Below are 285,351 nucleotides of genomic sequence, written 5' to 3'. Positions count from 1 at the left end.
AAGAGTAAACAGAGGGTGGGGGAGGGAGGAAAGAGAGTCAGGAGGGATACAGCTCCGAGAATGTTCTACCCTGAGTTCGGCCTCTTCTTGGCAGGAGCCAAGAAGGGGGTTATGTGCTGACTCAACCCCGGGGAAGGAGAGAAACTTAACTCAAGTCTGGTGAACAAGCAGTGTGTCCTGCCATGTCAGTGGGGATTCACAGCTCAGCTAATCATTCATGAGGCAAAGTTTGGGAATTTGGAGCATCAACATCTGGCTTTTTTTGGGGGGAAACCAGCAGAACATCTGTGTGTTGTAAGTCAGATGGGTAAGGTTGGTTCTCTGCACTGATCCATTTCAGGAAAGCAAAGTCGATGGAAGAATTTCTTTAACTATTCACATTTTCCAGGATAACAGGAATTGGGTAAAGTTCAACATTGTCCACCTGCCAGAGAATTGCATCTACTGAAATACACTTTGATCTCAGCCTTTTGGCCTGCTCTGAGAATTAGCTCTACAAGTCTCCCTGCTCTACTGATTTAAGGGTATCGTTGAGGATTTTAACTGCTATGCAATGATTCTGGACATGGCTGCAGGAGAGGATGTTCTGGAGGAGTGTTGGAGAGAAGGTGGAGCACATGGAAGACTCCTCCACCGCCATAAACTAGTGCGGCCACTTGGGGAAAACACTTGGGCAGTTTCTCATGAAGTTCAACATATGCTTACATGTGACCTCACAAATGCACTTCAGCGCATTTACACAAGAGGGATAAAAGCCTATGATGAAATATTTTACGTGAATATCCACTGCAGCTTCAGTTATAATCAGTAAATACTAGAAACAACCCAAATGTATTTCTACAGGTGACTAGGTAAACAAACTCTGGTGGATCCCTGCAATGAAATACTATTCAACAATAAAAAGAAATAAACTGTTGATATATGTGACAATTTAAACTGGTGTCAAAGACATTTTGCTAACAAAAGAACTAAAGTCTCAAAAAAGATTCATAGTAAATAATTCCTTTTCTTTGACATTCTGTAAAGGAAATTAAATTAATGATTGTTGGGAGCTGGGAGCAAAGGAAATGTGAATTGCAAGGGACATAAGTAAACTTTGGGGGATATTCAAATTTACTATATTATTATTATGCTGTTACACAAATATATATATTTTTCAAGACTCATCAAGTGTCCACTTAAGTTGGTAAATTTTATTGGATATAAATTATATTTCAATTAAGATGAGCAGCAAAAATAAAAATAGTCTGCAGAACATTTTAAAAATATATAATTATAGACCTCATATTCCCTTAATAGCTTCTAAGTAACAAATACCAGGAGCAAGATTAAATAATTTAAATTTTTTTTTCACATGGCTCTAACATATAGTCAAGTTTGAAAAATGTTTTACTACATCATTTATCTATTATAAAAGGGATATTTTATTTTTTAGCTCTAGAAACAAGAAAAGATACGCTTTATTTAAGTTAAAGTGATAGCAACAATAAAAATGACTGACAGTAACTGAGTACTACTGCATGTCAGGCACCTTGTAAAGATTTAAAATTAATTGTCTCCTTTACCATGTGCCAGATTAAATGCGTTCTCTCTCATTTAATGCTCACCACAAATTCTTGTGCCGAAGAAGGGTCACTGAATGGACTTTATGGATGGCAGTGTGGTTAACTGTTGCTTCTACTAATGATAATAATAAAAAGGCTAATAATGATTATAATCACTAATTGAGTACTTACGATATCCGAGAACTGTTCTAAGAGCCTTACATGCATTGATTTATATAATTGCTCAACTACTCTAGGGCTCATTCTCCTTTACGGATGAGAAAACCAAGGCACAGAGGAGTTCAGCATAAGCGTAAGCAAAGGACCCGATTCCGCAAATCAGGCCTCACTCGTATCTTTCCTACCACTTGCTCTCACTGCAGCTACTTGAGCCTGGGACGGGAAGGAGAAGCTGTCGTCTACACCATCTGCCTCTCCTTCCAGTGTCCGGCCTGTTGGTTCCGCACACACTGCAGAGCAATGGCAGGGCCTGCGGGGGCAGAGAGCAGCCTGGCTTTTGTGCGTGGGGGAGCTCAGATGGCACAGCCAGCCTCTGAACCTTACAGAGCCAGTTCCTTCACCGTGAACCCAGGGAGGAAGGGCAGGATTTCATAAGAGCTGACACCAGACGTTTTTGCTTTGGCAAAGGTCACCTTGCAAGCCTCAGCTCAGCAGTGTCTGGAGGAGACACACTGCCACGCTCTCTGTGAGATCCTGCTGAACTGCCTGCATTAAACGGCAATTGCAGCACCCAGGAGTCTGCCCTTCTCACTTGCTCCTGGGGACACCTGCGAGATCGGTGTGGAGGCGGCTTCCCAGGTAAGGACTCATGCTCCTCTCCTCCCCCAGGAAGATAACCGTTGCTTTGTGACATCCTCTGCGCTTCAGTGACACACACCTAAACACTCCTAGTGTGTTATGGTCAGTACCCCCAGATCCCTAAGGAGAAGGAATGACTGAACTTCAGAAGCACACCCCTGGCACCTCCTCTGTGAGGGCAACTCGTTCGGCACTGTGGAGACCCTGCGGGCTCCCGGTGTGAACCGATAGATGCATGAGGAGAGCTTCGGGCACTTTCTGGAAGCAGGTGGTGAATGCAGCACTTAATGTGGGGGACACTGCTACATGGCCATACTTCATCGTCTTGGTTGTATTATAAGCTTTTTGTTTAAAACTTTAAAGGTGAAAAAAGTGGTGGCACAATCAAGTGGCAGAAGTCAGTCCTGGAACATGGGACTCTTGGGGGAGGCCCTCCACCTTCCACTCTGCTGCTGGAAGATTCCACAGCGTGCTGCTCGGGTTCTATCAGGAACTTCATTCACCAGTGGGGGGAGTAAACAACTCCAAATAAACTCTTGCAGGTCCTATTTCACCTTCTGGAATAATCTGCGGCTTCTGGTCTCTCCCTGAGGATCTCTGCAGAGACTGACAGAGAACAGCTTGCAGGTGAGGAGGAGGAGAGCCCGCGCTCTGGGCCCCTCAGCCCCTCTGCCTCCCCGCGGGGCACAGGATTCAGATGCTACTGCTGCGTGGACGGCACCTCCCGGCCCGTTAGGAATGAGAGTCTTGCTGGGGAAAGGAAGCGCTTCCACTGGAGGAATTTGCAACAGGAGCCTGCAGGGTACAGGGCAGCTCCCTAGTGTGGGAGAAATTCCCGACGGGCTAAAGTGAGGCTCCGGCTGAAATGGTAGACAAATGTGAAGTGCATTGGGAGCTGGCCGTTGGTGGACAGGTAACAGAAATGGGACAGCCCTGGGAAGGAACATGCTGCTTCAGGGGACATTCATGTGGCGCAGTTGGTAGACATATTATGCAGAGGTTCTGGTTTAATCCCTGGTGCCATTCTAAGGCAGTCAGGCACTTGCCCCTTGGATAAACACTGTCTAGGAACGCTACGTTCCCTGCTTAGGGCCTCAGAAGGACAATGCAGCATCTAGTGCCAGGACTACAGCACAGGTGAGATGAACTGTTCACTTGAAGCCACAGAAAGGAAACGTAATTTTAGTCCTCTCAGCTGCACTATCATTTATGTGCCTTTTACATTTTCACTCTAAGGCTCTCCCATAGGGCAGCATATATGTCATCACTTTCATGTGAATGGGTCTTAGAGTAGTAAAATAATGACAGGTCATTCCTTACTTAGCAGGTGCCAATTTCCGTGGCTTCTCCCCCATTTAATGCTCACCACAAATTCTTGTGCCGAAGAAGAGTCACAGAATGGCAGTGTGGTTAACTGTTGCTTCTACTAATGATAATAATAAAAAGGCTAACAATGATTAGAATCACTAATTGAGATCTCGCTGTGTCCCAAACACTGTCCTAAGGACCTTGCACGCCTTGGTTTATGTCCTTGCTCAGCTGCTCTGTGGCACAGGTGCTCCAGTCATTGTCCTTCACGGGTGAGAAAACCAAGGCACAGAGGCGTTCAGCAACTTGCCCAGTGTCATATAGCTTCTGATTGGCAAAGTCAGGCTTGTCCTGAATTAAAGTAAACCTCAAAGCACGCTCGTTCATGCTTAGAGAATATATTGGTTAATCTCTGTGAATCCTTAATTATTGGAATTCTAGGCGATGTAAACATCAAAACGAAAATTGAGAAATATTTTTTAAAGTTTAACAAATACCAAAAATAATTTCAGAAAGAGGCACCCAGGCTTTCTGCCAGACTTATCCCTCCTTGGAGTTAGTGAGGAGTCTCGTGAATGGGGCACCAGTGAAACGGCGGGGGTAAGGCCAGGCCAGTAGCTAGAGCTGCCTACTGTGTCTGTTTTGTGTCTTTGTATGTCTTCCAGCACTTCTCACTCCTTCGTGTTTCTTGATCCCCTCTTTAGGCTCAGGTACCTGCCAAGATGTTCCAATTACAAGGCCCACAAATGCAGCAGATGCTAGAGAAAGCCTTGAGGAAGTTCCTCCCTGAGTCCTTAAAGGTGAGAGTGGAACCTTCTAGGGGAGAAAGGACGATGACTGCCTATGACAAAGCTGGGAAGAGAATTAGCTGTCACTGAGCACTGCTCTCTGCCAGGCACTCGCTCCTCTCACGTGTCAGTGTCCATGATCTTGCCGCAGGGCAGGTCTATGACCCACGTAACCAAAGAGCAACTGGAGGCTCAGTTACATGACTTGAGCAAGATCACACCAGCAGGGAGTGGCAATGCTGGGATTGGAAGGCACTCTGACCTTTGCTGTGTGATGACCCAACACCATTCCCTTGTGCTCTTCTAAGAAATATGTCAGATATCAAGGGAAGTGTTTCCAGAATTGCAAAGTTGACCGAAACTAACACACTAATGCTTAAATGATTGTTTCTGACCAATGAAGTGAGTGGTGAAAGGCTAACTATTATGCTTCTACTTGAAAGTTCATAACAGGTCGTTTTTATTTTGTCAAACACAAATGGATTCTGTTTAATTTGGGGTGAGGCAGAAATTTCATTTTAGAAGTAGATCAATGATGTTGTACCATAGAGACTTTTTCTTTCTCTTGTTGTGTATGTGTGTTTCATTTTTTATTTTTATTTTTGCACTAATATATGTTGCAAAGGGACTAGAATATTACCAGGGATAAAAGGTGCCATTGCATTCTGATCAAGGTATCAATTCACTAAAAATACAAACAAATGCTAAACTGTCTACTCCTAACAGCAGAGGCTCCAAGTACCTAAAGTAAAAACTGATGAAACTGAAAGAAGAAATAGGTAAACCCACGGATATAATTAAAGACTTCCACACTCCTCTCTCAATAATTTATACAATACAGATGAAACCTGTAAGGATATAGAAGACCTGAACAATACTCTGAGCCAACTTGGACTAATTGACATTTATATAGTACTTCCCTCAATGACAGCAGAATACATATTACTTTTCAATGCACATTGAACATTAACCTAGATAGATCATATTTTAAAATTTTTTTAAAAACTGAAATCATGTCAAGCATGTCGTTGAACAATATGGAATTAAACTTAAAATTTTTAAAAAATCTGAGAAGTTATTCAAAAATACCGATTTATTTAGAAATTATAAAAACATTTCTAAATAAATGATGCTTTACTGCCTGGCTGGGGGAGGCTCAGTGGTTGGGCATTGACCTAGGATCTAGAAGATCACAGTTCGATTCCTGGTCAGGGCACATGGCCGGGTCATGGGCTTGATCCCCAGTCGGGGACGTTCAGGAGGCCACCAATCAATGAGGACTGTCTCATCACTGGTGTTTCTATCTCTCTCTCTCTCCTTCTCTCTACCTCTCAGTGAAAACAATAAAGACACATTAAAAATGAATAAATAAATAAATAAATCATGCTTTAATGTCACACCAAAATTAGAAAGTACTTTAGTTGAATAGAAATGGAAGTACACCATGTTAAGAGTCTTGGGATGCAACCAAAGCAGTGGTAAGCGGGAGCCTTGTAGCTTTAAGTGCTTATATTGTAAAAGAATAATGGTCTCAAATCCATGCTTTATGTTTTCACCTTAAAAACTAGCAAAAGAAGAGTAAATTATCCCCAAAGCAAATAGAACTAAGGAAATTAGAAACGATAAGAGCTGAAACCAATGAATGTGAGGAGAGAAAAGCAAGTAAGAAAATCAATGAGCCCAAAGTCTGGTTCTTTGAAAAGATTAATTAGCCACACTGATCTAGAAAAAAAGAAAAAAGACACAAATTACCCACACTAAGAATGAACTAGGAGACATTACTACAAACCCAACAGACATTATAAGGATAAATAAGGCCATACTGTTACCAAAACTAGGCCCATAATTTTCACAACTTATGACCTGTGGAAAGCACAAAGGACTTATGGTCAGTCATTTTTCCTGGTGCTCTGACACCTTATGTGGGGATATCTGGAGACTAAGCCTCAGGCATTTAGTATAAACCCAAATCACTGATCCTTCTTACTGAAATAGGGTAGGGCAACCATGGAGAAGGCAGGGTCTAGAATCAGACTGTTTTGATTCCACAGTTCACTCTTCTCTGGGAAACAATGAGAGAGTTAAACATCTATGAGGCTCAGTGTTGTTGCATGTAAACTGAATAAAGCCAGAAAGTCAATACATTTTGGCAGATGTTTCTCAACCTTTGCGAGGGTTGCCAAATAAAATAATATAATAAAATTAATACCCAGCATCTCTTGAACACTTACCAATTATCAGGAATTACATCAAGTACTTTGCACAAACCCCAAGGTCTTACTTGGGTCATACAAACAGAGCAACACTGCCTCCCAACTCATTCCCAGACTTGAGCCAGGTGACAGACCTAAGACCCTTTGATTGAAGGAAAGGATGGGTACCCTTGAAGAAAAATTATTACACTGTCAAAAATATGAGCACTGTGCCTTCGCTGGGTGGCTCAGTTGGCTGGAGCATTGTCTCTCATGCACCAAAAGGTTATGAGTTTGATTTCCCATCAGGGTACATACCCAAGTTTTGATCCCCATTCAGGGTGAGTACAGGAGGCAACTGATTGATGTCTCTCTCTCACATTGATGTTTCTCTCTCTTCCTCTCTCTTTCCCTGCCTCTCTCTATAAAGTCAATTACAGTATGTCCTCGGGTGAGGATTTAAAAAAAGAAAAGATGACCATTGCATAGTGTGTTTATGTTTGTATGTGTGTGTGAAGGGGGATAGATGTTAAACAAGGATATATTAAGTAATTTCCTTATTTAAAAACTGGGTGTGACTATGTAAATAAGTGGAAAATGGAAAGATATGTCACTAAATTCTACAATGTGATAGTGAATGATTTTTAATTTGTTTTACGTATCTGCATATTTGACTATATTTATATAATATTCTCATGGTTCCACCCCAAAATCTATTTCTAGTGGAGTAATAAAATAGGACCTGAAGACTGTTTGAAGTAGGTGCCCTACCAGTTACTTACCCTGGTTTCATAGAGACAATCCTTACCCAGCTGGAACTGGGCACTTGGCCATCCCTTCCTAATAAGCTGACTCTCACTTTCTCATGATGCTGCAGGTGTATGGGACCGTTTTCCACATGAACCAAGGAAACCCGTTCAAGCTAAAGGCCCTGGTGGACAAGTGGCCTGATTTTAACACAGTGGTTGTCCGCCCTCAGGAGCAGGTAAGGCGCCCGATGTGGAATGCATACACTTCTATTTGCTCCATGTGCCTACCATTGTCTGCGCCTGGCAGTGTAGACCCAGGGGACCGAGAAATGAATGACAATGATGGTGAACAAGTCCTTGTCCTCAAGGAGCTCACAGCCTGGAGGAAAAAGTACATAAGCAAATAAATTACAATTCGATGAAAAGTGTCTAAGAACAGAAGACGCACAACATAGAGAAAGAGCAGATACAGAAGCTGATTAAACTGGGGGGGGGGGGAGTTGAAGATGGAGGTCTCAGAAAAAAGCCAGAGGCACATCTTAGTGGAAGTTTCACCTGAACTACATTTTGTAGATAATTATATTTTTGTTAGTCTGACAAGGAAAAGAGGGCACAGCGAGGGCAGAGACAGGAAGGTACAAAACAGGACAGCGAGTGGAGGTGATTCTAAAAAGGAAATTCGTAACACAAGGACTTCCATATATATTTTGGGGAACATTTAAAAATTAGTGCAACTCAATTTGAAAAACAAAAATTCTAAGCTCACTTTAAACCAGCCAGTGAAATTATAAATTTATAAAAATACAAGTAGTATACTTTTCATACAAATGAAAATTAAATAAGTAAAATAATTATATGTTTTATCTTAAATGTGTTAGTAGTATCATTGCTAACTTCTGAGTGTATTTTGTAGAGCATTTTCTAACTATTTAAAAAAAGGCTTCCTAATTCTGCACTAGTCATGGTAATATTCTCCTGTGCCATTTTCCTCCTAATAATCTCATCTGTTATTTAATAATTTAAGGGGATCTTTCTAAATAAGTGGTTTCTTTGTTCTTCTGGAACTACAATGGGTTTAAATATAGTATTATTTTATGAAAGCACTTCTGAGCAGTTTTCAGGCTCTTTGGCTTCATTAACTATGGATGGAGATTTTAATTCAGAGTTATCTGTAACCAGATTTGATATTGTCATGTTCATAGTTTTTGTGTTTGATAACTACTTGAACTGTATTAAAATTTATTCTTGCAACAGAAGCTTTTCCTTGTCTACTGCCTCTCCCTCGTTCCTGTGGAGGAGGATGGCAATACAGAAGAATGCTTTCTAAATAGTTGTGCCTGTGTTTGATTTGAAATTTTTATGCAACATATGGGTAGAAGATAGTCTTGTTCTGCAATTTTACATCATACATAAAAAACTTGAGTCTCTCATCTTGATCTCATGATTTAAATGATTCAGAAAATAATTGTAATGCACCAATAAAAATACCAGTATTTTCGTACTTAAACATATTACAGCATAATGGGATTTAGAATAAAAGTATTGCAATCATGAACTGCATGGAATGTGCTTTATTTCCCTTTCTCCAAAAATAGGTGATGGTTGATGACTGCGATCACTACACCAATACTTACCAAATCTACTCCAAGGATCCCAAGAACTGTCAGGAATTGCTTAGCTCACTAGAAGTCATTGACTGGAAACAGCATTTGCAGATCCAGAGTAAGTAAGAAGAATGGGAATGTGTTGACTCACTTCTCTGTCCTGACAATTACCTCTACAACTAGTATCTTTCTCCATACTTCAAACCCTCAGCCTGCTGACTCATCTGTGAATATACCTGTAAAGGGGGAAAAACACCCTCAAAGCTTGCAAAATATGGGCTTCATGTAGAGAAACATAACATAACTCCTTGATAGCCAAGAATTTATGGCATATTTTGCAGACATATCCAGAATCCCTAAGGTTGATTGGGTGCCAGAGGAGAGCTTCCCCTAGGGCCTTCCATGCCTGGAATAAGAATGACAACTCGTTACATAAAGCACTGCTCAGGTCATGAAGGACACTGTCATGGGTACAAGCATGCCCTCCAGAATCGGACTTGCTGGGACAGCATTTGTCTGTTACTTGCTATGTGATCCTAGACACATGAATTGTCCTCACTGAGATCATATATAAAAATGAGGATAATGGTACCTAAAACACAGGGATGTTGAACAGATTAGATAAAATGCTGAATAGGAATTGCGTAGCACAAAACCCGGATGTGTCAGTTAGGTTTGCATAGCAAACCTCATAATTCTGTGAATCAACATTTGGGCTGGGCTTTGCAAGGCCATTCTTCTGGTTCCATCTGGGTACTCATGCAGCTGGGTACTAATGGATGGACTATGGGCTGGTTGCTTTAGCATGGCCTCAATCACATGTCTAAATGAAGGTTCTGGCTGTCAGCGCTGGCAACCACAGTGCCACATGATAGGAGCACAAGTCCTCAGCAGGCTACTCTAATACCATTCACATGGTGTTGGTCTCAAGGAAATCAGGAGCACAAAGAAAGGGCCAGAACCAATGTGCAAGAACTCTTAAGCCTCTCCCTGCAACAAATGTACTCTTTGCCAATGGTAAAAGCAATCATATGGCAAATGATGCAGTGCAGGAGGGCACTATTCCAGAGAATGGATACAAAGAGAGGTGGCCAAATTGTGGGCCATTCCTGCAACAATCCACCACACTGGGAACACAGGAATTGCATAAGAGATGTTGGCTACTATTGTTTTTATAACTCATCTCATGGGATTATCAAAACAGCATGATCATGTAGCCCAGAAAATTTAGCTCCAGTCCAGTCTTGGTATTTCCACAAATGGTATCACCATGGCTGAATGAATCGCTGAGCACATTCGTTGCACAAATCCTGACTATGTGACCTCCTGTCACATGGTGACAGAACCAAGCCATAACCAAGGGTTTTAGACTGTAAATGTAGACACTTCTTACTCCACTGGACAGCTTCTCCACAAAATGCACTGAAATCATTACATCTCTCCTTAAAATCCCATCTAGGTTCCCAGCCCAGCCTAAATGAGGTGATACAAAATCTTGCAGCCGTGCAATCCTTCCAAGTGAAACACACACAGCGTTTTCTCTACATGGCGCTAGACACCATAAAGAAACTGATTCCTTCCCTGTTGGATGGAAAGAAATTACCACCAGGTGATGGTAAACCCAAGGCCATGTAAGTTTGACAAAAGTCACTTCACTACTCACACCTCCCATTCCTGAAGTAGCCTTCCACCTTCCCTTCCTGCTTTCACTCCTGTCAGCTTATGGTCAATATTCTTCAAAGCAGCCCAAATCATGGTTTTCAGAAATGTAAGTTAGGCAATAGGGACAAGAACAAATATAATAAATACTCATGAACTTGGTTTTTCTCTTGGAACTTCCATAGCAATCAAGAAATGTTTAGACTCTCATCGCTGGATGTTACCCACGCGGCCCTGGTGAATAAATTCTGGCATTTTGGTGGCAATGAGAGGAGCCAGAGATTCATTGAGCGGTGTATCCAGACCTTCCCCACCTTCTGTCTGCTGGGGCCTGAAGGGACACCTGTGTGCTGGGACCTGATGGACCAGACAGGAGAGCTGCGGATGGCAGCCACCGTGCCTGAGTACCGGAACCAGGGCCTCATCTCCTATGTTATCTATATCCACTCCCAGGCTCTGAACAAACTCGGCTTCCCGGTGTATTCTCACGTAGACAAGGAAAACAAAATCATGCAGAAAATGAGTTACAATCTGCATCATATCTGCATGCCCTGTACCTGGAACCAGTGGCACTGTGTGCCTCTGTGAATCCGTCCTACACAAGCATCAGATGGGCCCTGGCATGTGCCTAGAGCAGTGATGGGTGGGCAGAGAGAGAGAATAAATTGTACATAATTGTCATTATCGGTAAAGAAGTGGGCTCTGGGGGAGCAGTGCGAATGCTCAATATCATGGTCCCTGCACTCAGGTCACTGCTGGGCTTCCCATAGATGTCTCAATGTGACACAGTCCCAGGCACTCCACATGGTTGAGATCCCCACACTTCCAGGGATCTATGGACACTCTTTTCATGAGCTTTATGCTGCCTTGAATGGCTTCTGGAACTCCTAGTGTGTGGATCTGTAGAGCCTTGCTAAATTTTCCAGGGCTGGGTAGTATTTTCTGGTCATTATGACTCATTACTCAACCTTTCTATGGCCTTTCTCTTAACAATAGGCAAGTGGGCTCTGCTCAGGTCTGTAGAGATTATACTCTTCTCAGGTTGCTGCTTTATCAGTACATTAAATAATTATACACAGTACATTAAACACAGTGCATTAAATAATCATACAAATATATATGAAATATTTAGTTAAACATGATATAGCAGGGAGAGTTACTAAGAAAAAGACTAATTTATATAAGCCTCTCCTCTCCTCACTCCCACACCAGGGAAATTGATTCAATGTTGTTTCTAAAAGAAGAGCTTCCTAAATCTACCCAAACTCACAAGCAATAAAGAGATTCTGCGTTTGATTGTACAAGTTGAAGTGAAGTGGTTCATGATGGGAAGAGCCTGAACTGGGTTTATGGAGAGTGGGAAGACCCAGACCCAGGGAGGTGGGCCATGGCTGAGACGGGATGGTGTCAAGTGATGGATTGCTTCTGTGCTTCAGATGCAGATGGTTTTGTTTACAAATCATTTTAAAGTCTTCGATTTTTAAAACAATTCTCTTTAAAGACCTCTTAAATAGCATTTACTTTGGTTTAGATGATAAACCAAATTAATTAAGCACTTTAAGCTAGATCTATAAATTTAACTTCTCTTTTAAGGATGTATATTTTGGGCAACAAACAAACTATTCTTAAATACTAAGTAATTCTTGTAACCTCACAAAATGACCTTTTGAAACTTACACATACAGTACATCTAAACTTTTATTGGCTCTTCTAATTGAAGCACAACGTTAAGAAGCTTTCAACTGTAAAATTTCATAAATCTAAATCAATTACCCTAATTATGCCTTTTATATTGAGTTTAAAGGTTATTACTCTAACAGGCAATTACATATATACACACACACACATATACACACAAACGTATATATAAAATAAGTATGTGAATACTAAATAGTCATTATTTCCACTTAATAATGGAAATAATTAATTCAAAAATATTTGTACCATGAGTTTGACTCCCTTAAAACAATAGTCCTCAGCCAGGGGGAATTTTATTCTCGAAAGGGAATTTGAAATGGCCTGGAGACCTTTTGGTTGTCACAGCTTGGGGAGGTGATGTGCCTGGTATCTAGTGGGTAAAAGGATGGTGCTAAACCCTACAATGCCCAGAGCAGCCCCTCATAAAGAATTATCTGGCCCCAAATATCCATAGTGGCAAGGTTGAGAAACCCTGCTCTAAACATTTGTATGTTCGATGGTAACTCATACCCACTCAAATAAGGTGTGTACCATCCTAAGTTCTTGAAGCTATTTCCTACCAGAAAAATAGTTAGGATGCCTAGTTTCTTTTATTTTTTAAAACTTATTTTTAACTTTTTATTGGACTTATTGGGGTGACATAGGTTAATAAAATTATACAGGTTTCAGGTGTACAATTCTATAATCCATCATCTGTATATTGTATTGTGTGTTCACCAACCCAAGGGGAACTGATAGAATGTGTTCAACAATATGTTTAATGCTATATCAATAATTCTTTTTTTTTTTAAATATATCTTTATTGATTTCAGAGAGAGGAAAGGAGAGGGAGAGAGAGAGATAGAAACATCAATGATGAGAGAGTCACTGATCAAGCCCACAACCGGGGCATGTGCCCTGACTGGGAATCGAACCCCGATCGCCTGGATCCTAGGTTGATGCTCAACCGCTGAGCCACGTCCAGCCGGGCTATATCAATAATTCTATAACTTCAAGGGTGGAGGAACAGTTTAACCCACTTCCTTGAATTAGAGTTATATTCATGTCTTCATTTTTTAAATTTACTCATACAAGTCTATAGCTTCATCCTGATTGATCAACTAATTGGGTATTAGGGTTTTAAGATGCAAAACTATAGATCCAGATACCTTTGGATATGAGGGGATGCTAAGATTTTGGTAACTGAGAGATACTTCTATTCTTCTGTATCGTTAGAACATTACAACTCTTAAGGATATCTTAAATGATATCCCATTGAAATTTGCAGATTTCACATGACTTTAGAGTTTTCATATACAACCTATGAGTTTTTAAAAAAATGCCTCCTAATGAGCTCAGGTGATCAAAATTAATACCACCAATAATGTGTGTCTGGATGTGATTCACTAAAGAAGAAACAACCTCATTAATATAATACTTTTACCCAAAATGCATAACCTGAATCTAGTCATAAGGAAAAAATTACACAAACACTTCAGAAAAAAGTAAAACAAACCAAAATTGAGAGTTATTGTACAATACAACTGGCATGTACATGTAAAAATTCTAAAGATCATGAAAGAAAAAGAAAGGTTGAAGAATTTTTCCAGAAAAAGTGAACCTAAAAAGTTTGACAGCTAAAAACAATTTGAGATTCTGGATTAGATGCTGGGTCAAAAAGTAAACTTCTATGGAGGATATTGTTGCTATAATTGGCAGTTTTTATATGATCTGTGTATTAGTTACCAGAAGTAGAGAAATGTTAAATTTGTATTGTGGTTAAGAAAGTGAATGTCCCTGTACTTCCATGATACATGATTAAATATTTGGGACAAATGATCATAATAGAAGCAACCTACAAAAGGATTTCAATGCATGTATAAACAAATGTGGCAAATAAAGTCAATGAACATAGGTAAAGACTGCATATGTATTTAGAGTTTAATATGTCATTGTTGCAATTTTTAGGGTTTGTAATTTTACAAAATAAAGGCCAAGTAAAAGAATGCCTTCTATTGTACATAGCATTAATTAATTTTTACAGTTGTCAATGAACCTGTGATTTTAATAATACCATATTATCTGTGTGTCATCGTGGACTCATAATGCCTCATAAAGTCCATGTATTTTTTAAAAAATATGTCTTTATTGATTTCAGAGAGCGGAAGGGAGAGGGAGAGAGAGAGATAGAAACATCAATAACGAGAGAGTCATTGATCGGCTGCCTTCTGCATGCCCTGGCTAGGGATTGAGCCCGCAACCCGGGCATGTGCCCTGACTGGGAATCGAACCTCGATCTCCTGGATGCTAGGTTGATGCTCAACCACTGAGCCACGCCCAGCCAGGCAGAGTCCATATATTTTAACTACAGTCATAACTCTCTATTACTGCAACTTTCACCAAGAGAACCTACTATTCTGCTGATCCTTAAAATCTTTGGACGTGGCCTCACTAATGTTTGAATGCTTTCTTACTTTCTGACACATAAAATGGTTCAAGTTTACTTTATATCTCTCTGCAGGAAACCAGAATCAATGATTTCTTCAAGAAGTCTTAGTCACTTTTACTGAAAAAAAAAAAAAAAATAGTATTAGAGATCATGATGTCTGTATCTTAAGATTTTCATATGTAAAATGAGAATAGCACTATTTGCTGACACTGACTAGTTAAAAAACTTAAACAAGATAATTCACATAAAATACAGTGCCCGGTGCCCGGCGGTGTGGCTGGCTCAATACCCCTAGTTCAGGAGGCAGCCAATTGATGTTTCTATCCCTCTCTCCCTCTCCTGGAAATAAACTGGGCAAATAATACAGTAGCCAGCATCGGGTCCACATAAATGTTCAACAAATGTTACCTGTTTTTATTATTATTACTGAAGTGGGAAAAAATATGAAACAGATTCTTCCATTATTCCAATTCTTCTTCCAGAATTGGCAAAGAATTCTTTGATCTATGGTTAATTTAGTTGCTTTAGAAAAGGCTCAGACCATTCACCTAAGACATTCATTTTTATTTCCCTCCCAACTCCTCTCACATCTTTAATATTTCTTAGTTTTCCTTGAGCTGGAGCTCCCATCCAAGTTGTTCTTTTTACAGAGCTCATGGATGCTAAAGATGCTAGGGAGTTCTTTAAAGGAGCAATCCAGTGCTCTTGAAGATGAAGATAAGATATTTTATGGGAAACAAGATGACTTTTCAGCCTTTGATGAGTTTCTTTGGGCATCTTTTCAGCATGCTGGCTGCCTTATTGTTTGATGTAGGTGGTAGAGAAATATCCAGGATATCCCAAGATTTACACTTATGTCCATCTAAAGACTTAAAATCCCTAGGCCCCGAGTCTACCTAACATAGCTCAATTGTCTCTGATAAATTTATTGTTTGTTTTAATAGCCAAAATTTCCAGCCTGGGGTAAATAATAGCGCTCTATCAAGAGTATTTGTGAGGAAAGGAGAACACAGTGCGTGTGAAAATGACTTATGACTGCTACATGTTGTGTAACTACAAACTATTGCTTTAATATACATAAATCTAGTGCCCTGGGTAATGTGGTTACCACACAGGACTAGAGGTCAGGAGTGTGTCTGAATTTCAGGTGTGGTTCAGCCACTCAGTGGATGATCCTGGGCAAATCATATTAGCATGATATGTTTTGTTTTCCCATTTTAAAAATGCAGATAAAACACACGCCCTTGTAAAAATAGATATAAAAAGGATTTCATAAGCACATGTCAGAGAATTGGCCCAAGACGGCAGATGGATCTAGTTGTCTTATCATTTGTCTAAGCCTCATTAAATGACTAAAATTAACATCAATAAGAGGCAGGGAAGAGAAGAATTCATTAATGCTTCAGATGTGTTGGGGAATTCCTAGAAGCTGCAAGAAACTGCAAGAAACCACCACCTATAATACCTCTGAAACGTCTGTTAGAAAAGCACAGTGGGGAGGATTAGCCCAGAGTCAACAGACACACTACTTGGAGGAAACCCAACTCAGGGCTATTATTGATCAGAGCTAGGTTACCCAAAGCTTGGGCCGTTGACCCTTGACTCCATCCTGATTTTTGCTAAGCATTTTGCTAGTGTGAGGCCATGAGGAGGAACACTGGGGTTGGGAGGCAGCAGAGAGCTTCTGAGCCTTGGAAGAGAATAGGGTCTCACACAAAGATGGCAAACTATTGTCACATCTTGCAATGTGTCCCATCCCATCGTCCCAAAATACCATGCACATGCAACAGTCATTTTCTTAAGTGTGGAGAAGAACTCTCAAAGTCAAAGATAAAAGGAAAACCAAGAATGACTAAAGAATTGACAAGGGAAAGAGAGGCATCAGACTCAACCTGCGGATGAATTCACACCTGCTGAGGAGAAATAGGACAAGAGAAAACTTTAGGTAAGTATAATTGTGATATTTTCTGCTACATTCATATGAAAGAATCACCTGGAGATTTTGGAAATTAAATATTGGAACTAAAGTAAAAAAATCTCAGTAGATGGAGTGAGTAGCAAAGTAGATACATTCGACGCATAATTAGAAAGCTGGACGATCTAGGAGACCATAACACAAAATGAAGGCGGGATGGGAAATATGAAAGAAAAAAAAGAGAACTGAACAACACTGAGAAGCTTGAACACCCATCTAAATGGCATTCCAAAAACTGAGAACAGAGCAATTGCAGTGATAAAAACAATTTAAAAGTAGGAAAAGGAAAGAAGAGGCAGGAGAAGCAGAACATTTTCCAAAGTGAAGAATGTCTTAAGATCGAAAGAAGTCACTTCAGGCTGAGTATGCAAAGAACTCATTAGCCATATTACTGGGCAACTTCAGAGCACCAAAGATCAAGAGAAGATCCTACAAAGTTCCAGAGAGAGGAACAGACTGGCTGTGTTCAGAAGGCCAGGAATCACCCTGACTTCAGACTTCTCAGGAGCAGCCTCAGGTACTTAGTAAAGAGAGAAGTGATATTATAGCTCTCAGGTCTGAGGCCTACAATCGTAAAGGTAGGCAAAACACGGGAGTCAAGTACAGCATAGGGCATGTAGTCAGTAATGTTGTATGATGTCAGATGGGTACTAGATGGATGCCAGTGATCACTTTGTAAATTGCATAAATGTCTAACCACTATGTTGTCAACCTGAAACTAATATAATATTGCACATCAAATGCAATTGAAATATTAATAATAAAGAAAAATACCAATAACATTTAAAAATATGAAAGACACTTAAAAAGATAGGCAAAAGAACATTTAATTAGAAGGGAAATTTTTTTAAAAATATGGACATACAATAACTCAGGAAGTTTAATCCTCTCTCTCTCTCTCTTTCAAAGGGAGTATAATCTACAGGCACATAGATTTTAAGTCACAGTTCTGTAGGCACTTCACAGATGTTAGCTCATTTAACTTACAAAGAAACCACACCCAGAAAGCAGAAATAGCCAGTAGTATTATTCACTCAACCTGCAGGTGAGAAAACTGAAGCACAAAGACTAGATAACTGGACAAAGACACACAACTAGAAAATAGATCCAACCCTGAGACACAACCAGCCTCCCAGGCTTGAAGAACCAGCTTTCCAAAGGTTCCCACCCAGAGGGAGGAACTGAATGCCTCTGGATCCCACACCAGCTAACGGAAGCTCCCCACCCCCCACCCCTCACCCCCACACCCCAGCATTTAAAAGGCCAAGGTCCGAATTAAGAGCGTCAGCTTAATGATTTCTGTAGAAAATTTACCAAGACACACATGGCAGGTCTGAGCCGTGCATGCCTGGATAAAAGGGATTTTCTCTTCTGGAAAAGCCTGCTGCTTCGCGTTTGTTCCTGAGGACCGGTCTGTGCGGAGCTCCCCACCCAGGTGAGAACTCATCTCCCTGGAGAGAACCGGTGCTTTGCAGCCGCCGGCTCCCTTCTCTCCTGCAGCAAATGACCTTGGTGGGGAAAATCAATGACCTTGCCGGCTTTAGCTAGGAAGTGCTTGAGCTTATTTGGTGATATTTGGAAAAGGGGGTCTATCCCAACTGAGAGACAGCCTTTCTGCACGCACTGTGTACACAGCAGAGGCACTGTGGAGAAATCCCTGGGAGGGATGAGTCAGTTCTTCGTTCTGAACAAATAAATTGATCTGAAGGGATGTGGGACGCTGGTGGGCGAAGGAAGAGGTGATGACATGGGCAGGAAAGGGTGCTTGACCCGAGTGAGGCTTGTTTAGCACCTCAGCCAGGAGGGTGACGCGCTGTTAAAACCCGAGGGGAAATGTGCAGAACGGCACGGGCCAGAGGGCAGGCCAGGTTTACTGTCCATTTAAGTCATGTGAAAAAGAAACTTAATTGGAAGGTTTTTATAGATAATGCCATAGCCATAAAATAGTTTTTTAACTTTTAAAATTTTGTTTAACATATTTGAATATTTTTTAAACTTTAAAAATGGGCATTTCTTTCGATCTAGCAATTCCACTTGTAAAAACTTTATCTTAAGAAAATAAACTTGGATATATATTAACAGAATATGTTTCCACCGAATATTATTAACAATAGAGAAAAACAGTAAACAACCCTGATGCCCAACAATAGGAAACTGGTTAAAAATATGTGTGGTACATGTGTGCAACGGAATAATAAAATATACTATATATTATATGTAATAATGAAATATAAATCTGTTATATGTACATGCTTATTAACATGCATGTTCTAAAAATATTTGATGACAAGAATTATGCCATTTTAAATTTAAAAACAAGTTACAAAATTCTTTATATATGACACGCCCCTATTTTGTAAAAAATGAAATAATGTATTAAAACAAATGGATATATATTCTCAAGTTAATAGTAGTTATTGCCTGGCCGGGCGTGGCTCAGCGGTTGAGCGTCCACCTAGGACCCAGGCGATCGGGGTTCGATTCCCGGTCAGGGCACATGCCCGGGTTGTGGGCTCGATCAATGACTCTCTCACATTGATGTTTCTATCTCTCTCTCCCCCTCTCCTTTCCTCTCTCTGAAATCAATAAAGATATTTAAAAAAAAAATAGTAGTTACTTCTGAATAGTGGAATTTTTCCTTTTTAAAAAAATAGTTTTTAGTATTTTGTTTTCCCTTCTAAATTTATCTTTCTATATTCTTAAAATGCTTGTGTATATGTTGCCCGTTTAATACGTGTAAGCACAGATTTACATATTAAAGTCGAGGGCTGTACTGTTTCATGCTCTACAGTTTCTCCTTTTACTTTAACACTGTCCCCTGTGTGTGTCCTAGTTCTTATGCTAATGGCCCTTGCAGGTGCAATACACCAACAGGCCGTCATCTATGTACCCTTCTCCCAGTGACAGGGACTGTGCCTTATTGCCCCCTATTTGCTGACGTGGCTTTATAAACCACTCTTGCGACCCAGTCTCTTTGTTTGAACTGCCCTTTGAAAGCATGTCGTCAGGGGCTGAGTGGGCCTGAAGCGCCCTGTGGCCTTTGGCCCTGTGACGCCCAAAGCTCACCCGCAGGGTTAGAGCCGCTTCGAGGCCCAGAGGCGCCAGGATGAAGGAAATGTTCTCTCTCTTAAGTATGACGATGGTTTGTTTCATGGGCTTACACGTGTGTCAGGTCTGTGGGCTTGTACACGCCGCATGCTTTTAATTACGCCCATTTAGATTACTCGGCATTAAAGCTGTTTTTAAAAGTCACAACAAAAACCATAATGATGCCAGCAGAGACTCTCCTCTCCCCAAACTAAGGAGTAGCCTTAGGGGGGATAAGGTGGCTGTTATTTTCCCCCAAAGGACTGACAAGCAACTGGGGACATAGGCACACGCAAGAGCCAAGAGTGTTCACTTGTGCAAAGCCCCGCAAACCTGCTCAAACAGCGGGTGCTGAAAAGTAAACGAGCTCTTTGGAACCAGAGACGTTTTCCCACTGAACACAAACATCACGGGTCCCATCTCTACAAGTCTCTGTGGCTGATCATTTCCAAAGAACATGTGTTTCTCAAACAAAAAAACGAGAGAGAGGGAGGGGGGGGGGAAGAGAAGGGGAGGGGAGGGGAGGGGAGGGGAGGGGAGGGGAGGGGAGGGGAGGGGAGGGGAGGGGAGGGGAGGGGAGGGGAGGAAGCCAGAGGTCTGGGAAGCCAGGGAGCCTCAGCACTAACCAGCGAAGTACATCAAACAGTCTTTTCTCTGCTTCCTTTAGGAAATGCTGATAATCATGACACACAAATACTGTCCTGTGCCGGGCACTCAGAGTTTTCTATGGGCTTTTTTAGTCACGTGATGCCAGTGAGTGGATCAGCTCATTTAACCTCACAAACAAACTCTGATGTAAATATTGGTATTATTCTCAGGGCACTCTTCACACTGAAAGCATTCACATTGTCACCTAGATTCAAGTTACACCCCATTTCTTCAAAATAAAAGGACAACCGAATGGGCTGGGTTGAATGACTATGTGGTTAGCTGCCACTAATAATATTAACAATAACAATAGTAAAAATAACATTCTTGAATTATTCTATGCAAGAAGCTCTTATATGCATTTAATACGTATTAACTCGTTTAACCCACACAATGACTGTTTTAAACAGATAAAGTGTCCAATTAGGTTTTTTGCACCCCCCGTTTGTGAGGTCAAGCCCGCTGGTGAGAGCAAACAGAGCAGAGGCAGCCCTGGGCTGAGGGGCCGCTTTGGCCTTTAGCAGCTGCTGCTCCTTGAAGCGAGCAGCGGCCTGATGTTCGGGGTTGTCACACCACTGGTGTCAGTCTTGGTGGAGGTGGCCATGACGAATTTCTGGCGTGTTCTGCACAGAGGAACTGAATTAAGGGACAGAGGTCCAGTCGCAGGCAGCAGGCCGCGGCTCAGCTGCTTCAGGAAAACCGCCCTCTTGCCTCTGGGGCGCCCTGTGAGGACAATCAGAAGGGCCCCGGGAGCCACTCTGGTCCCCAGCTTCCTCACATGCCCACTGAAGGCCTTCTTGCTGTGGCGCAGCAGCTTTCAAGGCACATCTTCAGGTGGAGAGTATCTAGGCATTTTTCAAAGTGTGACAACTTTGGTACCACTATTCTTGTTGCCACCAACTGGTTTTGTGACAGTTGCAAGAACTTCTCCGTTTTAAACTTTTCGATCCTGGATTTAGCCGCTGATTACTTCCTCTTGTGACAAATATAGGTCAGTGCCTCCGACCAGGACAGGGTTTGGTCGCAGTGGGGCTTCCTCTTCTTTCACGCCCTGGCCTTGGGGTGACTCTTCTTAGGCTTGCCACCAGCATCAGCCTTCTTGGCTTCAGGCTTCTTCTCCTTAGTATCCGGTTTCTCAGCTTCTTTACCTGCCATCTTGCAAGATAGGAAAGAGACAATAATTTTCTAGGTAGAGCCTGTTTTTATTAAGATTAATGAGCAACCATGATACCAAGAGGGTTACTTTCTGAAGCTTACAGAGCTTGTTGGTGGTGGCTAATCATTGACAGTAACCTAATCCCAAAAGATGCACTAGAGTACTGAAGAACATGTTTGTTAAAACAAATGTGTCTTTAATAGAAATTCTGGGTAGTGTAAGAAACTGAAGTGCAATTTTTCAGAAAAAGAACCATGTGCTTCTGCCAGTCTCCTCGTTTGGCCTTAGTGAGGACTTCAGGGAGGTTGACACCAATAAAGGACACTGAAGAGAGTGGTGGTCATTAGCACAGAACCTGCTACTCTTGTGTCTTGGTGGTGGTCCCCTCAGAACTTCTGGGGTGCCCTTATTTCATGGTAAGACTAGAAATCCAGAGTGACCCTACTTTCAATCCCTCTCCCAAGGCAGTTACTTTAGAAGCGGGCAGGCTTATCCTACCTGTTACCGTCTAAGGTTCAGGTAAAGGTGTGGATCTAGTTCCTGTGCCTTCAGCATCTTCTCATTCCTGGCTGTCTGTTGATCCTTCCTCTAGCCTGAAAGAGCTGCCACGATGCTCCACTTGCAGGGCCCACAGATGCTGCAGATGCTACAAACATCCTTGAGGAAGAGCCTCCCTGAGTCCTTAAAGGTGAGAGGGCGACAGGCTCAGGGAAACAAAGGGCCGCGTCTTCCTGTGATGGAAGCGGGAAGGAGAAGGAGCTTTTAAGAGCATCTGTTTTGTGGCGGGAATTCACTCAGGCTACGTCTCATTCGGTTCACATCACCTCTTTGCAAGGGAGGTGTGTTTGGGACCTCTTTGTAGGATCTTTGCTATTTCGTGTGAACAAATTAAAAATGAAGGTTGGTCCATCCATATCACAGAATGCTCTACAGTCATTAAAATTATTTGTTTATTGAAAAAGAAATATGATTAGACTATATTTATTTAATGGATAAAAACATTTCAAAATTACATGTTCCTAAAATGTTCCATTTTGTGGGATTTGTGGTGGGTGTACATGAATAGAAGGAAATCTATTAAAAGATTTTTTTTGCCTTTTTGTGAATCGAGGTATAATTGACATCTATTACATTAAGTGTGTATTAAATTCTATAATGGGAGAGTTCATGATCTTTATTCATAAATTTAATTGGCCTGAATGTTTTATAGTGTGAATATATTTTTAAAAGAATCACTTATTAGGGCTAAAAACTCGAACTTAAAATTGGTTTGTAGAAATGGTCATTAGAGTCCTTGCAATTATAATATTCCATAATTTCATAGAAGTAACCCTGGGGGAAACTGGGTTTTCTGTTGTGAGTACATGGAACAGAGTTAATGAGGCTGTTGTAAGGATCCTCGCCTGCGTGTCTTTACCACGCCGACACCTGGAAACCCGCTTTCGCAGCCCCTGGGTGCTGACCCTCCCATTTTCTTGGAATGCTGCAGGTGTATGGGACCGTTTTCCACATGAACCAGGGAAACCCGTTCAAGCTAAAGGCCCTGGTGGACAGGTGGCCCGATTTCAACACGGTGGTTGTCCGCCCTCAGGAGCAGGTAGGCGCCCGGCGTGGAATGAACGCGCGTCTGTGTTTGTATTTGCTAAGTGCTTGTCAGGCACCTGGCGATGAACTGCAGACATGGGGACAGTCCCCGCCCTCAAGAAGCCCACAGCCTGCAGGAGAACACAGGTAAGCCCACAGATAAGTGACAGTCTGGTGTCAAATGTGCAGCAACAGGAGAATGCGTGAGATGATGATTGCCCGGCCACTGTGCCGTCACCTCAATCTATCCAAAATAATATTGAATGACAACTGTCATTGAAAAATGAAAGTCAAAAAAAAGTAACACAGGAGGAGCTGATTAAAACTATATATGGTACATTTTCATGCTCATTCACTGCTTTAGTTTGTTTTCAAGACAGGACCCCAAACAGCATCCTGGTCATGCTGAGGACCAAACACCCTTAGTTATTTCTTGCCTCTGGTTTGTGGGAAGGGAGGCACCCAAGGGAAGGCTGTGCTGATTTAAGGTTATGTTGATGGCACGGACAAGAGGCTGATCTTTTGTTAAAGATATTAGAGGAACGTTTCCCGGACTAGACATCTGTATTGTAATGGATCAAACCCTAACTCCATTTTTACCTCTTCTACCTTTTATAAACACCGAGCCTGGAACCACACCAACTCACCGTGCTAACTGCCAACCTCCCGTTGTGATCCTGCCTTCCACTGAGAGGCTGCAGGGTATCGGAACCAACCATCATCAGAAAAGTCAATAAAACTGCGCATGTTTTAACGAACTATAGAAATGATCCCTGAAAGTATAGTCTTAAAACAGGGCATTTAAAAAAAAATCCCATATGTAGTAGAGGTTGCAGGGAAAGGGTCAGAGATGCTTCCTCGTGGAAAGTTTACCAAAACTGCATGTGAAAGATAAATAAGACTTTTTTATAGAGGATCAGGGCCAGACTTCATCCAAAGCAGACAAAATAACAATTGCGAGGCATAGGGTCTAAAACAACACAGTGAATTAGGGAAATTGAAGAGCAAAATGACATGGCTGGAGTTGCTGGTTACGTATTGTGATAACGTTTAACAGTTAATGAAATGAAATAGCTAAAATATCTCAAAACCAAAAATGTATACTTACATTTTAATAAATCAACTAAATATCTAAAGTTGTTAATATTAAAATATTAAAAATATTATTACTTGTTATAACTTGTATAGCAGTGAAATTGATAAAAAAAATCACCAAATTAAATAATTTGAAAATAAAGACTGAATTATTGATAGAAACCTGAATGAGAAATGTTATTTGAGCTACTTTCAAAACTACAATTTTAAAAATAAGGTTTTCCAGCTTATGAGAGATAATTCCCATATAAGACTGAGTGAGTTGAAGATGTAGAATGTGTAGATTGGATACACATATACTGCAAAATGATCACCGCCATAGTTGGAGCTGACACCTCCACCCTGTCACACAGTTCCCATTTCTTTTTTGTGGTGAAAATATTTCAGATTTTCTCTCTTAGCAGCTTCCAAGCCTACAGAATACAATATTACTCACTACAGTCACCATGCTGTACAGTAGATCCTCAGAACTTCTTCATCTGATAACTTTTCTCTGGTTTCATCTGGTGCGTATTCTAAGTCTGTTACCTCTGTCAATGCTGATAAAGACATGTTCACAGCCCACATGTTCTACAAAGTCTTTGGACTAGAGCAAGATCTATTCTTTTGGCCAAAGATTTTGCTTGTCAGTTTACTTTCTACTTGGGTTTTATAAAGGTTAAAACAATAACTTTTTTTAAAATGTTGCATCTTTATTTAGAAAATCACTAGTGATGTTTAGAAAGATCTGACCATTGCATTTGCCTGTTCCTAAGAATTTGCAGAGCATGGTAGATTGTGAACACTTGCCTATTCTGATTTGTTTTAAAAATTGTAAGAAGGGAACACAACGTATCTTCGGGAGTTTTTGTTGTTGTTGTCACTGGTTTGTTTTTGTGATTTTTTTTTTTTTTTTTTTTTTTTACTGCAGTCATTGGAGCTAACACTTTTACTACCAGAGAATGAACCTGTACAAAAGATATTTTACCAAAAGTCTGAATGTCTGTCCTGTGCTTTTTGAAAGAAATGTTAAATTCCAAACGAGTCATTTTTCTTTCAAATTTTAAAGCAATAGCTGAGCTAAGAATAGTTTTGTTCAGGACATTTTTTACTATTAGTTGAATAAGGAAGCCCTTGACCTCCTAATATAAATAATTCCTCAATAAAGGCAATACACCACCAACAAAAACTCACATTTTAGTATTTAAAAAGATCATAGTATATAACGGAACACTGAAAAAGGAATGGCCATCATGAAACACAAATATCGATTCTACTTTTCCCAACCCAAACAGGAGATGGCGGATGACTGCGATCACTACACCAACACCTACCAAATCTACTCCAGGGACCCCAAGAACTGTCAGGAATTCCTTAGCTCACCAGAAGTCATCGACTGGAAGCAACATTTGCAGATCCAGAGTAAGGGGACTGGGATGCGTGCCGGTTGCTGGGATCTCCCATGCCTGCACCCGGAGGGTCGCTTTCCATTTTCAGTAACACCCCTACACCTCGTATCTCTCCACTTCAAGCCCCAGGCACTCGGCCCGCTCTCCATTCTCTCTCTCAGCTGCCACCACCTTCACAGTGAACTAGAACCTGAAAATTGCAATGCATGGCATTTGCAAAGGAAATCACGAGTAATGTAATTTCTTACTAGCTAAGGGCTCAGATTTATCTTCCAGGGTCTGTTCGGGCTCGTGAGGATGGGAGCAGAGCTTCCCCTCTGCCTCACCTGCTTTATCCTTCTGTCATATTTACAAAGGAGAAATCCAGTGGTTGAAAATATGCTCTCTGGAGTCAAACGACCCAAGTTTGTGACCTTGTTGGGCCTATAATTAGTTATGTGATCTAGGGCAAGTAACACCCTCTCTGTGGGTCAGTTTCCTTATGGATAAAAATGAAGATTATAATAGTATTCATTGAATGATTAATTGGGACCTTGACTGGGAAATGCTTAGCACCCATCATGTCTGGTTTTATCCGTTGGTTTCCAAACCATCCCAAAACAATAACTTAAAACAACCATGATTTATTAGCTCACAATTTTGTGGGACAGCACGTTAGACAGTACTCAGCTGGGTGGCTCTTCAGCTCGTCTCTCCTAGACTCACCCATGTGCCTGCGGTCCGCTGGGTTTGTCTACGAGCTGGTGGGACTAGGCCACCGCCTCGGGCCTGGGTGTTGTTAGCTTTGCTTGTGCTGGCTGTCGACTGAGCTGGTGGAAGTGGATTGGGCAACGTATAAAAGCCACAGGGTTTTCCAAAGCAGAAAGAGAGGCAAGAAAAGTAAAATAAAAAAATAAAAAGGAAGAGAGGGCAAGACTCAGTGCACCATCCCTCTTCAAGCTTCTCACTGAATTACCTTTACTATTGGCCCGCTGGCTAAGGCGAGTTTCATGGTCAAGCCCAGAATCATATCGGAGGGAAAGTCAGGACAGTGAGGGAAGAGCTCGCCTCTCGAGCTCTGTAACCACCGCCCGCTGCCGGGAGGGCGCTGACTTGCTCAGTACATGTTGGTCACCACATCTACACCTCATCTCCTCTGACAGTCAGACCGTACTGGGATGTGCTCAAGAATCACAGTGTTGTCCCAGTTTTAAATTTAAAAAAATGTGGGAGTGATTTAGCCATGATCCGACAGAAGCCATGTCATGACTGACCACAGGTTTTGAGGCTCCCCAGCTCCTGTCTTCGAAAGGGAACAGTGCCGTCTCACTCATTCCTTGTTTTCTCCACCTAGGCTCACAGTCCAACCTGCACGAGGTCATAGAAAATCTCGTAGCTGTTAAGCTGGGCCAGGTCAAGCGAACGCAATGCAACCTCTATATGATGTCTCAGACAGCAAAGAAACTGGTCCCTTCCCTGCTGGATGCACAGAAGTCCCCGCCCGGCGGTGGCCCGGGCCGTTCCATGTAAGTGCGGCCACAGCAGCCGGCTGCGCCACTCGGGCCTCTCACTGCCGCGGGAGCCCGGGCGCTAGTTTTCGGGCTGCTGTGAAAAATCACCTCCAACGGGCGGCTTAAGACCACAGACCTTTATCTCTGAAGTCAAGGTGTCGGCAAGCCAGCCTTCCCTTCCAAGCCTCTAGGAGAGAATCCTTCCCTGTCTCTTCCAGCTTCTGGGGCTCTGAGCATTCCTTGGCTTGTGGCTTCATCACTCAAGTCTCTGATTTTGTGCTCGTATGGCCTTCTCCGTGCGTGGCTGCCCTTCTGTCCATTATAAGGATTATCGTTGCATTTAAGGTTCAGGATGGTTTCACGTTGATCTCCTTAATTTATTTACATCTGCAAAGGCCCTTTTGGAAATAAGGTCACCTTTTTGGGTTCCAGATGAGAATATCTTTTGAGGGCACACACCATTCAGCACACTCTAACTCCCAACTTCTCCAATTTTTTGTGTGGGCTCCTAATGACCCATTTTCTGCAGAGCAGCCAGAGTAATCTTATTTTTAGGACATGTCCCTCTCCTCTTAAAAGACTCTAGTGCTTCTTGCCTCACCTTGGAAGAATTCTGAACTCCCCCACGGCCCTACAAGAGCCAGCATCCACCTACCTTTCAGACCGCATCTCTCTTGCTTGCTCCCCAACACCGCTGGTTTTCTTCCCACTGCTGATCATCCCAAGCTCAGGTCCTTTGGATCAGCTCTTCCCTCTGCCTAAAATGTCTCCCCCCACCCCCCACCCCCCATTCCTTACTCACATGACTTCTTTTGTTACTCAGGACTTTTCAAATGACACCTCACCACAGGGTCCCGGCTGCCCCACCCACCTGAAGTCGCTTCCCTGTTATTTTCCACACATGACCCAGTTCTGGGTTCTTTATAGCACGTACGATTGTCTGGAGTTAGCCAACTTAGTTCACTCACAGACTCATTTGATGTTTGAATTCCCCCAACAGTATCGCAGCCCCTTCCCCCGCAGAGCAGCCGCTTTCTCTGCTTGTTGAACGATAGAGCCTCGCAGGGCCTGGTATACAGCAGGTGCTGCAGAAAGATGTGTTGAGTGAATTTGCTTCGCAGAACAAAAGATTTCCAATAAAGAGAATTTCAACGCATTGCATATTTTCTCCCATTGATGCCTAGTCGAATACAGAACAGAATTAAAGACTGATGGCAGAGATTTGGCCTGAGGATGCCCAGTCCCATGGCCCTCTGTGTGTTAAGATTCATGGAAAAGCTTTAGTCAGATTTCATCACACGTTACACCTAAAACATACACCTCTAATTCCATAATCCCATTGGATTTTCTTGTCCATCCCATGAGATAGACAAAGGAGAAGATATTATCCCCCCTTTCCTGCCAGAAAACAGGCTCAGATGAAGAAATGGCTGGTTCAGGTCGGGCGGAAGCTCAAGGCATAACTGGGGCTTGAGTGTCCACCTTCTAGGTCTCCACTGTGGGCTCTCCCAGGACCCCTCGGAGGCCCCTGACCCCACAGCAGAAGCCTTCAGACTCCAGTGTTCTGTGCTGGGGGCCGCCTGCACTCCACACCACGGCCCCCTCTGCACTTGAGCTTTCCCACAGCGGCCAAGGGCCCTCTGCTACCCGCATTTCACGTACAGCCTGTTAGCCTGTGCCTGGGGCACTTGTTTATTTTCTGTGTCTCTGTTTTTCTTATCTGTAAGTTCCCTCATCTTAAGTGGAAAGTCAGAGCAATGTCCAGAAGAACAATACTTAATTTTTATGTAATTCTTATCGTTTGTGTGGCACAACTCCTATACTTAAACAGTAGCTCACACAATATTTATATTCTGCCTTTTGATGAGGACGCTCTTAATCTCCCTATTTTATGAAGAAAGAAAAAAAAAGAAGGCAGAGAGACATTTAGACATTTCCTTGCCTGCTCAGATGATGCATCCAGGCATGCTGGCTGTAGCTGCATTGTCTCAACACAGTTTGGGCGGGGAATAGAATCCTATCCAGTGTGTGATATTATGGCTGTTCTCTTTTTCCTAACAGTAATGAAGAGCTCTTTAAACTTTCTTCCCTCGATGTTACTCATGCTTCCCTGGTGAACAAATTCTGGCATTTTGGTGGCAATGAGAGGAGCCAGAGATTCATAGAGCGCTGTATCCAGACTTTTCCCACCTGCTGTCTGCTGGGGCCTGAGGGGACCCCTGTGTCCTGGAACCTGATGGAGTACACAGGAGAGATGCGGATGGGGGCCACCCTGCCTGAGTACCGGGGCCAGGGCCTCTCATCCCATGCATTGTTTGTCAGTACCCAGGCTCTGGAGAAACTCGGTTTTCCCTTATATAACCATACGGACAAAGCCAACCTTTCCGTACAGAAAATCAGTCACAATCTGCACCATGTCCGCTTGCCCTGTGATTGGAACCAGTGGCAATGTGTGCCTCTGTGAAGCGGCCCTGAACCCAAGACGGTGCGGGTGGGTGGTCGTGTAGCAGGAGGAACATACGGTGGATGGAGAGAAAAAGGAATGATGCTCAGCAGTGGAAATTCATGCTAGTGGAGCTCTGGGGAAGCAGTGTGAGTGGCCCACAGGACCAACAGGGTCCCTGCCGACTGGGCCCCGCTGCCGCAATGTGCTCCTGGGCTCCTATCTCCCATGTGGGTAGAGCGCCAATGGCAAATTTGCCAGTTTTGCCAACAAGTGGTATTATGAGTAGTATGATTTCTCGCCTCTCGTTTCATTACCTGTCCTTTTAGTCACCCCAGTTTTACTGAGGTATAACTGACAAAGTTGTAATATATTTAAAGTATGCAGTGTGATAATTTGATATGTATGAGCTCATTGTGAAAGAATTCCCACAATCAAGTTAATTAACGCATCCATCACCTAACAGGCTGACCTATATTTTTTGTTAAGAATGCTTATGTCCAACTGTCTTAGCAAATTTCAGTGATACAATAGAGTCTTATCAACTATGGTCACCACGATCCACAGTAGATCCTCAGAACGTATCCATCTTATAACTGAAAGTTTGTACCCGTTCCCCAAACCTCTCTCTCTTCCCTCCACTTCCCCGCCCTGGCAACCAGCATTCTACTCTTGTTTCCAAGAGTTTGAGGGTTTTTTAGTTTCCACATATAAGTGATCCCATGTTGCACTTGAGTTTGTCTGTGTGGCTTATTTCACTGGTTTACCAATATCTTTTACTGCATAGGGTTAGTAAGGGAAATATTCGTCATCAATAAAGAATCCCTGCAACCCTCTAGTCTAGTAACGCCATTTATCTTTCTTTCTAGCTGCATCTTTCTCCTTATTTAGACTGTGTCCACAAAATACAGAGCAAAAGAATTTAAGTATCTTGTCATATTACAATAGCAAGAAAATTTAACATCTTGATACCAGGAAAAATACACATGCAAAAAATCGTAAAGCAGTTCTTCGTCCATAAAGCAAAAGGGTTTAAATTGAAGGTAAATCAGGGCAAATATATAAAATTGCATATAATTTGTAAAATGTTATTATGCATAACACCTTATTGTGTAAAATAGACTAAAATTATAAATATTGAATCTAACCTTTTTCTAAATGGACAGGAGAAAAGAAAATTTGACATGTTATCGACTTGTTTCAAGTTGTAGTATGAGCACAAATTAGACAAGACTACTCTGGGTAGAGAGAACTTTTTCCAATGTAATTTTCTATTGTGTGTGAGGAGGATTTTATTGTTAATAGCAGATATTATTCTTATACCCAAATGTAGGGCATTTTATACAATTTAAGGATATACTATGTTGAAAATAATCCTCCCGCTAACACTGTATGGTATGCACTAATGTCTTCTGCAGTTCCAGAGAATTACAGCTTCAAAAATGGTCTCGACGATGACTTTGCATCCAATTTTCTCCTGTAATACAGGCCACCACTCTAAAGTTTCAGAAAGGGGGAACAAATGATTTTGCATTGCAATGAAATATATACTTAAGGTAATGAACTTCATGTCTTCCTCTTAAAGGAATTTGAGCATAGAATAGTGCATTAATTTATTAACACATCAATAAAGCTAAACAGCAAAACAATGTTCACGTCATAAATGTGTGGGTGTGACACGGTATGAGTATCAGAGAAGACAGACACTGGGGATGTGCCAATGGTAGGGAAAGCGGAGAATTCTCCAAGCCGGAGCCTCATGGAAAAGGCCGGATGACCTCAGAGTGCGCTGTCTAAGCGCTTTCCTGTGATAGCTGTTAGCTGTGAGCCTCATTGCAAAACTGGAACCTTCTGAGTACTGAAAACAAGAAACGGCACCGCTTCTAGTGATAAATCATATTAGTGGTTTCTCTTTATCTGAAAAGGGCTTCCTTTGACCTAAACTTTTGAAGAATATGTTCACTTGATACAGAATTATATGAATGTTTTCCCCAGAAGCACGTTTTACGGTGTTCCAATGCATCCTAACTTGCAGTCATGACAGGTCAACCATAATTCTTATCATTGGTCCTTATAAGAAATGTGTTTTGTTCTCTGACTGATTTGTAATATCTATCTATCTATCTATCTATCTATCTATCTATCTATCTATCTATCTATCTATCATCTATCTATCTACTTACTTCCTTAACTGTAGTTTAAAAAATAATATGAGATCTTGAAAGGAACAGAACAGAGAGCAAAAAAATAGAAAGAGGCCTTATGGTAAATTAATATTTGAGAAAGGAGACAAGAACATACAATGGGGTAAAGATAGAAAACATAGTAATATCTCAGACATTTCACATAGCAATACATTTTCTGATATATCTCCTCGGGCAAGGGAAACAAAAGAAAAAATAAACAAATGGGACTACATCAAACTTAAAAGTTTTGCACAGCAAAGAAAACCATCAACAAAATGAAAAGACAACCCACTGAATGGGAGAACATATTCGCCAATACATCTGATAAGAGGTTATATCCAAAATTGATGAAGAACTTAGAACACTCAACACCAAAAATCAAACAATCCAATTCAAAATGGGCAAAGGATCTGAATAGACACTGCTCCAAAGAGCACAGACAGATGGCCAATAGACATATGAAAAGATGCTCAACGTCCCTAATCATCAGAGAAATGCAAAGTAAAACCACAAGGAGATGTCACCTCACACCTGTCAGAATGGCTATCACCAATAAATCAACAAACAACAAATTTTGATGAAGATGTGGAGTAAGGGAGCCCTTGTGCACTGTTGGTGGAATCCAGATAATTGCAGTCACTGGGAAAACCAGTATGGAGTTCGCTAAAAAAATTAAAAATGAAACTGCCCTCTGACCCAAGATTCCACTCCTGTTTATTTATCTGAAAAGACCCAAAACACTAATTTGAAAGAATATATGCACCCCTCTGTTTGTTGCAACATTATTTATAATAGCCAAGATCTGGACGCAGCCCAAGTGCCTATCAGTAAATGAGTTGATAAAAAAAATGTGGTACATTTACACGGTGGGATACTACTCAGCCATAAAAAAGAAGGAAATGTTACCTTTTGCAACAGCATGGATGGAACTGGAGAATATTATTCTAAGTGAAACAAGTCAATCAGAGAAAAACAAATACCATGAGATTTCACTTACATGTGGAATCTAAAGAACAAAATAAACTAACAAAATAGGAACAAACTCATAGCTGTCAGAGGAGAGGGGTAGGGAGGCTGGGTGAAAAAGGCAAAGGGATTAAACAAACAAAAACAAACCCTCCTAGACAACAGAATGGTCCTCAGGAGAAGGAAATGGGGGTAGGAGGAGGCGAAGGAAGGTAAAGGGGGGAAAAGGGTGATGGAAAGAGACAGAGATGTGACTTGGGATGGTGAACACACAATACAATATGCAGATGATGTATTTTAAACTTATATAATTTTATCAACCAATGTAATCCCAATAAATTCAACTAAATTAAATTAAATTAAAAAAAATAATAATGATATGAGATCTTAACAAATATGTCAGTGCTTAGCACAGCACGGCTATCGACAAGCACAGTGTCGTACAAGCACCCAGAACTCATCCATCTGGCGTAACAGACGCTGTTTGCTCTGTGAGCAGCAGCCCCTTCCTTACCTTTCCCACACGCGGCCGTGGTAAGCACCACTCCACCCTCTGCTTCTCTAAGGGCCACTGCTTTAGAGGCCTCCTATAAGTGGAATCATGCATCCTTTGTCCTGTGACTGGCTTGCTTCACTTAGCATGTCCTCAGGTTTCATCCATGTTGTCACATATTGCAGGATTTTCCTCGATTTGAAAGGCTGAGTAATATTCCGTGGTACTTACAGGCCACATTTTCTTGATCAGTTCATCTGTCGAGAGACACTCACGTTGCTTCCACAACTTGGCTATTGTGAAGGAGACTGCAGTGAGCATGGGAGCGCAGAAAGCAATTCGAGATCCTGATACCAGTTCCTGTGGCTATCTTCCCAGAAGGGGGACTGCTGTGTAAGAAGGGCAGTGTAGTGTGTGTGTGTGTGTGTGTGTGTGTAAGTCTCATCCTGATTGTGACAGGGGCCACACAATCCTACATTCCTATCACCGGTGCACAAAAGTCCCCATTTCCCCACATTCTTGCCAACACTTGTTCCCCCAAAACTGAGCACAGGCAGAAAGAACTCAGAACCCTACCGTGTGAGTGCTATCACTCACTGCTCCTTTAGATACAGAAACAGGCGTGAAAGATGCAGTAGCCTGCCAAGGCCGCACTGTGGGTAAGTGTGAAGTGAGGTCCTCAAGCCTGCTAGTTTGGGCCCATCGTCCTCCCTCCGAGCCACCAGGAGAGGCTGCGTCTATCGCCATTGCCAGCGCCTCAATCCATCACTCAGGGAAAAACACGGAGAGGAAGCCGACACCAGGACTCCTGGACCTGTTTCCTTGTACCTGACCTCAAAGTGTGTGTGAAAATGTACATCCATTATCTCATGTGACACAGAAAAGAAAATAAGCTCAGGGTCAAGGAAGAGCAGAAAAATGCTGGGTTAGCCGGCACCAGAGCACTCTCGACAACAACCCGGAGAAGCAGGTTAAGAAACTACTATAAGATACAAGGGATGGGCACAGAGGCCCTGGGCTCTTCTGAGGGACTGAGGGAGGAGCAGACACGGGACGAGGGGTCTGATTGGGGTACTGGGCACAGAAGGGTCCCAATCAACTCTTGTGACATATGGAGCCTACTGGGGCCAAGGGGTCCCCTCTGTTGACAGTAACAGAATGGTTTCTTTGGCTATTGGCCTTGGAGAGAGAGTAATGAATGGTGGTAATGAGTCTAACCCCAGGAGATAAGATGGAGAATTCATATGTAGGAGGGACGAGACTTCTAGAAAGGGCGGAAAATACATATATGTGCAAAGCTGTGCTGTGCTGTGCTGGCCCGGCACTGAGGGAGCGCAGCAGCTCTTCCTTTATCTCTGGGCACCAGCCACCCGCCCCTCCTCTGTTTAGAGCAGCTCTCCCTCCCTCCGAGAGTCTCCCCCGGGGTTTGGGGCTCGGAGGGCGAGGGCGAGGACAAGCCCCAGAGAGTGTCGGCGCCCCCCTTGGCTGTTTCCCGCAGTGCCGACGGCATTCAAATGCTCACTTCCACGCAGCCACCTTTCTTTGCTGAGGCTGCGTAGAGCAAGTGGTAATGTGGGGCCGGGAGCACGTTGGAGTGAAGAGACTCTGGGCTTAAATTGTAACTCAGCCTCACGGAGCCTCAGTTTCCTTCTCTAGAAATGTGAGACTGAGAAGTGTCCACATTGAGTCATTTGGGGGATGCTTGGCTGCCGCCCCAAAATGGGCAGCAGGAAGGGCACAGCCTGTGTTTCTAAAGGAGGGTGCTGACGGCCTCACTCACGCTGTACAAGTGATATTCTCTTCAGCATAAGCGTAAGCAAAGGGCCCGATTCCGCAAATCAGGCCTCACTCGTATCTTTCCTACCACTTGCTCTCACTGCAGCTACTTGAGCCTGGGACGGGAAGGAGAAGCTGTCGTCTACACCATCTGCCTCTCCTTCCAGTGTCCGGCCTGTTGGTTCCGCACACACTGCAGAGCAATGGCAGGGCCTGCGGGGGCAGAGAGCAGCCTGGCTTTTGTGCGTGGGGGAGCTCAGATGGCACAGCCAGCCTCTGAACCTTGCAGAGCCAGTTCCTTCACCGTGAACCCAGGGAGGAAGGGCAGGATTTCATAAGAGCTGACACCAGACGTTTTTGCTTTGGCAAAGGTCACCTTGCAAGCCTCAGCTCAGCAGTGTCTGGAGGAGACACACTGCCACGCTCTCTGTGAGATCCTGCTGAACTGCCTGCATTAAACGGCAATTGCAGCACCCAGGAGTCTGCCCTTCTCACTTGCTCCTGGGGACACCTGCGAGATCGGTGTGGAGGCGGCTTCCCAGGTAAGGACTCATGCTCCTCTCCTCCCCCAGGAAGATAACCATTGCTTTGTGACATCCTCTGCGCTTCAGTGACACACACCTAAACACTCCTAGTGTGTTATGGTCAGTACCCCCAGATCCCTAAGGAGAAGGAATGACTGAACTTCAGAAGCACACCCCTGGCACCTCCTCTGTGAGGGCAACTCGTTCGGCACTGTGGAGACCCTGCGGGCTCCCGGTGTGAACCGATAGATGCATGAGGAGAGCTTCGGGCACTTTCTGGAAGCAGGTGGTGAATGCAGCACTTAATGTGGGGGACACTGCTACATGGCCATATTTCATCTTCCTAGTTTATTATAAAGTTATATTTTTGTTTGTTTGTTTTTCAATGGGTATTAGTTACAGCATAAATTAATCATAAAGAAAAATGTACAGATTGACATTTTATTTTCTTTTTTCCATCACCATTCATCCCCTCAATGCCCCCTTCCACCTCAACACACCCCCTTCCTCCCTCCAAATCACCATACTGTTGACCACGTCCATGAACTTTCTCTCTCTCTTTTCTTTTTGCTCAATCCTTGCACCCCCCAATACCCTCCCCCACCAGAGCTGTCTGCCTTGTCTCTATGTATGAGAAAGCCTCCTTGGCATTCCTGTCTCCTCTTGATGAATTCAACCTACTTGTGCACAAGATATGTTGAAGAGAAAACAGGAAAGTTCATGGAAGTTTAACAGTCAATAAAGTGGTGACACAACCTGGTCACAGAGCCACGTCCTTGAACATGGGACTCTTGGGGGAGGCCCTCCACCTTCCACTCTGCTGCTGGAAGATTCCACAGCGTGCTGCTCGGGTTCTATCAGGAACTTCATTCACCAGTGGGGGGAGTAAACAACTCCAAATAAACTCTTGCAGGTCCTCTTTCACCTTCTGGAATAATCTGCGGCTTCTGGCCTCTCCCTGAGGATCTGTGCAGAGACTGACAGAGAAGAGCTTGCAGGTGAGAAGGAGGAGAGCCCGCGCTCTGGGCCCCTCAGCCCCTCTGCCTCCCCGGGGGCACAGGATTCAGATGCTACTGCTGCGTGGACGGCACCTCCCGGCCCGTTAGGAATGAGAGTCTTGCTGGGGAAAGGAAGCGCTTCCACTGGAGGAATTTGCAACAGGAGCCTGCAGGGTACAGGGCAGCTCCCTAGTGTGGGAGAAATTCCCGACGGGCTAAAGTGAGGCTCCGGCTGAAATGGTAGACAAATGTGAAGTGCATTGGGAGCTGGCCGTTGGTGGACAGGTAACAGAAATGGGACAGCCCTGGGAAGGAACATGCTGCTTCAGGGGACATTCATGTGGCGCAGTTGGTAGACATATTATGCAGAGGTTCTGGTTTAATCCCTGGTGCCATTCTAAGGCAGTCAGGCACTTGCCCCTTGGATAAACACTGTCTAGGAACGCTACGTTCCCTGCTTAGGGCCTCAGAAGGACAATGCAGCATCTAGTGCCAGGACTACAGCACAGGTGAGATGAACTGTTCACTTGAAGCCACAGAAAGGAAACGTAATTTTAGTCCTCTCAGCTGCACTATCATTTATGTGCCTTTTACATTTTCACTCTAAGGCTCTCCCATAGGGCAGCATATATGTCATCACTTTCATGTGAATGGGTCTTAGAGTAGTACAATAATGACAGGTCATTCCTTACTTAGCAGGTGCCAATTTCCGTGGCTTCTCCCCCATTTAATGCTCACCACAAATTCTTGTGCCGAAGAAGAGTCACAGAATGGCAGTGTGGTTAACTGTTGCTTCTACTAATGATAATAATAAAAAGGCTAACAATGATTAGAATCACTGATTGAGAACTCGCTGTGTCCCAAACACTGTCCTAAGGACCTTGCACGCCTTGGTTTATGTCCTTGCTCAGCTGCTCTGTGGCACAGGTGCTCCAGTCATTCTCCTTCACGGGTGAAAAAACCAAGGCACAGAGGCGTTCAGCAACTTGCCCAGTGTCATATAGCTTCTGATTGGCAAAGTCAGGCTTGTCCTGAATTAAAGTAAACCTCAAAGCACGCTCGTTCATGCTTAGAGAATATATTGGTTAATCTCTGTGAATCCTTAATTATTGGAATTCTAGGCGATGTAAACATCAAAATGAAAATTGAGAAATATTTTTTAAAGTTTAACAAATACCAAAAATAATTTCAGAAAGAGGCACCCAGGCTTTCTGCCAGACTTATCCCTCCTTGGAGTTAGTGAGGAGTCTCGTGAATGGGGCACCAGTGAAACGGCGGGGGTAAGGCCAGGCCAGTAGCTAGAGCTGCCTACTGTGTCTGTTTTGTGTCTTTGTATGACTTCCAGCACTTCTCACTCCTTCGTGTTTCTTGATCCCCTCTTTAGGCTCAGGTACCTGCCAAGATGTTCCAATTACAAGGCCCACAAATGCAGCAGATGCTAGAGAAAGCCTTGAGGAAGTTCCTCCCTGAGTCCTTAAAGGTGAGAGTGGAACCTTCTAGGGGAGAAAGGACGATGACTGCCTATGACAAAGCTGGGAAGAGAATTAGTTGTCACTGAGCACTGCTCTCTGCCAGGCACTCGCTCCTCTCACGTGTCAGTGCCCATGATCTTGCCGCAGGGCAGGTCTATGACCCACGTAACCAAAGAGCAACTGGAGGCTCAGTTACATGACTTGAGCAAGATCACACCAGCAGGGAGTGGCAATGCTGGGATTGGAAGGCACTCTGACCTTTGCTGTGTGATGACCCAACACCATTCCCTTGTGCTCTTCTAAGAAATATGTCAGATATCAAGGGAAGTGTTTCCAGAATTGCAAAGTTGACCGAAACTAACACACTAATGCTTAATTGATTGTTTCTGACCAATCAAGTGAGTGGTGAAAGGCTAACTATTATGCTTCTACTTGAAAGTTCATAACAGGTCGTTTTTATTTTGTCAAACACAAATGGATTCTGTTTAATTTGGGGTGAGGCAGAAATTTCGTTTTAGAAGTAGATCAATGATCTTGTACCATAGAGACTTTTTCTTTCTCTTGTTGTGTATGTGTGTTTCATTTTTTATTTTTATTTTTGCACTAATATATGTTGCAAAGGGACTAGAATGTTACCAGGGATAAAAGGTGCCATTGCATTCTGATCAAGGTATCAATTCACTAAAAATACAAACAAATGCTAAACTGTCTACTCCTAACAGCAGAGGCTCCAAGTACCTAAAGTAAAAACTGATGAAACTGAAAGAAGAAATAGGTAAACCCACGGATATAATTAAAGACTTCCACACTCCTCTCTCAATAATTTATACAATACAGATGAAACCTGTAAGGATATAGAAGACCTGAACAATACTCTGAGCCAACTTGGACTAATTGACATTTATATAGTACTTCCCTCAATGACAGCAGAATACATATTACTTTTCAATGCACATTGAACATTAACCTAGATAGATCATATTTTAAAATTTTTTTAAAAATTGAAATCATGTCAAGCATGTCGTTGAACAATATGGAATTAAACTTAAAATTTTTAAAAAATCTGAGAAGTTATTCAAAAATACCCATGTATTTAGAAATTATAAAAACATTTCTAAATAAATGATGCTTTACTGCCTGGCTGGGGGAGGCTCAGCGGTTGGGCATTGACCTAGGATCTAGGAGATCGCAGTTCGATTCCTGGTCAGGGCACATGGCCGGGTCATGGGCTTGATCCCCAGTCGGGGACGTTCAGGAGGCCACCAATCAATAAGGACTGTCTCATCACTGGTGTTTCTATCTCTCTCTCTCTCCTTCTCTCTACGTCTCACTGAAAGCAATAAAGACACATTAAAAATGAATAAATAAATAAATCATGCTTTAATGTCACACCAAAATTAGAAAGTACTTTAGTTGAATAGAAATGGAAGTACACCATGTTAAGAGTCTTGGGATACAACCAAAGCAGTGGTAAGCGGGAGCCTTGTAGCTTTAAGTGCTTATACTGTAAAAGAATAATGGTCTCAAATCCATGCTTTATGTTTTCACCTTAAAAACTAGCAAAAGAAGAGTAAATTATCCCCAAAGCAAATAGAACTAAGGAAATTAGAAAAGATAAGAGCTGAAACCAATGAATGTGAGGAGAGAAAAGCAAGTAGGAAAATCAATGAGCCCAAAGTCTGGTTCTTTGAAAAGATTAATAGCCACATTGACCTAGGAAAAAAGAAAAAAGACACAAATTGCCCACACTAAGAATGAACTAGGGGACATTACTACAAACCCAACAGACATTGTAAGGATAAATAAGGCCATACTGTTACCAACACTAGGCCCATAATTTTCACAACTTATGACCTGTGGAAAGCACAAAGGACTTATGGTCACTGGCTTTTCCTGGTGCTCTGACACCTTATGTGGGGATATCTGGAGACTAAGCCTCAGGCATTTAGTATAAACCCAAATCACTGATCCTTCTTACTGAAATAGTGTAGGGCAACCATGGAGAAGGCAGGGTCTAGAATCAGACTGTTTTGATTCCACAGTTCACTCTGCTCTGGGAAACAATGCGAGAGTTAAACATCTATGAGGCTCAGTGTTGTTGCACGTAAACTGAATAAAGCCAGAAGGTCAATACATTTTGGCAGATGTTTCTCAACCTTTGCGAGGGTTGCCAAATAAAATAATATAATAAAATTAATATCCAGCATCTCTTGAACACTTATCAATTATCAGGAATTACATCAAGTACTTTGCACAAACTCCAAGGTCTTACTTGGGTCATACAAACAGAGCAACACTGCCTCCCAACTCATTCCCAGACTTGAGCCAGGTGACAGACCTAAGACCCTTTGATTGAAGGAAAGGATGGGTACCCTTGAAGAAAAATTATTACACTGTCAAAAATATGAGCACTGCGCCTTCGCTGGGTGGCTCAGTTGGCTGGAGCATTGTCTCTCATGCACCAAAAGGTTATGAGTTTGATTTCCCATCAGGGTACATACCCAAGTTTTGATCCCCATTCAGGGTGAGTACAGGAGGCAACTGATTGATGTCTCTCTCTCACATTGATGTTTCTCTCTCTTCCTCTCTCTTTCCCTGCCTCTCTCTATAAAGTCAATTACAGTATGTCCTCGGGTGAGGATTTAAAAAAAGAAAAGATGACCATTGCATAGTGTGTTTATGTTTGTATGTGTGTGTGAAGGGGGATAGATGTTAAACAAGGATATATTAAGTAATTTCCTTATTTAAAAACTGGGTGTGACTATGTAAATAAGTGGAAAATGGAAAGATATGTCACTAAATTCTACAATGTGATAGTGAATGATTTTTAATTTGTTTTACGTATCTGCATATTTGACTATATTTATATAATATTCTCATGGTTCCACCCCAAAATCTATTTCTAGTGGAGTAATAAAATAGGACCTGAAGACTGTTTGAAGTAGGTGCCCTACCAGTTACTTACCCTGGTTTCATAGAGACAATCCTTACCCAGCTGGAACTGGGCACTTGGCCATCCCTTCCTAATAAGCTGACTCTCACTTTCTCATGATGCTGCAGGTGTATGGGACCGTTTTCCACATGAACCAAGGAAACCCGTTCAAGCTAAAGGCCCTGGTGGACAAGTGGCCTGATTTTAACACAGTGGTTGTCCGCCCTCAGGAGCAGGTAAGGCGCCCGATGTGGAATGCATACACTTCTATTTGCTCCATGTGCCTACCATTGTCTGCGCCTGGCAGTGTAGACCCAGGGGACCGAGAAATGAATGACAATGATGGTGAACAAGTCCTTGTCCTCAAGGAGCTCACAGCCTGGAGGAAAAAGTACATAAGCAAATAAATTACAATTCGATGAAAAGTGTCTAAGAACAGAAGACGCACAACATAGAGAAAGAGCAGATACAGAAGCTGATTAAACTGGGGGGGGGGGGAGTTGAAGATGGAGGTCTCAGAAAAAAGCCAGAGGCACATCTTAGTGGAAGTTTCACCTGAACTACATTTTGTAGATAATTATATTTTTGTTAGTCTGACAAGGAAAAGAGGGCACAGCGAGGGCAGAGACAGGAAGGTACAAAGCAGGACAGCGAGTGGAGGTGATTCTAAAAAGGAAATTCGTAACACAAGGACTTCCATATATATTTTGGGGAACATTTAAAAATTAGTGCAACTCAATTTGAAAAACAAAAATTCTAAGCTCACTTTAAACCAGCCAGTGAAATTATAAATTTATAAAAATACAAGTAGTATACTTTTCATACAAATGAAAATTAAATAAGTAAAATAATTATATGTTTTATCTTAAATGTGTTAGTAGTATCATTGCTAACTTCTGAGTGTATTTTGTAGAGCATTTTCTAACTATTTAAAAAAAGGCTTCCTAATTCTGCACTAGTCATGGTAATATTCTCCTGTGCCATTTTCCTCCTAATAATCTCATCTGTTATTTAATAATTTAAGGGGATCTTTCTAAATAAGTGGTTTCTTTGTTCTTCTGGAACTACAATGGGTTTAAATATAGTATTATTTTATGAAAGCACTTCTGAGCAGTTTTCAGGCTCTTTGGCTTCATTAACTATGGATGGAGATTTTAATTCAGAGTTATCTGTAACCAGATTTGATATTGTCATGTTCATAGTTTTTGTGTTTGATAACTACTTGAACTGTATTAAAATTTATTCTTGCAACAGAAGCTTTTCCTTGTCTACTGCCTCTCCCTCGTTCCTGTGGAGGAGGATGGCAATACAGAAGAATGCTTTCTAAATAGTTGTGCCTGTGTTTGATTTGAAATTTTTATGCAACATATGGGTAGAAGATAGTCTTGTTCTGCAATTTTACATCATACATAAAAAACTTGAGTCTCTCATCTTGATCTCATGATTTAAATGATTCAGAAAATAATTGTAATGCACCAATAAAAATACCAGTATTTTCGTACTTAAACATATTACAGCATAATGGGATTTAGAATAAAAGTATTGCAATCATGAACTGCATGGAATGTGCTTTATTTCCCTTTCTCCAAAAATAGGTGATGGTTGATGACTGCGATCACTACACCAATACTTACCAAATCTACTCCAAGGATCCCAAGAACTGTCAGGAATTGCTTAGCTCACTAGAAGTCATTGACTGGAAACAGCATTTGCAGATCCAGAGTAAGTAAGAAGAATGGGAATGTGTTGACTCACTTCTCTGTCCTGACAATTACCTCTACAACTAGTATCTTTCTCCATACTTCAAACCCTCAGCCTGCTGACTCATCTGTGAATATACCTGTAAAGGGGGAAAAACACCCTCAAAGCTTGCAAAATATGGGCTTCATGTAGAGAAACATAACATAACTCCTTGATAGCCAAGAATTTATGGCATATTTTGCAGACATATCCAGAATCCCTAAGGTTGATTGGGTGCCAGAGGAGAGCTTCCCCTAGGGCCTTCCATGCCTGGAATAAGAATGACAACTCGTTACATAAAGCACTGCTCAGGTCATGAAGGACACTGTCATGGGTACAAGCATGCCCTCCAGAATCGGACTTGCTGGGACAGCATTTGTCTGTTACTTGCTATGTGATCCTAGACACATGAATTGTCCTCACTGAGATCATATATAAAAATGAGGATAATGGTACCTAAAACACAGGGATGTTGAACAGATTAGATAAAATGCTGAATAGGAATTGCGTAGCACAAAACCCGGATGTGTCAGTTAGGTTTGCATAGCAAACCTCATAATTCTGTGAATCAACATTTGGGCTGGGCTTTGCAAGGCCATTCTTCTGGTTCCATCTGGGTACTCATGCAGCTGGGTACTAATGGATGGACTATGGGCTGGTTGCTTTAGCATGGCCTCAATCACATGTCTAAATGAAGGTTCTGGCTGTCAGCGCTGGCAACCACAGTGCCACATGATAGGAGCACAAGTCCTCAGCAGGCTACTCTAATACCATTCACATGGTGTTGGTCTCAAGGAAATCAGGAGCACAAAGAAAGGGCCAGAACCAATGTGCAAGAACTCTTAAGCCTCTCCCTGCAACAAATGTACTCTTTGCCAATGGTAAAAGCAATCATATGGCAAATGATGCAGTGCAGGAGGGCACTATTCCAGAGAATGGATACAAAGAGAGGTGGCCAAATTGTGGGCCATTCCTGCAACAATCCACCACACTGGGAACACAGGAATTGCATAAGAGATGTTGGCTACTATTGTTTTTATAACTCATCTCATGGGATTATCAAAACAGCATGATCATGTAGCCCAGAAAATTTAGCTCCAGTCCAGTCTTGGTATTTCCACAAATGGTATCACCATGGCTGAATGAATCGCTGAGCACATTCGTTGCACAAATCCTGACTATGTGACCTCCTGTCACATGGTGACAGAACCAAGCCATAACCAAGGGTTTTAGACTGTAAATGTAGACACTTCTTACTCCACTGGACAGCTTCTCCACAAAATGCACTGAAATCATTACATCTCTCCTTAAAATCCCATCTAGGTTCCCAGCCCAGCCTAAATGAGGTGATACAAAATCTTGCAGCCGTGCAATCCTTCCAAGTGAAACACACACAGCGTTTTCTCTACATGGCGCTAGACACCGTAAAGAAACTGATTCCTTCCCTGTTGGATGGAAAGAAATTACCACCAGGTGATGGTAAACCCAAGGCCATGTAAGTTTGACAAAAGTCACTTCACTACTCACACCTCCCATTCCTGAAGTAGCCTTCCACCTTCCCTTCCTGCTTTCACTCCTGTCAGCTTATGGTCAATATTCTTCAAAGCAGCCCAAATCATGGTTTTCAGAAATGTAAGTTAGGCAATAGGGACAAGAACAAATATAATAAATACTCATGAACTTGGTTTTTCTCTTGGAACTTCCATAGCAATCAAGAAATGTTTAGACTCTCATCGCTGGATGTTACCCACGCGGCCCTGGTGAATAAATTCTGGCATTTTGGTGGCAATGAGAGGAGCCAGAGATTCATTGAGCGGTGTATCCAGAACTTCCCCACCTTCTGTCTGCTGGGGCCTGAAGGGACACCTGTGTGCTGGGACCTGATGGACCAGACAGGAGAGATACGGATGGGGGCCACCGTGCCTGAGTACCGGAACCAGGGCCTCATCTCCTATGTTATGTATATCCACACCCAGGCTCTGAAGAAACTCGGCTTCCCGGTGTATTCTCACACAGAAGAGGAAAACAAAATTATACAGAAAATGGGTTACAATCTGCATCATATCTGCATGCCCTGTACCTGGAACCAGTGGCACTGTGTGCCTCTGTGAATCCGTCCTACACAAGCATCAGATGGGCCCTGGCATGTGCCTAGAGCAGTGATGGGTGGGCAGAGAGAGAGAATAAATTGTACATAATTGTCATTATCGGTAAAGAAGTGGGCTCTGGGGGAGCAGTGCGAATGCTCAATATCATGGTCCCTGCACTCAGGTCACTGCTGGGCTTCCCATAGATGTCTCAATGTGACACAGTCCCAGGCACTCCACATGGTTGAGATCCCCACACTTCCAGGGATCTATGGACACTCTTTTCATGAGCTTTATGCTGCCTTGAATGGCTTCTGGAACTCCTAGTGTGTGGATCTGTAGAGCCTTGCTAAATTTTCCAGGGCTGGGTAGTATTTTCTGGTCATTATGACTCATTACTCAACCTTTCTATGGCCTTTCTCTTAACAATAGGCAAGTGGGCTCTGCTCAGGTCTGTAGAGATTATACTCTTCTCAGGTTGCTGCTTTATCAGTACATTAAATAATTATACACAGTACATTAAACACAGTGCATTAAATAATCATACAAATATATATGAAATATTTAGTTAAACATGATATAGCAGGGAGAGTTACTAAGAAAAAGACTAATTTATATAAGCCTCTCCTCTCCTCACTCCCACACCAGGGAAATTGATTCAATGTTGTTTCTAAAAGAAGAGCTTCCTAAATCTACCCAAACTCACAAGCAATAAAGAGATTCTGCGTTTGATTGTACAAGTTGAAGTGAAGTGGTTCATGATGGGAAGAGCCTGAACTGGGTTTATGGAGAGTGGGAAGACCCAGACCCAGGGAGGTGGGCCATGGCTGAGACGGGATGGTGTCAAGTGATGGATTGCTTCTGTGCTTCAGATGCAGATGGTTTTGTTTACAAATCATTTTAAAGTCTTCGATTTTTAAAACAATTCTCTTTAAAGACCTCTTAAATAGCATTTACTTTGGTTTAGATGATATACCAAATTAATTAAGCACTTTAAGCTATATCTATAAATTTAACTTCTCTTTTAAGGATGTATATTTTGGGCAACAAACAAACTATTCTTAAATACTAAGTAATTCTTGTAACCTCACAAAATGACCTTTTGAAACTTACACATACAGTACATCTAAACTTTTATTGGCTCTTCTAATTGAAGCACAACGTTAAGAAGCTTTCAACTGTAAAATTTCATAAATCTAAATCAATTACCCTAATTATGCCTTTTATATTGAGTTTAAAGGTTATTACTCTAACAGGCAATTACATATATACACACACACACATATACACACAAACGTATATATAAAATAAGTATGTGAATACTAAATAGTCATTATTTCCACTTAATAATGGAAATAATTAATTCAAAAATATTTGTACCATGAGTTTGACTCCCTTAAAACAATAGTCCTCAGCCAGGGGGAATTTTATTCTCGAAAGGGAATTTGAAATGGCCTGGAGACCTTTTGGTTGTCACAGCTTGGGGAGGTGATGTGCCTGGTATCTAGTGGGTAAAAGGATGGTGCTAAACCCTACAATGCCCAGAGCAGCCCCTCATAAAGAATTATCTGGCCCCAAATATCCATAGTGGCAAGGTTGAGAAACCCTGCTCTAAACATTTGTATGTTCGATGGTAACTCATACCCACTCAAATAAGGTGTGTACCATCCTAAGTTCTTGAAGCTATTTCCTACCAGAAAAATAGTTAGGATGCCTAGTTTCTTTTATCTTTTAAAACTTATTTTTAACTTTTTATTGGACTTATTGGGGTGACATAGGTTAATAAAATTATACAGGTTTCAGGTGTACAATTCTATAATCCATCATCTGTATATTGTATTGTGTGTTCACCAACCCAAGGGGAACTGATAGAATGTGTTCAACAATATGTTTAATGCTATATCAATAATTCTTTTTTTTTTTTAAATATATCTTTATTGATTTCAGAGAGAGGAAAGGAGAGGGAGAGAGAGAGATAGAAACATCAATGATGAGAGAGTCACTGATCAAGCCCACAACCGGGGCATGTGCCCTGACTGGGAATCGAACCCCGATCGCCTGGATCCTAGGTTGATGCTCAACCGCTGAGCCACGTCCAGCCGGGCTATATCAATAATTCTATAACTTCAAGGGTGGAGGAACAGTTTAACCCACTTCCTTGAATTAGAGTTATATTCATGTCTTCATTTTTTAAATTTACTCATACAAGTCTATAGCTTCATCCTGATTGATCAACTAATTGGGTATTAGGGTTTTAAGATGCAAAACTATAGATCCAGATACCTTTGGATATGAGGGGATGCTAAGATTTTGGTAACTGAGAGATACTTCTATTCTTCTGTATCGTTAGAACATTACAACTCTTAAGGATATCTTAAATGATATCCCATTGAAATTTGCAGATTTCACATGACTTTAGAGTTTTCATATACAACCTATGAGTTTTTTAAAAAATGCCTCCTAATGAGCTCAGGTGATCAAAATTAATACCACCAATAATGTGTGTCTGGATGTGATTCACTAAAGAAGAAACAACCTCATTAATATAATATTTTTACCCAAAATGCATAACCTGAATCTAGTCATAAGGAAAAAATTACACAAACACTTCAGAAAAAAGTAAAACAAACCAAAATTGAGAGTTATTGTACAATACAACTGGCATGTACATGTAAAAATTCTAAAGATCATGAAAGAAAAAGAAAGGTTGAAGAATTTTTCCAGAAAAAGTGAACCTAAAAAGTTTGACAGCTAAAAACAATTTGAGATTCTGGATTAGATGCTGGGTCAAAAAGTAAACTTCTATGGAGGATATTGTTGCTATAATTGGCAGTTTTTATATGATCTGTGTATTAGTTACCAGAAGTAGAGAAATGTTAAATTTGTATTGTGGTTAAGAAAGTGAATGTCCCTGTACTTCCATGATACATGATTAAATATTTGGGACAAATGATCATAATAGAAGCAACCTACAAAAGGATTTCAATGCATGTATAAACAAATGTGGCAAATAAAGTCAATGAACATAGGTAAAGACTGCATATGTATTTAGAGTTTAATATGTCATTGTTGCAATTTTTAGGGTTTGTAATTTTACAAAATAAAGGCCAAGTAAAAGAATGCCTTCTATTGTACATAGCATTAATTAATTTTTACAGTTGTCAATGAACCTGTGAGTTAATAATACCATATTATCTGTGTGTCATCGTGGACTCATAATGCCTCATAAAGTCCACGTATTTTTTAAAAAATATGTCTTTATTGATTTCAGAGAGCGGAAGGGAGAGGGAGAGAGAGAGATAGAAACATCAATAACGAGAGAGTCATTGATCGGCTGCCTTCTGCATGCCCTGGCTAGGGATTGAGCCCGCAACCCGGGCATGTGCCCTGACTGGGAATCGAACCTCGATCTCCTGGATGCTAGGTTGATGCTCAACCACTGAGCCACGCCCAGCCAGGCAGAGTCCATATATTTTAACTACAGTCATAACTCTCTATTACTGCAACTTTCACCAAGAGAACCTACTATTCTGCTGATCCTTAAAATCTTTGGACGTGGCCTCACTAATGTTTGAATGCTTTCTTACTTTCTGACACATAAAATGGTTCAAGTTTACTTTATATCTCTCTGCAGGAAACCAGAATCAATGATTTCTTCAAGAAGTCTTAGTCACTTTTACTGGAAAAAAAAAAAAAATAGTATTAGAGATCATGATGTCTGTATCTTAAGATTTTCATATGTAAAATGAGAATAGCACTATTTGCTGACACTGACTAGTTAAAAAACTTAAACAAGATAATTCACATAAAATACAGTGCCTGGTGCCCGGCGGTGTGGCTGGCTCAATACCCCTAGTTCAGGAGGCAGCCAATTGATGTTTCTATCCCTCTCTCCCTCTCCTGGAAATAAACTGGGCAAATAATACAGTAGCCAGCATCGGGTCCACATAAATGTTCAACAAATGTTACCTGTTTTTATTATTATTACTAAAATGGGAAAAAATATGGAACAGATTCTTCCATTATTCCAATTCTTCTTCCAGAATTGGCAAAGAATTCTTTGATCTATGGTTAATTTAGTTGCTTTAGAAAAGGCTCAGACCATTCACCTAAGACATTCATTTTTATTTCCCTCCCAACTCCTCTCACATCTTTAATATTTCTTAGTTTTCCTTGAGCTGGAGCTCCCATCCAAGTTGTTCTTTTTACAGAGCTCATGGATGCTAAAGATGCTAGGGAGTTCTTTAAAGGAGCAATCCAGTGCTCTTGAAGATGAAGATAAGATATTTTATGGGAAACAAGATGACTTTTCAGCCTTTGATGAGTTTCTTTGGGCATCTTTTCAGCATGCTGGCTGCCTTATTGTTTGATGTAGGTGGTAGAGAAATATCCAGGATATCCCAAGATTTACACTTATGTCCATCTAAAGACTTAAAATCCCTAGGCCCCGAGTCTACCTAACATAGCTCAATTGTCTCTGATAAATTTATTGTTTGTTTTAATAGCCAAAATTTCCAGCCTGGGGTAAATAATAGCGCTCTATCAAGAGTATTTGTGAGGAAAGGAGAACACAGTGCGTGTGAAAATGACTTATGACTGCTACATGTTGTGTAACTACAAACTATTGCTTTAATATACATAAATCTAGTGCCCTGGGTAATGTGGTTACCACACAGGACTAGAGGTCAGGAGTGTGTCTGAATTTCAGGTGTGGTTCAGCCACTCAGTGGATGATCCTGGGCAAATCATATTAGCATGATATGTTTTGTTTTCCCATTTTAAAAATGCAGATAAAACACACGCCCTTGTAAAAATAGATATAAAAAGGATTTCATAAGCACATGTCAGAGAATTGGCCCAAGACGGCAGATGGATCTAGTTGTCTTATCATTTGTCTAAGCCTCATTAAATGACTAAAATTAACATCAATAAGAGGCAGGGAAGAGAAGAATTCATTAATGCTTCAGATGTGTTGGGGAATTCCTAGAAGCTGCAAGAAACTGCAAGAAACCACCACCTATAATACCTCTGAAACGTCTGTTAGAAAAGCACAGTGGGGAGGATTAGCCCAGAGTCAACAGACACACTACTTGGAGGAAACCCAACTCAGGGCTATTATTGATCAGAGCTAGGTTACCCAAAGCTTGGGCCGTTGACCCTTGACTCCATCCTGATTTTTGCTAAGCATTTTGCTAGTGTGAGGCCATGAGGAGGAACACTGGGGTTGGGAGGCAGCAGAGAGCTTCTGAGCCTTGGAAGAGAATAGGGTCTCACACAAAGATGGCAAACTATTGTCACATCTTGCAATGTGTCCCATCCCATCGTCCCAAAATACCATGCACATGCAACAGTCATTTTCTTAAGTGTGGAGAAGAACTCTCAAAGTCAAAGATAAAAGGAAAACCAAGAATGACTAAAGAATTGACAAGGGAAAGAGAGGCATCAGACTCAACCTGCGGATGAATTCACACCTGCTGAGGAGAAATAGGACAAGAGAAAACTTTAGGTAAGTATAATTGTGATATTTTCTGCTACATTCATATGAAAGAATCACCTGGAGATTTTGGAAATTAAATATTGGAACTAAAGTAAAAAAATCTCAGTAGATGGAGTGAGTAGCAAAGTAGATACATTCGACGCATAATTAGAAAGCTGGACGATCTAGGAGACCATAACACAAAATGAAGGCGGGATGGGAAATATGAAAGAAAAAAAAGAGAACTGAACAACACTGAGAAGCTTGAACACCCATCTAAATGGCATTCCAAAAACTGAGAACAGAGCAATTGCAGTGATAAAAACAATTTAAAAGTAGGAAAAGGAAAGAAGAGGCAGGAGAAGCAGAACATTTTCCAAAGTGAAGAATGTCTTAAGATCGAAAGAAGTCACTTCAGGCTGAGTATGCAAAGAACTCATTAGCCATATTACTGGGCAACTTCAGAGCACCAAAGATCAAGAGAAGATCCTACAAAGTTCCAGAGAGAGGAACAGACTGGCTGTGTTCAGAAGGCCAGGAATCACCCTGACTTCAGACTTCTCAGGAGCAGCCTCAGGTACTTAGTAAAGAGAGAAGTGATATTATAGCTCTCAGGTCTGAGGCCTACAATCGTAAAGGTAGGCAAAACACGGGAGTCAAGTACAGCATAGGGCATGTAGTCAGTAATGTTGTATGATGTCAGATGGGTACTAGATGGATGCCAGTGATCACTTTGTAAATTGCATAAATGTCTAACCACTATGTTGTCAACCTGAAACTAATATAATATTGCACATCAAATGCAATTGAAATATTAATAATAAAGAAAAATACTAATAACATTTAAAAATATGAAAGACACTTAAAAAGATAGGCAAAAGAACATTTAATTAGAAGGGAAATTTTTTTAAAAATATGGACATACAATAACTCAGGAAGTTTAATCCTCTCTCTCTCTCTCTTTCAAAGGGAGTATAATCTACAGGCACATAGATTTTAAGTCACAGTTCTGTAGGCACTTCACAGATGTTAGCTCATTTAACTTACAAAGAAACCACACCCAGAAAGCAGAAATAGCCAGTAGTATTATTCACTCAACCTGCAGGTGAGAAAACTGAAGCACAAAGACTAGATAACTGGACAAAGACACACAACTAGAAAATAGATCCAACCCTGAGACACAACCAGCCTCCCAGGCTTGAAGAACCAGCTTTCCAAAGGTTCCCACCCAGAGGGAGGAACTGAATGCCTCTGGATCCCACACCAGCTAACGGAAGCTCCCCACCCCCCACCCCTCACCCCCACACCCCAGCATTTAAAAGGCCAAGGTCCGAATTAAGAGCGTCAGCTTAATGATTTCTGTAGAAAATTTACCAAGACACACATGGCAGGTCTGAGCCGTGCATGCCTGGATAAAAGGGATTTTCTCTTCTGGAAAAGCCTGCTGCTTCGCGTTTGTTCCTGAGGACCGGTCTGTGCGGAGCTCCCCACCCAGGTGAGAACTCATCTCCCTGGAGAGAACCGGTGCTTTGCAGCCGCCGGCTCCCTTCTCTCCTGCAGCAAATGACCTTGGTGGGGAAAATCAATGACCTTGCCGGCTTTAGCTAGGAAGTGCTTGAGCTTATTTGGTGATATTTGGAAAAGGGGGTCTATCCCAACTGAGAGACAGCCTTTCTGCACGCACTGTGTACACAGCAGAGGCACTGTGGAGAAATCCCTGGGAGGGATGAGTCAGTTCTTCGTTCTGAACAAATAAATTGATCTGAAGGGATGTGGGACGCTGGTGGGCGAAGGAAGAGGTGATGACATGGGCAGGAAAGGGTGCTTGACCCGAGTGAGGCTTGTTTAGCACCTCAGCCAGGAGGGTGACGCGCTGTTAAAACCCGAGGGGAAATGTGCAGAACGGCACGGGCCAGAGGGCAGGCCAGGTTTACTGTCCATTTAAGTCATGTGAAAAAGAAACTTAATTGGAAGGTTTTTATAGATAATGCCATAGCCATAAAATAGTTTTTTAACTTTTAAAATTTTGTTTAACATATTTGAATATTTTTTAAACTTTAAAAATGGGCATTTCTTTCGATCTAGCAATTCCACTTGTAAAAACTTTATCTTAAGAAAATAAACTTGGGTATATATTAACAGAATATGTTTCCACCGAATATTATTAACAATAGAGAAAAACAGTAAACAACCCTGATGCCCAACAATAGGAAACTGGTTAAAAATATGTGTGGTACATGTGTGCAACGGAATAATAAAATATACTATATATTATATGTAATAATGAAATATAAATCTGTTATATGTACATGCTTATTAACATGCATGTTCTAAAAATATTTGATGACAAGAATTATGCCATTTTAAATTTAAAAACAAGCTACAAAATTCTTTATATATGACACGCCCCTATTTTGTAAAAAATGAAATAATGTATTAAAACAAATGGATATATATTCTCAAGTTAATAGTAGTTATTGCCTGGCCGGGCGTGGCTCAGCGGTTGAGCGTCCACCTAGGACCCAGGCGATCGGGGTTCGATTCCCGGTCAGGGCACATGCCCGGGTTGTGGGCTCGATCAATGACTCTCTCACATTGATGTTTCTATCTCTCTCTCCCCCTCTCCTTTCCTCTCTCTGAAATCAATAAAGATATTTAAAAAAAAAATAGTAGTTACTTCTGAATAGTGGGATTTTTCCTTTTTAAAAAAATAGTTTTTAGTATTTTGTTTTCCCTTCTAAATTTATCTTTCTATATTCTTAAAATGCTTGTGTATATGTTGCCCGTTTAATACGTGTAAGCACAGATTTACATATTAAAGTCGAGGGCTGTACTGTTTCATGCTCTACAGTTTCTCCTTTTACTTTAACACTGTCCCCTGTGTGTGTCCTAGTTCTTATGCTAATGGCCCTTGCAGGTGCAATACACCAACAGGCCGTCATCTATGTACCCTTCTCCCAGTGACAGGGACTGTGCCTTATTGCCCCCTATTTGCTGACGTGGCTTTATAAACCACTCTTGCGACCCAGTCTCTTTGTTTGAACTGCCCTTTGAAAGCATGTCGTCAGGGGCTGAGTGGGCCTGAAGCGCCCTGTGGCCTTTGGCCCTGTGACGCCCAAAGCTCACCCGCAGGGTTAGAGCCGCTTCGAGGCCCAGAGGCGCCAGGATGAAGGAAATGTTCTCTCTCTTAAGTATGACGATGGTTTGTTTCATGGGCTTACACGTGTGTCAGGTCTGTGGGCTTGTACACGCCGCATGCTTTTAATTACGCCCATTTAGATTACTCGGCATTAAAGCTGTTTTTAAAAGTCACAACAAAAACCATAATGATGCCAGCAGAGACTCTCCTCTCCCCAAACTAAGGAGTAGCCTTAGGGGGGATAAGGTGGCTGTTATTTTCCCCCAAAGGACTGACAAGCAACTGGGGACATAGGCACACGCAAGAGCCAAGAGTGTTCACTTGTGCAAAGCCCCGCAAACCTGCTCAAACAGCGGGTGCTGAAAAGTAAACGAGCTCTTTGGAACCAGAGACGTTTTCCCACTGAACACAAACATCACGGGTCCCATCTCTACAAGTCTCTGTGGCTGATCATTTCCAAAGAACATGTGTTTCTCAAACAAAAAAACGAGAGAGAGGGAGGGGGGGGGGAAGAGAAGGGGAGGGGAGGGGAGGGGAGGGGAGGGGAGGGGAGGGGAGGGGAGGGGAGGGGAGGGGAGGGGAGGGGAGGGGAGGGGAGGGGAGGGGAGGAAGCCAGAGGTCTGGGAAGCCAGGGAGCCTCAGCACTAACCAGCGAAGTACATCAGTCTTTTCTCTGCTTCCTTTAGGAAATGCTGATAATCATGACACACAAATACTGTCCTGTGCCGGGCACTCAGAGTTTTCTATGGGCTTTTTTAGTCACGTGATGCCAGTGAGTGGATCAGCTCATTTAACCTCACAAACAAACTCTGATGTAAATATTGGTATTATTCTCAGGGCACTCTTCACACTGAAAGCATTCACATTGTCACCTAGATTCAAGTTACACCCCATTTCTTCAAAATAAAAGGACAACCGAATGGGCTGGGTTGAATGACTATGTGGTTAGCTGCCACTAATAATATTAACAATAACAATAGTAAAAATAACATTCTTGAATTATTCTATGCAAGAAGCTCTTATATGCATTTAATACGTATTAACTCGTTTAACCCACACAATGACTGTTTTAAACAGATAAAGTGTCCAATTAGGTTTTTTGCACCCCCCGTTTGTGAGGTCAAGCCCGCTGGTGAGAGCAAACAGAGCAGAGGCAGCCCTGGGCTGAGGGGCCGCTTTGGCCTTTAGCAGCTGCTGCTCCTTGAAGCGAGCAGCAGCCTGATGTTCGGGGTTGTCACACCACTGGTGTCAGTCTTGGTGGAGGTGGCCATGACGAATTTCTGGCGTGTTCTGCACAGAGGAACTGAATTAAGGGACAGAGGTCCAGTCGCAGGCAGCAGGCCGCGGCTCAGCTGCTTCAGGAAAACCGCCCTCTTGCCTCTGGGGCGCCCTGTGAGGACAATCAGAAGGGCCCCGGGAGCCACTCTGGTCCCCAGCTTCCTCACATGCCCACTGAAGGCCTTCTTGCTGTGGCGCAGCAGCTTTCAAGGCACATCTTCAGGTGGAGAGTATCTAGGCATTTTTCAAAGTGTGACAACTTTGGTACCACTATTCTTGTTGCCACCAACTGGTTTTGTGACAGTTGCAAGAACTTCTCCGTTTTAAACTTTTCGATCCTGGATTTAGCCGCTGATTACTTCCTCTTGTGACAAATATAGGTCAGTGCCTCCGACCAGGACAGGGTTTGGTCGCAGTGGGGCTTCCTCTTCTTTCACGCCCTGGCCTTGGGGTGACTCTTCTTAGGCTTGCCACCAGCATCAGCCTTCTTGGCTTCAGGCTTCTTCTCCTTACTATCCGGTTTCTCAGCTTCTTTACCTGCCATCTTGCAAGATAGGAAAGAGACAATAATTTTCTAGGTAGAGCCTGTTTTTATTAAGATTAATGAGCAACCATGATACCAAGAGGGTTACTTTCTGAAGCTTACAGAGCTTGTTGGTGGTGGCTAATCATTGACAGTAACCTAATCCCAAAAGATGCACTAGAGTACTGAAGAACATGTTTGTTAAAACAAATGTGTCTTTAATAGAAATTCTGGGTAGTGTAAGAAACTGAAGTGCAATTTTTCAGAAAAAGAACCATGTGCTTCTGCCAGTCTCCTCGTTTGGCCTTAGTGAGGACTTCAGGGAGGTTGACACCAATAAAGGACACTGAAGAGAGTGGTGGTCATTAGCACAGAACCTGCTACTCTTGTGTCTTGGTGGTGGTCCCCTCAGAACTTCTGGGGTGCCCTTATTTCATGGTAAGACTAGAAATCCAGAGTGACCCTACTTTCAATCCCTCTCCCAAGGCAGTTACTTTAGAAGCGGGCAGGCTTATCCTACCTGTTACCGTCTAAGGTTCAGGTAAAGGTGTGGATCTAGTTCCTGTGCCTTCAGCATCTTCTCATTCCTGGCTGTCTGTTGATCCTTCCTCTAGCCTGAAAGAGCTGCCACGATGCTCCACTTGCAGGGCCCACAGATGCTGCAGATGCTACAAACATCCTTGAGGAAGAGCCTCCCTGAGTCCTTAAAGGTGAGAGGGCGACAGGCTCAGGGAAACAAAGGGCCGCGTCTTCCTGTGATGGAAGCGGGAAGGAGAAGGAGCTTTTAAGAGCATCTGTTTTGTGGCGGGAATTCACTCAGGCTACGTCTCATTCGGTTCACATCACCTCTTTGCAAGGGAGGTGTGTTTGGGACCTCTTTGTAGGATCTTTGCTATTTCGTGTGAACAAATTAAAAATGAAGGTTGGTCCATCCATATCACAGAATGCTCTACAGTCATTAAAATTATTTGTTTATTGAAAAAGAAATATGATTAGACTATATTTATTTAATGGATAAAAACATTTCAAAATTACATGTTCCTAAAATGTTCCATTTTGTGGGATTTGTGGTGGGTGTACATGAATAGAAGGAAATCTATTAAAAGATTTTTTTTGCCTTTTTGTGAATCGAGGTATAATTGACATCTATTACATTAAGTGTGTATTAAATTCTATAATGGGAGAGTTCATGATCTTTATTCATAAATTTAATTGGCCTGAATGTTTTATAGTGTGAATATATTTTTAAAAGAATCACTTATTAGGGCTAAAAACTCGAACTTAAAATTGGTTTGTAGAAATGGTCATTAGAGTCCTTGCAATTATAATATTCCATAATTTCATAGAAGTAACCCTGGGGGAAACTGGGTTTTCTGTTGTGAGTACATGGAACAGAGTTAATGAGGCTGTTGTAAGGATCCTCGCCTGCGTGTCTTTACCACGCCGACACCTGGAAACCCGCTTTCGCAGCCCCTGGGTGCTGACCCTCCCATTTTCTTGGAATGCTGCAGGTGTATGGGACCGTTTTCCACATGAACCAGGGAAACCCGTTCAAGCTAAAGGCCCTGGTGGACAGGTGGCCCGATTTCAACACGGTGGTTGTCCGCCCTCAGGAGCAGGTAGGCGCCCGGCGTGGAATGAACGCGCGTCTGTGTTTGTATTTGCTAAGTGCTTGTCAGGCACCTGGCGATGAACTGCAGACATGGGGACAGTCCCCGCCCTCAAGAAGCCCACAGCCTGCAGGAGAACACAGGTAAGCCCACAGATAAGTGACAGTCTGGTGTCAAATGTGCAGCAACAGGAGAATGCGTGAGATGATGATTGCCCGGCCACTGTGCCGTCACCTCAATCTATCCAAAATAATATTGAATGACAACTGTCATTGAAAAATGAAAGTCAAAAAAAAGTAACACAGGAGGAGCTGATTAAAACTATATATGGTACATTTTCATGCTCATTCACTGCTTTAGTTTGTTTTCAAGACAGGACCCCAAACAGCATCCTGGTCATGCTGAGGACCAAACACCCTTAGTTATTTCTTGCCTCTGGTTTGTGGGAAGGGAGGCACCCAAGGGAAGGCTGTGCTGATTTAAGGTTATGTTGATGGCACGGACAAGAGGCTGATCTTTTGTTAAAGATATTAGAGGAACGTTTCCCGGACTAGACATCTGTATTGTAATGGATCAAACCCTAACTCCATTTTTACCTCTTCTACCTTTTATAAACACCGAGCCTGGAACCACACCAACTCACCGTGCTAACTGCCAACCTCCCGTTGTGATCCTGCCTTCCACTGAGAGGCTGCAGGGTATCGGAACCAACCATCATCAGAAAAGTCAATAAAACTGCGCATGTTTTAACGAACTATAGAAATGATCCCTGAAAGTATAGTCTTAAAACAGGGCATTTAAAAAAAAATCCCATATGTAGTAGAGGTTGCAGGGAAAGGGTCAGAGATGCTTCCTCGTGGAAAGTTTACCAAAACTGCATGTGAAAGATAAATAAGACTTTTTTATAGAGGATCAGGGCCAGACTTCATCCAAAGCAGACAAAATAACAATTGCGAGGCATAGGGTCTAAAACAACACAGTGAATTAGGGAAATTGAAGAGCAAAATGACATGGCTGGAGTTGCTGGTTACGTATTGTGATAACGTTTAACAGTTAATGAAATGAAATAGCTAAAATATCTCAAAACCAAAAATGTATACTTACATTTTAATAAATCAACTAAATATCTAAAGTTGTTAATATTAAAATATTAAAAATATTATTACTTGTTATAACTTGTATAGCAGTGAAATTGATAAAAAAAATCACCAAATTAAATAATTTGAAAATAAAGACTGAATTATTGATAGAAACCTGAATGAGAAATGTTATTTGAGCTACTTTCAAAACTACAATTTTAAAAATAAGGTTTTCCAGCTTATGAGAGATAATTCCCATATAAGACTGAGTGAGTTGAAGATGTAGAATGTGTAGATTGGATACACATATACTGCAAAATGATCACCGCCATAGTTGGAGCTGACACCTCCACCCTGTCACACAGTTCCCATTTCTTTTTTGTGGTGAAAATATTTCATATTTTCTCTCTTAGCAGCTTCCAAGCCTACAGAATACAATATTACTCACTACAGTCACCATGCTGTACAGTAGATCCTCAGAACTTCTTCATCTGATAACTTTTCTCTGGTTTCATCTGGTGCGTATTCTAAGTCTGTTACCTCTGTCAATGCTGATAAAGACATGTTCACAGCCCACATGTTCTACAAAGTCTTTGGACTAGAGCAAGATCTATTCTTTTGGCCAAAGATTTTGCTTGTCAGTTTATTTTCTACTTGGGTTTTATAAAGGTTAAAACAATAACTTTTTTTAAAATGTTGCATCTTTATTTAGAAAATCACTAGTGATGTTTAGAAAGATCTGACCATTGCATTTGCCTGTTCCTAAGAATTTGCAGAGCATGGTAGATTGTGAACACTTGCCTATTCTGATTTGTTTTAAAAATTGTAAGAAGGGAACACAACGTATCTTCGGGAGTTTTTGTTGTTGTTGTCACTGGTTTGTTTTTGTGATTTTTTTTTTTTTTTTTTTTACTGCAGTCATTGGAGCTAACACTTTTACTACCAGAGAATGAACCTGTACAAAAGATATTTTACCAAAAGTCTGAATGTCTGTCCTGTGCTTTTTGAAAGAAATGTTAAATTCCAAACGAGTCATTTTTCTTTCAAATTTTAAAGCAATAGCTGAGCTAAGAATAGTTTTGTTCAGGACATTTTTTACTATTAGTTGAATAAGGAAGCCCTTGACCTCCTAATATAAATAATTCCTCAATAAAGGCAATACACCACCAACAAAAACTCACATTTTAGTATTTAAAAAGATCATAGTATATAACGGAACACTGAAAAAGGAATGGCCATCATGAAACACAAATATCGATTCTACTTTTCCCAACCCAAACAGGAGATGGCGGATGACTGCGATCACTACACCAACACCTACCAAATCTACTCCAGGGACCCCAAGAACTGTCAGGAATTCCTTAGCTCACCAGAAGTCATCGACTGGAAGCAACATTTGCAGATCCAGAGTAAGGGGACTGGGATGCGTGCCGGTTGCTGGGATCTCCCATGCCTGCACCCGGAGGGTCGCTTTCCATTTTCAGTAACACCCCTACACCTCGTATCTCTCCACTTCAAGCCCCAGGCACTCGGCCCGCTCTCCATTCTCTCTCTCAGCTGCCACCACCTTCACAGTGAACTAGAACCTGAAAATTGCAATGCATGGCATTTGCAAAGGAAATCACGAGTAATGTAATTTCTTACTAGCTAAGGGCTCAGATTTATCTTCCAGGGTCTGTTCGGGCTCGTGAGGATGGGAGCAGAGCTTCCCCTCTGCCTCACCTGCTTTATCCTTCTGTCATATTTACAAAGGAGAAATCCAGTGGTTGAAAATATGCTCTCTGGAGTCAAACGACCCAAGTTTGTGACCTTGTTGGGCCTATAATTAGTTATGTGATCTAGGGCAAGTAACACCCTCTCTGTGGGTCAGTTTCCTTATGGATAAAAATGAAGATTATAATAGTATTCATTGAATGATTAATTGGGACCTTGACTGGGAAATGCTTAGCACCCATCATGTCTGGTTTTATCCGTTGGTTTCCAAACCATCCCAAAACAATAACTTAAAACAACCATGATTTATTAGCTCACAATTTTGTGGGACAGCACGTTAGACAGTACTCAGCTGGGTGGCTCTTCAGCTCGTCTCTCCTAGACTCACCCATGTGCCTGCGGTCCGCTGGGTTTGTCTACGAGCTGGTGGGACTAGGCCACCGCCTCGGGCCTGGGTGTTGTTAGCTTTGCTTGTGCTGGCTGTCGACTGAGCTGGTGGAAGTGGATTGGGCAACGTATAAAAGCCACAGGGTTTTCCAAAGCAGAAAGAGAGGCAAGAAAAGTAAAATAAAAAAATAAAAAGGAAGAGAGGGCAAGACTCAGTGCACCATCCCTCTTCAAGCTTCTCACTGAATTACCTTTACTATTGGCCCGCTGGCTAAGGCGAGTTTCATGGTCAAGCCCAGAATCATATCGGAGGGAAAGTCAGGACAGTGAGGGAAGAGCTCGCCTCTCGAGCTCTGTAACCACCGCCCGCTGCCGGGAGGGCGCTGACTTGCTCAGTACATGTTGGTCACCACATCTACACCTCATCTCCTCTGACAGTCAGACCGTACTGGGATGTGCTCAAGAATCACAGTGTTGTCCCAGTTTTAAATTTAAAAAAATGTGGGAGTGATTTAGCCATGATCCGACAGAAGCCATGTCATGACTGACCACAGGTTTTGAGGCCCCCCAGCTCCTGTCTTCGAAAGGGAACAGTGCCGTCTCACTCATTCCTTGTTTTCTCCACCTAGGCTCACAGTCCAACCTGCACGAGGTCATAGAAAATCTCGTAGCTGTTAAGCTGGGCCAGGTCAAGCGAACGCAATGCAACCTCTATATGATGTCTCAGACAGCAAAGAAACTGGTCCCTTCCCTGCTGGATGCACAGAAGTCCCCGCCCGGCGGTGGCCCGGGCCGTTCCATGTAAGTGCGGCCACAGCAGCCGGCTGCGCCACTCGGGCCTCTCACTGCCGCGGGAGCCCGGGCGCTAGTTTTCGGGCTGCTGTGAAAAATCACCTCCAACGGGCGGCTTAAGACCACAGACCTTTATCTCTGAAGTCAAGGTGTCGGCAAGCCAGCCTTCCCTTCCAAGCCTCTAGGAGAGAATCCTTCCCTGTCTCTTCCAGCTTCTGGGGCTCTGAGCATTCCTTGGCTTGTGGCTTCATCACTCAAGTCTCTGATTTTGTGCTCGTATGGCCTTCTCCGTGCGTGGCTGCCCTTCTGTCCATTATAAGGATTATCGTTGCATTTAAGGTTCAGGATGGTTTCACGTTGATCTCCTTAATTTATTTACATCTGCAAAGGCCCTTTTGGAAATAAGGTCACCTTTTTGGGTTCCAGATGAGAATATCTTTTGAGGGCACACACCATTCAGCACACTCTAACTCCCAACTTCTCCAATTTTTTGTGTGGGCTCCTAATGACCCATTTTCTGCAGAGCAGCCAGAGTAATCTTATTTTTAGGACATGTCCCTCTCCTCTTAAAAGACTCTAGTGCTTCTTGCCTCACCTTGGAAGAATTCTGAACTCCCCCACGGCCCTACAAGAGCCAGCATCCACCTACCTTTCAGACAGCATCTCTCTTGCTTGCTCCCCAACACCGCTGGTTTTCTTCCCACTGCTGATCATCCCAAGCTCAGGTCCTTTGGATCAGCTCTTCCCTCTGCCTAAAATGTCTCCCCCCACCCCCCACCCCCCATTCCTTACTCACATGACTTCTTTTGTTACTCAGGACTTTTCAAATGACACCTCACCACAGGGTCCCGGCTGCCCCACCCACCTGAAGTCTCTTCCCTGTTATTTTCCACACATGACCCAGTTCTGGGTTCTTTATAGCACGTACGATTGTCTGGAGTTAGCCAACTTAGTTCACTCACAGACTCATTTGATGTTTGAATTCCCCCAACAGTATCGCAGCCCCTTCCCCCGCAGAGCAGCCGCTTTCTCTGCTTGTTGAACGATAGAGCCTCGCAGGGCCTGGTATACAGCAGGTGCTGCAGAAAGATGTGTTGAGTGAATTTGCTTCGCAGAACAAAAGATTTCCAATAAAGAGAATTTCAACGCATTGCATATTTTCTCCCATTGATGCCTAGTCGAATACAGAACAGAATTAAAGACTGATGGCAGAGATTTGGCCTGAGGATGCCCAGTCCCATGGCCCTCTGTGTGTTAAGATTCATGGAAAAGCTTTAGTCAGATTTCATCACACGTTACACCTAAAACATACACCTCTAATTCCATAATCCCATTGGATTTTCTTGTCCATCCCATGAGATAGACAAAGGAGAAGATATTATCCCCCCTTTCCTGCCAGAAAACAGGCTCAGATGAAGAAATGGCTGGTTCAGGTCGGGCGGAAGCTCAAGGCATAACTGGGGCTTGAGTGTCCACCTTCTAGGTCTCCACTGTGGGCTCTCCCAGGACCCCTCGGAGGCCCCTGACCCCACAGCAGAAGCCTTCAGACTCCAGTGTTCTGTGCTGGGGGCCGCCTGCACTCCACACCACGGCCCCCTCTGCACTTGAGCTTTCCCACAGCGGCCAAGGGCCCTCTGCTACCCGCATTTCACGTACAGCCTGATAGCCTGTGCCTGGGGCACTTGTTTATTTTCTGTGTCTCTGTTTTTCTTATCTGTAAGTTCCCTCATCTTAAGTGGAAAGTCAGAGCAATGTCCAGAAGAACAATACTTAATTTTTATGTAATTCTTATCGTTTGTGTGGCACAACTCCTATACTTAAACAGTAGCTCACACAATATTTATATTCTGCCTTTTGATGAGGACGCTCTTAATCTCCCTATTTTATGAAGAAAGAAAAAAAAAGAAGGCAGAGAGACATTTAGACATTTCCTTGCCTGCTCAGATGATGCATCCAGGCATGCTGGCTGTAGCTGCATTGTCTCAACACAGTTTGGGCGGGGAATAGAATCCTATCCAGTGTGTGATATTATGGCTGTTCTCTTTTTCCTAACAGTAATGAAGAGCTCTTTAAACTTTCTTCCCTCGATGTTACTCATGCTTCCCTGGTGAACAAATTCTGGCATTTTGGTGGCAATGAGAGGAGCCAGAGATTCATAGAGCGCTGTATCCAGACTTTTCCCACCTGCTGTCTGCTGGGGCCTGAGGGGACCCCTGTGTCCTGGAACCTGATGGAGTACACAGGAGAGATGCGGATGGGGGCCACCCTGCCTGAGTACCGGGGCCAGGGCCTCTCATCCCATGCATTGTTTGTCAGTACCCAGGCTCTGGAGAAACTCGGTTTTCCCTTATATAACCATACGGACAAAGCCAACCTTTCCGTACAGAAAATCAGTCACAATCTGCACCATGTCCGCTTGCCCTGTGATTGGAACCAGTGGCAATGTGTGCCTCTGTGAAGCGGCCCTGAACCCAAGACGGTGCGGGTGGGTGGTCGTGTAGCAGGAGGAACATACGGTGGATGGAGAGAAAAAGGAATGATGCTCAGCAGTGGAAATTCATGCTAGTGGAGCTCTGGGGAAGCAGTGTGAGTGGCCCACAGGACCAACAGGGTCCCTGCCGACTGGGCCCCGCTGCCGCAATGTGCTCCTGGGCTCCTATCTCCCATGTGGGTAGAGCGCCAATGGCAAATTTGCCAGTTTTGCCAACAAGTGGTATTATGAGTAGTATGATTTCTCGCCTCTCGTTTCATTACCTGTCCTTTTAGTCACCCCAGTTTTACTGAGGTATAACTGACAAAGTTGTAATATATTTAAAGTATGCAGTGTGATAATTTGATATGTATGAGCTCATTGTGAAAGAATTCCCACAATCAAGTTAATTAACGCATCCATCACCTAACAGGCTGACCTATATTTTTTGTTAAGAATGCTTATGTCCAACTGTCTTAGCAAATTTCAGTGATACAATAGAGTCTTATCAACTATGGTCACCACGATCCACAGTAGATCCTCAGAACGTATCCATCTTATAACTGAAAGTTTGTACCCGTTCCCCAAACCTCTCTCTCTTCCCTCCACTTCCCCGCCCTGGCAACCAGCATTCTACTCTTGTTTCCAAGAGTTTGAGGGTTTTTTAGTTTCCACATATAAGTGATCCCATGTTGCACTTGAGTTTGTCTGTGTGGCTTATTTCACTGGTTTACCAATATCTTTTACTGCATAGGGTTAGTAAGGGAAATATTCGTCATCAATAAAGAATCCCTGCAACCCTCTAGTCTAGTAACGCCATTTATCTTTCTTTCTAGCTGCATCTTTCTCCTTATTTAGACTGTGTCCACAAAATACAGAGCAAAAGAATTTAAGTATCTTGTCATATTACAATAGCAAGAAAATTTAACATCTTGATACCAGGAAAAATACACATGCAAAAAATCGTAAAGCAGTTCTTCGTCCATAAAGCAAAAGGGTTTAAATTGAAGGTAAATCAGGGCAAATATATAAAATTGCATATAATTTGTAAAATGTTATTATGCATAACACCTTATTGTGTAAAATAGACTAAAATTATAAATATTGAATCTAACCTTTTTCTAAATGGACAGGAGAAAAGAAAATTTGACATGTTATCGACTTGTTTCAAGTTGTAGTATGAGCACAAATTAGACAAGACTACTCTGGGTAGAGAGAACTTTTTCCAATGTAATTTTCTATTGTGTGTGAGGAGGATTTTATTGTTAATAGCAGATATTATTCTTATACCCAAATGTAGGGCATTTTATACAATTTAAGGATATACTATGTTGAAAATAATCCTCCCGCTAACACTGTATGGTATGCACTAATGTCTTCTGCAGTTCCAGAGAATTACAGCTTCAAAAATGGTCTCGACGATGACTTTGCATCCAATTTTCTCCTGTAATACAGGCCACCACTCTAAAGTTTCAGAAAGGGGGAACAAATGATTTTGCATTGCAATGAAATATATACTTAAGGTAATGAACTTCATGTCTTCCTCTTAAAGGAATTTGAGCATAGAATAGTGCATTAATTTATTAACACATCAATAAAGCTAAACAGCAAAACAATGTTCACGTCATAAATGTGTGGGTGTGACACGGTATGAGTATCAGAGAAGACAGACACTGGGGATGTGCCAATGGTAGGGAAAGCGGAGAATTCTCCAAGCCGGAGCCTCATGGAAAAGGCCGGATGACCTCAGAGTGCGCTGTCTAAGCGCTTTCCTGTGATAGCTGTTAGCTGTGAGCCTCATTGCAAAACTGGAACCTTCTGAGTACTGAAAACAAGAAACGGCACCGCCTCTAGTGATAAATCATATTAGTGGTTTCTCTTTATCTGAAAAGGGCTTCCTTTGACCTAAACTTTTGAAGAATATGTTCACTTGATACAGAATTATATGAATGTTTTCCCCAGAAGCACGTTTTACGGTGTTCCAATGCATCCTAATTTGCAGTCATGACAGGTCAACCATAATTCTTATCATTGGTCCTTATAAGAAATGTGTTTTGGTCTCTGACTGATTTGTAATATCTATCTATCTATCTATCTATCTATCTATCTATCTATCTATCTATCTATCTATCTATCTATCTATGTATCTATTTATCTATCTATCTATCGTCTATCTATCATCTATCTATCTATATCTATCTATCATCATCTATCTATATCTATCTATCATCTATCTATAGCTATCTATCTATCTATCATCTATCTATCTATCTATCTATCTATCTATCTATCTATCTATCTATCATCTATCTATCTATCTATATCTATCATCATCTATCTATATCTATCTATCATCTATCTATTTCTATCTATCTATCTATCTATCTATCTATCTATCTATCTATCTATCTATCTATCTATCATCATCTATCTATCATCTATCTATCTACTTACTTCCTTAACTGTAGTTTAAAAAATAATATGAGATCTAGAAAGGAATAGAACAGAGAGCAAAAAAATAGAAAGAAGCCTATGGTAAATTAATATTTGAGAAAGGAGGCAAGAACATACAATGGGGTAAAGATAGAAAACATAGTAATATCTCAGACATTTCACATAGCAATACATTTTCTGATATATCTCCTCGGGCAAGGGAAACAAAAGAAAAAATAAACAAATGGGACTACATCAAACTTAAAAGTTTTGCACAGCAAAGAAAACCATCAACAAAATGAAAAGACAACCCACTGAATGGGAGAACATATTCGCCAATACATCTGATAAGAGGTTATATCCAAAATTGATGAAGAACTTAGAACACTCAACACCAAAAATCAAACAATCCAATTAAAAATGGGCAAAGGACCTGAATAGACACTGCTCCAAAGAGCACAGACAGATGGCCAATAGACATATGAAAAGATGCTCAACGTCCCTAATCATCAGAGAAATGCAAAGTAAAACCACAAGGAGATGTCACCTCACACCTGTCAGAATGGCTATCACCAATAAATCAACAAACAACAAATTTTGATGAAGATGTGGAGTAAGGGAGCCCTTGTGCACTGTTGGTGGAATCCAGATAATTGCAGTCACTGGGAAAACCAGTATGGAGTTCGCTAAAAAAATTAAAAATGAAACTGCCCTCTGACCCAAGATTCCACTCCTGTTTATTTATCTGAAAAGACCCAAAACACTAATTTGAAAGAATATATGCACCCCTCTGTTTGTTGCAACATTATTTATAATAGCCAAGATCTGGACGCAGCCCAAGTGCCTATCAGTAAATGAGTTGATAAAAAAAATGTGGTACATTTACACGGTGGGATACTACTCAGCCATAAAAAAGAAGGAAATGTTACCTTTTGCAACAGCATGGATGGAACTGGAGAATATTATTCTAAGTGAAACAAGTCAATCAGAGAAAAACAAATACCATGAGATTTCACTTACATGTGGAATCTAAAGAACAAAATAAACTAACAAAATAGGAACAAACTCATAGCTGTCAGAGGAGAGGGGTAGGGAGGCTGGGTGAAAAAGGCAAAGGGATTAAACAAACAAAAACAAACCCTCCTAGACAACAGAATGGTCCTCAGGAGAAGGAAATGGGGGTAGGAGGAGGCGAAGGAAGGTAAAGGGGGGAAAAGGGTGATGGAAAGAGACAGAGATGTGACTTGGGATGGTGAACACACAATACAATATGCAGATGATGTATTTTAAACTTATATAATTTTATCAACCAATGTAATCCCAATAAATTCAACTAAATTAAATTAAATTAAAAAAAATAATAATGATATGAGATCTTAACAAATATGTCAGTGCTTAGCACAGCACGGCTATCGACAAGCACAGTGTCGTACAAGCACCCAGAACTCATCCATCTGGCGTAACAGACGCTGTTTGCTCTGTGAGCAGCAGCCCCTTCCTTACCTTTCCCACACGCGGCCGTGGTAAGCACCACTCCACCCTCTGCTTCTCTAAGGGCCACTGCTTTAGAGGCCTCCTATAAGTGGAATCATGCATCCTTTGTCCTGTGACTGGCTTGCTTCACTTAGCATGTCCTCAGGTTTCATCCATGTTGTCACATATTGCAGGATTTTCCTCGATTTGAAAGGCTGAGTAATATTCCGTGGTACTTACAGGCCACATTTTCTTGATCAGTTCATCTGTCGAGAGACACTCACGTTGCTTCCACAACTTGGCTATTGTGAAGGAGACTGCAGTGAGCATGGGAGCGCAGAAAGCAATTCGAGATCCTGATACCAGTTCCTGTGGCTATCTTCCCAGAAGGGGGACTGCTGTGTAAGAAGGGCAGTGTAGTGTGTGTGTGTGTGTGTGTGTGTGTGTAAGTCTCATCCTGATTGTGACAGGGGCCACACAATCCTACATTCCTATCACCGGTGCACAAAAGTCCCCATTTCCCCACATTCTTGCCAACACTTGTTCCCCCAAAACTGAGCACAGGCAGAAAGAACTCAGAACCCTACCGTGTGAGTGCTATCACTCACTGCTCCTTTAGATACAGAAACAGGCGTGAAAGATGCAGTAGCCTGCCAAGGCCGCACTGTGGGTAAGTGTGAAGTGAGGTCCTCAAGCCTGCTAGTTTGGGCCCATCGTCCTCCCTCCGAGCCACCAGGAGAGGCTGCGTCTATCGCCATTGCCAGCGCCTCAATCCATCACTCAGGGAAAAACACGGAGAGGAAGCCGACACCAGGACTCCTGGACCTGTTTCCTTGTACCTGACCTCAAAGTGTGTGTGAAAATGTACATCCATTATCTCATGTGACACAGAAAAGAAAATAAGCTCAGGGTCAAGGAAGAGCAGAAAAATGCTGGGTTAGCCGGCACCAGAGCACTCTCGACAACAACCCGGAGAAGCAGGTTAAGAAACTACTATAAGATACAAGGGATGGGCACAGAGGCCCTGGGCTCTTCTGAGGGACTGAGGGAGGAGCAGACACGGGACGAGGGGTCTGATTGGGGTACTGGGCACAGAAGGGTCCCAATCAACTCTTGTGACATATGGAGCCTACTGGGGCCAAGGGGTCCCCTCTGTTGACAGTAACAGAATGGTTTCTTTGGCTATTGGCCTTGGAGAGAGAGTAATGAATGGTGGTAATGAGTCTAACCCCAGGAGATAAGATGGAGAATTCATATGTAGGAGGGACGAGACTTCTAGAAAGGGCGGAAAATACATATATGTGCAAAGCTGTGCTGTGCTGTGCTGGCCCGGCACTGAGGGAGCGCAGCAGCTCTTCCTTTATCTCTGGGCACCAGCCACCCGCCCCTCCTCTGTTTAGAGCAGCTCTCCCTCCCTCCGAGAGTCTCCCCCGGGGTTTGGGGCTCGGAGGGCGAGGGCGAGGACAAGCCCCAGAGAGTGTCGGCGCCCCCCTTGGCTGTTTCCCGCAGTGCCGACGGCATTCAAATGCTCACTTCCACGCAGCCACCTTTCTTTGCTGAGGCTGCGTAGAGCAAGTGGTAATGTGGGGCCGGGAGCACGTTGGAGTGAAGAGACTCTGGGCTTAAATTGTAACTCAGCCTCACGGAGCCTCAGTTTCCTTCTCTAGAAATGTGAGACTGAGAAGTGTCCACATTGAGTCATTTGGGGGATGCTTGGCTGCCGCCCCAAAATGGGCAGCAGGAAGGGCACAGCCTGTGTTTCTAAAGGAGGGTGCTGACGGCCTCACTCACGCTGTACAAGTGATATTCTCTTCAGCATAAGCGTAAGCAAAGGGCCCGATTCCGCAAATCAGGCCTCACTCGTATCTTTCCTACCACTTGCTCTCACTGCAGCTACTTGAGCCTGGGACGGGAAGGAGAAGCTGTCGTCTACACCATCTGCCTCTCCTTCCAGTGTCCGGCCTGTTGGTTCCGCACACACTGCAGAGCAATGGCAGGGCCTGCGGGGGCAGAGAGCAGCCTGGCTTTTGTGCGTAGGGGAGCTCAGATGGCACAGCCAGCCTCTGAACCTTGCAGAGCCAGTTCCTTCACCGTGAACCCAGGGAGGAAGGGCAGGATTTCATAAGAGCTGACACCAGACGTTTTTGCTTTGGCAAAGGTCACCTTGCAAGCCTCAGCTCAGCAGTGTCGGGAGGAGACACACTGCCACGCTCTCTGTGAGATCCTGCTGAACTGCCTGCATTAAACGGCAATTGCAGCACCCAGGAGTCTGCCCTTCTCACTTGCTCCTGGGGACACCTGCGAGATCGGTGTGGAGGCGGCTTCCCAGGTAAGGACTCATGCTCCTCTCCTCCCCCAGGAAGATAACCGTTGCTTTGTGACATCCTCTGCGCTTCAGTGACACACACCTAAACACTCCTAGTGTGTTATGGTCAGTACCCCCAGATCCCTAAGGAGAAGGAATGACTGAACTTCAGAAGCACACCCCTGGCACCTCCTCTGTGAGGGCAACTCGTTCGGCACTGTGGAGACCCTGCGGGCTCCCGGTGTGAACCGATAGATGCATGAGGAGAGCTTCGGGCACTTTCTGGAAGCAGGTGGTGAATGCAGCACTTAATGTGGGGGACACTGCTACATGGCCATATTTCATCTTCCTAGTTTATTATAAAGTTATATTTTTGTTTGTTTGTTTTTCAATGGGTATTAGTTACAGCATAAATTAATCATAAAGAAAAATGTACAGATTGACATTTTATTTTCTTTTTTCCATCACCATTCATCCCCTCAATGCCCCCTTCCACCTCAACACACCCCCTTCCTCCCTCCAAATCACCATACTGTTGACCACGTCCATGAACTTTCTCTCTCTCTTTTCTTTTTGCTCAATCCTTGCACCCCCCAATACCCTCCCCCACCAGAGCTGTCTGCCTTGTCTCTATGTATGAGAAAGCCTCCTTGGCATTCCTGTCTCCTCTTGATGAATTCAACCTACTTGTGCACAAGATATGTTGAAGAGAAAACAGGAAAGTTCATGGAAGTTTAACAGTCAATAAAGTGGTGACACAACCTGGTCACAGAGCCACGTCCTTGAACATGGGACTCTTGGGGGAGGCCCTCCACCTTCCACTCTGCTGCTGGAAGATTCCACAGCGTGCTGCTCGGGTTCTATCAGGAACTTCATTCACCAGTGGGGGGAGTAAACAACTCCAAATAAACTCTTGCAGGTCCTCTTTCACCTTCTGGAATAATCTGCGGCTTCTGGCCTCTCCCTGAGGATCTGTGCAGAGACTGACAGAGAACAGCTTGCAGGTGAGAAGGAGGAGAGCCCGCGCTCTGGGCCCCTCAGCCCCTCTGCCTCCCCGGGGGCACAGGATTCAGATGCTACTGCTGCGTGGACGGCACCTCCCGGCCCGTTAGGAATGAGAGTCTTGCTGGGGAAAGGAAGCGCTTCCACTGGAGGAATTTGCAACAGGAGCCTGCAGGGTACAGGGCAGCTCCCTAGTGTGGGAGAAATTCCCGACGGGCTAAAGTGAGGCTCCGGCTGAAATGGTAGACAAATGTGAAGTGCATTGGGAGCTGGCCGTTGGTGGACAGGTAACAGAAATGGGACAGCCCTGGGAAGGAACATGCTGCTTCAGGGGACATTCATGTGGCGCAGTTGGTAGACATATTATGCAGAGGTTCTGGTTTAATCCCTGGTGCCATTCTAAGGCAGTCAGGCACTTGCCCCTTGGATAAACACTGTCTAGGAACGCTACGTTCCCTGCTTAGGGCCTCAGAAGGACAATGCAGCATCTAGTGCCAGGACTACAGCACAGGTGAGATGAACTGTTCACTTGAAGCCACAGAAAGGAAACGTAATTTTAGTCCTCTCAGCTGCACTATCATTTATGTGCCTTTTACATTTTCACTCTAAGGCTCTCCCATAGGGCAGCATATATGTCATCACTTTCATGTGAATGGGTCTTAGAGTAGTACAATAATGACAGGTCATTCCTTACTTAGCAGGTGCCAATTTCCGTGGCTTCTCCCCCATTTAATGCTCACCACAAATTCTTGTGCCGAAGAAGAGTCACAGAATGGCAGTGTGGTTAACTGTTGCTTCTACTAATGATAATAATAAAAAGGCTAACAATGATTAGAATCACTAATTGAGAACTCGCTATGTCCCAAGCACTGTCCTAAGGACCGTGCACGCCTTGGTTTATGTCCTTGCTCAGCTGCTCTGTGGCACAGGTGCTCCAGTCATTGTCCTTCACGGGTGAGAAAACCAAGGCACAGAGGCGTTCAGCAACTTGCCCAGTGTCATATAGCTTCTGATTGGCAAAGTCAGGCTTGTCCTGAATTAAAGTAAACCTCAAAGCACGCTCGTTCATGCTTAGAGAATATATTGGTTAATCTCTGTGAATCCTTAATTATTGGAATTCTAGGCGATGTAAACATCAAAATGAAAATTGAGAAATATTTTTTAAAGTTTAACAAATACCAAAAATAATTTCAGAAAGAGGCACCCAGGCTTTCTGCCAGACTTATCCCTCCTTGGAGTTAGTGAGGAGTCTCGTGAATGGGGCACCAGTGAAACGGCGGGGGTAAGGCCAGGCCAGTAGCTAGAGCTGCCTACTGTGTCTGTTTTGTGTCTTTGTATGTCTTCCAGCACTTCTCACTCCTTCGTGTTTCTTGATCCCCTCTTTAGGCTCAGGTACCTGCCAAGATGTTCCAATTACAAGGCCCACAAATGCAGCAGATGCTAGAGAAAGCCTTGAGGAAGTTCCTCCCTGAGTCCTTAAAGGTGAGAGTGGAACCTTCTAGGGGAGAAAGGACGATGACTGCCTATGACAAAGCTGGGAAGAGAATTAGCTGTCACTGAGCACTGCTCTCTGCCAGGCACTCGCTCCTCTCACGTGTCAGTGCCCATGATCTTGCCGCAGGGCAGGTCTATGACCCACGTAACCAAAGAGCAACTGGAGGCTCAGTTACATGACTTGAGCAAGATCACACCAGCAGGGAGTGGCAATGCTGGGATTGGAAGGCACTCTGACCTTTGCTGTGTGATGACCCAACACCATTCCCTTGTGCTCTTCTAAGAAATATGTCAGATATCAAGGGAAGTGTTTCCAGAATTGCAAAGTTGACCGAAACTAACACACTAATGCTTAATTGATTGTTTCTGACCAATCAAGTGAGTGGTGAAAGGCTAACTATTATGCTTCTACTTGAAAGTTCATAACAGGTCGTTTTTATTTTGTCAAACACAAATGGATTCTGTTTAATTTGGGGTGAGGCAGAAATTTCGTTTTAGAAGTAGATCAATGATCTTGTACCATAGAGACTTTTTCTTTCTCTTGTTGTGTATGTGTGTTTCATTTTTTATTTTTATTTTTGCACTAATATATGTTGCAAAGGGACTAGAATGTTACCAGGGATAAAAGGTGCCATTGCATTCTGATCAAGGTATCAATTCACTAAAAATACAAACAAATGCTAAACTGTCTACTCCTAACAGCAGAGGCTCCAAGTACCTAAAGTAAAAACTGATGAAACTGAAAGAAGAAATAGGTAAACCCACGGATATAATTAAAGACTTCCACACTCCTCTCTCAATAATTTATACAATACAGATGAAACCTGTAAGGATATAGAAGACCTGAACAATACTCTGAGCCAACTTGGACTAATTGACATTTATATAGTACTTCCCTCAATGACAGCAGAATACATATTACTTTTCAATGCACATTGAACATTAACCTAGATAGATCATATTTTAAAATTTTTTTAAAAATTGAAATCATGTCAAGCATGTCGTTGAACAATATGGAATTAAACTTAAAATTTTTAAAAAATCTGAGAAGTTATTCAAAAATACCCATGTATTTAGAAATTATAAAAACATTTCTAAATAAATGATGCTTTACTGCCTGGCTGGGGGAGGCTCAGCGGTTGGGCATTGACCTAGGATCTAGGAGATCGCAGTTCGATTCCTGGTCAGGGCACATGGCCGGGTCATGGGCTTGATCCCCAGTCGGGGACGTTCAGGAGGCCACCAATCAATAAGGACTGTCTCATCACTGGTGTTTCTATCTCTCTCTCTCTCCTTCTCTCTACGTCTCACTGAAAGCAATAAAGACACATTAAAAATGAATAAATAAATAAATCATGCTTTAATGTCACACCAAAATTAGAAAGTACTTTAGTTGAATAGAAATGGAAGTACACCATGTTAAGAGTCTTGGGATACAACCAAAGCAGTGGTAAGCGGGAGCCTTGTAGCTTTAAGTGCTTATACTGTAAAAGAATAATGGTCTCAAATCCATGCTTTATGTTTTCACCTTAAAAACTAGCAAAAGAAGAGTAAATTATCCCCAAAGCAAATAGAACTAAGGAAATTAGAAAAGATAAGAGCTGAAACCAATGAATGTGAGGAGAGAAAAGCAAGTAGGAAAATCAATGAGCCCAAAGTCTGGTTCTTTGAAAAGATTAATAGCCACATTGACCTAGGAAAAAAGAAAAAAGACACAAATTGCCCACACTAAGAATGAACTAGGGGACATTACTACAAACCCAACAGACATTGTAAGGATAAATAAGGCCATACTGTTACCAACACTAGGCCCATAATTTTCACAACTTATGGCCTGTGGAAAGCACAAAGGACTTATGGTCACTGGCTTTTCCTGGTGCTCTGACACCTTATGTGGGGATATCTGGAGACTAAGCCTCAGGCATTTAGTATAAACCCAAATCACTGATCCTTCTTACTGAAATAGTGTAGGGCAACCATGGAGAAGGCAGGGTCTAGAATCAGACTGTTTTGATTCCACAGTTCACTCTGCTCTGGGAAACAATGCGAGAGTTAAACATCTATGAGGCTCAGTGTTGTTGCACGTAAACTGAATAAAGCCAGAAGGTCAATACATTTTGGCAGATGTTTCTCAACCTTTGCGAGGGTTGCCAAATAAAATAATATAATAAAATTAATATCCAGCATCTCTTGAACACTTACCAATTATCAGGAATTACATCAAGTACTTTGCACAAACTCCAAGGTCTTACTTGGGTCATACAAACAGAGCAACACTGCCTCCCAACTCATTCCCAGACTTGAGCCAGGTGACAGACCTAAGACCCTTTGATTGAAGGAAAGGATGGGTACCCTTGAAGAAAAATTATTACACTGTCAAAAATATGAGCACTGCGCCTTCGCTGGGTGGCTCAGTTGGCTGGAGCATTGTCTCTCATGCACCAAAAGGTTATGAGTTTGATTTCCCATCAGGGTACATACCCAAGTTTTGATCCCCATTCAGGGTGAGTACAGGAGGCAACTGATTGATGTCTCTCTCTCACATTGATGTTTCTCTCTCTTCCTCTCTCTTTCCCTGCCTCTCTCTATAAAGTCAATTACAGTATGTCCTCGGGTGAGGATTTAAAAAAAGAAAAGATGACCATTGCATAGTGTGTTTATGTTTGTATGTGTGTGTGAAGGGGGATAGATGTTAAACAAGGATATATTAAGTAATTTCCTTATTTAAAAACTGGGTGTGACTATGTAAATAAGTGGAAAATGGAAAGATATGTCACTAAATTCTACAATGTGATAGTGAATGATTTTTAATTTGTTTTACGTATCTGCATATTTGACTATATTTATATAATATTCTCATGGTTCCACCCCAAAATCTATTTCTAGTGGAGTAATAAAATAGGACCTGAAGACTGTTTGAAGTAGGTGCCCTACCAGTTACTTACCCTGGTTTCATAGAGACAATCCTTACCCAGCTGGAACTGGGCACTTGGCCATCCCTTCCTAATAAGCTGACTCTCACTTTCTCATGATGCTGCAGGTGTATGGGACCGTTTTCCACATGAACCAAGGAAACCCGTTCAAGCTAAAGGCCCTGGTGGACAAGTGGCCTGATTTTAACACAGTGGTTGTCCGCCCTCAGGAGCAGGTAAGGCGCCCGATGTGGAATGCATACACTTCTATTTGCTCCATGTGCCTACCATTGTCTGCGCCTGGCAGTGTAGACCCAGGGGACCGAGAAATGAATGACAATGATGGTGAACAAGTCCTTGTCCTCAAGGAGCTCACAGCCTGGAGGAAAAAGTACATAAGCAAATAAATTACAATTCGATGAAAAGTGTCTAAGAACAGAAGACGCACAACATAGAGAAAGAGCAGATACAGAAGCTGATTAAACTGGGGGGGGGGGGGAGTTGAAGATGGAGGTCTCAGAAAAAAGCCAGAGGCACATCTTAGTGGAAGTTTCACCTGAACTACATTTTGTAGATAATTATATTTTTGTTAGTCTGACAAGGAAAAGAGGGCACAGCGAGGGCAGAGACAGGAAGGTACAAAACAGGACAGCGAGTGGAGGTGATTCTAAAAAGGAAATTCGTAACACAAGGACTTCCATATATATTTTGGGGAACATTTAAAAATTAGTGCAACTCAATTTGAAAAACAAAAATTCTAAGCTCACTTTAAACCAGCCAGTGAAATTATAAATTTATAAAAATACAAGTAGTATACTTTTCATACAAATGAAAATTAAATAAGTAAAATAATTATATGTTTTATCTTAAATGTGTTAGTAGTATCATTGCTAACTTCTGAGTGTATTTTGTAGAGCATTTTCTAACTATTTAAAAAAAGGCTTCCTAATTCTGCACTAGTCATGGTAATATTCTCCTGTGCCATTTTCCTCCTAATAATCTCATCTGTTATTTAATAATTTAAGGGGATCTTTCTAAATAAGTGGTTTCTTTGTTCTTCTGGAACTACAATGGGTTTAAATATAGTATTATTTTATGAAAGCACTTCTGAGCAGTTTTCAGGCTCTTTGGCTTCATTAACTATGGATGGAGATTTTAATTCAGAGTTATCTGTAACCAGATTTGATATTGTCATGTTCATAGTTTTTGTGTTTGATAACTACTTGAACTGTATTAAAATTTATTCTTGCAACAGAAGCTTTTCCTTGTCTACTGCCTCTCCCTCGTTCCTGTGGAGGAGGATGGCAATACAGAAGAATGCTTTCTAAATAGTTGTGCCTGTGTTTGATTTGAAATTTTTATGCAACATATGGGTAGAAGATAGTCTTGTTCTGCAATTTTACATCATACATAAAAAACTTGAGTCTCTCATCTTGATCTCATGATTTAAATGATTCAGAAAATAATTGTAATGCACCAATAAAAATACCAGTATTTTCGTACTTAAACATATTACAGCATAATGGGATTTAGAATAAAAGTATTGCAATCATGAACTGCATGGAATGTGCTTTATTTCCCTTTCTCCAAAAATAGGTGATGGTTGATGACTGCGATCACTACACCAATACTTACCAAATCTACTCCAAGGATCCCAAGAACTGTCAGGAATTGCTTAGCTCACTAGAAGTCATTGACTGGAAACAGCATTTGCAGATCCAGAGTAAGTAAGAAGAATGGGAATGTGTTGACTCACTTCTCTGTCCTGACAATTACCTCTACAACTAGTATCTTTCTCCATACTTCAAACCCTCAGCCTGCTGACTCATCTGTGAATATACCTGTAAAGGGGGAAAAACACCCTCAAAGCTTGCAAAGTATGGGCTTCATGTAGAGAAACATAACATAACTCCTTGATAGCCAAGAATTTATGGCATATTTTGCAGACATATCCAGAATCCCTAAGGTTGATTGGGTGCCAGAGGAGAGCTTCCCCTAGGGCCTTCCATGCCTGGAATAAGAATGACAACTCGTTACATAAAGCACTGCTCAGGTCATGAAGGACACTGTCATGGGTACAAGCATGCCCTCCAGAATCGGACTTGCTGGGACAGCATTTGTCTGTTACTTGCTATGTGATCCTAGACACATGAATTGTCCTCACTGAGATCATATATAAAAATGAGGATAATGGTACCTAAAACACAGGGATGTTGAACAGATTAGATAAAATGCTGAATAGGAATTGCGTAGCACAAAACCCGGATGTGTCAGTTAGGTTTGCATAGCAAACCTCATAATTCTGTGAATCAACATTTGGGCTGGGCTTTGCAAGGCCATTCTTCTGGTTCCATCTGGGTACTCATGCAGCTGGGTACTAATGGATGGACTATGGGCTGGTTGCTTTAGCATGGCCTCAATCACATGTCTAAATGAAGGTTCTGGCTGTCAGCGCTGGCAACCACAGTGCCACATGATAGGAGCACAAGTCCTCAGCAGGCTACTCTAATACCATTCACATGGTGTTGGTCTCAAGGAAATCAGGAGCACAAAGAAAGGGCCAGAACCAATGTGCAAGAACTCTTAAGCCTCTCCCTGCAACAAATGTACTCTTTGCCAATGGTAAAAGCAATCATATGGCAAATGATGCAGTGCAGGAGGGCACTATTCCAGAGAATGGATACAAAGAGAGGTGGCCAAATTGTGGGCCATTCCTGCAACAATCCACCACACTGGGAACACAGGAATTGCATAAGAGATGTTGGCTACTATTGTTTTTATAACTCATCTCATGGGATTATCAAAACAGCATGATCATGTAGCCCAGAAAATTTAGCTCCAGTCCAGTCTTGGTATTTCCACAAATGGTATCACCATGGCTGAATGAATCGCTGAGCACATTCGTTGCACAAATCCTGACTATGTGACCTCCTGTCACATGGTGACAGAACCAAGCCATAACCAAGGGTTTTAGACTGTAAATGTAGACACTTCTTACTCCACTGGACAGCTTCTCCACAAAATGCACTGAAATCATTACATCTCTCCTTAAAATCCCATCTAGGTTCCCAGCCCAGCCTAAATGAGGTGATACAAAATCTTGCAGCCGTGCAATCCTTCCAAGTGAAACACACACAGCGTTTTCTCTACATGGCGCTAGACACCGTAAAGAAACTGATTCCTTCCCTGTTGGATGGAAAGAAATTACCACCAGGTGATGGTAAACCCAAGGCCATGTAAGTTTGACAAAAGTCACTTCACTACTCACACCTCCCATTCCTGAAGTAGCCTTCCACCTTCCCTTCCTGCTTTCACTCCTGTCAGCTTATGGTCAATATTCTTCAAAGCAGCCCAAATCATGGTTTTCAGAAATGTAAGTTAGGCAATAGGGACAAGAACAAATATAATAAATACTCATGAACTTGGTTTTTCTCTTGGAACTTCCATAGCAATCAAGAAATGTTTAGACTCTCATCGCTGGATGTTACCCACGCGGCCCTGGTGAATAAATTCTGGCATTTTGGTGGCAATGAGAGGAGCCAGAGATTCATTGAGCGGTGTATCCAGAACTTCCCCACCTTCTGTCTGCTGGGGCCTGAAGGGACACCTGTGTGCTGGGACCTGATGGACCAGACAGGAGAGATACGGATGGGGGCCACCGTGCCTGAGTACCGGAACCAGGGCCTCATCTCCTATGTTATGTATATCCACACCCAGGCTCTGAAGAAACTCGGCTTCCCGGTGTATTCTCACACAGAAGAGGAAAACAAAATTATACAGAAAATGGGTTACAATCTGCATCATATCTGCATGCCCTGTACCTGGAACCAGTGGCACTGTGTGCCTCTGTGAATCCGTCCTACACAAGCATCAGATGGGCCCTGGCATGTGCCTAGAGCAGTGATGGGTGGGCAGAGAGAGAGAATAAATTGTACATAATTGTCATTATCGGTAAAGAAGTGGGCTCTGGGGGAGCAGTGCGAATGCTCAATATCATGGTCCCTGCACTCAGGTCACTGCTGGGCTTCCCATAGATGTCTCAATGTGACACAGTCCCAGGCACTCCACATGGTTGAGATCCCCACACTTCCAGGGATCTATGGACACTCTTTTCATGAGCTTTATGCTGCCTTGAATGGCTTCTGGAACTCCTAGTGTGTGGATCTGTAGAGCCTTGCTAAATTTTCCAGGGCTGGGTAGTATTTTCTGGTCATTATGACTCATTACTCAACCTTTCTATGGCCTTTCTCTTAACAATAGGCAAGTGGGCTCTGCTCAGGTCTGTAGAGATTATACTCTTCTCAGGTTGCTGCTTTATCAGTACATTAAATAATTATACACAGTACATTAAACACAGTGCATTAAATAATCATACAAATATATATGAAATATTTAGTTAAACATGATATAGCAGGGAGAGTTACTAAGAAAAAGACTAATTTATATAAGCCTCTCCTCTCCTCACTCCCACACCAGGGAAATTGATTCAATGTTGTTTCTAAAAGAAGAGCTTCCTAAATCTACCCAAACTCACAAGCAATAAAGAGATTCTGCGTTTGATTGTACAAGTTGAAGTGAAGTGGTTCATGATGGGAAGAGCCTGAACTGGGTTTATGGAGAGTGGGAAGACCCAGACCCAGGGAGGTGGGCCATGGCTGAGACGGGATGGTGTCAAGTGATGGATTGCTTCTGTGCTTCAGATGCAGATGGTTTTGTTTACAAATCATTTTAAAGTCTTCGATTTTTAAAACAATTCTCTTTAAAGACCTCTTAAATAGCATTTACTTTGGTTTAGATGATATACCAAATTAATTAAGCACTTTAAGCTAGATCTATAAATTTAACTTCTCTTTTAAGGATGTATATTTTGGGCAACAAACAAACTATTCTTAAATACTAAGTAATTCTTGTAACCTCACAAAATGACCTTTTGAAACTTACACATACAGTACATCTAAACTTTTATTGGCTCTTCTAATTGAAGCACAACGTTAAGAAGCTTTCAACTGTAAAATTTCATAAATCTAAATCAATTACCCTAATTATGCCTTTTATATTGAGTTTAAAGGTTATTACTCTAACAGGCAATTACATATATACACACACACACATATACACACAAACGTATATATAAAATAAGTATGTGAATACTAAATAGTCATTATTTCCACTTAATAATGGAAATAATTAATTTAAAAATATTTGTACCATGAGTTTGACTCCCTTAAAACAATAGTCCTCAGCCAGGGGGAATTTTATTCTCGAAAGGGAATTTGAAATGGCCTGGAGACCTTTTGGTTGTCACAGCTTGGGGAGGTGATGTGCCTGGTATCTAGTGGGTAAAAGGATGGTGCTAAACCCTACAATGCCCAGAGCAGCCCCTCATAAAGAATTATCTGGCCCCAAATATCCATAGTGGCAAGGTTGAGAAACCCTGCTCTAAACATTTGTATGTTCGATGGTAACTCATACCCACTCAAATAAGGTGTGTACCATCCTAAGTTCTTGAAGCTATTTCCTACCAGAAAAATAGTTAGGATGCCTAGTTTCTTTTATCTTTTAAAACTTATTTTTAACTTTTTATTGGACTTATTGGGGTGACATAGGTTAATAAAATTATACAGGTTTCAGGTGTACAATTCTATAATCCATCATCTGTATATTGTATTGTGTGTTCACCAACCCAAGGGGAACTGATAGAATGTGTTCAACAATATGTTTAATGCTATATCAATAATTCTTTTTTTTTTTTTAAATATATCTTTATTGATTTCAGAGAGAGGAAAGGAGAGGGAGAGAGAGAGATAGAAACATCAATGATGAGAGAGTCACTGATCAAGCCCACAACCGGGGCATGTGCCCTGACTGGGAATCGAACCCCGATCGCCTGGATCCTAGGTTGATGCTCAACCGCTGAGCCACGTCCAGCCGGGCTATATCAATAATTCTATAACTTCAAGGGTGGAGGAACAGTTTAACCCACTTCCTTGAATTAGAGTTATATTCATGTCTTCATTTTTTAAATTTACTCATACAAGTCTATAGCTTCATCCTGATTGATCAACTAATTGGGTATTAGGGTTTTAAGATGCAAAACTATAGATCCAGATACCTTTGGATATGAGGGGATGCTAAGATTTTGGTAACTGAGAGATACTTCTATTCTTCTGTATCGTTAGAACATTACAACTCTTAAGGATATCTTAAATGATATCCCATTGAAATTTGCAGATTTCACATGACTTTAGAGTTTTCATATACAACCTATGAGTTTTTTAAAAAATGCCTCCTAATGAGCTCAGGTGATCAAAATTAATACCACCAATAATGTGTGTCTGGATGTGATTCACTAAAGAAGAAACAACCTCATTAATATAATATTTTTACCCAAAATGCATAACCTGAATCTAGTCATAAGGAAAAAATTACACAAACACTTCAGAAAAAAGTAAAACAAACCAAAATTGAGAGTTATTGTACAATACAACTGGCATGTACATGTAAAAATTCTAAAGATCATGAAAGAAAAAGAAAGGTTGAAGAATTTTTCCAGAAAAAGTGAACCTAAAAAGTTTGACAGCTAAAAACAATTTGAGATTCTGGATTAGATGCTGGGTCAAAAAGTAAACTTCTATGGAGGATATTGTTGCTATAATTGGCAGTTTTTATATGATCTGTGTATTAGTTACCAGAAGTAGAGAAATGTTAAATTTGTATTGTGGTTAAGAAAGTGAATGTCCCTGTACTTCCATGATACATGATTAAATATTTGGGACAAATGATCATAATAGAAGCAACCTACAAAAGGATTTCAATGCATGTATAAACAAATGTGGCAAATAAAGTCAATGAACATAGGTAAAGACTGCATATGTATTTAGAGTTTAATATGTCATTGTTGCAATTTTTAGGGTTTGTAATTTTACAAAATAAAGGCCAAGTAAAAGAATGCCTTCTATTGTACATAGCATTAATTAATTTTTACAGTTGTCAATGAACCTGTGAGTTAATAATACCATATTATCTGTGTGTCATCGTGGACTCATAATGCCTCATAAAGTCCACGTATTTTTTAAAAAATATGTCTTTATTGATTTCAGAGAGCGGAAGGGAGAGGGAGAGAGAGAGATAGAAACATCAATAATGAGAGAGTCATTGATCGGCTGCCTTCTGCATGCCCTGGCTAGGGATTGAGCCCGCAACCCGGGCATGTGCCCTGACTGGGAATCGAACCTCGATCTCCTGGATGCTAGGTTGATGCTCAACCACTGAGCCACGCCCAGCCAGGCAGAGTCCATATATTTTAACTACAGTCATAACTCTCTATTACTGCAACTTTCACCAAGAGAACCTACTATTCTGCTGATCCTTAAAATCTTTGGACGTGGCCTCACTAATGTTTGAATGCTTTCTTACTTTCTGACACATAAAATGGTTCAAGTTTACTTTATATCTCTCTGCAGGAAACCAGAATCAATGATTTCTTCAAGAAGTCTTAGTCACTTTTACTGGAAAAAAAAAAAAATAGTATTAGAGATCATGATGTCTGTATCTTAAGATTTTCATATGTAAAATGAGAATAGCACTATTTGCTGACACTGACTAGTTAAAAAACTTAAACAAGATAATTCACATAAAATACAGTGCCTGGTGCCCGGCGGTGTGGCTGGCTCAATACCCCTAGTTCAGGAGGCAGCCAATTGATGTTTCTATCCCTCTCTCCCTCTCCTGGAAATAAACTGGGCAAATAATACAGTAGCCAGCATCGGGTCCACATAAATGTTCAACAAATGTTACCTGTTTTTATTATTATTACTAAAATGGGAAAAAATATGGAACAGATTCTTCCATTATTCCAATTCTTCTTCCAGAATTGGCAAAGAATTCTTTGATCTATGGTTAATTTAGTTGCTTTAGAAAAGGCTCAGACCATTCACCTAAGACATTCATTTTTATTTCCCTCCCAACTCCTCTCACATCTTTAATATTTCTTAGTTTTCCTTGAGCTGGAGCTCCCATCCAAGTTGTTCTTTTTACAGAGCTCATGGATGCTAAAGATGCTAGGGAGTTCTTTAAAGGAGCAATCCAGTGCTCTTGAAGATGAAGATAAGATATTTTATGGGAAACAAGATGACTTTTCAGCCTTTGATGAGTTTCTTTGGGCATCTTTTCAGCATGCTGGCTGCCTTATTGTTTGATGTAGGTGGTAGAGAAATATCCAGGATATCCCAAGATTTACACTTATGTCCATCTAAAGACTTAAAATCCCTAGGCCCCGAGTCTACCTAACATAGCTCAATTGTCTCTGATAAATTTATTGTTTGTTTTAATAGCCAAAATTTCCAGCCTGGGGTAAATAATAGCGCTCTATCAAGAGTATTTGTGAGGAAAGGAGAACACAGTGCGTGTGAAAATGACTTATGACTGCTACATGTTGTGTAACTACAAACTATTGCTTTAATATACATAAATCTAGTGCCCTGGGTAATGTGGTTACCACACAGGACTAGAGGTCAGGAGTGTGTCTGAATTTCAGGTGTGGTTCAGCCACTCAGTGGATGATCCTGGGCAAATCATATTAGCATGATATGTTTTGTTTTCCCATTTTAAAAATGCAGATAAAACACACGCCCTTGTAAAAATAGATATAAAAAGGATTTCATAAGCACATGTCAGAGAATTGGCCCAAGACGGCAGATGGATCTAGTTGTCTTATCATTTGTCTAAGCCTCATTAAATGACTAAAATTAACATCAATAAGAGGCAGGGAAGAGAAGAATTCATTAATGCTTCAGATGTGTTGGGGAATTCCTAGAAGCTGCAAGAAACTGCAAGAAACCACCACCTATAATACCTCTGAAACGTCTGTTAGAAAAGCACAGTGGGGAGGATTAGCCCAGAGTCAACAGACACACTACTTGGAGGAAACCCAACTCAGGGCTATTATTGATCAGAGCTAGGTTACCCAAAGCTTGGGCCGTTGACCCTTGACTCCATCCTGATTTTTGCTAAGCATTTTGCTAGTGTGAGGCCATGAGGAGGAACACTGGGGTTGGGAGGCAGCAGAGAGCTTCTGAGCCTTGGAAGAGAATAGGGTCTCACACAAAGATGGCAAACTATTGTCACATCTTGCAATGTGTCCCATCCCATCGTCCCAAAATACCATGCACATGCAACAGTCATTTTCTTAAGTGTGGAGAAGAACTCTCAAAGTCAAAGATAAAAGGAAAACCAAGAATGACTAAAGAATTGACAAGGGAAAGAGAGGCATCAGACTCAACCTGCGGATGAATTCACACCTGCTGAGGAGAAATAGGACAAGAGAAAACTTTAGGTAAGTATAATTGTGATATTTTCTGCTACATTCATATGAAAGAATCACCTGGAGATTTTGGAAATTAAATATTGGAACTAAAGTAAAAAAATCTCAGTAGATGGAGTGAGTAGCAAAGTGGATACATTCGACGCATAATTAGAAAGCTGGACGATCTAGGAGACCATAACACAAAATGAAGGCGGGATGGGAAATATGAAAGAAAAAAAAGAGAACTGAACAACACTGAGAAGCTTGAACACCCATCTAAATGGCATTCCAAAAACTGAGAACAGAGCAATTGCAGTGATAAAAACAATTTAAAAGTAGGAAAAGGAAAGAAGAGGCAGGAGAAGCAGAACATTTTCCAAAGTGAAGAATGTCTTAAGATCGAAAGAAGTCACTTCAGGCTGAGTATGCAAAGAACTCATTAGCCATATTACTGGGCAACTTCAGAGCACCAAAGATCAAGAGAAGATCCTACAAAGTTCCAGAGAGAGGAACAGACTGGCTGTGTTCAGAAGGCCAGGAATCACCCTGACTTCAGACTTCTCAGGAGCAGCCTCAGGTACTTAGTAAAGAGAGAAGTGATATTATAGCTCTCAGGTCTGAGGCCTACAATCGTAAAGGTAGGCAAAACACGGGAGTCAAGTACAGCATAGGGCATGTAGTCAGTAATGTTGTATGATGTCAGATGGGTACTAGATGGATGCCAGTGATCACTTTGTAAATTGCATAAATGTCTAACCACTATGTTGTCAACCTGAAACTAATATAATATTGCACATCAAATGCAATTGAAATATTAATAATAAAGAAAAATACTAATAACATTTAAAAATATGAAAGACACTTAAAAAGATAGGCAAAAGAACATTTAATTAGAAGGGAAATTTTTTTAAAAATATGGACATACAATAACTCAGGAAGTTTAATCCTCTCTCTCTCTTTCAAAGGGAGTATAATCTACAGGCACATAGATTTTAAGTCACAGTTCTGTAGGCACTTCACAGATGTTAGCTCATTTAACTTACAAAGAAACCACACCCAGAAAGCAGAAATAGCCAGTAGTATTATTCACTCAACCTGCAGGTGAGAAAACTGAAGCACAAAGACTAGATAACTGGACAAAGACACACAACTAGAAAATAGATCCAACCCTGAGACACAACCAGCCTCCCAGGCTTGAAGAACCAGCTTTCCAAAGGTTCCCACCCAGAGGGAGGAACTGAATGCCTCTGGATCCCACACCAGCTAACGGAAGCTCCCCACCCCCCACCCCTCACCCCCACACCCCAGCATTTAAAAGGCCAAGGTCCGAATTAAGAGCGTCAGCTTAATGATTTCTGTAGAAAATTTACCAAGACACACATGGCAGGTCTGAGCCGTGCATGCCTGGATAAAAGGGATTTTCTCTTCTGGAAAAGCCTGCTGCTTCGCGTTTGTTCCTGAGGACCGGTCTGTGCGGAGCTCCCCACCCAGGTGAGAACTCATCTCCCTGGAGAGAACCGGTGCTTTGCAGCCGCCGGCTCCCTTCTCTCCTGCAGCAAATGACCTTGGTGGGGAAAATCAATGACCTTGCCGGCTTTAGCTAGGAAGTGCTTGAGCTTATTTGGTGATATTTGGAAAAGGGGGTCTATCCCAACTGAGAGACAGCCTTTCTGCACGCACTGTGTACACAGCAGAGGCACTGTGGAGAAATCCCTGGGAGGGATGAGTCAGTTCTTCGTTCTGAACAAATAAATTGATCTGAAGGGATGTGGGACGCTGGTGGGCGAAGGAAGAGGTGATGACATGGGCAGGAAAGGGTGCTTGACCCGAGTGAGGCTTGTTTAGCACCTGAAGGAGGCAGCTCGCTCTTCGCATAAACCTCAGCCAGGAGGGTGACGCGCTGTTAAAACCCGAGGGGAAATGTGCAGAACGGCACGGGCCAGAGGGCAGGCCAGGTTTACTGTCCATTTAAGTCATGTGAAAAAGAAACTTAATTGGAAGGTTTTTATAGATAATGCCATAGCCATAAAATAGTTTTTTAACTTTTAAAATTTTGTTTAACATATTTGAATATTTTTTAAACTTTAAAAATGGGCATTTCTTTCGATCTAGCAATTCCACTTGTAAAAACTTTATCTTAAGAAAATAAACTTGGATATATATTAACAGAATATGTTTCCACCGAATATTATTAACAATAGAGAAAAACAGTAAACAACCCTGATGCCCAACAATAGGAAACTGGTTAAAAATATGTGTGGTACATGTGTGCAACGGAATAATAAAATATACTATATATTATATGTAATAATGAAATATAAATCTGTTATATGTACATGCTTATTAACATGCATGTTCTAAAAATATTTGATGACAAGAATTATGCCATTTTAAATTTAAAAACAAGTTACAAAATTCTTTATATATGACACGCCCCTATTTTGTAAAAAATGAAATAATGTATTAAAACAAATGGATATATATTCTCAAGTTAATAGTAGTTATTGCCTGGCCGGGCGTGGCTCAGCGGTTGAGCGTCCACCTAGGACCCAGGCGATCGGGGTTCGATTCCCGGTCAGGGCACATGCCCGGGTTGTGGGCTCGATCAATGACTCTCTCACATTGATGTTTCTATCTCTCTCTCCCCCTCTCCTTTCCTCTCTCTGAAATCAATAAAGATATTTAAAAAAAAAATAGTAGTTACTTCTGAATAGTGGGATTTTTCCTTTTTAAAAAAATAGTTTTTAGTATTTTGTTTTCCCTTCTAAATTTATCTTTCTATATTCTTAAAATGCTTGTGTATATGTTGCCCGTTTAATACGTGTAAGCACAGATTTACATATTAAAGTCGAGGGCTGTACTGTTTCATGCTCTACAGTTTCTCCTTTTACTTTAACACTGTCCCCTGTGTGTGTCCTAGTTCTTATGCTAATGGCCCTTGCAGGTGCAATACACCAACAGGCCGTCATCTATGTACCCTTCTCCCAGTGACAGGGACTGTGCCTTATTGCCCCCTATTTGCTGACGTGGCTTTATAAACCACTCTTGCGACCCAGTCTCTTTGTTTGAACTGCCCTTTGAAAGCATGTCGTCAGGGGCTGAGTGGGCCTGAAGCGCCCTGTGGCCTTTGGCCCTGTGACGCCCAAAGCTCACCCGCAGGGTTAGAGCCGCTTCGAGGCCCAGAGGCGCCAGGATGAAGGAAATGTTCTCTCTCTTAAGTATGACGATGGTTTGTTTCATGGGCTTACACGTGTGTCAGGTCTGTGGGCTTGTACACGCCGCATGCTTTTAATTACGCCCATTTAGATTACTCGGCATTAAAGCTGTTTTTAAAAGTCACAACAAAAACCATAATGATGCCAGCAGAGACTCTCCTCTCCCCAAACTAAGGAGTAGCCTTAGGGGGGATAAGGTGGCTGTTATTTTCCCCCAAAGGACTGACAAGCAACTGGGGACATAGGCACACGCAAGAGCCAAGAGTGTTCACTTGTGCAAAGCCCCGCAAACCTGCTCAAACAGCGGGTGCTGAAAAGTAAACGAGCTCTTTGGAACCAGAGACGTTTTCCCACTGAACACAAACATCACGGGTCCCATCTCTACAAGTCTCTGTGGCTGATCATTTCCAAAGAACATGTGTTTCTCAAACAAAAAAACGAGAGAGAGGGAGGGGGGGGGGAAGAGAAGGGGAGGGGAGGGGAGGGGAGGGGAGGGGAGGGGAGGGGAGGGGAGGGGAGGGGAGGGGAGGGGAGGGGAGGGGAGGAAGCCAGAGGTCTGGGAAGCCAGGGAGCCTCAGCACTAACCAGCGAAGTACATCAGTCTTTTCTCTGCTTCCTTTAGGAAATGCTGATAATCATGACACACAAATACTGTCCTGTGCCGGGCACTCAGAGTTTTCTATGGGCTTTTTTAGTCACGTGATGCCAGTGAGTGGATCAGCTCATTTAACCTCACAAACAAACTCTGATGTAAATATTGGTATTATTCTCAGGGCACTCTTCACACTGAAAGCATTCACATTGTCACCTAGATTCAAGTTACACCCCATTTCTTCAAAATAAAAGGACAACCGAATGGGCTGGGTTGAATGACTATGTGGTTAGCTGCCACTAATAATATTAACAATAACAATAGTAAAAATAACATTCTTGAATTATTCTATGCAAGAAGCTCTTATATGCATTTAATACGTATTAACTCGTTTAACCCACACAATGACTGTTTTAAACAGATAAAGTGTCCAATTAGGTTTTTTGCACCCCCCGTTTGTGAGGTCAAGCCCGCTGGTGAGAGCAAACAGAGCAGAGGCAGCCCTGGGCTGAGGGGCCGCTTTGGCCTTTAGCAGCTGCTGCTCCTTGAAGCGAGCAGCGGCCTGATGTTCGGGGTTGTCACACCACTGGTGTCAGTCTTGGTGGAGGTGGCCATGACGAATTTCTGGCGTGTTCTGCACAGAGGAACTGAATTAAGGGACAGAGGTCCAGTCGCAGGCAGCAGGCCGCGGCTCAGCTGCTTCAGGAAAACCGCCCTCTTGCCTCTGGGGCGCCCTGTGAGGACAATCAGAAGGGCCCCGGGAGCCACTCTGGTCCCCAGCTTCCTCACATGCCCACTGAAGGCCTTCTTGCTGTGGCGCAGCAGCTTTCAAGGCACATCTTCAGGTGGAGAGTATCTAGGCATTTTTCAAAGTGTGACAACTTTGGTACCACTATTCTTGTTGCCACCAACTGGTTTTGTGACAGTTGCAAGAACTTCTCCGTTTTAAACTTTTCGATCCTGGATTTAGCCGCTGATTACTTCCTCTTGTGACAAATATAGGTCAGTGCCTCCGACCAGGACAGGGTTTGGTCGCAGTGGGGCTTCCTCTTCTTTCACGCCCTGGCCTTGGGGTGACTCTTCTTAGGCTTGCCACCAGCATCAGCCTTCTTGGCTTCAGGCTTCTTCTCCTTACTATCCGGTTTCTCAGCTTCTTTACCTGCCATCTTGCAAGATAGGAAAGAGACAATAATTTTCTAGGTAGAGCCTGTTTTTATTAAGATTAATGAGCAACCATGATACCAAGAGGGTTACTTTCTGAAGCTTACAGAGCTTGTTGGTGGTGGCTAATCATTGACAGTAACCTAATCCCAAAAGATGCACTAGAGTACTGAAGAACATGTTTGTTAAAACAAATGTGTCTTTAATAGAAATTCTGGGTAGTGTAAGAAACTGAAGTGCAATTTTTCAGAAAAAGAACCATGTGCTTCTGCCAGTCTCCTCGTTTGGCCTTAGTGAGGACTTCAGGGAGGTTGACACCAATAAAGGACACTGAAGAGAGTGGTGGTCATTAGCACAGAACCTGCTACTCTTGTGTCTTGGTGGTGGTCCCCTCAGAACTTCTGGGGTGCCCTTATTTCATGGTAAGACTGGAAATCCAGAGTGACCCTACTTTCAATCCCTCTCCCAAGGCAGTTACTTTAGAAGCGGGCAGGCTTATCCTACCTGTTACCGTCTAAGGTTCAGGTAAAGGTGTGGATCTAGTTCCTGTGCCTTCAGCATCTTCTCATTCCTGGCTGTCTGTTGATCCTTCCTCTAGCCTGAAAGAGCTGCCACGATGCTCCACTTGCAGGGCCCACAGATGCTGCAGATGCTACAAACATCCTTGAGGAAGAGCCTCCCTGAGTCCTTAAAGGTGAGAGGGCGACAGGCTCAGGGAAACAAAGGGCCGCGTCTTCCTGTGATGGAAGCGGGAAGGAGAAGGAGCTTTTAAGAGCATCTGTTTTGTGGCGGGAATTCACTCAGGCTACGTCTCATTCGGTTCACATCACCTCTTTGCAAGGGAGGTGTGTTTGGGACCTCTTTGTAGGATCTTTGCTATTTCGTGTGAACAAATTAAAAATGAAGGTTGGTCCATCCATATCACAGAATGCTCTACAGTCATTAAAATTATTTGTTTATTGAAAAAGAAATATGATTAGACTATATTTATTTAATGGATAAAAACATTTCAAAATTACATGTTCCTAAAATGTTCCATTTTGTGGGATTTGTGGTGGGTGTACATGAATAGAAGGAAATCTATTAAAAGATTTTTTTTGCCTTTTTGTGAATCGAGGTATAATTGACATCTATTACATTAAGTGTGTATTAAATTCTATAATGGGAGAGTTCATGATCTTTATTCATAAATTTAATTGGCCTGAATGTTTTATAGTGTGAATATATTTTTAAAAGAATCACTTATTAGGGCTAAAAACTCGAACTTAAAATTGGTTTGTAGAAATGGTCATTAGAGTCCTTGCAATTATAATATTCCATAATTTCATAGAAGTAACCCTGGGGGAAACTGGGTTTTCTGTTGTGAGTACATGGAACAGAGTTAATGAGGCTGTTGTAAGGATCCTCGCCTGCGTGTCTTTACCACGCCGACACCTGGAAACCCGCTTTCGCAGCCCCTGGGTGCTGACCCTCCCATTTTCTTGGAATGCTGCAGGTGTATGGGACCGTTTTCCACATGAACCAGGGAAACCCGTTCAAGCTAAAGGCCCTGGTGGACAGGTGGCCCGATTTCAACACGGTGGTTGTCCGCCCTCAGGAGCAGGTAGGCGCCCGGCGTGGAATGAACGCGCGTCTGTGTTTGTATTTGCTAAGTGCTTGTCAGGCACCTGGCGATGAACTGCAGACATGGGGACAGTCCCCGCCCTCAAGAAGCCCACAGCCTGCAGGAGAACACAGGTAAGCCCACAGATAAGTGACAGTCTGGTGTCAAATGTGCAGCAACAGGAGAATGCGTGAGATGATGATTGCCCGGCCACTGTGCCGTCACCTCAATCTATCCAAAATAATATTGAATGACAACTGTCATTGAAAAATGAAAGTCAAAAAAAAGTAACACAGGAGGAGCTGATTAAAACTATATATGGTACATTTTCATGCTCATTCACTGCTTTAGTTTGTTTTCAAGACAGGACCCCAAACAGCATCCTGGTCATGCTGAGGACCAAACACCCTTAGTTATTTCTTGCCTCTGGTTTGTGGGAAGGGAGGCACCCAAGGGAAGGCTGTGCTGATTTAAGGTTATGTTGATGGCACGGACAAGAGGCTGATCTTTTGTTAAAGATATTAGAGGAACGTTTCCCGGACTAGACATCTGTATTGTAATGGATCAAACCCTAACTCCATTTTTACCTCTTCTACCTTTTATAAACACCGAGCCTGGAACCACACCAACTCACCGTGCTAACTGCCAACCTCCCGTTGTGATCCTGCCTTCCACTGAGAGGCTGCAGGGTATCGGAACCAACCATCATCAGAAAAGTCAATAAAACTGCGCATGTTTTAACGAACTATAGAAATGATCCCTGAAAGTATAGTCTTAAAACAGGGCATTTAAAAAAAAATCCCATATGTAGTAGAGGTTGCAGGGAAAGGGTCAGAGATGCTTCCTCGTGGAAAGTTTACCAAAACTGCATGTGAAAGATAAATAAGACTTTTTTATAGAGGATCAGGGCCAGACTTCATCCAAAGCAGACAAAATAACAATTGCGAGGCATAGGGTCTAAAACAACACAGTGAATTAGGGAAATTGAAGAGCAAAATGACATGGCTGGAGTTGCTGGTTACGTATTGTGATAACGTTTAACAGTTAATGAAACGAAATAGCTAAAATATCTCAAAACCAAAAATGTATACTTACATTTTAATAAATCAACTAAATATCTAAAGTTGTTAATATTAAAATATTAAAAATATTATTACTTGTTATAACTTGTATAGCAGTGAAATTGATAAAAAAAATCACCAAATTAAATAATTTGAAAATAAAGACTGAATTATTGATAGAAACCTGAATGAGAAATGTTATTTGAGCTACTTTCAAAACTACAATTTTAAAAATAAGGTTTTCCAGCTTATGAGAGATAATTCCCATATAAGACTGAGTGAGTTGAAGATGTAGAATGTGTAGATTGGATACACATATACTGCAAAATGATCACCGCCATAGTTGGAGCTGACACCTCCACCCTGTCACACAGTTCCCATTTCTTTTTTGTGGTGAAAATATTTCAGATTTTCTCTCTTAGCAGCTTCCAAGCCTACAGAATACAATATTACTCACTACAGTCACCATGCTGTACAGTAGATCCTCAGAACTTCTTCATCTGATAACTTTTCTCTGGTTTCATCTGGTGCGTATTCTAAGTCTGTTACCTCTGTCAATGCTGATAAAGACATGTTCACAGCCCACATGTTCTACAAAGTCTTTGGACTAGAGCAAGATCTATTCTTTTGGCCAAAGATTTTGCTTGTCAGTTTACTTTCTACTTGGGTTTTATAAAGGTTAAAACAATAACTTTTTTTTAAAATGTTGCATCTTTATTTAGAAAATCACTAGTGATGTTTAGAAAGATCTGACCATTGCATTTGCCTGTTCCTAAGAATTTGCATAGCATGGTAGATTGTGAACACTTGCCTATTCTGATTTGTTTTAAAAATTGTAAGAAGGGAACACAACGTATCTTCGGGAGTTTTTGTTGTTGTTGTCACTGGTTTGTTTTTGTGATTTTTTTTTTTTTTTTTTTTACTGCAGTCATTGGAGCTAACACTTTTACTACCAGAGAATGAACCTGTACAAAAGATATTTTACCAAAAGTCTGAATGTCTGTCCTGTGCTTTTTGAAAGAAATGTTAAATTCCAAACGAGTCATTTTTCTTTCAAATTTTAAAGCAATAGCTGAGCTAAGAATAGTTTTGTTCAGGACATTTTTTACTATTAGTTGAATAAGGAAGCCCTTGACCTCCTAATATAAATAATTCCTCAATAAAGGCAATACACCACCAACAAAGCTCACATTTTAGTATTTAAAAAGATCATAGTATATAACGGAACACTGAAAAAGGAATGGCCATCATGAAACACAAATATCGATTCTACTTTTCCCAACCCAAACAGGAGATGGCGGATGACTGCGATCACTACACCAACACCTACCAAATCTACTCCAGGGACCCCAAGAACTGTCAGGAATTCCTTAGCTCACCAGAAGTCATCGACTGGAAGCAACATTTGCAGATCCAGAGTAAGGGGACTGGGATGCGTGCCGGTTGCTGGGATCTCCCATGCCTGCACCCGGAGGGTCGCTTTCCATTTTCAGTAACACCCCTACACCTCGTATCTCTCCACTTCAAGCCCCAGGCACTCGGCCCGCTCTCCATTCTCTCTCTCAGCTGCCACCACCTTCACAGTGAACTAGAACCTGAAAATTGCAATGCATGGCATTTGCAAAGGAAATCACGAGTAATGTAATTTCTTACTAGCTAAGGGCTCAGATTTATCTTCCAGGGTCTGTTCGGGCTCGTGAGGATGGGAGCAGAGCTTCCCCTCTGCCTCACCTGCTTTATCCTTCTGTCATATTTACAAAGGAGAAATCCAGTGGTTGAAAATATGCTCTCTGGAGTCAAACGACCCAAGTTTGTGACCTTGTTGGGCCTATAATTAGTTATGTGATCTAGGGCAAGTAACACCCTCTCTGTGGGTCAGTTTCCTTATGGATAAAAATGAAGATTATAATAGTATTCATTGAATGATTAATTGGGACCTTGACTGGGAAATGCTTAGCACCCATCATGTCTGGTTTTATCCGTTGGTTTCCAAACCATCCCAAAACAATAACTTAAAACAACCATGATTTATTAGCTCACAATTTTGTGGGACAGCACGTTAGACAGTACTCAGCTGGGTGGCTCTTCAGCTCGTCTCTCCTAGACTCACCCATGTGCCTGCGGTCCGCTGGGTTTGTCTACGAGCTGGTGGGACTAGGCCACCGCCTCGGGCCTGGGTGTTGTTAGCTTTGCTTGTGCTGGCTGTCGACTGAGCTGGTGGAAGTGGATTGGGCAACGTATAAAAGCCACAGGGTTTTCCAAAGCAGAAAGAGAAGGCAAGAAAAGTAAAATAAAAAAATAAAAAGGAAGAGAGGGCAAGACTCAGTGCACCATCCCTCTTCAAGCTTCTCACTGAATTACCTTTACTATTGGCCCGCTGGCTAAGGCGAGTTTCATGGTCAAGCCCAGAATCATATCGGGGGGAAAGTCAGGACAGTGAGGGAAGAGCTCGCCTCTCGAGCTCTGTAACCACCGCCCGCTGCCGGGAGGGCGCTGACTTGCTCAGTACATGTTGGTCACCACATCTACACCTCATCTCCTCTGACAGTCAGACCGTACTGGGATGTGCTCAAGAATCACAGTGTTGTCCCAGTTTTAAATTTAAAAAAATGTGGGAGTGATTTAGCCATGATCCGACAGAAGCCATGTCATGACTGACCACAGGTTTTGAGGCCCCCCAGCTCCTGTCTTCGAAAGGGAACAGTGCCGTCTCACTCATTCCTTGTTTTCTCCACCTAGGCTCACAGTCCAACCTGCACGAGGTCATAGAAAATCTCGTAGCTGTTAAGCTGGGCCAGGTCAAGCGAACGCAATGCAACCTCTATATGATGTCTCAGACAGCAAAGAAACTGGTCCCTTCCCTGCTGGATGCACAGAAGTCCCCGCCCGGCGGTGGCCCGGGCCGTTCCATGTAAGTGCGGCCACAGCAGCCGGCTGCGCCACTCGGGCCTCTCACTGCCGCGGGAGCCCGGGCGCTAGTTTTCGGGCTGCTGTGAAAAATCACCTCCAACGGGCGGCTTAAGACCACAGACATTTATCTCTGAAGTCAAGGTGTCGGCAAGCCGGCCTTCCCTTCCAAGCCTCTAGGAGAGAATCCTTCCCTGTCTCTTCCAGCTTCTGGGGCTCTGAGCATTCCTTGGCTTGTGGCTTCATCACTCAAGTCTCTGATTTTGTGCTCGTATGGCCTTCTCCGTGCGTGGCTGCCCTTCTGTCCATTATAAGGATTATCGTTGCATTTAAGGTTCAGGATGGTTTCACGTTGATCTCCTTAATTTACTTACATGTGCAAAGGCCCATTTGGAAATAAGGTCACCTTTTTGGGTTCCAGATGAGAATATCTTTTGAGGGCACACACCATTCAGCACACTCTAACTCCCAACTTCTCCAGTTTTTGTGTGGGCTCCTAATGACCCATTTTCTGCAGAGCAGCCAGAGTAATCTTATTTTTAGAACATGTCCCTCTCCTCTTAAAAGACTCTAGTGCTTCTTGCCTCACCTTGGAAGAATTCTGAACTCCCCCACGGCCCTACAAGAGCCAGCATCCACCTGCCTTTCATACCTCATCTCTCTTGCTTGCTCCCCAACACCACTGGTTTTCCTCCCACTGCTGATCATCCCCAGCTCAGGTCCTTTGGATCAGCTCTTCCCTCTGCCTAAAATGTCTCCCCCCACCCCCCCCCCCATTCCTTACTCACATGACTTCTTTTGTTACTCAGGACTTTTCAAATGACACCTCACCACAGGGTCCCGGCTGCCCCACCCACCTGAAGTCGCTTCCCTGTTATTTTCCACACATGACCCAGTTCTGGGTTCTTTATAGCACGTACGATTGTCTGGAGTTAGCCAACTTAGTTCACTCACAGACTCATTTGATGTTTGAATTCCCCCAACAGTATCGCAGCCCCTTCCCCCGCAGAGCAGCCGCTTTCTCTGCTTGTTCAACGATAGAGCCTCGCAGGGCCTGGTATACAGCAGGTGCTGCAGAAAGATGTGTTGAGTGAATTTGCTTCGCAGAACAAAAGATTTCCAATAAAGAGAATTTCAACGCATTACATATTTTCTCCCATTGATGCCAGGTGGAATACAGAACAGAATTAAAGACTGATGGCAGAGATTTGGCCTGAGGATGCCCAGTCCCATGGCCCTCTGTGTGTTAAGATTCATGGAAAAGCTTTAGTCAGATTTCATCACACGTTACACCTAAAACATACACCTCTAATTCCATAATCCCATTGGATTTTCTTGTCCATCCCATGAGATAGACAAAGGAGAAGATATTATCCCCCCTTTCCTGCCAGAAAACAGGCTCAGATGAAGAAATGGCTGGTTCAGGTCGGGCGGAAGCTCAAGGCATAACTGGGGCTTGAGTGTCCACCTTCTAGGTCTCCACTGTGGGCTCTCCCAGGACCCCTCGGAGGCCCCTGACCCCACAGCAGAAGCCTTCAGACTCCAGTGTTCTGTGCTGGGGGCCGCCTGCACTCCACACCACGGCCCCCTCTGCACTTGAGCTTTCCCACAGCGGCCAAGGGCCCTCTGCTACCCGCATTTCACGTACAGCCTGTTAGCCTGTGCCTGGGGCACTTGTTTATTTTCTGTGTCTCTGTTTTTCTTATCTGTAAGTTCCCTCATCTTAAGTGGAAAGTCAGAGCAATGTCCAGAAGAACAATACTTAATTTTTATGTAATTCTTATCGTTTGTGTGGCACAAATCCTATACTTAAACAGTAGCTCACACAATATTTATATTCTGCCTTTTGATGAGGACGCTCTTAATCTCCCTATTTTATGAAGAAAGAAAAAAAAAGAAGGCAGAGAGACATTTAGACATTTCCTTGCCTGCTCAGATGATGCATCCAGGCATGCTGGCTGTAGCTGCATTGTCTCAACACAGTTTGGGCGGGGAATAGAATCCTATCCAGTGTGTGATATTATGGCTGTTCTCTTTTTCCTAACAGTAATGAAGAGCTCTTTAAACTTTCTTCCCTCGATGTTACTCATGCTTCCCTGGTGAACAAATTCTGGCATTTTGGTGGCAATGAGAGGAGCCAGAGATTCATAGAGCGCTGTATCCAGACATTTCCCACCTGCTGTCTGCTGGGGCCTGAGGGGACCCCTGTGTCCTGGAACCTGATGGAGTACACAGGAGAGATGGGGATGGGGGCCTGCATTAAACGGCAATTGCAGCACCCAGGAGTCTGCCCTTCTCACTTGCTCCTGGGGACACCTGCGAGATCGGTGTGGAGGCGGCTCCCCACGTAAGGACTCATGCTCCTCTCCTCCCCCAGGAAGATAACCGTTGCTTTGTGACATCCTCTGCGCTTCAGTGACACACACCTAAACACTCCTAGTGTGTTATGGTCAGTACCCCCAGATTCCTAAGGAGAAGGAATGACTGAACTTCAGAAGCACACCCCTGGCACCTCCTCTGTGAGGGCAACTCGTTCGGCACTGTGGAGACCCTGCGGGCTCCCGGTGTGAACCGATAGATGCATGAGGAGAGCTTCGGGCACTTTCTGGAAGCAGGTGGTGAATGCAGCACTTAATGTGGGGGACACTGCTACATGGCCATATTTCATCTTCCTAGTTTATTATAAAGTTATATTTTTGTTTGTTTTTCAATGGGTATTAGTTACAGCATAAATTAATCATAAAGAAAAATGTACAGATTGACACCTTATTTTCTTTTTTCCATCACCATTCATCCCCTCAATGCCCCCTTCCACCTCAACACACCCCCTTCCTCCCTCCAAATCACCATACTGTTGACCACGTCCATGAACTTTCTCTCTCTCTTTTCTTTTTGCTCAATCCTTGCACCCCCCAATACCCTCCCCCACCAGAGCTGTCTGCCTTGTCTCTATGTATGAGAAAGCCTCCTTGGCATTCCTGTCTCCTCTTGATGAATTCAACCTACTTGTGCACAAGATATGTTGAAGAGAAAACAGGAAAGTTCATGGAAGTTTAACAGTCAATAAAGTGGTGACACAACCTGGTCACAGAGCCACGTCCTTGAACATGGGACTCTTGGGGGAGGCCCTCCACCTTCCACTCTGCTGCTGGAAGATTCCACAGCGTGCTGCTCGGGTTCTATCAGGAACTTCATTCACCAGTGGGGGGAGTAAACAACTCCAAATAAACTCTTGCAGGTCCTATTTCACCTTCTGGAATAATCTGCGGCTTCTGGCCTCTCCCTGAGGATCTGTGCAGAGACTGACAGAGAAGAGCTTGCAGGTGAGAAGGAGGAGAGCCCGCGCTCTGGGCCCCTCAGCCCCTCTGCCTCCCCGGGGGCACAGGATTCAGATGCTACTGCTGCGTGGACGGCACCTCCCGGCCCGTTAGGAATGAGAGTCTTGCTGGGGAAAGGAGGCGCTTCCACTGGAGGAATTTGCAACAGGAGCCTGCAGGGTACAGGGCAGCTCCCTAGTGTGGGAGAAATTCCCGACGGGCTAAAGTGAGGCTCCGGCTGAAATGGTAGACAAATGTGAAGTGCATTGGGAGCTGGCCGTTGGTGGACAGGTAACAGAAATGGGACAGCCCTGGGAAGGAACATGCTGCTTCAGGGGACATTCATGTGGCGCAGTTGGTAGACATATTATGCAGAGGTTCTGGTTTAATCCCTGGTGCCATTCTAAGGCAGTCAGGCACTTGCCCCTTGGATAAACACTGTCTAGGAACGCTACGTTCCCTGCTTAGGGCCTCAGAAGGACAATGCAGCATCTAGTGCCAGGACTACAGCACAGGTGAGATGAACTGTTCACTTGAAGCCACAGAAAGGAAACGTAATTTTAGTCCTCTCAGCTGCACTATCATTTATGTGCCTTTTACATTTTCACTCTAAGGCTCTCCCATAGGGCAGCATATATGTCATCACTTTCATGTGAATGGGTCTTAGAGTAGTAAAATAATGACAGGTCATTCCTTACTTAGCAGGTGCCAATTTCCGTGGCTTCTCCCCCATTTAATGCTCACCACAAATTCTTGTGCCGAAGAAGAGTCACAGAATGGCAGTGTGGTTAACTGTTGCTTCTACTAATGATAATAATAAAAAGGCTAACAATGATTAGAATCACTAATTGAGAACTCGCTATGTCCCACGCACTGTCCTAAGGACCTTGCACGCCTTGGTTTATGTCCTTGCTCAGCTGCTCTGTGGCACAGGTGCTCCAGTCATTGTCCTTCACGGGTGAGAAAACCAAGGCACAGAGGCGTTCAGCAACTTGCCCAGTGTCATATAGCTTCTGATTGGCAAAGTCAGGCTTGTCCTGAATTAAAGTAAACCTCAAAGCACGCTCGTTCATGCTTAGAGAATATATTGGTTAATCTCTGTGAATCCTTAATAATTGGAATTCTAGGCGATGTAAACATCAAAATGAAAATTGAGAAATATTTTTTAAAGTTTAACAAATACCAAAAATAATTTCAGAAAGAGGCACCCAGGCTTTCTGCCAGACTTATCCCTCCTTGGAGTTAGTGAGGAGTCTCGTGAATGGGGCACCAGTGAAACGGCGGGGGTAAGGCCAGGCCAGTAGCTAGAGCTGCCTACTGTGTCTGTTTTGTGTCTTTGTATGTCTTCCAGCACTTCTCACTCCTTCGTGTTTCTTGATCCCCTCTTTAGGCTCAGGTACCTGCCAAGATGTTCCAATTACAAGGCCCACAAATGCAGCAGATGCTAGAGAAAGCCTTGAGGAAGTTCCTCCCTGAGTCCTTAAAGGTGAGAGTGGAACCTTCTAGGGGAGAAAGGACGATGACTGCCTATGACAAAGCTGGGAAGAGAATTAGCTGTCACTGAGCACTGCTCTCTGCCAGGCACTCGCTCCTCTCACGTGTCAGTGCCCATGATCTTGCCGCAGGGCAGGTCTATGACCCACGTAACCAAAGAGCAACTGGAGGCTCAGTTACATGACTTGAGCAAGATCACACCAGCAGGGAGTGGCAATGCTGGGATTGGAAGGCACTCTGACCTTTGCTGTGTGATGACCCAACACCATTCCCTTGTGCTCTTCTAAGAAATATGTCAGATATCAAGGGAAGTGTTTCCAGAATTGCAAAGTTGACCGAAACTAACACACTAATGCTTAATTGATTGTTTCTGACCAATCAAGTGAGTGGTGAAAGGCTAACTATTATGCTTCTACTTGAAAGTTCATAACAGGTCGTTTTTATTTTGTCAAACACAAATGGATTCTGTTTAATTTGGGGTGAGGCAGAAATTTCGTTTTAGAAGTAGATCAATGATCTTGTACCATAGAGACTTTTTCTTTCTCTTGTTGTGTATGTGTGTTTCATTTTTTATTTTTATTTTTGCACTAATATATGTTGCAAAGGGACTAGAATGTTACCAGGGATAAAAGGTGCCATTGCATTCTGATCAAGGTATCAATTCACTAAAAATACAAACAAATGCTAAACTGTCTACTCCTAACAGCAGAGGCTCCAAGTACCTGAAGTAAAAACTGATGAAACTGAAAGAAGAAATAGGTAAACCCATGGATATAATTAAAGACTTCCACACTCCTCTCTCAATAATTTATACAATACAGATGAAACCTGTAAGGATATAGAAGACCTGAACAATACTCTGAGCCAACTTGGACTAATTGACATTTATATAGTACTTCCCTCAATGACAGCAGAATACATATTACTTTTAAATGCACATTGAACATTAACCTAGATAGATCATATTTTAAAATTTTTTTAAAAATTGAAATCATGTCAAGCATGTCTTTGAACAATATGGAATTAAACTTAAAATTTTAAAAACTCTGAGAAGTATTTGGAAAATACCCATGTATTTAGAAATTATAAAAACATTTCTAAATAAATGATGCCTTAATGCCTGGCTGGGGGAGGCAAAGCGGTTGGGCATTGACCTAGGATCTAGGAGATCGCAGTTCGATTCCTGGTCAGGGCACATGGCTGGGTCATGGGCTTGATCCCCAGTCGGGGACGTTCAGGAGGCCACCAATCAACGAGGACTGTCTCATCACTGGTGTTTCTATCTCTCTCTCTCTCCTTCTCTCTACGTCTCACTGAAAGCAATAAAGACACATTAAAAATGAATAAATATAAATAAATAAATAAATAAATAAATAAATAAATCATGCTTTAATGTCACACCAAAATTAGAAAGTACTTTAGTTGAATAGAAATGGAAGTACACCATGTTAAGAGTCTTGGGATACAACCAAAGCAGTGGTAAGCGGGAGCCTTGTAGCTTTAAGTGCTTATACTGTAAAAGAATAATGGTCTCAAATCCATGCTTTATGTTTTCACCTTAAAAACTAGCAAAAGAAGAGTAAATTATCCCCAAAGCAAATAGAACTAAGGAAATTAGAAAAGATAAGAGCTGAAACCAATGAATGTGAGGAGAGAAAAGCAAGTAAGAAAATCAATGAGCCCAAAGTCTGGTTCTTTGAAAAGATTAATAGCCACATTGACCTAGGAAAAAAGAAAAAAGACACAAATTGCCCACACTAAGAATGAACTAGGGGACATTACTACAAACCCAACAGACATTGTAAGGATAAATAAGGCCATACTGTTACCAACACTAGGCCCATAATTTTCACAACTTATGACCTGTGGAAAGCACAAAGGACTTATGGACACTGGCTTTTCCTGGTGCTCTGACACCTTATGTGGGGATATCTGGAGACTAAGCCTCAGGCATTTAGTATAAACCCAAATCACTGATCCTTCTTACTGAAATAGGGTAGGGCAACCATGGAGAAGGCAGGGTCTAGAATCAGACTGTTTTGATTCCACAGTTCACTCTTCTCTGGGAAACAATGCGAGAGTTAAACATCTATGAGGCTCAGTGTTGTTGCATGTAAACTGAATAAAGCCAGAAAGTCAATACATTTTGGCAGATGTTTCTCAACCTTTGCGAGGGTTGCCAAATAAAATAATATGATAAAATTAATATCCAGCACCTCTTGAACAGTTACCAATTATCAGGAATTACATCAAGTAGTTTACACAAACTCCAAGGTCTTACTTGGGTCATACAAACAGAGCAACACTGCCTCCCAACTAATTCCCAGACTTGAGCCAATACAGACTTTGAACTTCTGAATGAAGGGAAGGATTGGTGCCCTTTAGGAAGAATTACGAAACTGTGCAAAATATGAGCACTGAGCCTTGGCTGGGTGTCTGTGTTGGCCTGAGCATCGTCTCGTACAACAAAAAGTTGTGAGTTTGATTTCCCATCCAGACGCATACCCAAGTTGCAAGTTTGATCCCTGTTCGGGGCACATACAGGAGGCAACCAATTGATGCTTCTCTCTTGTGAATGTTTCTCTCTTCCTCTCTCTCCTTCCTCTCTCTATAAAATCAATAAAAGCATATCCTCCGGTGAGGATTATAGAAAATATGACGATTGCACAGTGTGTGTATGTGTGTATGTGTGTATGTGTGTGTGGAGGGCTATAGATGTTAAACAAATATATATTAGGTAATTTCATTATTTCAAAACTGGGTGTGACTATGTAAATAAGAGGAATAAAAATGGGAAGATATATTACTAAATTCTACAATATGATAGTGAATGATTTTTAATTATTTTTTATATCTAGGTATTTGACTATATTTATATGATGATAATGTTCTCATGGTTTGACCCAAATATCTATTTCCAGTGGAGTAATAAAGTAGGACCTGAAGACTGTTTGAAGTAGATGCTCTACCGGTTACTAACCCTGATTTCATAGAAACAATCCTTACCCAGCTCAATCAGGGCACTTGGCCATCCCTTCCTAATAAGCTGACTCTCGCTTTCTCATGATGCTGCAGGTGTATGGGACCGTTTTCCACGTGAACTGAGGAAACCCGTTCGAGCTAAAGGCCCTGGTGGACAAGTGGCCTGATTTTAACACAGTGGTTGTCCACCCTCAGGAGCAGGTAAGGCATCCGATGTGGAATGCATACACTTCTATTTGCTCCATGTGCCTACCATTGTCTGCGCCTGGCAGTGTAGACCCAGGGGACCGAGAAATGAATGACAATGATGGTGAACAAGTCCTTGTCCTCAAGGAGCTCACAGCCTGGAGGAAAAGGTAGATAGCAAATAAATTACAACATGGTGTGAAAAGGTACAAAAACATTCAAGAATATACTAGCTACAGAAGCAACACTGGCCAAGAGATGTTTAAAGCTCTAGATGCCAGCGTATGCAGGGAGAGGTTCAGAGAGCCTTCCTGGCAACCATTCCACCAAACTGGATTTTGAAGAAAAATAGGTTTTTGACAGGTTGACAAGAACAGAGGGTGTATTCTAAGCGGAGAAAGTAACAACTAACAGTGGTTAAAGTTAAATGTGAAGAATGTTTGGGAAATATAAAGAACAAATTTCAAAGCCTGCATTTGGGATATATTTTTAGTATCAAGACTTTTAAAAACCTCTCAAACTCATATATGACAAGCCCACACTTAACATCATACTAAACGGGGGGGGGGGGGGAGCTTTTCCCTTAAGATTCGAAACAAGACAGAAATGTCCACTTTCACCACCTTTACTCAACACAGTAGTGGAAGTCCTAGCCACAGTGATCAGGCAAAAAAAAGAAATAAACAGCATCCAATTTGGAAAGGAAGAAGTGAAATTGTCATTATTTGCAGATGGCATTGTACTTTATATAGGAAAACCTAAAGATTTCACCAATAAACTACTAGAACTCTCCCTCTTCTCTCTCTGAAGTCAATAAAAGCGTATCCTCTGATGAGGCTTAAAAATAAATAATAAATAAAATAAAAATAAAAACAGCATGGTGCTGGCATAAAAACAGATACATAGATCAGTGGAACAAAATAGCAAGCCCAGAAATAATCCCACACCTCTGTGGGCAATTTCTATGTGACAAAGGAGGCAAGAGCATACAAGGAAGTAAAGACAGTCTATTCAATAAATGGTGCTGGGAAAACTGGACAGATGCATGTGAAAAAATGAAACTAGACCACCCTCATATTATATTCAAGAATTAACTCAAAAAGTATTAAAGACTTAAATGTAACACTCCAATTATGACACTCCTAGAAGAAAACATAGGAGGTAATCGCTGACATTTTTCTTAGCAATGCATTTTTAATAGATCTCCTTGAGAAGGGAAACAAAAGAAAAAGTGTACAAATGGGACTACATCAATTAAAAAGATTTCGTACAACAAAGAAAACCATCCACAAAATGAGAAGACAACCTACTGAATGGGAGGACATATTTGTCAATAATACATCTGATCAGGGCTTAGTATCCAACATTTATAAAGAACTCATAAAACTCAACATGTGAGCCCACAAAAACCCAATCTGATAAAAAAATGGGCAGCAGACCTCAATAGACACTTCTCCAAAGAGGACATACAGATGGCCAGCAGACATATGAGAAAATGCTCCACGTCAGTAATCATCAGAGAGATTCATATTAAAACCACAATGAGGTATCACCTCACACCTGCTAGAATGTCTGTTATCAATAAATCAACACACACCAAGTGTTGGTGAAGATGTGGGGCAAAGGCAGGAATGCAGTTGGGTGGGAATGCAAATTGGTGTAGCCACTATGGGAAACAGTATGAAGGTTCCTCAAAAAATTAAAAATGGAGCTGCCCTATGACCCAGAGATTCCACTCTGGGCATATCCGGAAGAAACCCAAAACACGAATTTGAAACAATGCATATGCACCCTTATGTTCATTGCATGCAGTGTTATTTGCAATAGCCCAGATAGGGAATCAATCCGAGTGCCCATCAACAGATAAGTGGATATAAAAGTGGTGGGACACCTATACAATGGAACATTACTCAGCCCTAAGAAAGAATGAAACCTTACCATTTGTGACAACATGGATGGACCTAGAGAGTAATACGCTAAGTGAAATGAATGGGTCAGAGAAAGACAAACACCATATGATCTCACTTATATGTGGAATCGAAAGACCAAACTAGATGAACAAAGAACATAGAAAGAGACTCATAGATACTGACAACAGATTGATAGCTGCCAGAGGGGAGTGGGGACTCGGTGACAAAGATGAAGGGATTGAAAAGTACAGATTAGCACTCACAAAATATTCATGGGGATGTAAAATACAGCACAGGTAATATAGTCAATAATATTGTGGTGACTATGTCTGGTGCCAGGTGGGTACTGAAAATATCAGGGGACCGCTTTGTAAAGTAGATGATTGCCTAACCACTATGCTGTACATCTGAAACTAATACAAAATAATATTGAATGTACATTGTCATTAAAAAGGAAATTAAAAAACAGAAAAAAAAGCCATAAAATTACTGAAACTAAGTGGCTCATACATTTCCAATACAAGTATGTTATAAGCATATTGCAAAATACAAAGCAAAAAGTTATGCGTGTAAGAATATATAACCATATAATATCATTTTAATATAAAATATTTACAGATAAAATTTAAATATATGGTGCTTTGTAGAAAATAACGAACACAACAAAATGAAGATATTTAACTTAATTATTGAAGTTGGAAAATGGAAACATTTTCCCTTTTCCAGTAGATCTTAAAAGCACATATTGTCCATGGTCTTACTAACGCTGAGTTTAGAGCATTTCTGTGTCACACTTTTCAGCCATTCTACCCTCATTGAATGTTGTTCTCTCACTCTGTCCTTCGTTTTCCAATAATCCCACCTCTTACATATTAACTTTAAGAAGATCATTTTGAATAAATTTTGTGTTTCAATTTTGTTGGAAATGCAAATTATTTTTAAATATCAGTGCATTGTAGTTTACATTTCAAAGACATTAGTTGTCTTTCATTTGTATAGCACAATCATATGTATGTGCAAATGCTACTACAAGGTTACCTGTGTCGATTTCAATATTGTCATGCTCATAATCCATTTGTTCTAAGACTCTTTAAAATGGAGTAAGATTTACTCTTGCAGTGGAAGTTTGCCTTTGATAAAATCTTTTCTCTCTTTCTCCTGAGGATTCCAGAATTACAGAAGAATGCTTTCTAAACTGGTACATGTTTGGTTGATTTGAAATTGTAATGCAATATATAAATATCTCATTCAGCAAGATTTTCTTAACCACAAATAGAATAGTTGAGTAAATCCATGATGTGATTTCATGATGTAAATGAATCAGGGATAATTATAGTACATTAAGAAAAATATCAATATTTAAGTGTGTGAAGTAGTAAAGTATGAAATTCTTAAATTCAACTATTCCAATTACTTGGTATAATCAATCTGATTTATCCCACATTACTCAACCAAACAGAAGATGACAGATGACTTTGATCACTACACCAACACCTACCAAATCTATTCCAAGGATCCCAAGAAATGTCAAGAATTCCTTGGCAGATCAGATGCCATCAATTGGAAACAACATTTACAGATCCAGAGTAAGTAAGAAATCTGGGATGCGTGTTGGCTGCTGTAACTGCTAATTTCTATATCTGCCAGGTCAGTTTTCATCCCAAGCACATTTCCCTATTACCTTCACTTCCCTCTACCAAACCCCAGACACCCAACTTGATGTTCATCCCTTGTATCAGCTGCCACCACCTCTTACTTCAGTGGAGTAGAATTCAAACATTGCAAATGATGGAGTTCATATGAGGAACTGTGAGTAAGGCAATTTCTTGATAGCTGAGGATACATTTTGCAGTCATATCCAGGATCCCTTAAGGTGATTAGGAGTAAGAGCAGAGCTACCTACCCCTGCGGCTTTCCATTCCTAGAATAAGAGTGACAGTTCATTGTGCCCTAAAACACCTCCCAGGTCACGAGGACAACTGCCATGGCTATGAGCATGCCCTCTAGAGTCAGGCTCCATGGGCTGGCCTTCTGGCTCTGCTGGTTGCTTACTTTGGGATCTTGAGCAAGTGATATAACTTACCCGTTATTCAGTTTCCTCATACATAAAACTGAGGATAATGGAAGTATGTACAACCTAGGGCCAATGTAAGGGTCAAATGTGGTATTTCACCAGTACCTGGGGATGTCATATGTGCCCAGGCAAGGCTGGCTACTATTTTTTAAATATCACAGTGATAAAGTCAGAATTTCTAGTATTACCTCTGTTTTGTATAAGAGAAAACATTCTCAGGCAGTGACATGGCCAAAGGTCACATGGTCATTGCCAGCGCCAGCAGCAACATTGCCTGATTTTAATCCTGCAAACTTCCATTGGGAAGCTTGTTGTAGCATCTCCTTTCTCTCCTTACTTTACATGTCTCTAGGTTCACAGTCCAGCCTGGATGAGGCGATACAAAATCTTGCGACCGTTAAACAGTTCCAGGTCAAGCAAACCCAATGCATCTTCTATATGACGCCCAACACCGCAAGAAGGCTGCTCCCTTCTCTGCTAGAGGCAAACAATTTACCTCTTAAAGTTGGCAGACCCAAAGCCATGTGAGTTTTAAAAAGATTTCTCTCACTACCCACATCTTTTATGACTTCCCTTCCTACATTCACTCTTGCCTCCCTGCAGTCCATTTCCAGAGTGATTCTTCTAGTATGTAACATGGATCATGTCAATGACCTACTTAAAGCCACTGATGTTTCTCAGCTCACCTTGAATAAAGGCTCATGGCCTTATAGACCTTCAAGGTCTTTTGAGACCTTCAAGGTCCTGTGAGACCTTCAAGGTCCTGTGAGACCGGGCATTCATCACCTCTTGGAAATCATCTTGTGTGTCTTGCTTACTCCCACCAGTAGCTCTAACCTTCTTTCTGCAACTTGTCACTAATAAACTCATGTAAACTCGTACATGCCTTTGAGCCATTGCATTTGCTCTTTGTCTGCCTATATGCCCTTCCCTCTGATCTCCACATATTTGTCTCTTTCTTGGCACTCAACTCTCAAATGTCATTTCCTTAGAGAGTTCTTCTCAGAGCACTTTCTCTCACATAATTCTTCATCACATAACCCAATTTTTATTCTTTTGCACGTATCATGATGGGAAGCAGCTTATTTGTGTATGTGCCTACCTGTTTCTTGTTTGGTACTCTGCTATGACATTTCAAACTTCACAAGGACAGGAGCCCTCTTTAGGTTGTTCATTGGTAGATGCTCAGTAATCAGAACAGAACACATGGTAGATGCTTGATAAATGCTCATGTAATGAACGCCCTGAGTAAAAATCTTCTAATAATGAGAATTTAAACAAATTATGAACCCCCCCCCCACCATTGATTTCCAGTCTAACACTGATTATAACTGAGCAGCGATGAGGAGATTTGATCAGGAGATGCCCAGTCCCAAGGCCCCCTGTGCGGTAATATGCATGGAAAAGCTTCATCACACTGCATCACATATTACACCTGAAAGGTACCTCAGTCTATAATCTCATTTGATTTTCAGTCCATCCCATGAGATAGACAAGGTAGGAGATATTATCCCCCTTTTCCTGCCAGAAAACAGGCTCAGATGAAGAAATGGCTGGTTCAGGTCGGGCGGAAGCTCAAGGCATAACTGGGGCTTGAGTGTCCACCTTCTAGGTCTCCACTGTGGGCTCTCCCAGGACCCCTCGGAGGCCCCTGACCCCACAGCAGAAGCCTTCAGACTCCAGTGTTCTGTGCTGGGGGCCGCCTGCACTCCACACCACGGCCCCCTCTGCACTTGAGCTTTCCCACAGCGGCCAAGGGCCCTCTGCTACCCGCATTTCACGTACAGCCTGTTAGCCTGTGCCTGGGGCACTTGTTTATTTTCTGTGTCTCTGTTTTTCTTATCTGTAAGTTCCCTCATCTTAAGTGGAAAGTCAGAGCAATGTCCAGAAGAACAATACTTAATTTTTATGTAATTCTTATCGTTTGTGTGGCACAACTCCTATACTTAAACAGTAGCTCACACAATATTTATATTCTGCCTTTTGATGAGGACGCTCTTAATCTCCCTATTTTATGAAGAAAGAAAAAAAAAGAAGGCAGAGAGACATTTAGACATTTCCTTGCCTGCTCAGATGATGCATCCAGGCATGCTGGCTGTAGCTGCATTGTCTCAACACAGTTTGGGCGGGGAATAGAATCCTATCCAGTGTGTGATATTATGGCTGTTCTCTTTTTCCTAACAGTAATGAAGAGCTCTTTAAACTTTCTTCCCTCGATGTTACTCATGCTTCCCTGGTGAACAAATTCTGGCATTTTGGTGGCAATGAGAGGAGCCCGAGATTCATAGAGCGCTGTATCCAGACTTTTCCCACCTGCTGTCTGCTGGGGCCTGAGGGGACCCCTGTGTCCTGGAACCTGATGGAGTACACAGGAGAGATGCGGATGGGGGCCACCCTGCCTGAGTACCGGGGCCAGGGCCTCTCATCCCATGCATTGTTTGTCAGTACCCAGGCTCTGGAGAAACTCGGTTTTCCCTTATATAACCATACGGACAAAGCCAACCTTTCCGTACAGAAAATCAGTCACAATCTGCACCATGTCCGCTTGCCCTGTGATTGGAACCAGTGGCAATGTGTGCCTCTGTGAAGCGGCCCTGAACCCAAGACGGTGCGGGTGGGTGGTCGTGTAGCAGGAGGAACATACGGTGGATGGAGAGAAAAAGGAATGATGCTCAGCAGTGGAAATTCATGCTAGTGGAGCTCTGGGGAAGCAGTGTGAGTGGCCCACAGGACCAACAGGGTCCCTGCCGACTGGGCCCCGCTGCCGCAATGTGCTCCTGGGCTCCTATCTCCCATGTGGGTAGAGCGCCAATGGCAAATTTGCCAGTTTTGCCAACAAGTGGTATTATGAGTAGTATGATTTCTCGCCTCTCGTTTCATTACCTGTCCTTTTAGTCACCCCAGTTTTACTGAGGTATAACTGACAAAGTTGTAATATATTTAAAGTATGCAGTGTGATAATTTGATATGTATGAGCTCATTGTGAAAGAATTCCCACAATCAAGTTAATTAACGCATCCATCACCTAACAGGCTGACCTATATTTTTTGTTAAGAATGCTTATGTCCAACTGTCTTAGCAAATTTCAGTGATACAATAGAGTCTTATCAACTATGGTCACCACGATCCACAGTAGATCCTCAGAACGTATCCATCTTATAACTGAAAGTTTGTACCCGTTCCCCAAACCTCTCTCTCTTCCCTCCACTTCCCCGCCCTGGCAACCAGCATTCTACTCTTGTTTCCAAGAGTTTGAGGGTTTTTTAGTTTCCACATATAAGTGATCCCATGTTGCACTTGAGTTTGTCTGTGTGGCTTATTTCACTGGTTTACCAATATCTTTTACTGCATAGGGTTAGTAAGGGAAATATTCGTCATCAATAAAGAATCCCTGCAACCCTCTAGTCTAGTAACGCCATTTATCTTTCTTTCTAGCTGCATCTTTCTCCTTATTTAGACTGTGTCCACAAAATACAGAGCAAAAGAATTTAAGTATCTTGTCATATTACAATAGCAAGAAAATTTAACATCTTGATACCAGGAAAAATACACATGCAAAAAATCGTAAAGCAGTTCTTCGTCCATAAAGCAAAAGGGTTTAAATTGAAGGTAAATCAGGGCAAATATATAAAAATTGCATATAATTTGTAAAATGTTATTATGCATAACACCTTATTGTGTAAAATAGACTAAAATTATAAATATTGAATCTAACCTTTTTCTAAATGGACAGGAGAAAAGAAAATTTGACATGTTATCGACTTGTTTCAAGTTGTAGTATGAGCACAAATTAGACAAGACTACTCTGGGTAGAGAGAACTTTTTCCAATGTAATTTTCTATTGTGTGTGAGGAGGATTTTATTGTTAATAGCAGATATTATTCTTATACCCAAATGTAGGGCATTTTATACAATTTAAGGATATACTATGTTGAAAATAATCCTCCCGCTAACACTGTATGGTATGCACTAATGTCTTCTGCAGTTCCAGAGAATTACAGCTTCAAAAATGGTCTCGACGATGACTTTGCATCCAATTTTCTCCTGTAATACAGGCCACCACTCTAAAGTTTCAGAAAGGGGGAACAAATGATTTTGCATTGCAATGAAATATATACTTAAGGTAATGAACTTCATGTCTTCCTCTTAAAGGAATTTGAGCATAGAATAGTGCATTAATTTATTAACACATCAATAAAGCTAAACAGCAAAACAATGTTCACGTCATAAATGTGTGGGTGTGACACGGTATGAGTATCAGAGAAGACAGACACTGGGGATGTGCCAATGGTAGGGAAAGCGGAGAATTCTCCAAGCCGGAGCCTCATGGAAAAGGCCGGATGACCTCAGAGTGCGCTGTCTAAGCGCTTTCCTGTGATAGCTGTTAGCTGTGAGCCTCATTGCAAAACTGGAACCTTCTGAGTACTGAAAACAAGAAACGGCACCGCTTCTAGTGATAAATCATATTAGTGGTTTCTCTTTATCTGAAAAGGGCTTCCTTTGACCTAAACTTTTGAAGAATATGTTCACTTGATACAGAATTATATGAATGTTTTCCCCAGAAGCACGTTTTACGGTGTTCCAATGCATCCTAACTTGCAGTCATGACAGGTCAACCATAATTCTTATCATTGGTCCTTATAAGAAATGTGTTTTGTTCTCTGACTGATTTGTAATATCTATCTATCTATCTATCTATCTATCTATCTATCTATCTATCTATCTATCTATCATCTATCTATCTACTTACTTCCTTAACTGTAGTTTAAAAAATAATATGAGATCTTGAAAGGAACAGAACAGAGAGCAAAAAAATAGAAAGAGGCCTTATGGTAAATTAATATTTGAGAAAGGAGACAAGAACATACAATGGGGTAAAGATAGAAAACATAGTAATATCTCAGACATTTCACATAGCAATACATTTTCTGATATATCTCCTCGGGCAAGGGAAACAAAAGAAAAAATAAACAAATGGGACTACATCAAACTTAAAAGTTTTGCACAGCAAAGAAAACCATCAACAAAATGAAAAGACAACCCACTGAATGGGAGAACATATTCGCCAATACATCTGATAAGAGGTTATATCCAAAATTGATGAAGAACTTAGAACACTCAACACCAAAAATCAAACAATCCAATTCAAAATGGGCAAAGGATCTGAATAGACACTGCTCCAAAGAGCACAGACAGATGGCCAATAGACATATGAAAAGATGCTCAACGTCCCTAATCATCAGAGAAATGCAAAGTAAAACCACAAGGAGATGTCACCTCACACCTGTCAGAATGGCTATCACCAATAAATCAACAAACAACAAATTTTGATGAAGATGTGGAGTAAGGGAGCCCTTGTGCACTGTTGGTGGAATCCAGATAATTGCAGTCACTGGGAAAACCAGTATGGAGTTCGCTAAAAAAATTAAAAATGAAACTGCCCTCTGACCCAAGATTCCACTCCTGTTTATTTATCTGAAAAGACCCAAAACACTAATTTGAAAGAATATATGCACCCCTCTGTTTGTTGCAACATTATTTATAATAGCCAAGATCTGGACGCAGCCCAAGTGCCTATCAGTAAATGAGTTGATAAAAAAAATGTGGTACATTTACACGGTGGGATACTACTCAGCCATAAAAAAGAAGGAAATGTTACCTTTTGCAACAGCATGGATGGAACTGGAGAATATTATTCTAAGTGAAACAAGTCAATCAGAGAAAAACAAATACCATGAGATTTCACTTACATGTGGAATCTAAAGAACAAAATAAACTAACAAAATAGGAACAAACTCATAGCTGTCAGAGGAGAGGGGTAGGGAGGCTGGGTGAAAAAGGCAAAGGGATTAAACAAACAAAAACAAACCCTCCTAGACAACAGAATGGTCCTCAGGAGAAGGAAATGGGGGTAGGAGGAGGCGAAGGAAGGTAAAGGGGGGAAAAGGGTGATGGAAAGAGACAGAGATGTGACTTGGGATGGTGAACACACAATACAATATGCAGATGATGTATTTTAAACTTATATAATTTTATCAACCAATGTAATCCCAATAAATTCAACTAAATTAAATTAAATTAAAAAAAATAATAATGATATGAGATCTTAACAAATATGTCAGTGCTTAGCACAGCACGGCTATCGACAAGCACAGTGTCGTACAAGCACCCAGAACTCATCCATCTGGCGTAACAGACGCTGTTTGCTCTGTGAGCAGCAGCCCCTTCCTTACCTTTCCCACACGCGGCCGTGGTAAGCACCACTCCACCCTCTGCTTCTCTAAGGGCCACTGCTTTAGAGGCCTCCTATAAGTGGAATCATGCATCCTTTGTCCTGTGACTGGCTTGCTTCACTTAGCATGTCCTCAGGTTTCATCCATGTTGTCACATATTGCAGGATTTTCCTCGATTTGAAAGGCTGAGTAATATTCCGTGGTACTTACAGGCCACATTTTCTTGATCAGTTCATCTGTCGAGAGACACTCACGTTGCTTCCACAACTTGGCTATTGTGAAGGAGACTGCAGTGAGCATGGGAGCGCAGAAAGCAATTCGAGATCCTGATACCAGTTCCTGTGGCTATCTTCCCAGAAGGGGGACTGCTGTGTAAGAAGGGCAGTGTAGTGTGTGTGTGTGTGTGTGTGTGTGTGTAAGTCTCATCCTGATTGTGACAGGGGCCACACAATCCTACATTCCTATCACCGGTGCACAAAAGTCCCCATTTCCCCACATTCTTGCCAACACTTGTTCCCCCAAAACTGAGCACAGGCAGAAAGAACTCAGAACCCTACCGTGTGAGTGCTATCACTCACTGCTCCTTTAGATACAGAAACAGGCGTGAAAGATGCAGTAGCCTGCCAAGGCCGCACTGTGGGTAAGTGTGAAGTGAGGACCTCAAGCCTGCTAGTTTGGGCCCATCGTCCTCCCTCCGAGCCACCAGGAGAGGCTGCGTCTATCGCCATTGCCAGCGCCTCAATCCATCACTCAGGGAAAAACACGGAGAGGAAGCCGACACCAGGACTCCTGGACCTGTTTCCTTGTACCTGACCTCAAAGTGTGTGTGAAAATGTACATCCATTATCTCATGTGACACAGAAAAGAAAATAAGCTCAGGGTCAAGGAAGAGCAGAAAAATGCTGGGTTAGCCGGCACCAGAGCACTCTCGACAACAACCCGGAGAAGCAGGTTAAGAAACTACTATAAGATACAAGGGATGGGCACAGAGGCCCTGGGCTCTTCTGAGGGACTGAGGGAGGAGCAGACACGGGACGAGGGGTCTGATTGGGGTACTGGGCACAGAAGGGTCCCAATCAACTCTTGTGACATATGGAGCCTACTGGGGCCAAGGGGTCCCCTCTGTTGACAGTAACAGAATGGTTTCTTTGGCTATTGGCCTTGGAGAGAGAGTAATGAATGGTGGTAATGAGTCTAACCCCAGGAGATAAGATGGAGAATTCATATGTAGGAGGGACGAGACTTCTAGAAAGGGCGGAAAATACATATATGTGCAAAGCTGTGCTGTGCTGTGCTGGCCCGGCACTGAGGGAGCGCAGCAGCTCTTCCTTTATCTCTGGGCACCAGCCACCCGCCCCTCCTCTGTTTAGAGCAGCTCTCCCTCCCTCCGAGAGTCTCCCCCGGGGTTTGGGGCTCGGAGGGCGAGGGCGAGGACAAGCCCCAGAGAGTGTCGGCGCCCCCCTTGGCTGTTTCCCGCAGTGCCGACGGCATTCAAATGCTCACTTCCACGCAGCCACCTTTCTTTGCTGAGGCTGCGTAGAGCAAGTGGTAATGTGGGGCCGGGAGCACGTTGGAGTGAAGAGACTCTGGGCTTAAATTGTAACTCAGCCTCACGGAGCCTCAGTTTCCTTCTCTAGAAATGTGAGACTGAGAAGTGTCCACATTGAGTCATTTGGGGGATGCTTGGCTGCCGCCCCAAAATGGGCAGCAGGAAGGGCACAGCCTGTGTTTCTAAAGGAGGGTGCTGACGGCCTCACTCACGCTGTACAAGTGATATTCTCTTCAGCATAAGCGTAAGCAAAGGGCCCGATTCCGCAAATCAGGCCTCACTCGTATCTTTCCTACCACTTGCTCTCACTGCAGCTACTTGAGCCTGGGACGGGAAGGAGAAGCTGTCGTCTACACCATCTGCCTCTCCTTCCAGTGTCCGGCCTGTTGGTTCCGCACACACTGCAGAGCAATGGCAGGGCCTGCGGGGGCAGAGAGCAGCCTGGCTTTTGTGCGTAGGGGAGCTCAGATGGCACAGCCAGCCTCTGAACCTTGCAGAGCCAGTTCCTTCACCGTGAACCCAGGGAGGAAGGGCAGGATTTCATAAGAGCTGACACCAGACGTTTTTGCTTTGGCAAAGGTCACCTTGCAAGCCTCAGCTCAGCAGTGTCGGGAGGAGACACACTGCCACGCTCTCTGTGAGATCCTGCTGAACTGCCTGCATTAAACGGCAATTGCAGCACCCAGGAGTCTGCCCTTCTCACTTGCTCCTGGGGACACCTGCGAGATCGGTGTGGAGGCGGCTTCCCAGGTAAGGACTCATGCTCCTCTCCTCCCCCAGGAAGATAACCGTTGCTTTGTGACATCCTCTGCGCTTCAGTGACACACACCTAAACACTCCTAGTGTGTTATGGTCAGTACCCCCAGATCCCTAAGGAGAAGGAATGACTGAACTTCAGAAGCACACCCCTGGCACCTCCTCTGTGAGGGCAACTCGTTCGGCACTGTGGAGACCCTGCGGGCTCCCGGTGTGAACCGATAGATGCATGAGGAGAGCTTCGGGCACTTTCTGGAAGCAGGTGGTGAATGCAGCACTTAATGTGGGGGACACTGCTACATGGCCATATTTCATCTTCCTAGTTTATTATAAAGTTATATTTTTGTTTGTTTGTTTTTCAATGGGTATTAGTTACAGCATAAATTAATCATAAAGAAAAATGTACAGATTGACATTTTATTTTCTTTTTTCCATCACCATTCATCCCCTCAATGCCCCCTTCCACCTCAACACACCCCCTTCCTCCCTCCAAATCACCATACTGTTGACCACGTCCATGAACTTTCTCTCTCTCTTTTCTTTTTGCTCAATCCTTGCACCCCCCAATACCCTCCCCCACCAGAGCTGTCTGCCTTGTCTCTATGTATGAGAAAGCCTCCTTGGCATTCCTGTCTCCTCTTGATGAATTCAACCTACTTGTGCACAAGATATGTTGAAGAGAAAACAGGAAAGTTCATGGAAGTTTAACAGTCAATAAAGTGGTGACACAACCTGGTCACAGAGCCACGTCCTTGAACATGGGACTCTTGGGGGAGGCCCTCCACCTTCCACTCTGCTGCTGGAAGATTCCACAGCGTGCTGCTCGGGTTCTATCAGGAACTTCATTCACCAGTGGGGGGAGTAAACAACTCCAAATAAACTCTTGCAGGTCCTCTTTCACCTTCTGGAATAATCTGCGGCTTCTGGCCTCTCCCTGAGGATCTGTGCAGAGACTGACAGAGAACAGCTTGCAGGTGAGAAGGAGGAGAGCCCGCGCTCTGGGCCCCTCAGCCCCTCTGCCTCCCCGGGGGCACAGGATTCAGATGCTACTGCTGCGTGGACGGCACCTCCCGGCCCGTTAGGAATGAGAGTCTTGCTGGGGAAAGGAAGCGCTTCCACTGGAGGAATTTGCAACAGGAGCCTGCAGGGTACAGGGCAGCTCCCTAGTGTGGGAGAAATTCCCGACGGGCTAAAGTGAGGCTCCGGCTGAAATGGTAGACAAATGTGAAGTGCATTGGGAGCTGGCCGTTGGTGGACAGGTAACAGAAATGGGACAGCCCTGGGAAGGAACATGCTGCTTCAGGGGACATTCATGTGGCGCAGTTGGTAGACATATTATGCAGAGGTTCTGGTTTAATCCCTGGTGCCATTCTAAGGCAGTCAGGCACTTGCCCCTTGGATAAACACTGTCTAGGAACGCTACGTTCCCTGCTTAGGGCCTCAGAAGGACAATGCAGCATCTAGTGCCAGGACTACAGCACAGGTGAGATGAACTGTTCACTTGAAGCCACAGAAAGGAAACGTAATTTTAGTCCTCTCAGCTGCACTATCATTTATGTGCCTTTTACATTTTCACTCTAAGGCTCTCCCATAGGGCAGCATATATGTCATCACTTTCATGTGAATGGGTCTTAGAGTAGTACAATAATGACAGGTCATTCCTTACTTAGCAGGTGCCAATTTCCGTGGCTTCTCCCCCATTTAATGCTCACCACAAATTCTTGTGCCGAAGAAGAGTCACAGAATGGCAGTGTGGTTAACTGTTGCTTCTACTAATGATAATAATAAAAAGGCTAACAATGATTAGAATCACTAATTGAGAACTCGCTATGTCCCAAGCACTGTCCTAAGGACCGTGCACGCCTTGGTTTATGTCCTTGCTCAGCTGCTCTGTGGCACAGGTGCTCCAGTCATTCTCCTTCACGGGTGAGAAAACCAAGGCACAGAGGCGTTCAGCAACTTGCCCAGTGTCATATAGCTTCTGATTGGCAAAGTCAGGCTTGTCCTGAATTAAAGTAAACCTCAAAGCACGCTCGTTCATGCTTAGAGAATATATTGGTTAATCTCTGTGAATCCTTAATTATTGGAATTCTAGGCGATGTAAACATCAAAATGAAAATTGAGAAATATTTTTTAAAGTTTAACAAATACCAAAAATAATTTCAGAAAGAGGCACCCAGGTTTTCTGCCAGACTTATCCCTCCTTGGAGTTAGTGAGGAGTCTCGTGAATGGGGCACCAGTGAAACGGCGGGGGTAAGGCCAGGCCAGTAGCTAGAGCTGCCTACTGTGTCTGTTTTGTGTCTTTGTATGTCTTCCAGCACTTCTCACTCCTTCGTGTTTCTTGATCCCCTCTTTAGGCTCAGGTACCTGCCAAGATGTTCCAATTACAAGGCCCACAAATGCAGCAGATGCTAGAGAAAGCCTTGAGGAAGTTCCTCCCTGAGTCCTTAAAGGTGAGAGTGGAACCTTCTAGGGGAGAAAGGACGATGACTGCCTATGACAAAGCTGGGAAGAGAATTAGCTGTCACTGAGCACTGCTCTCTGCCAGGCACTCGCTCCTCTCACGTGTCAGTGCCCATGATCTTGCCGCAGGGCAGGTCTATGACCCACGTAACCAAAGAGCAACTGGAGGCTCAGTTACATGACTTGAGCAAGATCACACCAGCAGGGAGTGGCAATGCTGGGATTGGAAGGCACTCTGACCTTTGCTGTGTGATGACCCAACACCATTCCCTTGTGCTCTTCTAAGAAATATGTCAGATATCAAGGGAAGTGTTTCCAGAATTGCAAAGTTGACCGAAACTAACACACTAATGCTTAATTGATTGTTTCTGACCAATCAAGTGAGTGGTGAAAGGCTAACTATTATGCTTCTACTTGAAAGTTCATAACAGGTCGTTTTTATTTTGTCAAACACAAATGGATTCTGTTTAATTTGGGGTGAGGCAGAAATTTCGTTTTAGAAGTAGATCAATGATCTTGTACCATAGAGACTTTTTCTTTCTCTTGTTGTGTATGTGTGTTTCATTTTTTATTTTTATTTTTGCACTAATATATGTTGCAAAGGGACTAGAATGTTACCAGGGATAAAAGGTGCCATTGCATTCTGATCAAGGTATCAATTCACTAAAAATACAAACAAATGCTAAACTGTCTACTCCTAACAGCAGAGGCTCCAAGTACCTAAAGTAAAAACTGATGAAACTGAAAGAAGAAATAGGTAAACCCACGGATATAATTAAAGACTTCCACACTCCTCTCTCAATAATTTATACAATACAGATGAAACCTGTAAGGATATAGAAGACCTGAACAATACTCTGAGCCAACTTGGACTAATTGACATTTATATAGTACTTCCCTCAATGACAGCAGAATACATATTACTTTTCAATGCACATTGAACATTAACCTAGATAGATCATATTTTAAAATTTTTTTAAAAATTGAAATCATGTCAAGCATGTCGTTGAACAATATGGAATTAAACTTAAAATTTTTAAAAAATCTGAGAAGTTATTCAAAAATACCCATGTATTTAGAAATTATAAAAACATTTCTAAATAAATGATGCTTTACTGCCTGGCTGGGGGAGGCTCAGCGGTTGGGCATTGACCTAGGATCTAGGAGATCGCAGTTCGATTCCTGGTCAGGGCACATGGCCGGGTCATGGGCTTGATCCCCAGTCGGGGACGTTCAGGAGGCCACCAATCAATAAGGACTGTCTCATCACTGGTGTTTCTATCTCTCTCTCTCTCCTTCTCTCTACGTCTCACTGAAAGCAATAAAGACACATTAAAAATGAATAAATAAATAAATCATGCTTTAATGTCACACCAAAATTAGAAAGTACTTTAGTTGAATAGAAATGGAAGTACACCATGTTAAGAGTCTTGGGATACAACCAAAGCAGTGGTAAGCGGGAGCCTTGTAGCTTTAAGTGCTTATACTGTAAAAGAATAATGGTCTCAAATCCATGCTTTATGTTTTCACCTTAAAAACTAGCAAAAGAAGAGTAAATTATCCCCAAAGCAAATAGAACTAAGGAAATTAGAAAAGATAAGAGCTGAAACCAATGAATGTGAGGAGAGAAAAGCAAGTAGGAAAATCAATGAGCCCAAAGTCTGGTTCTTTGAAAAGATTAATAGCCACATTGACCTAGGAAAAAAGAAAAAAGACACAAATTGCCCACACTAAGAATGAACTAGGGGACATTACTACAAACCCAACAGACATTGTAAGGATAAATAAGGCCATACTGTTACCAACACTAGGCCCATAATTTTCACAACTTATGGCCTGTGGAAAGCACAAAGGACTTATGGTCACTGGCTTTTCCTGGTGCTCTGACACCTTATGTGGGGATATCTGGAGACTAAGCCTCAGGCATTTAGTATAAACCCAAATCACTGATCCTTCTTACTGAAATAGTGTAGGGCAACCATGGAGAAGGCAGGGTCTAGAATCAGACTGTTTTGATTCCACAGTTCACTCTGCTCTGGGAAACAATGCGAGAGTTAAACATCTATGAGGCTCAGTGTTGTTGCACGTAAACTGAATAAAGCCAGAAGGTCAATACATTTTGGCAGATGTTTCTCAACCTTTGCGAGGGTTGCCAAATAAAATAATATAATAAAATTAATATCCAGCATCTCTTGAACACTTACCAATTATCAGGAATTACATCAAGTACTTTGCACAAACTCCAAGGTCTTACTTGGGTCATACAAACAGAGCAACACTGCCTCCCAACTCATTCCCAGACTTGAGCCAGGTGACAGACCTAAGACCCTTTGATTGAAGGAAAGGATGGGTACCCTTGAAGAAAAATTATTACACTGTCAAAAATATGAGCACTGTGCCTTCGCTGGGTGGCTCAGTTGGCTGGAGCATTGTCTCTCATGCACCAAAAGGTTATGAGTTTGATTTCCCATCAGGGTACATACCCAAGTTTTGATCCCCATTCAGGGTGAGTACAGGAGGCAACTGATTGATGTCTCTCTCTCACATTGATGTTTCTCTCTCTTCCTCTCTCTTTCCCTGCCTCTCTCTATAAAGTCAATTACAGTATGTCCTCGGGTGAGGATTTAAAAAAAGAAAAGATGACCATTGCATAGTGTGTTTATGTTTGTATGTGTGTGTGAAGGGGGATAGATGTTAAACAAGGATATATTAAGTAATTTCCTTATTTAAAAACTGGGTGTGACTATGTAAATAAGTGGAAAATGGAAAGATATGTCACTAAATTCTACAATGTGATAGTGAATGATTTTTAATTTGTTTTACGTATCTGCATATTTGACTATATTTATATAATATTCTCATGGTTCCACCCCAAAATCTATTTCTAGTGGAGTAATAAAATAGGACCTGAAGACTGTTTGAAGTAGGTGCCCTACCAGTTACTTACCCTGGTTTCATAGAGACAATCCTTACCCAGCTGGAACTGGGCACTTGGCCATCCCTTCCTAATAAGCTGACTCTCACTTTCTCATGATGCTGCAGGTGTATGGGACCGTTTTCCACATGAACCAAGGAAACCCGTTCAAGCTAAAGGCCCTGGTGGACAAGTGGCCTGATTTTAACACAGTGGTTGTCCGCCCTCAGGAGCAGGTAAGGCGCCCGATGTGGAATGCATACACTTCTATTTGCTCCATGTGCCTACCATTGTCTGCGCCTGGCAGTGTAGACCCAGGGGACCGAGAAATGAATGACAATGATGGTGAACAAGTCCTTGTCCTCAAGGAGCTCACAGCCTGGAGGAAAAAGTACATAAGCAAATAAATTACAATTCGATGAAAAGTGTCTAAGAACAGAAGACGCACAACATAGAGAAAGAGCAGATACAGAAGCTGATTAAACTGGGGGGGGGGGGAGTTGAAGATGGAGGTCTCAGAAAAAAGCCAGAGGCACATCTTAGTGGAAGTTTCACCTGAACTACATTTTGTAGATAATTATATTTTTGTTAGTCTGACAAGGAAAAGAGGGCACAGCGAGGGCAGAGACAGGAAGGTACAAAGCAGGACAGCGAGTGGAGGTGATTCTAAAAAGGAAATTCGTAACACAAGGACTTCCATATATATTTTGGGGAACATTTAAAAATTAGTGCAACTCAATTTGAAAAACAAAAATTCTAAGCTCACTTTAAACCAGCCAGTGAAATTATAAATTTATAAAAATACAAGTAGTATACTTTTCATACAAATGAAAATTAAATAAGTAAAATAATTATATGTTTTATCTTAAATGTGTTAGTAGTATCATTGCTAACTTCTGAGTGTATTTTGTAGAGCATTTTCTAACTATTTAAAAAAAGGCTTCCTAATTCTGCACTAGTCATGGTAATATTCTCCTGTGCCATTTTCCTCCTAATAATCTCATCTGTTATTTAATAATTTAAGGGGATCTTTCTAAATAAGTGGTTTCTTTGTTCTTCTGGAACTACAATGGGTTTAAATATAGTATTATTTTATGAAAGCACTTCTGAGCAGTTTTCAGGCTCTTTGGCTTCATTAACTATGGATGGAGATTTTAATTCAGAGTTATCTGTAACCAGATTTGATATTGTCATGTTCATAGTTTTTGTGTTTGATAACTACTTGAACTGTATTAAAATTTATTCTTGCAACAGAAGCTTTTCCTTGTCTACTGCCTCTCCCTCGTTCCTGTGGAGGAGGATGGCAATACAGAAGAATGCTTTCTAAATAGTTGTGCCTGTGTTTGATTTGAAATTTTTATGCAACATATGGGTAGAAGATAGTCTTGTTCTGCAATTTTACATCATACATAAAAAACTTGAGTCTCTCATCTTGATCTCATGATTTAAATGATTCAGAAAATAATTGTAATGCACCAATAAAAATACCAGTATTTTCGTACTTAAACATATTACAGCATAATGGGATTTAGAATAAAAGTATTGCAATCATGAACTGCATGGAATGTGCTTTATTTCCCTTTCTCCAAAAATAGGTGATGGTTGATGACTGCGATCACTACACCAATACTTACCAAATCTACTCCAAGGATCCCAAGAACTGTCAGGAATTGCTTAGCTCACTAGAAGTCATTGACTGGAAACAGCATTTGCAGATCCAGAGTAAGTAAGAAGAATGGGAATGTGTTGACTCACTTCTCTGTCCTGACAATTACCTCTACAACTAGTATCTTTCTCCATACTTCAAACCCTCAGCCTGCTGACTCATCTGTGAATATACCTGTAAAGGGGGAAAAACACCCTCAAAGCTTGCAAAATATGGGCTTCATGTAGAGAAACATAACATAACTCCTTGATAGCCAAGAATTTATGGCATATTTTGCAGACATATCCAGAATCCCTAAGGTTGATTGGGTGCCAGAGGAGAGCTTCCCCTAGGGCCTTCCATGCCTGGAATAAGAATGACAACTCGTTACATAAAGCACTGCTCAGGTCATGAAGGACACTGTCATGGGTACAAGCATGCCCTCCAGAATCGGACTTGCTGGGACAGCATTTGTCTGTTACTTGCTATGTGATCCTAGACACATGAATTGTCCTCACTGAGATCATATATAAAAATGAGGATAATGGTACCTAAAACACAGGGATGTTGAACAGATTAGATAAAATGCTGAATAGGAATTGCGTAGCACAAAACCCGGATGTGTCAGTTAGGTTTGCATAGCAAACCTCATAATTCTGTGAATCAACATTTGGGCTGGGCTTTGCAAGGCCATTCTTCTGGTTCCATCTGGGTACTCATGCAGCTGGGTACTAATGGATGGACTATGGGCTGGTTGCTTTAGCATGGCCTCAATCACATGTCTAAATGAAGGTTCTGGCTGTCAGCGCTGGCAACCACAGTGCCACATGATAGGAGCACAAGTCCTCAGCAGGCTACTCTAATACCATTCACATGGTGTTGGTCTCAAGGAAATCAGGAGCACAAAGAAAGGGCCAGAACCAATGTGCAAGAACTCTTAAGCCTCTCCCTGCAACAAATGTACTCTTTGCCAATGGTAAAAGCAATCATATGGCAAATGATGCAGTGCAGGAGGGCACTATTCCAGAGAATGGATACAAAGAGAGGTGGCCAAATTGTGGGTCATTCCTGCAACAATCCACCACACTGGGAACACAGGAATTGCATAAGAGATGTTGGCTACTATTGTTTTTATAACTCATCTCATGGGATTATCAAAACAGCATGATCATGTAGCCCAGAAAATTTAGCTCCAGTCCAGTCTTGGTATTTCCACAAATGGTATCACCATGGCTGAATGAATCGCTGAGCACATTCGTTGCACAAATCCTGACTATGTGACCTCCTGTCACATGGTGACAGAACCAAGCCATAACCAAGGGTTTTAGACTGTAAATGTAGACACTTCTTACTCCACTGGACAGCTTCTCCACAAAATGCACTGAAATCATTACATCTCTCCTTAAAATCCCATCTAGGTTCCCAGCCCAGCCTAAATGAGGTGATACAAAATCTTGCAGCCGTGCAATCCTTCCAAGTGAAACACACACAGCGTTTTCTCTACATGGCGCTAGACACCGTAAAGAAACTGATTCCTTCCCTGTTGGATGGAAAGAAATTACCACCAGGTGATGGTAAACCCAAGGCCATGTAAGTTTGACAAAAGTCACTTCACTACTCACACCTCCCATTCCTGAAGTAGCCTTCCACCTTCCCTTCCTGCTTTCACTCCTGTCAGCTTATGGTCAATATTCTTCAAAGCAGCCCAAATCATGGTTTTCAGAAATGTAAGTTAGGCAATAGGGACAAGAACAAATATAATAAATACTCATGAACTTGGTTTTTCTCTTGGAACTTCCATAGCAATCAAGAAATGTTTAGACTCTCATCGCTGGATGTTACCCACGCGGCCCTGGTGAATAAATTCTGGCATTTTGGTGGCAATGAGAGGAGCCAGAGATTCATTGAGCGGTGTATCCAGACCTTCCCCACCTTCTGTCTGCTGGGGCCTGAAGGGACACCTGTGTGCTGGGACCTGATGGACCAGACAGGAGAGATACGGATGGCGGCCACCGTGCCTGAGTACCGGAACCAGGGCCTCATCTCCTATGTTATCTATATCCACTCCCAGGCTCTGAACAAACTCGGCTTCCCGGTGTATTCTCACGTAGACAAGGAAAACAAAATCATGCAGAAAATGGGTTACAATCTGCATCATATCTGCATGCCCTGTACCTGGAACCAGTGGCACTGTGTGCCTCTGTGAATCCGTCCTACACAAGCATCAGATGGGCCCTGGCATGTGCCTAGAGCAGTGATGGGTGGGCAGAGAGAGAGAATAAATTGTACATAATTGTCATTATCGGTAAAGAAGTGGGCTCTGGGGGAGCAGTGCGAATGCTCAATATCATGGTCCCTGCACTCAGGTCACTGCTGGGCTTCCCATAGATGTCTCAATGTGACACAGTCCCAGGCACTCCACATGGTTGAGATCCCCACACTTCCAGGGATCTATGGACACTCTTTTCATGAGCTTTATGCTGCCTTGAATGGCTTCTGGAACTCCTAGTGTGTGGATCTGTAGAGCCTTGCTAAATTTTCCAGGGCTGGGTAGTATTTTCTGGTCATTATGACTCATTACTCAACCTTTCTATGGCCTTTCTCTTAACAATAGGCAAGTGGGCTCTGCTCAGGTCTGTAGAGATTATACTCTTCTCAGGTTGCTGCTTTATCAGTACATTAAATAATTATACACAGTACATTAAACACAGTGCATTAAATAATCATACAAATATATATGAAATATTTAGTTAAACATGATATAGCAGGGAGAGTTACTAAGAAAAAGACTAATTTATATAAGCCTCTCCTCTCCTCACCCCCACACCAGGGAAATTGATTCAATGTTGTTTCTAAAAGAAGAGCTTCCTAAATCTACCCAAACTCACAAGCAATAAAGAGATTCTGCGTTTGATTGTACAAGTTGAAGTGAAGTGGTTCATGATGGGAAGAGCCTGAACTGGGTTTATGGAGAGTGGGAAGACCCAGACCCAGGGAGGTGGGCCATGGCTGAGACGGGATGGTGTCAAGTGATGGATTGCTTCTGTGCTTCAGATGCAGATGGTTTTGTTTACAAATCATTTTAAAGTCTTCGATTTTTAAAACAATTCTCTTTAAAGACCTCTTAAATAGCATTTACTTTGGTTTAGATGATAAACCAAATTAATTAAGCACTTTAAGCTAGATCTATAAATTTAACTTCTCTTTTAAGGATGTATATTTTGGGCAACAAACAAACTATTCTTAAATACTAAGTAATTCTTGTAACCTCACAAAATGACCTTTTGAAACTTACACATACAGTACATCTAAACTTTTATTGGCTCTTCTAATTGAAGCACAACGTTAAGAAGCTTTCAACTGTAAAATTTCATAAATCTAAATCAATTACCCTAATTATGCCTTTTATATTGAGTTTAAAGGTTATTACTCTAACAGGCAATTACATATATACACACACACACATATACACACAAACGTATATATAAAATAAGTATGTGAATACTAAATAGTCATTATTTCCACCTTAATTCAAAAATATTTGTACCATGAGTTTGACTCCCTTAAAACAATAGTCCTCAGCCAGGGGGAATTTTATTCTCGAAAGGGCATTTGAAATGGCCTGGAGACCTTTTGGTTGTCACAGCTTGGGGAGGTGATGTGCCTGGTATCTAGTGGGTAAAAGGATGGTGCTAAACCCTACAATGCCCAGAGCAGCCCCTCATAAAGAATTATCTGGCCCCAAATATCCATAGTGGCAAGGTTGAGAAACCCTGCTCTAAACATTTGTATGTTCGATGGTAACTCATACCCACTCAAATAAGGTGTGTACCATCCTAAGTTCTTGAAGCTATTTCCTACCAGAAAAATAGTTAGGATGCCTAGTTTCTTTTATTTTTTAAAACTTATTTTTAACTTTTTATTGGACTTATTGGGGTGACATAGGTTAATAAAATTATACAGGTTTCAGGTGTACAATTCTATAATCCATCATCTGTATATTGTATTGTGTGTTCACCAACCCAAGGGGAACTGATAGAATGTGTTCAACAATATGTTTAATGCTATATCAATAATTCTTTTTTTTTTTAAAATATATCTTTATTGATTTCAGAGAGAGGAAAGGAGAGGGAGAGAGAGAGATAGAAACATCAATGATGAGAGAGTCACTGATCAAGCCCACAACCGGGGCATGTGCCCTGACTGGGAATCGAACCCCGATCGCCTGGATCCTAGGTTGATGCTCAACCGCTGAGCCACGTCCAGCCGGGCTATATCAATAATTCTATAACTTCAAGGGTGGAGGAACAGTTTAACCCACTTCCTTGAATTAGAGTTATATTCATGTCTTCATTTTTTAAATTTACTCATACAAGTCTATAGCTTCATCCTGATTGATCAACTAATTGGGTATTAGGGTTTTAAGATGCAAAACTATAGATCCAGATACCTTTGGATATGAGGGGATGCTAAGATTTTGGTAACTGAGAGATACTTCTATTCTTCTGTATCGTTAGAACATTACAACTCTTAAGGATATCTTAAATGATATCCCATTGAAATTTGCAGATTTCACATGACTTTAGAGTTTTCATATACAACCTATGAGTTTTTTAAAAAATGCCTCCTAATGAGCTCAGGTGATCAAAATTAATACCACCAATAATGTGTGTCTGGATGTGATTCACTAAAGAAGAAACAACCTCATTAATATAATACTTTTACCCAAAATGCATAACCTGAATCTAGTCATAAGGAAAAAATTACACAAACACTTCAGAAAAAAGTAAAACAAACCAAAATTGAGAGTTATTGTACAATACAACTGGCATGTACATGTAAAAATTCTAAAGATCATGAAAGAAAAAGAAAGGTTGAAGAATTTTTCCAGAAAAAGTGAACCTAAAAAGTTTGACAGCTAAAAACAATTTGAGATTCTGGATTAGATGCTGGGTCAAAAAGTAAACTTCTATGGAGGATATTGTTGCTGTAATTGGCAGTTTTTATATGATCTGTGTATTAGTTACCAGAAGTAGAGAAATGTTAAATTTGTATTGTGGTTAAGAAAGTGAATGTCCCTGTACTTCCATGATACATGATTAAATATTTGGGACAAATGATCATAATAGAAGCAACCTACAAAAGGATTTCAATGCATGTATAAACAAATGTGGCAAATAAAGTCAATGAACATAGGTAAAGACTGCATATGTATTTAGAGTTTAATATGTCATTGTTGCAATTTTTAGGGTTTGTAATTTTACAAAATAAAGGCCAAGTAAAAGAATGCCTTCTATTGTACATAGCATTAATTAATTTTTACAGTTGTCAATGAACCTGTGATTTTAATAATACCATATTATCTGTGTGTCATCGTGGACTCATAATGCCTCATAAAGTCCATGTATTTTTTAAAAAATATGTCTTTATTGATTTCAGAGAGCGGAAGGGAGAGGGAGAGAGAGAGATAGAAACATCAATAACGAGAGAGTCATTGATCGGCTGCCTTCTGCATGCCCTGGCTAGGGATTGAGCCCGCAACCCGGGCATGTGCCCTGACTGGGAATCGAACCTCGATCTCCTGGATGCTAGGTTGATGCTCAACCACTGAGCCACGCCCAGCCAGGCAGAGTCCATATATTTTAACTACAGTCATAACTCTCTATTACTGCAACTTTCACCAAGAGAACCTACTATTCTGCTGATCCTTAAAATCTTTGGACGTGGCCTCACTAATGTTTGAATGCTTTCTTACTTTCTGACACATAAAATGGTTCAAGTTTACTTTATATCTCTCTGCAGGAAACCAGAATCAATGATTTCTTCAAGAAGTCTTAGTCACTTTTACTGAAAAAAAAAAAAAAATAGTATTAGAGATCATGATGTCTGTATCTTAAGATTTTCATATGTAAAATGAGAATAGCACTATTTGCTGACACTGACTAGTTAAAAAACTTAAACAAGATAATTCACATAAAATACAGTGCCCGGTGCCCGGCGGTGTGGCTGGCTCAATACCCCTAGTTCAGGAGGCAGCCAATTGATGTTTCTATCCCTCTCTCCCTCTCCTGGAAATAAACTGGGCAAATAATACAGTAGCCAGCATCGGGTCCACATAAATGTTCAACAAATGTTACCTGTTTTTATTATTATTACTAAAGTGGGAAAAAATATGAAACAGATTCTTCCATTATTCCAATTCTTCTTCCAGAATTGGCAAAGAATTCTTTGATCTATGGTTAATTTAGTTGCTTTAGAAAAGGCTCAGACCATTCACCTAAGACATTCATTTTTATTTCCCTCCCAACTCCTCTCACATCTTTAATATTTCTTAGTTTTCCTTGAGCTGGAGCTCCCATCCAAGTTGTTCTTTTTACAGAGCTCATGGATGCTAAAGATGCTAGGGAGTTCTTTAAAGGAGCAATCCAGTGCTCTTGAAGATGAAGATAAGATATTTTATGGGAAACAAGATGACTTTTCAGCCTTTGATGAGTTTCTTTGGGCATCTTTTCAGCATGCTGGCTGCCTTATTGTTTGATGTAGGTGGTAGAGAAATATCCAGGATATCCCAAGATTTACACTTATGTCCATCTAAAGACTTAAAATCCCTAGGCCCCGAGTCTACCTAACATAGCTCAATTGTCTCTGATAAATTTATTGTTTGTTTTAATAGCCAAAATTTCCAGCCTGGGGTAAATAATAGCGCTCTATCAAGAGTATTTGTGAGGAAAGGAGAACACAGTGCGTGTGAAAATGACTTATGACTGCTACATGTTGTGTAACTACAAACTATTGCTTTAATATACATAAATCTAGTGCCCTGGGTAATGTGGTTACCACACAGGACTAGAGGTCAGGAGTGTGTCTGAATTTCAGGTGTGGTTCAGCCACTCAGTGGATGATCCTGGGCAAATCATATTAGCATGATATGTTTTGTTTTCCCATTTTAAAAATGCAGATAAAACACACGCCCTTGTAAAAATAGATATAAAAAGGATTTCATAAGCACATGTCAGAGAATTGGCCCAAGACGGCAGATGGATCTAGTTGTCTTATCATTTGTCTAAGCCTCATTAAATGACTAAAATTAACATCAATAAGAGGCAGGGAAGAGAAGAATTCATTAATGCTTCAGATGTGTTGGGGAATTCCTAGAAGCTGCAAGAAACTGCAAGAAACCACCACCTATAATACCTCTGAAACGTCTGTTAGAAAAGCACAGTGGGGAGGATTAGCCCAGAGTCAACAGACACACTACTTGGAGGAAACCCAACTCAGGGCTATTATTGATCAGAGCTAGGTTACCCAAAGCTTGGGCCGTTGACCCTTGACTCCATCCTGATTTTTGCTAAGCATTTTGCTAGTGTGAGGCCATGAGGAGGAACACTGGGGTTGGGAGGCAGCAGAGAGCTTCTGAGCCTTGGAAGAGAATAGGGTCTCACACAAAGATGGCAAACTATTGTCACATCTTGCAATGTGTCCCATCCCATCGTCCCAAAATACCATGCACATGCAACAGTCATTTTCTTAAGTGTGGAGAAGAACTCTCAAAGTCAAAGATAAAAGGAAAACCAAGAATGACTAAAGAATTGACAAGGGAAAGAGAGGCATCAGACTCAACCTGCGGATGAATTCACACCTGCTGAGGAGAAATAGGACAAGAGAAAACTTTAGGTAAGTATAATTGTGATATTTTCTGCTACATTCATATGAAAGAATCACCTGGAGATTTTGGAAATTAAATATTGGAACTAAAGTAAAAAAATCTCAGTAGATGGAGTGAGTAGCAAAGTAGATACATTCGACGCATAATTAGAAAGCTGGACGATCTAGGAGACCATAACACAAAATGAAGGCGGGATGGGAAATATGAAAGAAAAAAAAGAGAACTGAACAACACTGAGAAGCTTGAACACCCATCTAAATGGCATTCCAAAAACTGAGAACAGAGCAATTGCAGTGATAAAAACAATTTAAAAGTAGGAAAAGGAAAGAAGAGGCAGGAGAAGCAGAACATTTTCCAAAGTGAAGAATGTCTTAAGATCGAAAGAAGTCACTTCAGGCTGAGTATGCAAAGAACTCATTAGCCATATTACTGGGCAACTTCAGAGCACCAAAGATCAAGAGAAGATCCTACAAAGTTCCAGAGAGAGGAACAGACTGGCTGTGTTCAGAAGGCCAGGAATCACCCTGACTTCAGACTTCTCAGGAGCAGCCTCAGGTACTTAGTAAAGAGAGAAGTGATATTATAGCTCTCAGGTCTGAGGCCTACAATCGTAAAGGTAGGCAAAACACGGGAGTCAAGTACAGCATAGGGCATGTAGTCAGTAATGTTGTATGATGTCAGATGGGTACTAGATGGATGCCAGTGATCACTTTGTAAATTGCATAAATGTCTAACCACTATGTTGTCAACCTGAAACTAATATAATATTGCACATCAAATGCAATTGAAATATTAATAATAAAGAAAAATACCAATAACATTTAAAAATATGAAAGACACTTAAAAAGATAGGCAAAAGAACATTTAATTAGAAGGGAAATTTTTTTAAAAATATGGACATACAATAACTCAGGAAGTTTAATCCTCTCTCTCTCTCTCTTTCAAAGGGAGTATAATCTACAGGCACATAGATTTTAAGTCACAGTTCTGTAGGCACTTCACAGATGTTAGCTCATTTAACTTACAAAGAAACCACACCCAGAAAGCAGAAATAGCCAGTAGTATTATTCACTCAACCTGCAGGTGAGAAAACTGAAGCACAAAGACTAGATAACTGGACAAAGACACACAACTAGAAAATAGATCCAACCCTGAGACACAACCAGCCTCCCAGGCTTGAAGAACCAGCTTTCCAAAGGTTCCCACCCAGAGGGAGGAACTGAATGCCTCTGGATCCCACACCAGCTAACGGAAGCTCCCCACCCCCCACCCCTCACCCCCACACCCCAGCATTTAAAAGGCCAAGGTCCGAATTAAGAGCGTCAGCTTAATGATTTCTGTAGAAAATTTACCAAGACACACATGGCAGGTCTGAGCCGTGCATGCCTGGATAAAAGGGATTTTCTCTTCTGGAAAAGCCTGCTGCTTCGCGTTTGTTCCTGAGGACCGGTCTGTGCGGAGCTCCCCACCCAGGTGAGAACTCATCTCCCTGGAGAGAACCGGTGCTTTGCAGCCGCCGGCTCCCTTCTCTCCTGCAGCAAATGACCTTGGTGGGGAAAATCAATGACCTTGCCGGCTTTAGCTAGGAAGTGCTTGAGCTTATTTGGTGATATTTGGAAAAGGGGGTCTATCCCAACTGAGAGACAGCCTTTCTGCACGCACTGTGTACACAGCAGAGGCACTGTGGAGAAATCCCTGGGAGGGATGAGTCAGTTCTTCGTTCTGAACAAATAAATTGATCTGAAGGGATGTGGGACGCTGGTGGGCGAAGGAAGAGGTGATGACATGGGCAGGAAAGGGTGCTTGACCCGAGTGAGGCTTGTTTAGCACCTCAGCCAGGAGGGTGACGCGCTGTTAAAACCCGAGGGGAAATGTGCAGAACGGCACGGGCCAGAGGGCAGGCCAGGTTTACTGTCCATTTAAGTCATGTGAAAAAGAAACTTAATTGGAAGGTTTTTATAGATAATGCCATAGCCATAAAATAGTTTTTTAACTTTTAAAATTTTGTTTAACATATTTGAATATTTTTTAAACTTTAAAAATGGGCATTTCTTTCGATCTAGCAATTCCACTTGTAAAAACTTTATCTTAAGAAAATAAACTTGGATATATATTAACAGAATATGTTTCCACCGAATATTATTAACAATAGAGAAAAACAGTAAACAACCCTGATGCCCAACAATAGGAAACTGGTTAAAAATATGTGTGGTACATGTGTGCAACGGAATAATAAAATATACTATATATTATATGTAATAATGAAATATAAATCTGTTATATGTACATGCTTATTAACATGCATGTTCTAAAAATATTTGATGACAAGAATTATGCCATTTTAAATTTAAAAACAAGTTACAAAATTCTTTATATATGACACGCCCCTATTTTGTAAAAAATGAAATAATGTATTAAAACAAATGGATATATATTCTCAAGTTAATAGTAGTTATTGCCTGGCCGGGCGTGGCTCAGCGGTTGAGCGTCCACCTAGGACCCAGGCGATCGGGGTTCGATTCCCGGTCAGGGCACATGCCCGGGTTGTGGGCTCGATCAATGACTCTCTCACATTGATGTTTCTATCTCTCTCTCCCCCTCTCCTTTCCTCTCTCTGAAATCAATAAAGATATTTAAAAAAAAAATAGTAGTTACTTCTGAATAGTGGGATTTTTCCTTTTTAAAAAAATAGTTTTTAGTATTTTGTTTTCCCTTCTAAATTTATCTTTCTATATTCTTAAAATGCTTGTGTATATGTTGCCCGTTTAATACGTGTAAGCACAGATTTACATATTAAAGTCGAGGGCTGTACTGTTTCATGCTCTACAGTTTCTCCTTTTACTTTAACACTGTCCCCTGTGTGTGTCCTAGTTCTTATGCTAATGGCCCTTGCAGGTGCAATACACCAACAGGCCGTCATCTATGTACCCTTCTCCCAGTGACAGGGACTGTGCCTTATTGCCCCCTATTTGCTGACGTGGCTTTATAAACCACTCTTGCGACCCAGTCTCTTTGTTTGAACTGCCCTTTGAAAGCATGTCGTCAGGGGCTGAGTGGGCCTGAAGCGCCCTGTGGCCTTTGGCCCTGTGACGCCCAAAGCTCACCCGCAGGGTTAGAGCCGCTTCGAGGCCCAGAGGCGCCAGGATGAAGGAAATGTTCTCTCTCTTAAGTATGACGATGGTTTGTTTCATGGGCTTACACGTGTGTCAGGTCTGTGGGCTTGTACACGCCGCATGCTTTTAATTACGCCCATTTAGATTACTCGGCATTAAAGCTGTTTTTAAAAGTCACAACAAAAACCATAATGATGCCAGCAGAGACTCTCCTCTCCCCAAACTAAGGAGTAGCCTTAGGGGGGATAAGGTGGCTGTTATTTTCCCCCAAAGGACTGACAAGCAACTGGGGACATAGGCACACGCAAGAGCCAAGAGTGTTCACTTGTGCAAAGCCCCGCAAACCTGCTCAAACAGCGGGTGCTGAAAAGTAAACGAGCTCTTTGGAACCAGAGACGTTTTCCCACTGAACACAAACATCACGGGTCCCATCTCTACAAGTCTCTGTGGCTGATCATTTCCAAAGAACATGTGTTTCTCAAACAAAAAAACGAGAGAGAGGGAGGGGGGGGGGAAGAGAAGGGGAGGGGAGGGGAGGGGAGGGGAGGGGAGGGGAGGGGAGGGGAGGGGAGGGGAGGGGAGGGGAGGGGAGGGGAGGGGAGGGGAGGAAGCCAGAGGTCTGGGAAGCCAGGGAGCCTCAGCACTAACCAGCGAAGTACATCAAACAGTCTTTTCTCTGCTTCCTTTAGGAAATGCTGATAATCATGACACACAAATACTGTCCTGTGCCGGGCACTCAGAGTTTTCTATGGGCTTTTTTAGTCACGTGATGCCAGTGAGTGGATCAGCTCATTTAACCTCACAAACAAACTCTGATGTAAATATTGGTATTATTCTCAGGGCACTCTTCACACTGAAAGCATTCACATTGTCACCTAGATTCAAGTTACACCCCATTTCTTCAAAATAAAAGGACAACCGAATGGGCTGGGTTGAATGACTATGTGGTTAGCTGCCACTAATAATATTAACAATAACAATAGTAAAAATAACATTCTTGAATTATTCTATGCAAGAAGCTCTTATATGCATTTAATACGTATTAACTCGTTTAACCCACACAATGACTGTTTTAAACAGATAAAGTGTCCAATTAGGTTTTTTGCACCCCCCGTTTGTGAGGGTCAAGCCCGCTGGTGAGAGCAAACAGAGCAGAGGCAGCCCTGGGCTGAGGGGCCGCTTTGGCCTTTAGCAGCTGCTGCTCCTTGAAGCGAGCAGCGGCCTGATGTTCGGGGTTGTCACACCACTGGTGTCAGTCTTGGTGGAGGTGGCCATGACGAATTTCTGGCGTGTTCTGCACAGAGGAACTGAATTAAGGGACAGAGGTCCAGTCGCAGGCAGCAGGCCGCGGCTCAGCTGCTTCAGGAAAACCGCCCTCTTGCCTCTGGGGCGCCCTGTGAGGACAATCAGAAGGGCCCCGGGAGCCACTCTGGTCCCCAGCTTCCTCACATGCCCACTGAAGGCCTTCTTGCTGTGGCGCAGCAGCTTTCAAGGCACATCTTCAGGTGGAGAGTATCTAGGCATTTTTCAAAGTGTGACAACTTTGGTACCACTATTCTTGTTGCCACCAACTGGTTTTGTGACAGTTGCAAGAACTTCTCCGTTTTAAACTTTTCGATCCTGGATTTAGCCGCTGATTACTTCCTCTTGTGACAAATATAGGTCAGTGCCTCCGACCAGGACAGGGTTTGGTCGCAGTGGGGCTTCCTCTTCTTTCACGCCCTGGCCTTGGGGTGACTCTTCTTAGGCTTGCCACCAGCATCAGCCTTCTTGGCTTCAGGCTTCTTCTCCTTACTATCCGGTTTCTCAGCTTCTTTACCTGCCATCTTGCAAGATAGGAAAGAGACAATAATTTTCTAGGTAGAGCCTGTTTTTATTAAGATTAATGAGCAACCATGATACCAAGAGGGTTACTTTCTGAAGCTTACAGAGCTTGTTGGTGGTGGCTAATCATTGACAGTAACCTAATCCCAAAAGATGCACTAGAGTACTGAAGAACATGTTTGTTAAAACAAATGTGTCTTTAATAGAAATTCTGGGTAGTGTAAGAAACTGAAGTGCAATTTTTCAGAAAAAGAACCATGTGCTTCTGCCAGTCTCCTCGTTTGGCCTTAGTGAGGACTTCAGGGAGGTTGACACCAATAAAGGACACTGAAGAGAGTGGTGGTCATTAGCACAGAACCTGCTACTCTTGTGTCTTGGTGGTGGTCCCCTCAGAACTTCTGGGGTGCCCTTATTTCATGGTAAGACTAGAAATCCAGAGTGACCCTACTTTCAATCCCTCTCCCAAGGCAGTTACTTTAGAAGCGGGCAGGCTTATCCTACCTGTTACCGTCTAAGGTTCAGGTAAAGGTGTGGATCTAGTTCCTGTGCCTTCAGCATCTTCTCATTCCTGGCTGTCTGTTGATCCTTCCTCTAGCCTGAAAGAGCTGCCACGATGCTCCACTTGCAGGGCCCACAGATGCTGCAGATGCTACAAACATCCTTGAGGAAGAGCCTCCCTGAGTCCTTAAAGGTGAGAGGGCGACAGGCTCAGGGAAACAAAGGGCCGCGTCTTCCTGTGATGGAAGCGGGAAGGAGAAGGAGCTTTTAAGAGCATCTGTTTTGTGGCGGGAATTCACTCAGGCTACGTCTCATTCGGTTCACATCACCTCTTTGCAAGGGAGGTGTGTTTGGGACCTCTTTGTAGGATCTTTGCTATTTCGTGTGAACAAATTAAAAATGAAGGTTGGTCCATCCATATCACAGAATGCTCTACAGTCATTAAAATTATTTGTTTATTGAAAAAGAAATATGATTAGACTATATTTATTTAATGGATAAAAACATTTCAAAATTACATGTTCCTAAAATGTTCCATTTTGTGGGATTTGTGGTGGGTGTACATGAATAGAAGGAAATCTATTAAAAGATTTTTTTTGCCTTTTTGTGAATCGAGGTATAATTGACATCTATTACATTAAGTGTGTATTAAATTCTATAATGGGAGAGTTCATGATCTTTATTCATAAATTTAATTGGCCTGAATGTTTTATAGTGTGAATATATTTTTAAAAGAATCACTTATTAGGGCTAAAAACTCGAACTTAAAATTGGTTTGTAGAAATGGTCATTAGAGTCCTTGCAATTATAATATTCCATAATTTCATAGAAGTAACCCTGGGGGAAACTGGGTTTTCTGTTGTGAGTACATGGAACAGAGTTAATGAGGCTGTTGTAAGGATCCTCGCCTGCGTGTCTTTACCACGCCGACACCTGGAAACCCGCTTTCGCAGCCCCTGGGTGCTGACCCTCCCATTTTCTTGGAATGCTGCAGGTGTATGGGACCGTTTTCCACATGAACCAGGGAAACCCGTTCAAGCTAAAGGCCCTGGTGGACAGGTGGCCCGATTTCAACACGGTGGTTGTCCGCCCTCAGGAGCAGGTAGGCGCCCGGCGTGGAATGAACGCGCGTCTGTGTTTGTATTTGCTAAGTGCTTGTCAGGCACCTGGCGATGAACTGCAGACATGGGGACAGTCCCCGCCCTCAAGAAGCCCACAGCCTGCAGGAGAACACAGGTAAGCCCACAGATAAGTGACAGTCTGGTGTCAAATGTGCAGCAACAGGAGAATGCGTGAGATGATGATTGCCCGGCCACTGTGCCGTCACCTCAATCTATCCAAAATAATATTGAATGACAACTGTCATTGAAAAATGAAAGTCAAAAAAAAGTAACACAGGAGGAGCTGATTAAAACTATATATGGTACATTTTCATGCTCATTCACTGCTTTAGTTTGTTTTCAAGACAGGACCCCAAACAGCATCCTGGTCATGCTGAGGACCAAACACCCTTAGTTATTTCTTGCCTCTGGTTTGTGGGAAGGGAGGCACCCAAGGGAAGGCTGTGCTGATTTAAGGTTATGTTGATGGCACGGACAAGAGGCTGATCTTTTGTTAAAGATATTAGAGGAACGTTTCCCGGACTAGACATCTGTATTGTAATGGATCAAACCCTAACTCCATTTTTACCTCTTCTACCTTTTATAAACACCGAGCCTGGAACCACACCAACTCACCGTGCTAACTGCCAACCTCCCGTTGTGATCCTGCCTTCCACTGAGAGGCTGCAGGGTATCGGAACCAACCATCATCAGAAAAGTCAATAAAACTGCGCATGTTTTAACGAACTATAGAAATGATCCCTGAAAGTATAGTCTTAAAACAGGGCATTTAAAAAAAAATCCCATATGTAGTAGAGGTTGCAGGGAAAGGGTCAGAGATGCTTCCTCGTGGAAAGTTTACCAAAACTGCATGTGAAAGATAAATAAGACTTTTTTATAGAGGATCAGGGCCAGACTTCATCCAAAGCAGACAAAATAACAATTGCGAGGCATAGGGTCTAAAACAACACAGTGAATTAGGGAAATTGAAGAGCAAAATGACATGGCTGGAGTTGCTGGTTACGTATTGTGATAACGTTTAACAGTTAATGAAACGAAATAGCTAAAATATCTCAAAACCAAAAATGTATACTTACATTTTAATAAATCAACTAAATATCTAAAGTTGTTAATATTAAAATATTAAAAATATTATTACTTGTTATAACTTGTATAGCAGTGAAATTGATAAAAAAAATCACCAAATTAAATAATTTGAAAATAAAGACTGAATTATTGATAGAAACCTGAATGAGAAATGTTATTTGAGCTACTTTCAAAACTACAATTTTAAAAATAAGGTTTTCCAGCTTATGAGAGATAATTCCCATATAAGACTGAGTGAGTTGAAGATGTAGAATGTGTAGATTGGATACACATATACTGCAAAATGATCACCGCCATAGTTGGAGCTGACACCTCCACCCTGTCACACAGTTCCCATTTCTTTTTTGTGGTGAAAATATTTCATATTTTCTCTCTTAGCAGCTTCCAAGCCTACAGAATACAATATTACTCACTACAGTCACCATGCTGTACAGTAGATCCTCAGAACTTCTTCATCTGATAACTTTTCTCTGGTTTCATCTGGTGCGTATTCTAAGTCTGTTACCTCTGTCAATGCTGATAAAGACATGTTCACAGCCCACATGTTCTACAAAGTCTTTGGACTAGAGCAAGATCTATTCTTTTGGCCAAAGATTTTGCTTGTCAGTTTACTTTCTACTTGGGTTTTATAAAGGTTAAAACAATAACTTTTTTTAAAATGTTGCATCTTTATTTAGAAAATCACTAGTGATGTTTAGAAAGATCTGACCATTGCATTTGCCTGTTCCTAAGAATTTGCAGAGCATGGTAGATTGTGAACACTTGCCTATTCTGATTTGTTTTAAAAATTGTAAGAAGGGAACACAACGTATCTTCGGGAGTTTTTGTTGTTGTTGTCACTGGTTTGTTTTTGTGATTTTTTTTTTTTTTTTTTTTTTTTTACTGCAGTCATTGGAGCTAACACTTTTACTACCAGAGAATGAACCTGTACAAAAGATATTTTACCAAAAGTCTGAATGTCTGTCCTGTGCTTTTTGAAAGAAATGTTAAATTCCAAACGAGTCATTTTTCTTTCAAATTTTAAAGCAATAGCTGAGCTAAGAATAGTTTTGTTCAGGACATTTTTTACTATTAGTTGAATAAGGAAGCCCTTGACCTCCTAATATAAATAATTCCTCAATAAAGGCAATACACCACCAACAAAAACTCACATTTTAGTATTTAAAAAGATCATAGTATATAACGGAACACTGAAAAAGGAATGGCCATCATGAAACACAAATATCGATTCTACTTTTCCCAACCCAAACAGGAGATGGCGGATGACTGCGATCACTACACCAACACCTACCAAATCTACTCCAGGGACCCCAAGAACTGTCAGGAATTCCTTAGCTCACCAGAAGTCATCGACTGGAAGCAACATTTGCAGATCCAGAGTAAGGGGACTGGGATGCGTGCCGGTTGCTGGGATCTCCCATGCCTGCACCCGGAGGGTCGCTTTCCATTTTCAGTAACACCCCTACACCTCGTATCTCTCCACTTCAAGCCCCAGGCACTCGGCCCGCTCTCCATTCTCTCTCTCAGCTGCCACCACCTTCACAGTGAACTAGAACCTGAAAATTGCAATGCATGGCATTTGCAAAGGAAATCACGAGTAATGTAATTTCTTACTAGCTAAGGGCTCAGATTTATCTTCCAGGGTCTGTTCGGGCTCGTGAGGATGGGAGCAGAGCTTCCCCTCTGCCTCACCTGCTTTATCCTTCTGTCATATTTACAAAGGAGAAATCCAGTGGTTGAAAATATGCTCTCTGGAGTCAAACGACCCAAGTTTGTGACCTTGTTGGGCCTATAATTAGTTATGTGATCTAGGGCAAGTAACACCCTCTCTGTGGGTCAGTTTCCTTATGGATAAAAATGAAGATTATAATAGTATTCATTGAATGATTAATTGGGACCTTGACTGGGAAATGCTTAGCACCCATCATGTCTGGTTTTATCCGTTGGTTTCCAAACCATCCCAAAACAATAACTTAAAACAACCATGATTTATTAGCTCACAATTTTGTGGGACAGCACGTTAGACAGTACTCAGCTGGGTGGCTCTTCAGCTCGTCTCTCCTAGACTCACCCATGTGCCTGCGGTCCGCTGGGTTTGTCTACGAGCTGGTGGGACTAGGCCACCGCCTCGGGCCTGGGTGTTGTTAGCTTTGCTTGTGCTGGCTGTCGACTGAGCTGGTGGAAGTGGATTGGGCAACGTATAAAAGCCACAGGGTTTTCCAAAGCAGAAAGAGAGGCAAGAAAAGTAAAATAAAAAAATAAAAAGGAAGAGAGGGCAAGACTCAGTGCACCATCCCTCTTCAAGCTTCTCACTGAATTACCTTTACTATTGGCCCGCTGGCTAAGGCGAGTTTCATGGTCAAGCCCAGAATCATATCGGAGGGAAAGTCAGGACAGTGAGGGAAGAGCTCGCCTCTCGAGCTCTGTAACCACCGCCCGCTGCCGGGAGGGCGCTGACTTGCTCAGTACATGTTGGTCACCACATCTACACCTCATCTCCTCTGACAGTCAGACCGTACTGGGATGTGCTCAAGAATCACAGTGTTGTCCCAGTTTTAAATTTAAAAAAATGTGGGAGTGATTTAGCCATGATCCGACAGAAGCCATGTCATGACTGACCACAGGTTTTGAGGCTCCCCAGCTCCTGTCTTCGAAAGGGAACAGTGCCGTCTCACTCATTCCTTGTTTTCTCCACCTAGGCTCACAGTCCAACCTGCACGAGGTCATAGAAAATCTCGTAGCTGTTAAGCTGGGCCAGGTCAAGCGAACGCAATGCAACCTCTATATGATGTCTCAGACAGCAAAGAAACTGGTCCCTTCCCTGCTGGATGCACAGAAGTCCCCGCCCGGCGGTGGCCCGGGCCGTTCCATGTAAGTGCGGCCACAGCAGCCGGCTGCGCCACTCGGGCCTCTCACTGCCGCGGGAGCCCGGGCGCTAGTTTTCGGGCTGCTGTGAAAAATCACCTCCAACGGGCGGCTTAAGACCACAGACCTTTATCTCTGAAGTCAAGGTGTCGGCAAGCCAGCCTTCCCTTCCAAGCCTCTAGGAGAGAATCCTTCCCTGTCTCTTCCAGCTTCTGGGGCTCTGAGCATTCCTTGGCTTGTGGCTTCATCACTCAAGTCTCTGATTTTGTGCTCGTATGGCCTTCTCCGTGCGTGGCTGCCCTTCTGTCCATTATAAGGATTATCGTTGCATTTAAGGTTCAGGATGGTTTCACGTTGATCTCCTTAATTTATTTACATCTGCAAAGGCCCTTTTGGAAATAAGGTCACCTTTTTGGGTTCCAGATGAGAATATCTTTTGAGGGCACACACCATTCAGCACACTCTAACTCCCAACTTCTCCAATTTTTTGTGTGGGCTCCTAATGACCCATTTTCTGCAGAGCAGCCAGAGTAATCTTATTTTTAGGACATGTCCCTCTCCTCTTAAAAGACTCTAGTGCTTCTTGCCTCACCTTGGAAGAATTCTGAACTCCCCCACGGCCCTACAAGAGCCAGCATCCACCTACCTTTCAGACAGCATCTCTCTTGCTTGCTCCCCAACACCGCTGGTTTTCTTCCCACTGCTGATCATCCCAAGCTCAGGTCCTTTGGATCAGCTCTTCCCTCTGCCTAAAATGTCTCCCCCCACCCCCCACCCCCCATTCCTTACTCACATGACTTCTTTTGTTACTCAGGACTTTTCAAATGACACCTCACCACAGGGTCCCGGCTGCCCCACCCACCTGAAGTCTCTTCCCTGTTATTTTCCACACATGACCCAGTTCTGGGTTCTTTATAGCACGTACGATTGTCTGGAGTTAGCCAACTTAGTTCACTCACAGACTCATTTGATGTTTGAATTCCCCCAACAGTATCGCAGCCCCTTCCCCCGCAGAGCAGCCGCTTTCTCTGCTTGTTGAACGATAGAGCCTCGCAGGGCCTGGTATACAGCAGGTGCTGCAGAAAGATGTGTTGAGTGAATTTGCTTCGCAGAACAAAAGATTTCCAATAAAGAGAATTTCAACGCATTGCATATTTTCTCCCATTGATGCCTAGTCGAATACAGAACAGAATTAAAGACTGATGGCAGAGATTTGGCCTGAGGATGCCCAGTCCCATGGCCCTCTGTGTGTTAAGATTCATGGAAAAGCTTTAGTCAGATTTCATCACACGTTACACCTAAAACATACACCTCTAATTCCATAATCCCATTGGATTTTCTTGTCCATCCCATGAGATAGACAAAGGAGAAGATATTATCCCCCCTTTCCTGCCAGAAAACAGGCTCAGATGAAGAAATGGCTGGTTCAGGTCGGGCGGAAGCTCAAGGCATAACTGGGGCTTGAGTGTCCACCTTCTAGGTCTCCACTGTGGGCTCTCCCAGGACCCCTCGGAGGCCCCTGACCCCACAGCAGAAGCCTTCAGACTCCAGTGTTCTGTGCTGGGGGCCGCCTGCACTCCACACCACGGCCCCCTCTGCACTTGAGCTTTCCCACAGCGGCCAAGGGCCCTCTGCTACCCGCATTTCACGTACAGCCTGATAGCCTGTGCCTGGGGCACTTGTTTATTTTCTGTGTCTCTGTTTTTCTTATCTGTAAGTTCCCTCATCTTAAGTGGAAAGTCAGAGCAATGTCCAGAAGAACAATACTTAATTTTTATGTAATTCTTATCGTTTGTGTGGCACAACTCCTATACTTAAACAGTAGCTCACACAATATTTATATTCTGCCTTTTGATGAGGACGCTCTTAATCTCCCTATTTTATGAAGAAAGAAAAAAAAAGAAGGCAGAGAGACATTTAGACATTTCCTTGCCTGCTCAGATGATGCATCCAGGCATGCTGGCTGTAGCTGCATTGTCTCAACACAGTTTGGGCGGGGAATAGAATCCTATCCAGTGTGTGATATTATGGCTGTTCTCTTTTTCCTAACAGTAATGAAGAGCTCTTTAAACTTTCTTCCCTCGATGTTACTCATGCTTCCCTGGTGAACAAATTCTGGCATTTTGGTGGCAATGAGAGGAGCCAGAGATTCATAGAGCGCTGTATCCAGACTTTTCCCACCTGCTGTCTGCTGGGGCCTGAGGGGACCCCTGTGTCCTGGAACCTGATGGAGTACACAGGAGAGATGCGGATGGGGGCCACCCTGCCTGAGTACCGGGGCCAGGGCCTCTCATCCCATGCATTGTTTGTCAGTACCCAGGCTCTGGAGAAACTCGGTTTTCCCTTATATAACCATACGGACAAAGCCAACCTTTCCGTACAGAAAATCAGTCACAATCTGCACCATGTCCGCTTGCCCTGTGATTGGAACCAGTGGCAATGTGTGCCTCTGTGAAGCGGCCCTGAACCCAAGACGGTGCGGGTGGGTGGTCGTGTAGCAGGAGGAACATACGGTGGATGGAGAGAAAAAGGAATGATGCTCAGCAGTGGAAATTCATGCTAGTGGAGCTCTGGGGAAGCAGTGTGAGTGGCCCACAGGACCAACAGGGTCCCTGCCGACTGGGCCCCGCTGCCGCAATGTGCTCCTGGGCTCCTATCTCCCATGTGGGTAGAGCGCCAATGGCAAATTTGCCAGTTTTGCCAACAAGTGGTATTATGAGTAGTATGATTTCTCGCCTCTCGTTTCATTACCTGTCCTTTTAGTCACCCCAGTTTTACTGAGGTATAACTGACAAAGTTGTAATATATTTAAAGTATGCAGTGTGATAATTTGATATGTATGAGCTCATTGTGAAAGAATTCCCACAATCAAGTTAATTAACGCATCCATCACCTAACAGGCTGACCTATATTTTTTGTTAAGAATGCTTATGTCCAACTGTCTTAGCAAATTTCAGTGATACAATAGAGTCTTATCAACTATGGTCACCACGATCCACAGTAGATCCTCAGAACGTATCCATCTTATAACTGAAAGTTTGTACCCGTTCCCCAAACCTCTCTCTCTTCCCTCCACTTCCCCGCCCTGGCAACCAGCATTCTACTCTTGTTTCCAAGAGTTTGAGGGTTTTTTAGTTTCCACATATAAGTGATCCCATGTTGCACTTGAGTTTGTCTGTGTGGCTTATTTCACTGGTTTACCAATATCTTTTACTGCATAGGGTTAGTAAGGGAAATATTCGTCATCAATAAAGAATCCCTGCAACCCTCTAGTCTAGTAACGCCATTTATCTTTCTTTCTAGCTGCATCTTTCTCCTTATTTAGACTGTGTCCACAAAATACAGAGCAAAAGAATTTAAGTATCTTGTCATATTACAATAGCAAGAAAATTTAACATCTTGATACCAGGAAAAATACACATGCAAAAAATCGTAAAGCAGTTCTTCGTCCATAAAGCAAAAGGGTTTAAATTGAAGGTAAATCAGGGCAAATATATAAAATTGCATATAATTTGTAAAATGTTATTATGCATAACACCTTATTGTGTAAAATAGACTAAAATTATAAATATTGAATCTAACCTTTTTCTAAATGGACAGGAGAAAAGAAAATTTGACATGTTATCGACTTGTTTCAAGTTGTAGTATGAGCACAAATTAGACAAGACTACTCTGGGTAGAGAGAACTTTTTCCAATGTAATTTTCTATTGTGTGTGAGGAGGATTTTATTGTTAATAGCAGATATTATTCTTATACCCAAATGTAGGGCATTTTATACAATTTAAGGATATACTATGTTGAAAATAATCCTCCCGCTAACACTGTATGGTATGCACTAATGTCTTCTGCAGTTCCAGAGAATTACAGCTTCAAAAATGGTCTCGACGATGACTTTGCATCCAATTTTCTCCTGTAATACAGGCCACCACTCTAAAGTTTCAGAAAGGGGGAACAAATGATTTTGCATTGCAATGAAATATATACTTAAGGTAATGAACTTCATGTCTTCCTCTTAAAGGAATTTGAGCATAGAATAGTGCATTAATTTATTAACACATCAATAAAGCTAAACAGCAAAACAATGTTCACGTCATAAATGTGTGGGTGTGACACGGTATGAGTATCAGAGAAGACAGACACTGGGGATGTGCCAATGGTAGGGAAAGCGGAGAATTCTCCAAGCCGGAGCCTCATGGAAAAGGCCGGATGACCTCAGAGTGCGCTGTCTAAGCGCTTTCCTGTGATAGCTGTTAGCTGTGAGCCTCATTGCAAAACTGGAACCTTCTGAGTACTGAAAACAAGAAACGGCACCGCTTCTAGTGATAAATCATATTAGTGGTTTCTCTTTATCTGAAAAGGGCTTCCTTTGACCTAAACTTTTGAAGAATATGTTCACTTGATACAGAATTATATGAATGTTTTCCCCAGAAGCACGTTTTACGGTGTTCCAATGCATCCTAACTTGCAGTCATGACAGGTCAACCATAATTCTTATCATTGGTCCTTATAAGAAATGTGTTTTGTTCTCTGACTGATTTGTAATATCTATCTATCTATCTATCTATCTATCTATCTATCTATCTATCTATCTATCATCTATCTATCTACTTACTTCCTTAACTGTAGTTTAAAAAATAATATGAGATCTTGAAAGGAACAGAACAGAGAGCAAAAAAATAGAAAGAGGCCTTATGGTAAATTAATATTTGAGAAAGGAGACAAGAACATACAATGGGGTAAAGATAGAAAACATAGTAATATCTCAGACATTTCACATAGCAATACATTTTCTGATATATCTCCTCGGGCAAGGGAAACAAAAGAAAAAATAAACAAATGGGACTACATCAAACTTAAAAGTTTTGCACAGCAAAGAAAACCATCAACAAAATGAAAAGACAACCCACTGAATGGGAGAACATATTCGCCAATACATCTGATAAGAGGTTATATCCAAAATTGATGAAGAACTTAGAACACTCAACACCAAAAATCAAACAATCCAATTCAAAATGGGCAAAGGATCTGAATAGACACTGCTCCAAAGAGCACAGACAGATGGCCAATAGACATATGAAAAGATGCTCAACGTCCCTAATCATCAGAGAAATGCAAAGTAAAACCACAAGGAGATGTCACCTCACACCTGTCAGAATGGCTATCACCAATAAATCAACAAACAACAAATTTTGATGAAGATGTGGAGTAAGGGAGCCCTTGTGCACTGTTGGTGGAATCCAGATAATTGCAGTCACTGGGAAAACCAGTATGGAGTTCGCTAAAAAAATTAAAAATGAAACTGCCCTCTGACCCAAGATTCCACTCCTGTTTATTTATCTGAAAAGACCCAAAACACTAATTTGAAAGAATATATGCACCCCTCTGTTTGTTGCAACATTATTTATAATAGCCAAGATCTGGACGCAGCCCAAGTGCCTATCAGTAAATGAGTTGATAAAAAAAATGTGGTACATTTACACGGTGGGATACTACTCAGCCATAAAAAAGAAGGAAATGTTACCTTTTGCAACAGCATGGATGGAACTGGAGAATATTATTCTAAGTGAAACAAGTCAATCAGAGAAAAACAAATACCATGAGATTTCACTTACATGTGGAATCTAAAGAACAAAATAAACTAACAAAATAGGAACAAACTCATAGCTGTCAGAGGAGAGGGGTAGGGAGGCTGGGTGAAAAAGGCAAAGGGATTAAACAAACAAAAACAAACCCTCCTAGACAACAGAATGGTCCTCAGGAGAAGGAAATGGGGGTAGGAGGAGGCGAAGGAAGGTAAAGGGGGGAAAAGGGTGATGGAAAGAGACAGAGATGTGACTTGGGATGGTGAACACACAATACAATATGCAGATGATGTATTTTAAACTTATATAATTTTATCAACCAATGTAATCCCAATAAATTCAACTAAATTAAATTAAATTAAAAAAAATAATAATGATATGAGATCTTAACAAATATGTCAGTGCTTAGCACAGCACGGCTATCGACAAGCACAGTGTCGTACAAGCACCCAGAACTCATCCATCTGGCGTAACAGACGCTGTTTGCTCTGTGAGCAGCAGCCCCTTCCTTACCTTTCCCACACGCGGCCGTGGTAAGCACCACTCCACCCTCTGCTTCTCTAAGGGCCACTGCTTTAGAGGCCTCCTATAAGTGGAATCATGCATCCTTTGTCCTGTGACTGGCTTGCTTCACTTAGCATGTCCTCAGGTTTCATCCATGTTGTCACATATTGCAGGATTTTCCTCGATTTGAAAGGCTGAGTAATATTCCGTGGTACTTACAGGCCACATTTTCTTGATCAGTTCATCTGTCGAGAGACACTCACGTTGCTTCCACAACTTGGCTATTGTGAAGGAGACTGCAGTGAGCATGGGAGCGCAGAAAGCAATTCGAGATCCTGATACCAGTTCCTGTGGCTATCTTCCCAGAAGGGGGACTGCTGTGTAAGAAGGGCAGTGTAGTGTGTGTGTGTGTGTGTGTGTGTGTGTAAGTCTCATCCTGATTGTGACAGGGGCCACACAATCCTACATTCCTATCACCGGTGCACAAAAGTCCCCATTTCCCCACATTCTTGCCAACACTTGTTCCCCCAAAACTGAGCACAGGCAGAAAGAACTCAGAACCCTACCGTGTGAGTGCTATCACTCACTGCTCCTTTAGATACAGAAACAGGCGTGAAAGATGCAGTAGCCTGCCAAGGCCGCACTGTGGGTAAGTGTGAAGTGAGGTCCTCAAGCCTGCTAGTTTGGGCCCATCGTCCTCCCTCCGAGCCACCAGGAGAGGCTGCGTCTATCGCCATTGCCAGCGCCTCAATCCATCACTCAGGGAAAAACACGGAGAGGAAGCCGACACCAGGACTCCTGGACCTGTTTCCTTGTACCTGACCTCAAAGTGTGTGTGAAAATGTACATCCATTATCTCATGTGACACAGAAAAGAAAATAAGCTCAGGGTCAAGGAAGAGCAGAAAAATGCTGGGTTAGCCGGCACCAGAGCACTCTCGACAACAACCCGGAGAAGCAGGTTAAGAAACTACTATAAGATACAAGGGATGGGCACAGAGGCCCTGGGCTCTTCTGAGGGACTGAGGGAGGAGCAGACACGGGACGAGGGGTCTGATTGGGGTACTGGGCACAGAAGGGTCCCAATCAACTCTTGTGACATATGGAGCCTACTGGGGCCAAGGGGTCCCCTCTGTTGACAGTAACAGAATGGTTTCTTTGGCTATTGGCCTTGGAGAGAGAGTAATGAATGGTGGTAATGAGTCTAACCCCAGGAGATAAGATGGAGAATTCATATGTAGGAGGGACGAGACTTCTAGAAAGGGCGGAAAATACATATATGTGCAAAGCTGTGCTGTGCTGTGCTGGCCCGGCACTGAGGGAGCGCAGCAGCTCTTCCTTTATCTCTGGGCACCAGCCACCCGCCCCTCCTCTGTTTAGAGCAGCTCTCCCTCCCTCCGAGAGTCTCCCCCGGGGTTTGGGGCTCGGAGGGCGAGGGCGAGGACAAGCCCCAGAGAGTGTCGGCGCCCCCCTTGGCTGTTTCCCGCAGTGCCGACGGCATTCAAATGCTCACTTCCACGCAGCCACCTTTCTTTGCTGAGGCTGCGTAGAGCAAGTGGTAATGTGGGGCCGGGAGCACGTTGGAGTGAAGAGACTCTGGGCTTAAATTGTAACTCAGCCTCACGGAGCCTCAGTTTCCTTCTCTAGAAATGTGAGACTGAGAAGTGTCCACATTGAGTCATTTGGGGGATGCTTGGCTGCCGCCCCAAAATGGGCAGCAGGAAGGGCACAGCCTGTGTTTCTAAAGGAGGGTGCTGACGGCCTCACTCACGCTGTACAAGTGATATTCTCTTCAGCATAAGCGTAAGCAAAGGGCCCGATTCCGCAAATCAGGCCTCACTCGTATCTTTCCTACCACTTGCTCTCACTGCAGCTACTTGAGCCTGGGACGGGAAGGAGAAGCTGTCGTCTACACCATCTGCCTCTCCTTCCAGTGTCCGGCCTGTTGGTTCCGCACACACTGCAGAGCAATGGCAGGGCCTGCGGGGGCAGAGAGCAGCCTGGCTTTTGTGCCTGGGGGAGCTCAGATGGCACAGCCAGCCTCTGAACCTTGCAGAGCCAGTTCCTTCACCGTGAACCCAGGGAGGAAGGGCAGGATTTCATAAGAGCTGACACCAGACGTTTTTGCTTTGGCAAAGGTCACCTTGCAAGCCTCAGCTCAGCAGTGTCTGGAGGAGACACACTGCCACGCTCTCTGTGAGATCCTGCTGAACTGCCTGCATTAAACGGCAATTGCAGCACCCAGGAGTCTGCCCTTCTCACTTGCTCCTGGGGACACCTGCGAGATCGGTGTGGAGGCGGCTCCCCACGTAAGGACTCATGCTCCTCTCCTCCCCCAGGAAGATAACCGTTGCTTTGTGACATCCTCTGCGCTTCAGTGACACACACCTAAACACTCCTAGTGTGTTATGGTCAGTACCCCCAGATTCCTAAGGAGAAGGAATGACTGAACTTCAGAAGCACACCCCTGGCACCTCCTCTGTGAGGGCAACTCGTTCGGCACTGTGGAGACCCTGCGGGCTCCCGGTGTGAACCGATAGATGCATGAGGAGAGCTTCGGGCACTTTCTGGAAGCAGGTGGTGAATGCAGCACTTAATGTGGGGGACACTGCTACATGGCCATATTTCATCTTCCTAGTTTATTATAAAGTTATATTTTTGTTTGTTTTTCAATGGGTATTAGTTACAGCATAAATTAATCATAAAGAAAAATGTACAGATTGACACCTTATTTTCTTTTTTCCATCACCATTCATCCCCTCAATGCCCCCTTCCACCTCAACACACCCCCTTCCTCCCTCCAAATCACCATACTGTTGACCACGTCCATGAACTTTCTCTCTCTCTTTTCTTTTTGCTCAATCCTTGCACCCCCCAATACCCTCCCCCACCAGAGCTGTCTGCCTTGTCTCTATGTATGAGAAAGCCTCCTTGGCATTCCTGTCTCCTCTTGATGAATTCAACCTACTTGTGCACAAGATATGTTGAAGAGAAAACAGGAAAGTTCATGGAAGTTTAACAGTCAATAAAGTGGTGACACAACCTGGTCACAGAGCCACGTCCTTGAACATGGGACTCTTGGGGGAGGCCCTCCACCTTCCACTCTGCTGCTGGAAGATTCCACAGCGTGCTGCTCGGGTTCTATCAGGAACTTCATTCACCAGTGGGGGGAGTAAACAACTCCAAATAAACTCTTGCAGGTCCTCTTTCACCTTCTGGAATAATCTGCGGCTTCTGGCCTCTCCCTGAGGATCTGTGCAGAGACTGACAGAGAACAGCTTGCAGGTGAGAAGGAGGAGAGCCCGCGCTCTGGGCCCCTCAGCCCCTCTGCCTCCCCGGGGGCACAGGATTCAGATGCTACTGCTGCGTGGACGGCACCTCCCGGCCCGTTAGGAATGAGAGTCTTGCTGGGGAAAGGAAGCGCTTCCACTGGAGGAATTTGCAACAGGAGCCTGCAGGGTACAGGGCAGCTCCCTAGTGTGGGAGAAATTCCCGACGGGCTAAAGTGAGGCTCCGGCTGAAATGGTAGACAAATGTGAAGTGCATTGGGAGCTGGCCGTTGGTGGACAGGTAACAGAAATGGGACAGCCCTGGGAAGGAACATGCTGCTTCAGGGGACATTCATGTGGCGCAGTTGGTAGACATATTATGCAGAGGTTCTGGTTTAATCCCTGGTGCCATTCTAAGGCAGTCAGGCACTTGCCCCTTGGATAAACACTGTCTAGGAACGCTACGTTCCCTGCTTAGGGCCTCAGAAGGACAATGCAGCATCTAGTGCCAGGACTACAGCACAGGTGAGATGAACTGTTCACTTGAAGCCACAGAAAGGAAACGTAATTTTAGTCCTCTCAGCTGCACTATCATTTATGTGCCTTTTACATTTTCACTCTAAGGCTCTCCCATAGGGCAGCATATATGTCATCACTTTCATGTGAATGGGTCTTAGAGTAGTACAATAATGACAGGTCATTCCTTACTTAGCAGGTGCCAATTTCCGTGGCTTCTCCCCCATTTAATGCTCACCACAAATTCTTGTGCCGAAGAAGAGTCACAGAATGGCAGTGTGGTTAACTGTTGCTTCTACTAATGATAATAATAAAAAGGCTAACAATGATTAGAATCACTAATTGAGAACTCGCTATGTCCCAAGCACTGTCCTAAGGACCGTGCACGCCTTGGTTTATGTCCTTGCTCAGCTGCTCTGTGGCACAGGTGCTCCAGTCATTCTCCTTCACGGGTGAGAAAACCAAGGCACAGAGGCGTTCAGCAACTTGCCCAGTGTCATATAGCTTCTGATTGGCAAAGTCAGGCTTGTCCTGAATTAAAGTAAACCTCAAAGCACGCTCGTTCATGCTTAGAGAATATATTGGTTAATCTCTGTGAATCCTTAATTATTGGAATTCTAGGCGATGTAAACATCAAAATGAAAATTGAGAAATATTTTTTAAAGTTTAACAAATACCAAAAATAATTTCAGAAAGAGGCACCCAGGTTTTCTGCCAGACTTATCCCTCCTTGGAGTTAGTGAGGAGTCTCGTGAATGGGGCACCAGTGAAACGGCGGGGGTAAGGCCAGGCCAGTAGCTAGAGCTGCCTACTGTGTCTGTTTTGTGTCTTTGTATGTCTTCCAGCACTTCTCACTCCTTCGTGTTTCTTGATCCCCTCTTTAGGCTCAGGTACCTGCCAAGATGTTCCAATTACAAGGCCCACAAATGCAGCAGATGCTAGAGAAAGCCTTGAGGAAGTTCCTCCCTGAGTCCTTAAAGGTGAGAGTGGAACCTTCTAGGGGAGAAAGGACGATGACTGCCTATGACAAAGCTGGGAAGAGAATTAGCTGTCACTGAGCACTGCTCTCTGCCAGGCACTCGCTCCTCTCACGTGTCAGTGCCCATGATCTTGCCGCAGGGCAGGTCTATGACCCACGTAACCAAAGAGCAACTGGAGGCTCAGTTACATGACTTGAGCAAGATCACACCAGCAGGGAGTGGCAATGCTGGGATTGGAAGGCACTCTGACCTTTGCTGTGTGATGACCCAACACCATTCCCTTGTGCTCTTCTAAGAAATATGTCAGATATCAAGGGAAGTGTTTCCAGAATTGCAAAGTTGACCGAAACTAACACACTAATGCTTAATTGATTGTTTCTGACCAATCAAGTGAGTGGTGAAAGGCTAACTATTATGCTTCTACTTGAAAGTTCATAACAGGTCGTTTTTATTTTGTCAAACACAAATGGATTCTGTTTAATTTGGGGTGAGGCAGAAATTTCGTTTTAGAAGTAGATCAATGATCTTGTACCATAGAGACTTTTTCTTTCTCTTGTTGTGTATGTGTGTTTCATTTTTTATTTTTATTTTTGCACTAATATATGTTGCAAAGGGACTAGAATGTTACCAGGGATAAAAGGTGCCATTGCATTCTGATCAAGGTATCAATTCACTAAAAATACAAACAAATGCTAAACTGTCTACTCCTAACAGCAGAGGCTCCAAGTACCTAAAGTAAAAACTGATGAAACTGAAAGAAGAAATAGGTAAACCCACGGATATAATTAAAGACTTCCACACTCCTCTCTCAATAATTTATACAATACAGATGAAACCTGTAAGGATATAGAAGACCTGAACAATACTCTGAGCCAACTTGGACTAATTGACATTTATATAGTACTTCCCTCAATGACAGCAGAATACATATTACTTTTCAATGCACATTGAACATTAACCTAGATAGATCATATTTTAAAATTTTTTTAAAAATTGAAATCATGTCAAGCATGTCGTTGAACAATATGGAATTAAACTTAAAATTTTTAAAAAATCTGAGAAGTTATTCAAAAATACCCATGTATTTAGAAATTATAAAAACATTTCTAAATAAATGATGCTTTACTGCCTGGCTGGGGGAGGCTCAGCGGTTGGGCATTGACCTAGGATCTAGGAGATCGCAGTTCGATTCCTGGTCAGGGCACATGGCCGGGTCATGGGCTTGATCCCCAGTCGGGGACGTTCAGGAGGCCACCAATCAATAAGGACTGTCTCATCACTGGTGTTTCTATCTCTCTCTCTCTCCTTCTCTCTACGTCTCACTGAAAGCAATAAAGACACATTAAAAATGAATAAATAAATAAATCATGCTTTAATGTCACACCAAAATTAGAAAGTACTTTAGTTGAATAGAAATGGAAGTACACCATGTTAAGAGTCTTGGGATACAACCAAAGCAGTGGTAAGCGGGAGCCTTGTAGCTTTAAGTGCTTATACTGTAAAAGAATAATGGTCTCAAATCCATGCTTTATGTTTTCACCTTAAAAACTAGCAAAAGAAGAGTAAATTATCCCCAAAGCAAATAGAACTAAGGAAATTAGAAAAGATAAGAGCTGAAACCAATGAATGTGAGGAGAGAAAAGCAAGTAGGAAAATCAATGAGCCCAAAGTCTGGTTCTTTGAAAAGATTAATAGCCACATTGACCTAGGAAAAAAGAAAAAAGACACAAATTGCCCACACTAAGAATGAACTAGGGGACATTACTACAAACCCAACAGACATTGTAAGGATAAATAAGGCCATACTGTTACCAACACTAGGCCCATAATTTTCACAACTTATGGCCTGTGGAAAGCACAAAGGACTTATGGTCACTGGCTTTTCCTGGTGCTCTGACACCTTATGTGGGGATATCTGGAGACTAAGCCTCAGGCATTTAGTATAAACCCAAATCACTGATCCTTCTTACTGAAATAGTGTAGGGCAACCATGGAGAAGGCAGGGTCTAGAATCAGACTGTTTTGATTCCACAGTTCACTCTGCTCTGGGAAACAATGCGAGAGTTAAACATCTATGAGGCTCAGTGTTGTTGCACGTAAACTGAATAAAGCCAGAAGGTCAATACATTTTGGCAGATGTTTCTCAACCTTTGCGAGGGTTGCCAAATAAAATAATATAATAAAATTAATATCCAGCATCTCTTGAACACTTACCAATTATCAGGAATTACATCAAGTACTTTGCACAAACTCCAAGGTCTTACTTGGGTCATACAAACAGAGCAACACTGCCTCCCAACTCATTCCCAGACTTGAGCCAGGTGACAGACCTAAGACCCTTTGATTGAAGGAAAGGATGGGTACCCTTGAAGAAAAATTATTACACTGTCAAAAATATGAGCACTGTGCCTTCGCTGGGTGGCTCAGTTGGCTGGAGCATTGTCTCTCATGCACCAAAAGGTTATGAGTTTGATTTCCCATCAGGGTACATACCCAAGTTTTGATCCCCATTCAGGGTGAGTACAGGAGGCAACTGATTGATGTCTCTCTCTCACATTGATGTTTCTCTCTCTTCCTCTCTCTTTCCCTGCCTCTCTCTATAAAGTCAATTACAGTATGTCCTCGGGTGAGGATTTAAAAAAAGAAAAGATGACCATTGCATAGTGTGTTTATGTTTGTATGTGTGTGTGAAGGGGGATAGATGTTAAACAAGGATATATTAAGTAATTTCCTTATTTAAAAACTGGGTGTGACTATGTAAATAAGTGGAAAATGGAAAGATATGTCACTAAATTCTACAATGTGATAGTGAATGATTTTTAATTTGTTTTACGTATCTGCATATTTGACTATATTTATATAATATTCTCATGGTTCCACCCCAAAATCTATTTCTAGTGGAGTAATAAAATAGGACCTGAAGACTGTTTGAAGTAGGTGCCCTACCAGTTACTTACCCTGGTTTCATAGAGACAATCCTTACCCAGCTGGAACTGGGCACTTGGCCATCCCTTCCTAATAAGCTGACTCTCACTTTCTCATGATGCTGCAGGTGTATGGGACCGTTTTCCACATGAACCAAGGAAACCCGTTCAAGCTAAAGGCCCTGGTGGACAAGTGGCCTGATTTTAACACAGTGGTTGTCCGCCCTCAGGAGCAGGTAAGGCGCCCGATGTGGAATGCATACACTTCTATTTGCTCCATGTGCCTACCATTGTCTGCGCCTGGCAGTGTAGACCCAGGGGACCGAGAAATGAATGACAATGATGGTGAACAAGTCCTTGTCCTCAAGGAGCTCACAGCCTGGAGGAAAAAGTACATAAGCAAATAAATTACAATTCGATGAAAAGTGTCTAAGAACAGAAGACGCACAACATAGAGAAAGAGCAGATACAGAAGCTGATTAAACTGGGGGGGGGGGGAGTTGAAGATGGAGGTCTCAGAAAAAAGCCAGAGGCACATCTTAGTGGAAGTTTCACCTGAACTACATTTTGTAGATAATTATATTTTTGTTAGTCTGACAAGGAAAAGAGGGCACAGCGAGGGCAGAGACAGGAAGGTACAAAGCAGGACAGCGAGTGGAGGTGATTCTAAAAAGGAAATTCGTAACACAAGGACTTCCATATATATTTTGGGGAACATTTAAAAATTAGTGCAACTCAATTTGAAAAACAAAAATTCTAAGCTCACTTTAAACCAGCCAGTGAAATTATAAATTTATAAAAATACAAGTAGTATACTTTTCATACAAATGAAAATTAAATAAGTAAAATAATTATATGTTTTATCTTAAATGTGTTAGTAGTATCATTGCTAACTTCTGAGTGTATTTTGTAGAGCATTTTCTAACTATTTAAAAAAAGGCTTCCTAATTCTGCACTAGTCATGGTAATATTCTCCTGTGCCATTTTCCTCCTAATAATCTCATCTGTTATTTAATAATTTAAGGGGATCTTTCTAAATAAGTGGTTTCTTTGTTCTTCTGGAACTACAATGGGTTTAAATATAGTATTATTTTATGAAAGCACTTCTGAGCAGTTTTCAGGCTCTTTGGCTTCATTAACTATGGATGGAGATTTTAATTCAGAGTTATCTGTAACCAGATTTGATATTGTCATGTTCATAGTTTTTGTGTTTGATAACTACTTGAACTGTATTAAAATTTATTCTTGCAACAGAAGCTTTTCCTTGTCTACTGCCTCTCCCTCGTTCCTGTGGAGGAGGATGGCAATACAGAAGAATGCTTTCTAAATAGTTGTGCCTGTGTTTGATTTGAAATTTTTATGCAACATATGGGTAGAAGATAGTCTTGTTCTGCAATTTTACATCATACATAAAAAACTTGAGTCTCTCATCTTGATCTCATGATTTAAATGATTCAGAAAATAATTGTAATGCACCAATAAAAATACCAGTATTTTCGTACTTAAACATATTACAGCATAATGGGATTTAGAATAAAAGTATTGCAATCATGAACTGCATGGAATGTGCTTTATTTCCCTTTCTCCAAAAATAGGTGATGGTTGATGACTGCGATCACTACACCAATACTTACCAAATCTACTCCAAGGATCCCAAGAACTGTCAGGAATTGCTTAGCTCACTAGAAGTCATTGACTGGAAACAGCATTTGCAGATCCAGAGTAAGTAAGAAGAATGGGAATGTGTTGACTCACTTCTCTGTCCTGACAATTACCTCTACAACTAGTATCTTTCTCCATACTTCAAACCCTCAGCCTGCTGACTCATCTGTGAATATACCTGTAAAGGGGGAAAAACACCCTCAAAGCTTGCAAAATATGGGCTTCATGTAGAGAAACATAACATAACTCCTTGATAGCCAAGAATTTATGGCATATTTTGCAGACATATCCAGAATCCCTAAGGTTGATTGGGTGCCAGAGGAGAGCTTCCCCTAGGGCCTTCCATGCCTGGAATAAGAATGACAACTCGTTACATAAAGCACTGCTCAGGTCATGAAGGACACTGTCATGGGTACAAGCATGCCCTCCAGAATCGGACTTGCTGGGACAGCATTTGTCTGTTACTTGCTATGTGATCCTAGACACATGAATTGTCCTCACTGAGATCATATATAAAAATGAGGATAATGGTACCTAAAACACAGGGATGTTGAACAGATTAGATAAAATGCTGAATAGGAATTGCGTAGCACAAAACCCGGATGTGTCAGTTAGGTTTGCATAGCAAACCTCATAATTCTGTGAATCAACATTTGGGCTGGGCTTTGCAAGGCCATTCTTCTGGTTCCATCTGGGTACTCATGCAGCTGGGTACTAATGGATGGACTATGGGCTGGTTGCTTTAGCATGGCCTCAATCACATGTCTAAATGAAGGTTCTGGCTGTCAGCGCTGGCAACCACAGTGCCACATGATAGGAGCACAAGTCCTCAGCAGGCTACTCTAATACCATTCACATGGTGTTGGTCTCAAGGAAATCAGGAGCACAAAGAAAGGGCCAGAACCAATGTGCAAGAACTCTTAAGCCTCTCCCTGCAACAAATGTACTCTTTGCCAATGGTAAAAGCAATCATATGGCAAATGATGCAGTGCAGGAGGGCACTATTCCAGAGAATGGATACAAAGAGAGGTGGCCAAATTGTGGGTCATTCCTGCAACAATCCACCACACTGGGAACACAGGAATTGCATAAGAGATGTTGGCTACTATTGTTTTTATAACTCATCTCATGGGATTATCAAAACAGCATGATCATGTAGCCCAGAAAATTTAGCTCCAGTCCAGTCTTGGTATTTCCACAAATGGTATCACCATGGCTGAATGAATCGCTGAGCACATTCGTTGCACAAATCCTGACTATGTGACCTCCTGTCACATGGTGACAGAACCAAGCCATAACCAAGGGTTTTAGACTGTAAATGTAGACACTTCTTACTCCACTGGACAGCTTCTCCACAAAATGCACTGAAATCATTACATCTCTCCTTAAAATCCCATCTAGGTTCCCAGCCCAGCCTAAATGAGGTGATACAAAATCTTGCAGCCGTGCAATCCTTCCAAGTGAAACACACACAGCGTTTTCTCTACATGGCGCTAGACACCGTAAAGAAACTGATTCCTTCCCTGTTGGATGGAAAGAAATTACCACCAGGTGATGGTAAACCCAAGGCCATGTAAGTTTGACAAAAGTCACTTCACTACTCACACCTCCCATTCCTGAAGTAGCCTTCCACCTTCCCTTCCTGCTTTCACTCCTGTCAGCTTATGGTCAATATTCTTCAAAGCAGCCCAAATCATGGTTTTCAGAAATGTAAGTTAGGCAATAGGGACAAGAACAAATATAATAAATACTCATGAACTTGGTTTTTCTCTTGGAACTTCCATAGCAATCAAGAAATGTTTAGACTCTCATCGCTGGATGTTACCCACGCGGCCCTGGTGAATAAATTCTGGCATTTTGGTGGCAATGAGAGGAGCCAGAGATTCATTGAGCGGTGTATCCAGAACTTCCCCACCTTCTGTCTGCTGGGGCCTGAAGGGACACCTGTGTGCTGGGACCTGATGGACCAGACAGGAGAGATACGGATGGGGGCCACCGTGCCTGAGTACCGGAACCAGGGCCTCATCTCCTATGTTATGTATATCCACACCCAGGCTCTGAAGAAACTCGGCTTCCCGGTGTATTCTCACACAGAAGAGGAAAACAAAATTATACAGAAAATGGGTTACAATCTGCATCATATCTGCATGCCCTGTACCTGGAACCAGTGGCACTGTGTGCCTCTGTGAATCCGTCCTACACAAGCATCAGATGGGCCCTGGCATGTGCCTAGAGCAGTGATGGGTGGGCAGAGAGAGAGAATAAATTGTACATAATTGTCATTATCGGTAAAGAAGTGGGCTCTGGGGGAGCAGTGCGAATGCTCAATATCATGGTCCCTGCACTCAGGTCACTGCTGGGCTTCCCATAGATGTCTCAATGTGACACAGTCCCAGGCACTCCACATGGTTGAGATCCCCACACTTCCAGGGATCTATGGACACTCTTTTCATGAGCTTTATGCTGCCTTGAATGGCTTCTGGAACTCCTAGTGTGTGGATCTGTAGAGCCTTGCTAAATTTTCCAGGGCTGGGTAGTATTTTCTGGTCATTATGACTCATTACTCAACCTTTCTATGGCCTTTCTCTTAACAATAGGCAAGTGGGCTCTGCTCAGGTCTGTAGAGATTATACTCTTCTCAGGTTGCTGCTTTATCAGTACATTAAATAATTATACACAGTACATTAAACACAGTGCATTAAATAATCATACAAATATATATGAAATATTTAGTTAAACATGATATAGCAGGGAGAGTTACTAAGAAAAAGACTAATTTATATAAGCCTCTCCTCTCCTCACTCCCACACCAGGGAAATTGATTCAATGTTGTTTCTAAAAGAAGAGCTTCCTAAATCTACCCAAACTCACAAGCAATAAAGAGATTCTGCGTTTGATTGTACAAGTTGAAGTGAAGTGGTTCATGATGGGAAGAGCCTGAACTGGGTTTATGGAGAGTGGGAAGACCCAGACCCAGGGAGGTGGGCCATGGCTGAGACGGGATGGTGTCAAGTGATGGATTGCTTCTGTGCTTCAGATGCAGATGGTTTTGTTTACAAATCATTTTAAAGTCTTCGATTTTTAAAACAATTCTCTTTAAAGACCTCTTAAATAGCATTTACTTTGGTTTAGATGATATACCAAATTAATTAAGCACTTTAAGCTAGATCTATAAATTTAACTTCTCTTTTAAGGATGTATATTTTGGGCAACAAACAAACTATTCTTAAATACTAAGTAATTCTTGTAACCTCACAAAATGACCTTTTGAAACTTACACATACAGTACATCTAAACTTTTATTGGCTCTTCTAATTGAAGCACAACGTTAAGAAGCTTTCAACTGTAAAATTTCATAAATCTAAATCAATTACCCTAATTATGCCTTTTATATTGAGTTTAAAGGTTATTACTCTAACAGGCAATTACATATATACACACACACACATATACACACAAACGTATATATAAAATAAGTATGTGAATACTAAATAGTCATTATTTCCACTTAATAATGGAAATAATTAATTCAAAAATATTTGTACCATGAGTTTGACTCCCTTAAAACAATAGTCCTCAGCCAGGGGGAATTTTATTCTCGAAAGGGAATTTGAAATGGCCTGGAGACCTTTTGGTTGTCACAGCTTGGGGAGGTGATGTGCCTGGTATCTAGTGGGTAAAAGGATGGTGCTAAACCCTACAATGCCCAGAGCAGCCCCTCATAAAGAATTATCTGGCCCCAAATATCCATAGTGGCAAGGTTGAGAAACCCTGCTCTAAACATTTGTATGTTCGATGGTAACTCATACCCACTCAAATAAGGTGTGTACCATCCTAAGTTCTTGAAGCTATTTCCTACCAGAAAAATAGTTAGGATGCCTAGTTTCTTTTATCTTTTAAAACTTATTTTTAACTTTTTATTGGACTTATTGGGGTGACATAGGTTAATAAAATTATACAGGTTTCAGGTGTACAATTCTATAATCCATCATCTGTATATTGTATTGTGTGTTCACCAACCCAAGGGGAACTGATAGAATGTGTTCAACAATATGTTTAATGCTATATCAATAATTCTTTTTTTTTTTTTAAATATATCTTTATTGATTTCAGAGAGAGGAAAGGAGAGGGAGAGAGAGAGATAGAAACATCAATGATGAGAGAGTCACTGATCAAGCCCACAACCGGGGCATGTGCCCTGACTGGGAATCGAACCCCGATCGCCTGGATCCTAGGTTGATGCTCAACCGCTGAGCCACGTCCAGCCGGGCTATATCAATAATTCTATAACTTCAAGGGTGGAGGAACAGTTTAACCCACTTCCTTGAATTAGAGTTATATTCATGTCTTCATTTTTTAAATTTACTCATACAAGTCTATAGCTTCATCCTGATTGATCAACTAATTGGGTATTAGGGTTTTAAGATGCAAAACTATAGATCCAGATACCTTTGGATATGAGGGGATGCTAAGATTTTGGTAACTGAGAGATACTTCTATTCTTCTGTATCGTTAGAACATTACAACTCTTAAGGATATCTTAAATGATATCCCATTGAAATTTGCAGATTTCACATGACTTTAGAGTTTTCATATACAACCTATGAGTTTTTTAAAAAATGCCTCCTAATGAGCTCAGGTGATCAAAATTAATACCACCAATAATGTGTGTCTGGATGTGATTCACTAAAGAAGAAACAACCTCATTAATATAATATTTTTACCCAAAATGCATAACCTGAATCTAGTCATAAGGAAAAAATTACACAAACACTTCAGAAAAAAGTAAAACAAACCAAAATTGAGAGTTATTGTACAATACAACTGGCATGTACATGTAAAAATTCTAAAGATCATGAAAGAAAAAGAAAGGTTGAAGAATTTTTCCAGAAAAAGTGAACCTAAAAAGTTTGACAGCTAAAAACAATTTGAGATTCTGGATTAGATGCTGGGTCAAAAAGTAAACTTCTATGGAGGATATTGTTGCTATAATTGGCAGTTTTTATATGATCTGTGTATTAGTTACCAGAAGTAGAGAAATGTTAAATTTGTATTGTGGTTAAGAAAGTGAATGTCCCTGTACTTCCATGATACATGATTAAATATTTGGGACAAATGATCATAATAGAAGCAACCTACAAAAGGATTTCAATGCATGTATAAACAAATGTGGCAAATAAAGTCAATGAACATAGGTAAAGACTGCATATGTATTTAGAGTTTAATATGTCATTGTTGCAATTTTTAGGGTTTGTAATTTTACAAAATAAAGGCCAAGTAAAAGAATGCCTTCTATTGTACATAGCATTAATTAATTTTTACAGTTGTCAATGAACCTGTGAGTTAATAATACCATATTATCTGTGTGTCATCGTGGACTCATAATGCCTCATAAAGTCCACGTATTTTTTAAAAAATATGTCTTTATTGATTTCAGAGAGCGGAAGGGAGAGGGAGAGAGAGAGATAGAAACATCAATAATGAGAGAGTCATTGATCGGCTGCCTTCTGCATGCCCTGGCTAGGGATTGAGCCCGCAACCCGGGCATGTGCCCTGACTGGGAATCGAACCTCGATCTCCTGGATGCTAGGTTGATGCTCAACCACTGAGCCACGCCCAGCCAGGCAGAGTCCATATATTTTAACTACAGTCATAACTCTCTATTACTGCAACTTTCACCAAGAGAACCTACTATTCTGCTGATCCTTAAAATCTTTGGACGTGGCCTCACTAATGTTTGAATGCTTTCTTACTTTCTGACACATAAAATGGTTCAAGTTTACTTTATATCTCTCTGCAGGAAACCAGAATCAATGATTTCTTCAAGAAGTCTTAGTCACTTTTACTGGAAAAAAAAAAAAAATAGTATTAGAGATCATGATGTCTGTATCTTAAGATTTTCATATGTAAAATGAGAATAGCACTATTTGCTGACACTGACTAGTTAAAAAACTTAAACAAGATAATTCACATAAAATACAGTGCCTGGTGCCCGGCGGTGTGGCTGGCTCAATACCCCTAGTTCAGGAGGCAGCCAATTGATGTTTCTATCCCTCTCTCCCTCTCCTGGAAATAAACTGGGCAAATAATACAGTAGCCAGCATCGGGTCCACATAAATGTTCAACAAATGTTACCTGTTTTTATTATTATTACTAAAATGGGAAAAAATATGGAACAGATTCTTCCATTATTCCAATTCTTCTTCCAGAATTGGCAAAGAATTCTTTGATCTATGGTTAATTTAGTTGCTTTAGAAAAGGCTCAGACCATTCACCTAAGACATTCATTTTTATTTCCCTCCCAACTCCTCTCACATCTTTAATATTTCTTAGTTTTCCTTGAGCTGGAGCTCCCATCCAAGTTGTTCTTTTTACAGAGCTCATGGATGCTAAAGATGCTAGGGAGTTCTTTAAAGGAGCAATCCAGTGCTCTTGAAGATGAAGATAAGATATTTTATGGGAAACAAGATGACTTTTCAGCCTTTGATGAGTTTCTTTGGGCATCTTTTCAGCATGCTGGCTGCCTTATTGTTTGATGTAGGTGGTAGAGAAATATCCAGGATATCCCAAGATTTACACTTATGTCCATCTAAAGACTTAAAATCCCTAGGCCCCGAGTCTACCTAACATAGCTCAATTGTCTCTGATAAATTTATTGTTTGTTTTAATAGCCAAAATTTCCAGCCTGGGGTAAATAATAGCGCTCTATCAAGAGTATTTGTGAGGAAAGGAGAACACAGTGCGTGTGAAAATGACTTATGACTGCTACATGTTGTGTAACTACAAACTATTGCTTTAATATACATAAATCTAGTGCCCTGGGTAATGTGGTTACCACACAGGACTAGAGGTCAGGAGTGTGTCTGAATTTCAGGTGTGGTTCAGCCACTCAGTGGATGATCCTGGGCAAATCATATTAGCATGATATGTTTTGTTTTCCCATTTTAAAAATGCAGATAAAACACACGCCCTTGTAAAAATAGATATAAAAAGGATTTCATAAGCACATGTCAGAGAATTGGCCCAAGACGGCAGATGGATCTAGTTGTCTTATCATTTGTCTAAGCCTCATTAAATGACTAAAATTAACATCAATAAGAGGCAGGGAAGAGAAGAATTCATTAATGCTTCAGATGTGTTGGGGAATTCCTAGAAGCTGCAAGAAACTGCAAGAAACCACCACCTATAATACCTCTGAAACGTCTGTTAGAAAAGCACAGTGGGGAGGATTAGCCCAGAGTCAACAGACACACTACTTGGAGGAAACCCAACTCAGGGCTATTATTGATCAGAGCTAGGTTACCCAAAGCTTGGGCCGTTGACCCTTGACTCCATCCTGATTTTTGCTAAGCATTTTGCTAGTGTGAGGCCATGAGGAGGAACACTGGGGTTGGGAGGCAGCAGAGAGCTTCTGAGCCTTGGAAGAGAATAGGGTCTCACACAAAGATGGCAAACTATTGTCACATCTTGCAATGTGTCCCATCCCATCGTCCCAAAATACCATGCACATGCAACAGTCATTTTCTTAAGTGTGGAGAAGAACTCTCAAAGTCAAAGATAAAAGGAAAACCAAGAATGACTAAAGAATTGACAAGGGAAAGAGAGGCATCAGACTCAACCTGCGGATGAATTCACACCTGCTGAGGAGAAATAGGACAAGAGAAAACTTTAGGTAAGTATAATTGTGATATTTTCTGCTACATTCATATGAAAGAATCACCTGGAGATTTTGGAAATTAAATATTGGAACTAAAGTAAAAAAATCTCAGTAGATGGAGTGAGTAGCAAAGTAGATACATTCGACGCATAATTAGAAAGCTGGACGATCTAGGAGACCATAACACAAAATGAAGGCGGGATGGGAAATATGAAAGAAAAAAAAGAGAACTGAACAACACTGAGAAGCTTGAACACCCATCTAAATGGCATTCCAAAAACTGAGAACAGAGCAATTGCAGTGATAAAAACAATTTAAAAGTAGGAAAAGGAAAGAAGAGGCAGGAGAAGCAGAACATTTTCCAAAGTGAAGAATGTCTTAAGATCGAAAGAAGTCACTTCAGGCTGAGTATGCAAAGAACTCATTAGCCATATTACTGGGCAACTTCAGAGCACCAAAGATCAAGAGAAGATCCTACAAAGTTCCAGAGAGAGGAACAGACTGGCTGTGTTCAGAAGGCCAGGAATCACCCTGACTTCAGACTTCTCAGGAGCAGCCTCAGGTACTTAGTAAAGAGAGAAGTGATATTATAGCTCTCAGGTCTGAGGCCTACAATCGTAAAGGTAGGCAAAACACGGGAGTCAAGTACAGCATAGGGCATGTAGTCAGTAATGTTGTATGATGTCAGATGGGTACTAGATGGATGCCAGTGATCACTTTGTAAATTGCATAAATGTCTAACCACTATGTTGTCAACCTGAAACTAATATAATATTGCACATCAAATGCAATTGAAATATTAATAATAAAGAAAAATACTAATAACATTTAAAAATATGAAAGACACTTAAAAAGATAGGCAAAAGAACATTTAATTAGAAGGGAAATTTTTTTAAAAATATGGACATACAATAACTCAGGAAGTTTAATCCTCTCTCTCTCTCTCTTTCAAAGGGAGTATAATCTACAGGCACATAGATTTTAAGTCACAGTTCTGTAGGCACTTCACAGATGTTAGCTCATTTAACTTACAAAGAAACCACACCCAGAAAGCAGAAATAGCCAGTAGTATTATTCACTCAACCTGCAGGTGAGAAAACTGAAGCACAAAGACTAGATAACTGGACAAAGACACACAACTAGAAAATAGATCCAACCCTGAGACACAACCAGCCTCCCAGGCTTGAAGAACCAGCTTTCCAAAGGTTCCCACCCAGAGGGAGGAACTGAATGCCTCTGGATCCCACACCAGCTAACGGAAGCTCCCCACCCCCCACCCCTCACCCCCACACCCCAGCATTTAAAAGGCCAAGGTCCGAATTAAGAGCGTCAGCTTAATGATTTCTGTAGAAAATTTACCAAGACACACATGGCAGGTCTGAGCCGTGCATGCCTGGATAAAAGGGATTTTCTCTTCTGGAAAAGCCTGCTGCTTCGCGTTTGTTCCTGAGGACCGGTCTGTGCGGAGCTCCCCACCCAGGTGAGAACTCATCTCCCTGGAGAGAACCGGTGCTTTGCAGCCGCCGGCTCCCTTCTCTCCTGCAGCAAATGACCTTGGTGGGGAAAATCAATGACCTTGCCGGCTTTAGCTAGGAAGTGCTTGAGCTTATTTGGTGATATTTGGAAAAGGGGGTCTATCCCAACTGAGAGACAGCCTTTCTGCACGCACTGTGTACACAGCAGAGGCACTGTGGAGAAATCCCTGGGAGGGATGAGTCAGTTCTTCGTTCTGAACAAATAAATTGATCTGAAGGGATGTGGGACGCTGGTGGGCGAAGGAAGAGGTGATGACATGGGCAGGAAAGGGTGCTTGACCCGAGTGAGGCTTGTTTAGCACCTCAGCCAGGAGGGTGACGCGCTGTTAAAACCCGAGGGGAAATGTGCAGAACGGCACGGGCCAGAGGGCAGGCCAGGTTTACTGTCCATTTAAGTCATGTGAAAAAGAAACTTAATTGGAAGGTTTTTATAGATAATGCCATAGCCATAAAATAGTTTTTTAACTTTTAAAATTTTGTTTAACATATTTGAATATTTTTTAAACTTTAAAAATGGGCATTTCTTTCGATCTAGCAATTCCACTTGTAAAAACTTTATCTTAAGAAAATAAACTTGGGTATATATTAACAGAATATGTTTCCACCGAATATTATTAACAATAGAGAAAAACAGTAAACAACCCTGATGCCCAACAATAGGAAACTGGTTAAAAATATGTGTGGTACATGTGTGCAACGGAATAATAAAATATACTATATATTATATGTAATAATGAAATATAAATCTGTTATATGTACATGCTTATTAACATGCATGTTCTAAAAATATTTGATGACAAGAATTATGCCATTTTAAATTTAAAAACAAGTTACAAAATTCTTTATATATGACACGCCCCTATTTTGTAAAAAATGAAATAATGTATTAAAACAAATGGATATATATTCTCAAGTTAATAGTAGTTATTGCCTGGCCGGGCGTGGCTCAGCGGTTGAGCGTCCACCTAGGACCCAGGCGATCGGGGTTCGATTCCCGGTCAGGGCACATGCCCGGGTTGTGGGCTCGATCAATGACTCTCTCACATTGATGTTTCTATCTCTCTCTCCCCCTCTCCTTTCCTCTCTCTGAAATCAATAAAGATATTTAAAAAAAAAATAGTAGTTACTTCTGAATAGTGGGATTTTTCCTTTTTAAAAAAATAGTTTTTAGTATTTTGTTTTCCCTTCTAAATTTATCTTTCTATATTCTTAAAATGCTTGTGTATATGTTGCCCGTTTAATACGTGTAAGCACAGATTTACATATTAAAGTCGAGGGCTGTACTGTTTCATGCTCTACAGTTTCTCCTTTTACTTTAACACTGTCCCCTGTGTGTGTCCTAGTTCTTATGCTAATGGCCCTTGCAGGTGCAATACACCAACAGGCCGTCATCTATGTACCCTTCTCCCAGTGACAGGGACTGTGCCTTATTGCCCCCTATTTGCTGACGTGGCTTTATAAACCACTCTTGCGACCCAGTCTCTTTGTTTGAACTGCCCTTTGAAAGCATGTCGTCAGGGGCTGAGTGGGCCTGAAGCGCCCTGTGGCCTTTGGCCCTGTGACGCCCAAAGCTCACCCGCAGGGTTAGAGCCGCTTCGAGGCCCAGAGGCGCCAGGATGAAGGAAATGTTCTCTCTCTTAAGTATGACGATGGTTTGTTTCATGGGCTTACACGTGTGTCAGGTCTGTGGGCTTGTACACGCCGCATGCTTTTAATTACGCCCATTTAGATTACTCGGCATTAAAGCTGTTTTTAAAAGTCACAACAAAAACCATAATGATGCCAGCAGAGACTCTCCTCTCCCCAAACTAAGGAGTAGCCTTAGGGGGGATAAGGTGGCTGTTATTTTCCCCCAAAGGACTGACAAGCAACTGGGGACATAGGCACACGCAAGAGCCAAGAGTGTTCACTTGTGCAAAGCCCCGCAAACCTGCTCAAACAGCGGGTGCTGAAAAGTAAACGAGCTCTTTGGAACCAGAGACGTTTTCCCACTGAACACAAACATCACGGGTCCCATCTCTACAAGTCTCTGTGGCTGATCATTTCCAAAGAACATGTGTTTCTCAAACAAAAAAACGAGAGAGAGGGAGGGGGGGGGGAAGAGAAGGGGAGGGGAGGGGAGGGGAGGGGAGGGGAGGGGAGGGGAGGGGAGGGGAGGGGAGGGGAGGGGAGGGGAGGGGAGGGGAGGGGAGGGGAGGAAGCCAGAGGTCTGGGAAGCCAGGGAGCCTCAGCACTAACCAGCGAAGTACATCAGTCTTTTCTCTGCTTCCTTTAGGAAATGCTGATAATCATGACACACAAATACTGTCCTGTGCCGGGCACTCAGAGTTTTCTATGGGCTTTTTTAGTCACGTGATGCCAGTGAGTGGATCAGCTCATTTAACCTCACAAACAAACTCTGATGTAAATATTGGTATTATTCTCAGGGCACTCTTCACACTGAAAGCATTCACATTGTCACCTAGATTCAAGTTACACCCCATTTCTTCAAAATAAAAGGACAACCGAATGGGCTGGGTTGAATGACTATGTGGTTAGCTGCCACTAATAATATTAACAATAACAATAGTAAAAATAACATTCTTGAATTATTCTATGCAAGAAGCTCTTATATGCATTTAATACGTATTAACTCGTTTAACCCACACAATGACTGTTTTAAACAGATAAAGTGTCCAATTAGGTTTTTTGCACCCCCCGTTTGTGAGGGTCAAGCCCGCTGGTGAGAGCAAACAGAGCAGAGGCAGCCCTGGGCTGAGGGGCCGCTTTGGCCTTTAGCAGCTGCTGCTCCTTGAAGCGAGCAGCGGCCTGATGTTCGGGGTTGTCACACCACTGGTGTCAGTCTTGGTGGAGGTGGCCATGACGAATTTCTGGCGTGTTCTGCACAGAGGAACTGAATTAAGGGACAGAGGTCCAGTCGCAGGCAGCAGGCCGCGGCTCAGCTGCTTTAGGAAAACCGCCCTCTTGCCTCTGGGGCGCCCTGTGAGGACAATCAGAAGGGCCCCGGGAGCCACTCTGGTCCCCAGCTTCCTCACATGCCCACTGAAGGCCTTCTTGCTGTGGCGCAGCAGCTTTCAAGGCACATCTTCAGGTGGAGAGTATCTAGGCATTTTTCAAAGTGTGACAACTTTGGTACCACTATTCTTGTTGCCACCAACTGGTTTTGTGACAGTTGCAAGAACTTCTCCGTTTTAAACTTTTCGATCCTGGATTTAGCCGCTGATTACTTCCTCTTGTGACAAATATAGGTCAGTGCCTCCGACCAGGACAGGGTTTGGTCGCAGTGGGGCTTCCTCTTCTTTCACGCCCTGGCCTTGGGGTGACTCTTCTTAGGCTTGCCACCAGCATCAGCCTTCTTGGCTTCAGGCTTCTTCTCCTTACTATCCGGTTTCTCAGCTTCTTTACCTGCCATCTTGCAAGATAGGAAAGAGACAATAATTTTCTAGGTAGAGCCTGTTTTTATTAAGATTAATGAGCAACCATGATACCAAGAGGGTTACTTTCTGAAGCTTACAGAGCTTGTTGGTGGTGGCTAATCATTGACAGTAACCTAATCCCAAAAGATGCACTAGAGTACTGAAGAACATGTTTGTTAAAACAAATGTGTCTTTAATAGAAATTCTGGGTAGTGTAAGAAACTGAAGTGCAATTTTTCAGAAAAAGAACCATGTGCTTCTGCCAGTCTCCTCGTTTGGCCTTAGTGAGGACTTCAGGGAGGTTGACACCAATAAAGGACACTGAAGAGAGTGGTGGTCATTAGCACAGAACCTGCTACTCTTGTGTCTTGGTGGTGGTCCCCTCAGAACTTCTGGGGTGCCCTTATTTCATGGTAAGACTAGAAATCCAGAGTGACCCTACTTTCAATCCCTCTCCCAAGGCAGTTACTTTAGAAGCGGGCAGGCTTATCCTACCTGTTACCGTCTAAGGTTCAGGTAAAGGTGTGGATCTAGTTCCTGTGCCTTCAGCATCTTCTCATTCCTGGCTGTCTGTTGATCCTTCCTCTAGCCTGAAAGAGCTGCCACGATGCTCCACTTGCAGGGCCCACAGATGCTGCAGATGCTACAAACATCCTTGAGGAAGAGCCTCCCTGAGTCCTTAAAGGTGAGAGGGCGACAGGCTCAGGGAAACAAAGGGCCGCGTCTTCCTGTGATGGAAGCGGGAAGGAGAAGGAGCTTTTAAGAGCATCTGTTTTGTGGCGGGAATTCACTCAGGCTACGTCTCATTCGGTTCACATCACCTCTTTGCAAGGGAGGTGTGTTTGGGACCTCTTTGTAGGATCTTTGCTATTTCGTGTGAACAAATTAAAAATGAAGGTTGGTCCATCCATATCACAGAATGCTCTACAGTCATTAAAATTATTTGTTTATTGAAAAAGAAATATGATTAGACTATATTTATTTAATGGATAAAAACATTTCAAAATTACATGTTCCTAAAATGTTCCATTTTGTGGGATTTGTGGTGGGTGTACATGAATAGAAGGAAATCTATTAAAAGATTTTTTTTGCCTTTTTGTGAATCGAGGTATAATTGACATCTATTACATTAAGTGTGTATTAAATTCTATAATGGGAGAGTTCATGATCTTTATTCATAAATTTAATTGGCCTGAATGTTTTATAGTGTGAATATATTTTTAAAAGAATCACTTATTAGGGCTAAAAACTCGAACTTAAAATTGGTTTGTAGAAATGGTCATTAGAGTCCTTGCAATTATAATATTCCATAATTTCATAGAAGTAACCCTGGGGGAAACTGGGTTTTCTGTTGTGAGTACATGGAACAGAGTTAATGAGGCTGTTGTAAGGATCCTCGCCTGCGTGTCTTTACCACGCCGACACCTGGAAACCCGCTTTCGCAGCCCCTGGGTGCTGACCCTCCCATTTTCTTGGAATGCTGCAGGTGTATGGGACCGTTTTCCACATGAACCAGGGAAACCCGTTCAAGCTAAAGGCCCTGGTGGACAGGTGGCCCGATTTCAACACGGTGGTTGTCCGCCCTCAGGAGCAGGTAGGCGCCCGGCGTGGAATGAACGCGCGTCTGTGTTTGTATTTGCTAAGTGCTTGTCAGGCACCTGGCGATGAACTGCAGACATGGGGACAGTCCCCGCCCTCAAGAAGCCCACAGCCTGCAGGAGAACACAGGTAAGCCCACAGATAAGTGACAGTCTGGTGTCAAATGTGCAGCAACAGGAGAATGCGTGAGATGATGATTGCCCGGCCACTGTGCCGTCACCTCAATCTATCCAAAATAATATTGAATGACAACTGTCATTGAAAAATGAAAGTCAAAAAAAAGTAACACAGGAGGAGCTGATTAAAACTATATATGGTACATTTTCATGCTCATTCACTGCTTTAGTTTGTTTTCAAGACAGGACCCCAAACAGCATCCTGGTCATGCTGAGGACCAAACACCCTTAGTTATTTCTTGCCTCTGGTTTGTGGGAAGGGAGGCACCCAAGGGAAGGCTGTGCTGATTTAAGGTTATGTTGATGGCACGGACAAGAGGCTGATCTTTTGTTAAAGATATTAGAGGAACGTTTCCCGGACTAGACATCTGTATTGTAATGGATCAAACCCTAACTCCATTTTTACCTCTTCTACCTTTTATAAACACCGAGCCTGGAACCACACCAACTCACCGTGCTAACTGCCAACCTCCCGTTGTGATCCTGCCTTCCACTGAGAGGCTGCAGGGTATCGGAACCAACCATCATCAGAAAAGTCAATAAAACTGCGCATGTTTTAACGAACTATAGAAATGATCCCTGAAAGTATAGTCTTAAAACAGGGCATTTAAAAAAAAATCCCATATGTAGTAGAGGTTGCAGGGAAAGGGTCAGAGATGCTTCCTCGTGGAAAGTTTACCAAAACTGCATGTGAAAGATAAATAAGACTTTTTTATAGAGGATCAGGGCCAGACTTCATCCAAAGCAGACAAAATAACAATTGCGAGGCATAGGGTCTAAAACAACACAGTGAATTAGGGAAATTGAAGAGCAAAATGACATGGCTGGAGTTGCTGGTTACGTATTGTGATAACGTTTAACAGTTAATGAAACGAAATAGCTAAAATATCTCAAAACCAAAAATGTATACTTACATTTTAATAAATCAACTAAATATCTAAAGTTGTTAATATTAAAATATTAAAAATATTATTACTTGTTATAACTTGTATAGCAGTGAAATTGATAAAAAAAATCACCAAATTAAATAATTTGAAAATAAAGACTGAATTATTGATAGAAACCTGAATGAGAAATGTTATTTGAGCTACTTTCAAAACTACAATTTTAAAAATAAGGTTTTCCAGCTTATGAGAGATAATTCCCATATAAGACTGAGTGAGTTGAAGATGTAGAATGTGTAGATTGGATACACATATACTGCAAAATGATCACCGCCATAGTTGGAGCTGACACCTCCACCCTGTCACACAGTTCCCATTTCTTTTTTGTGGTGAAAATATTTCAGATTTTCTCTCTTAGCAGCTTCCAAGCCTACAGAATACAATATTACTCACTACAGTCACCATGCTGTACAGTAGATCCTCAGAACTTCTTCATCTGATAACTTTTCTCTGGTTTCATCTGGTGCGTATTCTAAGTCTGTTACCTCTGTCAATGCTGATAAAGACATGTTCACAGCCCACATGTTCTACAAAGTCTTTGGACTAGAGCAAGATCTATTCTTTTGGCCAAAGATTTTGCTTGTCAGTTTACTTTCTACTTGGGTTTTATAAAGGTTAAAACAATAACTTTTTTTAAAATGTTGCATCTTTATTTAGAAAATCACTAGTGATGTTTAGAAAGATCTGACCATTGCATTTGCCTGTTCCTAAGAATTTGCAGAGCATGGTAGATTGTGAACACTTGCCTATTCTGATTTGTTTTAAAAATTGTAAGAAGGGAACACAACGTATCTTCGGGAGTTTTTGTTGTTGTTGTCACTGGTTTGTTTTTGTGATTTTTTTTTTTTTTTTTTTTACTGCAGTCATTGGAGCTAACACTTTTACTACCAGAGAATGAACCTGTACAAAAGATATTTTACCAAAAGTCTGAATGTCCTGTGCTTTTTGAAAGAAATGTTAAATTCCAAACGAGTCATTTTTCTTTCAAATTTTAAAGCAATAGCTGAGCTAAGAATAGTTTTGTTCAGGACATTTTTTACTATTAGTTGAATAAGGAAGCCCTTGACCTCCTAATATAAATAATTCCTCAATAAAGGCAATACACCACCAACAAAAACTCACATTTTAGTATTTAAAAAGATCATAGTATATAACGGAACACTGAAAAAGGAATGGCCATCATGAAACACAAATATCGATTCTACTTTTCCCAACCCAAACAGGAGATGGCGGATGACTGCGATCACTACACCAACACCTACCAAATCTACTCCAGGGACCCCAAGAACTGTCAGGAATTCCTTAGCTCACCAGAAGTCATCGACTGGAAGCAACATTTGCAGATCCAGAGTAAGGGGACTGGGATGCGTGCCGGTTGCTGGGATCTCCCATGCCTGCACCCGGAGGGTCGCTTTCCATTTTCAGTAACACCCCTACACCTCGTATCTCTCCACTTCAAGCCCCAGGCACTCGGCCCGCTCTCCATTCTCTCTCTCAGCTGCCACCACCTTCACAGTGAACTAGAACCTGAAAATTGCAATGCATGGCATTTGCAAAGGAAATCACGAGTAATGTAATTTCTTACTAGCTAAGGGCTCAGATTTATCTTCCAGGGTCTGTTCGGGCTCGTGAGGATGGGAGCAGAGCTTCCCCTCTGCCTCACCTGCTTTATCCTTCTGTCATATTTACAAAGGAGAAATCCAGTGGTTGAAAATATGCTCTCTGGAGTCAAACGACCCAAGTTTGTGACCTTGTTGGGCCTATAATTAGTTATGTGATCTAGGGCAAGTAACACCCTCTCTGTGGGTCAGTTTCCTTATGGATAAAAATGAAGATTATAATAGTATTCATTGAATGATTAATTGGGACCTTGACTGGGAAATGCTTAGCACCCATCATGTCTGGTTTTATCCGTTGGTTTCCAAACCATCCCAAAACAATAACTTAAAACAACCATGATTTATTAGCTCACAATTTTGTGGGACAGCACGTTAGACAGTACTCAGCTGGGTGGCTCTTCAGCTCGTCTCTCCTAGACTCACCCATGTGCCTGCGGTCCGCTGGGTTTGTCTACGAGCTGGTGGGACTAGGCCACCGCCTCGGGCCTGGGTGTTGTTAGCTTTGCTTGTGCTGGCTGTCGACTGAGCTGGTGGAAGTGGATTGGGCAACGTATAAAAGCCACAGGGTTTTCCAAAGCAGAAAGAGAAGGCAAGAAAAGTAAAATAAAAAAATAAAAAGGAAGAGAGGGCAAGACTCAGTGCACCATCCCTCTTCAAGCTTCTCACTGAATTACCTTTACTATTGGCCCGCTGGCTAAGGCGAGTTTCATGGTCAAGCCCAGAATCATATCGGGGGGAAAGTCAGGACAGTGAGGGAAGAGCTCGCCTCTCGAGCTCTGTAACCACCGCCCGCTGCCGGGAGGGCGCTGACTTGCTCAGTACATGTTGGTCACCACATCTACACCTCATCTCCTCTGACAGTCAGACCGTACTGGGATGTGCTCAAGAATCACAGTGTTGTCCCAGTTTTAAATTTAAAAAAATGTGGGAGTGATTTAGCCATGATCCGACAGAAGCCATGTCATGACTGACCACAGGTTTTGAGGCCCCCCAGCTCCTGTCTTCGAAAGGGAACAGTGCCGTCTCACTCATTCCTTGTTTTCTCCACCTAGGCTCACAGTCCAACCTGCACGAGGTCATAGAAAATCTCGTAGCTGTTAAGCTGGGCCAGGTCAAGCGAACGCAATGCAACCTCTATATGATGTCTCAGACAGCAAAGAAACTGGTCCCTTCCCTGCTGGATGCACAGAAGTCCCCGCCCGGCGGTGGCCCGGGCCGTTCCATGTAAGTGCGGCCACAGCAGCCGGCTGCGCCACTCGGGCCTCTCACTGCCGCGGGAGCCCGGGCGCTAGTTTTCGGGCTGCTGTGAAAAATCACCTCCAACGGGCGGCTTAAGACCACAGACATTTATCTCTGAAGTCAAGGTGTCGGCAAGCCGGCCTTCCCTTCCAAGCCTCTAGGAGAGAATCCTTCCCTGTCTCTTCCAGCTTCTGGGGCTCTGAGCATTCCTTGGCTTGTGGCTTCATCACTCAAGTCTCTGATTTTGTGCTCGTATGGCCTTCTCCGTGCGTGGCTGCCCTTCTGTCCATTATAAGGATTATCGTTGCATTTAAGGTTCAGGATGGTTTCACGTTGATCTCCTTAATTTACTTACATCTGCAAAGGCCCATTTGGAAATAAGGTCACCTTTTTGGGTTCCAGATGAGAATATCTTTTGAGGGCACACACCATTCAGCACACTCTAACTCCCAACTTCTCCAGTTTTTGTGTGGGCTCCTAATGACCCATTTTCTGCAGAGCAGCCAGAGTAATCTTATTTTTAGAACATGTCCCTCTCCTCTTAAAAGACTCTAGTGCTTCTTGCCTCACCTTGGAAGAATTCTGAACTCCCCCACGGCCCTACAAGAGCCAGCATCCACCTACCTTTCAGACCGCATCTCTCTTGCTTGCTCCCCAACACCGCTGGTTTTCTTCCCACTGCTGATCATCCCCAGCTCAGGTCCTTTGGATCAGCTCTTCCCTCTGCCTAAAATGTCTCCCCCCACCCCCCCCCATTCCTTACTCACATGACTTCTTTTGTTACTCAGGACTTTTCAAATGACACCTCACCACAGGGTCCCGGCTGCCCCGCCCACCTGAAGTCTCTTCCCTGTTATTTTCCACACATGACCCAGTTCTGGGTTCTTTATAGCACGTACGATTGTCTGGAGTTAGCCAACTTAGTTCACTCACAGACTCATTTGATGTTTGAATTCCCCCAACAGTATCGCAGCCCCTTCCCCCGCAGAGCAGCCGCTTTCTCTGCTTGTTCAACGATAGAGCCTCGCAGGGCCTGGTATACAGCAGGTGCTGCAGAAAGGTGTGTTGAGTGAATTTGCTTCTCAGAACAAATGATTTCCAATAAAGAGAATTTCAACGCATTACATATTTTCTCCCATTGATGCCTAGTCGAACACAGAATTTAAAACTGTGGCAGAGATTTGGCCTGAGGATGTCCAATCCCATGGCCCTCTGTGTGTTAAGATTCATGGAAAAGCTTTGGTCAGATTCCATCACACGTTACACCTGAAAGATACACCTCCAATTCTATAATCCCATTGGATAATCCCATCCCATGAGATAGACAAGGGAGAAGATATTATCCCCCTTTCCTGCCAGAAAACAGGCTCAGATGAAGAAATGGCTGGTTCAGGTCGGGCGGAAGCTCAAGGCATAACTGGGGCTTGAGTGTCCACCTTCTAGGTCTCCACTGTGGGCTCTCCCAGGACCCCTCGGAGGCCCCTGACCCCACAGCAGAAGCCTTCAGACTCCAGTGTTCTGTGCTGGGGGCCGCCTGCACTCCACACCACGGCCCCCTCTGCACTTGAGCTTTCCCACAGCGGCCAAGGGCCCTCTGCTACCCGCATTTCACGTACAGCCTGATAGCCTGTGCCTGGGGCACTTGTTTAATTGCTTGGAAACTTTTTCCTTCTGGGTAAAATGAGTGTAGGAACACCTGCCCGATCTAGGTTGAAGGGCGATGGCCAAGGCGAAATAAAACAATTGCAGCTCATTTCTGTGGGGTGTTTACTACCTGCCAGCTTCTGGTTCTGAGCACCAACAGCCATGGGCTCATGTACGCCTCACAATGATTCTAGGAGGGAGGTGTCGTTATCACCCCTATTTATTAGATGACAAAATAAAGGAAGTGAGAGATCAAGTCCAAATCACACAATCAGACCCAAATCACACAAGCAGTCAGTCGATGAACCCAGCAGCCTGGCTGCTCAGCACAAGCCCTTAAATATGTCCCTAACTGCCTCTCGGGACTCTCTGGGGAAAACAAATACAACACCTCACAGTATGTATGTTATTATGGGCTGTTCTTTTCCCTTATTCCCCATAGCGACCACGAGATGTTTAAACTCTCTTCCCTGGATGTTACCCACGCGGCCCTGGTGAATAAATTCTGGCATTTCGGCGGCAACGAGAGGAGCCAGAGGTTCATCGAGCGCTGTATCCAGACCTTCCCCACCTTCTGTCTGCTGGGGCCCGAGGGGACCCCTGTGTCCTGGACCCTGATGGACCAGACTGGAGAGCTGCGGATGGCAGCCACCGTGCCTGAGTACCGAGGAAACCATCTCGTCTTTCATGTCATCTGGGCCCAGATCCAGGCCCTGGAGAAACTCGGCTTCCCCATGTACTCCCATGTGGCTAAAGCCAACCAGAGCATGCAAAGACTGGGCCCCAGAATCCAGAGTGTCCCCATGCCCTGTGACTGGAACCAGTGGCATTGTGTGCCTCTGTGAAGCAGCCCTGGCCACAAGGCCCTGCTGGGGGGACCGGTTACGTAGCAGGAGGAAATGGGGGGGATGCAGGGAAAGAGCACATTGTCATCAGCGGTCCCTGAGCTCTGGGGAAACGCCGCCGCTCTCCAAAGCTTCTATCCCAGAGCCTTTCCTAAAACGCCCAGTTCGAAAATGATCGCTGTCTCCTGGAGCCCCTCCAGCATCGTGCCCACGCCTTTCTGAGGGACTCAGTTCCGTTCAGCCTACCTTCTTTCAAACAGCTTTTGCACAGCTGCTGGCCTCGGAAGGGCACTGACCTTGAAGGCAGGGCGTCCTGCTCCGGGTGACAGATGGGCCCAGCCCGTGCTGCCAGGGAAGGCCCGCGGCGGCTCCCGGGCTGAAGGGGCTGAGGAGGGCCCGGTGGTTCCCTTTTCAGTCTCAGCCTGGGGCCGTGCAGGATCGTGGCCCGTTTCACCCCGTGGAACTGCACGGCCTTGAAGGCTACCGCCTTGGCAACAACTGTGATGATTTGGTAAGTGCTTCCCAGGCCAGCTGCTAGGCATTGAGCTTACATATCTCATTTAATCCTCACGAGTAGCTGAGGAGGCAGGTACTATTATTTCCATTTTAGAGTTGACAGAACGGAGACTTAGAGGCGGGAAGTGCTTACATTCACGTGGCTGGGAAATCCAGGTCCCTTCGCCTCCCGCCTCATGATCACTCTACCCCCGCATCCACTTCTAGTATAATCAGAGCTAGGGGGAGGCTGTGGGAGAAATGCTGATGGAAAGAATGCATTCCAAGGTGTCCTGTTTGTTGGAAATGTGGTGAGGTGAAACAATGGCTTTTCGTTTGCATCTCCTTCAGGTTCTAGGCTTAGGAGTCTGTGACATGCCTTCCAGGCAGCACAGTGGGTGCAAGTGCGCCCCCTAAAGTCTGAATCAAGGCTCTACCACTCACTTATAAACTGAGACCTTAACAAGTTGACTTGAGTTCTTGGTGCCCCAGTTTTCTTATTTTTAAAATAGGTAAATAATAGTATCTTGGTGTCGCCAACATTAAATAAAGAAAATGAACAAAAACAAGACATTTACTATTACATCTGGCCTGTGGTAAGCACTCTGTAATCAAAATCGGCTATTATCGTCCTTGCCCCAAGTTAGCGGCAGAGCCAGTGCCAAATGCCAGGGCTTCAAAACCCAAGTCCAGAGCTTTTATTCCCAGGCGTGGGGCGGGTTCTGAGCTCAGCAACAGTAGGAGGAACAATTTACACCTCAGAAGCCTCCGGCTGGGTGCAAACTGCTTGTGCCTGTATTAAGTTAGGTAAGCTCAAAACAAGCGTCACGTCACAGATGATAGCGTGGAGGCTGTCCCCAGTTACAGGGGGGGAAAGTATTCGATAAACCAGAACTCTGGGTTCTGCAAGACTGGTAGTAGAAGTTTCAATATGCAGAGCTCTCTGAAAATCTTTCCAGGGTTGGCAGCCTCTCTTTAAATATTTTCATCGTTTATATTTTTTATTTTTAAATTATAGTTGCCATACTATATTATATTAGTTTCAGGTGTACAGCATAGTGATTAAACATTTATATGCTTTCCAAAGTGATCACCTGCTACGTCTAGTACCCATCTGGCACATGCTTCACATGCAATATTATCGACTCTATTCCCTGTGCTGGACATTCCATCCCTGGGAATTACTTTGTAACTGGCAGTTTGTACTTTGTGGCCCCCTTCCCTTTTACGCCCATCCTCTCACCCCTTCTCCTCCGACACCCATCAGCTTGTTCTCCGTATCTATGAGTTTGCTTCTGTTTTGTTTTGTTAACACTATAACCAACCAAGAGGGGGCTGGAGTGAATGTTACTTTTCTTTTTTAAATAGAAATATATTTGCCACAGAACGTTGTATAAATTGTTACGTGGATCACATGTTACGTGGATCACGTGATCCATTTACATATTGAAATAGGATTGCCGTTGTAGACTTAGCTAGCAGCTCGATCTCGTGACAAAATTTCTGCTTCTTTCTGTGGTGGAAATGATTAAGATCTAGTCTGCTGGCAAGTCTGCTGCGAGACAGGCTAAAGGCAGGTGGATGTAATCTGCTGGAAAGCAGGACGCCCTCAGGAAAGCGTGCTCGGGGAAGCAGCCCTTGGGGAGCTGGGAAAGGGGCAATGAGGCCTTTTATCGAAGTAACATAAACTCGGCCAGGCTTGTTCTCTCCTTAGCATCCTGTTCAAAGAAGTAACTGGGCAGTAGGAAAGATTGTCTTAATGTCGGCATAAATTTGCACCATGCAGATGTAATTTAACCAATTCCTAATTATTAGCCATATAAGAATTTTTACCCCAATTTTTCATTAAAGAGAAAGAACGCTGCAATGAGCGTCCATGGGATTTACAGGTTAAAGGCTGTAATAACTCAACAGGAGAGGTTACAAACAGTCTCATCTACATCCCTTTCACTTTTCTTGTGGATTTTAATAAATAATCAAAGGACGGAAGTGTTGTATGTAAAACAACAACAAAGAAACAAACGGAGCAGAACAAAAAGCCTGCCTGGAGGGAAGGCAGCTGGGGCAGGCGACGCCGCGGCCTGCACTGCCCTCTGCTGGTAGCCGAGGCCAACGCGAGAGGAGCCCTCGGGCTCCGTCCGTAAGAGGGCTTTTGCTGAAGCTTCTACCTGTTTGAAGAACTTGCTAGAGTATTGGTGTGTGTTGGGGGTAACTTAATGTTTGGTATTCTTTACTTTTGGCTATATCACGACTTCATTGGTCAGAAACCCTTTAGTGTCTGTAAATTGCAGGATATTTATATACTTATACCCTCAAATGAATTGCTATATATACAGTTTGTAAATGAGGGGTGAAAAGTGTATTTGCTACCATAATCATGTGCAGTAAGAAATGTTACAAAGGGCACTTTTAATAAACCTTGTCAGGGGCACACACAAAAATAAAAATAAAAATAAAGCCTACTGATGACCACTAGGGAGAGCCATCGGTTATAGCGTCGCTTTGTTTTCAAACCGGCAGAAAGTATCCTTCTGGGGTAAGAACGCAGTTAAAAGTCTGCACCATAAAGCAAGAAGGTAGGAAACCGCCCCTCCTTTGCTTTTCCCCTTTATACTTGCCCCTGTGGGTCCACCTCCACATCCCCTCAACCATGTTGCAGCTTCCGCAGGATAAACCATAACCCGGTGACTTAAAGGATTAAAAGCAATGATTTCCTCCAGGGATAGCGCTTTTCTCTCTACAGGCGATGCGCTTGATCTAATGGGGGATGGGTGGACTCTATATCACAAATTCTTCTGACCCTTGGTGGAAAGTATTTTTTCCTATATTTCTCGTCACGCCTAAAGAGGCCGGTTGGCCCTAGAAAAGGGAGAAGTCCTGGAATACTCTCCAGGACGCCAGAGAAGGGTGGTAAGAAGCTGGATGTCTCCTGTTTGATTTCGGCAAGGAACTGGGTGGTTTCTGCTTCCAGCTGTGGGGAGGGGAGGGGAAGGGTGTTGAGTGGGGTAATGTGTAAAAAAGCTTCATAAACGGGTAGCTTTTGAGGTATTTGGTTGTCTGTGCCAGAGAACAAGCCACCACGGAACTTAGTGGCTACGAACAATGTTTAATCCCTCACTATCCTGTTGTTTGACAGGCCCATGGGATGCTGGCCAGGAGGAAGCTCAGCTGGGCCGGATGCCTAGGGAGGCTCACTCACATTTCCTACGTAAAGATGGCATGAAGGCTGGGCTAGGCCAGGACACGGTGTCTCCCTTCCCACGTGGCCTCCCCAGCAGATATCTGCTCAGCTCGGGGCTCTCAGAAGTGCAAGACGTAGGCTCCGAACTGTCACAGCTTCACATCTGCCACATGGAATTGGTTAAAGTGAGCCACGGGGCCAGGCCTGAGTCGCTGTGGGATGGGACTTCACAGGGGCAGGAATCCTTGGAGGGGTGGTTAACTGGGGACCATCCTTGGAGATTGGTTACAGCAATGGGTAAGAAAAAGGCGCTGAGCCTTGGCCAGTGTGGCTCAATGGATAGAATGCCTGCCCGTGCACCGAAGGGTCGCGGGTTCCATTCCTGGTTAAGGTCATGTACCTGGGTTGCAGGTTCCATCCCTGGCCCTGGTCTGGACGTGTGCGGGAGGCAACCAATCGATGTGTCTCTCTCACGTCAATGTTTCTCTCTCTCTCTCCTCCTTCCTCCCTCCCTTCCACTCTCTCTGACAATCAATGGGAAAAAAATATTAGTCAGGTGAGAATTAACAAAACCAAACCAAAAAAAAAAAGATGCTGAGGTGTAGAAGGCTGAGAGGGAGAAAAGCCTGAATAAAAGCATGAATTTGGTAAAAATACAAGAGAACGGGCTAAAGTGTACAGTTTGAAGAGTAAATGCACCCACTGGTTTGAAAGTGAGACAACAGCCAGAAGGCTGGGACCTGGGATGTCAGGCTTAGCAATCTGAATTCAATTTCATTGGGTAGTTGTCCAGTCTCACTGAGCCACAGAATCTCCTGGGGACTGTGGAATGCCAGCTCCCCACAAGTCATCAGTAGAACCTGTTGATGAGACAGAGAGGACACCATCTCAGCAGGGACTTGGCAGTGTCTCGGAGGGGGAAAGGCAAGGTTAGAATTTATTGAGAACTGGATGTTTGGTTTCAGACAGGTCCCTCACTGGAGGGGGGGAGGTTCTTGATTAAGACTGTGTAAAAATCACAACACAACTATCTAAGGTCGACAGCAAAGCAAGGTAGGCAAAGGGTTTCCATCACCTTAAGGCACAAACTGTCCATTGATGCTTTTGTTGAAGAGTTGATGGATATTTTGTTTAGGCAAGAATCTCCTGGAACAGTGAAGCTGTGCTAATGAAGACAATGGAATAGTAGCGTCATCTCAATGTCCAGAGTAAGCTCTGTAGAGTGTAGGTGATTTGGTTCTCAGAACTTGGTCAAAATACAGATGCTCAGAACTCATCTTCAAAAGTTCTTATTCAATGAAACCCGAGGACCTCTGTTCTAACAGGTTTTATTAGGAATCAACTCTATAGGCTGAAGGATAGTGGGGTCCACACACCACCCCAAAATATGCTGCTTTGGTATATTGCTTATTTTGAGCTAAAGGAATCAGAAGAACAGCAAATGCAGGGAAAAGTTTTCTCTCAACTTCCCTTATCTGCCTAAAGACAGACCCTCTGAAAGGAGTTCAACTGTCATAAGTTCCCTCCCTGGGAGTTTCATCAGCCAGAGAAGATTGATTCTCAACACAGGAGAAAAGACTAGAACTCAGCACCACAACCGGATAAACTGTCACAAACAGTCATTCCTCCGATCTATTCTTCTCAGGGCCCATTCATCGTCCCTAAAAATCACTTCCTCTCCATTATGAGGCCTACACCCCCCGCCCCCCCCCCCATGCCCTTCCATAGTAACATGGTACTTAAGGCTAAATTCTAAAGCCACCTCTCTGAGTTACTCATTTTTCCCTGGGTATCTCCCATTTTTACCTGTTATAGCTCCTGTTTTTCTCTGGTTCATCTGTCTTTTGTTACAGGAGATCTCAGTGAAAAACACAGAAGGATAGAGGGGATCTATTTTTTGTCCCCTACAAAGCAGTGAACCACTGCAGGTTTTTCATCTGCGTGTCTGCCTGGATCCCAACTGTGCTCTGGGAGACAAGGACACCTGAGCGGGGACCCCAGCAATCATCCAAACAAGAGAGAATGGTGGTTTATACGGTGAGTTTTGGGGACATGGGTTAATTCCGTGCGTGATGCTGGGCAAGGCTTCTCTCTTCTCTTTTCCTCAGCTCTTTGATGGTCCTGGGTCTTCTCCAAGCTACGTGGTGAAGAATACGTGTCTCCATGGCCAGGTAAGGCAGACCCAGGAGAATCCTTGGGGAAACACATCACGGGAAAGGCAGGGAGGCTGCAGGAAGCAGGGATTCCCGGGTGCCTTTGGAAGGAGGGGGGGTGGGAACTGGAAACTTCTTTGAGCCTACAGGTGCCTTGGTCCGTGACTCTTGGGTGCACATGGCAGGGTGGCTGTGGGGCTGCACGCAGAAGGAAGAGGGGTGATTTCGAAGTTTAACTCAGAATCCCCATCAACTTGCATTCAGAGTGAGAAAAGCCATAAGGCCCGCATCTGAAAGTTAGGGCCCCTGGGCTGCCCCTGACTTGAACTGTCAGCCCAGCAGACTAAAAGGCCCCCAGTCCTCTCAGCCCACCTGATCCCTTATAGATATAATCTTGGTTAAAAGTACTCTTTGCTCCTCTCCTTCCCCTCACATTCACAGATGTTTACAAAAACGTTCACAGAGATTAAGTTTCTCATCCAAGGGCACAGAACTACTAAGTGCAAAGGTACCTCCCCAAACCAGTTCTGCCAAACCCGCTAACTCTCCCTCTCTGCTTCTTTCCTTTCTCATCACTGCGTCTTCCCTTTTCACAAGCAGCCTAATTTTTTCAGGCAGCTTGATGGCTCCTCCTTTGTCCCTATTATAAAAATAAGCGAACAGATAATGCTGCAGTTAATAATGTTGGTCCCACCAAAAGAAGTTTCTTCCTTTGTGATATTAAGATCACTTTGCATCATTCATTCATTCATTCATTCATTTATGAATTCCCTCCCCAGTTATGCATTGAGAGACCCGGAGGGTATGAAACGAGACCCTTACATGCAGGGCCAATATTTAGCATACCTTTAGCATTATTTAGCAATATTTAGTAACCTCCTGGAGGCCATTTGCAGCCAGTGTCAGTTCTGATTGGCTGGCCTGTGACTTGCAGGGTATTAAATGTTCGTGCCGTTTCCCTGCCTGTGGGCCAGGGTAACTGTGTGTGTGTCCACTAAGGGTTTTCGGTTGGAATGTGCACAGCCTGAGGGTGGGATGTGGTCTGAGCCTGGGAGAGTCAAGAGGCAGGGACTCAGATCCGGTCCTGCTACCATCTGTCTCTGTGCGACCTTGTGCACATCACCTTCTATGTAAATCAGCTTCTCGGAGGGTAAAAAAGTGTCCATGGCCTGCTACCATTTTTGTAAAAGAAAACAGTTCCTCTGAGCCTGGGTGCACTCACGGAAGCAGGTCGCCAAGGTATGCACAGAGGCTGTCTCTGGGAGCCGACCTGGGGGAGAAAGGTCTTTCCACTTTATCTAACCCTCTTTTCATTTCCATAACAAGCATTTGCTGTAATTTTTTTAAGTTAACAACTTGAAAAGTCTTACTGGTTCCTGTTTTGCAGGAAGTCACACTTCTCTGAGGTCACATGAGGCCTTGGCACCTGACTCAAGGCTGCCCTGCCTGTGTGTTCCTTACGCTGCCTCAGAACAATTGGGGGATGTGAGCCTGGGCACATCCTACTCCCGGGCCTCAGCAAATGCTACCCAGGGCTGGTAGCCAAACATCCTCCCAGAGTTTTCCTTGCCCTCGCCCTGCTGGCATCTGACCTCGGTCAACAAGTGCTCAGCCACCGCTCGGTCCAAGCATATTTATCTTCCCTTGTGTCCACTGCTATAAAACGCCCACAAACCTGCCCTGCCACACCTGATGGATTTCCAGCCTCCTTTGAATTTATAATGACATAGGAAGTGTTTGTTCCTAAGGCACAAGCCTAGCGACTAAGCAGGATGTAGGAAAACAGAATGCATACTTGTCCGTGTCCTAGGAAGATACACCAAGAGGGGGGAGATAAGCTTTACTGCTTCCCCAGAAAACAGTCTTCTTTCTAGCAAATCATCCACCCCAAATTGCCTTATGATAAATAAATCACACTTTATACTAAAAGACTAAAAATAGAGATTGGGACCCTGGTGGTAGGAAGAGCACGAAGCTTTGGATTCAGACGGGCCTGGGTGCAAATCCAGGCCTCGGACGAGTCACCCCACTTTGCTGCATGAGCATCCTAGTTGGTGCCAGGCGCCCTCCTGGGCATTTTGCATCCAACAGCTCAGGCCTGGACAGGTCTGTATTGTTCTCATCTCGTAACAGGAGAGGGAAGCGGGACTCGGGAGAAGGCCACACAAGTGAGAGGACTCAGCTGGAGAAATGAGAGAGCCCAGGCTCCTACTCAGATCTCCAGAGGTCAAGGCCAGCCCCTGCTTTTCCGGAGGGCGCCACCCCTCCCTCATGCATGCTGGGTACAAAAGACTTCTGCTCGGAGCTCACTGCTGCACCAGGTCTAACCCAGGCCGATACCGCTGGGTTAAGTGAGCCCAGGTGCCCTTTCCAGTAGCCTCCTCTGACTGCAAAGACCCCAGGAGGGACAGAAATCAAGGCCCTGGCCCTGACCCGGAAGGAGAGGCACCCGGCTCAGATCAGTGGGTGGAAACTCTTCTCTGGCTCAGATGAACCTGGAGTCAAGTGCCAGCTCCATCGTGTACCTGACTTTGACCCTGGGCACTTCACCTGACTCCCTGGGCCTCAGTTTCCTGATGTGCGGTAGGAGGCTGCTGAGAGGTTAAAATAAGATTAGAAAGCACCCAGCCGGTGGTCTCCTTTTGAGCAGCTGCTAATCTCGGGGGCAGGGGGCCGCTAGAGGGCTCCAAATGGATGGAAAGGGAGGAGGAAAACCTTGGGCCCGGGTCTGTGTGTGGGGTATGCGAAGGCCCACTTCGGAAGCTCTGTTCTGCCCACACCCAGGGCTCTGGAACATTGGCACAGTCACCCCTCCTGGCTTAGAGTTGCCCGGATCCTGGCCCAGTCCGGGAAGGGGCTCCCTTCTGACAATCTGCTGGTATTCCAGGAAATCAGCCCTGGAGTGGATGTGGCCTGTGGCTTCCCAGCCTCCGTGCCCACAGGCTGGTTGGCCGCCGGGGAGAGGCCCCGGCTGTGTCCCTAGGCCACTTCCTTGCCCAACCTGTGCCTGACCAAACAGCAGCATCAGCACCCTACCTACATCTGGGGCCAGGGGCCGGCGATGACTAAATATCAGGCGTTCAATAGATAAGGTTTGATTTTCTTCATATAGATGAATCCTCAGGCCCCTCGGGTGGCAGGGAGCTCTTCTCCAGCCTAGTTCATCTCTCACACACCCCCAGCCCAAAGCCTGGAATCTGCTGGGTTGCACCCCCTCGGGGCTTCCCATAAGGATGCGCTAGGCATTCCTACCTGGAGACTTTGCGGAGAGGCGCCTGGGGGAGGGACTGCTCCATGGGGAGGGGCCTGAGTCGGACTGAGTCACTGTCCGGGGCTGCGCCTATTTCAGCTCCCAGGCCAGGCCCTCCCCTGCCAGACTCCCCCCCATGGAGGCGCCGAGGGGCGGCGGGCTGCCAGGGCGACGCTGTCCCCCGGCCGCGGGCCTGCGCCTGGCGGCCCTGCTGGCCCTGCTCTGCGCGGGGCGCGGGGCACCCAGGGCTGCGCGGCCCGCTGCTGGGAGCGCTGCCGGGGCGGCTAGGACAACCTGCGCAACGTGGAGCGGGGGCTGGTGCTCAGGCGCAGCTGCTCCCAGTGCCGCACGACCGCGGACGGCGAGTCCCTGGAGCCGGACCAGGCGCACGCGGTGCCGCTGCGGGAGAGCGTGGGGGACACCCGCGCCCAGCTCATCGACGACTGGCTCGGCTACACCGACGCCCGGGCGGCCTCCATCAACGCCGAGCTCTCCTTCCTCCCGGTCCTGAACGGCAAGTTCTCCACCGACTTCCAGAAGGTCAGGAAGTACAGCCTGGAGCACGAGACGGCCACGCCAGGGCGCAGGCGCAGGAGGCCGCCGGCTTCCAGCCGCCTTCCTGCGGGACCCGCTGACCCTCAGCGACCGCCTGGCGAGCAGCCAGACGCGAGGCCGAGCGCCTGGCGGAGGCGCTGGTGCTCAGGTGCGGCACGCGCGTCCTGACGCACGCGGTGGCCGGGGCCGCGCTGCGGCCCGAGGACCAGGCGGAGCGCGAGCGGGTGAGCCACGAGGCCGGGCAGAGGGGCAGCGCCACCCTGGCCGCCTGCGCCTTGTTCTTCCACAAGGTCAGCGTCGGGGCCGTGGCCTCCTGGCAGGAGAAGAGCCGGCTCATCCAGGTCTACCTGCAGAACACGGCGGCCTCCAAGACGCGCGGCCACGGCGGGGCGCCCTTCTACCCGGGCACCACCCTGCAGGAGTGGCGGGAGGGCATCGGCGGCCGGCCGGCGGCCATCAGCAGGTCGGGCGTGCCCCCGCCCGCGCCGCTGGAGCCCGAGGCGCTGCCCGAGCTGCCCGCGCCGCCCGCCGCCACCACGCGCCGGACGCGCACCCGGCTGCCCGCGCGCGGGGCGCCCGCCTTCAGCCCGCAGGCCGACGTGGACCGCGGCTCGGGCGCGGGCGCCGCCGCGCCGACTGCAGCTCCGGCGGCGTCTTCCGGGAGCGCGAGCCGCCGTCGGGCGAGGACGCGGGCGCGCTCCGCCGGGCCGCCCGCACGCGCAACCCGCCCACGGGCGCCGCGTCCTGCCGCCGGCCACGCGGCCCGCGCCTGCGCAGCCGGCTGAAGGCGTGGAGCCCGAGCGCCCCGCGTGCCGGCCGCGGTGCCCGCGCTGCCCGCCGCTCCTCGCCCGCTGCCAGCCCGCGTGCGCCCGCCCCGGCCGCCCGGCCCCGCCGGCTTCCTCTTCGGAGGCTCGACGGCCCGACCGCCCAGCCTGCTCACCCGGGCCCGCACCTGCCCCCCCACTTCTACCCCCGACTCTCTTCGGGGACCTCAGGGTGCGCGTCAGCGGGGACCCGGAGCGGGGGGCGGCGCGCGCCGTGCCCTTTGGGGGCTTCTTCAGCTGCCAGGCGGGCAGCCCCTTGGCCGGCCTCACGGAGGGCCAGGGCCCCGGGCTCCTGCAGGGGGGTTCTACCAGGGCACCCCAGGCAGTGCCCGGCCGGGTCCAGCCAGCGCCAGGCCTACATCGGCCACGGCTGCCAGATCCTCCGCCGCCCCCGGGCCGGGGCCCTCCTGGACCGGGAGCGCGCGGCTCGGCGGCTGCCCCGTTTCCGCCCCGCCCCGCCCCGCCCCGCAGCAGCAGCAGCTCTCCCCGCGGCTCCTCGTCCTGACGGACTCCCGGGGCGCGGCCCGCCCTGCCCGCCACCGCAGGAGCCAGGCTGCCTGGGGCCCTGGGCTCCACAGTGGCTCTGCTGGCTGTTGCTCTGGGGTCGCCTATGGCTTCAGACACTACAAGAAAGGGGGCTACAGGAAAATGCAGGGGAGCATCCTGAGCCAGGAGCAGAGCGCCCCCGGGGCCCCTGAAACCTCTGCAGACCCCAGCTCTGTCCGAATGGGCAGGTAACTAACCAAGCAGGACTGCGCCTGGCTACCAGTTAAAGCCTTAGCCCATCCTGTTCCTCCGCCGCCTGAATGGTAAGATACTATGGAATCGGCCCGCTTTCTGAAGCACCAACGTAGGACTGAACTGTGCTTCCTCAAGCCCCCCTCCACGTCGCCGGCACAGGCTCAGTCCTGCGAGAATCCCTTCCCCGGGCACCCCCTGCGAGGAGCCCGCCGTTCCCCACGGTGAGTTTCGGGGTTCTGCTGCCTCCCTTGTTGCAAGGAGCCAATAAACTTGCCTTTGTTCAAATACAGATGTCTTCCTGGTGGTCTCTGGCAGGGGGGAATCAACAGGGAAGACAGAACATGTAAGAGATACGATGTAGTTTTGAAGACAGAATTTTTTTGTAATTGTTATAAAATTTATTTTATCAATCTGTTTTCCCAGAATCATTGCATTGGACCCCAAAAGTTCTCTCTTGGGCTGGATCTAAGTCAGAGAGGTTTTTTTGGTGGTGGTTGTTTTTTCAAATAGGGTCTGACTTACTTGTGGATCATGAGATGACAAAGAAAATATGGTGCATTGCATAAAATAAGTCTAAGAATTATTTTGTGAATTTTTGTTTTAGTGATACATTAAGTTGATCGTATAAAAACTGCCCAGAATCTAATAATTTTTGACTTACACAAAAATGGCAGCTTTCTAGGTTTTAAACTAATATATATGGATCAATACACTGGGTCACAATGTAAAACATATTTCAAACTGTGATCAGTTAAAACATTTAAAAGCCACTGGATGTTTCCAACAGATGTTCCATGAAGCTTAGCTTTGGAAAACATATGTGAGTCCCCACCCCTCTATGCCACCCCTAGCAGTTCCTATGGAAGAGACTCCCTCTGCTCAAGTTCGTCACAGCAAATTGCCATTCTCTAGCCCAAGACAGCAGTTTCTTAGGGACAAGGCTGAGATTTCTTGGAACACAGACTTCATCCCAGTTTAACTTCGGAGTGCGGGTCTCTGGTTGTCACAAGAACCTGGTGTCCCAGTAAACCCTGACCTCGGAAGCCAGGGCATGCAGGGCTGACCCTGGGAAGATAACCTGCAGCCGGGTCCGGACCGCTGCTCCCATGAAAGCCAAACCCGCAGGACAGGTGCCAGCAGCTGGGGAGACGGGAGGCTTTTCTTGTCCTCAAAACCCCTCTCCCCCTCTCACTGCAGGCAGAGGGAGAGCAGAACAAAGAAACGTGGGGAAGGGGGTGTGGGTAGGGGGTGCAGGGAGTTCTGGGGATCTGCAGCCCTGGATTTGAGTCCCTGCAGGGGTCTTGGGTCTTGATGAATGTGTTCACTGCTGGTCCCCGGGACGGGATGGCCAGCACCCTGGAACCGGCCAGGCGGTGGCTGGGCATGCAGCATCCTGGCGTTTCTGAGGCCTAATCGATCGGCCTCCGCATTCCTGGTGGCCAGGAGTGTACGTTCAGGGCTGGGCTAAAAGTCTTTTTGTTCTTGCCTGGTCAACTGAGAACTGCAACAAAATCTTAGCCAGAGCACAAGGTAAAACATAGACAGGTAATTAATCAATTATACAATCTGTTGGTACATGGGCGGGAAAGGAAAGAGAAAGGAAGAGAAATTTAAAACTCGTATTTTTATTCTACCCTTGTACCCCTATCAGGACGCTGTCCAAATGAGCCCCTTGTTGGGTGGGTTTTTAGACCCAGCTTCAAAGGCACATGGAGAGACCTTAGGTGCTGGTAGTTTTCAGGAAATGTGGCCCCACGGTGTTGACAAGACCCCATCTCCCTGACTGGGTGACCTAAGTGAGTCATTTTACTTCTTGGGGTTTCAACTACTTTGGCTACAAACTGGAATATGTCAGGATACTGATGAGATAGCATTGGGGTGAACTCTGAGTCCTAAGTAAAAGAGGCAATTGAAATCCAGATAACGCCAGGACTGCTGAGATGGCTGTCCCTGCTGGTCTGGTGTGGGCACATTAGAGCTGACAGTCTGCTGAGGACTTCTGGACTGGTGGCGCTCCTCAGCCTGCGCCAGACACATGGTCACTGCCGTTCACAGAGATGTCCTCTATGTGAAAATACCGCTATAAAAACATCTCACTTCATCTTCCCAAACCTTCAGGCTGTGGATGAAAAGACTGAAGCTCAGAGAGGTTATGTGATTTTCTCAAAGTCACACGACTCACATATTAAGAAGGAGAGTGGCTCATACCTACTGAGTATTTAGAATTTGCCCTTTGCGAAGATGATTTCATTGAAGTCTTCGGAAAACAATTTTAGTTAGGAACTGGGAATAGGCCTATTTTACCAGAGAGGAAACAAAGGCTCAGAGAATTAAGTAACTTTCCCAGGAGCCTAAAGCTGAGCATAGCAGCAAAGCTAGGGGCTTGGTCTGGGTCAAAATATTGGCCTCTGGTAATTCCTCTTGCCTATGTTTGGTTCTCTATAAAATGGAGCTGGCACGTTAAATTCCTAGATTACTCGAGAAGATTAAATGAGTTAATGGATGCAAAGCACTTTGGAACCGCCTGACCTTCCTAGATTTGAAATGTATCACGCTAACACCAGGGGTCTGATTTGTCACTGCAGTAAGAGTAGGACCCCAGAGTCAAATCAGACAGACCTGGCTGCAGCCCCAGCATAGCTGCTCACTAGCCCTGTGACCACGGGCAAACTGTCTCACTTTTCTGAGAACTGATCTCATCTCCAAAATGAGAATAATCCTGTGACCATTGTTACAAGGATTGAAGGAGATGATGGAAGGAAATCCTTTAATACAGTGCCTGGCACGTCACCTCGAGCTGTCACGATGTGCAGGTAATTCTGCCGAGGACGTGTGGATGTGAGCAACGGCAGAGCGCTGGGCACACAACGGAATGTGGGCAGGGCTCCTGGTTTAGTGGGTCAGACGCCCACACAATATAAATTACGCTTGTGAAAATGTCACAGAGCATCAAACAAAACAAGATGAGGGACACAAATGCTAACTGGGCTTCTGGGATGAGACAGGACTCCTCTCAGCCAGACACATTGTCAGATCTGTTCAGTCCTGGCCTGGGAGGATCCTTTCAACAGCAGCTGAGGGCCCCCCTCTGATGGTCTCGGTTCACCTCCTGGAATAAGCCTCCCAGGCTGCAAACGCTGAGCTCCCCCACCCAAAGCGGTGAGGTGACAATTGGGGCCTAACGAAGGCTTTGATATGGGATAAAAATAAAAGGGGACAGAATGGACCGCCCTAAAGTCCAAATCTGAATTCCTGTTGAGACCCAAGGAGGCGCTATTAATAATTAGACAGGACATGTTAACCCGAACGTGTCACTCCACTTTTGTTTGCCTTGGAGCTGACCCACCTTGGCCCCCTGATCTCCCCTAGCCTCTGGCTATGACACACCCACTGGGCCGTGCACACTGGTCCCCATGTCCTGTCAATCCCCGGCTGTGCCTTGGCCTGCTGAACTCTTACTCACCAGTCTAGACTGGGTCTCATGTCCCCTCCCCCGAGAATGCCTTTTCAATCACCCCCTCTCCCCTGACCCTCACACGATGAAGGCCTGTCTTACTCCTCAGCAGCATGTGGCGAGGAGGGTGTCGCCGTGCGTGAGTTCTTTACCCAGCTTGACGTTGAGCTCTCTGTATGGGGGGGGGGGGGGCTCAGCACAGGTACTTCCAGAGCTCAGCATCAGGCAGAGCACCCGGCACGTGCTCTGCGACAGGTCCTGTGCGGTCCCAGGTGATGACACCCAGCTATCAAGTCCTTTTAGGTCACCCGCCCCTCTTGGATTCTTAGATGTATTATTATTTCTTTAATAAATCAGTTTTAAGCCCTAATTTGCCCATCAGAAGAGCTTGAGTAATGCAAAGATGGATAAAACGTAGTTTTCATCGTCTCAAAATATTCTAGGCAAGTAGACAGATAAAAATAAAAGGGGTGGGACGGGGAGGTGGCAGCATCCGCAGGCGTCCAGGAGCACATTCCTTTCAGAACCGAGAGGAACAGGGTGGAGAGGCTGCTGAAATTTCACCCCAGCTGGACGGCTGTCAGGATCCTTGCTTGTGACATGGCACAGTGTCTTCTCCTGGAGCAGGCTTCTCTCAGACACCGGGTTGTTGCTATGTTATGGATGCTGGAAGTGACATAAGTGAAGCAAACAGACGTTTCTCCTTATTTTGACTCCTAGGAAGCTTAGACCCACATTTTGGCCCCTTCTACAACATTTCTGTTGCTAAACTCAATCTTAGTTCCAACTTTTCTGCCTTTATATTCCCTCCGATTAAGTCATTTTCCAAATTTTGTTGCATGTATTTACACAAAAGCCCGTCGATTATTTTTTTTAATAAAGAGAAATGAATACAGAGCTGAGCAGTTGTGGACAGTCCCCCCTGAGCCCCACCTTATCTCGGCCACCGTCTCACGCCTCCGGTGAGATGGGGTAGGGTCTGCCTCCCTTACGACTTCATCCGAATCTAGAAGAACTCAGAGCTGCCAAGCCTAAGGGCCACGTGAGTGTGGGAGTGCACGGGTGGGCTGGGTGCCTGTCCTTGCAAAGGAAGCTTCAGGGGACACGGCCACGCTCCCTGGTTCCCGTGCTGTCCGTATCCGCCCCCGGCTGCAGGGACAGGGTCTGCCGCACAGATCTTGTGGCACATGTGCCTAGAGAGATTCACTACCTGGCCCTTTAAGAAATAGCTAGTTAACCTTTCTTATCAAGCGCAGTCTGTCCAACAGATGCCAAGAGGTAGTCATCCTTTCAACACTATGGTAACCCAGTGGGGCCTGAGACTGCCAGGCAGAGCCTCCCTACCATGGTCCAGGTCCCTCCAGCCTCCAGCAGCTTGCTCCCAGAACCCAGATCCCCTCCAGCTTACCCATGTGCCACCTTGTTCATTTCTGTGAAAAAAGGTTTGGAAGCATTGGTCTCACCAGGCAATCATCCTTCCAGGACATCCCACCTTCCGCTCCCTTACCACTCTCCCTGCCTGCCTCCCTCCTCCATTCGGGGTACATTCGCTGAGCATCTATCTGCACAGACCCTGCCTCCAAGGGCCCCACATGCCAGCAGGAGACAGCCACACACACAGTCACTATGCACTGTGCTAAGCCATACAATCGCGACGGAAAGAAAAAGTCTGGCTGCTACACCCCAAATACCTCCATCTGAATACCAGTTCTGCCAGTTATCAGCTCTGCAATGCTGCTGGGTGAGTCATTTAACCTTTCTGAGCGTTAGTTCTCTGGTCGGGTAAGTGGAAATGATAATCGCATCAAGTGTGACGGGTGTCGCGAGGACTGAGCGAGCTGCAGAGCATCTGGTTCAGTATCAGAACTGAAGTCATCACTGTCGTCAGTGGCGGCAGCAACAGCAGCCAGAGTGGAAGCAACAGCGATAGGAGGTGGTGTGTAAGGAACAGTCACAGCAAAGAGCGGGGGCAGCCATGCAGGTGTATTGATCAGGGATGTTTTCACAAAGGTGGAATATGATCTGAACCTTGAAGCAGGACAGGAGTTATTCGTGCGGAGAGGGAGGTCCAGGAAAAATCAAATGAAACCCTTTGGGGGAGACACAAATTTGCCCAAGATGAGAGATGGAGAGCGGGGTGGCTTTCTGATATGCATTAGGTCTGCTAAAGCTCTGGTGACCATCGGAATAAGAGGGGGCTCCGCACTTAGATTTGGACAAGGGGACCCCTTGCAGTTCCCTTTAGGACTAAGGCAGAAGAATTGACCTGACCCCTGGTGACTTTTCCTTGCCTTTCCTTTCCTTCTTCTCAGGGTCTCTTTTATGCTGACTTTAAGGTCACTGATCTAAAATCTTGAATGCTCCCTCATTGCCCATGGAATGAATCTAAAGTCCTTCACATGGTCACGGTCATGGCCCTTACGGTTGAGCCCCAGTCTTCCTATGGAACTTAATTCCCAGCCTCTCACCTCCCACTCCTTCCTCCATGCTTTCTGTGCCCCACATTCAACTCAACATATTTAAAACCAGACTTGCAACTGCCTACGCTTCCCCCAATACCTGCTCCCCCTTTAGTATTTCTTGCCTAAGTCATTCACTATCCTCCTAGCTTGGAGGGGGTGTCTTTTGGTTTCTTTCCCTTTTCTAAAACTCACTATCCTCTCCGCAGCCTCCAGGCCAAATCCTCTGCCGTGCTTTTCCATCCCCACGGTCACTTTTAATTCACTTCTCTATCATCTGGATGTTTTGCTTCTGATCTCGCCTCCATAAGCTCATCTGCACATCGTGGCTTGAGTGCTCACTTTAAAAATGTAAAAACCCTATCGTGTCCTTTGACTGGTTAAAAATTCCCAGTGGTTTCTCCTTGCAGTGTCGATACCCTTAAGCCAGAGACCATAATGACAACTCCTGCAGGAACACAAAGTTGGGTTTATGGCCTGTTGCAGCGAAGGAGATGTTGGGCACCCCAATAAGGAAGTATTAGGAGGGATTTGTTGTAGGGCTTGGACTTGGTTCAATTAGTTTTGGGAAGATCCCATGCAGCCCAGGTTAGCTCTGGATTGTTGCTGTCAGAGGCAGGGGCAGGGCTGTGACTGGGCATCTTCACCATTTTTATCTAGGAGGAGAGGCTCTTGGTTATCCACTGGAAATACTAACCACGCGTTGACTTCTGTCAGCGTGGGTTATAAACTGTTGTTGGTGTTCCCTTTTAACAGAGAGAGAAAACGGAATTTAATTTTATATCAGTGTACTTTCGAGATTAAAATAAAGGTAACATAAATAAGTCCATCTCAATCTTAGTTAGCTTGACCATACATAAAATTCCCGTCTCAAGATTCCTTTTCCACAAACCTCTCAAAGATGCATTTCTACACTTTTAGACCTCCTTTGACTGGAAACACGTATTATTTCCTTCCATATTAATTAGAATTCTTAAACCTTAGGAACATTCACTTCTAATGACAACTAAAAAGTCAGCAATTAGAGTTCTTTAGATTGGCAAATTTATGAATACATTTCATCACTTCTAAAAACATGGGCTCTTTTACTAGCAAATATATTTTATAATTTTTAGAAACCTGCTTCTTCAACAAAGCACAAGACATATTCATTAACGGATCCAAATTTATCTCTTAGTTTCTCTGTAATAAGAAGTGAAAAGCAGATAGACTTCTTTAACAATTAAATACTTATATGTCATTCAGAAATGACCTAGGTAGTCAGTTGATTCATCACCTAACTTATCTTGGCAAAACTCTAAGATTTCAAGTTACCAAAAGATTTTGGGGAAATATTTAAGTAAACATACACTAAAACATAAATATGCTGAAGTTTACCTAAAAACTTTTTTTATCCCATCTACATGTATTTATTTTACTTGCTCTCAATAATTATGTCTAGGTTACTTATGAAAATTTCATTATATCTAGTTAATTTTCTTGCTGGCAAATTTTGCAATGGAGATAAGATAAATTTATCTGACTAATAAACCCAAGTCGAATAAAAGTATTACACATAATTCTGATGACTCTAATATCATGCCAATTAAACCAGACCAAACTCAAACCAGCTTTAATATCAAATATTTTTTCAGATCATATGATTCTGAAAAGAATTTTGGGTTAGTTTCTATTATATTTTTGAGAGTTTTTTATATAAGCACTTAATTCCTTTAAGCCAATTAAACAGGGCTCTTTTACAAATTAGCAATGCCTTCCTGAGACAGAAATACCACACAACACACACAAACATACAGACAGATGCAAACAGAGGCCTGGTAGTTTCATTAAACTTTCAGCCATAAGACAGATACAATAAAGCCCAAACCCACGAATTTATAACAGTTGGGATAAGTTAAGTTTATTCATTCAAGGTTTGAGACATTTTCTTATTAATATATGTGGGGAAGATAATTAAGCTTATGATATTTGACCTTGGCAAGGAAACTTGGAGCCAGAGCAGCAGTTTATGCTTTAAGAAAAACACAAAAAACACTTTGTTGTCCCCCCCCCCTTCAGCCTAAGGAACTGAGGACGGTAGAGATAGGTGGGCTTTGAACTGCTTCTTAGAGCTGCATCTCTGGTTTTGCAAAGATTTGTAAGATAAGGACAGTTGCTCCAGTTCCCCAAGGCACTGGGTTATAAGTTAAGTGACATCATAGATCGATCTACCAGTCCAACAACATCTTCCCCATGTGCTTCTTCCCCTAAACTAAATACAGTTTTATTTTAGCTTTGAGGAGGAGGCTTAACATTTTTTTTATCAAGCTTAGAATTTTTAGCTTCCAATTTTGCCAAATTTCTAATAAAAAAGCTATCAAATCCTTTCAAATATCCTGTCAGATTTCGGCTGGGATCAACAGTAAATATTTCTGGCATGGTATTAAACAATCCCACGGACTCTAGAGGGTGCACAGGTCTTACCTTCCAGGGCAGTTTCCTCTGAGGCGAAAGAAAGAACGGGCCTCATCCCCGTGAACCCGAGGGTCCTCATGACTTTGATTAAATTGAGTTTGAAACCCCAGCTCTAGAAACCATCTCTTTCTCTGTCTTTCTACAACCCTGAGAGATCTGACCTTTCCCCCTGGTAGCCAGCAACCCCCAGGCAGCAGAAGGCAGCAGCCGGGCCCTGGGCCCTGACTAATGGTCCCGTGGTCAGGGCCTCTGCGGCTAAAGATAACATCTCCACCTAAGTTAGGTTTCAGCTCCTGAGCCCTGAGGTGGAACGGCCTCCCGGCTACTTCCCCACAGAGGGACACTGAAGCAGACCTTAGACCTGTCCTCGGGATGTGAAGAAATGATTCACTACCCTCACCTCACCTCCAACCAACCTGCTCCCAACAACCTGGACCCCTAACCTGGGTGTCTTGTGATTTTGCCCTATGTAACCTTTTACCTAAAGGCCATTGCCATCAGGGAGTTGGGGCTTTGAGCAGTAGCTTCCCATTCTCCTGGATGGTGTCATTCATCAAGAAATAGCCAAGATTTCTCCACTGCAATTCTCAGTGTCTAGCATTTGGCTCAGCTAGCCCCGGGGGGATGAACTCTTTTTGGTAGATAACACTAGGCAGGCAAAAAGTCAAGCCAAGCTCCTAGAGCACTGGCAATAGCTACCCCTGGGAGAGACAGGAAAAATAACCAATTGGTCTTACAGTCTTTTGTTTTAGGGACTTCTCATATCTTTAATTTTTTTGTTAATCTATTGCAGGAGATTCTTGCTTTTCATTACCTGTTCAGACGATCTAAGTTTCTTTTGGGAATCTTTTAGAGCTGTTTTTAAAAGTTATTTTGTTTTTTAGAAGCTTCTGCAAATCAAAGAGTGCATTCCATGGTCCCAGAGAGGTTTAGAATTCCCTGTCTCAGGGAGGGCCCTGGAGGTGGACTTAAAAGTTTTCCCTTAATGGTGGTTAGAATTTTAAATTATTTTGGCTAAGTTGGCCTGTTTTATTCAAAAGACAGAAGAGGAGGGACCAAAATGTTTGTACTTATAACTAGCTAGAGTTCCCGAGGAAGGAGCTTTTGAGGACTTACAGAGGGTGCAGACTCCATGTTGAAGGTAAATCCTTGGCACGGCTGGAAACTTCAGCTGGTTAGAGCGTTGTCCCGCTACGCCAGGTGGTGGGTTCAATCCTTGGACAGGGCACATACAAGTGTCAACCAATAAATGCATAAATAAGTGGAGCAACAAATTATTGTGTGTTTTTTTCTCTCTCTCTCCCTTTCTCTCTCTCAAATCAATATATAAAAAGAAATTTTAAAAAAAGATAAATTCTCCTGAAAGGTGTCATAGCTGGGCAAAACAGCCCCAGGGAGTTTATCTGCAAGCTCATTCGTTTTTGCGGTAGGAAGTTGGGCCTGGAAAACAGATTTGTAGAATTTATGTCTGTGTCCTTCCCTATGAAATCTTTCTTATTAATTGGCTGAGGAAGTTTCCAAAAAAGAGTTCATATTTTTTTGTTTAGTTCAGAATTTACTTTAGTTTCAAATTTGTTTCTTGAATGGAGGCTATCTTTGAACCACTGAATTTCTTAGGGGCCTCTAAATACCAACTGAAAAATGCTTCTCATTCAGCTTGTTTAACATGGCTAAGATTTTCTAATTGTGCACGTAAAATATATTACTTTCAGAATCTCAAAAGCTACCCAGAGTGGCCACTGAAATTCCAAATTGTCCTTCTTAGCAGAAGTTCATCAAGACAAATATTTAGCAGAAGCTAGCCTATGAATCAGCTGGCGTTGTAGAATGGGGTTGTCCCTCCATAAACAGACTTAGAAAGAGGGCGCCCGGTTACAATGACCAGTATCAGAGAACCCGAGAATTAAAGCTCTGAGCCCCGACTGCAGGAGGGAGGTTTGGAACCAGCAGAACTCACCACTGGAACCCTGGCGCAGTCGGGGAGCCCACAGGGCCCAAGGGCTCACGCAGGCCCCTTGCTGGAATCCAGTGGCCGCACCCGAGTGAAAGAGCAGCGTGCCTCAGATTCCACGACACGGGTCCACACATGTCGAAAGAACGCCGAGGGTCTGGAGGCTTTGGCTAGAAATAAGTGATAAAGATTTATTCAAGGGTCTTAGAGTTTGCAGACTTGGAACACAGGTAAACAAAAACCCAGAAGTGCTCTGAGGAAGAAAGAAGAGTTAAGGGTCCTCAGGGTAAAAAGTGCATTGTTGAGAACAATCAGTCCTGCATTCTTAGCCCCAGGATTGGTCCAGGCTGGTTATTAGATGTCGGGAAATCTGGAGGACTGGTGTCAGGAGGTCTGGATGCGGGAGTCCTTTAGGGGGTATTCAGAGGGTTAGCGACAGAACCGAAAACATAAAAAAGTTCAAATTCCCAGGCTAATCAGAACAAGAATGGAGCCCTTCCTCATGCCTCAGCCTTCATAATGTTAATAATTTTAGCATCTTGTGAAGTTTGTGTTAGGAGTAGCTGCTTCCAGGCTCACAAAGGCTGACTGGAGGTAAGGGTGCGAGAGAGCACTGGGTGAAGAGTGAACAGGATGTGAACAGAAATGCCAGATGTTTCCTAAGATGAAGTCGGTCTAATGGAGAAGCTGGGAGGTGCAGTCGGGAGGGAATGCCCCAGGCTAAGCTGTAGCTCTCACTCTTGTCATTTTCTAGCTGGGACACTGAGGCAGACACTCAACCTTTCTGGCTCCCTGGTGCTGTGTCTAATGACGGGATGGAAATAAATGAAGTTTGAGTTCCTTCCTGCATTAACAGGAGGGTGCTGGTATATGGCAGGACAGCTCATCCAACTGCAGGCTTTAACACATCCTGGGTGGTGCCCTGGTTTGCACGTTTCCTTGGCTCTGCAGAGAGCCTGCCAGGCCTCTCCAGGGCTTGTCTGACCCGCCTACTGGGAAAGCCATCTTCTGGGGCGCAGTGAGCAGCCCGAGTCTCAACTCTCCAGGGACGTGGACGATTCCTGGAGGCTGTGTGGGACCGGGTCAGCCTCCAGTGGCCAGAGGCCCACAGACAGGGCAGGGCGGAGTCTAGGCTGTGACCAGATGGCTCCCGGGAAGCAGCTGGTGTTTCTCTGAGATACATACAGAACTCTCCTCAATCGAGAGTCGTACATTAATCCAAGCCAGCAATTTGAGGCCTTAAAGACACTGGATGTCTGTACGCCGTTTGTAAGTACTTTTCAGATACTCAATTTGTCTAAACCATGTGACAACCTGTGAAGTTAGTATTTGTTATTTCCGTTTCATAAATGAGGCAGCTCCGAAAAAGTGACGTGTCTCAAAGTTTGGAAACTTCATAGGGTTTGCCAAAGAGCAAGATTTGGTACAAGTCTGTACTGGCTTTATCCCAAAAACAAGTGTGTTTCGGTATAAGATGACCTCAATTACTAGGTGTCCCGTGGCAGTGGCATGACCTTTGGAGACAGAGCTGAAACTCCAGTCCTGTCACATAGCACTAGAGCAGGGGGCTGGGACTAGTTAATGTTCATTCTCATTTCCGTCATTTGTGAGCAAGAGATCGTATCTCAGAGGATTAGATGACACAAAATAGAGAAGCCCGATGTAAGTAAATGCAGTATTGTTTCATACTACCTTAAACAAGTGGCCACAAATACAGAAAGTCTTAGCAAATTTTTATTTCCCTCTATGTGATTTTCCACAACTTAGTTTCTACCTGACCAGCAATGATCTAGTCAGGGTTCTTTTGTCTTTCAAAGGCTTGATTGGGGTTCAAATACTTGAAATTAAACCACATAAAATGAAATCTTCCCCGTCTGCAAGCCGGCTGGTGGGCATCAGGGCAGCCTACCCTTTCTCCCCAGGGGCCTGGCTTCGTGGAGTTACCCAGCACCCCTGACTGAGCTGGGCTGGCTGGGAGCATTACAGTGTTGAAATCACTTGAAATTCCCCTTGTTCATCCGAAGATACAGAAATAAAAGAAGCAACTCATGGTCTTGCTGAGGTGAGATCTTTATTGTGAGCCATTCTCGTGTCTTTTATTTTCTATTTGCCCAAAGTAGATCAATCCAAGTTAGTATAAGAATCGCATGCACCTGGATATTTTTCTCTCACACGCATTTCATCAAAAGACCAAATTGTATTTTTGCTCTGTCTTTATCTGTAGACCTTAGAGCTCTATAGCAGCTTTTAGGCAGAGAGAGGAAATTTTTGTCATGTTCATTTTTTTTTTTTAATGTACCAGTATTCAAAGGGTTCATTCTTGGATCTGAGGCTTTAAGCTGAGGTGGGATGAGACAAAGAGGCCAAACCATTCTTTTTAATGTCCTGACCTGAACACTTCTGGCGACACACATGCACATGCACAGCAAACCAGTCGAGGTGGTACCCAAACTGTCTCTTCTGGTCTTCCCCTCCGCCAAACCCTCGCCACCCTGGTGGGAGCTCCTACCCCCACCCCACCCCGTGCTCAGCTACCCCATGAGGTGAGAATTTACAAAAAATCATTCTACACCTTTCAGGCTATGTCACCCTGAAATATTTACTTGTCCTCTCCCCGCTTGACCAGCGGTCACCACAATGAGTCATCCCTTGGGCTTTAATCCACAGCAGCCTGAAATAACAGCAATACCAGGGCTATGACTTTACACTTTCCGTTTTTATTAAAACTCTCACTTCCCTCAAGCCTGACTATCTCAAAGCTAATTTTATTCCATGCTTGGGCTTCGAGTTTGTGCTAATTTGCAAATCTTTTCCAAATCGCTCTCTTAAGTCAACGCAGGAGGAATTTATCAACTCTCATACAGGAAGGGATCCTCTTGACAAAATAAGAGTTAGGGGCAAAGAACTGAAAGTATGCATTTTAATCATATACACACATATAGAATATGGTATATGTACATATTTCTATAGTTTATATGTATATAAAACTATGATTCCCCAGAGATCTTATCCATATGCAGATCTAAGAAACAAAACTAAAATCCAAAGATCAAAAATTTCTTTTGGATTGTGGATGATTAAAAATATACAGACTCCCAGTGACACTGTTATCCCTGTGTTACAGGATACACACCAGCAGCACCAGCCTAATGTCAATCCCTAATTCAGTCTGGTCCTCGTAGAGCTGCTTCCTTTAACTCTGTAACACTTAAGCCTGTCTTACAGTTCCAACCTAGTGTGATCTCTTCTATGCATACAACCTTGTTTCCGTACTAGAGAGCAGGGCCTTACTTCCCCTGTATTGTCCTAATTTCTACCCTAGAGTCTTCTCATAATATTGACTTCATGAACCCTTGTGGGAAAGGACACAAGCTAAGTCACCCATCCCACCTCATGCAACCTATGTGAGCTAGCCTTGACTCATGGCTCATTTAAGCTACCTCAAGCAACTGAACGAAACCGATATGGGCCCCCAACCCAAGGTCCAGCATCTTAACTGACTGGAGGTATGAAAGGATACACCTGAGACGTTTTGGATTCACACTTGCACTAGTTCATAGGCCCGACGGCCAGCGAACTTTTCATACTGTTTCTCTCCATAACATTAAACACAGTGCTGCCCCTTTGCTGGGAAGCGTGGGGGCTTTGCTGTGCATTGTTTCAGTATCGCTGGCTTTCCCACTGGGAACCGAGTGGGCCTCACCCTCTCCTCATGACTAAGTCCAGAGAATGCGTGGTGAAGGAGTTCTGGGACTTTTTAACCTGAGTGGTATCCCATCCACTGTCCATGAATGCCTGGGTTACAGTGACCGTATCACAGCATTGCTGATTACAATGCGTGCCAGCCTGGCATACGCTGTGCCCAACCCCAAGCTCACAAACATTAGTGGACACTCTGAGGTATGCTGCATTACCACCCCCCACCCCCAGCTTCCCAAGTTTAGTTTGGTGGGTCTAATCTTTTCCCCAAGCAGTATCTTAACATCTCCACTGCTCTCCTCTGCCACGTATGGACAACAAACCCTGCCTTTGACACTCACACTGTGCCCTTCAGGACATGTACAGTGGTCCCCCTCACGCACGCGGAGACACGCCAAGACCCCCAGAGGATCCCTGAAACGCAGAGAGTACAGAACCCTGTATGTTTTTTCTTAACAGTAAGGGGTTAACACCAAGAATAAAACAATTATAACAATACACTGTAGTAAACGTGATGTGAGCGTGGTCTCGCTTGCTCTCTGTGATCACGGAGATGGCTAAGTGACTGACGGGTGGCAGCGTATAAAGCGTGGCTACGCTGGACAAAGGAGTTTATCATGTCCTGGGCAGGATGGCACGGGACCACATGAGATGTCATCACAGTACTCAGAACAGCACGGTTTAAAACTTATCAGTTGCTTATTTCTGGAATTTTCCATTTAATATTTTTTACTGCCATGGACCATAGGTAACTGAAACCGGGGTAAGTGAAGCTTTGGATAAGTGGGACTACTGTAAGGGGGTTGTTTTTTCAGCGCTAGGGATGGACTCCATGGGGAGTCCATTTTCCAACCCTCTGTGGCAAAGAGGTGCAGTGATAGAGGTTCACGTCAGGCCTCTAAAGTGAAGGGCATATAGGCTCTGAAATGAGAAAGATCTGGGTTCAAACTTAGTGCACTGTGTGCTAGGTGGGTAACCTTGAACAAGTTATAAGTTTCTGTGAACCTGTTACCTCATGTGCCAAATGGAAATAACATCACCTCCCTTGACAGGGTTGTGAAAGTCCTAATATACATGAAGCCCCTGACATACTGCTTCAATGTAGTAGATACTCAATAAATGTTAGTTACTGTCTTTATTATCCAAGAGTTTGAATTGGATAAAGTCCATGATTTTTAGTTCCCTGTTATAGTCCTCAAAAGAGTCTACCAGGACAGGAGTTAAAAATATATTTATCCTGTGAAGCTGTTAAATGTCTGTAGAGGTTTCTTGGCAGGTAGGAAAGGCTGGAGCACTGAGGTGGAACAATGGTGCCCTTGCCCCCACTCCCTTACGGTCCCAGCATCCCCCCGCCTATCCTCCAGCCAACTAAACCTGTATGCCCAATTAGTCCATGTCTCCAACCCTACTTGATGAAAATGCCTGTGGTCTGAAAGGTTTTCAAAAATTTAAGAATGGGAAAGCGAGGCCTCAGATAACTATATATATATTCCATTTGAAAAGAAAGGGAGAGAGATGGGTAACTGCTCCTTTCTTGTTGTTGATCTTCACCAGAGACATGCTCAGAGAGAGGGAGGGAGAGAGAAACATCCATCAGCTGCCTCCTGTATGTGCCCCGATGGGGGATCAAACCAGCAACCCAGGTTATGTGCCCTGACCGGGAAGCAAACCAACAACCTTTTGGTGCACAGGATGGCGCTCCACCAACTGAGCCACTCCCGCCGGGCTAACTGCTACATTTTCTTGTCATTAGCAATATACTGGCTTCCATGTGCTGAGATCCCAGTCTGATGAGAAGAAATGACTCTGAGGTCATGGATGGACCTCACTGTCCACTGTGAGAGCTCTTGCAGCACCTTTAGTCCCCACAGTTTCTTTTCAAAGAGACCACCATCTCCAACAATAACGGGCATCCCATCAGCCTCATTGGGGGGGATCTTGAGTTCCAGGAGCGCCATTAATTCCTCCAGCTGGTAAGCAAAGGCAGCAACTTGGAGTAGAAGGGTATGTATTGCTTGATGGAAGTCACTGTCGGCTGGAGTGAAATGCACCCGTTGGTCATCTAAAAGCCTGGTCAACATGACATGGAAGGTACGGTAAGCTTGGAGGTTCTCTTGGAGTCGCTCGGCCTCGGTCAGCTCACTCCACCGACCGGTGCTCGCCATTGGCACACCATCCACGGAGTCCAGGTCTATGTTCTCATTCAGGCCCTGATGCTTCACCTGGCCAAGGATACAGAGACGCACACATCTCACTTAATAATCCCCAAATCTCATATAAAATCTTACTCGCTTCCCTGGTCATGGATCCAAATTATAAAGAAAATAAAGTCTAGAACAGAAACTCTTGATTTGAGGTCCATGATTGGACTTTTGGAAGGCCCTGTTGTCCCTGGAATTATACATACTGCTTTGACTACGACTGTTTATTTTTCCTGGGAGAATCTGCAGCTTTCATTTGGTTCTTAAAGTTGAAAACCACTGGCCTGGGATTACTTTTCCTTCCCACTTCAAACTCCCTCCTAGAGTATTTTAATCATACTAAAGTTTTAAGTGTTTTAAACATACTTGAAGACACTGGCCACACCTAGGAAGCCCTAGAATGTAGACTCTGTAGAATTTTTCTAATCATCTCTCCTCCGTTGCCCACTCTCAGTGGTGAGGAAAATCCTTCAGAGAATTCAGTGGAAATCAGTTTAAAAAACTGGTACTTCAGGATCTGATTTCCAACGGGTGGGGCTATACAAAGATACGCTCCACAGGGTCTGGAGTGTTTCCATAGCAGATCTTAGGTAGACTGATGATAATCTCCCAGTCAGAAAACCAATCTGAAACCCATGGTTAATGTTTTAAGAATTTAACACTTGCCAGAGACTCTTCTAGGGAATCCTTCTGATAGTATAGGTGACCCTTCTGTTTAGATCCAGAAACATATTTTTCTTTTTATATTTAGAGAGAGAGGTGGGGAGGGAGAGAGAAACATCGATGTGAGACACATTGATCAGTTGCCTCTGGGGATCGAACCCACAACCTAGGTATGTGCCCTGACCGGGAATCAAACCCATGACCTTCTGGTGCACGGGATGACGCTCCACCCAACCAAGCCACACCAGCCAGGGCACTCCAGAAACACTCTTGTTGTGTTTAATTAAAAAGTGGGTGGCTAATACTGTATGAGAAATTGGTTGGGTTTACACTGCTCTTCTCACAATCCTATAAACCTTACTCTGTCTTTCATTTCCATAGCTCAGAAATTCAGAACAATGTATATGAAGAACCCAAACTTAGAGGGCTCATGGCTCATCTCTTCTGGCAGAATTCAGACTGTAGGCAAATTAGGAACACCCTCTAAGACAGATAGCCAACCCTACCCAGCAACCCACATGTATTTTCTTACTCAAGGAACATGTCTCCTAAAAATACCAGAGAAAGGAAATAAGCTCATATGAGCTTCCTTAAGGCAAGGGACCGTGTCAAATAGCATGTATCCAATATACAGGTGACTGTATGATCCGGGCTTTTATAATTGGTAATGGGACTGGCGCGTAATGGTAAGGGGTTGCATCAGAAGAGAGGAAGTGAAAATAGACAACAGCAAAATAGGCAACTTACATAAGATTCCATAAGAGCGGTCAGGTCTGAACGGATCTTCCTTGCTAGCCAGATAGAGCGGCTACAGAGGTCCCGGCGGTGAGGGGTCAGCGGTGAGTGCTCTGCGAAAGCCATCCCCCAACTCAACTGTCCCAGGAAACAAGTGAGCTGAGTTTGTTTCTGTCTACACTGTTCCAAGTAAGAAATGTGACTCTCAAAGACTAAATCCACTGGGCATTCTCTACTAATGGAATGGAGTACCCCACCCCCACCCCCTGCCTGACTCAGAGGTGGCAGCAAATTCCTGGCTGTGGATTTTTGTGCCTGTGGAATCAAAGGCCCCTTTTACTCAGCTTTTTTTTCCTGCAGCGTCTGCCTCCATCTCTCTCCTCCACTGAGTGCCTAGCCTACTTGTTTTTATGTCATTGTTTTGCTTTTGCACTTAGCAACAAGGTCACTATCACACTATACTAATCCTCATGACACCCCTGCCTAATGTAACCTATTCTATACACACACATATAGTTCACTTCATTACCACCCTCCTCTGTGCTCCCTGTCTTTCTGGCCTGGCAAAGTATTCAATAATATTACATTAATATTATTAATATAGCTGCCATTTATTAAGCACCTACCTTGGGCCAGACACTGTGCTCAAGGTTTTCAAGCCTTTATTTGATCTTCCAAATAATTCCATGAGATAAATATTATTCCCCCCATTTTACATATAAAGAAATCGAGGCTTAAAGAAATTAAATAAAATCCAACTAACTAGGCTCAAAATTTAAATATTAGTGTTTGATTCTACAGTTGTTTCTTCCACTGACTTTACAATTTCATTGTCTAGATATTTCACATTTTGTTCATGGAACAAAGTTTGTGTGAAAAAGGTCCTTTAAAAAGATGTCCTTTTTTTTTACTCCCATCCTTTTACTATGTATTTAAAGGTAGTTTAACTTACATTTGATTAAAAATCGGCTAAGAAAGCATCTCTGATCTCAATCACAGTGCCTTCCTCGTAGCTTCAGGATGAGGAAGGTACTGTTTAGGCCTGTTCTTTACCAAAGGACAGGAACCACCCAACCCTGACATGTAACATTACTAAGGCAGTCTCGCTCAAGTGACAACATGTTTTTCTTTTTTTCCTTATCGCAGTTATACTACATGCTTCTTAACAAAGTAAGATAATGAGCTGGGCTTTGAAATGAGGACAAGAGAGTTTAAAAGCAGTTGGAGAGCTGCTACTCTACTGCATTTAATTCAGTAGGTTAGGGGATGGTGCCAATTGGTAGGGGCTGCAAGTTTCAACTTCAAATGAATCAATTAGCTTTCACTATTTCCTATCATGGACACTACCTCTGCCTTCTCAGGGGCCAGTTTCCATAGGTAAACAAAGGAGGGCTGTACGGAAGAAATGAGGCCTGGGTGGCTGTCACAGGCCTTTTTAGAAGGTAAGAGGATTCTATCTTTTTCTTAAAGTTGGTACACTTTGCCGACTGATCACAGGATCATAGGGCATCTCAGCGTTAGAAATCAAGAGCTACACAGAGTCCAAAGTTAACTACCTGATTTCCACAAGAGCAAACAGGGTCTGCCACGTAAGGCCTGCTCTGAGGGCACGTGGTTTTCTTAGCAGCATCGTTTCGCCCTGGGACAACTGTAACTCAGTACAACCAAGGAAGACCAGTTGCTTCCATGAACACAACTTTTATTTTTCTTCTTTACATATTTATTTTGGATATGCCTTACCTAGATTAAGAGAAAACAAGAATTTGAAAAGCAGAGTATCCCTTTTATTATTATAATTTCTTTTTACATAACTTTTTCAACCTAGATTCAGGTAACTACCTGTCTCTCCCATCAAAGGAGAAGGGTCCTGCACATTACAATAGGCAAAAAGGCTTTTAGGAAATAAAATATTTTAAATTGATCCATTACAATCTTTCAATTTTCTTGAGTACATTGGAAAGTGGGAAAAAGACAGCAGAGAAAAATGGAATTTCAAACAAAGAGACTGTAACCACCTCAGGTTTAATACACTCTTCGTATTTTTTTCTCCCAACAGGTACAAAGGAGGTTCAAGTGCTCTACGTGGATGCCTTTCCATACCTTAATATATATATATATTTTTTACTCCCAGTAATCCTGGCCAGTGTTTATCTAAACTTTCTGAAGCATATTAAGTCTCAATTATGCAATTATGATAACCCTGGGCAATCAAACAAGGGGGAAGCACAGAAAGTATCTCAACTACAGTTTCAGAATCTAGAACTGCCCATTCAAGATGGAGAATATGCAGTGGGGAAAAAGGTAACAGAATTTGACTAGAAGTAGGAAATGCAGAATTTTAAGATTGAAAGAGCTCCTTGGAAGGACAAAGAAGTAAACAGCATGAGGAGCAGAAAGGAAAAGGGAAGAGGCCCCAGTATAAGTTAGTTTACTTACACCAACTCTTTCCTATGCTAGCATCCCCATCTCAAAAGGAAAAAGATAAAGTCCATGAAAAATATTTAAAAATTTATCGCAACCTGCTATAATAATTTATTGAAGTAAATTGTAGGCAAATGGTTAGCTATGAAGAGGCCAAAAAATGGGAGAAAGAACATATAGTTTTAATTATTAGAACTTTGGAGGGAAGAGGAGTGTAAGATAGGGAAGATCATATTTCCTCTATCTCATAAAGTGTTTTGTTTTTTTACGCAGTTTGCTTTTGTGTACGTGGCTAAAATATCTCATTACTAACTACCAAAAATGTAACTTATGGACACAAAGTATAAAATAAATGTGACAAAGACAAAGGTAAAAGTGGGGAAAGGATGCTAGCTAGTGAAACAGTACAAAATAGACTTACGTTGGGGGGCAACTTTGTTGTAGACCACCCAGTCAGTCATGTATTTTCACATCTAATCAACACACCAGTCAACTCCAAGTTTTTACTGTGGGCAGGAAAGCATATTCGACACCCCTTCTGTCCTTATTCCACTTTCTACCCCCACACTGGAGGGATGGCAAAGCTGCCACACTCCGAAGAGAAACAATAGTGCATTTAAGACTGTGCACTGTAGGTGTCTCACTCCCCACTCCCTGGCATCCCAGCCACTGACACTAGTGGGTGTCAAGTAAGCCTCTTTCAGAGATGACATTTTGTTACCCTCTTTTTGTGAAAAAAAAATCAAAGAGAAAATTGATAAACTTTGTAGTTTTAGTGTTTGTGAAAAACAAGCTGTTCCTTATTTTGTTCTCAGCAAAACTTCATTCTTTCCAACAGCCATCGCACATTTCTGACAAACAATGCATAGGGCAAGCCTTGAATTCCAGCTTCTGAGGTGCACAAGAGGACAGAAATTGCCCTTTTAATTCCCTAAAAATGAGCCAAAATGGGTTTTCGTCTCCTGGGAGTTCTTAACTTACACAAAAACATTTCCTGTCTCTCCCATGGATAGTAATAAGCAATCCACCCCAAAAAACCCCCAATCGCAAGGGAAGTGGTAATTCCCAGTATTTCAGGTGGAAGCTAAAGCTATTATTACATTATTTTGTTGAAGCCTTTCCTCTTCTGAAGTGTTATTAAAAGGGAAACAAAATAGAGCAATATTCTTTGACTTAAAAGTGTACAACTCCTAGAATATTCCTTCACTAATGGCAGTGTCCTTCACTAATCGGGAGCTGGAATGAACCAATGATAGAGTAAAGCAAAACAAACACAAGGCAAGGGGCCAGAGTTGGGCCTACAGGGAGGTATGTGTAAAGAAATGATGGGGACAAATAAAAACAAATTCACAAGAGAAAATCTTTATCTGTAATTCAGACCCTGAACAACCTTATCCCCTCAAAATTCCTAAATCTCAATGCTCTAAAATCTCAGAGCACTAATTACCACAAATCTAACATTCTTCCCTAAAAAGGCTTCCGAAAAAGCACTAAGCTACTGTAGTGATTTTATTAGTGCTGAGGACCAGCTTAAAGGCCACTGGAGAGCTATGATTTTAGAGGCTGGCTGTGCTTCTTCAACCCTATATCTTGCCTTCAAAAGTACCTCTTATGGAAAGGACCCCATGTCAGAATAATCTAGTCTCTCCCAGCCCCACAAAATATAGCAACAAAGACAAAAAAAAAAAAAAAAAATCAAAAAAAAAATCAGACTTTCCGTTAATAAATAAGGAATCTCAGGTTCCACAACACAAAAACACACATGTTCAAAGTGCAAATTTCTGCCATTAAACTGGGACTTTTCTGTCTCACTGATACACAGCCCTGTCCTATGGTCAAAGAGACCACGTAAAGGGCAGCCCCCTCCCTGTTGGGAGCCTGCCTCCAAGCAAGTGAGCACCACTGAGAACCATATGAAGGTGTTGGGAGGAGGGCTGAGGTGCTGGGGTCAGAGTGGTCCCCATGTATCCTTCCTTTCGGAAACCCAGTGAGGAACGGAAGAAAAGGGGGTGAGAGATGTGTGCTGTTTTAACAGCTCACCCTGTTAAGGGGCCCTAAAGTGCCAAGTCAAGCTGCCAGCCTCCAGAGATTAGAATTATATGATACTTTGAGGGTAAGTGTGCTGCAGTGGGTAGAAGCCAGGCCGTAGGGCAGCAGTAGAGGAGAAGGGATTGAGAGGACAGTATATACCACTAAGAGTTAAAAGCTGATCCAGAGCATGTAAGAAGAATTACAGGTTAGAAAAAGGGATCTGCAATGAGCAGGAAGTCTGCCTGGCTGGAACTGAGCATGAGGGTGACCCTCACTTTTAAGAGCTTCTTATTTTTTGTCTACCTTCCTGGTAAAGGCAACATCAATTCTATAAAGGGGACAGGAGGGGAGAGAAGGTGTGTGCTGTGACCCACGCTGGGGAGAGCAGGCCTCCGGTTACTTCACTAGATCTTAAATGCTTTCACTTGTTTGTCCTTTTTATCTTTTAAGTACAAAGTCTGAGCCGTCCCAGTGCCTAAAGTCTTCCCTTCTACTAAGGTCCAGCAGAGTCTGAATCCTCAATGAGAACCTCTGTGGTAGCACCGAGTATGTCCGAGTTCATGACCAGCCCTTCAGCGCCCCCACTGCTGCCGCTTCCCACAAAGATCTTCCCATCAGCCATCAGGCTCACCCGCTCCGTCCCACTACAGTAGGACTTTGACATCCCTTCAGCCTCCAGCAGGAGGCACTCTCCAGCGGTGGAGTTTCCCAAGGGCTCAGGAAGAAGAGGAAGACCCTGACCATCTGCAGGTTGTGTCAGAGACTCCGGGTTAGTGCCCAAGATATCTGTGCTGGTGATGAGGGCGCCTGCATTGGCAGCCAGAGCTTCGGCAATCAGCACCTCAGGGTGGCTTTTTGCTTTATGTGCCACTACGCTGTCCTTCTTCTCAAATTTTTTGCCACAGATATTGCAAGAGAATTGGTAGAAGGAGTCTGCATCATGCTTCTTCATGTGCCAATTAAGGGATGCCTTTTGCCGACAAGTGAATCCACAGATCTCGCATCTAAGGAGAGTGGAAGAGGAAATGGCTGATCAGACAGAGAAATAAAGAGAGTTCTTATTCAAAGTCAGGTGAGAAATTAGGTCACATACATAAGCAATAGTGAGTAACATATACTTCTTGTGAAAGAGTAGAAAAAATTACCAGATGGAACACTAATCTGATTTCTTGTTTGATTAAAAGACAGGAAAAAACAGAAGAAAAAGTTCACTAAGTTGGCTCTCCCAAACAATACCCACTCTAATTTGGTAAAAGTAAATAACAGTGACAGCTGAAATGTCTATAAAGGGGCTAACCCTCAAGTGGGGTAAATGCGCTTCTCACCCAGATGTTTACCAATAAATAAACACTCACTGTAATGGCTTCTCGCCTGTATGGATCATCCGGTGCACTGCCAGATTGTGGGAACTCTTGAAGGCCCGCGCACAGTATTCACAGATGTAATCCCTTTGATCTAAGAAAAAATTGTGGTTAGTGTCCATTTAGAAACCCTGTAAGTATTTTTTCCTACTTTGCAATAAGTAAGCAGACTAGGAAGGTCAATTTAGAGTAAACGCAACATTGTTTTCAATGTATAAACACTGGATAAACAAAATTTTAAAAAGAAATATAGTTTTGTTTTGTTTTTTAATGCCATACATTCAGTAGTGAAAGGGCCTATTTAAAAAAAGACCTAGATAGAAATACATGAGAATGAAAATCCTAATATTAATTTTACCAGCAATGCAGATCTTGGATAAATTGCTTGGCAAGTAAACTACTACGTTTTTCTTGGATTTTATTCTTTAAAAATGTTACCGAAGATAAATAATTTACACTTATCTCAAAAGATTCACGCTGCTGCTATCAAATATGCAGCACAATACCTGCATTTACCTTCTTCTCCTGCCCCAATACCATCTGTACCATTCAACTACCTCCCCCAAATTTCACAGGATTTTTGATGACTTTGGTAACATGGTGTGGAATCTATGCAGCAAAGGAGCATTTTACTTATTTCTTTATCCCTTGGTTCGCAAGAGAGCGCACAAACAGATGCTTAGTATCATTTGTTGAATGATCACTACATTTTCTATGCCTTTCACTTAAAATTACTACACACAGAGTGAAAACATGAGGATAAGTTAAAAGGCAAACAATAACAAAATTGATACTCTACTCCATCCCAAACAGTTTTAAAACTCAGTGTGGGAGAAGAACCAAGTTTTCCTCAAGCTTGAATGTACTTAGAACCCACTCAGGAATCTTGTTAAATACAGATGCTGATTAAGCAGGTCTGAGATTCTGTATCTCTAACAAGAGCTCAAATGATACCAATGCTTAAGGGTCTCTTTTCTACAGAATATCTAAAAATGCACAGTTCTAACCCAGAGACAACTCTTAGTATCTCCCAGGTCTTGTCCACTTTTCCAGCTCCACAGTAGCATGACAAACTGAGTAGGGTATCCATTTATTTAAATATATTTTCAAAGTGAATCTGTATATACTAATTTGGAAAAGAACTCTCTACACTGACATCATAAAATTGTATTAATCAAATATAAGTATTTGATATGAACTGAATTTCTAAAACTGTCCTTTTGTCATAGCAGGCTTGATATTTAGTTAAAATAGCCTAAACTGATTATCAGAGAGTACTTTTCTGTGGGACAAGTGTCTAACAGGAAGGAAGAGTGCAGAAATGGCAGCACCTAGCAAGAAACAGAGTGCAGGCAGCATTCTCTCTGAAGAAACATAGCATAATGCAAAGACTGTAGACTTTGGAATAATTGAGACCTAACTTCAAACCCTGCTGTTTTTTGAATGTCTACCATGTGCCAGGCCCTGTGTAATAACTAACACATTATATGTTACCTCATTTCATTCTTATAATATTGGTGTCATTAATACTCAGTGACATTGGTGTCACTATTATTCTTATTTTACAGATGAGGAAAAAGGAGAAGACAAAAAAAATTAAGGAACTTGCTTAAGTCACACATATGGTAACTGACACAAAGGGTACATGTATCAGTATGACCTTGGGCAGGAGACATGGCATCTCTGCAACTAGAATTTGCAGTCTTAGGACTACAGTTGTTGAGAAGGTAACATGTAACAATCAAATGTCTGGCACCTACTGGATTAGCGCTCATACCCAGCCCAAATTGTTCCTATTAGTTACATTGCAGTGAGATTGTTAAAGGCAAAAAATGTATAGAATTTTAATCCACTCTGTCATTTGTATCACCAAGACATTTCCTTTCTCTTTTTGAGTCAGTATCTCCTAGAGGAGGTTACACGTGAATGCAATAGCTAGCCTTAATGATTTCAACAGCAGAAGTCCCAGGAGCCACTTAGTAGTTACCATAAACTATAAGCAAACCCCTTTACCATTTAGGCTTTTTCTTCATACTCCTCACTTTTAATCTATAAGCATCTCCCTGAAACAGAATTAGAAAATCTTGGTTTTGCCAAAAACTAGCTGTGTGAACACAAGTTACTTAATGTTGCTACGCCTCTGGTTTCTTGGCTACAAAACAAGACCAATACAGCAAACTTGGTCGTGCTGAATGGATGGATAAGCAACAATACATGTAAAGTGTTCGGTCCACTGACACACAGTACTGTATGTACTGAGTAAAAGATCACTATCCAGGTCATAAAAGTTCTCAAAGAAATCAAAGAAAAAAAATTAAAAGCCCTGGTTTATTCGTCCCTTGTAAAATTTACATCATTACGTATTACTTTTCCACCTTTCCCTTATACTTGACTCTAGACTCTTTTAAGATTTATGTTAGGGGAAAAAAATTATCATTACCAATTTATACTTAAAAGTACAGTGTATTTATCTACTCGATAAGACATTTTATTCTGAAAGTACCTGTATGATGTTTGGCATGTCGCAGAAGTTGTTTCTGGAGCCTGAAGAGTCGCCCGCAGGAGGGATGAGGGCATACATATTTCTTCTTCAGCAAATGCTGATATTTAATGTGGTGCTATAACAGTAACAGAAAGTGGAGAGAGATAAAAATTAAGGCTTTCTAGATATCTGCTCTTCTGCTAAGTCAAAAGTGAAGAAAAAAAAACAAATACTTTGTGAATGGGTAGAGAGGCAATATAATCAAATAGTTAAGAACATAGGGTCTGGAAATAAACTTGCATTCCAATATAGGCCTGTCATTTACTAGCAGCGTGATCTCAGGAACGTGGACTTAAACGCTGTAAGTCCTCATCTGTAGAATGAAGATCACCGAGCCATCTCATAGTACTGTGAGGGTCTGGAGATCATACACTGCATGGTGTATGGTGCTTAGTGCAGCAAACAGCCCACACCACAAGAATACTAGTTATCATTACTATAACAGAACCAGGATCAGAAAGTAAGGCCTGAATCTCATGTTATACTTGCTGCTAAACTAAATATCAAACAGACATTTCCTAAGCTTTAGTAATTAGTATTCACTTTCATGTTTTCTCTGAGACCTAAACATAAGCTGTATCTTTACTCATATTTAGAAAAAAGATTCACTTCCAAAAAACCCTACAAACTAAAATTTTAAAATTTATTTTAAACAGTATTCAAGAAATCACTGGTTTGAGTTACTAATTTTATTTTTTTTAAATACACATTAAAATAAAATCTGTTCATCTGTGTCTTGGTGTGTTGTTACAATCATCTCATCTCAAAAGTATTTATACTACTATGGGAAACTCTGGAATTTTCTAAGATTCCAAGGAAATCCTCCCTTTGGGCTCAGGTTCTTAGATACTTTTCTTTCTTTTTCTCTCTCTTCTTTTAAACCAATGAAGTAATTTTATGTTTAAAGAAAGATTTTTCTTGGCATTGCATGTCAATGATAAAGCCTACACAAATTCACGCATCATAAGTCCTATCAAGCTTGAGAACTACTAAGGGTACAAAACCTGAAAGGCTGTCTTACACAACTTCACTGACCTGCAAATAGCGAGGGTGAGCAAGAACAGTTCCACATCCTTCCATTTCACAACGCACATATTGGATTGGAGGCTTTTTCCTAAATCAGTATGTTGGAGAAAAGTTAGCAACAGAGAAGACAGAGTTTGACCTTTAACTCAAAGTGCCGGATTAGGGAACAGCAACTTTACACTATTATATAGTTTGCATATAACTTGTTAGAAGTAACCAACAATTGCAAAATGTTTAATAGTGTTTTTAAAAAATAACATAAAATAAACTAGTACCCTCCCCCCCAAAAAGGTAAAGGAATATTAGTTTTTAGAAACGTTAAGATCCTGCTATGGAAATAAAAACAGTAACTTTGCATCAAGGACATTAACTTTGCATCAAGTTGCTTTTGTCCATTCCTGTAGATAATGAGGGCATATGTCAGTAAAGTGCCTAACACCAGAAGGTACAATACAGGAGTACAAATTCTCACCTCCTTTTGGGTAATCGTGGACTTTTGTCATCTTTCCGTCTTCTGCCTCTCCTATAATTAAAAACCAGAGTAAACTGTCCACATGTTCTGGATTGAAGTTTACTGAGTAAAGGATGGCTGAAGACATATATACTCAAGACCAAAGAGTAGATAGCAGAAACAAAGGCTAACCCAGAATACATAGTCACATACATATGTGGCAAACCCAACCAACATTTCACTCTGTAGTAATTTTACTTTCAAATAAGTCTGCAACACAAGTTAAATATATACCATTCATAAACTATACGGTACTATATAGGAGGTTTGGATAAACCTCAAGGTTACTACTTGAAGAGTTGTTTCAGTTAAAAGTCCACCTCTTAAATCTTGTCAATTTAAAACATAGAATAAAAGTCTATTATCTAAAAACCCTAAAAATATAAACTATAGTCTCCTTGCAATAGAACCAGAAAACCTAAACACAAAAATCTTATTATTGCAATGAGAAATGGTTGCTAGACAGGAAGTTTTCACCTGATCAAGTTTTTATTACATCATTTGCCTCATTTGCCCTTCTTTGGAAGATCCACATTTGCCACACTCTTACTTGCTGACCTATTCCTTCTACATCCCTATGCCTACTGCCTTATCCATTCATTTGTACGTAAGTACTGCCTTGAACCACACTTTTCAAGTTTTTGAGAAGTCTCTGCAATACAATTGTCAGCTGCTTGAGGCAGGAATACAGGGTGGGGCAAAAGTAGGTTTGCAGCTCTGAGTACACGGAACAGAGTTTATTCCTATATTATTTATTATTGTATTATTTTCCATAAGCACAATTGCAATTGCTTTTCAGAGAACGGAAGGGGGGGGGGAGAGAGAGAGAAGGGGAGAGGGAGAGAGAGAGGGGGAGAGAGAGAAACATCGATGTGAGAGACACACATCGATTGGTTGCTTCCTGCACGCACCCAACCAGGGTTGGGATCGAGCCTGCAACCAAGGTACGTGCCCTTGGCCGGAATCAAACCTGGGACCCTTCAGTCTGTGGGCTGATGCTCTAACCACTGAGCAAAACCAGCCAGGGCGCAAACCTACTTCTGCCCCACCCTGTTTGTATCTGTCAACATCTTTCCTGACATCCCACCTTTTTCCCACTTCAGAATGGCTTTCAAAATGTTAATGATTTTTAGTTGCAATTGCCCACTCACTTCCTAGGAGGTTCCTCATCTTCCCTAATTTCATTCTCCTCTTCTTCTTTTACCTCTACTTCTACTTCCACTTTAATTTCTTTCTTCTCTTTCTCTTCTTTCACCTTTCCTGATTTTCTCCGTGGCTTTGGGGTTTCCCTGAAAACATAAATACAGTTCAACACTGGCATCTAGCAAAGTATCCTTTCAAGGAAAACTTGATAACAAGGTAAAGTCTGGGGTTATCATCAATTTATTGTAAAATAATGATTCTTGGCTCATGAAATGTGATTTCCAGCTAACCATTCCTCACATGCACAGTAATGCCAAATATTTCAAGCCTAAGGGATGACCCCCACCCTAGGCTAATGATGTCCTAAAATGAAATCTCACTACAGTTCTAAAGAGAAACAAGATAAAAGTAGAAAATTCTAAGTATTGAGGCAATTCATGATATCTTGTTATGATAAACATGCAGATATCATAATAAGGATATGATCAAAGTAAAGTTCTACAATGGAAGAGAGGGCTGTATGAGGGGTAATAAGAATGTTAGATTTGTAAATTAAGTGCAGAATTAATTATCCATTTAAAATTAAGTCTATACCCATTAGTTTAGCAACAAGGCAAAATAAAAGCATGCAACAGTGCTTTCCAAACTTATTTTTCATTGACATGTCTGGAGTAAGATGGGACATACCTTTCTAGGTGGGGTTTATAGGTCTCATCTCTTGGATCATCTTTGAATGGTATTTCTTCTTCACTGATTAACATCTCTTCCTCCTCCTCATCATCACTACTAAAAAGCAGCAAAAAGGATTAGAAATTCTAGTTGCAAAGATTGTATCTGAGGGGATTTTCTAATTTTAGTTTATGTGCTGTGGAAGTGAGCACTGAATTTTATTAAGTAAATTTCTTTGGAGATAGCCAAAGATTCACAGTAAATTATCTAGAATTTTTATCCTTATGATCTAGTTGAATTGCAATTTAGCTGCTTTTTCCTGAAGAATAATTGGAACTAAAAATCCTAGATATGCTATCACTTTATTAAATAAAGGCAAGGTGATGACTGCTCAAATGGCATGAAGGGTTAAAATTCAATTGACTTTATAATACTATATCTAGTAATCTGCTGTATCAAAAAAGACTTATCAACGACAAAATAGAAAATTTAAAAAATCACGTGACTCATCACCAAAGATATTGATAAAATTTCAAAACTCTGGTCTAAACACCCACATTTCACACTAGTGCCTAGCATGGAATAAGCCAGAACACAGAAGATCCTCGAGACATAATTTCTGAACTACATAACTAAAGATTACATGATTAAGGCTCTAATCAAGAACAAAGTGGAATCTAAACTTAATACCAAAACTGAAGTTAATTTCTCTGTTATAGCTCAAAATTCTTTCAAGTAGAAAACAACTTTTAATAATTTAATGTGATTGTGCTCTATGTCCCCAAGGGTTTAAATATGAAATGTTTCTCACCTAATGCCACCTGGAGATTGATGCTCTTCTGCAACTTCTGGGGGGGGAAAAAAAGCCAAAACAAAACATTATCTATGTAGATACATTTTCTCACGGCAGCTGGGACCAAATTACTGCCTAAGGTAATTATGCAAAAGGAGAATATGTGCAAACGGTTAAAAAAGAACCCCTCCTATATCACCACACCCACCCCTGAAAGTTAAGCTGTTTTAGTAAATGTTCAGCATTACATTTAAAAGCAACAGGCAACTGGTTCTTAAATGACCATTCTCTGCTTGCACCATACCATAATCAAGCTGATCTGTATTTGGTTCTGACTTGCAGATGAGCTGCAATGAACCAGTCTTGGACCTAGAGCTTCGGGTGTTCTCTGTGTCACGATGCCGAGAGATAGATGTCCTGCTGCTACTGCGCCAGCCCCGGCTAGGCCTAGTTGTAGCAATGGAAACTTCCTGAGGGAGGGTAGAACCGTCTTCTTCCTCTTTCTCTTCCTTGGGATCTAGATGAAAACATACACCATTCTTTTCAAGTTTACAGTTAACTAAAAACCATGCTTGGTAGTGTAAGAGTAGAAAACATTATAAATTCAGTTGAGAAGATAAACTTTTTTCCAGAGGAAAAAACCCCTCAGCTTTTTAAACAAAGTAATACAAACAACAAAATGAGAAAAAAATCAAATAAAGCTTACCCTATTGTCATCTCTCTAAAGAAAAAACTTCATATTGTAAAGTAGTAATTTTATACTGCTTTATCTACTAAAAAGTGGAATGCTGAGAGGACTATGTAAAATATACCAAATATTTCAATTCAGGAAATTTTAACTTTTAGATCTCAGACAAAAGAACCTAAATTAAGTGAGTGGACCCAGAAAGATGACTGAAAGTAGAGAGGCATTAAAAAGAAAGAAACATAGGTCTAGATGTTTTACCAACCAAGAAATCCCCTAACAGGAATGCTTCCCTTGACTCCTGCTACCCTCTATTTCTCCTGTACTTTAAAGGGAAAATAAGGTGAGGCAGGATCATCCAGCTAGCACGACAGATAATAAAAACTTAGCGTTAGAAATTGGCTTTCAAATCTAGAGTAGCTTGCTTGTTATCTATATAAGCTAGTTATATTAAAAGTGAGCCTATTTTGACTATGGAAGATTCTTTTAATAATCTCAAAACAGAAAAGACCTCAGAATAGCACAAAATTTCACACCTTAAGACTAATACACCTGACTAAATAAACATAAAAATAATATGGCTTTCAAACATACAAACAATAACAAAGCTCAATCCACTCATAACAAGAGAAACTCAAATGAAAATGATAGTGTGTTACCACTGGTCCCCCATCATGTTGGCAAAGATCCAAGTTCTTGACCACACACTGCCTATTAGCAAGGCTGCTGGAAAACAGGCTCTAACACAGACGATGGCATGTGCATCGGCAAAACTTCTAGGAAGGACAATCTGGCAATATCTATCAAAATTATAAATGCACACACCTTTTCATGTTAATTTTAACTACTAAGAATTTATCCTACAAAACTACAATCACACTTATAAAATGACTTACATACAGAGTTAGTTGTCCTAGCACCGTTTTTGGTAGTGTAAGAGTAGGAAACTAAGTATCAGGAAGGGACTTGGTTATATGAATTTTAATATAGCCATTAAATGAGCAATAGTATGGAATCAACTCCACGACACTTTATTACGCAAAAAATTCATATCCATGCAATACTCAAACATGTGTACATATACATGTTACATACATTCATGTGCATATATACATATAATATATATAAAAGGTAAGTTTCTTATAGATAATACTTCTGGACAGGTATACAAAAAACTGACAAACATTAGTCACCTACAGGGAAGTCCAAAAATATATCCAGCAATTCCACCTCTAAGTACCTACCCTAGGAAAATAAACTGGCACATGAAGGTTCACTGCAGCATGTTTATAATAGCTGAAGAGTGGAAACAACCTAACCTTCCATCAACAAGTGTTTAAATAATCCATGCTGTATCAAGATAAAATATTATACAGAAATCTGTAAAAAACGACACGAAATTATTGGCAAAAACATTGCTAAATGGAAAAAATAAGATGCAAAACTATCTAAGTAACATTTTTTTTAAAGATCTATAAAAGTTTCCTCCACTGGAGAGAAAGAGAGAGAAACATCAATTAGTTGCCTTTGTACATGCCCCAACTGGGGATGGAAGCCAAGACCTCTTGGTGTATAGGACGGCACCCCAACCAACTGAGCCACACCTGTCAGGGTGCAAACTTCCTTAAACAACTCGTAAGTACTAATGCATGCTAAATTGTGAATAATTCTTGAAAATAAAACCAAGTTTTCTTCTGTGTGGTACTTTAAAGGCAATTACTAGTTGTTTCTCATAATAGCAGTTGACCTTGAGGAGGCTTCCTGATATATAAGGGAGAGAAGAGCCACAGTAGCCTAGGTGAAGGAAGACATCAGGTAAGCCACTGCCTGAACACAAAGGCACAGTGAATATAACCATGTCCTTGAAAGAGGAAGAAGGGGCAAAGTAAGAGTGGATGAGAGTGTGAATTCAGACAAAAAGATATTAATTAGTACCACTGGCAGGTAAAGTTTCTCCTAATTCTTCTAGGTAGCAAAAGATGAAATGTAAGAGTGATTTATCTCCATCCTACAGCAACAGATTCTATCAAAGCAGCCTAACTCATTAAATTGGAAAAGATAATAGCTACTTCATCATAAAATACTTGAAGTTAGAAGGATCATCCTAATATGATCTGGTCCTCCTTCAGATTGCTCCATTTTTCTAACTGAAGCTTAGAGAAATTAAATGATTTGTTCAAGATTACAAAGCTAACATAGACTGCTGGGTGAGACAGGGAGTGGTTGGCTGGTAGGCTGGGAAGAAGCTGGAGTAAAGATCTTCTCACCTCTAAGTATTTACATTTCCTCTGAGAAACTAACAAATCTTAAATACTGGTTAAGTGCTTGGCAGTACATATATTTTTCATCTTTCTAAATTGAGTCTTCATAACCCTGTAAGTAATAATGTCTTTATAGACGAGGAAAGCAAATAGTAACAGACTTCCCCAGGCTCACATATGAAGTTAGAAAGCTAGGATTTGAACCCAGGTGTATCTAAGTCCATAGTCTATATTCTTTTTATATACCATACCTAATCTACTTATTTTCCATACAAACAAAACAACTGTAAACCTATTTCTGTATTTAACAAAAGTATACTCAAAAAAAAGCTCTTGGAAATTGAAAAGAAAAAAAAAAAGACAGCAAAAATTAAAACCTTGAAGAGGAGGTATCAAGTTAGGCAATAAGAGAAAACCTGCCAAAAATTAAGGACATGAGTTGTATTGGTTAATTTTATGTGTCAACTTGGTTAGCCTATGGTGTACAGCTGTTTGGTCAAACACCAGTCTAGATGCTGCTGTGAATATGTGTTTTAAATGTGATTAACATTTAAATAATTAGATCCTGAATAAGCTACGCCCCATAATGTAGATGAGCCTAAGAGCAAAGAAAGGGTTCACGGAAAAGGAATTTGGCCTTAAGAATGCAACATAGAAACCCTGAGTTTCCAGTCCTGTGAATTTTAGACAAGACTGCAACACCAGCTTACATGAATTTCCAATCTGCTGGTTTGCCCTGTGGATTTTGAACTTGACAGCCCCCACCATCACGTGAGCTAATTCCTTAAAATAAACCTCTCTATATATATCCCACTGGTTGGTGCTCTGAAGAACCCTAATACTGACTCTGGTACAGAAAGTGGTTCCAGAGGAAGAGAAACTTAGGATAAGTTTTCTGAATTGGTTCTGGGGACTGATTAGATGTAAAGGCACTGATGACTATTTCCAGTAGTAAAGTGAGCACTGAAAGTCCACTGTACAACATGGCAATAGAAATAGGCAAAGATATCACCAATGGATGCTCCCAAATACTTGTCAGAGGCCAGGCAGGTTCTAGTGATCATGTCTGATACCTTAGAACATTTCAAATTTGCAAGTATAACGAGATTCGGAGGGTTGCTCCTAAATTATGCTGGGCAGTGGGGAAAGGTAAAGCTATGTCGGAGATCCAAATTCTCAGCTCAAGTACCACATAAATGACTTGAAAGAAATCCTTATCTCCTGTTGCTGCAGAACTGAGACTGCTGACAAGCAAATCCGGAGTCTCACACCAAGGCAAACCTGGCTATAGGCACTGCTGAGTGCCGAATCAGCTAGAGGCAGAGACCAATGCCGAGTCCCTGGTAGGGCCCCATTCCCGGTGGTAGCAAGTTCACTATACTGGACCACTTCCATCATGGAAGTGGCAGTGTTTTGTTCTTACTGGAATGGACACTTACTCTCGATATGGATTTGCCTCCCCTACACACAGTGCTTATGCCGAAATTACCATTTGTGGACTTACAGAACACCTTACCAACTGTCATGGTATTCTGCATAGGATTTTTTCTGATCAAGGAACTTACTTCACAGCAAATGAAATGCAGTAATGGGCCCATGTTGATGGAATTCACTAGTCTTACCATGATCCCCACCATCCTGAAGCAGCTAACTTGACAGAATAATGGAATGGCAATAAAAATCAGTGATATTGTGAAGAAACAGAAAGCCCCATTTACTGATGGGAACATAAGTGTAACAGCCACAATGGAAATGTTTGCCAGTTTCTTAAAGTTGAACATACATTTACCATACAACCAAGTGATTTCACTCCTAGATACCTACCCTAAAGAAATAAAAACATTTGTCTACTCAAAAACTCTTCCATGAATATTCAAAGCATCATTATTCATGATAGTTAAAAAGTGGATGAACTGATGAATGAATAAATCAAATGGATTATCTGCATATAAAGGAATACTATACAAAGGCATAGGAATAAAAATACCAATATATTGTATGTACAAGTCCATTTGTAAAATGTCTATAAAAGGCAAATCTATATATAGAACTGTATATTTGAAATGGGCGAATTTTATGGTATATAAATTATGCCTCAATGAAGTTGTATTAATAAAATATGCACTGCAGCACTAGTCATAAGGGCCAATAACTGCAAGCTACCCAAATGGCCATGAACAGTAAAATGGATAAATAGTGATATATTTCTACAACTGTATAATCTGTAATGTTACATAATGGTGAGCAAAAAACCCCACACCAAAGAGTACAGACTGTATTATTTCATTTATATGAAATTAAAAAACTAGCAAAACTAAATTTAGCTATAAAAAGTCAAAATGTTGTTTACACTTGGGGGTGGTTGATCATGTCCTGTTTCTTCGATGGGTGATGGTTCTATAACTAGGCTTGCCTTGTCAACACTCATAAAGCTGTATATTTATGATAAGTGCACTTCTGTATATCACCTATAATCCCAGAATACTGAAATATCAAATATCCTTCAATCAGGTCTGATTAAATTATGGAATACACATGAGCAGTAGTCATGCTTAGATGCTCCCAAAATATCTATTCACCTCTTTTTCTTTCCTTGAAGAATCAATCCCACTCTTAGAAAGAGGGTGGGATTCCTGATTAGTGTAGGCTAATAGTTTTCAAAGTATAGTCTGTATACTCCAGAGGGTCCCCAAGAATTTTAAAGTTTTCAAGGTCAAAACTCTCCACACAAAAAAACAAAACAAAACCTGTTGGGATTTTGTTTAAATTGCACTTATAGATCAATATGGTGAGAAATGACATCTTTTAAAAATTTTTTACTTTAAAATTTTTAATTAAAAAAATTTTTAAATTTAAGTATAGTTGGTATACTTAAATCATCTGTTACCGTGTAAACTTATCACAATATTATTGCCTATATTCTCCTTTCCCTTTTTACTCATCCCCCCCAACTCCCTCCCTATGGTAAGGTCTCTTTAGTCTCTGAGTCTGGGTTTTTTTTGTTTTTTAATATTTCACATATAAGTGAAACCATATTAGCAGTATATCTTTCTCTACCTGACATTTCACTTAGCATAATACCCTCCAGATCCATCTATGTTGACGCAAATTAAAGTTTCATTCTTTTTCATTGCTGGGAAATATTCTGTATGTAGGTATGTGTCTCACATCTTCTTTATCCATTCATCTATCAATGGACACCTAGGTTGCTTCCATATCTTGGCTACTGTAGACATTACTGAAATGAACACAAGAGTGCATGTATTTTTTTGAATTAGTGTTTTCATTTTCTTTGGATAAATACCCAGAGGTGGAATTGCCAGGTCATATGGTGTATCTTTATTTTGATGAAGCTCCATACTTTCTTTCCATAGGGACTGTACCAGTTTGCAGTCCCACCAACAGTGCACAGGGTTCCCTTTTCTCTGTATCCTTGTCAACATGTTATCTGTTGGCTTTTTAATAGCAGCCATTCTGACTGGTGTGAGGTAGTATCTCATTGTGGTTTGATTTGCATTTCCCTGATGATTAGTGAGGTTGTGCATCTTTTCCTATCTGTTGGCCATCTGAATGTCTTCTTTGGAGAAATGTCTTGAAAAGTCATGTCATGTCCTCTAACCATTTTTTGAATGGATTATTTTATTATTGAGTTGTATGAATTTCTTATCTATTTTGGATATCAACCCTTTATCAGATATATCATTATCAGATATATCATTTGCAAATATATTCTCCCATTCAGTCAGTTATCTTATTGTTCTGTTGCAGGTCTCCTATGCTGTACAGAAGCCTTTTAGCTTGATGAAGTTCCACTTATTTATTTTTGCTTGTTTCCCTTGCTCAAGGGGATATATCCAAAAAGATATTTTGTTTTCTTCTAGGAGTTTTACAGTTGAGACCTTACAGTTTTTAACCCACTTTTGAGTTTCTTTTTATAAATGGTGTAAGAGAGTGATCCAGTTTTCCCACCACCACTTAACAATATTGAGTCTTCAAATCCATAAACAAGGTACCTGGCTGTTTATTTAGGTCTTCAATTTTAAATAGCAATGTTTTATACTTCTCAGTGTATTAGTCTTTCACGTATTTGTCAGATTCAGCCCTAAGTAGTTCATAATTTTTGGATACTATCTTAATGGTATCATTTTAAATTTTATAATTACAATTTTTTGTAATGTAAAGATACAATTTATGTTGATCTTATATCATGTAGGTGAGGCTTCAAGATGCCTTGCAGCTTTTGCCTTCGGCCTTTGGAACGCTGCCTTGGGACCATCATGACACGAAAAGATCTGGATTGAAAGACCAATGAGAAGAGAAAAGGAAAACAGCCCAACTGGAAACTAACAAATAGCTGTATTTTAAACCAGCTATTTGGATAGTTTGTTATACAGCAATAGATAACTGATACAAGTTTAGGTAGAGTCACAGTAAAGAAAAGAGCTAGAAATTCTCATAGAGGCAAAATTACAAATAGAAACAGCCAATAAGAAGTTAGGATACAAGTGGGCATTTAACTAGGAAGAAGCAAGCCAGATTTAATGAGGTAGGTCAGAGAAAAGACTAAACCAGTAACCTATAAGGGAATTAACTGCACTGAAGCTAAAGGGTCTTTGCCAGATGCAGTTAGATCAACCTGACTAGTTTTAATTCAGAGGAGCTTGATCCTTCTTGGACTTAAAAGGTCAGGGAGTATTAAATCAGAGTTAATTCCTTTTTGTCAGAGGTTCTGGCCCACTCGGGATCATCTCAGTGTGAGGATAACTTTAGGGCCTCATGTAGAGATGGATGTCTCTTAGGGGTTTTGGATTCTTATTGGCTGAATATAGGTTTCCCACTCAGGACCTTAGGTTTCTTCTGCTTCAATTTTCTTCTACCAGGGCATTCTGCTGCAACTCTCAAGTGATTCTGGCAGGGAAAGGGGTTTCAATATAAAAGAATTACTATATATAACAGAATAAACATAACTGTGTCAGAGATGGTTCTTATAATGTAACCAGAACATTGTTATAAGTTATTTCTTTGTAAGTAAGAGACAGAAAAACTCATTTACCTCATTTATAAAATGTCCCATAACTGAAATGCGCTGGTAATCAAGGCTTTCTTACGCCTGTTTGACAATCCAGATACATCATAAATGAAATATGTTGCACTTCTGTTCTTCTGGACTAGGGAAATGATTTAAAGGATATGGGGTACTCCGAAGAAGGAACAAGATGTCCAAGTAGATCATTCTCACACTGAGAGAAATAATATGGTTCCTGCTACCTTAAGATAAAGGGCTAGGAAGGAAATAGGACAAATAAAATGCCTATCTAATGTACTGTCAGCCATTTGAGACAAGCATTTTTATAACAGTCAGAAACTTGAGTTTCTGAAACCTGACCAGACTACTATGAGTATTTCTATAATTAGCTCTACTTTGTTTTCCATAAATAATTAGTAAAGTCCATAATGAAATATTAGCCAATCTCAGCAGTATTAAGAGAAGTCAGGAAAAGTGAGTTGTGTGTTTTTTTAAACTTATATTTAAGCCAACTTTAGAAGAGTATCATTTAATTTGTGAAGGAGAATTGCTTCAGCTAAAACTAACAGCATCTCTAAAGGTTAAGACTGGAATTATATGTGCCTTGGTTCAAAACAAAGAGAACAGTATGAAAACAAAGCCAAGTTAGGAAGGAACTAGCCAGGCTCTATCCCTCAAAATTTCTGCTAATATTCTGGAAAGTTTCACAATGATGATGATAATCCTCTGGCAGTGGGTAAACTAAGCTTTTATATTTTAAGCTTTTGCATTTTGCTTCTTCTGTGTGAAATGTTCTTCATCCAGATATCTACCTGCATATTCAGGTCTGAGCTCAAATGTTACCTTCTCAAGATCTTCCCTTGCAATCTTAATGGAAACTTAACTTCCCTATCCCCAACTTCATCAAACATTGTATCACAGTTTTAATGTCTTCACTGCAGTTATCTGATTACCAATGCAACCCAGTACCTAGAATGGTGCTGCACAAATAGTAGGTGCTCAATAATTACTTGTTGAATGAATAAGTCCTATTTTTGCAAAGCAATTTCCCGTTTGTTTTACATATATATCCATTAGGCTTCAATAAATGGAGCAAGAACAGAAACCAATACTGAAACGTTTCTTATTATTATTTCAGTTTGAAAAACTAACATGGCACTTTGTAATTTAATAATTTAAAAACAGCAAGTAGCTTTTTCTGTGGGTGCAATATTATTTATTTGTTCAAACAAGTTAAAGGTTCTTATCTTTACTGAAGGAAAGCATATAACTTCAAGTTGTTTGGAGTAAACAAGACTAAAAAAAATACTAAAAATATCTTTTCAATATTAATAAAACGGAGTTATACCTCTAGAAAATATCACAACCGGTTCAAAGTTTTTTTTGACAGCCTCAACCTTTGGAATGAGTATGAATTACTTCAGTTAAAATTCAGCAGACTGAACATGAAAACTATTCTGAAGTAACAGAATAACTGTTTGAGAAGTTAAATGACAAGGAAAGGCAAAAGAATTGAGGTGAATTCTAAATATTAAACGGCCCAGGAATAAGTGAATACTACACTACACTTTCCATTTCCTTATTCACTGACCTAGTTGGATAAATCTATGTTAAGGTACAGTTTTTATGTACCATTCACAGAATTGAAAACTACTGTAATAGGTAAACTAATGATGAAGAAATAGAGATGGGAGTTGGAGAGTATCTATTTCTTCAAAATTTTACAAACTTAACAGCTACCATTTACTGATTGCTCACTGGATGCTAGGTATGGGAATTATTTGCAATAAAAGACAGAACTTGAATTCAAACCCCGATACCTAACCCTAGATCCAGAGCATGTAACTGGTGGATTAGAGTGGGAATGACATCGAGACTGAATTACCCATGATGCAGTTTTAATCTCTTCTCCATAGCTGCACAACTACCGTTTAAGTAGTTGCCAACTTCTGGTTTAAGAAATCTACACAAAGAGCAATAGCTTATCTCCCAACAGGGGTGCAAAGTTTCAACCATATTCTCCAAGTTATCAAGGCAATCCAAAATAATTTCTCTAGACATATTCTTTAGACACACAAAGTACACTTTTAACTCTTATAAAGGCAGCTTGGGATTTTTGTTTGTTTGTTTTAATAAGAACTGCTCTGGTACTTGATTGCCAGCTGTCTCTACATTTTCCCCCCACTTCATAAAATTTCCAAAATGAACATAGCCCTTCTATTCTTGGCAGACTTACCCTATTTTCCAAGTAACAACAGCAACAAAACCAAAAAATTACTAGACAAAATCATCATATAAAACTTTCTACAAAAAAATTTGTCTAGTACAAAATACTTCTGTCTGGTATATTATGGAAAAACTAACCCCAGATTCTAAAATTCAGAAAAAAAAAGAAACCTGAGCATTGACATCTAATCATCTACAAAACAGCCACCACTTCAAGTTACTGGTTCCTAACACACTGTCATTCTTTAAAACAGCATAAAATCCAGGTTTTAAACTTGCCATATATATTATATGGGTGAGGGAGGACATGGGAATAAATTAACCAGTCACCCTTTAGTTATTAAGTAGATTCCTGTCAGATACAATAAATGAAATACGCTTAAAAATCCTTAAAAGTATGTATCTGTCCCAGTTTTAAGAAGGATGCTATACATTTAAACTTAACATCAAGGAATACAGCCAATGACTAGAAAAATAATGAAACAAATGAGCAATTGGCCCAACGTAATAGGGTCAATTTTAATAACCCAATCTGCAAAGCCAGAATAAAGTCTTTTTAAAAAGTGTTTAAAAAGAGAAAGTGAACATTAGTTTCCCTTCATAATCCAGATAAGCAGAAGACTACATTCAATATACATATTTGGTTTGGTAAAACTCTTTAAAGAGAAACGACCTGATGACTTAATTTAATTATTCACTAGGCTGAAATCTTAGAACACTTTCTTTCCACATTCTTCAAACTGCATTTATAATTTGAGTCTCTACCAACATCAAGATTTTGTTTACACTTTATATATTGTGTATCATTCTGCTCTTTGTTACTTTAGGGGAGAGAGGGGGGGGAGAGGGAGAGAGAGAGAGTGAGTGAGCGCGCACAAGCCCGAGGCACGCACACCAGGCGCTTAAAAAAACACAACTACTGCAATAAACTGACATCCAATAACCCGCTTTTCCATTACTAGGTTTGTAAATAATGTCAAAATGATCCCCTTGCCAGAACTTGCCTTTACTTAAATAGGTTCTATCTACTCCAATAATTATTTACTAAATAAAAGTCATTTTAAATGGGAACAATTTAAATTATCAGGCTGAAGTTCGTTCTATTTTTTATCAGATTATAAGATAATAATCAGTGTAATATACATCAGAAGTAAGAATGACCAAGTCTTACCTTTGTCTGTTGTTACTTTCTCTACACATCTGAAAGAAATAAAAATCAAATATTAAATGAATAATCTTGCACACTTTCTTAAAGTATAAAACTTTATCTCTTTCAGGTTCATCTACAGAGTGATGCAGAAAGCATCTAGTGCCAGTGTTATCCAACAGAAATTCCTGCAGTGATGAAAATATTCTGTATCTGCACTGTCCAATACAGTAGTTGCATGTGGCTTCTGTGTGTTTGAAATACTTAGTATAGTTGAGAAACTGAAGGTTTAATTTTCATTAATGTAAATTTAAATAGCCAGATGTAGCTCTATTTCACAGCACACAGCCAGAACATCATTCAAAACAATTGTTTCTAACTACATTTAGATAGCAACAGTAAAGATTAGAATGTGTTATAAACTATTAATTTTTAAAAAATGTCACTCCCATATTTTTAATTTGGGAAAATTTCTATCATACATAACTGCTGAGTACAGTATAATGAGCCACCCCTGTCCCCATTACCCAAATTCAAATGTCAACATGATTAGATCTTCACCATAAAGAAGTCACACAGTATCTCTGAGCAGTACAGAGTTTTCTCTTTTTTTGAAAATAAACCTAATACAAATGAATACTCTTAGGTTAAAAAAGAATATCCAAGAAAATACAGAAGCCGTAACATAATACAAATTCTGTTGTCTTTAGAAATAATAGCTTTCATTTTCTCATTTCATATTTTTTAAATAGCTTGGTATCATAATTTTATTTTAAATTATATTACCAATGTCCCAATTAAGAATTAACAAAAGCTAATACAAACCATCCTAGTGCTAAATAAAAAGTAGTGAAATAATTGCTAACAATTAGAACATACAATAAACTTTCCTAAAACCTTTGGAATGGTTCAGTATTACTATTACCATACTGATCACCATAAAAGGAAAACTCGAGATCTTAGTCTTATACAATCGAAGCCTACTCCAAAGAGCCATAAAAGTTTTTTCAGTTCACTCACTATCTATGATCCTCACCTTTTCCCTACAAAAGTAAACAGCAAGGAAGTGTCACCCAAAGATTAATACCATTTTACTTTTAGCAAGAAAATAAACCAAAAATGGAATTTCATGTACCAGAGAAATATGTTTCCTTCATTTGTAACCATCTGAACCTGAAAGGGTACCTCTAAGAATACTCAGTTTTAGTCAAAATGGTTATACAACAGCTAAATTAGACAAGTGTAAGAAAGTATTTATTGAGATGTTAAATTCTGATAAACAGAGGACTTACTATATGGCAGAATGAAAAGTCTTTTTGCATTTTAACCTCATTTAACAATTATATTGTTTCCATATTAATAGAAAGCCTAGATGTTTTAATTTATGAGTAAGAAAAATCTGTGGAAGAAACTTTTTTAAATTCTCACCTGAAGATATGTTTTTATTGATTTTTAGAGAGAGAGAGGAAGGGGAAAGGGGAGAGAAAGAGAAAGAGGGAGGGTGGAAGGAAGAGGTAAAGTTAAAGAGAGATATATCAATGTGAGAAACATCAATCAGTTGCCTCCCATATTTTCCCTGACCTGGGATCAAACCAGTAATCTAGGTATGTGCCCTGATGGGGAATCAAACCCACAACCTTTTGGTGTACAGGACAACGCTCCAACCAACTGAACCACCTGGTGAGGGCCAAAAAAATTTTTTTAATATAGATGAGTATATAAGCATCTGCACTTCAAATTTGGTTTATCTTTTCTTAGCCTTTAAGTTTTAATCTATTCTCTTGAGCACATTCACTGAAAATTTTATTATTTCCCTTCACAAAGATTTCCTGCTCTTCTCATTAACTTGTGAACATTTCAATGCAAAGGGTAAAGTTTATAAGAAACTGTAACCTAATTATCACCTACCTATAAATCTCATTTTGCAAATCATAAACTATCAATTACAGATGAAAACACAGATTTAAAGAGGTTAAGTGACTTGCCCAAGGTCACTTAGTGAGTAGTAGAAAGCTGGAACCTGAAACTTTCTAAGTCCAGTGTTTTTGCCAATATATTATTTTGCCTTCTAATAGAAAGAGAGGTTTCAATCAATCCAATTTGACTTTTTAAGCTGTACATTTTGCTGTCTCTTCAATCAAGAGAAACAAATGTAGGTTAAACAGTTGATTACTAGAAGTTTATAGGAGGCAATGTTGAGATACGGGAATAGGACCTGAATAAAACAAGTAATTAATATAGGGGTTCTATTTACTTTTTAAAAAAATTTGTCATAACGTTATTAGGAAGACAGAGATAAATCAAGGTCAGAAGGCACTTGAGCAGGGTTCATAAAAACTGACACTCAAAACCTCTTGAAATGTCTTAAAAGATTAACCTTTCTACTTAATTCGTTTTAAATTTTATTTCATCACTCTGAAAATCTGTACACCAGGCACACACATTTGATAAACCTCCACTCATCAGTGAATCTTCCCCTTATACCCCAAGATCCTTGACTATGAGGTTCATGTCCCATTTATCTTTATAAACCCTAGCACAGCACAGCACCAGGCCCAGTTACTGCTTAATCAAGGTTTACCACTCGGCAATGCTTTAGGACTCTTTTGATTTCCAGGGCAATGCAGTAAATGGGTAACAAAAAAATTATGGCAAAAATTTATTTTAACAATCCAATCAAAACCACCTAATTTAAAATACATAATCAAGAGATATTTCTGAGGCTAAGAGAAGGTGAAAGAACACTAAATGATACCTTTTAAGATATTGGATGAAGTGAGCGAGGAACACTAAGAGTTAAAGACTATTTCTCCCCACAGAAATATTGTGGAGGAAAAAAGATTTAATTAAGTAATCTTTATCCAAGTTTGAATGTTGTAACATTTATATTGTGGAAGTAAAAGGTCTCATTTTTGGTCAAGAGTCAGGGAAAAAAATAAACCATCATGGTATACAGCTACTACTCTACCTATAATTATCTTGAGATTTCTATACGCAAAACTGTTGAAAGAGAGAGAGGGAAAGGTTTCAAGGAGATAGGTATATTTAACTCTCAAATGGGTAGGTGAAAATTAAAGGGAATTTAAAAATATAAATTAAGTTATTAACGTATGTATGGTAATAGGAAAAAAATGGAAAAAAAATCCAATTTTGCAGGATTTACATGAAAACACACCACTGCGCACTTATGCCTCTATCATGCCACCACCACTCAAAACAATAGCTTTCAATAAATATTCACTATGTACCAGGCTTTGTGCTAAGTCAGCGATTTTCAACCCCTGTGCAGCAAGAATTTTTAAAACATGCAGTACCTGACTATTTAGTCAGGGGCACTGACCTCTTTTCCCACAATAGCTGTCCAGTGTGAATGAATCGAAAGTATACCTATTTTATTTTTTTTTGGTCACATTGGCAAAAAATATATTTTTGGTGTGCCACGTAATTTTAGCAATTAGTTTGTGTGTGCCATGAGATGAAAAACGTTGAAAATTGTGCTTAGTGCTTCACATGCTGTATTTAATTCTCACAAAATAATCTCATAGGGATTAACATTATGTCCTACAGATGAGGCACAGGCTAAGAAATTTGTGCAAGGAATCTATATCCAAATAAAGCTAATAATAACTCTTAATTTTGAAACAGGTGTGTTTTAAATGTATACTGGGTCTGGTATACCCAAAACATGCCCCACTCTTTTAGGAAAGTGGGAGACTTAAAACTCTGATTCTGTCCCCTCTTCAATTTCCCCTGCCTTTACTAATTTTCACTTGAAAGTCAAAAGACACAAAGGATGTTTTCAGTTACGAACTCAATGGCTAATGTGATTAATTTCTAGGACTTACAAATATTTGTTTCAGCATTTTCAACAAAGGAAGGTTATTTTAATAAACTTTTAAATATTTATGTTCCTGGTTCCCCTATTATCTCTAGGAAATTAAGGAACTCCTTTCAGTTTAGTCTAATTTCTAAGAATGAAGTTCCTATATTAAAACGTTTGCAAAACCAAACCAAAAAACGTGTTACTTGGCAAAAACTAAACAAAAAATGAACACCCGTTTAAACGTGCTACATGAAACACTACACTCAGCAAAATTGGCAAAGCCACGTTTTTACCTACTAGTAAGCACCCGGTTTCTAAAACAAGTGAAAAGTAATGCGAAAATTTAGTAGTGGGAAAAACAGCTACAAATGGCTCTTAAGCTAACTAAAGGGAAGGCGGCGAGCGGCGCGGCACCCTCCGAAGGCTGAGGTCCCGCCGCCGGTTTCCTAACGGGGATGTGATGTAATCCTGGAGAGCCGCCCAGGGGAAGGGGTAGGCTGACAAAGGGAGCGCCTGCGCCAGGGTGCGGGCCAGCCCGCGACGGCGGGCCGGGCGGGTCACTAGGGAGCAGAAGAGGCCCAGGCCACAAAGGGCGGCTTCACGGAGCGGGGAAGCGGCCCGACAGACGCGGGAGCCGAGGAGAGGAGACAGCACCCGGGGACGCGGCGTGACATCTGTCGTGCGGGCCGGCAGGGGGCAGCGCAGGCAGGATGTCACGTGGAGCGGGCGCTACGGGAGCCGAGAGGGCTGCGTGCGGACAGGGGGGTCTTTCCCACCGCCTGAAAGACTGCGTTACTCACAGGAGTCGCGGACTCTTCTTGCCCTGAGCCGGAGACGGGGGCTTCGCGGCCTGGGACTGCAGCCTTGTGGCGTCCGGGGGCCTGGCGCTGGGGCTGCTCCTCCGCCGGCGGGGATACTCGGCCTTCCTCCGACGGGACACGGCGGCGGCGGCGGCGGCGGCCGCAGCGGCCCGGCCCCGGTCCCGTCCTCCCCTCAGCACGCGGCTGCTAGTGGTCCCCGCAGGCGCCGCCGCCGCCGCCTCAGGGGGCTGTTGTTGGGGCTCCTCTGGAGCTGCCTTGGCCGCCGCCGCCGCCTCACCCCCTTCCTGGTCCTGCTGCTCCGGGGGTCTCGGCTCTTCTGTCTCCCCCGGCATCGGGGCTCGTCCGTCCCCCACCCCCTCGTACCAGGCGGTGGAGGCGGAGGCGGCGGCGGCCGCGGCGCTGCTCCCCCCGCCCCCCTGCCTCTCAGAGCGTCCTGCACACACTCACTCTGCGCTCCTCTCTCCCCCCCCACCCCTCCGCCCGGCTCCGAGGGCACCCCCCCCGCCCCCTGCCACTCAAAGTCGGCTACCGCTGGCGCCGCACGCGCGCGCCCGACAAAACGCCCCGCGGACCAATCGGAGAGGAGGAATGGCTTCTTCGCCCCGCCCCCCTCCACACAGCGACGTACCGGGTTCCCTCCCCCACCCCTTCCTTCAACCAATCAGGGAACGGCTCCAAGGGAGCGCGCGAGGTTTCCTTCCCCGCGCACCCGTTCTCACCGTTAAACGGCTGCGTCCCGCGACAATCCTAAAGTGACCTTTCCCCCTCTCCAGAGTTCCACGCGCGCTCGGGGCAGTGGGAGGGGCAGGTTTCGCGAAGAGGTTGGTGGGAAAAAAACGCACCTCTTTCCCCGCCTCGCGCGCTCCCCTGGAGTGGCTGCGCGCGCACCTGCCTCCCTAAGGAGACGCTAATGCCACAAGGGCTCTTTCTAGCCTTAAGCCACGGAAGGAGCCTCGACCTTCTCCTGCCTCCACCCCGATCCCACTTTCCTGTATGTGGCCTTTCTGTCCCCAGCGTTGCCAGGTCTTGCAGGGAGAAGGGGAAATTTTTTTGAGCTGTCGCTTCTCCTTTAAGAAAAAAAGCGCCGTTGCTGCCGGATGAAAGTCTCTGAAAAAATGGCGGCGGTAGAACAGAGGCGGGGTCGTGAGGGCATGGAGGGCCCGCCTCTTCGGCGCATGCGCATAGTCAACTTGCCCAAAAGCATCCTGGGAGGTGAAGTCCTCCCGATCCTACGGTTTAGGGGAAAAGATAGGAAACCAGAGGCGAAGAGGTTGCCGGGAGTTTTTGACTGATGCACGACGGGAAAAGTAGTTTTTTTCCTCAGTCCTAGCGCACTGTTCCCGGGAGGCAGTGTTTCCGGGTTAAGGGGCGACACCTGTGCAGATCCAGGCGCAAATTTTTAGCCCGTTGCCCGTCAGGATTTCCCGGGAAGGTTTCCCCTGCTCTGTTTCTTGCCGCCGGCGAAGCACCTCCAGGGCGGTCGCGCAGCAGCCCGCCCCTCGGCTTCGGTGCGGCGGCCCTGCCCTGGCCCGGCTGGTGGTCATGTCTGCCGTCTCCGTCTCGTCAGCCCGCGGCTGGCCCACCGCCCCGCGAGCCCCTGGGGGTCAGGGCCCGAGTCCGGTTCCGTCGGGCCCTCGGGGGGCCTGCCCACCCATTGTTTGATCCTTAGTAAAAGTTTGTGGAAATTCGTGGAGTTGCGTTTCTGCCAGACATGGCGTCGACCGCTCAGCTCGGCCGCGGTCGCGGGGCTCGGGGAAGGTAACGTGGCTGAGTCACCCACCCTCAGGCTCCCGCCCCGAAGCCACCTGCGCCTGCGGTTTCTCAGTGTCGCTGCTGCACAGGAAGCACGGTCAGATGAGCACTTCTGTCAGAACTTCTATTCTGCCCCAGAGCGAGTGCGACGACGTGGTCCTCATGCGATTAACGGGCGTTTCCTTTTGCTGGTGGACCGGCTGAGTGCGGCCGGGAGCGGCCTCGCGCCTTCCTCTGCCTTCGCCCCTTAGGACCACGGAGCGATGGGCAGGACCGCGTTACTACCCCCGGAAAAGAAGGCACCCGGGGGTACAACACCCAAAGAAAGCGGGTGGAAACAAGATCTGGGGAATCCGGTTCTCAATTTCACATGAATCGTTCAGTTAAAGCCGCAGATGCAGCGCAGTGTTCGCAAGCCAAGCCCGAGGTGCATTTCTTCCTTCCAGCACTTGGGCTCAGCGACCACTTCAGATTAGGCAACTGTTTTCTATTTCCTATGGAGTGTTTTGCACTTTCATGGGGCTAATGGCATTTCAGTTGCAAAAGCTGGCATAGCGTGGGGGGGAATTTTTTGCAAACGCGTGTGTTGGGGCAGCACTGACATCCTACGGCTGCCCAAAGTAATGCAGAGTGGGAGTCTCTTTCCATAAAATAAAAATAAATAGTCTTCAGAATCACTAGGGAATGGAGAATGAATGATTCCTTTAGATCATCTAAAGGAAAGACCTCTGTGTAACAGAGGAAAGCGCACAGGCTTTGCAGTTAAATGTAGATTATAATAGGTTGAAAAGCCACCTATTCTATTACTTTAGCAAGTTACTATTCCTTGACTCTATTTCACCACTGGTAAAAATGGGGGTAATATCTATTTCACGGGACCATAATTATGGTTCTTTACATACCGCCTTCCCATAGGAGGCCTTTGTAAATGTTTTATTTTGTTCAAGGTGAATAAAATCCGTGGTTTAAAAAAAAGTAAAAGGTAACCTCAGCATCACATTTCAGAAAACGGCTGTAAAGCAATTCCTAGGTAGGAATTATGCTCAACTGAGATCTCTGCAGCTTAGCACCTTGTGTCTTAAATCTGCCAGTCCCATTCTTCTTGTCTCCTGCAGTTGTCTGCATTTTGAACCCCTGAAATAAACTAGGCCCCAAGAATCCGAAAGTAAATACACCTCAGCCACATTTCATGAATTTACAACCTATCCAGGAAGTCAGATAAACATAATTTCTGCATAGTTAAATAAAGATAAAATGAATTGGGTGCTGGTTAACTCTGATGGTCAAACTATCTTGGTCCCCCAGCTTCACAGGAGAAAAAAAACAAGTTTCCTGATGCACAGCCACAGTGGGATATCCACAGTGGGGGGAAACACAAGTGCCAATCTGCCATTCCCAGGAATCCAGATGAATTCTGGCCTGTAGCAGGTGCTCAAATGTTGCAAAATTAATTTTGAATCTTAATTGCCCTGGCCAGTGTACCACCTGAATTCCAATTTTACTACCCGCCTTCCTATGTCAGTCCCATTTTGGAAACTCTGACCTGTAAGAAACAAAGAAAGAAAAAAAAAACACAAAAAAAACCTCACTAAATCAAAAGAGAGGAAGTGCTGAGCAAATACAGGAACCAGAAAGGGTTATAGAGGCTGCTTCGCACCATCTCATTCAGTTCCTTTGCGGTCCCCCTCTTCAGCACCGACCAAAGCAGTTCCTCACACCTTGTGGCACCAGAGCATCTCGGATGCGAGGCAATGGAAGAGCTGGGTGAGTGACGAGCTTCTTGGTAGAGAAACTCAGAGGGAATAAAGACTCGGCTGCCATCCCCCTGTGTGGTGGGGCCTGCTGCTAGCCATATGGAGGGTAGTGCTGGAAGACTTCATTTTCACTTCTCTCCTGACCTCAGCTCACCAAGAGTAAAGCATGAGGAACTACGATTGTTTGGGGAAATATGGGTTCACTGTTTCTGTGGCACAAAAGGCGGCGAGTTTGGTGCTAACCACAGAGTAAGCTGCACACAAATCCTTTTGGGTTGAATTGAGATTGAAATGGTCATTTTGTTAAGAGCATTTGCCCTTTGGGAGCTACTGGAGATCATAGAGTGATCACACAGTAGGCAACGGCAGAGATGTGATTTGAGGAGAAAAAGAAAGAAATGAGTGTTTGTGAGGAGAAGAAACAGGAGTACAAGAAGGAGGGATTCACAAAGGTTGGAGAAAGGCCAGGGTGGTTTCATTTGTTCTGTGATTTAGTGTTAAATCTAGATGACACAGCACTGTAACTCCAGGGATTGCGTTGCTCAGCTTTCTATGGCCTGCAAATATAATACCTCCTCCCTTTCCAAAGCAATGAAAAGCAGCAGTGAATGATTGGCCACATTGCTCAAGAGAGATCCCTCATTTCAAAGTATGGCAAGGTTTGTCATTCTTGGGAACTCACTCCATAGCCTTTGCCAAGTTTCGTTGCTGACGTCTTATTAACACTGAGTCACTAACCCAATTTCCAAGCTGTATTAATTCCGCAGTGGCCTAGGGTTTTGTACATTTGGGGCATATCAAAAGTGCAAACAACAAAAATACATCTTGCATATTGTCTTTTTAAAAAATTGTTTGGGGTGTAATCTGAGAGTTGGAGGAATAGAGGAAGGAAGGCAAGTTACAGGAAGGCCTAGGAAAAGGCGGTATTTGATAAATACAGATTGGACTGTTTTGGAGGTAAAGTCTATTTTGACACTTGGGGTAGAATCCGAATTCGTATCCTGTGTGAGGACTGGGGAATTTCACATTTCTACCTGAGTTCCACTAGAGTCCAGCTCTGCTTTTTTATGTTAAGGATACCTAATGGCCTTCATGCAGATAATTCAAAAAGCAACTAATACTTTTTCAGCCACTTAGACATTTTTACATATGCTAATCATTTTAGTGTCTGAAACGATCCTCTAAAATGGGTATTGTCCACCTTTTTCCCCCTCAAAATGAGAAAACTAAGAAAAGCAAAATAACTAGTTCAGCATCACTTTCAGGAGCACCTGACGCCAAAACGGACTAAGCTACGAGGTATTCTATTTTAGAAATGTGTTGGCTCAGGTGTTCTGGCTGATAGAATGACCCAGATAATAAAAACAATAAATAAATATATTTGCACATTTTGGCATTTCTTGAGCAGGATAAATGGTAGAGAAATCTGGTCCAGAATTGTAGAAAGAACCACGAAGGCTGGAAGGTAATATTCCTGTAGATGATTCGGGTGGCTACGCCTCAGCCACCTCTTCAACTTGTCCTCAGCCCAATAGCTACCTAAGGACTTAGGGTGGGTCTCTCTTCCTGCTGGGGAGAAGTAGCTTGGAGGACAGGTCCACACAGGTATCCTGTGTTTCCTCTCTGCATCCTTCATTACACAGGGATACGAGATAAAGAGAAACCAGGAGCAGGCTCTGGCTCTGAATGAAATTGCTACAATCCAGTGAAACACCCCCCCCCGCCCCCCCAAGAGACCTTGCTTTACAAATCTTTTCACATTAATACTGATAATTATTTGATTTCTGCAGATGAAGGGCTACAGAGGACTGTAGAGTTCTCAGTCTAGGGCTCCCCCACCACCAGTCATCCTGTATTTGTCATACTGAAATTTGTCATCTTCAAATTACGGAATCTGGCAAAAAGGCAAGATGATCTTGGGGTGTTGGTGATATGCTCACTCAGGAAACAGGAAGAGAAGGGCCTGTCAGCTCATGACCCAGGGAGGAGAGTTTCAGTAACTTTGGCTACGGGTCTCAGGGTAACCTTCTATTCCTAGTGGTATGGTGTGTTTCTCTTTTAGAGGGTCTCCCCTCTCTCTTAATCCTTATTGGGTTTTTGTTGTTGTTGTTTTAATATATCTTTATTGATTTCAGAGAGAGGAAGGGAGAGGGAGAGAGACAGAGAAACATCAATGATGAGAGTCATTGATCGGCTGCCTCCTGCAAGCCCCCGACTGGGGATCTAGCCCACAACCAGGGCCTGTGCCCTGACCAGGAATCGAACCGCGATCTCCTGGATCCTAGGTCGATGCTCAACTGCTGAGCCACGCCCAGCCTGGCCTAATCTTTATTGTAAATGCCTTTTTATTTTGAATCCAAGAGGGTCCATGACTTCTGGTTGGAGCACTGTTTAGAAAATACAAAAGAAAGGAACTATATCTTGATAGAGGATATAGACTAAAATTTTGGAACTCAGAAATTTGGCGTTCAGTCTGGCTAGGAAAGCTGTGAGAAAAGAAGTTTTACTTTATCTTTCTACCTCAGTTTTTGCTTTCTCTTTTATTCTTTTAAAAACTTTTTATTATAGAGAATTTTAAAATATGCAAAACTAAAGAAAATAGTTTGATGAAATCTGATGTACCCATCAATCAGCTTTAATTATCAAGTCCTGGCCAATCTTATTTCATTTATAGACTCATCCATTCCTTTAATTCCTGTATTATTTTAAAGCAATCTCAGACATTATATAATTTCATCTGTAAACATTTCAGCATAATCTCTAAAATAAATCTGTATATACTTACACAAATAACCATACCATTGGCACACCCACAAAATCTTTAATAGTAATTCCTTAATATTATGAAATACCATTATCACACCTAAAATATTAACAGAAATTATCAAATATTATCATGCCTAAAATAAATTAATAGTATTTACTTAATATTATTAAATATCCAGTCAGTGTTTAATATTCCTGATTGTTTCTTTTTTGTTTGCTTGTTTATTTCTGTCCTTATATCATTTTAAGTTAAGATTCATATACTAGAATTAGTTACAAGCTTCTAAAGCCTTCTTTAATCTATTGGTTCACCCTCAATCTCTTTTTTCATTACTATTTATTTGTTGAAGTGTAATTTCTCCTGAAGAATATAGCTCAGTTTGCTTATCTCTAAAATGATGCATAAAATTCAATATTTTTGTGAAATGGATGATTTAGAAATATATGTAGATTTTTTAAAATTAAATTTATCATGGTGACATTAGTTAATAAAATTATATAGTTTCAAGTGTACAATTCTTTAATACATCATCTATATATTGCATTGTATGTTCACCATCCAAAGTCAGATATCCTTCCATTGCAATATATTTGACCCCCTTTACCCTTTGTTCATTCGTTGCTTTCGGTTTTACATCCCACATATGAAAGATCTGTAGCTTTCATTTGTAAGAAAGCTTAGATCTTTCCTAATGCCATCAAGAAATATCCATCCCTCCTGAAATAAATGAAAATCTTTTTTTAATAACGTGTGAAGTTCATTTCCTTCACCTGAGGACTTCAGAGCTAGGCGGATCCTTAGAAGTAATATAACCCAGTGTTTTGCAAACTTTTAAAAACTACAACGTGTAATAAGGAAACCACTAGAGATCCACTAATAGGTCTTGACCCACTAATTGCTTCATTATGTAGATGAAGAAATAGCTTCAGAAAAGAACATGCCATGCCTAGATGACCCAGAGAATCCATGTGAGAATGGGGACTGGAATTACTGATGTGAAGTTAGTTTTGGGGGCTGGTGATCAGATAGCCCCAGGTCAGACAGCCAGGTTCTGAACTCAGTAACACTGTGAAATCAAACAATTTATTTGGCTATTTCTTAGTCTGTAAAATAAGCATCATAATATCACCTGCCTCAAAGAATAAAAATAACTAAATTAAATATATAAACTCCTGACCACATTGCCTATCATATATTAATTTTATTATTAATTTCATCATAAAAGAAAGATAAAATTGTAATACTTGTAGTAGAGTCCATTGTCCCCCCCCCCCAAAAAAAAAAAAAAATACCAGAGAAACAATCTCAACTATTTGGATTGCAACATCTTGCGTGATTTTGTAATACCTCTTTTTTCCCCCCAATCTCCTTTTCTCCCCAGACCCTAAAAGACAGACTACTTATACTCTCTTTTGAGAATTTTGTTATGTGCTTGGGATATAAGAAAAAAAAAATAAAAGTTAAGAATAAGTGTTTCTGTCCTGGTATATTTTTTAAAATTAATATCATTGCTTATATTTTTCTGACAGGAAAAATATGTAGAATTTGCTTTTTTTCTAATTGAGGATCTTTATGAGTGATTCACCCCAAATAAATGACAAAAATTAATACCTTGCAATAAAATAAGTCAAATTATAGAGTGAGGCTATGAAATCAAATGCAACCATAGGAAATAAGAAACAGGCCACAGCATGTGGAGGCTTTAAACATCTTCTGGTAGAACAGACCACAGAAGTGTGGTTTGGAAGGAAAAATGAGTAAGGGAAGATATTTTCAGGAAAATAGCCTTGACCCAAGAGAAGAGGGAGATGAATGGAAGCACAGGGGGAGCTATTTAAGGGGGAAATTATTCCAGAAGACTTCCATGCTCTATACTATGATGCCTTGTGTGTTACGATGTAGATGCTTTATTGGAGGAACTGGAACGCTCCACCCTCCAGGACGGCCGTGAACCCTCCAGCCCCGCTCCTCTTCCCGTGGGTCCGCCTTCCAGCAAAGACAGTGGCCGTGCTGAGACTGCAGGCAGCCCTTCTGTGCAGGATGACACAAGCCCCTTGCAGGTAACTTTTCATTCACTGGAGTGACTTGAATATGGATGCTTGAGTGCTTTCTGGAAAAGAATTGTGCCTTCCATAAAGCAATGTGAAAGGACAATCGTATATTCAAGGAAGAGAAAAAAAAAATCCCTCAGTGATAACTTAAAGGTGGTTGGTTTTGGAAAGAGTGCTTTCTCAATTAAAAAAATATATATATGATCTACAGAGAAATATCAGTTAAGAGTGTTGACAATTTCAAAAATATTAACCATAAAATGCAGCTTTGCAGAAGATTGCAGTTTTATAAAAAAAGATAAAATATAAAAACAAATTAGAGGGTATTACTCTAAGTGAAATTAGTCAGAGAAGGACAAATACCGTATGATCTCACTTATACGTGGAATCAAAGGAGCAAAGTAGATGAACAAACAAAATAGAAACAGACTGAGGGTTGCCAGAGGGGAGGGGTGTTGGGGAACCTAGTGAAAAAAGTGAAGGGATTGCGAAGTACAGATTGAAGTTGCAAAATAGTCATGTGGCTATAAAGTACAGCATTGGAAATATAGTCAATAATATTGTAATAATTATATATGGTGCCAGTTGGGTACTGGAAATATCAAGGGCTTTGCTCTGATTCATTTTGTGTGTTTTATGCTTTCTATCTGAGTACCTCTTTATTTCGGTGCTTTTAGGGCAAGGAGAGGGGCACTATTTGTTCACATGACAGCTACTCCGCTTAGAATGTGGCTTTTCTCTGTGGGATGGCTGATATTCCTCTGCCTTGTAAAAGGAAATCTCAGAGATATGCTGTACCCTTTAGAAGCTAAAACCATTGTCTAATTCTGGGTGTCGATAAGCGCTAACATTCCACCAACAGTCATCCTCTGTCACTCTGTCTTAGGTGCAGCTCGTGTACACTACTGATATCAAGGGGCCTCACGTCTACAGGTATTTTTTTTATTATTAAATATTTGAGAAAAATAAAGTTATAAGATAATTGTTATCAATCTGTGTTTGGACAATGCTTTGCTTAGAACTCCTACTACCCTCCTCTTCTTTCCATAGTCTTTGAGCAGAGGTGGGACTCTGCCAAGCTGGCTGGGGAGTTCCCACAGTGCCGTCTAGATGGGTGTCCAGGCTAATGGGCTATGCTGTTTCCTTCACCACCTGAAAAAGTGTATGTAGTTTAAATCATCACAGATGCTTTGGCCCAGCTCTTCCAGGTCGCAGAAGGGAAAACATCAAATGAAAATTCAGCAAGATGTTCACAAAATCAGAGCTAGCATCATAGTTGAACCCTGACAGTGGGTCTCCATGGCAGACTAATGAAATAGACTTCTTCTTTCCATATTTGCTCAAAATTCATTTAGTGAATGGAGGGATTGCCTTTTAAGAAAAGTTACAGATTGAAACATATTCACTTACTAAGTCATGGCCAAAGCAGAATTGATAGTCTGTAAAAAATAAAAAGACCACTTTTCTTGTTCTTTCTTCAGTTATAGCTTGAAATTTAAAGTCAGACAACATTCTGGGGAACAAAATAAAAGCCTTACAATAAAGATAGTAAAGGCTCATGCTTGGTAAAGAGTACTATGCCACACTTTATTTGGTTTCAGAATTGCAGCCAATAGTGCGCACACGATGCCAAAATAAGGAGAGGATCTGTGCTATCAAAAAGTCTTTTTATAGCTTCCCACTTGAGGACACTTTCTACTTTGATGGGAGGGAAGCCAATTTATTAATACAATTGCCAGTGTGTTCCAGTTCCAGGAAGTTGCCTGGTGGGCATGCCCCTAGACCTCCCTGCCCACCCCCTTGTAAAAAAAGCAAACAAAGCAAAACAACAACAGAAATACAGTGCCTGGTGCACAATAGGCTCACAGTAAATATATGGCTTTTTAAATGAAGGAAACCAAGACTTTAATAGAAACACTAATGAACCTGTGAACATATAACATGAAAACCAGCCCAACCAAGCAGCCATTTCCTGTCTGGCTAGCATCGTGATCAATTGATGGCACGCCAATACTAACTTATCAATGACCCCTCCCCTACGAGTCTTTGATAGGTTTCCCATCAGACCCATTCCTCCCTCTTCTCTTGCTCTGTTCTGTGTTCCAGGGGAGCTGGCCCCTGTGGCTGGGATTGTCCAGGCTCTAGGGGCAATTGTCTCTCTCTGGCTTCAACCAATGGGAGGCGCTGTTGAGAGACTGGAGGGCAAAAGGCAAAGACATTTAATACATTTCTCCCCCAGTTTCTCTCCACAGTCTCCATCTTCAGTTGCACCTTTGTTATGGCTCCAGCTGGAACAAAAATAGGTCTTCTATGGTCCAGCACATGCCTGTTGACCCGGGCCCCTGGGCTCTGGTCACTTTGCCTCTTTGCTTTGTCCTTTTGGCCTAATGACTTCCTGCTGTGGTTAATCTCTGGGTTCCTTCAATGTCTTCTGTTTGCTTTTTTAGCTCTCCCATCACCTGTGTAATAAAATTTCTGGGTTAAATTCCTTCTACTTACTCCCAATGTTTGTATTTTCCTGAGTGGACCTCAACTGACACGCTTCCTGTTACTGAATGGTGCATACTGTGTAGACCTTTATGAGAGAGTGAGATGAAATCCAGGTGACCTAGGAAATATGCAGTAGACTGATACAAATCCCCAGGGCTGGTGTAATTCAGACAGACAGGGCTGGCAAGTACAGGCAAAGCGTGAGACCACCATTTCCTGTGGTTTGCTTAAAGGAAGCAAACGCTGCTCTGGACCTTGAAAGCATATTCAATACTAGTTGTAAGTATAACAATGTAATAATATTTCTAGTATAGCGACATATCAGTAGCATTGTGACCAATAATTTAGAAATGTCTCTCTTCCATGCACAAAAGTAATTTTGGTAAGAAGAGGGAGAAACAAGTTATTAAAATACTGCAGAAAAAAGGACAGGGGAGAAAAATCGAGCACAATGAAGCCTCTCACTTGAGAAGTCGGGGTTCTCTTAAACACAAACTTTGTGATTTATATTATTAAAATCTCTGAGAAGTGAAATAAGTTGTTACTGATGGCACAGCAAAGCACCTGTCCCATCTTCAGGAGGTCAGGGGGCAAATCAAAGGTTGCTATAGTGATGCAGTCATCAGCCCATTTCTTACTTAGAATGTCATATTGTTGACTTGATTACTATTAGGGGGTCATGACAATGATTTACCTCCCTTTATACACTGCACTAGGAGCCTAGTTAAAAACCAGTGAGAATTATTTGAATAAACACGTGTATGCCCCTGCTGTGAGATGGACAGGTTTTAGGATTCTACAAACCCACATAAAAAACTACATTTTTCCTCCCCTGAGGCACAGGGCAGCAGAATGTGCTCACTGTCCAGCTGCCTTTTGTATGAATCGGTCACTTGGATACCTGACCATTTTTGTTCCCAGATTGAAAGGAAAAAAAATCTTATGTCTGGCAGGAGGCCATGTTGTACCTAAAAGATGAAGTCTTCCATGTTAAGAGGAGAAGACATCCACCTTCCTCCCGCGTGTCCCTTGTTGTTAAATACCCAACATAAGTGAGTCAATAGTGTGACATGTCGTACCCAAGAGACAGTCTTGTTTTTCTTAAGAGAGAAAGAGAAACATTTTCTTCCTGCTTTTTTCCTGGTTGGTAAATAAATAAAAATAAATAAAGTAGTAAATCTAAGTTTTCATTGTTGAAAATATATTTAGTGAAAGACAGAATGTTTGGCTGTGTGTGTGTGTGTGTGTGTGTGTGAGAGAGAGAGAGAGAGAGAGAGAGAGAGTCAGTTTGGTGGGCAGTTAGCTAAGCTCACTTGGTTAATGTTGATTACAAGCATTACTTGAGTCAGTTGCCTGAATGATCCAGTTTTTCTACTTCTCAAAATTTACTCTATGGAAATAATCAAGTATGGGTACAAATATTTATTTAGCAGTATTAATAAGAGCAAAAATCAAAAACAGTCTAAGTGTCTAACAATAAGTGATTGGTTTAATAAATCATGGCACATTGTACTTTTGAAAACTAGATAGCCTTTAAACACTATTTGGAAGATAATCTAGCATGGCGATAGAGAACATAAGCTTCGAAGCCTGCAGGCCCAAACTCTGTTATTTACCAGCTGTTTTTACCTTCTCTAAGCCCCAGGTTTTTCACCTGGGAGTGACAGTACCTCACTCTTAAGGCTGTTATAAGGATTTAAAGAGGACCTGTATAAACCCTTTACAGAGGGCCTGGCTTAGTGTAAACACTCAATAAATGTTAGCTATTTTGGTTTTAAAGGACAGATGAGGATTCATCTGAAGGGTATGGAAAAACATCTACCTTTGACAAAGGAATGGGGGTTGGGTTTGCTTTCAACTGCTTTTTAGCACCTATCAATGTGTTTATAAAGTGTTTCTCTTCTGCATTACTATAACGCATTATATTAATCCTTTTAATGATGTTGAACCATCCTTGGATGACTAGTATAAACACTACCTAGCCATGGTATTTTTAAACACACTTCTGCTGTTTTTATTTCCTCCCCTCCCCTCTCCTCTCCCTCCTTTCTTCTCTCTCTCTCTCTCTCTCTCTCTCTCTCTCTCTCTCACACACACACACACACACACACACACACATGCCAGTATTTGAACAGAATCTGTATTCTGTGTCTTGGATCCAAAATTTTATATATTAATATTTTACTCATAATCATATAGATCTAAACTCAACATCATGTGCGTTATCTAAACTCTATTAGGAGTCTGCACACTTTTCTGTAAAGGGCAAATAGTAAATAGTTTAGTTTTGTAGACCATAAGGTCTCTCTCTGTCACAGCTGTCCAGCTCTGTAGGAAAACAGCTGTAGACCGTATGAATGGGCATGGCTGAATTTGGCCCAGGGACCTCAGTGTATGGATGGATGCCTGCCTGTTCAGCTTCTCATTTATTTTTGTCTCTCACCCAATAATAACTGAGAGAAGATCTAATACTTTAAAGTTGTAAAAGAAAGTCATTAAATAAAAAAAGCAAACACATACACATTTGGGGCCACGGTCCTAAAGCACTTTTCAGAGCCTACTTTGCACCTGGCCCTGAAAAGCCAGGGGCAAATGGCCTGCCAGCTACATGTCCAGTGCTTTTCTTCATATCCTTGAGAACAATAGTCAGTTTTTGAGATGAGCAGAGAGGGAGACACAGAGACACATTTTTAGTCTAGTACCTATATTTTAAAATACTGTCTGTGTCTAGTTTTACTGACATCTAAGTGTTTAATAGTTAAAACTACATTTTCTAATATTTTATGTGTGACTTAACATTTATTTGAGTTTTGATGCATTAGTATGAATTTTTGTTTTCTCCCCATAGTGACATCCAAGAGCCAAAGGAATCACCACCACCTTCCAAAACCTCAGCAGCTGCTCAGTTGGATGAGCTCATGGCCCACCTGTGTGACATGCAGGCCAAGGTGAGCACAGTCCCTGTGACAAATCCTTCAGGTTTATCTCTTTGGAGCTCAACTTTGTGCTATGTATTTATCTGGGCACAAAAGATACTATGATCCAGGCACTGATCTCAAGGAGCTTAGTGTGTGCTTGGTAAAGTGAGGCAAAAGCCTCTGTCACGTTTATAGAATAAAAGACAGGTGGTTTATCGAAATATGTGGCGCAAACATCAGGAATGTAGGGCAGTCAAGGAGATTTCATCAGAGGTGGGCATGGGTATGAGATAGACTCTGAAGAATGGAAAGTGTTTGGACTCAAAGAGATGAGAGAGGAGGTCCTTCTAGTTGGAGTGAGCCCTGAGGGCACTGGCTTCTAATGCTGGATAAAGTGCGCCAGGACTGTTAAGGGGACCTGCCTGAGCAGGATAGAGGAATGCTGTGGACAAGCTGGGGCAGAGCAAGAGAGGTTAAGTGTGACTTTCACAATAGGAAGCATGAGGGGTCCCAAGCCCCAGAGGGAGATAAAAATCCATCTCCTTGTTCCAGCCTCCAGAGCATGAGTGGTGAGCCCATGTGGCCTGGCAGGGAATGAAAATCAGATAAATAGGCTTAAGAATTTATCAAGGGAAATAGCATCTAGAATTCCTAAAGTAGAGAATACAGCCATTCTAAATTGGTTGGAGGATCTGATACACACACATCAAGTGACTGTGAAATCATTTCAAGGCAGTATGTAAAAATGTGTGTGATTGGGGAGGGTAAGAACCTTATCTTTGTGGCTCACCGTTGGACTCCTAATACTCAGCACAGTTCCTGACACATTGTGAATATACAACTTATTAGAGGGACAGATAAATAAACACCGGAAACAAGTTTTCTTTAATGTCTATAATAAAGCTGAGTGCATTCCTCATTGCGCTGTATATCTGGAAATACTAGGAAAAAAATCTACTTTAGGTTTAATTGTGTGGTATTTTCTAATTGACTTAGCATGTGCCTTGGTTTATTTACACTTGAAAATAGCTGTTTATTTTTAAACAGGCAATACATTCACATTGTATAAAAATCAAAAGTACACAAGTTTGCAACAAACTGTTTCTTTATCAGTTCTGTCCCCAGCTATCCAGTTCTGCTCCCAGAGGTAGTCAGTATATCCTGTTTCTTACAGATTGATTCAGAAGTGTTCTGGAATATATGAGCAAATAGAGATAGATGTAAATGTAGATGTAGATATAGATATATTATTGTGTTTTTACTTAGTTATTTTTCTTATTTAATATTGGTCACCTTTGCAGGCCTTTTAGACGTTAATCTTTTGAACACTAATCTTTTCAACTTTAACTAACATCGTATAATAAATAGAGGGGGAAGGAAATCCGTCAGATGCTAAAAGTTTCTAGAAGGGAAATGAGCATTTTGGATTAGTGAGATATTGTGAGGTTATTCCTGGTAGTAAAGATAGGAGGAGCAGAGGCCTGAAGTCAGACTGGGACGGATCACATTCGGGAGCCTGCAGGGAACCAGCTGGCTGTGCACAGTGGAGGCCTGTTCCTGAGTGGCAGGCGGCAGGGCTGGAGAGGTAAGGGGGGCCGACGGAGACTGGGGCGTCTGTGCGAGGAGTGCGGGTGCGATGCTGGGAGCAGCGGGCAGTCACTGCGGCCTTGGGGCAGGGAGTATGGGGCTGCCGGTGGCAACAGCCCGGTTGGAAGGGAGCTGAGAGAGACGGAATCAGGACTAGAGCTGATGAAGGATAACTTGGGCATCTTTTCTGTGATTTGAGGCTTTTCCTTTGAATGTTTAATAATAACTATTTTGGGAATTTTGCTTCAGTAACTACAGTCCATCAGCAAGTCTTACCTGATGACTTCTCACCACCTTCTCCACTAACACTGGCCCAAGTCATTATTTCTGGTTTGAGCCGTTACCAAGTCTCCCACCTAACTATTGCCTCTGATTCCACTCTATGCTTAATTCCTCACTCAGCTACCACCGGGGTCTTATAAGTCAGATTCTTTCACCCTTCACTGGCTCCACCACCCTTGGGATAACACACACCAGGGTAAAAATGTGATAATTGTGATCTTTGCCTCCAGGTCCATTATCTCCTCCTGCCACACTCAGTCTCACTCCCTGTGCTCTTGCCCCACTCACCTTTCTTACCGTTCTTCTAATGTACAAACTATTTCCTTCCTCTGGGCCTCCCCTTCCTCTGGCATGCTTTTCCCACAAATATCAATATTTCTGAGTCCCTACGTAAATCACTCAACTGTCCACTCAAATATTACATCCTTAGAGGTCCTTCTTCAAATACCCTCATCACAGTTCTTCCTTACCATCCCACCCTCTGTCACTTTTTTCTCGATTTATATAACTTATATCTTATTTCTAACTGACATAGCATTATATTTATTTTAATTGTTTATTGTCTATCACCCAGAGAATGTAAACTTCATGAGGGCAGACACTTGGTTGCTCTTGTACATTGTCTCTACCAAGATCCAGCCTAGAGCAGGGATTGGTACAAACTAGATGCTCAATAAACACTGCAGAATAAATGAACAACAAGAAGATTGTTGACCTGTGGCTATCGCAAGGGCCAGAAAAAGTATTATCTTCGTCCACTCCTATGGTCAGAAAATGATTTACTGAAGATTAGTCAGATTTCATTCTGCTTGAGGAATTTAGGATGAAAAAGAGATGAAAGCATTTGTATTGGTGTTACAATGTTGGATTCTTCCATACCTTGGAGGAAAGTTCAGGAAAGACTAAAGGGTCTGTCAGTAGAGGTGAGTTCATAGGGTCATGAAGAAGATGCCATTGAGGATAAATGTCCACGAGGCTGACTTTCTTCATGCTTCTCTCCTTGGTACCAGGTTGCAGTGAAAGTAGATGCCAACAAGAAGTACTTACCAGACAAGCAGGAGCACAAGGACTCCCTGGACTCAATGCTGGGGGGTTTGGAGCAGGAATTACAGGACCTTGGGATCGCCACAGTGTCCAAGGGCCATTGTGCTTCCTGCCAGAAACCGATTGCTGGAAAGGTGGGACGAGCCAAGATGTTGGTCCTACAGCCAACTATGTCTGTGTGTCTGTCTCTGTCCCACCAAGGATTGCTCTTTCTCCTTGTATTCCAAGAGACTGTAATAATCGTTAATAATCACTGATCACTTACGGAGCTCTGGGCACCGAGCTAAATGCTTTACAGGTATTTCTTCACTTAATGGTCACATGAGTCCTTGAGGGAGACTCTAGTATTGTTCCCTTTGTAAAGATGAGGAAACTGAGGCTCAGGTCCAAGGTCTAGTAAGAGGTAAAGCTAGGATTTGCACCGAGGAGAGTCAAACTCCTGAGTTTAAGCTCTTGACCATTTTTCTGTGCTGCCTTCACTGAGAGGAGCTTTCTCACTGCTCCCTCTGTGCAAACATTTCTCGTTTCAATTGACTCCATACGATTTTCGGCTCCAAATCATGGCCACTCACTGCTGCTCTGCATCATCACCAAAACCACAACAGGGCTGTGAGACCCGACTGCGTGGGCCTGAGATGAGCTTCTCAGCCGGGAGGAATAAACCTGTCGCTTGGCCTTTTCCCCTTCCAGGGGTCCATTCCATGCCAAGGCTGTAGTCGTCCCTTGTCTATCACTACTGCGCTCTATTTTGTTTCTCCCACCGTCTGGGGCAGTCTAGTGGTAAGGAACATTTACAGGCTTTTATCAGCATGAACAAGAACAGCGTAACTCCAGGGGTGTCATTGACTCAGAATACAGAGTGCCTGCTAGAGATGTGTGACCTGTAGGCCCTAGAGCACCCTCCTGGGCTCTCACGCCAGGCTTTGTTTCATCCTTCAGGTGATCCATGCTCTGGGGCAATCGTGGCATCCAGAGCACTTCATCTGTAGTCACTGCAAGGAAGAGATTGGCACCAGTCCCTTCTTTGAGCGCAGTGGCTTGGCCTACTGCCCCAAGGACTACCACCATCTGTTTTCCCCACGCTGTGCCTACTGTGCCGCTCCCATCCTGGACGTAAGTAAACCCCCCGTTCCCCTGCTCTCCTGTAGCTTTTACTCACTCCTTTGGAGCCAGGGTCATGTTTTACAGCTCTGCAGCACCCTAACATCTCTCTGTGTGTTCCTTTTCCAGAAAGTGCTGACGGCAATGAACCAGACCTGGCACCCAGAGCACTTCTTCTGCTTTCACTGTGGGGAGGTGTTTGGTGCAGAAGGTATGACCTTGACCTGCCTTCTTGGACCTGCCCTGGTTGCCTGGGCTTCTGCCACCACCACCCAAGTGCCCATTTCTTGAAAGATGCTATTCTTCTCTGCCTTCTTCCATTTCCCTTTCTCTTTCCGTGTTTTGCATCCTCGGTGTGAGTGAGGAGTTCAAGAATTGTGAGACTAGTCCATGGCTATCTACGTTGAGGGATGTCTTGCAGCTCAGTTTGGAATTCGATATCTATGACATCTCCATGCCTCACATAAATATGGAGCCACACCTAAGATATAGGTATTTAGACAACTGATAAAAGGCCATTTACTAATCAGAAGCTCCTCTTGGGTAGGATTTCTTTTTTCATCCTTTGCTTCCTCTAAGCGGGTCTCCTACCATATGGTTAGTCCATTAATTAGGTGGCATCCTGCCCTACCCCAAGTCACATGGTCACATGCTGAGCTTCCATAATGACAGCTAAACCAGTGAGCCCCCTGGGAAATTAAGTTCATCTGCATGTTTTGTTTCAGTTCACGACATTCCCCTTTAAGGCTCAAGTTTCTAAGCACATCAGAACGTAACATCCTCCCATAGGGACCAGGTCTTCGCTGTCTACCCTTCTTTTTAATTGTTCATTACCCGGGCCATGCAGGTGCGCCCTCATTCCCGTGTGGCTGAGAACCTCGCCAGAGTATAAATGCCCCCCTTCTCTCTGTGGCACTTTTAATTGTTAGTATTTCAAACCCATCCTCCAGAGGTAATTGGCCCCAGAGAGGGCCTCCAGGCAAGTAGGTGCTGAAACTGTCTCAATTTCTTGGACACCGAATGCAGGGGTGTCACAGCAAGTTTGGCTAATTGCTTTTCATTCTTCTCCTGAGACTCACTGGAGTTCAGACAGAGGCTGTCACTTCCCTGCTCTGATTCTTATGACCAGCTACCCACAGATCCCTAGATGAGGGTCATCTAGGTCAGTAGGCATGTCTTACAGTTTTCTCAAGTAACATTGACTTACCATCAAGCTCAGTTTTAGGTCATTTGCATCACCTGAGGACTTGTCAGAAATGCATATTCTCAGGCCCCATCCAGACCTACCGGATCAGGAACTCCGGGGGTGGGGCCCAGCCAGGTGATGGATGCACAAGGACATGCAAGAAATATTGGGGCCACACAAAAGCAAGGAAGGTAGTTGTGCACGTTGGCTTGTTTTCCTTCAATACTAGGCCTTCCCACAGTAAGTTTCACTTGATCACACGTTAGAAATTCTTTGATAAAGTAAAAAGCAGTAAAGCGAGCTCATCTGTGTCTCAGGGAGAACAGGACAGCTTATAAAGTTATTAGTTTAGATCATTAGACCTATAGGCCTCAGAAGTCTGTTAAACTATCAGCTTTTCCAAGACAGCATCGTTGAACAAGGCAAAGCATATCAAAGAGTGACCGGAGATCATGGAGAGACGGCAGCTCCCTGACTTGGGTCCCAATCCCTGGCTGTCCTCATTGCCTGTTTGTTTTTTTTTTAATCTGGCTGCTACCATCAAAATAGATTTCAAGAAATAATGTTCTTTGGTGGACTGCTTTCCAATCCATTGAGCATGCTTTGCTTACATGATATTTCAGTGGGCACAGGTAGAGTTTTCATATTTGCAAAGCTATTGGCTTATGATGTTTGTGCTCATCCAGTGCTCTCAGGTCCCACAGAGAGGTCAAGGTCAGGGCGCATTAGGATTTCTTTGTAGTTCTTTTCATCTTCGGAATACATCCAGTAGGACTGTACAGTCAAAATACTGCATTTTAAAGGTACTAGAATGAATGATTGCCTTTCTTTGGTCTTATCACCCATTTCCTATGTAGCTACATTAATTCATCTCAGCGTGGCTCCGTTTTTAGGGATAAATTTTATAAAACAATAATTGAAACTACATATTTATTCAGGGACCTTTGTATTTGTTGTATTTCTCTGAGGTACAATTAGCAAATACTTTCCTCAGTTTGTCTTTGTCTTGGCTTTGTTTATGGCAGTTTTTGGTCATGTATAAGTCATTAATATATACTTTTAATGTAGCTAAATTTATTAATTTTTAACTTGCTTTTGAAATTTGAGCCATTTTATGACAGTTCTTATTTCATTCCCAGACTAAAGAAGACTCCATGAATTTTTAATTCAAATATTTGTATGGTTTGAATTATTACATTTAGATCTTGCATCCACTTGGAAACTCTTATTTCACAGTACTTTATTTTTAAACATCAGGCAGTTTTTCCCTGGTGCCGTTTTAGATATTAGGGATAGAGTGTGACAAGACCAACAAAGTCTAGTTTCTCTCAGAGCTAATGTTCCAACGAGGAAAGACAGACCACGATGATGACTTCAGATCATGGTAAATGCTGTACAGACAATGAAGAAGATGAAGTGGCAGAAATGGGCTGGGTGAGATGATTTTTTAGCTCATTTATGAATGGCAAGGTGAGGCCAGCCACATCGAGGCCTGGGCCAGAACTGTCCAGGCCGACGGAAGAGTTAGTGCTAAGGCATTGAGGAGCAGTAGCTCCGAGCTCACTGGGCACCGGCATTGTCCGGGTGTTTGTCCTATCAGCCCTCTGCTGACTCTGCATGCATTTCTCATTGCAACCCTTTGAGGGAGGCACTTCTTGTTAGCCTCGTTTGGAATAGCCCGGGTTCGGGAGAGTTCAGAATCGTGGGCTTCTTCTCACCCTCCGACTTGGTGGAAAGTCTCAAACAGCAACAGTGAAGCCTTGATTTTCTCTCTCCAGGCTTTCACGAGAAGGACCAGAAGCCGTACTGCCGGAAGGACTTCTTAGCCATGTTCTCACCCAAGTGCGGGGGCTGTAACCGCCCGGTGCTGGAAAACTACCTTTCAGCCATGGACACCGTGTGGCACCCAGAATGCTTTGTCTGCGGGGTGTGTAGCCTCGGTTATTTCTTGGATTTAAGGAAGCCAGGGGTTCTTCTTTCTGAGAGGCAGAGCTGCTAGTACAGATCGCAGCTCGAGACGAGGGATTGATGTGGGCTCCCGAAAGGGGACGGGAGGCATAGCATTCGTTGTGGCATTTGCTTGTCTGTTTTGCAAGTGGGACATATTCTAGCCTCCATGTGTCAAGGACCCAAGTGAGTTCCCGCTACCGGCAGGTAACTGGCGGGAATTTCTAGGCTGAACGTTTTACTCTGCTGATGTTTCCTTCTTGACACCCGCCTTCCTTTCCTTCCCCCCCCCCCCCCAGGACTGCTTCAGCAGTTTCTCCACTGGCTCCTTCTTTGAGCTGGACGGGCGTCCGTTCTGCGAGCTCCACTACCATCAGCGCCGCGGGACCCTCTGCCACGGGTGCGGGCAGCCCGTCTCCGGCCGCTGCATCAGCGCCATGGGCCACAAGTTCCATCCCGAGCACTTCGTCTGTGCTTTCTGCCTGGCACAGCTGTCCAAGGGAATCTTCAGGGAACAGAACGGCAAGACCTACTGTCCATCCTGCTTCAATAAGCTCTTCCAACCGTGATCTCGGCTCACCCCGCAGCCCCCGCAGATCCCCTGTAAAACTTAAACCAAGAGAGGAAAGTACATTTGATGATACTGGCCCCCTGCTCAATAGACTTATAGAGAAGCACAGGTGATAGACACAGGGAACGACTACATGTCACATGGCTGGGCATGTAGCCTTAAGTCTCAGATTTCTAGTCTTTTTTTTTTTTTAATTGGGTACATGGATTTAGATCTGGGTTGTGCTATCTAGTGCCTCTGCAGATATATTTTCCACATGCACACATGCATTTCATAACGAGTTTTCTCAGATTTTTCCATTTTCATGCCTATGATGGCCCTGGTCACCTCTTTTCTCCTTTTCAAGCTTCCCAAATTTCCCTGTGACTCAGTTCCCCACAGCCATGCCTGTGGGCTTTATCCTTGCTATCAGGAATCATGGTAGCACTATTAAGCTCCTTGTGTCTCCCTTCAGTGTATTTCTTTTTTTCAAGAGGAAGTAGATCTTAACTGGACAACTTTGAGTACTGACATAATTGATAAATAAAGTGGCTTGTGTGCTTTTTAAAAAATAATTTTTTATTGATTTTAGAGAGAGAGAGAGAGAGAAGCATCAGTGTGAGAGAGAGACATCGATCCGTTGCTTCCCATATGCACCCCGACAGGGGACTGAACCCACAAACCTGGGTATGTGCTGGGAATTGAACTGGGGGGGACCCTCTGGTGCACAGGATGATGCTCATACAACTGGGCCACACTGGCCAGGGCAAGTGGCTTGTAAGTTTTGATGACTCAGTGTCGCATAGTTTGGTAGATAAACCTTCTCTTTCTCATATTAATATACTAGGCACTTTGTGCAGTTAAATTTATACCATACCTCCTCCTGTTTACTTCCATACAATAAGCATTCTTTTAATCAAAATACGTTAAAAGGAGGGACTCCTATTCAGTAACTTTTTTTTATTTTATTAATTTTGCCTCATAACATTTATTTTATTTTTGTACTTAGATAAATGAATCATCTTAAAAGATAACAAAGCTTCTTAAAATTGTTCTCATCACTTTGTTTAGTTCGGAGAAAAACTGGATCTCCACTAGGCATTCACAAATCTGTATTTACATATATATGCATATCTCCAAACTCATAAAATTGTATGTATTAAATATGTCCAGATTTCTTATATATCAGTTATATCTCAATAAAGTTGTTGTTTAAAAAATGAAAACACATCTTCCTCAACTTCACAATTGTCTCATGAAGACAAACAGGATGCTTTAGAACTTCTCTGAAGAAAGATGTTATAAAAGATCATTTGACCACTTTCTAGTTTGGATTGGGAATTCCAAGCCCCCAATAAAAATCTCCACTTAATTATTTGTTCTTCTGCAAAATATTATAAGTAAAGTTATAGACAAGCTAGTCAGGTTGTTAAAGAATCTGACTTTCTCGTGTCCTACCTCACTCAAGCTTCAGGAGTCATGTTTACTCAAAAAAGATATGGATGAGATCTGTACTATATCATTCTTACCATGGTCTTAAAGATATCATAGGATTACTTGTTTAAAAAAACAGATTAAATGACTGAGGAAAACTCCTTAACTAAAGATATTTCTTAAAAATAGAACTGATTTGGTGTCTAGGTTGATATGGGCGCAGGACTTCTGCAGAACTGACGGATGATGTATTAAGTGATTCTTGCCAAGCTTTATTATATCTGCCTGGGTCCTGCTATCTAGTGCCTTTGCAGATACATTTCCCACATGCACCTATTTGTTGGAATGAATGATAAGGGGCTTTGAGAGTTAAAAAAAAGTGGTAACAGTGAATTCTGTGAAATAGGAACTTCACACGCATCCAAGTTATGTGGGAGGCCACACAGACAGGGAAGCATCTGGCCTCGTGTCCCGTTTGGCTGGGCGAGGGAACCAGACTAAGCAAAATTTACGTTCGACTTCTGAACATCCCCTTTACTGCCTTTGACTCTATGAGGTCATCTGCAGGTGTTAATATGGCAGTGTTCGCGGTTGCCTTGGCAATTTGACAAAGTAAATGTGGGGTTTTCGCCTTTGAGAAAGAATTTCAAGTGCTAAAACTTTTTGTTAAGGATGAGCTATTTTGAGATTTCAGCAGATCTAAATATTTTTTAAATGTCAGAGAAAAGCAGGAGTTCACTAAGGTGCAATAATGAAGTGAAGACTTTTTCTTCTCACAATAATAAACAGAAGTGGTTATAGCTGTTTGAAATGAGAAGATGCCTTCAGGACTAGTGTTTTAGCCACAAGGAAGCCACTCACAAGTAAAAAGTTTGCCTTCTTAAAACACCATAAGTACTATTACTCAAACTGATCACCTGACTGTTTACTCTTAATCCTGAGTAACTCCTAGCTTTTTAAAAAAATTAAATCTACCCTCAAAGAGCAGGGCTTTTCCACCAGGGAGGTATATATACCTAAAAAAATATGCTGTAAACTGGAAATTCTGTTCTCAAAGAGGAATTTCTCAGTTAGTTGGCCAGTTATTCTTTAGAATAAGCATAGCATCCTCCAAGGTGATACTTTGGTAAAGATGACAATTCTTTTCCGTGCAAGTTGTGGCATGGCCTTCTCTCACCAATGGTTGTCATATAGCTGCCAGACACATGCGCCCGTGTCCACGACCAGTAGAGGGAGAAAGAGTCCTTTCCTCTAGCTTCGCGAGCCCTGAGCTTCCAGCGGGGCTGGCTTACAGCGCGTACCCACGAGTGCTTTCCGCTGGGGGAGCGGGCTGTCAGCTTGGCTTACGCCAAACTGGGCCATTCCCGGAGACGGGAGCAGGGCTAAGGACTTCGTGGAGGAGATGTGAATACTTAAAAAAGTCTGGGTACTGCTGAGAAGGGGATAATGAACCTTGACTTTATGTGGCTATATGTTCAAAAGCAAAAATATTAAAGTGTTTACTGAGTTGCAAGGTAATACAGAAGGTAAGCAAGAAGATATTTCCATTGCCCCAAGGGAACATGTCCGAGAACTCTGCAGGGTTCAAGAGGAGAGGACAGCCAGGAGCAAGAGCGCCAGGGGGCCGAGGCGCTGGTCTTGCCCGGCCCAGGCTCAGCCTCGGGAAGCAGCAGCAGCTGCAGCCTGGGGACCTGAAGGGCCTCTTCCAGCTGAAGGAAGGTGAGAAGGGCAGGCTTGCTTTAGGGGCGAGTGTCTCGGGCACACTGAGGGTGGTGGTGGCAGCCACTAAAATATGGGACTGAAGAAGCGACTGTCTGCCCCACGACTGTGGAGGCTCCGTTTCTGGATAAACTCGCCCTTAGGGCAGCATGTAAGTGCCGAGAACACCGACTCCAAGGAGAGCTGGGAATCCACTGGATCCACAGGATGAGAGAGAAAGAAACCTCAGATGAGGGCCGGTGCTTGGGCTGTGCTTGTGGCAAATGCATAAGGTTGCCAGGAAGCAACCGGCTTTCAAATCTGTTCCGTAAGAGAGGAGGCAGTTTGTGCAGGAGGTTCCACCCCCCCCATTGTGCCCAAATTAATTAAGCGCATTGTGTCTAAATTAACTTCCTGTGGGAAGATAGCTCCCAACTGTGTTTAGGTTCAGAGTCTGGACAATGGCACAGACTTCCTGGCATCTTGGTGAGAACAATCCACCGTCCCTTTCTGTCTTAGATATCACCAGATCGCAATGAGTAACATTGTTGCCTGGGATAACAACCCCAATGGCTGTGAGAGGCACCCCAGGTCCCAGGTGCTGACGAGAACAAGCAGCCAAGAAGCCGGAGGGCTTTGCTTCCTCTGAACCTGAACTCAGAGGGGGTGAGACTATTTGATTTGGGATTTTACTGCCTTTGGACTGTGACCTGTGACTAATATGACTGGACATAATTGAGGACGGGAAATATTATGGGACAACACTTCTCAGCATGATTTTTTTCAGTCTCATTCCTCCACAAGGAGCCGCATCCCGCCCATTTGGTTATTTCTGACGGGCCGATTTTACCCTCAGCTCCTGCAACAGACACAGTGTCAGGCCTGCCCAGCGGACTGTTTTGTTCTTCTGGACCAACAGGGTCGGATCAGGGGTAGACGTGTGACCCTAGCAAAGCCAGTTAGAGTGCTCCCCAGGACCTTGGCTGAATTACTGGGAAAGAGATATTCTCCTGTTGAGAGAATAAAAACCCATTGCTGCCGAGAAATACCTTTACCATCAGTTAGGGGAAGCCTGCTTGGGGAAGACGCCAAGAGAGAGGAAAGCAGAGCCGAGGAATGAGGGGACGGCGTCTTCTTTTGAGCCCCTCAGTCCTACCGTATCAGTGTCTTAACCTCAGACCGGAGGCTGGGAGTAAACAGATTCTTTTCCCTTAAACCGACGCGCGTTGGAGGCCTGTCACCGGTTAACGGAGTAAGCGCAGCACATGTTCCCTCCCTTGCAAGCTTAACGCGTTGCAAAAAAATGAACAAAGGAGTGAGCAAATGCCCTCAGCAGTGACACGGAATAAGCACGTCGCCACGAAAAACAAATAGACAAAAATAGCATCTGACCACGTCCCAGTGCTTTTCACATCAGAGTCAAACACTTCGTATTTTAAGTCTGAGGCATCCTGTGGATAGCTGATAAATTTAGAAGGAAAACTCCTTGCTCCCGTCTGATTTGTTGGTAAAGTTGAGTAAGGCCTCTCACTGTCACTAAGGGGGGAGGAGAGGGTGTTGTCACCCTCCAAGATGCAAAAATGTGCTGTAAGTTATGTTATATATTATATATGCTGCTTTGTCTAGGGCTCACCCATAGAAAACTAGTAAGTCTTCGATGCTACTGTAATGTTGAGTGTTCGTAATAAAAAATAGTTTTAAAAATCTTCATGTCTTACTTGCAAATAAAAAAAGAAATAACTTAAAAATCACAAGATAATTGGACTAACATTTATACTGAAAGTTGGTCTTTGACAAAAACTGGGTTTATGAGAGGTTCAAAGAAGAGAAAGAAGACACGTCCCATGGTTCTGAGAGGAGGCCTTAGGGACGCTTTTCAGTTTGGAGGTTGACGGTGATGATTTTCATTGCGTCCAGTGACACTTGGACACTCCAGATGCTCCTGCACTTTCAGACATGAATTAAATATCGGAGGTGTAAAAATAAAGTGAGATGCTTAGAGGGGGAGAGAGTTTTCTAGGATAATGTGAACATTTTAAAAGAGGAAAATAGGAGGGGAAAATGTTCTACGATAATATGAAAGAACTTGTGAGTTGGGGAAGGGGAAATTTCCAGAGCTTCCAGCCAAGGAGGAAAGATGGGAAAGAAGGCCACAGGGGTGGTGGTGGTGGGTGTCTGTCACTCAGTTTGCTTCGTTTATTATACAGACTGCCCGGGGAAGCTGTCACTTACCCCGGAGTGTCTCTTAGTCTGGGTTTTCCTTGAAGCAGACCCTGAGATGGGGACTGGCATGCAATAGTCCGTTTAGGATGGGAACCCTGGATGCACCGGCAGGAGAGGGGAAATGAGCGAGCAGAGGGAAGGGGCCAATGCAGCACTTAGCAATGAACGGGTCACTGCTGTGCAAAGCTGGAGCTCAAGATTCTTGAGGACCTCTGGGGTTTACTGTAGGATGCATGAAATGTTGACCACTCCCCCCACCTCTGCCTCCTCTGGCCCGCCCTGTGTGCAAGCTGGACGCACTTCTGTGGCCAAAGAAAGTCCTTCGTGGAAGTCACAGGTACCCAAAAGCACCAGCGTGCACAGAGCAGCGAGTGCCAACAGATACGGGCAGGGAACTTAGAGCGTCTGCTGGGGACAGTTAGGAAGGGGTAAGCATATAAGAAAAAATCCACTGGAAAGCTCTTCAAATCACTAATAATCACATGCTTTGAATGGGTGGTAAGCCATTTATTTGCAAAGCTTTACAATTTTCCCAGCTCTATGGAGCTTCATGCATCGCATCTAGTGTAGGAATTAGTAGTGCAAATGATTGAGGAAGGGAGTGGGCAGGGTTATTATTTCCATTTTACCTATGAAAAAAATTATCCATTATATGAATAGTCCAAATTCACTCAATGTTAGTAATAACACTAGAACTGGACCAAAGTTTGCTTAGTCTTTGCCCGAGACACCATTTTTTAAGGCTCTGTATCAACAATGTAAGGCACATCTCAGGAATATGGCCCACAGGGTAAATTTGTACGGGACAAGCGAGGACACTAGGGCAGGACACTAATTCACTGCTGCAGCCCATGTTGTCTTGGGAATAGAGACAAGAACAGTAGCCTTGGCAAACCAAAAGTTCAAATGTTGATTCCACCACTTACAAACCGTGTAGACCTCAGTTAAGCCATTTATCTTCTCCAAACTTCAGTTTCACAGAGAGCTAAACGTGGGCAATAATACTTCCCATGTGGGTTTGTTGTGAGAATTAACCAAAATAACAAGTGAGAAGGGACTTTGTAAACTGCCAGGAATCATACATGAAAGGCTGAAAGGCATTAGCAGAATAGTCCAAGAGATAAGTAAAGAAGTCAGCTTTGCTTCCATCTCTAGCATTTCCACGGAGACGGGGAAACTGTAGCAGGCCCTTGGCTGTTTGGGGATGATTTCAGAAATCTTTTTTAAGGCTCGGGATGAAAGCTGATGGAACTGAAAATGCTGGGAGATTAGAAGAGCTTGAGTCTGAGCTCATAATCTTCCTTTGCAGCAACATATTGACAAGGTAATGCTCAAGAGTGACTGGTTTCCGCGGCACAGGAAAGCCGTCCAGTTAGCTGCTCCCCACAGATAGAAAACAGCTAACTTTAGTGAACAGAGCAGAGCCACAGGACAGGAAGAAAAAGTTCAGGAAGCTTCCAATGCAGTGATTTTCACTATCAACGGCCTAACCATAGTTTAAGGGAAATTCCCAGGAAAATTCTTATCACCGTTACTTGTATTTGTTTGCTACAAAACACCAGGCTGGACGGCTTAAACACCAGAAATGTATTTTCTCACAGTTCTGGAGGCTGAAAGTCCAAGATCAAGGTGTTATTGGGTTTGGTTTTTCACCAAGTTTCTGTCTTTGGCATACAACTGGCCGCATTCCAGCAGTGTCCTCACATGGCCTCTTCTCTGTGTGCCTCTCTAGTATCTCTTCCTCTTATTATAAGGACACAGGTCCTATAGGTTCAGGGCCCCACCTTGTGACCTAATTTAACCTTAATTATCCCTTTAAAAGCCCAGTCTCTAAATTCAGACACATTTGGGATTAGGGATTCACATATAAATTTTGTGGGGACATAATTCAGTCCAAAATTTAAAGAATTACAATCCAGTTACTTAAAAGAACAGAGTGGCAAAGATATAATTCCACATCTGATCACCAGCTAGGTAGCTTCCCTCTGTTAACCAGTCCCTAAGTTACCACATTTTGTCATAACCACAGGTGATAAAAATCCCAGGGCTACCGGTAGGCACTTAAATACACACCCTGCCAAATATTGAATGTTATCAAGTTTGTGACACTAGGGAATGGTTTTGAGGGCAGTAGCCTCAGTGCCCGTCTTCCTGTCTGTCTGGCGCAGTGCCTGGTCTGGCTGGGCGGACAATGCCTCCTTTTCTGTCCTTGTTTCCAGCAGCTTCCTGTCGCTCAATGATTACAATTCTTTTACTCCTCTCCTTTCTAGATTGAAGTCTAATTTGGCCACTGTTCATTTGATCACTTCACCCATTACTATTATTTTAACTGATGTACTTCAAGTTTTATTTTCTTATATTCTGCTCCGAGGGATGAAAAACCATTCTTCTCTAAAATAATCATCTTTTACATTAGCAGTCACAGACATGATTTGCTGAGGAGTGATCCCCCGCTGCGTCTTTGTAGACGATATTCATGTTGGCCTCCATGACCAATGGTTTCTGCCTGTTGAGTCATAAATCTGTTTTCTTCTAGCTAACGCACTAAGTCATGCCGCAGTGTGGTTCAGTTGGGATTGGTGGATGGGGGTTGTAGTTGAAAGGTAAGGAAGACTTTATGATAAGGGTCTTGACCTCGGGTGCGGGATCCATCCCAGCTCTATTGCATGTTATATTGTAGGCAATAAGCAAGTCATCACGGTTTTGAACCCCATGGACTGAAGAGAGAATGGGAGAGAGTTGGAGGTGTGACCATGCACGAGCTGAGGGTCCGAGTTTCCCACGCATGCTCCACTGTCCCGTTGGATTTTACTTACAAAACACAGGTGCAAAGATAAAGTTATTAATGATTTGAACAGACACTAATGGCTATTGTAAGATCTCACAAAAGTAAGTAAAGATAGAGTCGACAATATAGGTGGAGGGGGCAGGAGAAAAAGAGGGGAGGTCCTGAGACAAGAAGGCAGGAGAAGACGAGATGGGTTTAAATGGAGAGGTTGAGGGGAAGTTAACCTTAGGTGGCCCCAATCTTGCTAAGGGAGATGAAGGTGTCACCCACAGAGAGGGCAGACGCCTGAGTGGGGCTGAGGAGTCAACAGAAGCTCAGGAAATTCTGAGAAAATTGACGAACAGAACTAAGTGAGGAAGCTTAGAGCCACTGGTTTCAATTAGGTCGCTAGTCAGCTGCAGGCATTTAGGCCGATCACTTCCCCTCCGTGAATTTCAGTTTATTCCTTGATCAAATTAGATATTTACAAGACCTGACATATTTATACAGTGCTCGGTACGATAAGTACTTTACATTTATTAACTTAATTAATTCTCACAACAGCCCCTTAACGAAAAAGAGACCGATGGAGAGGCTAAGTGACTAGAATGAGCCTTCCAGGCACTAGGAGGGGAGCTGGGGTCTGAATCCTGGCCCTGGGGACTGTACTTGTCACCTCTGGGCTATGGTGTCTTGTGCACCTTAACACCTTGTGATCTCTCAGGTTTTAAAAGGTGCTAATATCCAATGTGTCCCTGAAAGCAACATTTTTAGGTAGACTAGTGACTTCTTGATTCCCCTTTTAAGTGCAAAGCATTTTTCCTCTACGAACTTACTGGCCAGTGCCTCAGATGGGGGCCAAGCTCTCACTTTTCCCAGCAGGTGCCACTGGAAATAGCTCCTCGCATGAAAGGCTCGAGGTGGCAGCTAGGTGGCAGCATTAACTCGAAGATGGAAGGACAGAAACTGACCTCTGGCCTTGAACTAACCCTGAGGTCAGAACTGGCCTCCCTCTGCGGTTCTCTTTATTTTTCTAAAACCTCAATGGGCTACCTCTTCAAAGGCAAAGTGAGTATTTGATTTCATACGGACACCTACAGTGAAGGAAACTGAGAAGTCAAGGTGCAAGTCTTCCCCCAGGAAGGAAGAGCCTTCGGGGGAGAAATGAAAGAAGGTAACTTCAGTGCCTTGAGGAGCTGGTGAGGCTCAAAGAGATCAAGGACGGGCCCGTCGCCCACTCAGTAAGCAGCAGATTCTAGGTCACTCACTCGCCAAAATTCAGGAGCGGCCCACGTAACCCTGTTAGTGGCCCTCACAGGCTGCTTAATTTTTTAGGATGTTGGACTCTGATAAAGGCGAGCTCTGAGCCGTCTCACAGAGCCTGGTGCTTTGGCTAGATCGCCTCCCTAGTTAGGGCGCTGAAGCTACGGTGAAGTTTTCTCTCCTTTCCCCTCTCCCTCCTCCCTGCCACTCCTCTCTCTTCCTGCTCCTTCCTTTCCCTCTCTCTTCTCTCTCTTTTATCTTCTCCCCCCCTTTCTCTCCCTCTTCCCCTCTTTAGTTTTTCCTCGGTGGTTGTATCAATCAATCCACTGCAATAACGAGGAGGACGTTCAGTCTTTGGGGTCAGGGTAGTAGATGCTATAAAATTCCAAGAGCGGTGCAAAAATATCCTTGGCCTCCTGACCCCCAGCTTGCCACCTACTTGGCCCCTTCTTACAAGAAATTCTTCCATGAAAATAGTGTCATGAAAGAAAAGGAAGGTAAATAAGCCTCACTTTTCAGCCCGACTTTACTGGAACGCAGCCTGGGAAACAGGACCCTTTTCTAGATTCTAAGAGCATCCGTGTTCTTCTATATTGATTGGAAATGCGTTGATAGGAGCAGCAGGGCACAGGGTAAAATATATAGACTTTGAGTCAGACAGATTTGAGCAGCTCTTTACTTTCTGGAACTACAAGATGCTCCAGGTTTGTCCGGTACACTTCCTGCTTTAGTCCTAGAATCGGTCATTTCTCCAAGGAGCCCTGGTTCTTTGTATTGAACAATAGTTTTAGAAACCAAGATCTGGGAGTTAGGTATATATTGGAGTTTTCACATCTGTAAAATCGGAAAGATAATGCATTTCTTGTAGAGTTGTGACATACTACTTACTGAGGGCCTGAAACATAGAAGGCATCCAGTATATGGTAATTCAGTAGAGGCTAACATATCATCTTATGCTTTCTGTAAACTCCATGTTAAACTAAAGTTCATTTAAAACCAAGTTGATTGGGGAAAATTTTTTCTGAAAGTGTTTTGAGCCACAAAACTCCTTGGAACTTGGGGTTCTTTAGTCAGAGCTGGGTTTAAGCAAAATGGAAATTCCGATATTTATCATCTTTATTTGGCATTTAAGTATTCCTCCCCATTTAGTTTTAGAGAAAGAGCCGAGTCCCCACTTCTCACAGAAAGTCTTCTGTGGCCTCCAGCTCCTTTGAAGGCATTTTTTAAAAAATTATCTTTATTTTCGTAAGTATTACAGATGTCCCCATTGACCCCTTACACCCATTGACCGCTCCCACCCCGTACCCACTCCCTGCCCCAGGCATTTTTTTAATATATGTTTTTATTGATTCAGAGAGAGAGGAAGGGAGGAGACAGAGAAACATCAATGATGAGAGTCACTGATCGGCTGCCTCCTGCACGCCCCCAACTGGGGATCGAGCCCGCACCCGGGCATGTGCCCTGACCGGGAATCGAACTGGGATCTCCTGGATCCCAGGTCAGCGCTCAACCGCTGAGCCACGCCAGCCGGGCCCAGGCACTTTTGATGAAACTTGATGATCAATCATTTAGCCTGAGCCTTTGCTTCCAAGACATAACAATGTTTCACTCCCTCAGGAAAACCCCTCATCTGATTGCTTGTTTGACTCACTGAACCTTGGGTCACCTTGCTGTTGAGCCCTTAGGGACCTTCCCTCCAGAGGATCCCAGCTCTACATACAGGCCAGCTCCTGGGACCCCAGCCCTCTCCCCCATCGGTACCTTTCCCTCGGGCTCTGAAGCCAACCGTAGCAGCAGCTGAAATGCCTTCGCCCTGTTACCGCACAGCCTCAGGAATCTTTTCCTCTTTGAAATCTGAGGTCCTCTGAGACCAAACAGCTTTTCTTTTCTTTTCAGACTTCAAAAAGTCCAGTGGTTGAAGGCAGCTCTAAACTGAGATCTCACAGTTCCCCAGGAGCCAGGTATGTTTGCTCTGACCTGTTTTAAAGCAGCATTCTTCACACTGTGGGTAGAAATAATGGGTTTGTCTCGGAGAAAAAGGCTCAGAAGGAGGTATAAAAATGTCTCAGGTCCATTTCCCCCCACTCTCCTCTGCCACATCTCATAAAAAATTGAGATAGAGTGAGCCTCCCATAGGTAATCTCGGGTCGCGTTTTCTTAAACAGAAAAGGACAGTCATTGCTAGAAAGAATGTTGCTACCAGTTGGTGTTAATAAAACCCAGTAACCGAGTCCATATAATCAATCAACAGTTTAATAATAAGATAAATAAATTAGTTTGTGTTGAGAACCCACCATAAGCCACACAGTGGCTTGATTTTTTTCATATTTTATTTTACTAATCCTCTACTGATGGAAAGAAATTGGCTTGCTTATAGTCCCATGGCTAGTAAGCATTAAACTATTATTCTAACTCAACTGTTGAGCTTCTAGTCCATCCATTCATTTAACAAATATTTAAAAGTCCACTATGTGCCTGGCACTTGTCTAGGGCATGAATACTGATTCACAGAACAGTGACAGACCTTGCTTCTTTCCTCATGGAATTTAGTCTAATAGTTTTCTATCGAGAGTCTTCTTTGGGGCTCCCCAACTGGGACGCGATGGCTGGGGGGTAATTCTTTCAAATCTCTTTGGAAACAACTTTGATAAAACTTTCCTTTCCAGACGGTCTACCTTCGTGGCTTAGATTTCTATAATCTCTTACGTTTTATGTTTTCAGTTTTCAACACAGTTTCTCATTTGTTACTAAATAAAGCAGCCCAACATGTATTCTCTTTAAATATTTTTAAATGCCTTTGCTCGTTCAGGGCTCCTTGTGATGTTTATTTTCAGCATACGCAGCAGAGCCCGGCCTTGGCAGGACTTGGATGGGAGGAAACACACCAGCAGCTGAAGCAGCGAGGTTTGGGTTCGGGCCTTTCCTCTCTGCGTGATTCCAGATTTCTCCCTGCTGCTCTGGATCCAGATGCATTTATGAACAGTGACTGCAATCCATAACGCGAAGGGTTGTCCATCGAGGGGGCAGGGCCATGCCTTGAATATTAATTGCTGTGTGAGGAGGGCAATGCGGGCAGTTCACTATGGGCAGTGTGTGGTAACTGTTACAGTCAGGCCTCCGGCTTAGGCGAATGGAACCCGCGGTCAGTATCAACTAAGGAAATCGAGCGAGCGAGCGTTCGAGAAGGTGGTTTGGAATAGAGCTCAGTAGCCATGCCTTTCATTCTCGGAGTTCTCCCAGGTTGTTTATTCTACCTTGTGTTAGGGAAGAGGCTGGTTTATGAGGTAGGAGGGTGACTATCTCTCTAGTTGAAGAGCCACAGTACTTGGCAAGGAGTTTTCCCTTCTTGGACTCCCCCACCAATGAGTAGCAATAGTTGGCTGGCACGCTAGACCTTGAGCTGGCCACTTTATCTCACATAGATATAGAATAGATTTGTATGCTATAAAATATATAAAATATGTAACTCAGAGAATTGTGATTACATGAAGAAGTGAAAACAGTTTTATACACTATAGAACAGTGATTCTCAACCAGGGACAATGTTGTCGTTCCCCATCCCCGCCCCAGGGAACATTTGGTAGTGTCTGTGGACAATGTTGGTTGTCACAGCTGGGTAAGGGAGGTGCCACTGGCATCTAGTGGGTAGAGGCCAGGTATACAGCTAGACACCCTGCAATGCCCAGGACAACCTCCCTCAGTCCCCTACCCCACCTCCAACCAAAGAACCATCCAGCTGTAATGTCAACAGAGCCAAGGTCAAGAAATTCTGCTCTGTAGCACTGTATGGATTTTGCAGTTAAGTAATTATGTGACCTTGAAGGACACTATATATCTTGGTTTCCTAATAGGTAAAATCAGGAAACTGCTTGTCACAGATTATAGGACACTGTGTCTGTCAGAGAGTAAGGCACATGCCAGCAGTAAAAAGAAAAAAAAATCAGAGGACTGGATAAATGTAACACAAAGTCCTGCTGGTTGGAAAGTTAATTGGCACGTTATTGGATGGAAATCTTCCAATAAACAAAAAGTGGATGAAAAATATAAGACTCTAGGAATTTATCCTGAGGAAAAAGAAAGAGGCATGAGGAGACGCCCAAGGGTGTTCGCTGGAGCGTGGATTTTAGGTGAGACGCTGGGAGCGAGCAGCGGAGCACCATCCCCGGGCCTGACCAGCAGCGGTTCGCAAGCTGCGGGCCGTCCTCAGGACACCGGCCCCACGCTTGTGTGTGTGATTGTGTCCGGTGTGAAACAGGCGCCTTCCAACCTGATCCCTGCAGTTGCTTTCCAGGGTAGGCCAAGGTCAAGCAGAGCCGAGGCTTTCTTTCCTTCCAGCCCCTTGTTTCTCGCTTCCTCTCCTTTCTCCACACCTTTTCTCTCCTCCCCTGTGTGGGCCTGTTTCCGTCCACTGTGTGTCCAGGGACAGGAAGAACCTGGAAACATCTCAGGCTAAGGAACAACAATGGGAGAGGGCCAGCGCCCCAGAATTAGGACACCAGCCCTTCTCCAGGCCTGCCCATCCCCAATCTCATGTTACTTCTGAATATTTTCCATACCACAAGTCTAAGCTAATATTTTGGCAGGAAATGTGGATCCAGCTGGACAAGAGAACAATCAGCTGTTTGTTGTAGAGTTAGCATGAAAAAAATGGTTTAAGCCCTTTGCTATTGATGTTCTTCCAAATATTTATTTACATGTGCAAGGGGCCGTGGTAGGCTGGGTGGACCACAGGGGGGAAGACAAGCTCTGTCCCAGGGCACTTAGGGCCTGCTGGGGAGCTGGGTGCTGGTCCAACACATTATGTGACAATCAACCAAGACGCCAGTGCTTTGAGAGGGCAGAGGAGGGAGGACTTATGGTAACCAGGATCGATAACAAAGACTTCTGATAGGGGCTGGAGATATATCTATCTCCATGTAAATATATAAAGACGACTTTCAATTAAATCACTGTTGAAAGAGCTACTCATCAAGACATTAAATGTTGTAGATCAGAGCTCTGAATTTAATATCATTGACAGACCAAAGTTTGAATTCCACTTCCAACACTTACCAATTATGTGGCTTTGGACAGTAGTTATTATTATTATTATTATTATTAATTTTATAATAATAGCTCTCCGGTCCCCATCTAAAAGCTACTACATTTTAAGAGGAGATAGTAACCAGAAAGAGGAGACCAAGTATAACACAGACTGACAGCTGGATATAATCTATAAGAAAGCAAAATGCTCTGTTTGCATGTTTTATATTATGGGGCATTGTTTATGAAGGTGACAAATTGGAAACAAGGGAGTGGAGTATTTCCATCTGTACCCTTACTCCTGTGTAAAAGGAGGAAAATATTAGAATCAACCTCAAAGAGTTGGTATAAGAATTAAATGAGTTAACCAGCAGTAAAGCCCTTGGAGCAGTGCCTGGGTCATCGAGAGCTATTATTATGATTAATACCATATAATTATATGTGCGGAGAAAATGTCAGGAAATCTCCATAGAGGCATATTCTTGGGAGTGAAATAAGAAGACAAGGAATGAGGGATTTGTACTTTTTACTTTATACTGTTCTTTTTTTTATTTTTAAATTTCAAATAAATAAAATCTTAAAAACTATGCTAGCAGACACATCACAATTTATTTTACATGATGTAAACAGGTAGAAAAATCCAAGCTCTGTGAGCATGGGCTTTGGATTCCAAAATATAAAGGTGTGAACTTTGATTCTGACTTCTACTAATTAGGTTATTTTGGTCAATATTAAGTTCCCTAAGCCTTAACTTTCTCATCTATAAAATGGGCATAATAGCATCTATCTAACAGAATTAAATGCTATTATATAATGAAAGGGTCTGGCATGTACCTTACACATAGTACATTTTCAATATATATTAGTGTCCTATTTTTCTGTTGTCAGGGCCCAGGGCAGGGTGTCCCAAGATACCCCACAATGGCATATTGATTATTTCAAACTAAAGTGATTTGAGAAGCAGCAGGAACAGGAGGAGCTCTCTGACTCTCCTCAGACTCTCTAAATGCAGGAAATAAATCTGTGTGTGATAGGTGACCTCCCTGCTCCGGAAGGCTGAGAGGCAGCCCAATCACAACAGTTAAAAAAAAATCCAGAATGCAGATGAACTAATCAAGGCTCTTTGAAGTTCGGTTAAGCCTTAAACATAGGTGTTCTGGTTTCACATCTGGGGCTTGTCCCATTTTATTGCTATTGATTTTTTAAAAGTAGAAGAATGAACTAAATTAATGTCAATGGTGATATAATAATGCATTCTTTAAAAATATTTGTTATTATTTAATAAGCATTTATCTTTCCTAATAGGTGCATTATTAACAATTCTGGTTATTTTCATTTTCTGATTATTTACATTCTTATTAGATTCTAGTTGAGCAGTCCTATTTTTAAAATATGCCTGGCCTTTGGAAAACAAATAAACAAGAGACTTAAGAGAGTCTATCTCCATAAACAAAAGAATTATAGTTTTACGCATAAAATTATTTATATCAAGTAAATATATAAAACATTTATTATACTTAAAAAAAAAATCCAAAGTCAGAGTCCAAAAAGTCTGTATAAACACACCTCGTAGCCTTTCCTAATTTACTACCGAGGCCCAACCTTACTTAGATTCCTTTTTAATGAGCTCTAACTTTATCCCGTCAATTTCTCACATGTGTATTTTCTCTTTGTCTAAAAAAGCATAAAAAGGTGCTTCGTTCGATCCTTTCTTTGAGCCTCATTTTATGATCTGAGCATCATTTTGTGGTTCTCCTGTGAGCACGTATTAAACTGGTCTTTCTCCTGTTAATCTAGTTTTCGGTCAATATTATTATTTTATTATTAGCCCAGCAGTAAGAACAAAAGGAGAGCAGAGGGGGGCATTCTCCCCCTTCCTGACGATAACATCCCCAAATTCCTCGTGTGCATTTGGGTTGCACTGGCTTCTAAGTTCAAGTTGACCTCAACGGAGAACAGCACAGAGGTGACAGCGTTCATCCTCGTGGGACTGACGCACGACCCCACCTTCGGGTTCCCCTCCTCCTGGCATTTTGCTCATCTAGGCCATGGCTGGGCCTGGGAGTGGGGTGCCGGTGATGTCGCCGGCTCGGACCGCCCCCCGCGCCTCTCCCTTGCAGGCCTGGGTCACTCAGCCGCCAGCTGCCGAGCGCTGGCTGCGCGGCCGCCAGGGCACCAGGTCCTCTCCTGCAGCGGACGTGCGGCTCGGCTCTTTCTCTTTGTGGGTTTTGCCACCGTCGAGTGCTACCTCCTGGCGTCCGCGCCTGTGACCGCCACGCGGCCACCTGTAGGCCCCTTCGTCACCCCAGCACCGTGCCCGGGCGCGGCCTCCTGACGCCCGCCTCCTATGCCGGTGGCGTCCTCGGTGCTTCCGTCCACACCGCAGGCACCTTCCGACTCTCCTCCTGGGGCTCCAATGAGCTTGATCACCTTTTCTGGGACGTTCCCTCGTGGCCGTGTCCATCTTCTACGGCTCGGGCACCTTCACGCACCCGCAGCCCGGCCCCAGCCAGCCCACGGGCACAGACAGAAGGGCATCTGTGTTCCACGCGGCGGTGATTCCCATGCCAGACCCCTTGATCTACAGCCTTCGGAGCAAAGAAGTGAAAAATGCTCCTGCAAAATACTCAGCAGACTCTACCCCAATCTTCAGGTGCGAGAAGGACGTAGGCAGGTGCCTCAGGGATAGACCTCCCCTTAGGCCCAGGTGGCTTCACCCCTTGTGAGGTTTGGCAGGTTTCAGTTCTTTCTTCTCCAAAACCAGTGGTTACTTCTGCCATTAAGAGAAGTCATAGAAGCAGCACTTTGAAAGGTCTCACTCAGGAAGATAATCTTCTTTTTGGTGAACGGCATCAGGGGACATTTACATCCTACTTGCATTTGTTTCTTGACACGGTTTAAAGCAAAAGATGAAACATAAACTGAATGCACTGGATTTCCCCTCCCTGTTTTTAATGGGAAGGCATTTCCACTCACTATTAAAATTTGGTGTGAGGTTCATGTCTTCCTTGTATGATATCTGTCAACTGGAATGCACAGCATGAGGCTTTTCATTCCTTTGGTCCATGGATTAGAAAGTAAAGTTTCTAATGCTGACAAAATGTTTCAACATTTTTAATAATGTCTTAGAGAAGGTTGTAATTTAAAGAACAGAGCACTGGACCAAGAGACAGGTGCCCCAGTATTAAACCCTTCCAACCCCTGCCCTGTGCCCACCCACGCTCACCAGTTGTGAGTCGCTGTGTTCTCCATCTCCTTCCATTAAAGCATTGGGATGGCCTTGGTAGAAAACAATAAGCACCTTGTGTATGTGACAGTTTCGGCAGATAAACTGTTTAAACTTTAACCTGAATAAACATACCTTTCTTTTAAAAGCCTGCACTCTGTTCTATGCTTTTGGCCTCTTTCTAACGTCGTTACCAAAACTTGCAGAGAAGGTTCAGAGGAAAAAAGCATTTTCCCCCAAGGGCTATGAAAGAGATGTTTGTCTTCTGAATCAAGTGCTTGCATTTCTCAGCACCCTTAGTTTGGTGAATCTATTGTGAACACACATAATAGCTCTCTGTGCCCTCTTTGGTTCTGTTTTTTCAAAAACCAGTTCACCTCTGGATCCCTGTTGCTTTCTGATGTTCTGTAATTAGATGCTCCAGGAATGAAAAAGCCTGTGGAAGTTGACTTCTTAAGATAGGAATGGCACGGTGACGCACAGCACAAGTCCACCGTCAGGTCTTGTTTCACGTGCTGGAGGGTGTGAGCAAATGTGTGTGCGTGGGAAGGGAGTGGAGATTAATTTAACTTCTCACATATCAACTGCTTGATGGTGTTTATAGTTACAATTAGTCTAAGTCACCCCGTACTTCATAATTTCAAGATCACACACACACACAAAATGAATATTTATTTTAAATGTGTGAACCAGAAATCTTGGTGGGCTAAATCAAGAAAGTTAGCTTTGAGATGGTCAAATTCCATGGGGCAGCCTCTGCCTGAGAAGGCCTGATCATGAGTCTTGTGGAGAGAGGAGCAAAGAAAGAATTTTGGGACAGGAGGCTGACCTATAGGAGAAGATTTCTCTGGCATTTGGCCACCTAAGAGACCAGCAGCTTCTCCTGGATCCCAGGTCTTGACAACCTAGACCCATCTCATCCATTTTCCTGCCCCCCCCCTTAACAGTGGAGCCCATCCGGCAACACACACGGAAGAACAGCCTTGAAAGGCCAAGACCCACCACGTAGGAGCCCTTCTCAGTGACTTAGAGAAGTTACAAGGCTCAAGGGCGCCCAGAGGAGGGATTTGGGAAGCAGCTGTCGAAGCGCTGAGTGCACTCTGGTCTTAGCTGCGTTTCTTTCCCTCGGTTGATGTGATTCACCTCTCTTCCTCTTCTTCCTGCTCACCCCCCTCTCTTCCTTTCCTCCTCAATTCCTTTCCATCTTCAGTCCAAACAAGAACTTGCCTCACCACCAAGCTGTTAGGTGCCCGTAAGAAATCAAAGTCTATAGTTTTTATATCACAATTGTGACATTACATAGTAAGGTGTGTTTCCGGGCATGTTTCTTTTGCCTCTTCTAGTTTAGGTAGAAACGTCTGTGGATCTTCTAAGAGTTAAAGGCCTAATGCCTACATCTTTCTCTTTTCTGTTGAAGTCGTCCCAAAGCCATGCTACAGTTGACTGCAAATGGAGATGAAAGAGTACTAGTTCTGGTATCAGAGCTGGATGAAAACCCTTACTCTTCATGTCAGTTGTGTGATCTCAAAAACTCATTTAATCTCTTGGAACTCAACATCCAAGACAAGCTGTGAAGATACATGAAATAAAGTGTGGGAACAAGTTTGTCGTAACGAATACAGATTTGATGCAGCTGTGATTCGTGGTCTATCTCTCACTTATCTGTCCTTGTGCTTACCACTTTCGGCCCCGAGGACCCTCTCTCTCTCCACCCCATCCAAGTCCAAGCCTTTATTTTCATCCTGTTTAACTCCCTTTCTGCCAAGGTCTACAGCAGCCACATTTCAAGCTGACATTACACAAGGATCCATTTACAGAAGCTACTCCAAAGGAGAGGTCTTGTTGCCAACAAGACACCAGTTTACAGAATACACATTCCTGTGGGGAGCCTTTTCACTTCCACATGGGAAATCTGTCAAACGGAGACCAAATGCCCATTTCGCTATTAGCAACACCACCCTCCCCCTGCAGGAATGGTCTGAGGAGTGAGAGACACTGTGAGTAAGGCCTGTAGATCAAGATAATGCAGTAAAAGCATAAGAAGGCCTCTTTCCTGAAATGTCCAGAAACAGAATATGAAAACACATAAATCAGGGCAATTACTTATATCAGGATAGATAATCCTTTTTAAAAAGGATTAGTAATTAAATTATTCTAAATAGGAGGCTCCCTTTGTGCATTAGATGATTTATTTAGCTTTATGTATAGGAAAAGGGAAATTAAAATATTAGGAGTTCTTGACAACTGAAGCTAGCATTATAGACTCATAACTCTTTAGCCCTCCAAGAGCCTTTAAAAATAACCTAAACCAACCCTCTCATTTTACAATAGAAAAACCCCGATCCCCACAGTTTAACTCGCTTTAACTCACAGACAGCCAGATCTTACTTGACTCTTAGTCATCTCGTAAATTCTAAAAATTTCTTGATGTGTCAAAAGACATTTTTGCATTTTTACTTTCATTTGTTCACCATGAGACAGATTTTTGTGCTTTAACTTTGCAGTTGAGGAAACCAAAGCTTTGAGAAGTTAACTCGCCTGCCTCCTGTTAACAAGAGGAGCCAAGGTTTGAACATAAGTCTTGCCTTCTCTGCTCAGTTCTCTGAGAAAAGAAAAGTAGCCTTATATTATAGTAAATTTCAAAGAGGACTCATTTGATGTATAAATCATTTCCAGACACTCTTTCATGACAGTTTCCTGCTGTGTGGAAAGGCGCTCTGGAGAACACAAATATAAGACTCTAAGATGTAATTCTTATTTCAACAAAGTGAGTCCTCCTGCATCTATGGTGACTGATGTAATGCACTTAGAGTTAGATGACTCAGTGCTCAATAACTTGGTCAGCAGGAATGTTTCCTATATTCTATGGAATATGTATGGACCTCAGCACATTTGCTTTCGTCTTGGTAGTTGGCGTTGGCCCTTTGAACGCTGCAGCCCACAGAGAGAGCCACGTTCCAGACAGTGTTTCCCGGGTAAAAGCTGCAGGAGAGGCGGGGGGGGAGATCTGTTAAGGAACCAGGGGACACATGCCATTGCTCTTGCGTCAGGAGCAGCATGCAAGCAGTGCAGCGAAACAGGACACATACATCTAGAGAGACAACAATTCAAGGCATTTGTAGTCATTGTCAAGTGAGTAAAACAGAATATAATAATTAGAACTCTTCAGAGATGAGAAAGAATCCTTGTGGTAGAATAAAGAATAGATCCCAGGGTGGGGAACTAAAGAAGATAACATTTGTTCTGGACAAGAAAGACAGGTTTAGTGAAATGGGAGGGAAGCTATGCAGATGTATTAGGAGAGCGCTGTTCTGTTCATCCGGAGTGTGACGTTCGTGAGGAGAAATAATGGAAAATAAGTTTGAAATGCTACAAGCTGGTGCCCAACTGGTGAAGGATAGTCTCTTTCAGATTAAGATTTTCAAGTTTAAACTACAGACTCAAACTCCACTGGGAAAGTCTGGACATCACGCAGGTGCCAGAGCTAAGGGTGGAATCCCACCTGCTGTAGAACATTTGGAACGGTTTTGCTTGCGTACCTATGTTAAGGTAAAGCATTTACTGCTTCGGCCAAATTGTTCAGCATTTTGTGTGAGCACGTATCCCCCCAAAAGTTATTTGAGCAGCAGTTGTAGCAGACATGGGTCATTTTTTTAAATGTATCCAGAACCATTTTTCCTTCTTAAAACATGGACTTCCTTGGAGAATGTTCTCATGACCATTGTGTTGATGGGGGAGGAATTTCCCATGCCAGCCCCAGTCTGTGGAAGCCCAGGCAAGCAGGGCCTTTCTTTTCCTGTCCCCTCGAGCGAGATCCCTATAGAGAAACGCACAGAGGGACATAGAGGGGCAGGCATGAGCCCTAAACTAGGCCGAGAAAAACTTCTCACTTCCCCAAACTTGGCTCTGACGCCAGCGACGCAAGGACAGCGCGAGGACTTGGAGTCACCTGCCCCAGACGGGGTCCGGCTGGGCCCTGCTCACGCTCTCTTTGCTGCTCGCTTCTGCTCCGTCTCCCTCTGCCAGGCCTTTGCTTCCTACCTCGTGCCCAGCTCCCCTTTGGTCCTGTGAGCCTCTTGCTGGCCTTTCAGTCACCTCCTGTTTTCTCCTTTACGTTCGCCTAGGTTGGTCTCTAATAAAACGTCACTGATCTTACCTAGCACGTGAGAGTCACCCCTCCACGGGCTGTGCGGTGAACCAGGGACAAGCCCCTGTCCTCCAAGAAATTGAAAAACAGCAGCATGTAAAAGGCTAAAACAATAGGGTGAAAACGCCCTCAGTAGCAGAAGCGACGTCTGCAGGCATTTCTGCCAGCAAAGGGCGGGGTGAGCGATGCCGAGAGGGCCTGGCCGCGCGTCCGTCTCACCCGCGCCCAGTGCGGCCGGGACCGAGCTGTCCGTTTTGCATTGTTTCTCGTTAACGGTGCTGATAAAGGCCTGCAATTACTGGCACATAGCTACGGGAGAGATCGCGGGGCTATTTCTGTCCCACTGTCTCTTGTCACAGACGAGGAAGCTGTGGCCTGCGAGGGGAAGCGGCCTCCGAGGGCCTCCCGTCCAGGCGGCCGAGAGGCCTCTCGCTGTCGCACCGCTGCCCTGGCTGGTGGCCACAGCCCGCCTGGGGCTTGCCTCCCCCGGGCTGCTTCTGACACACTCACTCGGTTCTTACACACACGTTACTCGGGCTCTCCTCACATAGTGATCACTGTACACCTGAGGGACGTGCTGGCCTGGCCACAGCTGCGGAGCCACTACGTTGTCTTTTAATTTGATTGCAGTGACCCCTTTTCTTTAGGTTTCCTGTTAGCTGGGCTTTACCCTTCCCTTCTCAATTCCAAGCATCTCTTAGGTCAGTCATAATGTCTCCTGCCGAGGGTGCCACGAGCTGCGTGGGCCTCATAGCTCAACTCCCTCAGGAATTGCCTTCAGCTGAAGAGAGTCACCTCACCCAAGATAATTCACATCCAAGACTGGTCAGTGGGGGACACAAAGGCCTCGGCCCCTGTCCTGTCTCCTTGGGACAGCTCCTGAGGATCACCCCAGATCAAGAGTTCCCTTAAAACTTGGCTGAGGCCTTTGTTATGACTGCATCACCAACCAGCTTCTTGCTCTCTCTGATTCTGCTGCCATCTCTCCCTCACTGGGGCTGTCCCCAGGGGTGTCCCCTTGGAGCCTATTTCCCAGCAAACATGACCTAATGTCTCCTCACCCACTCTCAACTCTACGAGAACTTCTGATGGCCAAATAGCATCGTTTTACCTTCTTCAGAACCGTGATTTGTGTTGCTAACAATCTCAGAGACAAAACCTTCAATCCCCAGACTTGTTTTCTGAAACTGACAGAAAATAATAGCCCTGAGGTCAGTGCACACAATATTCACATTTCCTAGCCATGTAGAGAGCATTAGGGACCACTCCTTCCTCTCCCCAAATATTTCCTGAGGGTTTCCTCTGTGCTTGGAGCTCTGACGGGCACTGTCATTTTTACTGTGCCTCACAATTACTCTGTTCACATTGAATGTATCATCTTAGCTTTGTAGTTAATAAAACTAAGGGTCAGAGATGTGAAGTGACTTTATTAAAGGTCAGATAGCTGGAGAAGAGTCCCCATATTCCGTGAAATGATGGCGGTTTGGGGACAGGCACTCTGTCACCTCCACCTTTGTATCCCTAGCGCCTGGCTTACTCCCTGGAACACAGCAGGTGCTCAGTGATTCTCACTGAGTGGACGAATGACTGAACATTCGAGGAGAGGGAATTACAATTTTATTGAGTCCCTTCATCATGCCTGATATATTTTCTATATCTTAATGTACATTATCTCTTTAAAATTCACGACAAATTTGTGAGGGATGGGTTAAATTTCTCATTTTGCAAGGGGTGAAACTGAGGCTCAGATACAGGGGCGCTAAGTGGTAGAACCAGGACTCTAGTGCACTGTTTCCTGGCCCTGCATGCCTTCTGCTGTATCTTGACCTCCCCCACCTCCTGTTTCTCAGATGAGGAAACTGAGGCACAAAAGCCTTAAGTAGCTCTTTCCGAGTCGTATTGCTGGAGTAGCAGCGCAGAGGCCAGACCCCAGATTTTCTATCCCCCACTTCACAGCACCAGCTAGTTCTCCCGCTCAGCCCCCCAGGACCCCGGCTGCCTTCCCCAAGCACGGTCGGTGGAGTGCACTCTCACTTAGATCGGAAGCCTCCTCACCAGCTAGGAAACCTTAAAATGTAGGCCACCCGGCCATGCGATTGCATTTCAGAGCTCACAGCTAAAAGGACCCTCAGCTTGCTTGGCCTGCTTATGACATATTAAAGGCTCACATTCAAAGTCACTCACCTCTTGGCTTACTGTCAAGCTTATGGCTTTCCAGGTTTCTCTCTCTCTCCCGCCCCCTCTCACTCAGCAGGGAGTGGGTGATGTTTGCCTGCGTTATTTTCTACATGAATTACTGAGAGCTTATTTTCAAAGATGGATTTCATGACCTACTCCCTTTGCTGTCCCTGCAGAATTCATCCTGGAAGGCAGGAGACAGAAGTGGTTAAGGGCGGAGGCTCCAGAGCCAGAGGCAGGCTAAGGCTACGTCTTCTTAGCCGAGGCAGGACGCCTTTGGCTTAATTTCCTCAGCAGGGAAATGGAGACCAAAAAAAAAAAATACCTATTTCCTGGGATTGTTACAAGGATTAAACAAAATAATTCGTGGCCAGTGTTGAACTCAGTTCCCAACAGGGAGAGCATGCACACATAAGATAACTAAAAAAAATCGACAAATAAGGATCGCCACGGCCTAGCACGACCGACTCGAGCCAGTTCGCCTGGGACTTTGCTGATTTGGCACTGAAGTCCCAAGTACCAGGAAACCCCTGGGTCCTGGGGAAACGGGAATGGTTGGTCACTCTACTCCCCACCAATGAAACAAACGAAAGGTTCTGAGCTACTCGTTTATTCATAAAGTATTTACTAACAACTAACGCATCCCTGACATTTTGATGGTATTTGGAAGGTAAACATGACAAAGTGAGTTCTCGTTGAATGCTCAAGCCAAGAGAGAGAATCATGAAAGTGGGAAAATTATAAACAACTCCCTAGAAGCTGGCATGAAGTGTGTAACTCTGAAAGACATTGCTTCTTTGGGGGGCATTTGGTAGGAATTTCATGGATTACACACTTCTGTCTAATAGGGAATTTTCCCCCTCCCAAACACTACCGCTGTGGGGAGCATTATAATATGTTTACATAGGAAAAAGCATTTCCTAGAACAATTTACAGTTAAACAGCTTTTTTTACTGCAATACTTCTCAGCATCTTTAATTGGCTAATAGGCATTTGATGGTAGCATGTCTTAAATATTGTTGCCAAACTTTCAAATTTTTTTGATAACGCAGAATTATTTTTAGGACTTATAAAATGATACCAGCGTCCCACAGAGCTTTAACAGAAAGAAAATCTAGGTGGTAACTGGCATTAAATACAAAATCTCAGACTGGGAAGGAAGGCCCCAAATCCCACATCCTCATAAACAGAGCAGCCGCGCTTTAGTCATAATCGCCCAAGCCGTGGTTCTTAACCTTTTTCTGTGATTGTGGTTCATGAGCTTCCTTTCAAAATTTGATGAGCACATAAGTGCACAGAAAATCAAAGACACCAATCCGGAGGCTTGAACTTTGCAGAGATGCTATGTCTTCTTAGGAATTAAAAAATCTCGTTCTTTAAGAGAATTTTGAACCTTCATATCAGCAGCAATAGGAAAAAAACCCTACAAAGACTGAAATAAATTCTGACACAGGAAAGAAATACTGGACTAGCATAAAGTGTGAATGCCTTTATCATCTCTTGCACAGATTAATGAAATTAATGCAGATGAAAATGAAACGGGTCTGATCACATGCTTATTCTATATATAATTAATATATATATCTATATCATTAACATATATAATCCCATATAGAACAGGGCATTTTGTTCTACGGGGAATTATATGCTTCTCGGTGTTTACTTGCTTAGTGTCTGTCCTCTCCATTAGACTGAAGCACCATGAATGCAAAAATTCTGTTTATTTTGCATGGGTCTGTAGTCTCAGGACTCCTCGTTATGGTTTAAACACATTTGGGATCAATCAAGAGTTGAATGAATTGATAGTTTTTCTCAATGGTACAAACATTTTAAACGAATTAAGTGAAGCACTAAGTCCTGGGCTCCCCTTGTCTTATCTGATGACAGAGCCCTTGTCTCCAGCCCCGGGGGTCACACAGTAGCTGGCCTCCTGCTTCATCAAGGAGAATTGCTGCAAATGGTGTAAACAAACCCATGATCTCCCTCAACAAACAGAGCTGGATACCCCATAGACACGTGAATCACTTGTTCCCAGTTAGGCGAGATAAAGAGCCTTGTAACTCTCATAGGGTATTGTCCCCTGAGAGTCCCATGGCTATATAACTTCCTTCTGGTTGTCATTCCTTAACCTTTCCAGATCCCCAGAACGCCCTTTGGCAGCCCAAGAACCAGAGTTCCTTCAGCCATTCGTTTATGCATCTAATTTTTAAATAGTTACCTAGAAGCCATAATGACCTTCCCCCAAACTGATATTTCTAAGAGGAAGCAACAATATTGAGGGAAAAGAACCCCGAAGAATAGTGATGATGACTGTGATTGCGACCAAGTATAAGGTATAAGGTTATTTTAGGGATGTCCTTACTTTCTTCCCATAGCAGCAGTGTTCAGGAAGGATGTTATTGGGCTGCCTTTCTGTTATCTCTGTTTTATAGACAAACATACCAAGACTCAGACAGGTTAAGTGATTTACCTATGAAAAGTGAGCAGAGATCTGGGTCTAGACCTCTTGTTAGGTGATCCCAAAGACTACAGCATTTTTTCCCTTCAGTTTCTCCCTGCCTCTAGAGAACCTGAAACACTTTGGCCAAACACTGAAGGAGAACACTCCAGTAAAGGGCTACCTTTTTCACAGACTGAATTTCTGATTGGGGATTCACTCACAAATGAAGGTGCTGAGCTTGCACGATCTATCATTCAGGGAGTAAGATAAACTTCTAAATCTACTAGATCAAATCTACTGTCTGCATAAATTTGCACAGATAAAGGTAATCAAGAAAATGCATCAAAAAAATAATTTCTCCTTTGATTTATTTAAAGATTGAGCTTGAGTACTTTGACCATTTCTTTTTTTCTTAATTTTATTTATTCTTAATTTCTTCTCAAGACTAAAATAAACTTTAACTTTCTTTTTTTTTTCTCCAGGATGATCTGCGATTAAAACCCAAGATTTCACACATAGAGAAGGAAGTTGGTAAAAAGTTTTGAAATAATTTCTAGCACATGGATTTTTCCACCAGAATTTGAGAAATCTGTACCTGAGCTATTGATTTAAGTGAGCATCGTTCTAAGGAACCAAGAGAACACCCTAGTCCCCTTGCTCTGGTGAGTAGCCCTCATACCTGTAACAGCAGAAGTGAGCTCTGCCCCGGATTCTCCATGCTTGTCGCGACCCTCACCTGTCTAACTGCCTTTCCAACCCCTACCCTCACCTTCAGACCCGTAGGACTGATCCCACTGTTACTTTTATCATGATGTCACTCAGCACGAAGCTGAGGGTTGTTGTATCAGCCCTCGACTCCTACAAAGCAACGTTAAACATCTTGGTATATCCCCTTTACTGACCCTGGCTTCCGCTCCTGCCCAACCCCTGAAGTCACCCCACTGTGCCCTTTACAGTTTATAGTCAGTCATCAACATAACCCAATACATACTTAACATTTTCCCTGAAAGTGCCTTTTCCCTGCTTGGTCTATGTCCTGGGACAGTGCTTCCCTTGTGGCCATCTCAAGTGGTGGCAATCGTCTCTCCCCATCCCCTTTACCACCAATCTCATCTTTTTTATCTTGTAATATTAGAATACTCCTGTTTGTGTCTGTCTAAACTCTTGCCTTTGGTGATGTTATTTAGTCTTGTGGATTGAATATTACATATATGTGCAATGAACCATTAGAACTTACCAACATAGTTCAAATTAATCAATCTGCTACAGCCTGTTCTCGTCTCTAAACTCCAGACTGGATATCCAACTGTTTGTGCAAGACTTCTACTTGACTACCCAAAAGGGATCTCAAACTCAATGAAAGGATCTCTTTTCCCCCTTTTCCCAAACATCTGTTTCTTTTACACTATTCTGGGTATCACTATACAAAAATTGGAGTCTGTGTTCACTCCTCTCTATCTCTCATGCCTCTTTTTCAAGATACCAGGAAATTTAGTCACCTCTACTTTTGAAATATATCCCAAAGTAGTGGAGGTGGGATTTTCATCTTTTAACATGGCTTTAACATGGCCCCAGATCAGGGACATCTGAGTGCAAACGTTTAAAACTGTACTAATGTAATAAAAGTTAAAACTGCTATTTTCTAGATGTTTTTATTCCTTGTATATGAATTTCTACTATTTTTTTTTTTTTTGGTTAATTGCACGTGCCGCGTACTGTACTATACTGAGAGCGTTTTAGGCTAAGGACATGTTTTATTTAACTGTCCTTCCCTATCATAGAACACTGTTCTTGACACAGTGGAAAAGACCAAAAAAAGCCAGTTGAAGTAAAATTAATTCAATTTCACATTAATTTTATCAAGCTGTTTGGGTTTAATATAAAGAAGAATTTGTGGTTATTCTGTAAACTTTGAATTGGGAGTTTGTGCTCCTTCCATGAGCAACTAACCCGATAACCCTGCAGACATCCTTTCTTTTCTCCTCTTTATCTTAATTCACTGTTCTATGAGACTAGGAGAGTAGGACGTATTATCTCTAAATCCTTTGACCTGGATATTCTATGATCTATCAATAATCTACAACTACATTTTATTGTCATAGCCACGCTTTAGATGTAGAGAATTCTGGAAACACGCTGCTGCGGTCGTGAAATGAGACCCCGAGTGGACATGCTGGCTGATGCCAGCAGAGTCTGCCCCCCCGAGTCACCCTGACTCTGTTTCCTCACTGCTGCAGGGCAGCCACCGAGCTCCCAACTGATCTCCATGGAAAACAGCAGCGAGGCGACCGAGTTCCTTCTTGTGGGGCTGACAGATGACCCGAGCCTGCAGGTCCCACTCTTCATCACCTTCTCCCTCGTCTACCTTTTCACTCTGCTCGGGAACCTGGGGATGGTCCACTTGATCCTGTCCGACCCCCGCCTCCACACTCCCATGTACTTTTTCCTCTGCAACCTCTCCCTGGTGGACATCGGTTACTCCTCAGCTGTCACTCCCCAGGTGATGGCAGGGTTCCTTACAGGGGAGAAAATCATCCCCTACAATGCTTGTGTCACCCAGTTCTTCTTCTTTGTCGCTTTCATCACTGTGGAAAATTTCCTCTTGGCCTCCATGGCCTATGACCGCTACGCAGCAGTGTGCAAGCCCCTGCACTACACCAGCACCATGACACCCGGGGTGTGCGCGCGTCTGGCCGTAGGCTCCTACGCCTGTGGCCTCCTGAATGCCTCCGTCCACACTGGGGACCTTTTCAGGCTCTCCTTCTGTAGGTCCAACGTGGTCGATCACTTTTTCTGCGATGCTCCTCCTCTCTTGGCTCTCTCATGCTCAGACAACTACGTCACCGAGATGGTTATTTTTTTGGTGGTGGGTTTCAATGACCTCTTTTCGGTCCTGGTCATCTTGATCTCCTACCTGTTTATATTTCTCACCATCCTGAGGATGCGTTCATCTGAGGGACGCCAAAAGGCCTTCTCAACCTGCGCTTCCCACCTCACTGTGGTCTCCATCTTTTATGGGACAGGCATCTTCATGTACTTAAAGCCCAGCTCCAGCCACTCCATGGGCACCGACAAAATCGCATCCGTGTTCTACACTATGGTCGTCCCCATGCTGAACCCTGTGGTCTACAGCCTGAGGAACAAAGAGGTCAAGGGTGCACTCAAGAAGGCTGCAGGGAAGGCAAAGTCCTCCATAGGGTCCATATTTTAATTATACAGAATCAACAGTAAGATAGTTTCCTACAGCTCAGATCTATCTGGGGAAAATATTTACCTTTCTAGCCACACAATTCCTAATTCCTTGTAGTCATTTCCCCAGCTATTAATTAAGTCCACAAAGCAAAAGTCTTAAAAATATGACACCTGGGAATAATAGTTGAAGAAGAATCATCCATGAATATATAATTCTTATTTTTAAAATTATTTTTCAATAAATATGTTCACTCCCACCCCCACATGAACATGTACACTCACGTGTACATATAAGTATATGCACACACAAGCATCATTCATGAGAAACTCATGAAAGCCACATACCTATGAAGGAAAAATTAGTGAAGATGTATTGAGATAGGACTGTTGTTATAGTAGAATTTAAAACAACTATTTTTGTGTCGGAGAAGACATTCTTTTTTTTAATTGTTGACATTATTACAT

The 285,351-nt window shown here is 42.9% G+C and overlaps 13 protein-coding genes, 1 long non-coding RNA gene and 7 pseudogenes across 48 annotated transcripts; 13 read left to right on the top strand and 8 right to left on the bottom strand.

Annotated features, from left to right (window-relative positions):
* The first annotated feature begins 264 nt into the window (after positions 1-264).
* On the top strand, positions 265-14,903 carry LOC308565748 (glycine N-acyltransferase-like). Of its 5 annotated transcripts, none has more exons than XM_081155341.1 (7): positions 2,064-2,363; positions 2,906-2,990; positions 4,376-4,471; positions 7,529-7,636; positions 8,996-9,122; positions 10,464-10,635; positions 10,849-14,903. In XM_081155341.1, the coding sequence occupies exons 3-7, from the start codon at positions 4,394-4,396 to the stop codon at positions 11,249-11,251; spliced, it is 888 nt and encodes a 295-aa protein (XP_081011467.1). In that variant the 5' UTR covers positions 2,064-2,363; positions 2,906-2,990; positions 4,376-4,393; the 3' UTR covers positions 11,252-14,903. The 5 variants fall into 5 exon arrangements, with proteins under 5 accessions (XP_081011468.1, XP_081011467.1, XP_081011464.1 ...); XM_081155338.1 differs by having other exon boundaries at positions 2,140-2,363; positions 2,906-3,276; XM_081155342.1 differs by lacking the exons at positions 2,064-2,363; positions 2,906-2,990 and adding an exon at positions 265-294.
* Positions 14,904-17,820: 2,917 nt separating this feature from the next.
* On the top strand, positions 17,821-32,843 carry LOC308565743 (glycine N-phenylacetyltransferase-like). 3 transcript variants are annotated; one of them, XM_081155326.1, is made up of 7 exons: positions 17,913-18,199; positions 22,248-22,343; positions 23,145-23,252; positions 24,736-24,840; positions 25,609-25,735; positions 27,056-27,227; positions 29,274-32,843. In XM_081155326.1, the coding sequence occupies exons 2-7, from the start codon at positions 22,266-22,268 to the stop codon at positions 29,674-29,676; spliced, it is 993 nt and encodes a 330-aa protein (XP_081011452.1). In that variant the 5' UTR covers positions 17,913-18,199; positions 22,248-22,265; the 3' UTR covers positions 29,677-32,843. The 3 variants fall into 3 exon arrangements, with proteins under 3 accessions (XP_081011453.1, XP_081011452.1, XP_081011454.1); XM_081155327.1 differs by lacking the exon at positions 24,736-24,840 and having other exon boundaries at positions 17,821-18,199; XM_081155328.1 differs by lacking the exon at positions 24,736-24,840 and having other exon boundaries at positions 17,935-18,199; positions 23,145-23,386.
* LOC308565595 (large ribosomal subunit protein eL6 pseudogene) lies at positions 21,017-21,654 on the bottom strand (annotated as a pseudogene). The gene has a single exon. The product of its transcript is annotated as a large ribosomal subunit protein eL6 pseudogene (transcript).
* A 2,354-nt stretch (positions 32,844-35,197) lies between the features above and the next one.
* Positions 35,198-47,947, top strand: LOC308565749 (glycine N-acyltransferase-like; the record flags this gene model as incomplete). 6 transcript variants are annotated; one of them, XM_081155345.1, is made up of 7 exons in its annotated part: positions 35,198-35,618; positions 36,514-36,598; positions 37,983-38,078; positions 41,131-41,238; positions 42,598-42,724; positions 44,066-44,237; positions 44,451-47,947. In XM_081155345.1, the coding sequence occupies exons 3-7, from the start codon at positions 38,001-38,003 to the stop codon at positions 44,851-44,853; spliced, it is 888 nt and encodes a 295-aa protein (XP_081011471.1). In that variant the 5' UTR covers positions 35,198-35,618; positions 36,514-36,598; positions 37,983-38,000. The 6 variants fall into 6 exon arrangements, with proteins under 6 accessions (XP_081011471.1, XP_081011469.1, XP_081011474.1 ...); XM_081155343.1 differs by having other exon boundaries at positions 36,514-36,883; XM_081155348.1 differs by having other exon boundaries at positions 44,066-44,215; positions 44,451-45,751.
* A 3,474-nt stretch (positions 47,948-51,421) lies between these two features.
* Positions 51,422-64,916, top strand: LOC308565742 (glycine N-phenylacetyltransferase-like). 4 transcript variants are annotated; one of them, XM_081155323.1, is made up of 7 exons: positions 51,428-51,800; positions 55,860-55,955; positions 56,757-56,864; positions 58,351-58,452; positions 59,217-59,343; positions 60,664-60,835; positions 62,882-64,916. In XM_081155323.1, the coding sequence occupies exons 2-7, from the start codon at positions 55,878-55,880 to the stop codon at positions 63,282-63,284; spliced, it is 990 nt and encodes a 329-aa protein (XP_081011449.1). In that variant the 5' UTR covers positions 51,428-51,800; positions 55,860-55,877; the 3' UTR covers positions 63,285-64,916. The 4 variants fall into 4 exon arrangements, with proteins under 4 accessions (XP_081011450.1, XP_081011449.1, XP_081011448.1 ...); XM_081155322.1 differs by having other exon boundaries at positions 58,348-58,452; XM_081155324.1 differs by lacking the exon at positions 58,351-58,452 and having other exon boundaries at positions 51,422-51,800.
* LOC308565594 (large ribosomal subunit protein eL6 pseudogene) lies at positions 54,629-55,266 on the bottom strand (annotated as a pseudogene). Its single transcript has one exon. The product of its transcript is annotated as a large ribosomal subunit protein eL6 pseudogene (transcript).
* Positions 64,917-69,252: 4,336 nt separating the features above from the next.
* LOC308565790 (glycine N-acyltransferase-like) lies at positions 69,253-81,851 on the top strand (the record flags this gene model as incomplete). 4 transcript variants are annotated; one of them, XM_081155394.1, is made up of 7 exons in its annotated part: positions 69,253-69,531; positions 70,427-70,511; positions 71,896-71,991; positions 75,044-75,151; positions 76,512-76,638; positions 77,980-78,151; positions 78,365-81,851. In XM_081155394.1, exons 3-7 carry the CDS (start codon positions 71,914-71,916, stop codon positions 78,765-78,767), a joined length of 888 nt encoding a protein of 295 aa, XP_081011520.1. In that variant the 5' UTR covers positions 69,253-69,531; positions 70,427-70,511; positions 71,896-71,913. The 4 variants fall into 4 exon arrangements, with proteins under 4 accessions (XP_081011520.1, XP_081011519.1, XP_081011522.1 ...); XM_081155393.1 differs by lacking the exon at positions 70,427-70,511 and having other exon boundaries at positions 69,377-69,531; XM_081155395.1 differs by lacking the exons at positions 69,253-69,531; positions 70,427-70,511 and adding an exon at positions 70,761-70,796.
* A 3,733-nt stretch (positions 81,852-85,584) lies between these two features.
* On the top strand, positions 85,585-109,475 carry LOC308565592 (glycine N-phenylacetyltransferase-like; annotated as a pseudogene). The gene is made up of 12 exons: positions 85,585-85,710; positions 89,786-89,881; positions 90,683-90,790; positions 93,143-93,269; positions 94,591-94,762; positions 96,806-96,992; positions 97,028-97,105; positions 99,466-99,561; positions 102,645-102,752; positions 106,107-106,233; positions 107,074-107,245; positions 108,906-109,475. The product of its transcript is annotated as a glycine N-phenylacetyltransferase-like (transcript).
* LOC308565593 (large ribosomal subunit protein eL6 pseudogene) lies at positions 88,555-89,192 on the bottom strand (annotated as a pseudogene). Its single transcript has one exon. The product of its transcript is annotated as a large ribosomal subunit protein eL6 pseudogene (transcript).
* A 5,499-nt stretch (positions 109,476-114,974) lies between the features above and the next one.
* Positions 114,975-127,575, top strand: LOC308565750 (glycine N-acyltransferase-like). Of its 3 annotated transcripts, none has more exons than XM_081155351.1 (7): positions 114,975-115,253; positions 116,149-116,233; positions 117,618-117,713; positions 120,766-120,873; positions 122,233-122,359; positions 123,701-123,872; positions 124,086-127,575. In XM_081155351.1, exons 3-7 carry the CDS (start codon positions 117,636-117,638, stop codon positions 124,486-124,488), a joined length of 888 nt encoding a protein of 295 aa, XP_081011477.1. In that variant the 5' UTR covers positions 114,975-115,253; positions 116,149-116,233; positions 117,618-117,635; the 3' UTR covers positions 124,489-127,575. The 3 variants fall into 3 exon arrangements, with proteins under 3 accessions (XP_081011477.1, XP_081011475.1, XP_081011476.1); XM_081155349.1 differs by having other exon boundaries at positions 115,123-115,253; positions 116,149-116,518; XM_081155350.1 differs by lacking the exon at positions 116,149-116,233 and having other exon boundaries at positions 115,123-115,253.
* A 3,467-nt stretch (positions 127,576-131,042) lies between these two features.
* LOC308565741 (glycine N-phenylacetyltransferase-like) lies at positions 131,043-145,763 on the top strand. Of its 4 annotated transcripts, none has more exons than XM_081155318.1 (7): positions 131,135-131,421; positions 135,481-135,576; positions 136,378-136,485; positions 137,969-138,073; positions 138,843-138,969; positions 140,290-140,461; positions 142,508-145,763. In XM_081155318.1, the coding sequence occupies exons 2-7, from the start codon at positions 135,499-135,501 to the stop codon at positions 142,908-142,910; spliced, it is 993 nt and encodes a 330-aa protein (XP_081011444.1). In that variant the 5' UTR covers positions 131,135-131,421; positions 135,481-135,498; the 3' UTR covers positions 142,911-145,763. The 4 variants fall into 4 exon arrangements, with proteins under 4 accessions (XP_081011446.1, XP_081011444.1, XP_081011445.1 ...); XM_081155319.1 differs by having other exon boundaries at positions 131,270-131,421; positions 137,972-138,073; XM_081155320.1 differs by lacking the exon at positions 137,969-138,073 and having other exon boundaries at positions 131,043-131,421.
* LOC308565591 (large ribosomal subunit protein eL6 pseudogene) lies at positions 134,250-134,887 on the bottom strand (annotated as a pseudogene). The gene has a single exon. The product of its transcript is annotated as a large ribosomal subunit protein eL6 pseudogene (transcript).
* Positions 145,764-148,564: 2,801 nt separating the features above from the next.
* On the top strand, positions 148,565-161,165 carry LOC308565789 (glycine N-acyltransferase-like; the record flags this gene model as incomplete). 2 transcript variants are annotated; one of them, XM_081155391.1, is made up of 6 exons in its annotated part: positions 148,565-148,850; positions 151,211-151,306; positions 154,359-154,466; positions 155,826-155,952; positions 157,294-157,465; positions 157,679-161,165. In XM_081155391.1, the coding sequence occupies exons 2-6, from the start codon at positions 151,229-151,231 to the stop codon at positions 158,079-158,081; spliced, it is 888 nt and encodes a 295-aa protein (XP_081011517.1). In that variant the 5' UTR covers positions 148,565-148,850; positions 151,211-151,228. The 2 variants fall into 2 exon arrangements, with proteins under 2 accessions (XP_081011517.1, XP_081011518.1); XM_081155392.1 differs by lacking the exon at positions 157,679-161,165 and having other exon boundaries at positions 157,294-157,469.
* A 3,712-nt stretch (positions 161,166-164,877) lies between these two features.
* On the top strand, positions 164,878-179,535 carry LOC308565745 (glycine N-acyltransferase-like protein). 3 transcript variants are annotated; one of them, XM_081155333.1, is made up of 7 exons: positions 164,878-165,029; positions 169,090-169,185; positions 169,987-170,094; positions 171,578-171,682; positions 172,443-172,569; positions 173,891-174,062; positions 176,164-179,535. In XM_081155333.1, the coding sequence occupies exons 2-7, from the start codon at positions 169,108-169,110 to the stop codon at positions 176,564-176,566; spliced, it is 993 nt and encodes a 330-aa protein (XP_081011459.1). In that variant the 5' UTR covers positions 164,878-165,029; positions 169,090-169,107; the 3' UTR covers positions 176,567-179,535. The 3 variants fall into 3 exon arrangements, with proteins under 3 accessions (XP_081011459.1, XP_081011461.1, XP_081011460.1); XM_081155335.1 differs by having other exon boundaries at positions 164,904-165,029; positions 169,987-170,228; XM_081155334.1 differs by lacking the exon at positions 171,578-171,682 and having other exon boundaries at positions 164,904-165,029.
* Positions 167,859-168,496, bottom strand: LOC308565590 (large ribosomal subunit protein eL6 pseudogene; annotated as a pseudogene). Its single transcript has one exon. The product of its transcript is annotated as a large ribosomal subunit protein eL6 pseudogene (transcript).
* Positions 179,536-185,781: 6,246 nt separating the features above from the next.
* LOC308565589 (macrophage-expressed gene 1 protein-like) lies at positions 185,782-187,529 on the top strand (annotated as a pseudogene). Its single transcript has 2 exons — positions 185,782-186,880; positions 186,978-187,529. The product of its transcript is annotated as a macrophage-expressed gene 1 protein-like (transcript).
* Positions 187,530-189,375: 1,846 nt separating this feature from the next.
* LOC308565806 lies at positions 189,376-196,383 on the bottom strand. Of its 2 annotated transcripts, XR_014000076.1 has the most exons (4): positions 196,142-196,347; positions 194,376-194,424; positions 192,911-193,309; positions 189,376-191,885 (listed from the first exon to the last, which is right to left on the bottom strand). It is a non-coding gene; the product is annotated as an uncharacterized lncRNA (long non-coding RNA). The 2 variants fall into 2 exon arrangements; XR_014000075.1 differs by lacking the exon at positions 192,911-193,309 and having other exon boundaries at positions 196,142-196,383.
* A 3,761-nt stretch (positions 196,384-200,144) lies between these two features.
* CNTF (ciliary neurotrophic factor) lies at positions 200,145-206,856 on the bottom strand. The gene is made up of 2 exons (XM_081155401.1): positions 205,394-206,856; positions 200,145-204,004 (listed from the first exon to the last, which is right to left on the bottom strand). The coding sequence occupies exons 1-2, from the start codon at positions 205,505-205,507 to the stop codon at positions 203,516-203,518; spliced, it is 603 nt and encodes a 200-aa protein (XP_081011527.1). The 5' UTR covers positions 205,508-206,856; the 3' UTR covers positions 200,145-203,515.
* Positions 206,034-234,328, bottom strand: ZFP91 (ZFP91 zinc finger protein, atypical E3 ubiquitin ligase). Of its 2 annotated transcripts, none has more exons than XM_081155294.1 (11): positions 233,847-234,328; positions 229,248-229,276; positions 218,183-218,395; positions 217,897-217,933; positions 217,104-217,202; positions 216,425-216,562; positions 215,235-215,285; positions 214,772-214,850; positions 213,698-213,812; positions 211,189-211,288; positions 206,034-210,837 (listed from the first exon to the last, which is right to left on the bottom strand). In XM_081155294.1, exons 1-11 carry the CDS (start codon positions 234,197-234,199, stop codon positions 210,327-210,329), a joined length of 1,725 nt encoding a protein of 574 aa, XP_081011420.1. In that variant the 5' UTR covers positions 234,200-234,328; the 3' UTR covers positions 206,034-210,326. The 2 variants fall into 2 exon arrangements, with proteins under 2 accessions (XP_081011420.1, XP_081011421.1); XM_081155295.1 differs by having other exon boundaries at positions 217,104-217,199.
* A 195-nt stretch (positions 234,329-234,523) lies between these two features.
* Positions 234,524-256,665, top strand: LPXN (leupaxin). Its single transcript, XM_081155313.1, has 10 exons — positions 234,524-236,046; positions 237,313-237,383; positions 242,043-242,200; positions 243,078-243,124; positions 247,530-247,629; positions 250,479-250,646; positions 251,452-251,625; positions 251,743-251,824; positions 254,578-254,726; positions 255,046-256,665. The coding sequence occupies exons 1-10, from the start codon at positions 236,015-236,017 to the stop codon at positions 255,313-255,315; spliced, it is 1,251 nt and encodes a 416-aa protein (XP_081011439.1). The 5' UTR covers positions 234,524-236,014; the 3' UTR covers positions 255,316-256,665.
* A 27,295-nt stretch (positions 256,666-283,960) lies between these two features.
* Positions 283,961-284,905, top strand: LOC308565756 (olfactory receptor 5B12-like; the record flags this gene model as incomplete). Its single annotated transcript, XM_081155357.1, has 1 exon — positions 283,961-284,905. One exon carries the CDS (start codon positions 283,961-283,963, stop codon positions 284,903-284,905), a length of 945 nt encoding a protein of 314 aa, XP_081011483.1.
* Positions 284,906-285,351: the final 446 nt, after the last annotated feature.

The sequence above is a fragment of the Miniopterus schreibersii genome, assembly GCF_964146895.1.
Source record: "Miniopterus schreibersii genome assembly, chromosome: 12".
Taxonomy (NCBI): domain Eukaryota; kingdom Metazoa; phylum Chordata; class Mammalia; order Chiroptera; family Miniopteridae; genus Miniopterus; species Miniopterus schreibersii.
The sequence above is the reverse complement of the archived record's forward strand: the minus strand, read 5'-3'. Positions and strand labels throughout refer to the sequence as shown.

Bases quoted from the DNA above. Each gene is read 5' to 3' on its own strand.
- LOC308565742 (XM_081155322.1), top strand. From the start codon at position 55,878: ATGCTCCACTTGCAGGGCCCACAGATGCTGCAGATGCTACAAACATCC. The intron at 58,453-59,216 runs GTGCGTATTCTA...CAACCCAAACAG, and splicing joins CTTTTCTCTGGTTTCATCTG to GAGATGGCGGATGACTGCGA. The intron at 59,344-60,663 runs GTAAGGGGACTG...TTCTCCACCTAG, and splicing joins GCAACATTTGCAGATCCAGA to GCTCACAGTCCAACCTGCAC.
- CNTF (XM_081155401.1), bottom strand. From the start codon at position 205,507: ATGGCTTTCGCAGAGCACTCACCGCTGACCCCTCACCGCCGGGACCTC. The intron at 204,005-205,393 runs GTAAGTTGCCTA...ATCCTTGGCCAG, and splicing joins CCGCTCTTATGGAATCTTAT to GTGAAGCATCAGGGCCTGAA.
- LOC308565741 (XM_081155318.1), top strand. From the start codon at position 135,499: ATGCTCCACTTGCAGGGCCCACAGATGCTGCAGATGCTACAAACATCC. The intron at 136,486-137,968 runs GTAGGCGCCCGG...TTTCTCTCTTAG, and splicing joins TTGTCCGCCCTCAGGAGCAG to CAGCTTCCAAGCCTACAGAA. The intron at 138,074-138,842 runs GTGCGTATTCTA...CAACCCAAACAG, and splicing joins CTTTTCTCTGGTTTCATCTG to GAGATGGCGGATGACTGCGA.
- LOC308565745 (XM_081155333.1), top strand. From the start codon at position 169,108: ATGCTCCACTTGCAGGGCCCACAGATGCTGCAGATGCTACAAACATCC. The intron at 171,683-172,442 runs GTGCGTATTCTA...CAACCCAAACAG, and splicing joins CTTTTCTCTGGTTTCATCTG to GAGATGGCGGATGACTGCGA. The intron at 174,063-176,163 runs GTAAGTGCGGCC...TATTCCCCATAG, and splicing joins GGTGGCCCGGGCCGTTCCAT to CGACCACGAGATGTTTAAAC.
- LOC308565748 (XM_081155338.1), top strand. From the start codon at position 3,229: ATGGTAGACAAATGTGAAGTGCATTGGGAGCTGGCCGTTGGTGGACAG. The intron at 7,637-8,995 runs GTAAGGCGCCCG...CTCCAAAAATAG, and splicing joins TTGTCCGCCCTCAGGAGCAG to GTGATGGTTGATGACTGCGA. The intron at 10,636-10,848 runs GTAAGTTTGACA...GAACTTCCATAG, and splicing joins GATGGTAAACCCAAGGCCAT to CAATCAAGAAATGTTTAGAC.
- LOC308565750 (XM_081155349.1), top strand. From the start codon at position 116,471: ATGGTAGACAAATGTGAAGTGCATTGGGAGCTGGCCGTTGGTGGACAG. The intron at 116,519-117,617 runs GTAACAGAAATG...TCCCCTCTTTAG, and splicing joins AGCTGGCCGTTGGTGGACAG to GCTCAGGTACCTGCCAAGAT. The intron at 122,360-123,700 runs GTAAGTAAGAAG...AATCCCATCTAG, and splicing joins ACAGCATTTGCAGATCCAGA to GTTCCCAGCCCAGCCTAAAT.
- LOC308565743 (XM_081155326.1), top strand. From the start codon at position 22,266: ATGCTCCACTTGCAGGGCCCACAGATGCTGCAGATGCTACAAACATCC. The intron at 23,253-24,735 runs GTAGGCGCCCGG...TTTCTCTCTTAG, and splicing joins TTGTCCGCCCTCAGGAGCAG to CAGCTTCCAAGCCTACAGAA. The intron at 25,736-27,055 runs GTAAGGGGACTG...TTCTCCACCTAG, and splicing joins GCAACATTTGCAGATCCAGA to GCTCACAGTCCAACCTGCAC.
- LPXN (XM_081155313.1), top strand. From the start codon at position 236,015: ATGCAGCGCAGTGTTCGCAAGCCAAGCCCGAG. The intron at 242,201-243,077 runs GTAACTTTTCAT...ACTCTGTCTTAG, and splicing joins ATGACACAAGCCCCTTGCAG to GTGCAGCTCGTGTACACTAC. The intron at 251,825-254,577 runs GTATGACCTTGA...TTCTCTCTCCAG, and splicing joins GGAGGTGTTTGGTGCAGAAG to GCTTTCACGAGAAGGACCAG.
- ZFP91 (XM_081155294.1), bottom strand. From the start codon at position 234,199: ATGCCGGGGGAGACAGAAGAGCCGAGACCCCCGGAGCAGCAGGACCAG. The intron at 217,203-217,896 runs GTGAGAAACATT...GCTGCTTTTTAG, and splicing joins CAATCTCCAGGTGGCATTAG to TAGTGATGATGAGGAGGAGG. The intron at 216,563-217,103 runs GTATGTCCCATC...TTATGTTTTCAG, and splicing joins TATAAACCCCACCTAGAAAG to GGAAACCCCAAAGCCACGGA.